We start from the raw sequence: 247,184 nt of genomic DNA on the forward strand, positions 1-247,184 counted from the left end.
CCTGACTGTGCTGTTTATTGTTTTTTCTTGGTAAATTGTGTGGTGGCTGTGTGGTGACCCACAATATTGTAATTGAGAGATTTCTGGTTTGAGTGGTGTGGGGCTGTAGCCATTAGCTGTTAGGGAAGGGTTGTTGCTGGTAAACCAATATGCCACGTACCTTGACTCCTATCTCGTTGTACATCACAAATAAAAATACAGTAAACCTCGGATATATCGGACTCAGATATATCAGAAATTCGCTCACAACGGACAGAAAAAAAGAACCGATTTTTCTGTAATGCATTTCCAATAAAATTCATTGCATATATCGGATTTTTTATAACGGATTTCGGCTATTTCGGACAAAATCTCCAGTCCCGTTCCAATTTCCCTTGCATATATCGGATGGCCGCATCGTGTCTTTCTCCTGGCTCCAGATTTAGGACAAATATAAAAGTGAGTGACGTCAATAATACTAGCACAGCAGTGAATGAGATCTTAACCTCACTATTGGAAATAACATAGGCCTGACGGGCGTAACATGGCCTAGCTTAATTAACAATTTGTTATGCTCAGAGTCCAATAAAGTTAAATTCTCATTACCTTACGTCTCTTTTCATTGCCCAGTCCAGGTACATTGGAAACATAGTCAAGGAAGTGCCTTTTTATAACGGATATAAATCCGATATATGCGTAAAACGGACATTTTCTGGTATACGCATATAACGGATTTCGCTTATATGGGACAAAACCAGTGGGAACAATTGAATCCGATATATCCGAGGTTTACTGTACTAATGGAAAACTAAGCCCGCTTTAAAGTCAACAAGGACGAAGGTTTTTCTGATGAAAAGCTGAAAATTGAAACAAAGTGAGTAAAAAGGTATTTGATGTCAGGGTGTTCTTGATGAGCAGCAAGTGTCACAGCAGATGGCCATGGAGGATTCACCTGCAGGCGCTTCTGCTCATTTGCTCCCGGCGCCTACATGTATGCGCTTATCCCAATGTGGGTTATGTCAGTTGACCCATTCAGCCCCGCTGCGGGGGAGGCGGCTGAGTCAGACTGTGAAAAAAAAATAAAGGTGGGTTGGGGGCGGAGGATTGAGGACAAGACAGGACACCAAAATAAGCGGGATGCTCTTGAGGCTGAAAAGATATAAGTGAAAGAGACAGCCGCACAGGGAAAAGGAGCGCTGATGTCACCATTCTTCTTCTGACCTTTTCAAGTGGCGTTCACACCCCTCCATCATCTCCCCCCCATTATTCATTCATTCATTTTCTACCGCTTTTCTCAATCTTAAATGGACTTGAAGCTGACCAAAAAGTCTAATCTAGCGGTGCTGCCATCTGCTGGACAGATGTTGTATGTGATGCCTGAGTTCACCTGAATAGGACAAAGATGTTCTGCTGCTTCAAAATACTTTTGTATCGCTTCTCTTGACACACATTCGCGTATTTATATCGACAAGATTGCAAAGGTGTTTCATTAAAAACTAGCAAAACTAAAAAACAAACAAACAAACAAAAAAACAACTAAATACCGATGTCAAAAAACCCTAAATGTTGTTTTCCAGTGATGGGGTAGTTTTGCGATATATGGCACCATTTCTACTACCAAAAAGTGTAGCTCTGCACTGTAAGGAGTATGAACCTACGCCATGTTGTGCCAAGGCAGGAACGGAAGGCAAGAAGGGTGGATGCAACCAGGCTGTACCATGTAACAATGGGCTGTAATTCAGACAATGATAGTGATGAAGGGACTAAGGAAATTGATTATACACAGGTAAAAATGGCAAGGAAACAATCATGGTCAGAGGCAAGCAGTGGAATATATAATGATGGAAGACAAACTAAGAAAGAAAATACACGCAAAAGTAAGCAATAAAGAAGGCCCTAGTGACAAATGGAAGGTAATTGTTACAACATACATAGCATGCTAACTATGCAGAATGGTGCAGGTTCTCAACAAGACCATACATAGCATGCTAACGATCGAGGATGGTGCAGGTTTTCAACAAGGCCATATATAGCATGCTAATTATCCAGAATGCTGCAGGTCCTCAACAAGGCCATGCACAGCATGCTAACTATCCAGAATGGTGCAGGTCCTCAACAAGGCCATACATTAGCATTCTGCATGCTAACCATGCAGAATGATGCAGGTTCTCAACAAGGCCATACATAGCATGCTAACTATCCAGAATGGTGCAGGTCCTCAACAAGGCCATACCTAGCATGCTAACCATGCAGAATGATGCAGGTTCTCAACAAGACCATACATAGCATGCTAACGACCGAGAATGGTGCAGGTTCTCAACAAGGCCATAAATAGCATGCTAACTATCCAGAATGGTGCAGGTCCTCAACAAGGCCATACATAGCATGCCAACTATCCAGAATGATGCGGGTTCTCAAGAAGGCCATACCTAGCATGCTAACCATGCAGAATGATGCAGGTTCTCAACAAGACCATACATAGCATGCTAACGACCGAGAATGGTGCAGGTTCTCAACAAGGCCATACATAGCATGCTAACTATCCAGAATGGTGCAGGTCCTCAACAAGGCCATACCTAGCATGCTAACCATGCAGAATGATGCAGGTTCTCAACAAGACCATACATAGCATGCTAACGACCGAGAATGGTGCAGGTTCTCAACAAGGCCATACATAGCATGCTAACTATCCAGAATGGTGCAGGTCCTCAACAAGGCCATACATAGCATGCCAACTATCCAGAATGATGCGGGTTCTCAACAAGGCCATACCTAGCATGCTAACCATGCAGAATGATGCAGGTTCTCAACAAGACCATACATAGCATGCTAACGACCGAGAATGGTGCAGGTTCTCAACAAGGCCATACATAGCATGCTAACTATCCAGAATGGTGCAGGTTCTCAACAAGGCCATACATAGCATGCTAATGATCCAGAATGATGGATATGATGTGGAAGGAGGGGGTAGTGGTTCCGGAACTTCCTTACAGAGAGGAAGAACTCAGTGAGAGTTGGGAGGGACCGTAGTTCTTGGTTGGTGGTGGAAAATTGTACACCTCAAGGCAGTAGAGTCAGCTCAGTCCTGTTTTCTGTTCTGATCAATGACATTTTTAGTCGGGTTGATGGCTCATTTGGAGTCTCCATGTTTGCACCATCTGCAGACAAAAGTGGTAGTGTTCTCCAAAAAGATGAACCAAGGTCAGATTAACATAGAACTTTATGATGAGCAGTTGGGAGTGGTCCAATCATTTAAATATCTGGGAATCTGCTTTGACAAAAGGCTGACATTTACAATAGATTGCAGACAATACCAACAGGAGAGAAGTGCACTGGAGGATACGTTTATTCAGGAAAAGATCAAGTTCAATCTCGCTAATATTTTTCAATTAAACTTTAGACATGTGTTATATAGACATATATTTTCCTTTTTAAGAAAAACTGGACTTATAAATAGATTATAGAAGATTTAGGCTGTGTTCGAAACCGCACACTTACCTACGACTCATACTATTTGAGTATGCAGCGTCTCTACAATGGCAGTATGCGAGAAGTAAAAGCAAAGTAAAAGCAGTGATTTATCACTATGCTTTTTTGTATGAGAAAAGTAAGGGGGTGTTTTATTTTGTGAAAATAACCGGAAGTGCGTTGCTCACTAGCTAACTTCAACTTTTCGAATTTTTTCCGAACGAAATTGTAAACGGTTTGTATTTGGACAAATAAATGGCACACTCGTGATCTAAACGGCCAGTTTCTCGTCTGATTTAAAAAAACACTAAAGTGATATATTTAAAGAGTTTAGAGCTAAAGTGAAATCAGCTTCAAGCCTGTCGATTTCGGCTCGGGTAGGAGCTCAATGCATTGTGGGTTATCCTGTAGTACGCTGTAGTGTAAACGCTTTTCATACTGTCTGATGGATTGGGTATGCAGTATGGAGTGTGGATAGTTTGGGCATGGAAGTATGTAGTAGGCAGTATGTGGTTTCGAACACAGCCTGCTAGTCTGTTCCCCATTCCTGTTCAGAGGGTGGCAGTAATGCACACCAAAAGCCGTTTGCCACCGCCAATAAAAAGATAAGAAAAAGAAAGAAGGACAGCGAAGAAGAAGAACGCCGCCGAGGAAATCCCGCTGAGTCTCGCGATAAGTGTATTTGAGTCAACAGGAGGGAGTCTGCTCTTCGTACACTGGAGTAGCTAGCTAGCAAGCTAGCGCTGCAAAGATAACTTATCATCCTCCAACAGGCCAACAAACGCCGTCATAAAGCCGACGCCGAGGCACTCCAAGCAGTATGTTACCCCTTATGTTTGCCGAGCTTCGAAGAACATATATCTCTCGCTGTTGCGCTGAATGAATGTGACAACTGAGTTAACAGAAAAAGTCGCGATTCAGGCATGTCCAAAAGTAACGCTAGTTTTGGGTAACGGGCAGTTTGTTAGCTTTGAACGGTGAACGCTGCTTTTGCTCTGCTAGACATATCCTGCACCTAGACAGCGTATATGTGGTCAAGATAAGAAGAGGAAGTGGGAGATACACTATGTCTTTGTATCCGAGACAGTGTGTGTGCTATCACAGGATAATGAACCAAAAGAAGTGATAAAGTGGAACTTCTTCTCTGTGCTTCCCCAGAGCCTTTTAAAATGGGTTCTGAAGAGAACACAACAGTCTTTTCAACCTTGAAGTCTTTGAACTCCTTCATCGGCTCCTCAGGGTCTTCATCATCGACCACAAGCAGCACCCTGCAGAACCAGTACAAGCGCAACATGGACGTATGCACTCATGCCCGCTATATAGGTACAATACGAAGCCTTTAGGTCTGACGTTTATGTCCTGTATAGTTGTTAGAAGCAGCGGAGAGGGTCCAGTCTCACAGCCGCTACCTGCAGCTGGACCAGGAGAAGAAACGCATGGAGCTGAGCCACAAGCGCGTTCGTGTGGAGCTGGAGAGGAGCGCTAGTGACTCTGCGTACAATCTGAAGGTAGACCTGATCCTCCTACTTGAACTTGACGGCCATTGAGGACATGAGTAGAGATGCAGGAAGCTTTCATGAGCACTCCTCATACAAGATCATTACTATCTTTTCAACGCCAATTTTTGCTTTTGCCTTGTCCAGCTGTTGGAGGAAAACTACAGTGAAATGTCGTCACGAGTGAAGAAGCTGGAGGAGAGGGAGAAGGAGGCCCTGAAGAAACTGGCAGATCAAGAGGAGGTCAACCGAGTGCTCAACAACAACCTGGAGAGCCTAGGCAAGAAACTGGAGGAGCGAGATGTCCGACTGAGCAGCACCAGCCAGGTATACACATACAAAACCTTCAAGGAAAGCGTATGTCTTGTTTAAATTGTGTTGCTTCTTCAGACCATCATCTGTCTGAAGGATGAGGCCAGAGACCTCAAACAGACGTTGCAGAATCAGGACTCCATCATCTCTCACAAGAAGTTAGAAAATCAGGAATTGCAGGAGCACCTGGATTTACAACGCAGGTGACTGCATGGCCACGCAATAATCCTAGGAACCACGGCTAAAGCGTCCTCTTCCAACAGGAAGTACCAGGAGGTGTCTAAGCTCTGTCAAAGTCTCCAAGCGGCCCAGTCCACCGGCTCCGAGCACATCATGAAGATCAAGGTACAGCACACAGCCCACGCTCCAAAGGATGAGGAACCACCACCGAGCCTGCTTGCTTTTTTTTTTTTATCCCCCTCAAGGAGCTGGAGAGACGCCTGGTCCTCCAGGAACAGGACGCCGCCATCGTGAGGAACGTCAAGTCCGAGGCTACCAGGGTCCCGGATCTGGAAAAGGAGGTCAAGCGGCTCAGAGAGGAAAACCTTTTTCTCAGGTCAATCACGTGAAAAGCTTGGAATGTCACCTCGGGCCCTGTGATATCCACATTAACACGGAAGGAAGAAGGAAGGTTGGGGGGTATCCACGGTGGCAGATACAAAGTCGGGCTGGGACAATCGATGTAACGTCGATGCAAAAACCAAGTTGACGCAAGAACTGCACGTTGACGCAGAATCAAACAAATGGCGGCAGCCGCCACGGCATCAAATCGCAGCGAGTCGGGGGAGATGAAAACATCTCGCAATAGGATGTTAAAAGTATGGGAGTATTTTACACTTAAAGGTAACGATTTGGTGGTCTGTCACCTGTTCAAAATGGAGATAGCGTACCATAAAAGCACTACCGCGATGCACCAGCAACTGGCCCCCCTTCCCGCCTGAGCAGGTTGAAATGGCATCCTTAATGAACCGGTGGAAGTTGGCTGAACCACCTCTTTGGGAGCGTGAAAGGAAGCTAGCAGTGTTAGCTGAGTTTAGCACGCTGGTGTGGTTGTGTTTAGGACTTTTTGTCTGCGTGGTGTTGTACTGCTGTACTCTGTGCAAGGAGCATTTCACAATGCCCGATGACATGCAGGTTCTGAGTGAAACTAATAGATGATTGTATATACACCACAGTTTCCCAAATAGATTTGGAACTAGCTTTCTTCTTATTTTTATTTTTTTTAAAGGTTTGACCTGTTCACACTCTCTCAAACGCATTGCAATCTGTGGAGTGTGTCGTTCCAACTTTGAACAGTAAATGGCATCATAACACTGCTTCTTAACCCTCTGGGGTCCCTTTGTTGGACAAAATAGTCTACTTCCCAAAAACTGCGATTTAAAAACCCCACATATTCGTATTTACGTTCATTCATACATGCATAACTAGCCTCGACTTGTGAGTAGTTGCACTTGGAGGGTTCAAATCATATAAATATTTGCACACATTCAAATAATGTAGAAGAGTTAATATGCTAATAATAAAGAAAAATAGTAATACAAATATATGCTGACTGTATTGTTTTAAATAATGGCCCATAGTTCCCATATTGATATCCCTGTACATAATAATGGCCCATAGTTCCCATATTGATATCCCTGTACATAAAATTTGATGTAATTATTGTAGTTGCACATCGAATCGTTTATTACAAAGAGATTTCCCCAACTTATTATAGATAAAAACTTATTTCCATCTGCGATTAAATGCGAGTTATCTATGGACAAAAATGTGATTAATCGCAATCAAATATTTTAATTGATTGACAGCCCAAGTTTTTAATGAAATCAATGAAAATGTAAGTAAATTAATTAAAAATATTAATAGTCAAGTTGATTGAAAGATCGAAGCACATGACTTGGGGCACATGACTTGGCACAGAATTAACATGAGGTGGACGGAACACGGTGCTAACAGAAGAAACATGATGAACAACTGCACACTCACAACCTCAAGCACCACAAAGCATCATGCTGGGAGCCGGCATCGCATCACACGGCGGTTGTGAGTGGTGCCTTGGTTAGCCTCCTTAACCCCCTCCAGAAGGTCCGACTCCAACCAAGATGGACTCTAACCGAATCAGACTCTAACCGAAGCAGATTTTCCCATAGACAATTCAGCGATACCTTGACGTCCGCCCTGGTTTGCACCTTTTTCCGTTCACATCCGAAATTGCTTTGGCTCGCTTGTTTAGTCCAAATACCGTCCGGTTTGTTTCCACCGCCATCTTGGATCATGCTGACAGGTCAAAATAGTGGTATTTATTTCTCTGTGATGTGACTAAGCCCTGTGTGGTATTTACTTACGCAGGGAGAGCAGAGAGAACTGCGGCCTGCTGAAAGAGGAGGTGGAGGGCCTGAAGAGGAAGTTGGAGCGGATGGCCAAGACCAAGGAAGACCTGGTCAATGTGGAACTGGAGAAGGAGGTACAGGCCTTTCACAAGTGGATAAATACACGATTAATTGCCATTTATGAATTCAACCAACAATACATCATAAATGTATATACTAAGTGAATACAATTCAGATACATTGGAAATAGGAGAAATTAAATGATGTTTTGTTTGTAGCATTAATTACTAGTATCAAATAAAAATACATAGATTGGTCATAATCCATACTAGAATATATTTTAAAATAGTCCAAATTAATTTTGGGGAAAACATTGGAAAACTTCATTAGACCAGTAATTCTTTGGCAATGCCTCACCCAATCAAAAGTATATGAATGATTAGGGATGTCCCCATTCCATCTCTCTTCCCATCCGCTGTACGCATAACATCGCTTCTGCCACGAGATCGGGCCGATCCGGTTGCACATTCGTAACTGATTCACACTCCAACACGGAGGGTCCCTTCATGCGCCTCAAAGTACATTTGGGACTGCATTGTGCCAAGTGTGAAATTCGGTGGAGGAGGAATTATGGTGGCATTCTATTTTTATCAATGCACTTGAAAACGGCCTGGTGGATGGGGACCTCCGCTTTGCAGAACAGTAAGTAAAAAAAAAAAAAAGAACAAGGAACTCTGCCCATGCTTGTTGCATGTTTATGTTGTGTTTTTCTTGTTTTCTCTTCTGTCTACCATATTGGGTAATTGTATTGTAAAAGTGACTATAGGGCTGTTATTTCATGTCTACAGGGCTCTAATGATGTTGGAAAGCATGTTTAGATGGTAGTAAATGGTCTAACTATGCAAATGTTCCATTTACAAATCAGGAATCCTTCATCATCACAACCGGGTCTGGACCGGGTCTAACCAATTTACTGCCAGAAAGGAGGCGTTACTGTATAGTATTGGCTTTCAGTGGCTTTGAGTGACGCACAGATGCCATTAATTGTTGTCCCCTCCCCACCCCCCCACCTGCAGAGGTTGTCAGAGAAGATCCGAGCATGGGAAAACCTTGGCGAATCCACCGGACTCAACATCAGGTTAGTGACGGCCTAAGTCCTTCAAGGACGACCTCTGCTTCATTTGTGGTCTCACGTGTGTAATAGAGCACAGAGACCTGCAGGTGGCGCTGTGGGATTGTAAAAAAACAACACGCAACTCAGAGTGCTTCATGGAGTGGTGCGCACGTCTACTTGTGCATGCTAATTACCCTCCCGTGTTTGTCTTAATGCTTCCTGTCTAAACAGGTAATGAGAGAATGATTGCACGTTTCCTTCTGAGTGGCTGAGCAGATCTGACACATAAACACTGGCTGCCCTGGACACACACACACCCCAGAGCCATGCAAAATGATAACGGAGGTGTGCCAATGAGGCAAATGTACACAATGTTAACTTTGAATTGACCTGCACGTTTGTACAACTAATCAGTTAGCATCAGCGTGCGTCTCTCATTTGCTTTTCCTCACCACTCACTTGGCTGGAAAGATGACTTGAGTTCTCTCTCTGGTGGTAAAAGTTCTTCATTGAACATAACGTCACTGCAGAGAGCAGTATGTGGTAGTGCAGTGGTTCACATAGCGGGCTGGACTTCCATGCAAACAAGGAAAATGTGCAAGTAGGCCTGTCACGATAGAAATTAGGATATGCTACGATATTATACTATTATATATAGCGGCCATATTCAATGTTATCACAAGTTTTTTTAGACCATTTTTCCCCTTCATTTAAGGCATGTGGCCGTGGCATTCACTTTTAAATCGCTGTTGTGTTGGCTTTCATGTGAGCCTATGCTGGCTCCTGGAGCTCCAGCTAGCTAGTAGTTACTGCAGCCAGTAGCTCGCCTCCATAAAGAGGCTGAATGAGATGAGGCCCTACTCTCTCCCTTCTTTCCACTTATAGAACCAGAAATTCAGAGTGACCCATCTTGTCAGAGAGAGCAGACAGACGAACAGACATGCAAACACCCACCCATACATACATGTATACATACAGTGGTATGCATGATAATTTTCAAGATGTTCCTTTCTAAATGACTGGTTGTTGGGATCAGTCATTCCCGGTAAATATATCATACAGCACACCAACACAGTGATGGAGAAGAAATCAAATTAATTGTAGTAGGGTTTGTAGGGTTTGCAGAAAGTGGGCAATAATTATTTCAACAAAAGTAGGCAGGTTTCCTTTTGCAAAAATGAATGCGTCCTATCGCTTCCAATGAGGTTCTGGATTCCGGTTGAACGTATTTTGGACCATTCCATTTGAGCAGTCTTTAGGGTCATTGTCTTGTTGGAAGTAACTTCAGCCAACTTCAACTTTGTCACTGATTCTTGAAGACTGTTGCCAACAATTTGCTAATACCGACTGGAATCCATTCCACCTTCAACTTGAAGATCTCCAGTACCTGCACTGGCCACACAGCGCCCCCAGCATGATGGAACCACCACCAAATGTTACTGTGGGTAGCAAGTGTTTGTCTTGGAATGCTGTGTTCTTCATCCGCCATGCATACCGCCCCGCGTTATGTCCAAATAACTCCATTTTACTTTCATCAGTTCACAGCACCTTATTCCAAAATGAAGCTGGCTTGTCCAAATGTGCTTTAGCATACCTCAAAGGGAGTGGCTACTCCCTTTGTGGCATGTGATCAGAAAAGGCTTTGTCCCCATGACTCTCCCAGAATAGCTGAATAGTTGAAGGATGCACAGTGACACCATATGCACCAAGATCATGTTGGAGGTCTTTGGAGCTAGTCTGTGGGTTGATTTTTACTGTTCTCACCATCCTTGGCCTCTGCTTATCTGAGACTTTTCTTGGCCTGCCACTAGAACTGTGCCTGTAGTCTTCCTTTTCCCCATTATGTTCCTCAGAGTGGAACTTGATAGCTGAAATCTCTGAGCTAGCCTTATTACCGGTAGACCAGGGGTGGGCAAATATTTTGACTCGTGGGGCACATTGAGTTAACACAATTGCCCGGGGGCCAGAGAATATATTTAACACACATACACACTATTGTATTCTTATAATTTTCCTTAAATTATTTGTCTAATTTTATCTGTAAAAGTATTATACTATTGTATGTTCTCATGTCCCTTTTTCAGGAGCACATTAAACATCAGACCACATCAAACTATGTAATTTAATTTTACAGTTTTGTTGTTTTGTTTTTTTTTACTAAATAAGACATCCGACTTGCAAGTCATGTTGCCAGTTTGTATGTTAAAAGTTGAAATACTGAGAAAGCAACTGGCGGGCCGGGTTCAAATGTTTGCTGGGCCGCAGTTTGCCCCCCCGCCCGAGACCATGATGTTAAACAATCTTTGCTGTCAGGTCATGTGACAGTTGTTTTGTGGCTACCATGGTGCTACTCTTCAGTGAAGATGCAACTTGCAATTGGCCACCTTAATTACCCTTTCTCATGATTGGCTTCACTTGTGTATGTAGGTCAAGGGTCAAAAACACATGATATATACCTGGAATGGCTGATCCCAACAACCAGTCATTTAGAAAAGAACATCTGGAAAATTGTCAGGCGTACCACTGTATTTACTTAAGATGTCATAATTATAGACCTTTATTATCTTTTTTAATAAAGTGACAACTTTCATGGATTCAAGCGGGGGGGTGGGAATAGGGAGTGTGCAGTACAGGATGGAACAGCCCATATGATCCAGCCCTAAGAAACAAAGACAAAAGGAAAGGTCGAAAAGGCCACCACCAAGAGGGGCACAGGCAGCCAGGATCCTCCCAGACCTGATGCCAGATGTAGATCTGAGCAATATACAGGACCAATATCTATACAGGATGGAAGTCACAAGAAGGGACAAATAAAAATCAACATCTTAAAGGGCAGGTGAATCAATGGAATTGCTTACGGATGAATTGAAGAACTTCAAATGGGATGTGGTAGGTCGACGTGAATAGACGTGGATGGAAGAAGTGAAAGGAGTAAAACTATGGAAAAACAGAAGAAGCCAAGGAGAGTGGATTTCTTCAGCCATTGTATAGAGGGTTTTAAACATGTATGAGCAAAGCAATGGGAGATTTCAATGCTAACATGGGTAAGGAACTGGAGAGGGGATATGCTCCTTTCCTTTGCAACACAACCAAGACTGATAATAGTCAACACTCTATTTAAGCAAAACAAATACAGATGCTGGACCTGGGAAACAAGACATCAGATTGACTGCATGCTGAGCAGCCAACAAAGGATTGGAGAGGACTGCAGTGTCAATCGTGCACACTGGTAGTGATCACAGGACGGTCAGAACAAAAATGCCACTGAAATGGAAGTTGGCAAGATAAAGGTCATCAAAAAGTAAAATAAACCACCTGAGAAATAGGATGGAGGAGTTCCACTAGGAAGCCTGGACACTCAGAAAATGCAGATCAAAGTAAATTGGACTTCACATCCACAAGAGTGATTGAGGCAGCTGTTGAAATAGCTTCTAAAGAAAACAACACAAAAGCAGGCCTGAGGAAGACAAATTGAGCTTGATAAGCATAAAGACCTCAGAAAAATAGAAAAGAAAAGACAGAATATACTGAACTCGTAAAGGGAGTAAGGAAGATGAGAAGAGCCAGAAGTAGGAATAGGGGGAGAGTGTAAAGTGCAAAAGGACCAAAGCAGATTAACAGTTAGCCAAATGAGAGATGGAAAGAAATGCTACCAAGACTGGAAATGGAACCATGTCAAGAGATGTAACAACAAGAGAACATGACGAGGCAACATAACACATGAAAGCCAACAAAGCACCAGGATTGGATGCCCATCCGGGTGACATGCTTAAGATGGAAGATAAACAAACATCTTCCAAAGGACTACAACCATATTCTGATGAGAGAAAAAATACCAGTAAAATGGAAAGAGGCCAAAATCATAATACTGCACAAGGAAGGGACACAGTCGATATCAACAATAACAAACCCACCATTCTATTGTCACATGCCGGTACAAGGTAAAACTGTTGACTCAAAGGAATTCTAGACGAAAACCAAACGGGGGAACATGGCGGGTTGTCAATCATAGATCACCTACAGTACATGCGTAGCACTCCATACAGTGTTTATGCATAGTCTTTATGTGTCATCTTTACTGATCATCATCATCATGTTTTTGAGAAACTGTGACAGTGTGAAGCCATGAAATTGGAAGCGTGAACTGGTGTGGGATTACTGTACTTTAAAAGTACAAATACCGTCTTGATTTCATTTTTTTGCTTTGAAAAGCTTTGCTTTGCCACAGCAAATCAATCTCCTCCATCCAACCCTGTCTTCTGCATCTGTCTCTCTCACACCAACTACCCTCATGTCCTCCTTCACTACATCCATAAACCTCCTCTTTGGTCTTCCTCTACACCCCCTACCTCTCTTCTACCAATATATTCACTATCTCTCCTCTGGACATGTCCCAACCATCTCAGTCTGACCTCTCGGACTTTATATCCAAGGCCTCTAACATGTAATGTCCCTTTGATGTACTCCTTCCTGATCCAGCTGTTGGTCGCCAGCTAAAAGAAACAGGCTGTCAATTGACTGTGCTACACATTTCGTCAGGCGTCAGGTAGTGAGGTTTAACCAAGATGATAGCATGATAACACTACTGGTTGGCATCCCTTACACATTCCTCTAGTCTCTTGTTTACCAAGATGATAGCATGGTAACCCTACTGGTTGGCTTCCCTTACAAATGCATGTTCACTGCACCTCTATTTCTTCTATTCTTTTTTTAGACTTTAGAAGACCCTCTTTTCAACCGATGTTTTGCGGCTCCAGGCTATTTCTCTTTAGTGGCAAGAGGGTAAAATGGCTCTTTTCATAGTAAAGGTTGCCGACCCCTGCTCTAGACCAAACATGGCTGGTCTCCCCAGTTTTGTATACCTTTCTTTTCATTTTAACTGAAACTCTTCTATCACACATCACGCCTGACACTTTTCTCCACCCGTTCCATCCTGCCTGCACACGGTCCTTCACTTCCTTTTCACAATCTTCATTGTTCTGGACCAGGGGTGCTCATTAAGTCGATCGCGATCTACCGGTCGATCGCGGAGGTGGTACTGGTCGATCGCGGCGTGACATTAAAAAAATATCATCCTAGCATCAATGCCGTCACTTGATTGATATACAGGGCAGCCATTCAGATGACAACTGAATGTTGCCCTTCGGGTGACCAATCAAATCAAACAACGTCTCTAAGTGCAGCAGAACTTACGATGTCAGCCTATCATCCATCCCCGTTACTTGATTGACATACAGGACAACCAGTCAGATGACAACTAAATTTTGACCTTTAGGTCACCGCTCATGCGTAAACAACGATGCAAAGTGCTAAACTAGTCGGCGAATTGCGTCAGATTTTAAGCCCTCGCTAAAGTTTATGGTCACTAAAATGAATGAAGGAGCTGGACCAAGTAAAAAGGCAAAAACATATCACTTCCATACAGAATGGGAGGTGGACTTTTTTTTTTTCACAATGTCTTTTTCGAAGTGCGTTTACCTGGCTAACCTGGCTATCAGCAGCTACTGTCCGGACTATGCATCCCTGGCTGATTCAATTCAGTGCAAGTCATCAAAGTAAACTCAGGTAATTACAAAAAATGTTAATAGTTAATTATGTGTGTTTTGCAATATTGGCTCATTTGGTTATGTACGGTCCATCAACATACATTGTACGTACAAATAATCCTCAATACATTTGAAAATAAATAGATGTTCTGCATTTTTGTAGTGGGTAGATCATTTTGACTCGGTCATTTTAAAAGTAGCTCGCATGCTGTAAAAGTGTGAGCACCCCTGTTCTGGACTGTTGACCCCAAGGTCTACTTTAATACTATTATATATAAAAACTTGTATCTGCCATTATAGTTTAACTCTCGACAAAATGCAATTAATTGTGATTCAATTGTGACAGCCCTAAAAATAACACATAGAGCTGTGTCGGGAAACCATCATTAATACCGGGAAACCATCAAACCGGCCCCTGTCTACAGTAATTGTGATTAATTTATTCATTTATTATCTTAGGCCTAGTGCCCAGTATGTCTGGTTTTCATCTAATAAGATTTCCCGACAGATGGATGGATCGACATACTGGGATATGCGACTCATCTGCCTGCGAGTACAAAGTGTAAATCTTTTCCCTTACCCCAACAAAGTCTGTCTTTGGTGCCGACCTCAGCACCATAGTTGAATCAGTATTCTGAGTGCTTCTGCCACCCCTGATTCTTACGTGAGCGATGGTATAGAACATTCTATGGCCAAAGTCATCCGGGCTGGCAGATGGGAGGGATAACACGGTCAGAGCGTGCTGAGCTCTATCCCGGCTGGTATTATTGAAATGGATCTGCCATCAGTGGTCTTGGTGACTGACATGAAACCATGCACAGTTGCAATCATCCCTTTCATTTGCACTTTATTGCTTTATCGCTCTGCAACTTGAACAGAGTTGACGGTCCAAAAGTCGTCAAGTGTCGTTGGTTGCTGCGTATCGGGCCCGCTGCATCCGTGCTTTGGATGAATTTTAAAAAACAGCATACAGGGCGCTTACCGTTGGCAAAGGGCAGCCATGTGACTGAGGCTCACACTGTTACTGAGTGTAAATACATATTTACAAGCCCCTCCTCCCCTTACTGTGGATTATCTCCCACACGTCCTCCCGATGTTTACAAACACATGTCTAATTGCGCTCCTATTCCAACATACCGATCCTGGAACAGTAAGAGCTCGTTAGTGTTTATACTCTGATTGGATTGGTGTTTAGCCGTGTGCTGAAGCTGAACTATCAATACATTGAACTATCATTCGGGATTAAGGATCCTCTGGTTGACCGGCCACCGATTAGTATTGTGCGATTTCCGTAAAAAGCACGTGATCGGCATATGCTGATGAATGCCTTCAATGCTGATCACAACAATTGGCGTGCGGCGGCAAACCCTACGTGTGTGCTGTGTCACGTAGGGTTGCCAACACCCGTGCCTCTTGAAGGTGTGGCTGTTGTCCCTATTTAACACACAGCGTGCACAAAGTCAGAGCCCAACCTAAAACGCTGGGTTACATTAACAAGCACTAAAGCACCACATATAGCATGTTACTCTAAACCAAGATAACCCAGCTAGCTTATACTGGCTAGCCAGTATCAAAGGTTTTTTTTGCCAACTTAGCCGATGTTTCCGGTTGCTGCCTCAACATCTTTAGTTCAGGAGTGAGTCGTGTGTCGCAGGTCGTATCGTATGGTGAGGTACCCTGAGATTCCCAGCCCTCCTGTCTTTTACCTTTTTACTATTTTTTTATGCCTGTATGACAGTGAAGTTAATATCAAAATGTCATGGTGATGCAATTGTAAATTTAGGAGAACAGAGCAAAGGTGGAGCCACCTGAAAAATGATCGATGACATGAAAATTGCCAAGCATGAGCTGTAACAGTAATGTATCCACAGCAAATTGGCATTGTTTCCCCTTGCATGCTTTGTGTCTTTTTGCAAAGAGCAAGCTAATAAATTGTTCATTGGAGGGTACTTTACTCCACTTTAGTCACAAAGAGATTAGAGGCTGATGATCTCTGTGCTCGGGGGCCAGCGTGGAGTCTCTGCTGTACTTATTCCATCGTATGATTCACAACGCCTCATGTTTTAGTCATGAGCTTACTTTGGTACCCGGGGCTCCGCCCGGCCAACTGGAAGGAATTCATTTCCACGTATCCCAGCCCCCCGTGACGATCAACAGCTTTGCTGTTTTCCTGTCCCTGTGGACTGTGAGGCTACTGCTCATGTTGGATTGGCAGTTTATTCTGAACCTAGCTTAAATGCTCCACTTAAGTGAGCTGTTCAATCTCATATAGTCACTGGGTGCATGGTCTTTTAAAAAAAAATAAATAAATGAAAAAAAAACAACAACCCCCCAAATTTCTGGGGTCTGTAATTAGCGCCAGGTCCATAGACATGAGCAGTTGTGGCTGTAGTCAACCTCCTGGTGTAGTTTTTTCAAATGAACTTCATGTACTGTAGCTCTTTATGCGCTTCGAAATGTTGGGTGGGAAAGGTGTCCCGATACAACTGTCCATACAATACCGATATTGTAGCCTGGAGTATCGATATCAGTGGCAGCCGATATCGGCACAAATCAATTTTTTGCGAGTTAATTTGTAGTGCGGAATGTTAGAAAAGGCAGGTGATGTTCCTCAGAGAGGAATAAGCATGAGGAAAGACTGAAATTTTTTTTTGGACTGACCTTGGCCTTGTGGTCTTGCAAGGGTCGTCATGCTGTTTTTTCTGAGAGGTTTATGAAAGAACATCTTGAAAATGATCAGGGGTGCCCGAACTTTTTCATGCCACTGTATCTTTTCACTGGAAATGTCTTGTTCTCATAGACCAAAGCTTGCGTATTGTTTTGTGACACCCCCATTATGAGAGTTGTAAACACAATTGTTGTATAATAGTTTTCACCCTATTAACACCCTATTTTTGTGTGTTATTTACAGCATTTACAGTAGGTAGTAGGAAGGATAAACCAATGGGACAGGATAGCCTCAGTGGGCGGAGGTGGGGTCGTTGGCACACACACAGAGCAGAGTAGTGGAGCCTGCTGAGGAGCAATGCAAGATAACATAGTCAAGTCAGTAGATTGCAATAGATTGTCACATGTTTTCATCACCCCTACTCTACACTCATCCTTGTCATTTGTAAGGCTGGCCGTTTAGGCGACAAACTATTTTGCCCTGTGTCCATGCCGCCCTTGTTGACTGGATAACGGACATGGATTGCTTGAAGTCCATGTTTACGCTGGACATTTCATCTCTGAGGTGTCCAAGCTTCCACTGCGCCTCACTTAGGCCGCGCTCACCTTTCAGCTGCTGAGCGATGGAGAAGCTAACGACACATGGGTAGTCATGCTGGTGTTCTTGCTCCCTTTCTGACAATGTAACCTGTGTGTTTGCTTTGTGCTGCCGTCTCCCGCTCTCACTCTGTTTTTGTTTTTCTTCCCCCTCTGTTGTATTGATCTCACCATATGACCGCGTGCTAACATTTCTGTGTGGCATATTTCTGCAGGAAACCAGAAGATCTGTCCCGGGAGGTGATCCAGATCCAGCAGAGGGAGATTACACTGAAAGAGCAGAACTACACGCTCAACAGCCGGTAACAAACCAGAATTACCTTGCTGATATGCCCTTCTTTTTTTTTTTTTTGCTGTGTTTCTGCCTGTCTGCTCCCCCCTCACGCCATTGCGACGTATCTCGGACAACTCCTTAATTGTCACCAAGTTAATTAAACTGCTCCCCGCTTCTGATAGGACTCCTTATGGTTTTGTGTGTGCACATGTGATGCAGAGGAAATTCACTAATTAACGGCGTTCTCTTCAGGACGAGGTGAAGTCTGCGGGGAGGCGTGTGCGCACACTCCTCTCTGCCGCCCAAAAAGCTTTCATTAGCTAACAAGCGTCTCTGCTGGCCAGCGTATGGGCCTCATTATGCAATATTAGAAAGAGAAGAAGGGGTGGGGGGGTGTGCACAGGGGATGTCGGAATGGGGATAATTATTCTCCTCCTCCTGTATAATTACCGTCACATTGATCAGGCCACTCCACACCACGTCCAAGGAATCGCCTGTCTCTAATGTTTAGGGTACGTGAAGGCTGATTTACTCAGCGTGTACGCCTTCCATCCCGATGTATGTCCCCTCGGTCTGCATGCCCGTACCGTTCCTACGACAGCATCCATGCTGTTAATGCTGATGGAACAGTTTGCTCTTCTACACTATTACAACATTGGTTCTGTTGCTGCTGAAGCAGACGGTGTACTTGTTCATAAATCTAGTCTAGTGGGCACCAGGCCTGGTACCTACCTAGCTAAACCTATCCACCTGCTTCCATTGACCACCCTGTTCTATAAATAAAGCCATCAGGACATTTATAGAATATTACATTGACATTACATTTATTAAAAACAGAAAAATAATAAACTTTGCTTTGGTTCCAATTTTCTACAAGAAAAGCTCTGATAAAACCTTCCACTGTTCTCAAATATCTTCATTTTTATTTTTCTACACAAAACAAGATAAAGAATAAAGAAAATCAATCAATCAGTAATAAATAAATATAATAATAATAAAACGGCAAATAATTAAAAATTAAGAAACCACATGTAGTTGTTGGGTAGACAAATTATTTTTTTCAGATTAAAATTAACAAAGCATTATTAGAGTCCTGTAGACATGACAAAACACGACTATAGTCACATTTATACTCTTTTTATTTACAACATATTACGCAACTGCAGGGTCTTGAGACACATGCTAACTCGCAAACTAGAGAGCTAGCGACCTAAACGGTAGCCTCCAAGTTATTTCCTTTAAACTGAAAAAGCCAAAAACTTACCACTTCCACACGGATAGGGAGGATAACTATTAACAGTTATTTAACCTTTAACATGAACATTAATCAAACGTAATATTTTTTTCTGGGTACATGATACCATACAGCATCCATATCAAACTTGCGGGGCCCGCGCTAACATTAAACTTTCATATCAAGGCGGGGGCCTCAAACTAGTGTCCTGTGGGCCACATTGGGCCCGCGGGCCGCGCGTTTGAGACCCCTGCTCTATGACGTTGTTTTCAGTGAGCATAAACAAGCCCGAGATTGTTTTCTGGGCACATTATTGATCTGGAGTGCTTTGTCTTTTCTCACCCCCGGCTTTCCCGCCACGTTCACGCCAGCCTGAGGAGCATGGAACGCTCCCTGTCCGAGCTTCGGGCGGAGCTGTCCCAGCAGCACGGCAAGACTCTAGAGGAGCAGAAGAAGAAGGAGACTCAAGACGTACTGCAGCGTCGGTTGCAAAAGAGAGTCCTGCTACTCACCAAGGTGTGACACACAATGTTAAAGCTCTAATTCCATGGCCTGTGAAGGTCATGTGGCTCCATTTCTGCAGTCTGTGACAAGTTCCCTCTTCTTTTTCGTTGATTTTTCACTCTGGTTATCCTGCTCCCTATAGCCATACACAGCAACGAGTGATCCTGTGTTTATGGCAGTTCATTGGTCCCAGATCCAACTGTGATCAGGCTTTCTGCAAAGCAAGATTCCGTATTTAGAACTCAATTATTTTTATAGTTGGAGCACAGAAAACCTGTTTGACCTTCTAATTACAGTACAGTTTTTAATGTTATGAGAGCCCACTGGACCTGAAATAACACTCATATAGTCACCTTTACACCCCTATGACTCTATACAGTGGACATAATAAGATGTAAATAAGAGGCATGCTTGTGTGTGTTGCTGTGAATTTGTTCTGGTGGCACGGTCAGGAAGTGATGTCAGGGGTTGACTTTTAGCTTGGCGTATCATAGATGATACTTTGGCAAGATATTTCTATTTATTCTACTCATCTGAATCCCAACTGCATTACCTTAGCATTTATTAATGCACTCCTGATCCACACATTTGGCACTGATGGATCTTAAAGGGGACCTATTATGATAATTTTTCCACCCTTTGTATTGAGTTGTGGACTCCTATAGAGCATCTACACACAATAACCAGCATGCAAAGCCTTCTAGAGCTTCCAGAATCTGCATCTACTGAGCTGTATTTCTTTGGATTTCAAGCTTCCCGCAAAAACCATCCGTTTTAATTAGGGCTGTCAAAGTTAACGCGTTAATGAGGCGTTAACGGAAGTTCCCTTTAACGGTGGCAAATTATTTGCTGCGCCTTTACCGTGCGCTCCTCCTGTTTGACCCTCGGCCCCCAACGTTTGGTTGAAGCACAGTACAACTCTGTCGCCACAAGCTGGAACAAATATTGATGGGAAATGGAGAAAGAAAAGAGTATTTAGATTGTTAAAGTTAGCTTCATAGCCCCCGCAGATGGCTCTGTAGCAAGACCAAAGTTATGTGTATCACAGATTACAGAGACTGGAGCAGTGCAGGTATTGTTTTTATCGTCATATACAGTGCTACCTTGGCATAAGAGTGGCCCAACTCACATTTTACATCTCTCTGATGATGTTTACATTGAACTAACAGCTAAATTGGACTTCCAGCTGCTATTGACGGGCTGTCAATGTAATGACCGTGGCTGAAGTCCAGTGTTGTGCTAGCATTAGCCATTTAGCTTAGAACTACCACAACGATGCACATTTGCACTGAAAGTCATCAAATCTTACCTTGATGCATTCCCACGTAGTATCAGCATTTAGGAGCAAGTATGAGGTGAAAGAAAGAGGGAAAATACATCCACACATCTCTCTGGGCATCGGAGAACGGTGCATCGGTGCATTCAATGACCGTCGAAAAAGTAGGACAAATCGCATTAAACATTCAAAAACTGTGGAAATAACTAGGGTATTGTAATAAAATAATATTTACTGTAATATAATGATTAATTCCAATGTATTTTAGTGTTTTAAAAGAGAAAAGAAATGACATGATTTTGCTTATGCAGCTCGACCATCCCACCTTGTTCAAAGAGAGAAAGCTTTGTTGCCTTTGCCATCCAGACATGACATGACATGACATGAGAATCCCTGGCACTAAATCACATTCAATCCACATTGTCACCAACTTTAGACCTTTTAAACGCTGTACTCTTCAACCTTTGATCAACAGCCTATTTCACTTGAATGCTGCTTTTTTTTCTTCTTTTTTTGCATTTTCAAGCTCGACTTAGAACCTCCAACAGTGTCAAATGTAGATCCTAACCATTTTTCTAACTGCTCTTAATAGGGCTGCAGCTATTGAATATTTTGGTAATCGAGTATTCTAGTGAAATTTTGGTTGATTAATCGAGCCATTGAAAAAATATACAAATAAATTTTAAAGAGCAATAACAAATTCACAAGAAAAATACAACATTTAACGAAATAATGAACAATCAATTGGTTAAATATTTATTTCTTAAATGTACATAGTACATAGTGTACAAAGTGGGGCTTATGTACATATATATACTATGTCTTAAATGGACATAGTACATAGTGTAAGTAGTGCTTATGTATATACACTATATGTCTTCAATGGACATAGTACATAGTGTAAGTGGTGCTTATGTATATACACTATATGTCTTAAATGGACATAGTACATAGTGTAAGTGGTGCTTATGTATATACACTACATGTCCTAAATGGACATAGTACATAGTGTAAGTGGTGCTTTTGTATGTATATATACTATATGTCTTAAATGGACATAGTACATAGTGTAAGTGGTGCTTTATGTATATATACTACAGTAAAGTCTCGTTATATCGATATCGGTTATAACGAATTACTACTTATTACGATACTATTTTCATTTCCCGGAAAATTTCTAGTCTTTTATGATATAATTAGTTCTGTTAGTACGATACCCGATTATTATGACAATCCGGTTACTACGATGCCCTTTTCATCTCCCGCCAGCCAATTTGGTCTGCTTACAGTGAAGAAAATAAGTATTTGAACACCCTGCTATTTTGCTATTTCTCCCACTTAGAAATCATGGAGGGGTCTGAAATTTTCATCGTAGGTGCATGTCCACTGTGAGAGAGATAAACTAAAAAGAAAAATCCAGAAATCACAATGCATGATTTTTTAACAATTTATTTGTGTGATACAGCTGCAAATAAGTATTTGAACACCTGTGTATCATCTAGAATTCTGACCCTGAAAGACCTGTTAGTCTGCCCATTAGAAGTCCACCTGCACTCCATGTATCATCCTGAATCAGATGCACCTGTTTGAGGTCGTTAGCTGCATAAAGACACCTGTCCACCCCATACAGTCAGTAAAACTTTAACTTGTAACATGGCGAAGACCAAAGAGCTGTCCAAAGACACCAGAGACAAAATTGTACACCTCCACAAGGCTGGAAAGGGCTACGGAGCAATTACCAAGCAGCTTGGTGAAAAAAGGTCCACTGTTGGAGCTATCATTAGAAAATGGAAGAAGCTAAACATGACGGTCAATCTCAATCGGAGTGGAGCCCCATGCAAGATATCACCTCGTGGGGTCTCAATGATTCTAAGAAAGGTGAGGAATCAGCCCAGAACTACACGACAGGACTTGGTCAATGACCTGAAAAGAGCTGGGACCACCGTTTCCAAGGTTACTGTAGGTAATACACTAAGACGTCATGATGTGAAATCATGCATGGCACGAAAGGTTCCCCTGCTTAAACCAGCACATGTCAAGGCCCGTCTTAAGTTTGCATATGACCATTTGGATGATACAGAGGAGTCATGGGAGAAAGTTTTATGGTCAGATGAGACCAAAATAGAACATTTTGGTCATAATTCCAATAAGCGTGTTTGGAGGAAGAAGAATGAAGAGTACAATCCGAAGAACACCATCCCTACTGTGAAGCATGGGGGTGGTAGCATCATGCTTTGGGGGTGTTTTTCTGCACATGGGACAGGACGAGTGCACTGCATTAAAGAGAGGATGACTGGGGCCGTGTATTGTGAGATTTTGGGGAACAACCTCCTTCCCTCTGTCAGAGCATTGAAGATGGGTCGTGGCTGGGTCTTCCAACACGACAACGACCCGAAGCACACAGCCAGGAAAACCAAGGAGTGGCTCCGTAAGAAGCATATCAAGGTTCTAGCATGGCCCAGCCAGTCTCCAGACCTGAACCCAATCGAAAATCTTTGGAGGGAGCTCAAACTCCGTGTTTCTCAGCGACAGCCCAGAAACCTGACTGATCTAGAGAAGATCTGTGTGGAGGAGTGGGCCAAGATCCCTCCTGCAGTGTGTGCAAACCTGGTGAAAAACTACAGGAAACGTTTGACCTCTGTAATAGCAAACAAAGGCTACTGTACCAAATATTAACATTCATTTTCTCAGGTGTTCAAATACTTATTAGCAGCTGTATCACACAAATAAATTGTTAAAAAATCATGCATTGTGATTTCTGGATTTTTCTTTTTAGTTTATCTCTCTCACAGTGGACATGCACCTACGATGAAAATTTCAGACCCCTCCATGATTTCTAAGTGGGAGAAATAGCAAAATAGCAGGGTGTTCAAATACTTATTTTCTTCACTGTATATCGATACAAAAGCAGCTTAAATCAATCTTTGCTTAAGGATTTCAATACCAAAAAAGAACACGGCGAACGGCTGCTTCCAGTCAACTTTATTTTTCACACTTCCACCACCAGAGCGCAGCACACACACTGATTCCCGCACTTCCTGGTTCACAGGTCATGCTCAACCCGCCCCACATAGCTGGCCAAACACATGCCTGCAACAGAAGAACCAACTGACATAGCATACACACCTATTCCAACGAAGACACAAGCGTACAAATACATGTATTTAATTGTGTTGTATTCAGATATCTTTTTATCGCTTGCAATAATCACTGTTTTTCATATGTACATGTTGGCGTTCGTGGCAGGCAAACAAAGATTACATTTAAATGAAATGATATATTAGCAATGTTTTTGGAAAAGGGCTAAGTGGACCAAAACAGCCAGTCAAAAACCAATGAATTAATTCACAGGAAACAACAGCTTCAGTTGCTGGGTATAAGGAAAAAAAGGAAACAATATAATTCTCACTGGGTGCAAAACCAAGCTGTGCAAAAAAAACAAAACTACAACTGACTTGTAAAGGCCAGACAACATGCATTAATATTTCATATTGGCAAAAAGTTCAGCTCCATATGGCAATAAAGATCATTCTAGCATTCATTCATATTTCTTTTCATTGATTCAATAGCATTCCAACCAGATGACATAGCTTCCATTATGCGCAGTGTGTGTTCTACTAGTAGTTAGTGTTGTGTTCAGCAATCATTAAAGATACTGTACAATAAAAAGATACAATTATTGAAACGAATCAAAACAGCACCATAAAAACCTAAGCCAATGACACCACTGGTTTAGTCAGACAATAATACATAACAAACAAGTCAATAAGGAAGTTTCCCACACAACCTCCCCAACATAGCGGCTTCATGTACCATTGGTGGCATCTTACCGTAGAGTTTTTATCCTCAGCCACAGCCACTGGCTGCTTTCACGCTGTGATGCTATTGTTGCCACATGCCGGCCAGTCAGGAGAGGACTGTTATTCTGGTACGAAAGTACCGCTTTCCAACACATACACGTTTGTTTCTTTCTTTCTGTTTTTTTCCCTGATTACGGGGTCGCCACAGCGGATCTTTTTCATCCGCATGTTGGTTCACAGCGTTTTTTTAACTTTTCTTTTCCTTCTCTGTCATTGCTTTGTCGCTCTCTAATAATGTAATGGAGGTATTGGAATGATTGGAATAACATTTGCATGAGGAGTAGTGGTTGGATATTCTGGCTGCCAATGAGATGTGGAACAGCCAAGAATGCGAGGCTGAGCATGGGCATGCTAGCTACGGTACTTTTAATAAGGAGGCAGGTGAACGGGAATTATATTTATCCGTGGACTGTCCCTTATTCCTGCACCTGCACCCTTGACATCCTTTGGCATTCACTGGAGGCGAAAGGCGCTCTTCCAGGAAGGAGCTTTTATCTTCTTTTTTCTCCTCTTATTGTCTTTTTGTGCTGCCACGTCTCAAGGAAATGCTTTCCTCACTGTAAAAGTTGGCCGTCAATGGTGGCTGCGAGGCCTACCAAGTACACAGGAATGCTCCAGTTAACTTGGGATGCAGTATTGCTTTTGGGTTCCGATACCGGCGCTGTTTAGGTATCAGGATTTGACGATACCACCTGCGCAGATTCCCGATCCATGAGCGTGTCTGAGCTTTGATGTTGACTGTCATCTGGTTGATAACACCACCAGACATGGAATTTGCTGTGGCTGTAGGCAACCCCCCGATGTACTCCACAATATGGCCGTAGCTGCATTTGAAGTATCATGAGTAAGGATCGACCGATACATCGTCCGTCCGATATTTGCGTTCTTTACTTGAATCGGTATCAGCCGATACGCGCATGGGTTCTCCGATATGATTTGGGTTTCGCCGCATGATTTACAGACAGGCATCCGCCCGTCAGCTTTGTGTTACCAGAGGACCCTGCAACACACGCAGTCGCGGTACCCCGTCCCCACTGGTGAATCATAACAAGGGTACGTTTTTCAACTTTTCATTAGCACACACACAGAAGGAATTAGAGCAGCCGTGTCTGCTATCAGAGGTCTTTAGCTTACACAACACCAACTTTAATGATGAGAGAAATGTTTTATATCTTAATTGTGTCAGTGTGGTGTGTTTGTGTGTGTGGAGGCGGGGGGGTGCGTCTCACTGATCACATCGATGCCACATAAAAATGAAACTACGACAGAAATGTTTTGCACATGGTTGAATATTTATTCCTTTTCAAGTTGATAATGCCGTTTAGTCTGCATGAACCATATTTTATCTAAAACACAAAACAAGCAATTAAGCTCACAACTCAATTACTTTCAAATGTAAAAGAACAAATGTTTACATTTATGTTGCCCTAAAGTTGCTTATTCCATTATTTTGCAGACAAACTAAAAATTACTTGTCATTTTTGCATTTCAAATGCTGCATTTACTTGCATTAAAACACATGAATATGTCCATATGTTTTTCATGCAAACTGGAAACAATTTGATGCAAAAGCTTTGACAAAACCTTAACATCCACATTCAGTTTTTTTTACCTCGAAAAATACAATCTTTAAACTCAAAGTGCAGTCTGCAAGCATTTTGAAGCAGGAGCTTTGCCCGTGTTACTTTGTTCCTATAATATAAACATTTTTAAACTTCCCATTCACCAAATTGTACATAGTCATGGAAAAATTATTTGGCCAGCTTTGTTTCTTCAGTTTATTGATCAATTTTAATACCTGGTACAACCACAGGTGCATTTCTTCGGACAGATATGATGATAAAAAAATAGCTTATAAGAGTTTCATTTAAGAGATGATATCTACCAACCTCCATGACGTTCTTACATCGATAGCTATAGCATTATACCGGCAAAAAATGAAAGTTTGATGAGCTATTTTTGTTGTTGCCACACCGTGTCAATAAGTTGCCATTTACCTTTATGCTAGTGGTGCTAGCATAAAAATCCACTTCACTGGGTTCTGCCTTTAAGGACTTCATACAAGTGTTTTACATTTTACATCTCAGCAATAGCGACTCGGGAGAACTATGTTTGTGATGGCACCTAATATCTTAGTTAAACTCCTTTTACCATTTCCAAAAAGCCCTCTTTACACACAGCATGAACGGAGCATTTACATTTCGCTATACATCGGGTAATGGCTGTAGTTACAGCTTTGTGTCGCTTCGAAGTTTTCTCATAAGAAGTGACAGAAGCGAAACTTTCATTAATGCTCGTTTGAGAATTTGCCTTTTGTTTACCTGCAGTTTTAGATTACAAATACACATCGTAAAGGTCCATGTTGTTGTTGTAAGTGGCTGTTGAGATGTGTTGTGTTTCCCCTCGACAGAGCCACTGTTTTATGGCATGACTTGCAAATAACTTGTCTGTGATTCGTCCTGTGTTGTAAAACCAAAGTAGTCCCAAATTCCGGCGGTGTAGTATCTTTTCGGAACAGCTGCTGTCTGCTTTGGTCTACATCCATATCTTCGTTAAACCTACAGGTTCTCCACCGAGAACGAGAGAATGGTTCGCTCTGGCCAATAACAAAGCGGCATCTTGAGGTTGCGCCCGTATAAAGTAGCACCGGATTGGCCAAAGCGCGCATGGAAGACATGTGTTGCTTATGCATTAATTAAATAGAATTTATCCTGCATCTTTTCGATATGGATATCGCAAGTGCAGATATCACAATGACGATATTATTTCGATATATCTTGCAGGCTTACACATCATCCCTCACGATATCATCATTTGATTATCGCTCATAAATTGCACATATTCTTGGCCGACACCGGTGCTTCTCAAATACGGGCTGTGTGCTTAGGGTCATCGTCCTGCTGAAAGGTCAGAGCGCTCGAGAGCAGGTTTTCAGGTGTTCCATTTCTGAATTTTGAAATTCCCATATGACGGTTGGGTTTGGAGCCACATGACGGAGATAAACGAGGGATTACTGTGATGCTTTTTAAAAAAGTAGAAAATGGAATTCTCGCCTGCTTCCAATTAAGAGTGTCAGACTTTTTGCTCTTAAGGTCAACCCGCCGGCAGTTTCCCGTCCCGTTGTCTTTTCCGGCATCACACGCAGGTGGTGAAAATGGTAATGAGTCTTTTATCACGTCGTCCCACCACTGCCCTTTGTTTGCTTCTGGATTGAGTGTTTTTAACGGTAGCCGGGCTGCCAGATTTGATTTAGATGTGAGTGAAGTCGGTGGCACGTTTAATGGACAGTAAATAGCCCAAGGGTTCCTCTGTCGGGGGTCGCATCCAAAAGTCAGAATGACCTCTGACGGCTCCATCGGCCCGCAGCGTTTCAGCGTTTGTTTGGCGGTTGTCTGACCTTTCAGACCTTTTAGAAATTCTACAGGGCGAGCCTAATCGGCGTCTGATTATAATGATCATGTTTTTTGTTTTGACACAAGCCTGCAGGCTCATCACACTGAGCGATTGTGGGCCCATTACTCATTGATTTTTACATTCACAAGGTGCTGTGAGAGACGGCTGCAGTAACACACGCCACGCGCTCTGCACAGCCCGCCTTTATCGCCAGAGTGCATGAAAGATTCATCACGGCGTCACAGAAACGTTTGGTAACATAGTTACGGCCCACCACGCTTTGGCTGGTTTGCGGTCCCTTTAGTGCACCGCCATGAAAGATGGCATCCCGCGTCACTGATGTGGCACATCAATTAGTCGCGCTAAGTGCAGCATTTAAAGCTAGCTTGCGTCCGACTGTCCGGAGGGCCGCAGAAAACTTTAGCGATCAATATTGTTTGTACTTTGATGCCGCCATGAATGCTTGCAAGGTGAAGATGGCGAATGGGTTGCTTCGAAGGCACGGTGTGCAGCTGCTTGTTTTTCCACACACCACCACCAGCAGCTAGCGTATGCTAGCAACAATGGTTTCCAAGTTGAATTTAGTGTGAGTGTGTATGCACTAGGAGTGTGAATCTCAACACTGAGGACGATTCGATATACAGTGAAGAAAATAAGTATTTGAACACCCTGCTATTTTGCTATTTCTCCCACTTAGAAATCATGGAGGGGTCTGAAATTTTCATCGTAGGTGCATGTCCACTGTGAGAGAGATAAACTAAAAAGAAAAATCCAGAAATCACAATGCATGATTTTTTAACAATTTATTTGTGTGATACAGCTGCAAATAAGTATTTGAACACCTGTGTATCATCTAGAATTCTGACCCTGAAAGACCTGTTAGTCTGCCCATTAGAAGTCCACCTGCACTCCATGTATCATCCTGAATCAGATGCACCTGTTTGAGGTCGTTAGCTGCATAAAGACACCTGTCCACCCCATACAATCAGTAAGACTTTAACTTGTAACATGGCGAAGACCAAAGAGCTGTCCAAAGACACCAGAGACAAAATTGTACACCTCCACAAGGCTGGAAAGGGCTACGGAGCAATTACCAAGCAGCTTGGTGAAAAAAGGTCCACTGTTGGAGCTATCATTAGAAAATGGAAGAAGCTAAACATGACGGTCAATCTCAATCGGAGTGGAGCCCCATGCAAGATATCACCTCGTGGGGTCTCAATGATTCTAAGAAAGGTGAGGAATCAGCCCAGAACTACACGACAGGACTTGGTCAATGACCTGAAAAGAGCTGGGACCACCGTTTCCAAGGTTACTGTAGGTAATACACTAAGACGTCATGATGTGAAATCATGCATGGCACGAAAGGTTCCCCTGCTTAAACCAGCACATGTCAAGGCCCGTCTTAAGTTTGCATATGACCATTTGGATGATACAGAGGAGTCATGGGAGAAAGTTTTATGGTCAGATGAGACCAAAATAGAACTTTTTGGTCATAATTCCAATAAGCGTGTTTGGAGGAAGAAGAATGAAGAGTACAATCCGAAGAACACCATCCCTACTGTGAAGCATGGGGGTGGTAGCATCATGCTTTGGGGGTGTTTTTCTGCACATGGGACAGGACGAGTGCACTGCATTAAAGAGAGGATGACTGGGGCCGTGTATTGTGAGATTTTGGGGAACAACCTCCTTCCCTCTGTCAGAGCATTGAAGATGGGTCGTGGCTGGGTCTTCCAACACGACAACGACCCGAAGCACACAGCCAGGAAAACCAAGGAGTGGCTCCGTAAGAAGCATATCAAGGTTCTAGCATGGCCCAGCCAGTCTCCAGACCTGAACCCAATCGAAAATCTTTGGAGGGAGCTCAAACTCTGTGTTTCTCAGCGACAGCCCAGAAACCTGACTGATCTAGAGAAGATCTGTGTGGAGGAGTGGGCCAAGATCCCTCCTGCAGTGTGTGCAAACCTGGTGAAAAACTACAGGAAACGTTTGACCTCTGTAATAGCAAACAAAGGCTACTGTACCAAATATTAACATTCATTTTCTCAGGTGTTCAAATACTTATTTGCAGCTGTATCACACAAATAAATTGTTAAAAAATCATGCATTGTGATTTCTGGATTTTTCTTTTTAGTTTATCTCTCTCACAGTGGACATGCACCTACGATGAAAATTTCAGACCCCTCCATGATTTCTAAGTGGGAGAAATAGCAAAATAGCAGGGTGTTCAAATACTTATTTTCTTCACTGTACATCTTGAAGCACTGCCAGCGATACCATACTTAAGATACATGGAATTTTCTGGCGATACGATTCACCCTCTTCGTGACGCGACGCGATACGATAATCATTTAGCTCAAATCAATGCAATCCGATATGATATGGTGCAATTTCTTGCGATATGATGCAATTCAACATGATGCAAATAAGCAAAGGGAAAAAATGGAATTCAGTATGGTCCTACAAAAAGGATTTGGTTTTATTCCTTCTAGGCACTTGGCAGTATTCTACTAATGTGCTGTTTGTCTTTTTTACTATGCACCACTTCTTGATCATTCTTTTTGCCATCTTAAAACAGCAAGAACTTCATCCTCACACTTTCACATCGACTAAGCAATTACAATAGCAGTGGTTCCGTGGTGGAGTAAAACAATTAAATACTAATTACTGCTGTAAAAAATACAGTACAGCAACAACAAAGTTAAAGTGACACTTTCAACAGTGCAATCAATGTTTGTTTATATTCCTGTCTGCAAAACATACTGCTAATATGAATGAGCTAGCAGTTAGGCTAATACAGTAGTGGGGAGCAGAAAGTGTAAAACAACTTCTACTCTTTTAAAATTGTTTCCAAATACAGGAAGAAGCCAACTGCTCTGCTGTTCTAATGTTACCTGCTGTGCTGAGGGGGGGCAAACTTGTCCGTGTTGTGGTGTCCCCTTTTTAGGGGGGGTTTGCATGTTTGTCGTACTGCCATTATATGGCTTCTTAACGCGGCATTCTTTGCAAATGACGGACGTTTTGTCAAGCTTTCTGCCGTTTTTTAAGAATCCGTAGTGTTTCCAAACATACCATTTAAATGTTACGGGGGGGTTAAATATAGAAACTTCCTCGCTGCTGCTTGTGTGCGAACGTCCATGCTGTTTTACTAGTAGTTGTATGTGCCTCACGGCTGCCGTCCGTATTCAATACAAAACACCAAATAATGATGGTGCATTCATGGCACCTGGGGAACAGCATATGGTGGGAAGTTGAACATTAATAAAATGGCGCTTTCATCGGATTTCACCGATACCCACAAACGCATCGCGATGAATCTAGATTTCACCCGTCAATTGCATCCATACCCGGTGAATGAGCCGATGCACTCACATCGCGCGCATCGATGTATCGATTAATATTGACTATCTTCCACACCCTTAGTGTACACTGATCATTTTCATTTTGAAGCCCTAAACCGGATATGCCTCCTATGAATAATTTGTTTGCACACACTCACTGAATATTGCGCAAAGTGGTATTTGCTCCACTTTTGCACAAAGACCAAGCCACGTGCAATGAACTGTGACAACAGGAAAATGCATCATTATCGCAACAATAACTCCACAAGGTAGAATGACAACCCTACTAGTACACAAATATATATATACCGTATTTTCTGGACTATAATACACACCGGAGTATAAGTCGCATTTTTTGCATCGCACCATGCACACTCACACAGTGGTTTGCTTTCATCGCCGCCTATTAAACGTCTATTACTGACGCGTATGCTGGCCTCCCCGCCTCTAGGTCACATGGTTGAAACCCAGCAATCCCTAAATATTCCTAGCCTGTGGTCCAGTTGGAGTGTTTGCCGATTCAGCAGTTTTTGTGTATCACACGCACCCCTCTTGAGCAGGCAGGAAGGCTTGAGTGACAGTCGGGGGCTATTTGGAGACGCAGCATCACAGTGACTGACACTTGTGAAGATGCTGCCTTTTTTTTTCCTCAGTCTCAAAGAGAGCTTGTTGGTTTTTTAGCTGCATCGATTCTCCGGGTGCGTTTTTGGTTCTGCTATTATCCAGGAGGAAACATTCCCTTGCCTTTTTACGCACTGGCGTCATGTCATGTGCCTGCAGACGTCGCTCTGTCATGGCTTGCTTTCATTTTCTCCTTCGCCAGCCTCTCCGTATCGGCGGCGAGCGTGAGCGTGACCCCGAGCTCCTCTTGTCAGCCAGAATGAGAGAACCGCCTCGCACTTTGTTGCTCATTTACAAAGGCGTTTGCCTGTCACGCACATTTGTCACAAACGACAGCCGCATAAGGCACAAAAACCCAAAATCCCACACTTCATTTTGCTCGCAAATGTCACACGTCATGTCTCGCAAAATACCATAAAGTCATGACCTTGTCTGTACGCGCATGTGCGTGTGTGTTTTGCAGGAACGTGACGGCATGCGTGCCATCCTGGAGTCCTATGACAGCGAGCTGGCCCCCGCTGAGCACTCGCCACAGCTCAGCAGGCGTCTCAAGGAGGCAGAGGAGGTGCTGTTCAAGACACAGAGCCTGAATGCGGAGATGGAGGTGTGTTTGTCCTATCGCACTTTCCAATGTCTGTTCATATACATTTCATGGAAACGGTATGGATGCACATTTGGTACTGTTGGATCTTGAGGAAGTTCGAAGTCAAGCTTGAAAATGAAAAAAGCAGCATTGAAGTGAAATAGGCTTTTGATGAAAAGTTGAAGAGCACAGCCTTTAAAAGGTCAAAGGTTGGTGACAATGTGGATTGAAAGTGATTTAGTGTCAGGTATTCCCACCATCATCATGTCTTGATGGCAAAGGCAACAAAACTTTCTCTCTTTGAACATGGTGGGATGGTCGAGCTCATGGAACTAAAAAGTCAAGACATGAGCCGGGGGATCCCATCGGCTGTCCGTCAGGACACGGGACCTTACTGGGCAGGAATGAAGATGGGTACCGGTGCAGAGTGCGGCCCCATAACCGTCAGATTCCATCTGCCTGAGAAGAAGAAACATCTTCAAAGGCCTGGTCGCCTTCAAGGTTTGGAATGAGCAGGAGAGGACCAAACATGGGACATTGAAACTTGACTTGACGGTCCTGATGGAGGAGATACCGCCTGAGATGTTGTCCACTACCATCATCATCCTTCAAGGGAACAATGGAGCTTCAGATTGCGCTGGGGCGTCAAACGGCAGCCGGCTAAGTGGAGATATTGCTGGTCTGATCACTGGTCTGTGTGGTCAGGACTGGCTTATTCAACACTTGACCAAGGACTTCTCCCGCTAGGATTCAGCTCAGGACTTTGACTCGGCCACGCCAAAGTCTTTGGCGCCAAAGGCATTTGCTTTGTTGGACTTGTTTTGGATCATGGTCCTGCTGTGGAAGCCAAGTTGCTTTCAGCTTGGGGTCACCAGCAGATGGCCGGTCATTCTCCTTCATCACAATTCATGCTTTCATTTATCACAGCAAAACAGCCCCAGACCATCACACTACCACCACCATGTTTGACTGTTCTTTTGCTCTAATGCCAGATGGAATGGGACACACACCTTCCAAAAAGTTCAACCACAAAGTATTTTCCCAAAGATCAGTTCTTTTTGTCCAGCAGTGGTTTTGATCTTGGTCTCGTTTTGCCCAGTGTCTTTCTCATGGTGGAGTCATGAACACTGACCTGAACTGACGCAAGTGAAACCCGCACTCCTTTGGATGTTGTTGTGGGGTCTTCTGGATGAGTCGTGGCTGCGCTCTAGGGGTCATTTTGGTTAGCCGACCACTGCTGGGAACGTTCACCACTGTTCCGTGTTTGTGGATAATGGCTCTCTCTGCGGTTGGCTACGGTCCCAAAGCTTAAGAAATTCTAACCTTTTCCGCATGTACAGATCTCAGTTCATCTCAGTTATTTTTACCGGGTGGGGGGTGTCACTTTTTCTGTGATGGAGGGAGGGAACACTGTATTTCCACAGCGCCCATCTGAGTGGTGGCGGGTGCAAACACCAGGCCACATCCATTTCTCAGATAGCTTGCCTACATTGTCCATTCGTGTATTGCATCAATAAATATAAGGATTATTACATTTAATTCATTGATATTTTAGTAACTAACCCCAAAAACCACACAGTCTACTGGTAAAAAAAAAAGTGTCAAATGCAACATCAACATCTGTCTGCTCGTCCGCACGGCCATTGTGAACAGCAACAAATGGTATCTGTCGGGCCATTCTCATTCTCCTCGTGTCGTCTCCTGCTCAGGTGCAGCTAACCAAAGCGGAGGATGAGACGGGAAGCCTGAAAGTGCAGCTGCAGACGGTAAAGAGGTGTTTGTGGTCTTTTTTTCACATGTGTATTGCAATGCTGGCGTTTAGATTGGAGCTGTCGCCAGAAACTGGCAGGCTGATGTTCTTCTCAGCGACAACCCCCCCCGGTTTATTGAACCCTGCGAGTTGCTTGATGTTTGCTGTGTGCACGTGTGTCCTATATATTCCAGAGCTGGCTAAAAATATCAACAGTGCCAGCTAAAAAGCTTGATTCTTAAAGCCACGCCTCGCTTCTCGCTGTCCTGCCTGCCCTGTTGTTGACATGAATCTCAACAGGAGAACTCTGCAAGAAAAAGTTCACCGTCGTAGACGTCTGTGTAGTTGAAACTTCCAGCGACGCGACCACATCAGCCCTTCAAAAGCTCCATCTTCCCGAGATGCCCAGCAGGCGTTTGTATGCTAGCATGCGCTCACGCTACTGTGACTAACAAGCTGACTAACAGGAATTTTACCGTCTGTCCAGGAAGGAAGTTTGACTCCTCATCTTAATTACCTTACCTGCTGCTCCCACCTGATCACACAGGAAGAATAGACAGCAGACAAAATCTAATACATGGATTCATTCATTGTCAGAATAGAAGGGCGGTATGACCCGTAACGTTAAAAATAGCTCATAATTATTCACAGCCTGTCGGAACTTCGCCTGAGCTCACTTGTAAGCAAACATTCAGTTTCCGTTGAAGGCGTTTTATGTGCCGGTTGTACCAAACGCTCTTGTCTGGGGGGGGGGGGGCTACCAAGCACAAAAAAACCTCATCAGCCATCTTCTGTGGCTTTTTTTACAGTGTAATAGTGCGTTATTTATTACTCTCTTATTGTTTTGGTGCCGTAGCGACCCCTGAAGCAAATGTGCAGCTATGGATGTTCTAGTTAGGTTGGTAGCTTGCCTCTTGCTTCATTGTTTACACTCGGGAGCAGCTGTTATCTTTGACCATCCCTTCGCTACGAAGGAGAGTATGTCGTATGCTAAGGTCCTAGTATCAGTGCTAACCCGACTGCAGAGAGACGACCATGATGCAGCATGATTGAAGTTTTTCTGTAGAATTAACTATTCTGTTGCAGAAGCTGTTTGTCTATACGATTGTTTACATTGTAATAAAACTTTGATGTTTATATAGACTTACTTTGTGGAACAAATATTGTGATCTATATCATATTTGGATACGCAACCGAAACATAAATATAATATATTCTACCTTCAGGTGTGCACACTTAGATTTAAACAAAAAAAGTAGGTTCTGTAGTTATCATCACACTTTATTCTCTTCGTCATTGGCGCACTTCAAAATAGAAAAAAAAAACGATCACACCTTTTTAAACTTTGACTGGCTCAATGTCGCTGCTTACTATACTCACTTTTTTTTTTTTTAACCGGTCTCTCGTTGCCGAGGAGACGTCACCGCAGCCGTGGCAGCGTGTATTGACGCGTGAAATCCACCTGTCTGTCGGAGCAGTAATTACTTCTCTGTCTTGGGGAGGCATGGGGTGAGGATTAGCGGGGTTGGCGGGGCCCAGCAGATGCTGTCAGAGGATGAAAAGTCTGGGGGGGAGAGAGTTGTAAATGGAAATGAAGCATAATTGCTGGAAAAAGCTGCAATGTCAGGTCCACAAACCTGTAAGGATGCAAGAAAAGAGGACAAAAGTCTTGCAGGGGGACAGTTCTTAATCAGCGGTGTGATCAATAATGGGTTGGTCCCCTGCCCATCCCCCGCTTGGATGTACGGCATCCTCTGCAGGAGCCAAACTTCATTCAAGGCATTTAATCTCTGGTGTCTTTCAGCTGGAGTTTGAGCTGGAGTCTCTAAGGAAGCAGCAGGCGGCCCCTGATGACGTCTCCTCAGCCAGCAAGGAGGAGGTCACCATGCTAAGGTAGGTTGAGTGTTTAACGCCTACACCTGTCATGCTCCGCAACATATTATTGTAAACATATTCCTTTTGTTTTAACCTTGGACTTTATTTCTGACTATTTATCCTGGCGGTCTGGCCCGTGTGCTACGTTTTGGTAGAAAATGGCCCCCACTACTTGGCTGCATAGCTCCTCCGTAGAGGTATGGCACTTCAGTTATTTTATCTGCACGTGCTTCCTTATCGTGCAGGCAGAAAATTGAAGACCTGGAGGCCGAGCGCCAGCGCTTGGAAGGGCAGAAGGAAATCCTGGAGATGCGACTGGAGAGACACAACTTGCAGGCAAGTAGCGATACCTTCCCCCCCTGCTTCCAGGAACTCATTTCAAAAGCCCCCGAGGGCTTTGCCACACGTGCCCACACTTTCTCCCCAAGCACCACTGGCTGGGTGTAATACTGCCAGATGGAGATGTAGGCCAACCTTAAAACTGGTGGAAGGAATTAGTACTTGGTTTTCTATGCTTATTGTCTCTTGTTATGTCTACTATATTATGTAATAGGAGTGTGAAAGTGACTATAGAGGTGTTATTTCAATAAAGGGCTCTAATAATCGTAATAAGTAAAAGCATATTTAGAAGGTGGTAAATAGGTTTCTATGCCCAATATGTCTTATTTTGTTTTGTCTATTTTATTGGGAAAAGGGAGTGTAAAGGTGACTATAGGGGTGTAATATCATGTCGAGAGGGCTTTAATCATGTTAAAACTTGCATTTAGAAGGCCGTAAACAGGTTTTCTACATTTAGTGTCTTATTTTCTCTTATTGTGTCTACTATATTGGGTCATAGGAGCGTAAATGTCACTATAGGTTTGTTATTTCATGGGTAGAGGGCTCTAATCATGGTTAAGTGTATTTGGAAGTCGGTAAACAGGTTTTTTATGTCTTATTGTTTCTTATTATGTCTACTACAGTGAAGAAAATAAGTATTTGAACACCCTGCTATTTTGCTATTTCTCCCACTTAGAAATCATGGAGGGGTCTGAAATTTTCATCGTAGGTGCATGTCCACTGTGAGAGAGATAAACTAAAAAGAAAAATCCAGAAATCACAATGCATGATTTTTTAACAATTTATTTGTGTGATACAGCTGCAAATAAGTATTTGAACACCTGTGTATCATCTAGAATTCTGACCCTGAAAGACCTGTTAGTCTGCCCATTAGAAGTCCACCTGCACTCCATGTATCATCCTGAATCAGATGCACCTGTTTGAGGTCGTTAGCTGCATAAAGACACCTGTCCACCCCATACAATCAGTAAGACTTTAACTTGTAACATGGCGAAGACCAAAGAGCTGTCCAAAGACACCAGAGACAAAATTGTACACCTCCACAAGGCTGGAAAGGGCTACGGAGCAATTACCAAGCAGCTTGGTGAAAAAAGGTCCACTGTTGGAGCTATCATTAGAAAATGGAAGAAGCTAAACATGACGGTCAATCTCAATCGGAGTGGAGCCCCATGCAAGATATCACCTCGTGGGGTCTCAATGATTCTAAGAAAGGTGAGGAATCAGCCCAGAACTACACGACAGGACTTGGTCAATGACCTGAAAAGAGCTGGGACCACCGTTTCCAAGGTTACTGTAGGTAATACACTAAGACGTCATGATGTGAAATCATGCATGGCACGAAAGGTTCCCCTGCTTAAACCAGCACATGTCAAGGCCCGTCTTAAGTTTGCATATGACCATTTGGATGATACAGAGGAGTCATGGGAGAAAGTTTTATGGTCAGATGAGACCAAAATAGAACTTTTTGGTCATAATTCCAATAAGCGTGTTTGGAGGAAGAAGAATGAAGAGTACAATCCGAAGAACACCATCCCTACTGTGAAGCATGGGGGTGGTAGCATCATGCTTTGGGGGTGTTTTTCTGCACATGGGACAGGACGAGTGCACTGCATTAAAGAGAGGATGACTGGGGCCGTGTATTGTGAGATTTTGGGGAACAACCTCCTTCCCTCTGTCAGAGCATTGAAGATGGGTCGTGGCTGGGTCTTCCAACACGACAACGACCCGAAGCACACAGCCAGGAAAACCAAGGAGTGGCTCCGTAAGAAGCATATCAAGGTTCTAGCATGGCCCAGCCAGTCTCCAGACCTGAACCCAATCGAAAATCTTTGGAGGGAGCTCAAACTCCGTGTTTCTCAGCGACAGCCCAGAAACCTGACTGATCTAGAGAAGATCTGTGTGGAGGAGTGGGCCAAGATCCCTCCTGCAGTGTGTGCAAACCTGGTGAAAAACTACAGGAAACGTTTGACCTCTGTAATAGCAAACAAAGGCTACTGTACCAAATATTAACATTCATTTTCTCAGGTGTTCAAATACTTATTAGCAGCTGTATCACACAAATAAATTGTTAAAAAATCATGCATTGTGATTTCTGGATTTTTCTTTTTAGTTTATCTCTCTCACAGTGGACATGCACCTACGATGAAAATTTCAGACCCCTCCATGATTTCTAAGTGGGAGAAATAGCAAAATAGCAGGGTGTTCAAATACTTATTTTCTTCACTGTATATTGGGTAATAGTGTAAAGGTGACTATAGGGGTGTTATTTCATGTCTAGATGATTCTAGATGATTAATCATGTTAAAACGTGTATTTTGAAGGTGGTGAACAGGTTTTCTACGTTTAGTGTCTTATTTTCTCTTATGATGTCTACTATATTGGGTCATAGGTCAGGTGGCCTGAAGCAACATCATTTCAACCTCACCATTACGAAAGAGTCCAGCTGCCTTCATCTCCCAAAGTTACTTTACTAAGCGCCTCAGTTCTACCCTCTCCTTTTTCTTCAATTGGCGTGCGTGAGCGTTTCATCCCGCTCGGGTCCTCCAACTCCCCCGACTCGTTTGGGTCCAGCTGAGCTTTGCCCGGACCCGATAATGAAGCGTGTGTGAGCAAGCCTTTCTGCTTCAATTTAACTGCAGAGTGAAAAGAATCTCTGTGTTCTCAAGCATGGCCAACACACTTAAGGCAATTACCCGCCAAATGTGGGCAGGCAGGACTTTTACACAGCGTGTGCGTGTGCACGCGTACAGCGAATGCATCGGGTCAGACGCCTCTACGCTCTCCGGGAGACCACCACAGCAGCCGTGACTGAATGGAAGCGCATTTGAACGGACCGGAACGCTAAAAGGCGTGACCGGCTGGTAGAATAAGGGCAAAATATCGGGCTTTAACCTGGCGTGTCCGTGGCAACAAAACGGCCAGGCCAATACCATCGGCATCGCTCTTTAACGTACTTGGCGTGTCACGGCTGTACTTTCCGACTCTGACTTTTCCATTGACAAAAGTAATACTCTCTCACCACCTCACGCTTTGAATTTCACTGCTTCGTTCTATCACGGTTTTCCAATAATTTTTTTCTTTTTCAATAAAATCCATAAACCATACTCTCTCGTGGTTGAATCCAGCCAATATATATATATATATATATATATATATATATATATATATATATATATATATATATATATATATATATATATATATATATTATTAATCCAAAAATCAGCATGTTAAAGAAGAATCCTGTGTATTTTTGACCTAAATGGAGCATGAAAAATGTGTTGGCTTCATGAAAGATGCTACATTGCTAGGTTGCTAAGTGTGAATGCTTTCCATGGCGGTGTCAGTCGTGTAATTGACAGTTGAGTCTAAACTGGTGAAGTGTCGTATTCCACAGATGCACCGCTGTTGTGCTCCCACTCCCGCCAACATGGACAAAATATCATGGCTGTTGTTGTTCCATTCAGTTTTTTGTGTCGCACCATCAGCACCCCTTCCAGCCGTAATGGCGGCGCCTCTGAATATTTCTCCACTTTGTCTTTCGTGATGCCGCTGTCAAGCATGTAGATGGGGAAAATCGTTGCCCTTGCAGGTGATTGCATCAAGCCCACCTCGTCCATGTGCTCGCACGCCCGCTACAACAAGATGGAAAGAAACCCTGGTGATGTTCCTCTGCCTGCTACCACACGCTCACATGTGCAGAACATGACACAAACTTCTATGTTTTATTTTCCCTTATTATGTCTACTATATTGGGTCATGGGAGTTCAAAGGTAGCTATAGGGGTGCTATTTCCTCTCTAGAGGGCTCCAATGTTAAAAAGTATGTTTACAAGGTTGTGAACAGGTTTTCTATGTTTTGTTGTCTTTTATTATGTCTACTATATTGGTTAACAGGAGTGTAAAGGTAGCTATAGGGGTGCTATTTCCTGTCTAGAGGGCTTTAATGTTAAAAAGTATGTTTACAAGGGTGTGAACAGGTTTTCTATGTCTTATTGTCTCTTTTTATGTCTACTATATTGGGTCATGGGAGTTCAAAGGTAGTTACAGGGGTGCTATTTCCTGTCTAGAGGGCTCCAATGTTAAAAAGTATGTTTACAAGGTTGTGAACAGGTTTTCTATGTTTTAATGTCTCTTATTATGTCTACTATATTGGTTAATAGGTGTGTACAGTTTGCTATGGGGGTGCTGTTTCATGTCTAGAAGGCTCTAATGTTAAAAAGTTTGTTTAGAAGGCCTCCATCTAACCTTGGTGGTCTTTTCTGGTTTGATGCAAGAACTCACCCACTCTGGGTCAGCCTGTGGCGCCCCCCTGGTGTCTCCCTGAGGTTGTGTTTTTGCATACTTCGACCTCTACAGACTCCTCCCATGTATCTCGCTGGCGCTTTGAGATGCTCAGGTTTTGTCCTTTAAAGAATGAGACATGCGCGGTCCGGGCCACAACGTATAGTTAACCACGACGAGCTGCGCTTCGTGCGCGCCCACGTGATGGGGTACGATACTAAGCGGCAGTGTTTTTGTTGTTGATGGCATGAACTAAATGATCGTTTATGTTGCATGACTATCTTAGTTTGCCTCTCCAATGCCCGAGGCTGTGCACAGCGTGCGCTAATTTGATTCTTCAGTGTCTCCGCAAGAGATTTTAGACTTCATGCTTCAATAGTTGTCTGCTTGGTACCTTTTTATTGACGTGTTTGCATCTTTAGGCAACTATTAAGGGTTGTTTACTCACACAGTGTTCCAGTACTATTTAAAAAGTACATCAGTTGAAAAAAATGCTTAAAAAATAAAGCCAATTTTGACGTACCACTGATTAATGGTGACATGGACCAAAACTAATCCCGATATACTTTGGTAGAATATACATATACGGTATATATCCCAATATTTTTTCAACATAGTGAGACAAAAGTCAAAGCCAAATGTGCGTAAAAAGTTGTATTCAAATGAAAACAATCTTATTGGAAATAGCCACTGAAATAATATAGTATAGTCTCCCTTTTTACATAAAAATGGAAAAACTTCAATCTAATGTTGAATCTTCAGTGCAAGTTTAACAAGTCATTTATATCAGTATGTATGAAGAGCTCCAAATGAACTGATGTGCGTGCTCCACATTACGCAAGCACATTCTCTTTGTTCACCATATGTTTGATATTTCAACCTGAAGTTGGACTAATGAGCTGGGGAGTGTGCTTTTTATCTTTTTTATGCCATTTCTTCTTTTTTCCAAGCTCCGCCTCACCGCCAGTTCATCTGTCATGTCTCTGTCGGAGGGGCTTCCACTATATGATGTGGCCATCCATCCATCCTTCCATCCGATTCACCCGCCCTCCGATCCATCCTTCCATCCGATTCACCCGCCCTCCGATCCATCCTTCCATCTGATTCACCCGCCCTCCGATCCATCCTTCCATCCGATTCACCCGCCCTCCGATCCATCCTTTCATTCACCCGCCCTCCGATCCATCCTTTCATCCACCCGCCCTCCGATCCATCCATCCGATTCACCGCCCGCCGAGCCATCCATCCCACTCACCCGCCCGCCGAGCCATCCATCCCACTCACCCGCCCGCCGAGCCATCCATCCCACTCACCCGCCCGCCGAGCCATCCATCCCACTCACCCGCCCTCAGATCCATCCTTCCATTCACCCGCCCTCCGATCCATCCTTCCATCCGCCCGCCCTCCGATCCATCCATCCATCCGCCCGCCCTCGGATCCATCCTTCCATCCGCCCGCCGTCCGATCCATCCTTCCATCCGCCCGCCGTCCGATCCATCCTTCCATCCGCCCGCCCTCCGATCCATCCTTCCATCCGCCCGCCGTCCGATCCATCTTTCCATCCACCCGCCCGCCGATCCATCCTTCCATCCATCCACCCGCCCGCCGATCCATCCTTCCATCCACCCGCCCTCGGATCCATCCATCCGATTCACCCGCCCTCGGATCCATCCATCCGATTCACCCGCCCTCGGATCCATCCATCCGATTCACCCGCCCTCGGATCCATCCATCCGATTCACCCGCCCGCCGATCCATCCATCCGATTCACCCGCCCGCCGATCCATCCATCCGATTCACCCGCCCGCCGATCCATCCATCCGATTCACCCGCCCGCCGATCCATCCTTCCATCCACCCGCCCGCCGATCCATCCTTCCATCCACCCGCCCGCCGATCCATCCTTCCATCCGATTCACCCGCCCGCCGATCCATCCTTCCATCCGATTCACCCGCCCGCGGATCCATCCATCGGGTTCACCCGCCCGCGGATCCATCCATCGGATTCACCCGCCCGCGGATCCATCCATCGGATTCACCCGCCCTCTGATCCACCCAGCCTCCGATATATAAAATATAATTTTATATTATATTATGATTTTATTATAAGAAATATTATTTATACATATATCCATCCATCCATCCATCCATCCATCCATATTAATAAATATATATACTATACAATAAAAACCTTTACATTGGATTCAGCAACAAAACATAACTTTTGTCAAAATTGACAAATACATTCAGCAAAAAAGATAAAATGTCGTTTATAAAATTAAAAAGATAATCTGTACTTAATGTTGTATAAATATATGTAATATTTAAAGATATGTTGGAATCTCTGCTTGGGCATCTCTGTGTGGAGTTTGCGTGTTCTACCTGTGCGGGTACTCCGGTTTCCTCCCCCATTCCAAAAACATGCTAGGTTAATTGGTCACCCAAAATTTTCCATAGGTATGAATGTGGGTGGGAATGGTTGTTTGTCTATATGTGCCCTGTGATTGGCTGGCAACCAGTCCAGGGTGTACCCCGCCTCTCACCCGAAAATTAGCTGGGATAGGCTCCAGCATACCTCCACCCTAGTAATGTGTGGGGCACAACAGTGGCACCGAGGCCTTTTTAGTGTCAGCAGGGTTAGCTATGTATTGAACGCAGTGCATGATGATGGCATAGCATTGCAACGCTCACATAGCCCCCATGGAAGCAGCTTGATGAAATCCCATCCATCTACCTTCTCAGGGCGACTACGACCCGGTCAAGACCCAAGTCCTCCACCTAAGGATGAACCCCACCTCCGAGGCCAAGCAGCAACGGCAGGAGGAGATGGATTCTCTTCGCCAGGAAGTGGACCATCTCAGGGACATGGTGCGCAACCTGCAGGAAGGAGGCCACTCCCAGCTCGATGCCCTCATGCAGTCGGCCAACCTGACCTTGCCGCCGCCCAAGGAGGTGCTGGGTAAGTCAAGTAAGCGTACACAGGTGGTCCTGGTCCTGACATTCAGTCGTGCCAACACTCCTATGAATGAATTAAAAACTTAATCCTGGTCGGGAAAACCAGACTCCTCAGAGCACTGCACATACTACTACGCTCCACAAACTGCAGGCACACCCAGGGAGAACAACGCCACTTATTATTGCACTTTTGACACTTCATTAGCTCCCCCAAAAGGCAGTGTGCCCTTCAAGCGCACAGAAAATCTCATCAGCAATCGGAAAGGTTTGGAAAGTGCAAGAGGTTGGCCAGAGACCTCCGTGGCTTCACAGCAGCTCCTCGGAGTGTGTGCCCAAATACAGTGCACCTTGCTGGGCCACAGCAGGTGGCTCTTCCCCCTCTATACTCTGCTTCTATTCTCTGTAGTAGTCATGTCATGATAATTCATTAGGACTCATCCTACATATCAGTGTTGAGAAGTATGGTCATTGGTGTTGGTATCAGTTAGGAAGAAAGATGATATGCATCTGTCATAAAAAGCAAAAGAAGAAGCACGCTCGTATTGATCCAGTACTTTCGCTGTCCTAGCTATGGATATTTGCCTCAATCCACCCACCTTATTTTATTCCGGTTTGCTTTTTGTAAAAACATAATACATTCACAATGTTGTTGTTTTTTTCTTCTTTAGAGCTGCGGAAGCAGATAGAGAGCTCGGAGCTGAGGAACCAGCGGCTGAAGGAGGTGTTTCAGAAGAAGATCCAGGAGTTTCGCACTGTCTGCTACATCCTGACGGGCTACCAGATCGACATCCCCATCGAAAACCAGTATCGTCTCACCTCCGTCTACGCTGAGCACATGGAGGACTGCTTGATCTTCAAAAAGGTTTGCTCCTTTTCCTCTGTCATCCTCGGCTGCAGGGACCGGCAGATTGTTGTTTTATTTAGTTTTGACCGAAAACAAGAAAAAAAGTTTACAAAATGTAATTTAAAAAAAAAAAAAAGAGTTAAAAGGCATACGTACATATCAAGAATGTCATAATAATAATAATAGTAACACACTTGACTTGGCATGATACTTGGGGCGTCCAAGGAGTTTCCACACTTGGATATATTGAACGCACACATTCTAAGATGTTGTCCATATTTCAGCTTTGTCACATAAGTGAACAAAAATTACTTTTGCTCTTTTTTCCCCTTTTTCTTGAAATAACTGCCGTGAAGTTTCTTCTCATTATTCCCATCATATGTTGTATTTATTACACTTTTCTCCGAGGTGACTGTTCCTTTCCCGTGTCGGTCCTCATGTGTGTGCCAGTTTCGTTGTAGCGCTTGATGGTGTAGAAGTCGTTGTTTGCAATTACAGAGGTCAAACGTTTCCTGCAGTTCCTCACCAGGTTTGCACATACAGCAACAGGGATGTTGGCCCACACCTTAACGCAAATCCTCTCTAGATCTGTCAGGTTTCAGGGCTGTCGCTGAGCAACACAAAGTTTCAGCTCCCTCCAAAGATTTTCTATTGGATTTAAGTCTGCAGACTGGCTAGGCCACTCCAGACCCTTGATATGCTTCTTACACAGCCACTTCTTGGCCATCTTGGCTGTGTGCTTCAGATCATTGTCATGTTGGAAGATCCAGCCACGACTCATCTTCAATGCTCTGGCTGAGGGAAGGAGGTTGTTGTCCAAAATCTGACGATACAAGGCCCCATTCAAACTTTAGACGAGCCCACATGTGCTGACTTCAACAGGGGAACCTTCTGTGCAATGCATGGTTTTAAACCATTACGCCGTTATGTTCTACTGACAGTAGACTTTGAAACTGCGGTTCCAGCTCTCATCAGGTCATTGACCATCTCCAGCCGTGGGCTGATTCATCACTTTTCTAATCATGAGTGATGCCACACGAGCAGAGATCTTACATGAAGCCCCAGACCGAGGTAGATTAGTTGTTAAGCCTTTTTAAATTTTCTAACAATTGCAGTAACTGTTGATTTATTGTCACCAAGCTGCTTTCCATTTGTTCCATAGCCTTTTCCAGCGTTGTGGAGCTCTACTATTTGTCTCTGGTGTCTTTGGAAAGCTCTCGTGTTGCCCATGGTAGCAGTTGGATTATGACTGTTTGCTGTGGTAGTTTGCTTTGCTATAGGCGTTACTCCCAAGTAAGGCTCCCTAATGGTGCTGGTACTGTGTTGTTAGTTTGGAAACGTTCAAGCTAGGTTGCAGATGACGCCTTTAGACAACTAACACCCCTATAGTCACTTCTGTTATTCCTTGTTTACATCACATTGTGTAAGCTACGGGATCACCGCAGGGACAAAATGGACACATCCGTGAGTGTAGCAAGCTAGCGAGCTAACTAGTTCGCCTCTCCATTTTTATCACTGAATAAAGTGTTTTAAACTGGTGGGGAAGAATGACAAAGATGCCAAAAACTTCCAATGAGATTTCCATTCTTCCAATTAGGGATGTCTAAAAATGATCGGCAATCAAATGTGATATTGATCAACATTGGTATCCGATTTTTTTCTCCTATCATGAAAACCAGTAAAAAAAAAGTGTATACAATACATATGTGTTCATTCCACCACTGGAGATGGCAACTTCCAACCCAGTCTGAGCTGTGGGACTCTCGTCTTGGCCATGGCGCGTCTGTCTCGGCCATGGCGCGTCTGTCTCGGCCATGGCGCGTCTGTCTCGGCCATGGCGCGTCTGTCTCGGCCATGGCGCGTCTGTCTCGGCCATGGCGCGTCTGTCTCGGCCATGGCGCGTCTGTCTCGGCCATGGCGCGTCTGTCTCGGCCATGGCGCGTCCGTCTCGGCCATGGCGCGTCCGTCTCGGCCATGGCGCGTCCGTCTCGGCCATGGCGCGTCCGTCTCGGCCATGGCGCGTCCGTCTCGGCCATGGCGCGTCCGTCTCGGCCATGGCGCGTCCGTCTCGGCCATGGCTAATCTGTCTAAGCCATGGCTAATCTGTCTAAGCCATGGCGCGTCCGTCTCGATCATGGCACGTCCTTATTGGCCATGACACTCCCTTCTCGATCATGGCATGTCTGTCGCAGCCGAGATGCAGATGACGCCACGCACGTGTGTTGTTGAAGTTTGTGGCAATAAGCTGAAATCGTCGGTCAATGTAGAGATTCCACAAGCTATCAACAAAACAGGACTGACGCAGTGGATGGACCGGATCTCGACTTAGACCAGTCCACATCGCTACCAAGACTCTGCAAGATGCTTCTTTTGTTCTCAGCGTTGACCTGAGGATTATTTTCAATTTAGCAGCAACATGGAGGGCACGTCTTTGCTGAGAGATACTATTGATGCTATTCCGTCAGTCGTCATCCCAATGAGAGCGGACATTGGAAGTAACGGAGTAACTGTTCTGGCATTATAATGTACAGGAAATAAGGAAATAAATATGTATTGTGTACAATTGTGTATGATGGGCAAAATTCCTCCCAAAAGTGCAGTTCCCCTCTTGGACATCTTTTATTGTGCTTTTCAAGCTACCATATCATTCTCCTAGCCGCTAATTGCAGCGTTCAGCAGTGCTAAAAGAGTTATCACTGCTTTTTTTAATGCGGCTGATAAATATGACCTTGAATGCAGAATAGCTTTTTCTTGTAAAAAGGCTGTTGTTTTTTTCCAAGCAACTCGTCATTTATTGAAATATGACCATTGAATCACTTGGCATTTGTGCTTTGGATGTGTCATACTTCACTTGAATTGTACAGGTTACACATTACTAGTTATACAGTTAACATTATTAAAGTTATATAGCCAATAACATTTTTATATCTACTTTGTAAATGTAGATGTAAGAAGGGATTACACCATGAAATACCATGACATGACTACTATCAGGAGAAGTATAGAGGGGGAGGAGCCACCTGCTGTGGACCAGCAAGGTGCGCTGTATTCGAGCAGCCACAGTGACGGCACAGAGGTCTCTGGCAAACCTTAAGCACCTTTCAAACAACGCTTTGGTGCTTGAAAGCCCCGCCTCCCCCTCCCCTCATCCAAAAAGGCGCATTTCATTTGCTCACCTGCACAGTACGGATGACTTTTTTTGTTTAAGTTACCTGAGCTATTTTTAATGTTATGGGGATTCTCAGATTGACTTCAAAATTTCCTTCTATCAGCACGATAATTAGCAGTCTTATCATTATCCAGCACCCTTAATTATTAGTGTTCCTACTTTATATTCTCACAACTTTTCCATGCAAAGCTCCTGTAATTCGCCGTAGCTTTTTCTTCTCTTCTTTACTTCCCCCGTCGTGGCTTCCTGTTTATCTCGCACTGCTCACCATGCCTGCCGTCTGATCTCACGAGTGTGTAGCAGCTAATCGCCGTGTTGTGCTGCGTAAGATAAGGGCCTTGGCTGCCAAGGCGGCCTCGCCATTATCTATGTGGATTAATTGTCCTTGTTTGGAGTGAGCACTCACTGATGCCTTGCTCCAGCGCCACCACAAGAAGAAGTATGCATGCATCTCAGGTGAGATCATTCACTGTTGATTATTGTCCACGCACGCAGATCTGCCAACAGTTGTCATGGTAATCAGGGTGCTCTTGGTGGTACGCCAACACTCCTGGTGGCCTACGGAGCAGCGAGGTGTGTTCCTCTAATGGAATACAACACACACTGGCTCTCATGAAACGTGGAAGCTAATCTCGGCTGCAGGAATACGAAGTGGGCTAATTTTGGGGATAAATGGCTCGGGGGGGGGGGGGGGTCGGGTGGGAAAAAAAAGCAGTCCAGGACGAATAGAAGTAATGACAAATAGGATTGTAAATGTTATTCACCTCTGTAACAGGGCTGCCATATAATCCTACTAATGTGCCCGTCATGCCAACGGCACCCAAATCCCCCCACGCCCAACCCCCCAGAACCTCCTCCTGCGGTGTTATAAGCTCTCTAACCTCCCACTGCCACAGGCCACCACCTCCTCATCCTGTTTATTCCCCGTCATGATTATGATGATCCGTCCATCCATCCATTTTCCTCCACTTATCCGGGTCCGGGTCGCAGGGGCAGCAGTCTCAGTAGGGAAGCCCAGACTTCCCGGTCCCCTCTTCCAGCTCCACCGGGAGGACACCAAGGCGTTCCCAGGCCAGCTGTGAGACATAATCCTTCCAGTGTGTCCTAGGTCTGCCCCGGGGCCTTTTCCCAGCTGGGCATGCCCGGAACACCTCACCAGGGAGGCGTCTGGGAGTCATCCGGACTAGATGCCCGAGCCACCTCAACTGACTCCTCTCGATGTGAAGGAGAAGCGGCTCGACAGTGATGATGATGATAATTATTATTATTATTATTACTATTCCTATTATTATTGTTACAGATTTAACCAGACCATAAGCATGGTTTTAAGAAAACGGGAAAATTTTCAACCAACACAATTCCCAAATAAAAAACAACATAAAGCCATCCCTCGTTTATGGCAGTTAATTGGTTCCACACCCTAGGTGTATAAAAAAAAAGTGTATACAATGCATATGTGTTCATTCCACCACTGGAGATGGCAACTGCCAACCTAGTCTGAGCCGTGGCAGCAGCCGATGTGATGCCATGGCGGTCTCTGGCAAACCTTTTGCACTTTTCAAACTTTTTTTTGTGTGCTGAATGGGGGTCACATCATTCCTCTTGGCGTGAATGTTTGTTTACAAGCAAGCTGGGGGGACGTTAGCATCACAGCCAGGAGAAAAAAGGAGCGCTTGATTTTGCTCACCCACAGAGTATGTTTTGTCAAGTTGTTGTCATATTGTACTGAGCAGCCAGGACACTGAGCATTCCTGTGTTTCTGTTCGTCATCGGTGGCGTCTGGCAGGACAAAAAGCCAAAGGAAAAAAACAGGTGAAGTTTTCCTGAGATATGCAGAAGTCTTTTTGGAGTGGTATTCCCCAACATCTAGTTGGCAACTCTTTGACTTGATGAGACCCTCTCGTCTTGGTCCATCACTGATGAGCAGGTTTGTGTGCAACGCCATGCAAATGAACATTATGATGAATGAACATTAACATCTTGATGATATGACTTGAAGAACCTCATTTCCGCTTGGTTGATTGCTGCCTTCATATTTCTGCATAGATTTTGCTGATGTATATTTCATGTTTGGCATGGAGGAAGCTAAGTTAGCATCGGAGTAACGCTTGCCAGTTGATAACGGTGTTACAAATGGCGTGTGGAGGACAGCGTGCACACTTTGTGCAAGCGCACGTCATCTCAGCGGGAGGCTGTGTGTGATTTGTTATTTTTAGCGCATCCCTCGGCATGACGGCTGATTAGCATCAGTGATTGGCTGTTTATGAGCTCCTGCTCATCACTGAGATAAACACCTTTGCTGCGCCTGACGCTGATTTGCTTCACTTTATTTTATTCTTCCACAACTTCTCATGCTTTTCTTCCGTTGAACCCTTCTAACGCCTCTTTGGATGTATTGGTATGCTTTTAGAGCTGATGGCACGTCCACATCTAGGCTCTACTCGCACCACTGCTTTGGAACTCCTCATGCGATAGACCATCACAGATGTTGGCTTTTTTTTATCAACATCCACACTGTATAGCGCTGCATTACCCATGCCCGTATGGCCATATTGTCCAGGGGCCTCATTAATAAAACTTGCTTACGCACAAAATGGGGCTTGAAAGTTGCGTACGCAACTTCCTACTTAAAGGTTGGGATTTATAAAAAAAATAAACTAGCGTGAGCATGTGCGCACCAGTACGCCAACTTTTTGTGGTTGGCAAACACAACACACATTTGGTGGTGAAATGAAATCACATGGTAGGAATAAAGATGCAATGGAAGCCAATAAAGGTTTATTCATCATGACATGAAAACATGGTAATGGTTTTATTTAATTTGAACATGCATCAGATTACAATTGAGTGCATCACATAATCAGTTCACAGTTCCACATGTCCAAAAGGAGTAGGAAGAAGCAAAGCTTATTAAATCCTACCCCTCCATCTGGTACTTTTACAATCAGTAACTGTTAGATTTGTTCACTTCCTGCTTTCCTAATATAATAAAAGTTGGTTTTAAACATTATTTTTTTTATTTTTTTTATTTATTTTTTGTCACGTACCAAAGTACGAGGTGATATGACCATACAATGACATAATGGGTACCATAGTAACTGTCAATATAGTGATATGTATAGCACATCATGACTGGTTCAAGACTCTTCATCCTTGTATTTAACAAACATCAAAGCATTGTTTGAGGTCCTTACTCAATCCATTCCATAGTTTGATTCCACATACTGAAATGCTATGGCTTTTTAACATAGTCCTAGCATGTGTTTGTCAGATTTGGTTCTTCCCTGAACATCACGTTCTTGACTTCAATCATTTTTGTTATTTATTTGATATGACACTGACCATTACACACGGTGTAATGAGGACTCAAAAATACACGAAAAACACAATGCCACGCTTGAATACCTCATCATTTTATTTGATAGTCATGATAATATGTATGGGATTCATCCATACAAACATCAAACATCAGGTTATCAACTCAATCATCGTAGGGATGAAGTTCACAAGTTACAGCAATTCATTAGCCACGTTTACATGAGGACTCTTTCCGAATGGAATCTTTCCAAATGACTTTTCCGAAAACAATGGTTATATTATAATATTCCAATCTCTTGTCTACATGCGCCGCTATAATCAAACAGAATAGTCACTGGGGCATGCGCAGTAAAATGTAAACATCAATATCACGTGATACCGACTTCCCAGAGTTTTTCTTTCACTTGTCGGAATAACTCCGCATTGCGAGTTTTTTGTTCGTCCAGTCTTGAAATTAGTTTGGATCAAAAACAAACTTTCCGCAGCAGTCCAGTGCCGATTGCTCGCCTCCATTTTCAAAACTGAAAAACGTCTGGAGCTGCGTGTTACGTCATATCTGAGCATGCGCTGAAAGAACGCACCCGAGATACAAATTTACAGGAAAAGATCAAATTCAAACATGCTAATATTTTATAATTAAACTCTGGACATGTTTTATATACATGTTTTATATATATATATATAGATAGATAGATATATATATATTTTCTTTTTTAATAAAACTATACTTGTGAATAAAGTATAGAAGGTTTTAGATTCTGTTCCACAGATGGCGGTAATGCACACCGAAAGCTGTTTGCCCTGACAACTGACACCCAGACAAGTTTCCGTTTGAGCGGGTACAAGATACCTCAATCGGATTGGGGAAAGGAATATTCTACCACTGTGAATCAGATTATTTATTATATTTTATTATATATATATATATATAATTTTTATTATTACTTTTTTTTATTGATTTTTTGGTTGGGGCTTTTGCGTCATAATAGTTACCTCTAATGACGTCCGAGTCGAGTCGCTGCTCCTTCAAATGGAGAGGAGCTCGGCCATCTCGTCCAAATGCCTCTTGGACACCTCCCTGGTGAGGTGTTCTGGGCATGCCTACCCCACGGGTAGACGTAGGACACACTCGAGGGTTCATGTCTTACAGCTGGCTTGGGAACACCTTGGTGATGCTGAAAGAGTTGGCGGACCTTTCATCCATCTTCCTCCACTTATCTGGGTGCAGAGGCGACATTCTCACTAAGGAAGCCCAGATTTCCCAATCTCCAGCAATCTCTTCCAGTTCCACCAGGATGACACCAAGGAATTCCCAGGCTAGCTGTGACACTGAGCAACCGTCCCACGGTGTAGACCAAGACCTATCTCTCAGCGGTCTCACTTTCTTGGTGCACCCTGGGTTTGGATGTTGGTGTTCGTGCTTGACGAAACACAAGTGGGTGCGACAAATGCGAATGCAATGTTTTTTTATATTGACCCAGGATCTTCTTTTTGGCTTTTGATTGCTTTTGAAGTCTTGATGCTGCATATTAAGTTTTGTTTCTCCATCCTAGAACTTGAGTCAGTAAAAAGTGGGCCGCAAACAAGACACAAACGCTCGATTCACTCAGGTCTTCTATTGATTTGCTCATTAAAGAATAAAAAACCAAGCACACAGCGGCTGCCTGGGATCAAGAAAAGCCACTTGTATTGGCTTATTTTGGGTTTGGGAGCATTTCTTGTTGTGCCGCCTCTACCTTGATCTCACTCGCCCGCTACCTTCGATTACCAGAGGGTTACCTTGTGTTTCCTCGCTAATAAAAGAAGATAGAATCTCATTCTCCCAATGAACTGTCAAGCCTCTCAGCGTGGAGCGATGAAGGGGACGACCATGCAAAGGACCAATGGCGACACCGCATTCATGCCTAGAAAATAAGCGCAGCCTCTACAAGGCGCTGCAACGCTGGCTTTCTCTGTTTTTTGTTTTTTAAGGAAACCAAATCATTTGTATCGGCAGCAGTGCGAAGGAGGACGGCAGTTAATAAAGTAGAGTTTATGAACACGAGCGAGCCTTAATGACCTTCCTGCTTTATCAGCCTCTCGGGAGTGATTAGCGCCACACAAACGAGCGCTTCCTGGTGCACAGTGACGCAGACATCCTCCAACCCTGATGACTGTGTTTCAAATTGATTCAAGTCCAATATAAAAGCTTGCAGGACGCTACGAGTTGGTTTTTGTGTTTTATTTCTTGCGCCGTAATTGGGTTGTGTTTCATTTTGTCCAGGAGATTCTTCCTCATGGTCTGCAAAGACGTCTTGATCAGTTAAGAGAATTTCACTAATGCACCTTCTACCTTCTTGTCTTCTTCTTTTTGGTCCTATGCAGTTTGTCTTATTTGTTTTTACCATTCTCATCTACTGCTGGCAGTTTGGTTGGTATGTTTTATTTCTACAGAGTATGCATTTGATTACATTTCCTTAGTTGGGGTCCTGAGTTAACCCACACCTCCCGTCACAATTTGCTTCCATTTGTGAATGGAAGGCAGAAAAGGCATGACATAATACAAATATATTTGTTGCCCCTAGCAATCTAGTCAGAAATAGAAATAGCGTGGCCAAACACAGCAGCCATGCGTTGGTGCATGGATTGCAGCTGGACTGTTTAGGTTGTCTTGGATGATGTTTGGCCTCTCATCTTCATCACTTTATGTTCAAAGACACTCACCAGTCTGGCTAGATAGTACACCTGTAGTCTGACAGCTTGGTTCTAAGACCCAGTGTATTTATCCTCTAAAGGAGGAGTCCTGTCTAGACAGGAATCATTTGGGTCTTTGGTGGTGTCAAAAGATGGTTGTTAGGATACAGTGGAGCGGGGCCTCATGGGGCCTCAGAGCCAACGGTGGTCATTTGGGTGGTATGTCTGGAGTGGCGTGGCTCAGGTGGTAGAGTGGTCATCTCTCAACCTGAAGGTTGCAGGTGTATTCCATAATGCGTTCAAGAATTGTATTACATTTATGACACAATGCGGCATTGCAGGTCGATCAGAGTCTTGACCTGAAGAGTTTTTCCATCAGACTACCCATCTAGACCCATGTTTGTCCCACCTAGACTTTGAGTGGACGACTTCTCAGTGGATGTTTAAATCTTCTGAGGAGAATGTCGGTGCTTCAAGTCCAGAGGAGACAAGACTGCTTGTCGTCCCTGATTCCGGTTGACAGCTTCCTGTCCCCAATCTCCCTCAGGGTAGGATACTTCTCCTCTAGTTGATGGCCACAGCATATGCCCGCAGTCGCCATGGCAACATGATACACCCCAAACCCACCCGAAAATGCCGCTTGCTGGACAGCTGTCAGTCAGGCAGGAAAATGTTCTGCTTCATTTCCTGTTCAACGGGCTGCAACCAGTCCGCATCTTGAGCTTTGTCGGCCGCAATGAAAGGTGTCCCTCTGCACAACCTAACGGAGGACACAAACGTTAACAAGACTAGCGTAGCAATGTGAGCTAAAATGCTAACATTACACAGTATTTTAACAGCAATATCATGCTAGGTTAGCATGTAGCAACAGCTCCAAAGTATGCAGCTGACTGATGGATAGTTGACGTAGCTGCATTTTAAGATGTGTTTAAGTGTTGGGCGTATGCAGAAGACAGCTTAAAGGGTGAGCTGGGGGGGGTATCGTGTCCATGAGGAAGGGGCCTTCATGACAACTTGGGCACCTCCTCTGTCAAAATCGGAACAAGCAAGTGATGGAGATGATGTACTTTTACCAACTACACACGTGGACAAAATTGTGGGTACCCCTCAGTTAAAGAAAGAAAATCCCACAATTCTCACTGAAATCACTTGAAACTTACAAAAATGAAATAATAAATAATAATAATAAATAAATAAATTTAGTGAAAATTAAACAATCAAAATCAGCAATCACTTTTGAATTGTTGATTAACATAATTATTTAAAAAAAGCAAATTAATGAAACAGGCCTGGACAAAAATGATGGTACCCATAACTTTTTTGTTGCACAACCTTTCGAGGAGATCACTGCAATTAAACGATTTCTGTCAGTGTCAATGAGCCTTCTGCATCTGTCAACAGGTATTTTGGCCCAATCCTCGGGAGAAAACTGCTTCAGTTGTCTCAGGTTAGACGAGTGTCTTCTCCAGAGGCATGTTTCAGCTCCTTCCACAGATGTTCAATGGGATTCAGATGTGGGCTCATAGAGGGCCACTTCAGAATAGTCCAACGCTTTTCTTTTAGCCATTCTTGGGTGCTTTTGGCTGTGTTTTGGATCGTTGTCCTGTTGAAAGACCCATGACCTGCGACTGAGACCAAGCTTTCTGACACTAGGCAGCACATTTCTGTGCCTTGATAGTCTTGAGATTTTGTTGTACCTTGCACAACTGTGAGATACCCTGTGAAAGATGCAGCAAAGCAGCCCCAAAACATAACTGAGCCTCCTCCATGTTTCACAGAAGGAAACGTGGAGGAGTCTTTTCTTCGTAGACTTGATTTTTCAGTCTATGAACATACAGTTGATGTGCCTTACCAGGAAGCTCCAGTTTTGACTCATCTGTCCATAGAACATTCTCCCAGAAGCTCTGTGGCTTGTCAACATGCATTTACGTAAATTCCAGTCTCGCTTTTTTTATGATTTGCTTTCAACAGTGCTGTCCTCCTCGGTCATCTCCCATGAAGTCCACTTAGGACTCAAACAACGACCAATGGTGCGATCTGACACTGATGTACTTTGGCCTTGGAGTTCACCTTTAATTTCTTTGGAGTTTGTTCTGGGCTCTTTGGATACAATTGGAACTATCCGTCTCTTCAAGTTGTCATCAATTTTCCTCTTGCGGCCACGTCCAGGGAGGTTGGCTACTGTCCTCTGGACCTAAGACTTCTGAATAATATGTGCCACTCTTGTCACAGGAATTAGTGTGGTACACACCATGTCACCAAACAGCACAGTGACTATTTGTTGTCACCCTTTAAATAGGCAGACTGACTGATTATGAGTTTGAAGACACCTATGATGTCAATTAAAGGACACACCAGACATAATCATGTGACTCTGGTCAAATTGTTTTCAATCTTTTGAAGCGGTACCATCATTTTTGTCCAGGTCTGTTTCATTAGTTTATTTTTTTAAATTCTTATGTTAATCAACAATTCAAAAGTGATGGCTGATTTTGATTGTTTAATTTTTTATTTATTGTTGCTTTTGTAAGTTTCAAGTGATTCCAGAGGTACCAACAAATTTGTCCACGTGTGTATCTGTCTTGGGACTCAGTCTGCTGTGTTCGTCCTGTGGTGGCCTGCAGGGGTGTCCAACGGCCCTTCTGAGCTAAATAAGCTCAGCAAAATAGTAGTCAACACTCTGTCTCATTAGGCACATTTTCAACATAACAGGTGATGTATTCCTTTAGTAGGTTAAAAAGGGAAGAAAAAGAAAGCAAGTGCCCTTCTCTTTGTAATTGGACGCTCATGGTGAAGTGCCGCTAATGATGGATCTTAATTACTGCCATGCCTGGAGAAAAGTGCTCCAGCAGTTCATGATGTGTTGACATGACTGAGTTTCTTGTTTGAGAAATACTCCAGCTTAAACCTAACCCTAACCCTTAATTAACAAATACGGGGTACGCCGTGTTCACGCTGCACCGTTTCTTCCACCCGGCTTGACGTGAGGTCAGAGGTTAATGGCTATGGCGGCTTGGCCATGTGTTGTTGACGCGTTCCAGACGTTTGGCAGGTCCGAAGGAAGCAGAGCCGTGTTCTGCTTCAAATGCGCGTGTTTAATTGTTAGTGTTGAAGCCACGTGATGAGCTCAGCAAAGACAAACGCTTTCCTTCCTGGTCATTAGTTGGCCGTCTTTAAGTGGTAAACACCACGCTGATTTCAAAATGAATATGGAAAGACGTGCTGCTGAGTCAATCATTATTCTTAGGATCTGAAGGGAATGTCTCCTTCCTGAATGCCAAAATCTGCATTTAAATTGAAATATGCTCATCTGCATATTTATGTTTATTCAATTAAATTCCTTGTGTCTTCCGTCCCTCCCACGTCAACACGCCAGTGGACAGCTCAGCCCCTCCGTAGACCTGGTGACTGCTGCTCATGGACGGTGCGGAGGAGGAGCAAATAAGGGAAGTAGTAACGTTGTCCGTGAACCACGCTGTCGGGGAGACACCCGACCGGCCTAAATTGGAGACCATCTCCTTGTTAGCGGCCGACCGTGCAGACAAAGGTTAACTGATCCGTCAAGAGCGTGGATCAACGCAGGCGGACGCGTGAAAGTCACTTCCTGTCTGCACAGAATCAACACGCATGGTAAAAACCTTCCCAGCCTGGTGCTCATTAATGACCTCATCCATCACTCAAAGGTCACGCTGCTCCGTGTGCTTTTCCCGGCAACCTGTCAAGTAAATATACCTTGGTAATCTGGATTATTTGCCCTCATTATGGGGCAAAACAAAAAGAAGCAATATTTATAGGATGTCTTTGATTGAGCAGGTCTGGGGGGGGGCGGAGGCGCCACAAGACCTGCGTGCTTGGACGAGGTCACTAATAAGCCCCGCCCTGCATGTGGAGCAGGAAGTATTGATTTCCTTTAATTGGATCGACAAATGAAAAGAGGAGGCTGAATGGCGTAGCGCTCCTTTTCTTGTCTTCGGCACTTTTAGACGTCTGCTTGAAACGTTTGTTTGTTTTTACTTGACTGGAAGGGAAAACACCTGAACCGTGGTGCTTGCCGCAAAGGTCAGCAATAGTTTACCACCATTTGTTAGGGATGGCGGAGTGAATATGCAAATGAGTATTGACAAGGTCACTATTTGAATATGGTTTTATTTGCAGCTTTGGACTTTTTCTTCAAAAAGGTAAGTGGAAAGTCTGTCCACATAAAAAGGCATTACACTAGCTGTCATGCACATTTTGGCCAATCGGAAGCCCAGATATCAGCAACCACTGCTGAGGTAGCCAGACGTGATAACGCATCCCTACATCAATGCACTGATACATCTTAGGGAGGTTCTAAGTAGTGATTCAAAATGGTAAAAAAAAAAAAGGAATGGGAGTGAGACAAAAAGCTATTACAAACAAGCAGTAAAGTAAAATACACTGTTTATCACCCCCCCCCCCCACCACCACCACCACCACCACCTGCACCCCCACCCCACCCAATGATAAGTAGCTGATGGCTGTGGGCATGCTTGATGCCAGTCTTCCCGGAATGTTGCTCCCGGTGAAGATGGCTTCACGGTCTGGAACTCCTGTCCATGTTCGTAAATCCTCCAAAGTCCGAGTCTATGGTTCACAACGGTGGAGTGCCATCTCTGGGTCGGGGATGAGATCCTGTCCCAAGCATTTCTGCCATTTCTACTGTATTTGAATGTGGCCGAGTACAAGTGAAGTATTTTGTGTGTATGTGGTGGAAGCCCACTAGCCGTAAACAGCTGTTGTACAGCTTATAGCAAGGGTACGCATCCCGCGGCTCCGCAGCTGCAGGCCGCTAGTCAGCCTCCTAAAAAGGTTATTTTATTAGCTCATTTTGAAGTATATATTTTGAAGTATATATTGTTTATCAAAGTAAAGCTTTTACATCGGTTTTGTAAATATGCTTATAGTTAGCCAATGAAAATATGCGTCTATGCTCCTGGCGTGGCGAACCATGAATACATCCAGGAAAATAATTCATTCATCAACATCCATCGCATCCTTTTTTCAGAAAAAAACAGACCCAAAACACACCCAAATATGCATTCGGTTTATTTGCTTTGTATATACCTCATTTCCAAAGAAAAGTGCCAATCCGAATGAACATACAATCGGATTAACAGGGATGGAATATTCCTTTCCCCAATCCGATTGAGGTATCTTGTACCCGCTCAAATGGAAAGTTGTCAGGGTGCGTTCTTTTTGGTGTTTATCTTCTTCTGTTGTTCATAGGCGGTTGGCAAGCAGCTTTTGTGTGCATTGCTGCCATCTGTGGAAAGCCCAGTTTTATTAAAAAAGAAAATATATATCTGTATAAAACATGTCCCGAGTTTAATTATAAAATATTAGCAAGATTGAATTTGATCTTTTTGATATTTTATCTTTAAAATTATCCTGTGTTCTTTCAGGGCATGCTCAGATAGGACGTTCTTCACTTTTAAAAATGGAGGCCAGCAGTCTGCACTGGACTGCTGCGGAAAGTTTGTTTTTGATCCAAACTAAATTTCAAGACTGGACGAAGGAAAAACTGGCAATACGGAGTTATTCTGACGAGTGAAAGAAAAACTCTGGGAAGTCGGTATCACGTGATGTTGATGTTTACGTTTTACTGCGCATGCCCCATTGACTATTCTGTTTGATTATAGCGCCACATGTAGACAAGAGATTGGAATATTCCTTTCCATGTATACCATTGCTTTTGGAAAGGTCAGTCGGAAAGATTCCATTCGGAAAGAGAAAAACTACTCATGTAAACGTGGCTAATGTTGGTTTTTCACATAAGAGGGGGCAAAATGGCTCTCTTGAGTAAGGGTTGCCGACTCCTGGTACATCAGTTATGTAGCCAAGGAATATGTGAGGAATGTTAGAAATTGGCTTTTCAAAATACTCCATCATTTCGAAATTCTAAAAGGGTTTTGGTACCTTTACATATTTGGATGCTGAAATTCCCCTGGGAACGCGACCCGTTGACTCGTCCTTCCAAAAGTCTTGATTTGTGTGTGTGTCTTCATTAAGCTCCATGTTAGCTTCATGTCAGCGAAGCACTGAGAGGGCAAACTCTGGTCTCCATGGTAACTGGGGCAGGGGGGGTGTTCTCATCTTTGATGCAGCAGAGTCGTGCAGGAAGCTGCGAGTGAGAGCCTGAGAGAAGGCAGAAAAGAAGAAAATGCAGAGAGGAGGGCACCGACAGAGCCATGCAGTGAGACCATGATACACTACATGGTGTGTGTGTGTGTGTGTGTGTGTGTGTGTACAGTAGGCTTGGATAACTCATTAGAAAGTCAGCAGCCTGGTAATAAGCTGCCTTTATTGATGGAAGCCTCTGAGAGCATCCACGCCTTTGCGAAGCAGCCAAGTGTGTTTTTCTCCAATGATGATGTATGTGTTTAAGGCTGTAAAAGCCATCAAAATACACTTCTACGCTTTTCTCAGGCAGACATGAATAATTCATCACATTTCTGTCTTCTTTAAATACTCAAAGTTCAAATTTCCTTTGAATTTTAATGATCAACTTAGCAAGATTGGCCCCAAGAAATGCAGTGACTCATGTATTCACTCCTCTGATCGTGGCTTGTCCTGGCACAGTGTTTTTGTATCCATGTTAGAACATATTCCTCCTCCTTGTCCTCCATGAACTTTTGATTAACTACAGCCGCGTAACGTCCTGCTTTGCATGAAGCTAGCCATCATACAACATGAAACAGGGAAGTCACAGGAAGTGGCCACCGCGTAGCTCCGCCACTGGTGCCCATTCACATTACAATGAAAAAATATAATCGGACAAACTTTTATTTACCTTTGTCAAAAAACAACACAGGTGCATTTTGAAATGTTTATTGTCCCACAAATTGACGCTACAAGATATTATCAGCATTTTTTGAAACCAGGTAAACCGCTGTTATAATATATAATATAATTATATATATATATATATATTATAATAATAATTTTAATATGTCATCTTTCATTTTGGCAGTTTGTACTGTCTGTCAAACATGTGCAGCATTTCTTGAAAACTGACTTTTAAACAGCATGACTTTCTTTCAATGCACAGAAATTCACATGTCTGTTGGTATTTACGTACTTTGCCCACCAAATGTCTCAGTGAGTGTTGGATGTCAGGACGAAGGCTCTGCATTTCCATGTGGGTTTATTCTTTTTTTACCAGATGGGGAAACCGGGTAGAGTGGTTTTCTTGCATTTTATGTTGTTATCGCCTTTCAAGGAATTCAGCATAACCGGCTTGTTTGTGTTGATTGGCTCATTATCCATATTCCCCATCTTTTTTCCCCTCCTATACCTATGTTACCTTGCATGGCAGAGACAAGGCAAACGTACAGTATGACATATACTCATATACTTATGGTTATTTTCATTTCATGTGTGATTCGTTGATTTATTTATATTGCTGTTGGTGGGGCGGGGTCTCATCAGATTTTGTGATGCCCACTGTGCATGTTGTCACGTGAGGGCCGATGCTTTCTGTGATCTATAGGCTTCTTGTCAAATACTGTGTGTGTGTGTGTGTGTGTGTGTGTGTGGGCTGATTGGAAGACGTCTCCCAGCACACTACGCCGTTCTGCTCCTCCTTCGCTTCCTCGCTTTCTCCATGCAATGTTTTAATTACTCCATCCCTCGTTTCCCTCATCACTCTCTCCTTCACTCTATCGCCCTGAGCTGCTCCTTCTAATTAATCCACACAGATTTAGACACCTTCAGTCTGCCGTGGATGCTCGCACACACACACACATTATTGTGACAATTCCCAGCAGATGGAAACAACATAAAGTGATGACACTTTTACTTTGAAAGTCTTTCTCTTTAACTGTGTGTGTGTGTGTGTGTGTGTGTGTGTGTGTGTGTGTGTGTGTGTGTGTGTGTGTGTGTGCAGGGCCCGACAGGAAACATGCAGCTGATGGAGACGACCTTCTCCAAAAGCCTGGATGAGATGGTGAACCTTCACCTTCATCACCAGAACAGCATCCCCGTCTTCATCTCGGCGGTGACCCTTGAACTCTTTAGCCGGCAAACCACTGCCTGACATTTTTTGATTTCCATGACTTCATGACAAAGTTGTCAGGAGTTTTTTTTTTTTAACCTCTGTCCCTTTTCACTTTTTTGTGTTTGTTGAACATAAACGTTCTACTGAAGTTTATCCCACCTTCTCCTTGTGGTCTTTTTGTCAGGAGCAGGAAGGAGGGTAGACATGGTCCAGGAGCTGGGGGGAGGGGGGGGGATCTACTGGTTCCAGCAGGACCCCAAAATGGCAGAATTTCAAGACTTCACTCTGTCACGGTTTGTCAAAAATCTATTCACAAGATGGGACTTATGATTTCCTCCTTTTCTGACCTATAAATGTAGTTAGAATGTTGTATTCTGGTGTTAAACCATGCCAAAATTTCAGATAATAAGGTTTGTGCTTGGAAGGAATCCCTGAACAAGTTTGGCATGGCTGTGAACGCTTTGTTTAACTACCACTGGCTTAAAGTCCGGACGAGCTGTACAAGCTGAGTGTGACCAATCACAGTGGTGTGGACATGCCCGCAGGCGGACCATGGCTGTTTTGGAGATCCAGGTGGGATCGGTGCACATTCTGGAAGATCTAAAAAGCATTCTGTGTAGGTTATTGTGTGTATCTGCTCTATAGGAGTCCACAACACATTACAAAGGGCTAAAAAATTAGTGTAATGGGTCCCCTTTAATAAATGCCGCCAATTAGGCCAAAAACTTGACTTTTTTGCCTAAATGATGCATCTTGTAGCATAAAATGGATAAATAAAGTCTATCAAATAAATACTGGGCTGCACGGCGGATGAGTGGTTAGCATGCAGGCCACACATTTGCATTGACTCCGGTTTCCTTCCACATTCCAAAAACATGCTAGGTTAATTGGCGACTCCAAATTGTCCATAGGTATGAATGTGGGTGGGAATGGTTGTTTGTTTATATGTGCCCTGTGATTGGCTGGCCACCAGGCCAGGGTGTACCCCATCTCTTGCCCGAAGACAGCTGGGTTAGGCTCCAGCACCCCCGCGACCTTCGTGAGGATAAGCAGTAGAAAATGAATGAATTAATACTAAATAATGCTACCATTAGGAGAACCAGAGTATAGAGGGGGGAGCCACCTGCTTTGGCCCAGAAAGGTGCACTGTATTGGGGCACACAAGCCCAGAGCAGTCGCTGTGACGCCACTGAGGTCTCTGGCAAACCTTTAGCACTTTTCAAACAGCACGGTGCTGGCGTTTCAGGTGGCTGATCAAGTGTCCATTCATGGGATCATTCTTGGTTGCTGATACGATTAAAGACCATATTTCACACTCAATTCATATTCTACATAACTTTCATCCCATCCTGAGGCTTCCATCCAGGAGTTGGAAAGTCCTCCATGGCTTTTGGCGTTAACGTCCACAGGCAGGAAAAAAGGACCGCTTGTCTCACCAGCACAGCACGGGTCATCTCGCCTCATCTCACATTTTTAAATCATAGGTAGTCAAAGCTATTTTGAATTAGCACCAGCCCCTACCTGTTTACCCGAAGAGCCTTTTTGTCCTATCATGAGCGCACCCCCCCCCACCCCCCCACCCCCCCAGTCATACATGTTGATACACAACTGTTAGGATTTGCTGCAGATGCGTCACAGCTTATTGTCTCCCCGGGGAAACGAGTGGTAGCACACACCTTCCATTTTATTCTGGCTTAGCATGAAATAAATATTTACCTTTCATTACCTCTCATCACCGCTAGGGGTACGCCAGCCCCTGGTTGGGAATCACTATTCTCCAGTATTTCATTGAGCGATTGTGTTGTTCAATATGTTCTTTTGCGGGAAGAAGGCACCTTTGAGTTCTCCCTTTGTGCTAAATCAACCTTTTTGTCCCGCAGCACAAACCTGTCAAGTTGAAGCAACTTGCCTTCCATTGCACCCTCTTCCACCTCACCTTCCTCTCCCTCATCTTCCCTGCTCTTTTATTCGTTACTCTCACCAGCAAGCCTATCAAAGTAGCTTTGCTGCTCTTTGGTGCCATTTGTGTGACAGTCGAACTGGACCAGGCCACTTTTCCTCAGGTTGGCTCGGGGAGAGGAGGACCGGAGTGGTTAGCATGTGGGCCGGTTGGAAGACCTGGGTTTGATTCTTCGCTCGGGCATCTCTGTGTGGAGTTTGCATGTTCTCCCTGTGTGTGACTTTTCTCCGGGTACTCCGGTTTCCTCCCCCATTCCAAAAACATGTTTGCTTCATTGGCCACTCCAAATTGTAAATCGGTATGAATGTGGGTGGGAATGGTTGTTTGTCTACATGTGCCCTGTGATTGGCTGGCCACCAGTCCACCCGAGTCAGGATGAGTGGTACAGAAAATGGATGGAAGAAAGACAAGGCTCTCATCTTTCATCAGAAAAAATGTTGGTTTATATTGCATTCTTTAGTAATCACAGGGAAGAACATGGGATAGTTTCGGGGAAGTATCAGTTCCTGACTAGAAAAGGGAGAAAAACAACTTTTTGCGGACCTGAGACCAATTCAAGTGGATGGGAAATATAATAACACATAATCATGCTCAGGGACCGATCGCAGCGGCAAATTGCGGTCGTAATTATTTTGGGTATTACGGTTAATGTGACAGTAGACAAGGTGACGTCACTCGTCAGCCAATGAAATGGTTTGTTTTCTGCCGGGAACCATCCATCCATCCCATGTGCTAATAGAAGCCTGCCTTGCCCCAAAGTAAAACATTGGTGGAGAAAAGTGAACATGCCTGGGCCTCCCTGCTGAGACTGCTGCCCCCGCGACCCGGACCCGGCTAAACAGAATGGAATGGAATGGTTGAATTTAATTTTATTTGACTCATACAAAGTAGTGTATCTATACTTAAAGTACATATGCTATTCTTAGTAAAGGTTGTCAAGTTAAATGGCATGCATGTTGTTGTATGGACATTTTGTACCTAAAATGGATTTGGGATGGGGAGGGGTGTAAGTGGGGGGCTCCTAATAACATTTTACTTAGGGCCCAATTTGGCCAGGGGCTTCCGTTGGCATGACAGACAGTACAACAAATTCAGCCATGTTGGCAGGTCTGCACTAATATTCAAAATCATGCATCTAAATGTGGATGCAAAATGGTGTTGCCATGGATGAATATGAATGTGAATTGCTCATGACGGAGGTGAAGTCTCGGTTATCTTGACTTCATCAGCCATCCAAACTAATTAGCATTCAGGCTGATAGCTCATTAAATATTCATCAGCTGACAGAAAGTGCCCAGGCAGCGCTTTTTCACTTTGCTTTGTCACTCCAAACACTTTACAGAGTACACCACGGGTGTCCTACCTAACATTCCGAACACACCTCCACTATACACCACGGGTGTACTACCTCCTGTTCCAAACACACTATCACTTACACTATACACAACCGGTGTCCTACCTCCCGTTCCAAACACACTTACACTATACCCCATGGGTGTCCTACCTCCCGTTCTAAACAAACCCACACTTACACTATACACAACAGGTGTCCGACCTTACATTCCAACCACACTTACACTATACACCACGGGTGTCCTCCTTCCCGTTCCAAACACACCTACACTATACACAATGGGTGTCCTACATCCCGTTTCAAGCACACCTACACAATACGCCACGGGTGTCCTACCTAATGTTCCAAACACACTTACACTATACACCACGGGTGTCCTACCTCCTGTTCCAAACACACCTACACTGTACACCACGGGTGTCCAACCTCCCGTTCTAAACAAACCTATACTTAGACTAGATGTTCAGTGGGGTGGCCGGAAAGCTCCGCCACTGCTTTTGGAGCGTCTATCACATGTTTTGCTCACATGCTCACCATCATGGTGGCCAAACCCACACAGGGTTGCATGATTTTCTTGTGTTTCAAGTACATGGGCCAGACGTGGCCATCAAAGAGGCCGGGGGGTCTGGTACCGTGTAGTTCCTTGAACACCTCCTCTTTTTGCATTCTTATTCATTCTTTTTGCATTTTGCATTTCCATATGGGATGGAAATAAAGTTCTGGTTCAGCACGTCGATCAATGATTGATGGGTGTAAAGCAGGAAGTCCTCCACAATGAGAATGTGAGTCTCCTCACAGCATTCATAAGGAAGTGAATACTGATCAGCACTGATCAGATCATGATAAGCCTATATTTAAAAAAAAAAAGCTGGATAGATGGACATTTTAATGTTGACTAGGACGGGGCCATATGGCCCATAAGTCATATCTCCATATATTTAGGTGAACTATCCATATGCTGTAATGAGTGTAGACAAAAGTCAAAGCCAAATATGCCTACAATGTTTGATTGAAATGTAAACAATAGCCGGTGACGTGTATACATAGTATGTATAACATACGTATAGTGTGTATATATATACATTTATGCATATTGTGCTGACGTCAGCTAGCTCCTCATGCTAGCCTCCGGGACGCATTCAGTATTTGAAGCAGCTCTGGCCAGCTTGTAGAGATTGCTCGGTAGTGAATTAATGTTTCCCATGATGACAGAAGGTTCCCACGGCTGGAATCTCCACTGCCTTGCTCACCGTTTGACTTTCATCTTAGCCACAGCACCGATGCCTCCATATTGATGACAAACAAGCAGCTGCTTGAAAGGCCGCCATTCTGGGTGGGGGCGTAAATTCCACTACACACATCCTGTACATACAGACGTAGATGGTTTGTTACTCTCTGGAAAATAATTCACGTTCTTGGAAGCTCTTCAACAATGGGCTCCCGGCAGACAAAAGATGACCTCATCAAATGTGTAAACAAATGCAGATTAGCACGCTCCTTGCATTCGTCCATTTTCCACATATGCCGCCTAACCTGTAGGAATGTAACAATTCATGGAAGTAAGCACGATAGAATCTGACTGTCAGGACTTAAAGTGTCCCAGCACCGTGCCGGATCGCCGGCATTTAAATACGACCAATGAAAAAATTAAAATAAAATAAAAAACAAATCTGCTGGACCCAGACAAACACAAAGTCATTGTAGCCATGCGGTAGGGCTCTGAATGCAGCTATTGCCAAGCCCCTCCCCCCCAAACCTCGACTGTCCAATCCTACGATTATGCTGCATTCAAGACAACACGGGGAAAGGTCTATGTTTTTGTGTGCTGTGTTCCAAGAAGCTAGTGTATGCTACAGGGGTGGAGCCTAATCCCAATACGGTATTCGGAACGCACGAATAATTACTTTTTTATTTTTTATGAATAATTAATTGGAACAAATATTTTAAAAATAGTAGTATCAGGGAACAATTAAAACATCAGAAAGCTACGTTTCTTGGTGAGTCTATGTCCGGATCAGCCAATGAGAGACTGGTGTTCAGCAGTAGGGGGCGGGGACAGAGCGACACAGAGCAGTCTGCCTGCCCCTCCCAGCAACAGAGGAGACTCAACTTAGTTAGTTAGCATCCGTATTTTGTTTATAAACATACGACCTTTCACCTCTGCTGGGTTTCCGATGCTGTTTATCAGTAATAGCGGAGTTTGACTCCGTTGGGCTGCATTTAGTTGCTATTTACTTCCGGGGTTGGGCTTCTCCTGTTGGCTCTGTTAGCATTAGCTCGCTAACGTTAAGGCTGTTGACAGTGTAACGTTCACTTTGGCTTTAAACGGATAAGTAAATACTTGTGTAGAACTTAGTAGTAGTAGTGTAGTAGGACCTTGTGTAGAATTTGATGCACTTCTGGGTGGTATTTGGTACCTTTAAGTTATTGGGGGGCAGGGGGGTGTCATGTTGACAATGATATTTTTGTAGTTTTTGGTTCAGCCATCCATCAGGTTATAGATGTTATTATTATTTCCTTACAGGTTTATTGGTGGATATATGGAAAAAAAACATTGGTCAATTTATTCCTAGTTAATAAATATTATTTGTGTTTTTATTTTATTTTTTATTCATTATTTTTTATAATTTCTTAAAATAAGTTATAATTTTTAAAAATAATATAACTCAAATATGTATATATATTATCTATATATCTATATATATATATTTTATCAGCAGTGGCCCCAGGCCACCCTTCCAGCTCCACCGAGAGGATCGCAAGGCGTTCCTCAAGGCGTTCCCGGGCCAGCTGTGAGACATAATCCCTCCAGCGTGTCCTAGGTCTAGCCCGGGGTCTTCTACCGGCTCCGGTAGCTTCTACCAGGCATACCGGGAACTCCTCACCATAGAGGCGTCCGGGAAGCATCCAGACTAGAAGCGGCTCTACTACTCGGTAGGTGTGTTTTCCCTGTTTAGACAAGGACTGGATGGTACGTAGTGGCTCGCCACCAATCCCGTACTCCCGAAGCACTGGACCGGGTTTGCTAGAACCTCTTCGAGGCCGACCAAAAGTCATGCTCCATGGCTTCACCTAATTCCTCCCACACCTGAGTTTTTGCCTCGACCACAGCTGTTTTTGTTTCTAGCATGTGTCGTGGGCCACACTTTGGACACCCCTTGTTATACACAGTACTGTACTGTATAGTCTGTACAGTACATAAGAGTATATACAGTCCTTATATTTTCTTTGTGTCATCAAAGAGATAACACAAAAAGATAGAAAGACAACAAAAACACACGCAGCATGAGCAAGCGGTAAAGAAGTTGGGAAGGTTGCTTTACGGAAATCATCTCCTCACTAAATGTTTCAAAGCAATTCTCCTCCATCTTTAATTCATCACAACACTTAAAGCATGGCAGCCTTTCCACACACACACCACACTCTTCTTCCTCTCCTCTTTTGCTGCTGCTCCTTTGTTTTTGTCTCGTTCCCCTTTTTTGTCTCAACTGTTCCTCGACATGCAAAGTGTTGGTCCCAAAAATTGTACTAAAGCGAGTGTGACATATTCCTTTCCTAAACGACACATCCCAAGCATAATGGTACCCTATGTCATTGTATGGTCATATCACCGCATACTTTGGTACGTAAAAAAAAAAAATATATATAAAATAAATTACATAAAAAAAAAAAGAAGTGAACAAATGTAACAGTTACTACTACTATAAAGAATCAAATGGAGGGGTAGGATTTAATAAGCTTTGCTTCTTCCTACTCCTTTTGGACATGTGTAATTTGATGCATTTTCAAATCAAATTAAACCATTACCAAGCATGAAAACATTGACGTCAGTGGAACTCTTAGAAAATCCGAGCCATCCCAAACTTCTTTCAGGGCTCACTTCCAAATATCCAAACCTCATGATCTGAAATTTCGGCATGGTTTAACACCAGAATACAACATTGTAACTCTATTCATAGACCAGAAACGGGGAAAAGAATCATAGGTCCACTTTAATGGCAGTGGAAACCTTGCACAAAAATAATGACAACAACTCAAAATAAGGCTGGAAATAAAAAAAAATATTCAAAGAAATGTCAATGGAAGTGATGGGACGGATGAACCAATCTGAGTCCAGTATGGGAACATATGGCCTCTCCAGCTTGGAGCAACAAAGCAATGATTTCCCAACATGCAAAGAATCCACTCATGATGTGTCAAAGAAAGGAGAAACGGTGAAACTTTATTGTGCTCTTTTAAATGGTTGGACAGGAAAAAAGAAAGAAAGTCTTTCGCTGAGGCGTCTCCGCTATCGTTTGTGTCCGTCTCACAGCTTTCCGGCTTTGAAAGTCCCGATGAGCATCAGCGCTCCCATCAGCGTCCTCGTCAACTCGTTGTCTGCCGCTCTGACAAGTCCGGCACAAGCGGTCGCACATGGCGGCACGGACAAGATGGACAATAGCGTCTACTCGTCGGTCAACAAGAAGAAAGCACAAGGTTGAAAAGATGGCAGACCCAGAAAAGAAGAGCAGAAAAAGTGGAATATTTTAAGGCTGCTGTGGAGCTAAAGCCACAATCCGGGCAGGCTCGTCGCTCTGCTTTCGGATGGGCTCCGGAAAGACGTCCAGCTCCATAAAAAAAGCTGTGATGTCATCACCCTCGATTGTGGCGTTACCGGCGCTCAGAAAGGTTTCTTTGTACCATTTCATCACACAACAATCAACGTTGGCCAGTCTGTTCTCTCCAGAATTTAGTCAAATGTTAAGCACTACAACTCATTGCATTTCAAAAATATATTTTTGAAAGTAGAAAAAAATATATATATAATTACTTATTATAATTAGACGTTTTCTACAGACTGCAGTGGAACCTCTACATTTCCACGGTCTGGGCTGGGGTTAGGATTAGGGGTGGAGCTGGGTGGCAATGGTGGTTAGGATTGCTGTTAAACAGCTGGGTGTTGGGCTACGGCTGTGGTTGAGCTATGAATTGGAGCTGGAGTTGGGGTTACAGTTTGGATGGGCTCAGCTTTGGGCTTAGCCTAGAGTTGAGCCTGGCCTTGTGGTTGGAGTCATAGGGTTGGGTTTGGGATGGACCCAGCTTTGGACTTAGCCAAGAGTTGAGCCTGCTGTTGTGGTTGGAGTCATCAGGCTGAGTTTAGGGTTGGGATGGGCTCAGCTTTGGGCTTAGCCTAGAGTTGAGCCTGGCCTTGTGGTTGGAGTCATAGGGTTGGGTTTGGGATGGACCCAGCTTTGGACTTAGCCAAGAGTTGAGCCTGTTGTTGTGGTTGGAGTCATGGGGCTGAGTTTAGGGCTGGGATGGGCTCAGCTTTGGTCTTAGCTGCCTAGAGTTGAGCCTGCTGTTGTGGTTGGAGTCATAGGGCTGAGTTTAGGGTTGGGATGGGCTCAGCTTTGGGCTTAGCCTAGAGTTGGGGCTGGGTTTGTGGTTGGAGTCATAGGGCTGGGATTAGGGTTAGGATGGGCTCAGAGTTGGGTTTGGGGCTGGGGGTAGGGTTGGAATGGGCTCATCTTTGGGCTTAGCCTAGGCTTGGGCCTGGCTTTGTGGTTTGAGTCATAGGGCTGGGTTCAGGGTTGGGATGGGCTCAGCTTTAGGCTTAGCCTATAGTTGGGCCTGGGCTTGTGGTTGGAGTCATAGGGCTGGGATTAGGGTTGGGATGGGATTAGCTTTGGGCTTAGCCTAGAGTTGGGCCTGGCGTTGTGGTTGGAGTCATAGGGCTGGGGTTAGGGTTAGGCTCAGCTTTGGGCTTGGGTCTAGAGTTGGGCATGGGCTTGTGGTTGGAGTTATAGGGTTGGGATGGGCTCAGTTTTGGGCTTGGGCCTAGAGTTGGGGCTGGGCTTGTGGTTGGAGTTATAGGGTTGGGATGGGCTCAGAGTTGGGGTTGGGGTTGTGGTTGGAGTCATCGGGCCGTGGTTAGGGTCGGAGTGGGCTCAGTTAGGATTAGGTCAAGTGGCAATTTTGGAGGTTCCACTGTACTAATTTTGCACTTTGTTGTACAAAATCTTACTAAATTCTTGTGAGAAAGTGGCTTTTTTTGCATGTCTCAACTAGTCAACATCAGCTTTCGTCTCAGCTTGAGGTGTCCCCTTGATGGCTTTAGCAGAGTTTTGGCACAGATTGAACTAATTAACCTCTGCTGTTGCCACTGTTTTTTTTGTCCTTTCTTGTCCTTCACATTCTGACAACTGATTCTAACACAAAAAATCCCATCAGTGTAAAAAGTTACAACTTTTTCAACAGGTCACCATAAATGCACAACTTCCATGGACTTGTGAGAGGGCCCTTGTGGTCTATAGACTCATCATGAGAAGTAATTTGACTGTTGGCAAAGAATACATTCATCATCTGCGTTAGCGGCGGACTCTGCATGAGTACACTTGAGCGTATGCATTTGTTGTTTTGGGGCGGGGGAGGGGTGTTCTACAGAGGGTCAATAGATTTCCACAGTACTTTGGTCTTAAGAATGATTGGACGATTGAAAGGTGACACGATCTTGTGCAAATTGTGGTTGGATGTTTCATACAGCATGTACTGTATACTGTATGCGTACTGTGTGTACCGTTGTACGCTAGGAGGTCTGTATATAGATCGTGCCTAAAATTGTTTGCAAAACACTCAAGTTGGCACGACGGCACCACAGTGGAACCAGAGATTAAAAACCAAAACCAAAGAAAAAGCAAGTAACCCAGTTCCAAACAGGGACACAGTGGAGCTACGGTGTTTCAGGAAGGAAGTCGACAAGAGTTCTAGCTCTTTTTTTCCTTTGTTTTTTTTTTTTAAACAGTGCAGATAGGTTTCCCCTTGTGGGAATTAAAGACATTCACTTGAAGATTTGTTATTTTTTTTTCTTTGAAGTTCAACTTCAAAATAAACAAAAAAAAACAACATTGAAACTGAGCCGGTGGTTAAGTAACTTCCGGGGAAAGGTATTGAAAAAGCACGTGGTACAAACCTCTGCTGCAAATATAGAACTTTAACTCACATCTGGACAGTACCTCCTGGTGTTAGCCGAGGAGCCGCACGAGGTCCTCCTCGTAGAAAGGGGGCGCTCAAACGTCTCAAATGCCTCAAACGACCAGTTGGGGCATGCCACCACGGAGCCATGCCACATTGAAATAATCGGATACAGTAACCATGAGGATCATAGGAACAGTAAGAAGAAGAATTCATCGTAGTAAGAATAAGAATAATAGCAACATATTGGAACATCTTTGTCTTCAAATTCTCTAATATAAAAGCAAGAAGAAGCTAGAAAAGGACTCCGCTATCCCTTGTTGGTTTTTGGCACGTTACACCGTACTCATGACCCCTTTTCCACTGCACGGTACCAGCACGGTTCGGTTTGGCTCCACTCGCTTCGGGGCTTTCGCTTTTCCACTCCAAATAGCTCCTGCTGCGTAGTCACGGGAAACTTCAGTGATGGTCAACATTGGAGTAGAAGGAAGGTCTCTTGCATTGCAAATTGCGCTTTTCTCAGTGCCTGGTTCAGCCAGCAACCGCCGGTTGGATGAGAGTCGAGAGAGCTTGGCATCGAGCCTCACAAGGCTCAGGGAGTGAGGTTTGCCGATGTACCCTCGCGCAGCCACGCCGGCTGGCATCCAGTCCAAGATGAAGCTGAATAATCTACCAGCAATACTACAAATAGTACCTTGTCATGGTACCTGGGTTTGCCAGTGGAAACTCATCACTCTGGAGTCCAGCTGAGTAGTGCAGTGGGAAAAGGGCGTTAGTGTTTCTTGCGGAGGCAGTCCCTTCCTGTCTAAGCTAAGTCAAATTTCAGGACGTGTTGCCCGCTAACTTTATCTCGTCTCACTGAAAACATACAAAGAGCTACATAAGTCGGAGCTGTGAGTTCCGTTAGATTAGAAAAGAATCGGTAAAAGTTGGGAATTTTGTGGTTGTGTATGACTCCATTTTGGTCCTCCATGCCATGTTTTTGGGAAGGCTTTGAAAGATCTGTATGTTGAGTCCTTCACATCCTGGTTTCTGAGTTTGTGTGTATTTACAGGTGTGTGTTCACAGTGTATGTTTTCCCTCAGGCCTTTTGCTGGGCCGACACCCCCTTCCAGTAGTCCAAAATGTCATGGAGATCCTCGTCCTTAGCGAACTGAACCTTCCGCCGTAATGCATGCCCGGCCGCCACGTAGCTTTCGTCCTCCATGGACGCCTGCCGGTGCCTCTTGCGGTGCAGTTTGAAGCGCTCCCACAGGCCGAGGGTCGGCGTGCAGAGGAGCCCTTCCTCTTCCTCCTCCTCATCCTCCTCGGGGCTGGAGCAGTAGCTGAGGTTGTGGTACTGTGGTGACAGAGGGTAATGTGGCGCCAGCTGCGAGTAGGCCAACTCCCGCTGCTTGGCCTGCCGGCTGAGGGTGAGCGGGTCCAGTACGGAGGGCTTGCGGCCACCAGGATGGTAATGAAGCTCCTGCATGATCTGGGGGTGGTGCTGCAGATCCTGGAGGTGTTGCTGGGAGCCGGGGTAGGAGTGGCGGTGCTCGTGGTACTGGCGGATTCTCTGGGCCTCAGCTCGCAGGATAGCTGCTGCCGGATTGACAGTACGGATGGTCTCCTCTCCTCCCCTTTCTCCTCTCTCGCCTGGCGAGGTCCTCTCAATGTAGCGAGTCTCCGAGGAGTGATAGGCTCCTTCAGAGTGGAATGAGCGTGGGCTTCGGGTAGAACCGGGAGAGGAGGATGTACTGGGCCTCTTGGAGGTCGGGGGAGCCTCCATGCTGTGGTGTCGTTGCAGTGAGTGATGGTATCCTCGCCCTCCTCTCGCTCCCTTATAGACCGGGGAGAGGAACTCTCCTCCTCTGCCGCTTCGCTCTCCTTGCTCAGAGAGGAGCACCAACTGGGGCTCTGCTGTGGAAACGGCACCTCCACCTGCAGAAGATGGGGATTTGATCCCCTGTTGGAAGGAGGTAGATTCCGACTTGAGAGCATCTATGCAGTTGTTGATGATCTGGTTCACTTTATCCACTTCTTTAGCGATGGTGGAGATCTCAGCAACAGACCCCTGAGGGTTGGCTTGCAGCGACAACTCTTGCTCCGCACCGGACCCTCTGACCTCCATGTAGTTAATCTTAGCAGGCTTGTGTGGGGGCGTTTCCACCACCTCCTGCAGCTGGTATGGATCTATCTCGGCACCCTGAGGTAGGTAGGGCATCCTGGACAAACTGTCCCCGCCGGCAAGCTTCTGAGAAACAGGACCGCCACTGCTTCCTTCGATATCCCCTTCACCACCGTACTTGAGCTCTATCAGAGTTCTCTGGATCCTGCTCATCTTGCGTTCCTTCTCCTCCATGATCCTCCTCCTCCTCAGGCAGTGGACAACAAATCCAAGGAAAAGCAGCATTCCGAACAAGCATCCCAGGATAGTCATAATGTAGTGAGTCGCTGACGATTGATTGGCTACCCTTTCCGGTCCCCCCCTGCGGCCAGTGGAAATGGTCAGGCAGGTGTGGTTGAAGCGCAAAGAGTTGCGTATGGAGGCCACACAGTATGTGTAGTCCGTGTTGGGTTTTAAGTTCTTCAGCTCGATGTCTTCTCTTTGATTCTTCAGCTTTTGGATATCAGTGAAGAAGCTATTGTTGTAAAGCATCAGGATGTACATTTTTTTGTAGGGATGAGGGATTTCCACCGTGATCACAGCGCTCGTGTGCAGCAGCTGCTTCAGAGTCATGATGGGGTTGGTTTCCGTAAAAATGGTGTGATAGATCACCTCGTCGGGGGGTGTGCCCGAAGCGCAGTCGTCCAGTCCACATGGGGAGAAATCCGGGGACAGGGTGGTGGCGTCTAACAAGCCGTTGATGTAAAAAGATGTCGCGTTGCCGCCGACCTCGGTGCACACTAAGCTAAGCACGTGCAGGGCGTTGCGTTGGGTGGGCATGCGGGGATTTTGGCTCAGGAGATTGTACCCTGAGAATCCTTGAGGCGAATCGCACACCATCCTCTCGCTGGTCCTGTTGGGGAAGGCGCCAAGCCAGCGCAGAAAGCCCAGCAGCTCGCAGGAGCAATTGAAGGGATTGGTGTAAAGTTCGCAAGTGGTCAGCTTGGAAAGTCCAGTGAACAGACTGCCGTCCAGCACTTGGATCCTGAAGAAGGAGGAGGACAGGCAAAACATTAAAGGTCAATTTCAAGGTCAATGTGACTTTCTGAAGGTAAAACTGCCAAAGAGACCAGTAACAATTTCAAGACCACAGGAGAATGAAACCTCATTGTTATCGCAACAAAATCAGGAGGCACAGTGTCTTCCCAGGGAGGGAGCGATTCCATGGCCAAACAAATCCCCTTCAATCCCCACAAAAATAATTAAAATAATCAAAACTCTAATTTATTACTTTTATTGCTTTTGCATTCATTAATTCATTTTCTATATGGCTTGTCCTCACTAGGGTCTAGGGGGCATGCTGGAGTCTATCCCAGCATGTCTTCGGGTGAGAGGCGGGGTACACCCTAGACTGGTGGCCAGCCAATCACAATGCACATATAGACAAACAACCATTCACTAAATTGGACATTGTGCATTGGGAGCTATATTTCGACTACAATTTATCGTATTGCTTCAATTTTGTTTTTGAAAATACTTCATTTGCAGTAACTTTTTGGCTGCAAATCAATAGAATTTTTATTATAACAATATTTGATGGATTTTAGTCCTCATATAAGAGTAATGACCATTGTCCATATAGTTTGTAGAGGTCAGGTGCAGAGCATAATACCAAAGTAGAGAGTAGCTGGTGTAGTTCAGCAAATACCATCTGACTCAAGTCAGGATGATGTCAGTGGCAGTGATGATGAATGGTTACCAGAAAAAAGAGAATTAGCAAATGGAAGCAGTAGTGACAATGATGCTGAGGATGCTGAGAAAGATGGGGATGCTGGAGAAGATGAGGATGCAGAAGAAGCTCAGGGAGCTGAGGATGTCCTACCTGAAAAAGCTCAAGAACACACAAAAAGAAGCAGACATGTCTGGAAAAGCAAGGCAATGAGTTTGAGGGAGACCTGACTCCTTTTTAGGAGAGTGGAAAGTGAATATTGAGGGAGCAGACCCAATAGATTTCTTCCTGCATATATTTCCAGAAAATCTGATTGATGAAATGGTGCTCTAATCAAACCTCTGTTCACTGCAAATCGTGAATTCATTACAAATTGTAAATCACAAATACTTAAACTTGCTGATATAGTTAATTTCCAAACAGCTAAAATGTCATCCAATACTTCTCTACAAGAGAGGAGAAATACTATGACCTCAGGGAAGAACTAAATTTGAAACATTTATATGCTAGGACTACGTTAAAAAGCCATAGCATTTCAGTATGTGGAATCAAACTATGGAGTGGATTGAGTAAGGACCTCAAACAATGCACAACGATGAGCCAATTCAAGAAACAATACAAGCAGTTGAGGTTTGTTAAATACAAGGATGAAGAGTCTTGAACCAGTCATGATGTGCTATATATATCACTATATTGACAGTTACTATGGTACCCATTATGTCATTGTATGGTCATATCACCTCGTACTTCGGTACAAGGTGCATTATTTAAAAAAAAACCCAAAAAACAACCTTAAACTATATTATGGAAAGCAGGAAGTGAACAAATGTAACAGTTACTGATTGTAAAAGTACCAGATGGAGGGGTAGGATTTAATAAGCTTTGCTTCTTCCTACTCCTTTTGGATATGTGGAACTGATTATGTGATGCATTCAATTGTAATCTGATGCATGTTCAAATGAAATAAAACCATTACCATTACCATAAAATGAAACAGTTTTGAGGGATTGATAAGTAGTAGTAGTAGTAGACATCAATGAGGAGGCCTCATTGTTGTGGTTGGAGTTAATTAGACAGTAATAACTGATTCAATAAAAGTTTTTGCAGTACATTTAGCAGTTTGGGAATATGTAAAGATCAAACAAAAACATGTTTTATGCTGTTTACATTTTTTTTGTTTTTATTGGTTTAATTACAACTATATTTCATCAGTCGTTCAAAGGCACGTTGTCCAGTCTAATGGACACATTACGTTTTTCATGCCTAAAGTGTCACAAAAACACTTAGGGAAAAAATCCTGAAGCAGGTTATCATAATGCGTGCATGAAAGGGTTAAATTTACATGTAAATCAACTATGCCAGAGAAAGTGGGCGGGTAAACTCTGCACGGCATTCATCAACTTTGTTGAAATATGTCATCTATTGAGCAAATGGTAATTAAGCAAAAATTTAGCAAGGTGGACGAGTGGTGAACATGTAGGTCACACAGTCGGGATGGGAAGACTTGGGTTGGAATCTCGGCTCGGCCATCTCTGTGTGGGTTTTCTCCGGGTACTCCGGTTTCCTCCCACATTCCAAAAACATGCTAGGTTAATTGGCCACTCCAAATTGTCCATAGGTATGAATGTGAGTGTGAATGGTTGTTTGTCTATATGTGCCCTGTGATTGGCTGGCCACCAGTCTAGGGTGTACCCCGCCTCTCGCCTGAAGACAGCTGGGATAGGCTCCAGCATAGTGAGGATAAGCAATAGAAAATTAATGATGGATATTGATGACGAATGATGGACACAGTTGATGACGAGCTAGCAGATGAGCTTCATTATGGAAGTGACACCTCTCCAGATAGAGGGTGGACTTAGTTCAGTATATTTTCAATCAAATGCGTAGTAGTCATGCCTTAACGTGCTGCTGCTGGATGTTCAGTTTTATTTTATTTTCTAAAAGAGGAAGTTCTAAGTCAACAATGGATGAAGTAAGTACACAGAAGGCAAGACAGATGGGTGCCCACCTCCAGGTCTGTTCTTTGCAGTGGTCATTTCATTGATGACTGCTATGGAGGAACACCTTCACAAGAAGCATTTAGCTTAAAAGTACACTATAAAACAATACTATTCCGCCGGTACACAGGAAAATACAACCATGACGTCAAAGTTTCCACAAGAGAATAAGGTAGAATCCCAACTCCCTTAAAGGGACCATGGGGGAGAAGAACCTAAGAAATGGGACACCACTTGATTATCACGGCATCATCACCCTTCACCGTTTACCGACTGACTTCCTGACCATCCATACGGTATGATGGATACAGTAAACACATCTCACCTTCTCCATAGTTGGTGGATGAGGGTGGCTATCATTCACAGCCAATAGACTTCACTATCAGTCTATAAGTATGTGTAATTACTTATATTTATGTTTCTTTCCGTCTCTGCACTTCAATCTTCCCAGCAAGTGCTTTCACTCCAGAACCCCCACCCACCCCAGTTCCTCTTTTCTGTGTTTCTTCTTGCTCCGGTCTGGTAGCTCCAAATGCGCATAACAAAAACATCAAGTAACGGCAAATAAAATGTCATGGTACAGGGAAGTTGTAGCCAACACCTTTCCTGACACAGAGCAAATGTGTTTAGCATGTAAGGGCATTTAGATCAATAATACTATCTGCCCCAATGGCTGGACGGGACAAAAAAAAAGAAAAAAGAGGGGTGCAGGGTAAGACAACGACCAAGGAGTAGAATTGGGATTCAGCCCAGGTCATCTGGGGGGTCCGTAAACACTATTTCATCATAGCGACATTATACATCTTATATACTGTATGTATGTACGTATATAATATAATAATGTAATATGTTGACTGTGGGGGGCCATAAATGTGCAGGGTTCATTTAGAGACGAGGTCAATGAGCTGTTTTAAGGTTGACGTGGTCTGGCTACTTTTCATGATGCACTGTTCACATTAAAGGCAGTTTCATACGATTTAAGGCAGCAATCCTTGGATTGGAGCCAATTTCTAGTGTTGGCCAGCGACTCCTATGATGAAGTTTTCCTGTTCATGACCAAACTGAAATACCTGTTCATGGAGAGGTCGATGTTCTCAATGTTGGGGCACTCCCAGAAGGTGTTGGGCGTGACCATCTCGATGAGGTTGGCTTGCAGGTAGAGGTACTGAAGCTTGCCCAGCCCCCGCAGCATCCCCTCTGTCAGGTTCCTCAGTTTGTTGAAGCCCATCTGGAGAACCTTGGGAAGTAGGTGGGGGGTATGGGGGGGGTCGTTACAAAGACAAGTGGGATTACTCCTAATCTCCAAAGCGAGGCGGCCAGCTCGCTACAAGGCTGCAAGATGACGGGCTCAGCAGCACACGTCATGTTTTGCATGCTGATCAAAGCTGCTGCTGACGCCTCAGATGGTCTCGTGTTTGCATTTCACCTGCTGGCACAGCAGCGTGAGTTACACGTGTTACACGTGTACGTCATGTTTAGTTGGCCTTTCATGTATGAATACCTGCTTCATATGGAAAGTACCTTGAGGTAACCTTGAACGTGTTTTTTTTCTGTTTGTCATGCCAACGGGACTCACCTGCAGATTGAACTGTGCCGAGAAAGCTCCGTCCTCCACGTAGCTGATGTCGTTCTTGGTGAGGTTCAAGTAGGTGAGGTTGCCAAAGCGACTGAGAGAGGAGTAGTGGACAGAGCGGATCTTGTTCTCGTTCAGCCTCAAGTCCACAATGGTGCTGCACAGACAAGGATCAGGCTTTCAACCATGTTTTTAGTCCAGCTAATAGTATGGTCCTGTTCATTCCAGTACTGATCAGTAAAGTTGTACACTTGGCAAATATGGCGGTATACGTATATGGCGGTTACAGAGCCCAAGCGTACCGCAGCAGACTAAACTGAGCTGGACAACTTGGTGTAATCGAGTCTTGAGGGAGTGCTGGGGTCTTCTTACCTGTTGATGTGTGAGGGTATGGCCTCGTAGGGCGGCTGGTTCATGCTGCAGATGGCCAACCACACAAAGCCTTTCTCCCCCTCGATGAGCCAACAATCGGCCGTAACCGTCGGTAACCCCAAGATGGACAGCATTACGAGGAAGCCGAGGAATGCCGCCCGAGAAGTCCTGCTTTGTCTCGGTCCTCCCGGTGCTGTCCTCAGGGTCTGAGGGGATGCTGCTAGGGTATCCATTGGAGAAAATGGCCGAGAGGTCCCCACCATGGGATATTCACTGATGGATGAGGACATTTAGAAGAGACTTTTCCCCTTGAAGCACAAGCTGGAGTCAGGAATCAACCAAGGCTCCCCGATGGCTCGATCCTCAAGTCCTTCGTGGGCGTCTGCCTCTCTGATCGGATGTGGACTTCCTGTCCCCTTTCCTCATTGTTCAGCGCTGTAAATTAGAGGCAAAGAGAAGACGGCAATGAAAGAACCGAATCAGACCCGATGAGACAGCGGGGATGTGAACGACCAGATATCCGGTTTGAACCGGTGAACGATTGCGATTATTCAATAATCAGCCATAAATCTTCAGATGGATGCTTTGGGGAGACATGCACCAGGTATCGCCAGGGACATCATCGGCTCAAAGTGTCTTATAAACAATGTGAGCGCATGGGCCCCCGCCAGTTGATGTTCTGGCTATAGCTAGCTTGCGCTGGTGTTTGGAAGCTCTTTGGATTCATTTCAATAAAGGTGCCAGCAGCATTCACTTTGATTGTTCAGCCATAGTAGGGATCGGGATGCGGATGTAGACCGTGTGGAACAGGTTCCTGATGGTTGTTGTAGTAGTCAGACCGACTTAGGTCCATGCTAACGTTTCTGCTTTGTAGCATGATTACTTTGAGAGGTTGACCCAGGAGTGGCTTACTGTCATTGCAAACGTAGTTTGGTGGCCCCCCTCCCATTCCAAGGAACATGAAAACCTGTTGAATGTGGGGGGTCCAGATGAATATGTTGACTGTGGGGGGCCATCAAACGGCTATTTATTATACGTACACCTTATATGGATATGTTGACTGTGGGGGGGAGTCCATATGAATATGTTGACGGAGGGGGGGCCATCAAACGGCTATTTACTATATTTATTATACACCTTATATGAATATGTTGACTGTGGGGGGCCATCAAACGGCTATTTATCATACACTTTATATGAATATGTTGACTGTGGGGAGGGGGGCCATCAAACGGCTATTTATTATACACCTTATATGGATATGTTGACTGTGGGGGGGGGGGTCATCAAACGGCTATTTATTCTACACCTTATATGGATATGTTGACTGGGGGGGGCATCAAACAGCTATTTATTATACACCTTACATGGATATGTTGGCTGTGGGGGGTTCCATTAAACGGCTATTTATTATACACTTATATGGATATGTTAGCTGGGGGGGGCATCAAACGGCTATTTGCTATACACCTTATATGGATATGTTGCCTGTGGGGGGGAGTCCATATGAATATGTTGACTGGGGGGGTTATCAAACGGCTATTTATTATATACCGTATATGAATATGTTGGCTGGGGGGAGGCATCAAACGGCTATTTACTATATTTATTATACACCTGATATGAATGTGTTGACTGTGGGGGGGGGGGCATCAAACGGCTATTTATTTTACACCTTATATGGATATGTTGACTGTTGGGGAGGTCCATATGAATATGTTGACGGTGGGGGGGGCATCAAATGGCTGTTTACTATATTTATTATACAACTTATATGAATATGCTGACTGGGGGGGCATCAAACGTCTATTTACTATACACCTTATATGAATATGTTGACGGTGGGGGGGCAATCCAGATCCAATACAAACATTCTAATGCTGACTTTTGCTGTGTGGGTTGGTGTCGTCAGCAGGGAGGGTTAAACTGGGGTGAAGAGAATATGCTGGAAGACACGGACATCTGCTTTCCACTTGACTTTCTTCTTGGAGCGACTGTGTGCTCCTTGCAGGGCCCTCCGTATCCTTTCAGCGTAAAGGCATCTGTACCAGCTGTCATCAGAGTATCACATCACTCTGTGTGTGTGTGTGTGTGTGCATGTTGGTGTTGCATCATTCATCATCTGCAGTCATGTTCCTTCTGCTACACGCGTGTTACATTTCCTCAGCCCTCAGTATCATGTCTTAGTGAAAGATTGATAGCGTCCAAGCCAACCATCAGCAGCACCGTGACTGCCTTGGATGCCAGTAGTGGCGTTCCACCTTCTGGGTTGTGTAACTTGGAGCTAGCACGGCATTGTGCAGGATCAGGGCATACTTTACCCCATACCCCATCACCCCAACCTTCTTCAAACAATGGGTCTTCAAGTCCAGTGTGGACAAAGAGCGCTGGGAAAGTAAGTATTTCACACACAAGTTCATGACTTTCTGACGGAGGTCAAACGTCCAAAAAAAAAAGCAAATGTCATCAAGTGAAATGTTCTCCTGAGTGAAGCCTGAAGCTTCTCAGCCCTCCACAAGATCACTTAAGAAGAAAGGGAGAACGTATTTGCAGGCATGTTGTCTTGGAGCCGATGTGCGCGTCTATTCTGGGCCGGCTTGCCAAATAATTGAGGTATTTGTGTCACAAATGCGGACGCCCGCGCTTCGTATTCTCTTTGTTGCCGGCAGCCATGACAGTCGCTCTTTATGCGGCGCCGCGCTCGTCGGTGTGAAGTTGTCTGCTTAAAGGCTGGCGGAGAGATTCACAAAGTGGTTTCGGCAGTGGCGTTGAAAGGCGTCGCTGGAGGAACGTGAGATGAAGCCACGGGAGTTGTCAGCTGGCGAGAGGCTCCATTTTTTTCCCTTCTTTCTGTCTTTCATCGGCATCCTCTGCTCCACACCGGCCTTATCTTGAAGGTTCATCCGCGGCACGCTCGCCCCCGCTGCCTTTCAGCCTCCACGGCTGGAATCTTGTTACCTCCTCCAAGGAGATTAAGGGGCTGTTTCCATGGAAACAACACTGTCAACCGGCCGGTTCAGTTGGACACGGTACACTTCAGAATGCAATAAATCCTGATGCAGTCGTCTTGCCGCTGCACCATCTGTACACAGGATCAGCAGTTAGGGTTGGGAGTTAAGGTTGGGAGTTAGGAGTGGTAGTTGGGAGTTAGGGTGAGGGATTGGGGTTGGGAGTTAGGGTTGGGAATTAGGGCTGGGAGTTAAGGTTGGGAATTAGAGTTGGGAGTTAGGGTTGGGAGTGAAGGTTGGGAGTTAGGAGTGGTATTCGGGAGTTATGGTGAGGGATTGGGGTTCGGAGTTAGGGTTGGGAGTTAAGGTTGGGAGTTAAGAGTGGTAGGTGGGAGTTAGGGTTAGGGATTGGGGTTGGAGTTAAGGTTAGGAATTAGGGCTGGGAGTTAAGGTTGGGAGTTAGAGTTGGGAGTTAGGGTTGAGAGTTAAGGCTGGGAGTTAGGGTTGGGAGTTAGGGTTGGGAGTTAGGGTTAGGGATTGGGAGGTAGGGTTCAGAGTTAGGGCTGGTAGTTAGGGTTGGGAGTTAGGGTTGGGAGTTAGGGTTGGGAGTTAGGGTTAGGTATTGGCGTTGGGAGTTAGGGTTGGGAGTTAAGGTTGGGAGTTAAGAGTGGTAGTTGGGAGTTAGGGTTAGGGATTGGGGTTGGAGTTAGGGTTAGGAATTAGGGCTGGGAGTTAAGGTTGGGAGTTAGAGTTGGGAGTTAGGTTTGAGAGTTAAGGCTGGGAGTTAGGATTAGAGATTGGGAGGTGGGGTTCGGAGTTAGGGCTGGTAGTTAGGGTTGGGAGTTAGGGTTGGGAATGAGAGTTATGGCTTCGGGTTAGGGTTGGCGTTATATTTGGAAGTTAAGGCTGGGAGTTAGGGTTAGGGGTTGGGAGTTAGGACTGGGCGTTAGGGTTGGGGTTAGGGTTACATTTGAAAGTTAGGGCTGGTATTAGGGTTAGGGGTTCAGGCTGGGAGTTAGGGTTGGGGTTAGGGTTACTTTTGGAAGTAAGGGCTGGGAGTTAGGGTTGTGTTGTGTGTGGCTTCAGGAGGAGAAGAAGAGTGAAGCTGACATCCTAGCGGGCACATTCAGACGGACAAATTAATCACAGGAAATCTTTGTGGTGCTGAGGAAAACCGCAGACATCAACATGCATGAGCGTACGCACATCACGGCACGGCAACGACGCATGGGACAGCACCTCGTCCAGTCTGGACGCAGCCGGCCCCGCCCTCCCGCCCCCCCGTCTCCCAGTCCCTGTCATCACATTGATTGACTTGCAGTGAAATAACGCCACACATCCTTGATGACATCTCCTCCTTCTGCTGCCTCTGGGATTAGAAACTGGAGGAGGGATGGGGTGGGGGGTAGGGGGTCTGGCTGTGATGGACACTTCTATAAGAGACACGGCAAGACGGAGCGTGACAGACATTTCTATTCTACAAGCCTTCAAGTGCCTGCTGGCCGGCTGCCGACAGGCAAGAACGATCCAAACAAGCTTGATCACGTACTCATCACACCTCAACATGCGAGCGTCCATCCGCCGTTCATGTAAAGTACTCCTCCAACAGGGGGTGGGGGGCATGGGAGATGCGACGTAGAAAGGGGGTAGAAAGGGAACAAAAAAGGGACGGGAAGCAGAGGTGAGGGGACGATCTGGGACACACCCTCCTGTCATCACCTCACACCGCTCCCACTATCGACCTTTAGGTGGGCGTTATTTTTACAGGAAAACTACAAATAACAAAACAGCAGAAATTGTTTCAGTCATGTTCCAGGAATCAAATCCAAATCCCAAAAATGTTAAATAAAACATCAATAACAGGAAAAATCAACAGTAATTTATCAGAATATTTAAGACAAAGAAGTAATGATGGCACGGCATTTCTAAGACATCAAACTTGTTTTTTTAAACACCAAGACAACTTCAGACAATTTATTTCGATCCTTTCCAAACATTCATCCAAACAATGATTCTATGAAGCAAAGCATTTTGCATCCCGTATTTTGCCCTTCTTTTCTGGTGCTCTTTTGTTTCAATCTCCCGCGGTCGTCTTATATTCATAACCTTGTACACGACATGGATGGTGTCCCTTATTGGATGGTTGACAGTGTTGAGGAATATGTACGTGTCTTCATAAAGGTGTTGTAGTGACGGCTGGAGATGTGTTGGAAGTGTTTTGTCAACCCCAAGGACCCGGGTGGAGTCTTGGAAGGGGCCAAGGTGCTGATATGAGCAAAGGGAATATGCGTCCTACATGCTAGGTCTTGTCTTTCTATTCAACCTCCAAGGGAGGAGTTCAAGGTAGGATGGCGTCATGAAGGCATCAGCCAGCCCGTCATCGGCTGGCCCGAGGCTGAGTCGGCACACTCATGAAGACATTTGTGGAAATGAAGAGTTTCATGTGCCGACTTGGTGCTGCCGGGAAAAGAATAAATATTCTTGATGCCTGACCTTAAGGGCTACTTCCTTTTTTTTATTTTTTTATTTATCAACATTTACATTTCAAGAAGGAGGACGTCAACTGCACAGTATCAAAGCACACAACACACATTCACTACACACAGGATGTTGTCTGAATGGAACGCATCATTACCTTTACCCACACATTTGCTAAATACAAGGATGAAGAGTCTTGAACCAGTCATGATGTGCTATATATATCACTATATTGACACTTACTATGGTACCCATTATGTCTTTGTATGGTCATATCACCTTGTACTTCGGTACGTGACAAAAAAAATTAAAAAATTTTAAATTGTAAAAACTAAAAAAGTTCTAAAAAAACTTAAATTATGGTAAGAAAGCAGGAAGTGAACAAATGTAACAGTTACTGATTACAGTTACTGTAAAAGTACCAGATGGAGGGGTAGGATTTAATAAACTTGCTAATGTAAATTATCATAGAAGACATAAGGGGGACGTGTCTTTGGCAACAATCAGGTCTTGAGTGAAGATCAAAGGTCAGCTTAAATGTTCCTTCATCATGTGTATGCATGGAAAGTATCATGGGAAAAGTACAACATCGTGTTTTGTTTTTGAGTCAAAGACTGATTGGCATTTTGCTCAGCTAATTAAGATGCTAACACGTGAAGACATTTTGAAACATTTTGATAAAAAATACAGATGGGACTCACTCAGTGTATTCATAACACGACCATATTGTACGCTAACTGGAGAATGCACGCAAACTGAAGCAAAATTGCAGCTTTGTGAAACACAAACACATATTTCTGTCCCTTTTCTGTGCATTTTAGCACCACAAAACAAGTTAATATGAGCTAGCTAACAAGGGACGTCATGGAAAATACACAAAGTTTTGACGCTATAGCCATTACATAATCTCCAGCCATATTGTTATTGTAGCAGTTAACAAAACGTATGTTTATCTGGCAGACTAACACGATGCCTCGCTAGCCGCTAGCCGCTGGTCTCAGCATCATTCACAGATGGAAGAATCCAAAGAATGAATCCAGGCTCTCCATTTGGCTATCAAGACTCAACAAGATGCTGGTGTGCCGTTAGCATTTTTTACCTGATGACTGGAGCGCACGTCTTGTGCTGGAAGACACAGCCATCCCAAGGATAGCCGACATCTGAAGTGTTGTTGCTGTATGTCGCTCTATGCTGCTGGTGTTGTTGACAGAACTAGCAAAGGTATGGGTATCAATGCACATAGTCACTATGCCAGTGACTATAGGGGTGTTATTTCATGTCTGAAGGGCTCTAATCATGTTAAAAGTGTATTTAGAAAGGCACAAACAGGTTTTCTATGCGGTACATATGAAAATATTCCTTTTATTTACATGCAATCCTATATCTATATTTATATATGTGGAATGTTTTTTCAGTAAAATATTAATTCATTCATTCACTTTGGGGGCGGGGTACACCCTGGATTGGTCGCCGGCCAATCACAGGGCACATATAGACAATTCCCACTCACATTCATACCTGTGGACAATTTGGAATGGCCGATTAAGCTAACGTGTGTGTGAATGTGGGAGGAAACCCACGCATGCACGGGGAGAACAGGCAAACTCCACACAGAGATGACCGAGGGTGGAATCGAACTCGATCTCCTAGCTGTAAGGCCTACATGCTAACCACTCGACCGTTGTGCAGCCCTCAGTAAAATATCAATATGTCTTAGCATGTCTTTGACTTTGGCCTTGACCTTGTTCCTCATGAAAGGAACATGCAATAAACAAATGTAGCCAAAATGATTCTTCTCACTTTCATTTGGTGTAAACACAACAAGTGAAAAGTATGTGATGATACACCGCTACACAAAGAGTACATGTGTGTCGTCTGCATGGGGCCAAAGAGGGCTTTCACACATGTAATAGGATTTCACACTCTTGGCCAAGTGCACACACACACATGCTGAAGATAAGCATGTGTAAAGCCACGCTGTGTAGCCTCCATGTGCACGCCGTGACATAAAAGGATTTGTCAGCCTCTTTCTTTTGCACACACACTGATGGACAGCATCAACACAAACACACAAACACATGCATCCATGATGATGTATGAAGGAAGAGAGCATGAAAGTGATGCTGGTCTAAGCAGGCTTGCTCGAAGAGATGCATGGAAGTGAAGATGCCCGGTTAAACCTTTGGTGGACACGCTCCACTGCAACAAGAACAGCGGCCACCATCTTTGTCTCATTTGTCCATCTGTTGTCTCGTCATATGACACGGCCCCTCAAAGCATGCTGGGATGAGTTTGGTGTAGAAAAACTTGACTGAAGGCGCCCGCATTGCGTCACATGATCCAAGTGTGGGAAAGACATGAAGTAATCCCAGGAGGTGATCCAGGCCTGACTTAGGGGCCATCCATAATTTTCAACATTTTCACGAGCGTACAAACCGTACGAGGGGGGGAGGGGGTTAAGACATCAACGTACGCTTTTTTGAAAACCAGAAAATGTCGATGTCTGTATGTTCGAACCGCGGGACGCAGTCAAATTTTAGCGCGAATAGACTGGTCCCCTGTCGTCGTATGCTAGCGCGAGAGCGTACCAGTCCACGCGATACTCCACGTAGCTCTGCGTGCTTTGCATTCCAACACAACAATCAGACAATGGCCGACCCCGGTGATTTCGATTACCTATTTTCGTTCATCAAAAACGGAATTACTGCCATTCATCGCTCACCGAGCAATGCATACGAACAATACATCAATGTTTACTGCTTTGTGCGTTCGGAAAGAAAGCGGAAGGACGCTGTCGCGGCTGGCCAGGCGACTTGGAAAGGTTCCAAATCGAAGGAATCGAGCAGGGCGGATTTGTTCCGAAGTGCCGTTGCGAAAATGGAGAAGATCAAAACTAAACCGACCATCCTGAATCTATTTGCCAGCTCTGTGTTTATTTTCTATATTTGGGCATGGACCTGGCTGTGATTGCCATTTTCTGAATTACTCTGTGGTGGTGAATTTGACTTTGTGGACAGTGCAGTAACAATCAATGTGATTTTCACTTCCTGTGATACACTGACTAGACTATAGGTGTGATTGTTAAGCCTTTTCAAAACAGTTGTGGCATCTTTATTGCATACTTCGCATTGAGTTGAGTTCAAGGGTTGTGTCCATCATTTCAAAGAAGATTTTATCTCCTCAATGTTGATGGGCAGTGACTGATTGACCAGAGTCCCAAAATACAGCCAGAGAACACTATTGGATTAGATTGGACATGTTCGAATTTCCTGGCTGTATTGGGTCAGTTGGTCATGGACCTATCAACATTTTTCATTTGGGATTGTACTCTTTTTAAGGGGGGGGGGGGGGGGGGGGGCGTTGCTCAAAAGAGTACTCTTTGTACTCTTGTGAAAAGGCACCCCTTATAACACCCCTATAGTCTCCTTTTGATTCCTATTATCCAATATAGTAGCGATAATATGAGGAAATAAGACATAGAAAACCTGTTTACCACCTTCTAAATACATTGTAACATGATTAGAGCCCTCTAGACATGAAATAAGAGCCCTATAGTCATCTTTAAACTCCTATTACCCAATATAGTGGGTAATCATGAATAGAATAGGTCCACACATGACCATTTCCTGCAATCACGTGGAATTAAACTTGCAATTTAAGACACAAACACTTGATGTTCCTAACTCCAATCCACCTCTGTTGAAGATCCTCCAGGTTTAATAGTGTGCTTTTATTCTGAAGGGATTGTTTCATGCAGCCAGGTGTCGTGTATGAATGTTCCTGTTGCCATAGCAGCAAACCAACAACATTTCTTGGTGGTCTACTGCCAGTAAGACGTTGAATGTGTCTTGTTGAGCCTTAAACTTTCAATGCTAATGCGAGCTAGCTGTTAGTTTCTTTTCAGGACAGATGGGCTTCCTAACAGGAAGTGGGGAGCTGCAGCATCTGATAGCCCATGTGCCCGCACACAAATACAAACAAACGCACACACACACACACACACACACAGTGCTAACAGCTGTTTGAGTGGTTGCTGTCAAAGACTGTGAGTGGCAGCGACAAAGCATCCTTTTATTCTTTTCAGCTTCAAGCCTTCTCTTCTTCACAGCCGCATATTTCCTTGTTTGTGCAAACCAATTGGAGGGGAAAAGATGTCTTGGTACAGAATACAAAACAAAGATAATTAAAGGATATTTTCAATCCTAATCCTGACCCCTAACTAGTAAACCCTCATACTAAACCATAACCTGTAATCCTAACCCCTAACTACTAACCCCTTATATTAAAACCTAACCCTAACCTTTTATCCTGATCCTAACCCCTTATACTAACCCTAACCCATAATCCTAATCCTAACACCTAACTATTAACCCTTTATACTAAACCATAACCCATAATCCTAATCCTAATCATAACCCCTAACTACTAACCCCTTATACTAAACCTAACCCGCAATCCTAACCCCTAAATGCAACCCCTTATACAAACGCTAACCTGTAATCCTAATCCTAACCCCTAACTACTAACCCCTTATACTAACCCTAAACCATAATCCTAATCCTAACCCCTAACTACTAACCCCTTATACTAACCCTAAACCATAATCCTAATCCTAACCCCTAACTACTAACCCCTTATACTAAACCTAACCCGTAATCCTAACCCCTAAATGCTAACCCCTTATATTAACCTTAACTCGGAATCCTAATCCTAACTCCTAACCCTTTATTCTAACCCTAACCTGTAATCCTAATCCTAACCTCTAACTCCTAACCCCTTATACTAATCCTAACCCTGACCTCTGAACCCGGACACCTAATCCTAGCCCCAACCCTAACCTTGGTCTCCATGTGTTGCTGTACAAAATATCACTGTCATTTTTCTCCATGTGGAGGGAAAAGGTTAGGACACCCTAGTCCGGTAGGACCCCTTGAATATTACAACTGCTGGACCCACTGACATGACCTTTGACCTTGGCCAGCTTCACCACTGTGCTTCAAAACCATGGTTGTGTAGGCGGTTGGTGTGTTTCTGAGCATAAGTAACCACGAAGAGGTGCCGCTACCGTGTCCACCATTGCTTGACAGCAGCGGCTTGGTTGCGTGTTCCATTCCATCTTCCTACACACCTCACTCACTTTCCTCGCTCTTAAAGGGCCAGCAGCGTCATGGTCTGACTGACACGTGTGGAGTCAAGGAGGGATTTATTCTATTAGTCATTCGTCAGCCTGCGGATCACGGAGAGGGGAGGATTAAATGGATGGAAAATATCTGACGAGGCTGAAGATGAAAAATAATCCACGTGTGTGTGTGTTGATGAACTTCCTGCATCGAAGGAAGTTCGTCGTGGATGCTTCTGGACACAACGCATGATGCTCATTTTTGGCCTGCTAATCTGTGGCGGTCCTGCAGCATGTAGCCACTTGAAATGAAAACCCAAGCTCTGCAGAGCTTTGTGTGTTTGGATAAGACAAACACACACTGGTACACACCCACAGCAAGCCCCGTCTGTTAGGCAGCAGCTCCCGGCCCATGCACCGCGCCGTGCCGCCAAACTTTTGTGATTGATTTTGTTTGTTTGTCCTCTTTGTAACGTGTGTTTACCTCTGCCAAGCACAAATGTGGCAGAGTCACGCTCTGATGGACCTTCAGTCACGTGACACAAAGCGACACAACTGCTCTCCCTCCAACACACGCCCCATTTGATGTAATCTACAGAATACAGGATACAGGACGTGTACTGTGGCTTCTTTCAAAATAAAGGAACGGTGCATGGGAGGCGGCAGAGCGAGCTCCACAAGTTTGGAGTTGATGGCGGGCACGTTAAATGAGGGCTGACGTGAGGATTTAAAAACAGCTCAGAGCGCTCACTTAATCATCATCATCATCATCATCATCATCATCAGCGTGGCCCAGATAAATACTGTAGTCCTGCATCGTCAGCATCCGACCCCCCCCCCAGCAGATGCGTTGTCATGATGACACAACAACTCTTCGTCTATTTGCTCTACTTCTCTACACCTCATGGATGGAATATTTCTGTGTGTGGAGGGGGCAACGGCCTTTGGGGGCGGGGGGTCGGGGATAGAAATTTGCCACTTTGATATTTTATAAAGCAACACATGTAGATATGGTAAGAAGTTCTATATATTCTAACATAAAAGTGCACTGAAATAGACGTTTTTATAACCTGTGGTGTTCCCCAGGGGTCAATCCCGGGACCACTTTGACTTTTTATGTCCTGATTTTATTTTATGGAATGATTTGAGATTTTGAAGTGATCTCACCCTTTCCGTAAAGCACTTAGACACACCGACAGATAGATATATCTTATTTACCTTCTTGTATTCTATTCTATTCTATTCTATTTTATTCTATTCTATTCTTCTATTTTTCTACCTGCCGTTTAGTGTTGGAATGTTGCCTTTTATTCATCACTACTTTCCTTGATTCCTTGCTTCTCCTTTCTTCCCTCCACCCCCCGGATCCTTTCTCTCCTTCCCTCAGGTCCTTGCTGGCTCATTCCTCAACTTGGTCCCTCTGTGCTTACTCATCCTTGAAACTACATCCTTTGTCCTGTCTCCTAAATCCTTGTGTAGGATCCTCACTACCTCCCTATCTATCTCATTCATTTTTGCATCTGCCCTTGGTTCCTGATTGCTCTGCTTATATCCATTTTCTCACTTGTCTTTCCTTGAGTACAGTTGTTGTCAAACTGGGGTGGCGCCCGCGTTATGACGGGGGCGCGGGGCTCGCATGAGCAGGTTTCATTATTAAGCCTTTAGGCACCAGAGAAAATATTCAGTTTTCATATTGCTATAAAATGTTGTAGCGTGAAGAAGGTTAGAGATGAATGCATATTGGACATGAGAAAAGCCATCAGTACCCCCCCCCCCCCCAGCTCCTGATGGGAGGAAATGCACTCATCCAATTAGCAATGTGAAATGGTCAGCCTGTTCCACCCTACCCGACACGCTCTTCCTCTTCCTCATCTTTCACGCAAACATGGCATCATCATCATCATTTAATTGTACAAAAATAATTGTATCTCCAAAAGGGGAGCGCTGCAAAAAAATAACCACAGCTTTTATAGTTCCTTCCTTCCCATTCTCTTCTCCTTACTTCCTAGCTCCACCTCCTCTTTCAACGTCTTCCTCTTGGTTCCTTGACTAACTGCTTCCTTCCATCACTCCTCTTCCCCGCCGTGTCTCCTCTTCCCCGTGTCCTTGTCCCCTTTCAGCATCCAGCTGTGGTTTTATTTTGAAAGAAACATTTATGGTCGACGAGCACAACATTGCATGACGCATATTCAAGATGCGTTGTCATCGCCTTCAGTTACTTTAACCAGCGTGCTATTATTGTGTAGTAGTGCTCTACACACACACACACACACAAAACACACACACACACATGTGATTGTGTGATGTGTGTACAAGCTGCTTGTCATGGTGAAAGAATAACACCCCACCCTAAAGGTGCTGGCCGATAAGACTGGACACGGTAGACAGATAAAATATCATAACCTTAATCCCTAACCCTAATTCCTAGCCCGATCCTAAACCGAAGCCTAATTTCTAGCCCTATCTCAACCTCAACCCTAATCCTTAACCTTAGCCCAACCCTAACCCTAATCCTATCCTAAGATTTGGCCGGCCACCACATATTTTTTCGTGGTCTGTGAAATGCACATCAAAAAATGAGAGTTACGTTATCTTTTTTCAAACTGATAACATCCTGTTTGTTAATACCAACATGGTACAGATAGCTTTTAAATCTTTATTGTTAGATGAAAGTAGCTAGTACACACATGTGGAGGTAAGAAGGAGTGGAAGAAATGAGGATTAGTCCTAATGAAATACCATGACATGACTACTACCAGGAGAACCAGAGTATAGAGGGGGAGGAGCCACCTGCTGTGGCCTAGCAAGGTGCACTGTATTCGGGCACAGGCTCCCAGCAGATGCTGTGATGCCATGGAGGTCTCTGAGGAAGCTTTTGCCCTTTTTTAACCATTTCAGGTGGCTGTCCCCCCCCCCCCCAAATGTGGATAATTTGGTACAAAATCCTTCCTCTTAAAGTTTAATGTCTTAGCAATATAGCCAGATATATACGACAAGAGAAAAACAGGGAACAAAATCATATAAAATATGTGATGTGATAGGTTGTGTCTTTAACAAAAAAGAAAAACAGGGAACAAAATCATATGAAATATGTGATGCGATAGGTTGTGTCTTTAACAAAAAAAAAAATCCAAAATCATATGTCAACTACTTTAAGGATGAAAACTTTGACACTTCACACACGGCTCTGTTTACCTCCAATGACTCAAGTAGCAAAAGTAGCCATATTTGGACTTGAGAGTCCATTTCAGAGTATGAAGAATGGTATCGGAAGTATCGATATTTCAGGATCGACCCCAATAAGGGTAGGGTGTTAGGAGTTATGTTATAGAAAGACAAGAACACGTGCATAGCACTCACACACACACACACACACACACACAGTCCCACAATTGCTCTTTCTAGCCGCACATACAAATTGAATCAGTGGTCCTGACAGGGCGAGGGGACAGGGAGGACGAATAAAAATCACCTCATTATTCACACCCCGCCTGACATGTGCACACACACACACACACACACACACAGGGACAAAGGGGCTGCAGAGGTTGAAATGGTAACAAGGATGATGACACTGATCTAATCCAAGAGTGATGAAGGTCCAAGCAGAAGTGATCACAAAGCCCCGCCCACCTCCACAAGTCAGCCGGCTGCGTGTTGGTTTGTGCACTTCCTGCCTGAGGACGGAAAGCGTCTTTCTTTTCATCTGCATCTTCCGCCTGAAGGCAGAATGAAACAAGTGGTGTCCTGCGTCTGATGATGGGCTGTGCTTTACTACAACGGCGTCACTGCGGCGGAGACGCACGTCTGGAGCATCCTCTTCTGAGCCGCTGTGCACTTGGCGTATCAGCACGCGCTCGTGTGTGGAATATTTCCAGTGGCGCCGCAGAATGTGTACTTTTGAAAAGGAAAAGACAGTGAAAGCTCCGCTAGCGTCTTCCTACCTTGATGCCAAAGCTCGGGTTCCTACAGACGTCCCTGCTAGCATCTTTGGTTATTCATTTCTTACTTTTGTACCTTTCTGACACATTCTCTGGCCTTAAAAAATGATCAAGAAAAAGCATGTCAAAGCAACAGACCATTTCATTGTCCCCGCCATAATAAAAGCCTGAAAGGAGGCCAGCAGTGAAAAAAAAGGCTTCTAGAAGGTCAATCCCAGGACAGCTATGTCTACCACAGGAGGTGGGGGCGGCGCTTGGAAAAATGTTGGAATGGGTGAATTTATACCAGGCTTTCCATCTTTACTGACCATCTTTGTGCTACAATAAAGTTTCATTGTTTCTCTTTATGTTTGACAGCTCTGCGGTCCTGAAAGCAACACTCGCTTCCTGTCTCTGATGTTGACAAAAGCTTCTGGGAGGACGGAACCCTACCCGTGGAGGGCAAAAACTTGTTTGATCATGATTTTCAGTATGAGTACAGACCGTAAAAGCAGGGCCTCAAGAACCTTCTGGACTTCCAAAGGGAGCCAGTTGAAGTTACTCGGGTGGCTTGTGAGGGTGACTTTTACAACATGAATATGGCCAAGAGTTACTCATCTTTGGAACATTTATTTCCATAGCATATTTCTATCCCAACTAAGCCAATGCCAGCACTCCTCCTTGTTCCCACTGCTGGTATCAGTGTGCACGGTGCGTGTTTCAAGCGCTCAGTTGTCATGGTCCACCCGAGCAGTGCGCCCTCATTGGACACCCGAACCAGGGAAGTGCCAAGACGGACAAGCACCCACTGTGTTGGAACCGGGGCGTTCACATCACATCGCTAACCTCAAACCGTGATAAGTGTTGGTCCCCAAATGCAAGGGGGGCGGAGCTGATCGAAAGGTGGGATCTGCGTTTTAAAGCAAGTATTAGCCGATATCGATGCCATGCTTTTTCACTTCACATATCGGCCGATCAGTGGCCAATCGATTGCCACACCCCTAGTGAGTACCAATACTTTGATGCCTATACTGTACTGTATGACAGAATAGTAAAGTGTGACAATATAGTACAGTACCACAGTATAATACAGTATGACAGTATAGTACAGTACCACAGTATAGTACAGTATGGCAGTATAGTACAATACCACAGCATAGTACAGTATAACAGTATAGTACAGTACCACAGTATAGTACAGTGTGACAGTATAGCACAGTCCCACGGTATAGTACAGTACCACAGTATAGTACAATGTGAGAGTATAGTACAGCCCCACAGTATAGTACAGTACCACAGTATAGTAAAGTATGACAGTATAGTACAGTACCACTATATAGTACAGTACCACATTATAGTACAGTATGACAGTATAGTACAGTACCACAATATAGTAGAGTACCACAGTATAGTACAGTATGACAGTATAGTACAATACCACAGTATAGTACAATACCACAGTATAGTACAATACCACAGTATACGTAGTACAGTACTACAGTATAGTACAGTATGGCAGTATAGTACAATGCCACAGCATAGTACAGTATGACAGTATAGTACAGTACCACAGCATAGTACAGTACCACAGTACAGTACAGTGTGACAGTATAGTACAGTCCCACAGTATAGTACAGTACCACAGTATAGTACAGTGTGACAGTATAGTACAATACCACAGTGTAGTACAGTAACACAGTATAGCACAGTACGACAGTATAGTACAGTACCACAGTATAGTACAGGACCACAGTATAGTACAGTATGACAGTATAGTACAGTACCACTATATAGTACAGTACCACAGTATAGTACAGTACCACAGTATAGTACAGTAGAAGAATGAGTGTGTCTTTAGGGATTGCATGATTAGCATCCAGACATGAGATTTTTAAAACACCACCTCAACCCCTGACTCTGGCACACAACAAAAAGACACACACGTGCTACACACGCGGTACACATGCTCGTGACAAATGAAAGTCATTCGGGTGAAAGATGACAACAAAGATGGACGAGGCGTCATCCCAAAGCACGAGCAGGCTCTCAAGTCAATGAGTTAAAAATAGAAGACACGCTGTGACACCCCACACGCGTACCAGAACCATCCAGTGGCTTCAAGGGGGACCGGGGCCCTGCGGCTCATCACACACCCGCCCACCCGTAGGAACCTGGGGGTCCACCAGCATGGATCGTGAGTCAGCTGGTCTCCATCAGTAGGACATCTTCATCGGACGGAGGCAAGGAATGCTCGGGGCACGGTGAGCCGGTCATGGCGGCCTGACTCTCACTGAATGTCAGTTAGGTAACACTTATCTATCTATATAACTATCTGTGTGTGGCTGCAGGATGCTAGCTGAATGTTAGCATTTTGTTGGGTCGTATTGCCAAAGAGGGTGACTACCATCAAATGCATTTTTGGCGTAAAAAAATAACTACAGCCCACTTTTTAAGAAGCTAATGCAAGCATACTAGTCCAAGATCTTGAAAACAGCAACAGAAAACAACATAAGTCAACCTGCTAGTCAAAGATCCTCCAACTAAAACCAACATTGGGCTGTTTTTAAAAACTAAAATGTCAGTCAAAGATCCTGTATTTGAGCAGATGCTGTTTCCTGGCTAGTTTGCATTCTGCAGCTTGGTGCTGAAATAAACATTTGACTGTTCGCTGGAAGACCAGATGAAGTTTGAAACCAGGAGGAGCGAGAGACAAACGAGCGCTTAAAGGTTCTTTGTGTTTGTGTCGCAGACTGTCGCTCGCTGCCAGGGAAGCAACTTTGACATGTTTATGCAAATCCAGAGGTGGGACGGCAGAAACTTTTACAAAGAAATCTCAGCGCCTTTTGATGAGTTGATTTTTGTTCAGCTCAGCACTGAGGGAGACAATTAAAAGACTTTAGCACGCATTCAGGATGCCGGCTGGAACAGCTCATTAGCACGCCGCTACTTAATCTTTTACCCACGCTGCAAACATCACATGTTGTACGTTGGCATGCACGGTCGCCACGAGCAGGGGCAGAAAAAAACTCCACTCACTGCTCATCCCCCCCCCCCCCCCCCCCAAGAAACCTGACATGCCAGGCTATGTTACTGCGAAAGCGCATGCTGAGTCACTAATTAGCCGTCACGGTGACGGAAAGCGATCTCTAATTGGCGGCTAGAAGAGGCGAGACCCATTCACAGCATGGACGACCACTAGCGAGCGGTCCTCTTGTGCCCTGTCCTCTTCCACCGCTGACAGCTGAACAGGCGAGGCTGCTGCCCGCCTCTTGTCTTGGCTTAGTGCGCAGTCTGAGTGCACTCAGTGAGCGCACTGAGCCTTGGTCAGCATGTGGCAATAATTTCATGTTGCAGGAACATGCCAAACGTCTTTCATGGCACTGTGACACAAAGGACGCAGTACTCGTCTCATCCTGAAGGGGTGGGCCGTGACTAAGCTGCAAGGTGCTTATCACTGCTGTCCTTCCGTAAATAGTAAAAGCCAGCGTTTGTTTTTCTGCTGAAGAGCAGTTCAGTCAAATGCCCTCAGTGCTCTGCTGAAAAGAAAGAACGATGACTGCCAAGGCATGTCCGTCTCAGCCATGGCATGTCTGTCTCAGCCATGGCATGTTCGTCCATCTCAGCCGTGGCATGTCTGTCTTAGCCATGGCATTTTTGTTCGTCTCAGCCATGGCATGTCTGTCTCAGCCATGGCACATCCATCTCAGCCATGCTGTGTCTGTTTCAGCCATGGCATGTTCGTTCATTTCAGCCATGGCGTGTCTGTCACAGTCATGGCATGTTTGTCCATCTCAGCCATGGCGTGTCGGTCTCAGCCATGGCATGTTCGTCCATCTCAGCCATGGCGTGTCTGTCTTAGCCATCGCATTTTTGTCCATCTCAGCCATGCCGTGTCTGTCTTAGTCATGGCATGTTTGTTCATCTCAGCCATGGCGTGTCTGTCTCAGCCATGGCTCTGCTAGCTCAGTAGTCAGTCTCCATGCAGTGTAATACCATGTCTCCTCACATTACTGATGCCTACTGACCACAATACTACATAGAACATGAAATGACAATCATTTATGAATTCATTGTTTTTGGAAAGGGGCTTCCTCCCCCATTCCAAAAACATGCTAGGTTAATTGGCGACTCCAAATTGTCCATAGGTATGAATACATACGTAGTATGAATACTTATTGTTATTCATGACCACAGTGGCTTTAAAGTGTTTCCGTTGGTGGAGCCACACAGAAAATACTAATTACCAAAATGCAAAATGCAATGTGTTCTTAATTGCTGCTGTGTTGTTTGTATAGATAATGTGCATGTGCTTCTCCCAACGTGCGTTAGATTGACACTTCAATGGTAACTACCACTCACTGACGTGATGCTGCCTGCTGTGCTTTGTGACCACGTGTCCTACATTTATTCTGGAAACTACAATATGTGTATTTCTGCACATTTCAAGGCATTGTGTGTGTATGTGTGTGGAGCATGTTGGGGGGGTTGGAGTCAAAGAGAAAGAGTGAGTGTGAATTGGTGACCTTCGCACTGTTACATTTTTAAAACAGGGCTGTTAATAATAGATCAAGTTGGAATAGAATGGCCAAGGATGAAATATGAATTAAAAAAGTCTGAAATAAGGAGCAGGGGAGGCCTGCAAGTGTGTGTGTGTGTTGCCTTTGGCAATTACATTTTCCGAAAACAGTACAGTGGGAAAAAGCAAAGGCAAAAAAGGAGGAGAGTCAAATGCTCTCAGTGCTCTGCTGAAAAGAAAGAATGATGACTGCCAAGACTGCCAAGGCATGTCCGTCTCAGCCATGGCACATCCATCTCAGCCATGGCGTGTCTGTCTCAGCCATGGCATGTTTGTCCGTCTCAGCCATGGCATGTCTGTCTCAGCCATGGCACATTCGTCTCAGCCATGGCATGTCTGTCTCAGCCATGGCACATTCGTCTCAGCCATGGCACATCCGTCTCAGCCATGCTGTGTCTGTCTCAGGGGAGGCCTGCAAGTGTGTGTGTGTTTCCTTTGGCAATTGCCGTTTTCCAAACAGTACAGTGGGAAAATGCCAAGGTAAAAAAGGAGGAGAATGAGGGCCTTTTGTATTCACACTTTTTATCCAAGAGGAGCCTGAGGGCAGCAGGAACATGGAGCACCGCAGCCAAGTGGAGACTGTGGAATATAACACCGCAGCATCCACAGCTACGGCACCACCACAGGCTTAGCTAATGTTAGCATGTTTGTTTCTTTGTGTCCTTTTTAGCTGTTTATTTTCTCGGGCAATCATTGCCAAACTTTTTACAGTGGTGTACCCATGGCCTCCTACTCCTGCACACTAAAATACTTTATCTCAATTCATTTAAAAAAATGACCAAAATCACTTGATTCATTCATTTGATCCAGCCAAAATAAATGGTCACATTTTGATGACAAATAAATAGTAACGGAAACATCCTACATATGTTTTATTCCAGACTGATGTTGGCATCCTTCTGTAATTTCAGCTTCACTTTTTTTGTGCACTCAGGTTGGCTATGGTTTACGTCCAACAGGGCTCCAGACGGCGATGAAGTGGTCAAACATTTTTCATCTGCTCGTGCATGTGGACCAGGTAAAAAGTACACGTCACGTATTGAGTTGGCGAGGGATGCGTGAGAATGAAAAATGTCAGCTAAGGACTTCTTGTCACAGGCTAAGCTCAACTTTCCATCTCATGGCCGTTTCTATTTGGATCCAAATGTAACTTTTTACCACAGTGACACTGTCTTTAACGAATACAAACAATGCAGTTGGTGCTGAGCTGGATTTTATTCCACAAGGAAGCTCCAAGTGGCTATCGTGTTCATGGGGTCTGTACTAACGTAAAGTGTCACTTTACTACCTGAGGCATTCCAGAAGCTCGGGACAGACACAAATTGGTTAGAGAAGAGTTTGACAGTCATTTATAGTTGGAGTAGTTATTAGTAATACAAATAGAGGAAATGTGAATATTTACTTTGAGAGTTCATTTTTCGGTGTGCAGCCTTAAATGTTCTGCTTAGGCTCCTAAAATGTGAAGTCAAGGCACGACTGAGAGTTTAAAAAAAAAAGAGTTAGTCTGGAGCCATGAGAAAAGGCTTCAGACCACAAAAAAATGTAAACTGCTGGCAGGTATCCCAATAAAGGGTTGCAAAGATGGCAGCATATTATTTTACCAAATAATCCAAACACGACATCCTTGGCTGAGGTAAGACAAAGCATCATGGTGGCCATTCTCTCTCGCCGGATGAAATAAAACTGCCATTTGTGTATGTGATGGCTGAATACCTGAGGTGGGTAATTTAGACCAGTGATTGTCAACCACTGTGCCGCGGCTCACTGGTGAGCTGTGAGAAATGGTGTGAGAAATTAACATTTATTAATCATTTCTGCAAATATGATATCATTGTTGAGTGTCCGTGGTGTAAAGACTGGCACAGCAATAATATCGGTCCGTGTGGCAACACATAGCTGATGGCCTCGTTCCTCCAATAGACTGAGTTGACTTAGTTGTGATTACTGGTTCTTCTCAGGTGCGCAAATCATGCACTCCTTTTTTCTCCTGCCAGTGACTATAATGGCTTGTTGTAACGTCGTAAACAAACATTCACTTTCGAGGGAGGACGAGGGGGAAACCCATCGACCATGCACAGAACCTTACCGCCAGAAACGCCAGCGCCACGGCATTTGAAAACTACAAGAGGTTTGCCAGATACATTGCAACTATGTGCCCGAATACAGTGCACCTTACTGGGCCACGCCAGATGGCTCCTGGCGCTCTGTACTCTGGTTCTCATGGTAGTAGTCATGTGCTAGTGTCATTATCTTTCATTAGGACAAATCAACAAATCCTAATCACAGTCTTTCTTACCTCCATCTGTGCATAAACTACACAGAAAAAAAGTAGATATAAACAGTACCACGTTGGTCTTGAGAAGCAGCAAGTTAAAAAAAGACATCTCTAAATTCAGGACTACCAACTGGACCATAGTTTGGTTGAAAAGTTGCCAAGGAGCACCATGAGCAGCTTCACACAAAATGAAGGTGAATTTACCAAGAGACCATGGTGTAATACTGTATACTGTAGTACTGTATTGTAATACTGTAATACTGGAGTGTAATACCCTGCCACCTGCTTATGAGTAACAAACATCATCTCCCTCCCTTGCTTGTTTTCTTTTGAGAACAGAGACCCTCCAACACCCCAAACATCACATCGTCTGACCCACCCCTGGATACATGAACCGCCCCGTGCATACACCACTTTGTAAAAAATGTAAAGAACAGGCTTTGCTACAAATCTTTGAATACAGCTTCCCCAACTGTCTGCCAGTCAGATGCAGACATTTAGGAGCTGTAAGTTCGATCATTTTGTTTTAATGCAGCGAATAGGCCAGGGGTGCTCAAAAAAAAAGTCCACCTCCCATTCCGTATGGAAGTGATATGTTTTTGCCTTTTTACTTGGTCCAGCTACTTCACTCATTTTAGTGACCATAAACTTTAGCGAGGGCTTAAATTCGCCGACTAGCTTAGCACTTTGCATTGTTGTTTACGCATGAGCGGTGACCTAAAGGTCAAAATTCAGTTGTCATCTGACTGGTTGTCCTGTATGTCAATCAAGTAACGGGGATGGATGATAGGCTGACATCGTAAGTTCTGCTGCACTTAGAGACGTTGTTTGATTTGATTGGTCACCCGAAGGGCAACATTCAGTTGTCATCTGAATGGCTGCCCTGTATATCAATCAAGTGACGGCATTGATGCTAGGATGATATTTTTTTAATGTCACGCCGCGATCGACCAGCGATCGACCAGTACCACCTCCGCGATCGACCGGTAGATCGCGATCGACTTAATGAGCACCCCTGGAATAGGCTAACCTAGCATGATGTTAGCACTGTAACATAGCTATGCTAATGTTTGTGTCCTCCTGTCTCCTTCACTTAATAAGTGCCGCGTCTATTGCCAAGAGTGCTGCCGTTAAAAGAACAATCTGTCTTTGAACCACTCCTGACAGCGAGCTATCAAAACCAATGACTGATGGTCATTAACAAGGGGCGCTAAAGGAACAGGGGCTCTTTGCCTCTTGTATGACGGTTCTTGGCCCATTACATGGCGGTTCTTTGCTTCTTGTACGACAGTTCTTTGTTTCTGGTATTGTGGTTCCTTGCCTCCAGTAAGGCAGACTTTGTTACTTTGTACTTTGCCATATGGTGGTTCTGTAGCTTTTGTATAGCAGTTCTTCGGTGGTTCTTTGCCGATATTATGGTGGTTCTTTGGTAGTTCTTTGCATCTTGAAAGGCACTTCATTGGTGATTTTTTGCTTTTTCTTTGGCGGTTCCTCGCCTCTCATAAGGTGGACCTTGGGCAGTTCTTTAGCGGGTCTTTGCCTCTTTTTTAGTGTTTCTTGGCCTCACGTTTAGCGGTTCTTTGACACTCACATAGGGGTTCTTTGCCTTCATACAGTGGTTCTGTACCTCTCAAATAGTGATTCTTTGGCTGTGCCTCTCGTCCGGCAGTTCTTTGTTTCTTGTATTGTTGTTCCTTGCCTCCAGTAAGGCAGCTCTTGGGCAGTACTTTGCCATATGGTGGTTCTGTAGCTTTTGTTGTTTGGGGGTTCTTTGCATCTTTGAAGGCACTTCATTGGTGGTTCTTTTTTGCTTATTCTATGGCAGTTCCTCGCCTCTCATAAGGCGCACCTTGGGCAGTTTTTTAGCAGTTCTTTGCCTCTTGTATAGTGTTTTTCTCGGTCTTGCGTTTAGCGGTTTTTTGCCTCTTACATTTGCCTTCATACAGTGGTTCTGTACCTCTCAAATAGTGATTCTTTGGCTGTGCCTCTCGTCCGGCAGTTCTTTGCATGTCATATGGCAGTGTTTGCTTTTGCTATGGCTGTTCTTAGCTGGGGTGGTGACAATATTCATGAAGCAGAGCTTGCATCAGCTCTCGTTCATCCATGAGGGAAACAATGGACACTCTAAAGGATGGAATGAGCACGTCCAAACAAGACAGAGTCCTGCTTTAATGGGCCAGCAAGAGAGCACTCCAGTCATGGAGATAAACAGCAGCCAGGCTGTGGCGGGTGAGATGCGCTGCTCCTCTGCACCTTTGGGCCAACACTGATGGCTTTTTTCCATAAATCACGTCTTATTTTATTGAGCAGCCAGTGAGCGTAAGCCTACTGGAGATGTGGACGTTTGGGTGACAGAATTGGATGTGGAGTGCACTTTGACCTCCCATTGGTCGACTTCTAAAAGAGGAAAGTCTAATGTAGTGGTGGTCTCTCTTGGGCGGCCTGTAAGCCTCCCATGCGTCATGCCTGAAGGAAGAAGATGTCAGGAACGTTTACAGAGTGGATGATGATGACTTAAACCATTTTTATGACGCCCATACTCTGCAGGGCCATGGGGAGCTGGAGCCTATGCTAGCCAGCCATTCACGCTAAATTTACAGCCTTTAATACAGCTTGCTAGACTTTTGGAGTATTCAATGACCCAAAGCTGAGTCTTCTATCGAACTAAATTACACATTATTATCAGCGTCAAAGACCATTTTGAGTGGTTTAAGAACCTAACATACCTGTTTCTATAAACATGGAGGACAATTTAGTCTTCGGCAAAACTAAAAGGTGTATTTGTCAACGTGGAAGAGTTTGGAGTCCTTCATGAACCTGACAAATGTTTCAGGATGAGTTTCACCATCAAAGCTTAAGGACATTCAGTGCAGGAGCATGAAGAACCTAAACCTTAGGTCGGGAACCTTTCCGGCTTAGAGAGCCATGAAAGCCAGATATTTTAAAATGTATTTCCATGAGAGCCATAGCGTATTTTTATCATATTAACGACTTGTGTATTTTTAAGCAAGACCAACAATTTTATGATGTAATAAGTCTCTGAATTTCTTCTTTTTAATAACATTGTTACACTGAAGTTACCCAATAATAAACAAAATACTTCTTACTATTAATGCCACATGTGGTGCTGCATGGTTTCCTTCCTTTCTTTTTGCCATCTTCTTCGCCTATAGGGTTGGCTCTGTAGAATTAGCCAGCTGAAAGCAGTTTACTTCTCCACATCTCAATGACCTGGGTGGGCTACCGCTTTATCTAGCAGTAATGGAGTTTTGGGGTCTGACCCACAAATATGGGACGGATAGGATAGTAAATAAATACTACATGCCGTAAATGAGTACATCTATTCATTGTCACTATCTCATTGACACGTCTGAGACCAGATGTAGTCATCATAAGAGCCACATCTGGCTCCTGAGCCAAAGGTTGCCTAACCCTGTTATATGACTTTCACAGACAGAAGGAAGTAAAGTGTCATTCAAACATCGAACTCACACCAAAGTCCCACCTGTCTATGCCTGGAAGCAGAATACATCCATCATAAATAGATCAAACACTAATGTGTTTCTACCTCGTTCTTCTACAAAGAGACAAAAGATTCGCTGGCCGCTCGAGCCTGGCTCGCTTTAGGATGTTTGCACGAATGGCTGCAGGCATGCGGTGCTGCACCGACTCATAACGAGACAGCCTCACATGACTCACCCAGCAGGTGGGAAAGGCCAAACGTGCCTGTTAGCTGATCCAGTGTGATCAAATATGACGATATGTTGCCGTCTGATGTGGCCAGTGATAGCATCTTCTCGCTCTGGGCGCCTTCTCTGATCGCTGACATGCGTTTACAAGCACATAACAAACAATTTCACTTAGTTTGCGCTGCAGGTTGAATGTTTTTTCCACGGGGGATCCAGCGTCAACGCTCACTTGGTCTTCAACGTAAGCAAATTCAACATTTGTGTTTAGCTTTAATGCTAATGAGCTACTATGTTCATCTCCCACAGAAGCACTACATTGTGTAGCACTGCTACAGTGCTAACATGCTAAGTTAGCATATGCAGCAAATAGAAACAACATGATGAAACGCCCACATCTGTAGCTGACTCAGGGAAAAAATGCGGAGCTCCGGGATTGATTTGTCCGTGAAAAAGGAGGTTTGTCCGACATGATGTCCATCCATTCATTCATTCATTCTTTCATTCATTCATCCATCCATTCATTCATCCATCCATCCAATTTCAGTCACTACAGACAGCTTGTTTCGTGTGTTCAAAAAATGTCTCGTTGTCCACATGGCAGCGCCACACAAGGACACATGACTCAGCTGCCCTCCTCCGGCTCGCTGTCACAAACGTAAACACCTCTGATTTCATGTCTTACCAGCTGAGTTGTGACCTGCCCGACACAGCTCACGCGACCCTGAGAGGGGACAAGTGCAGGGGTGATGGGTGGCTGCCCAATGAAGGAGGACAGGCGGGGGCCACACTGAATCCAACAGGAATGTCCGTGAAGACCGAGAGGGAGGAATGGGGACTGCACTGATGCCCAGATGACAGGAAGAAGGGAGGAAGGGAGCTTGTGAGTGAGAAAGTGCAAGCAGGGAAGCAGCGGGGGCTGGGTGGAGGGATGCATAGATGAACCGGATAGATGGTGGGATGTACAGATAGAGGGAAATATGGGTCGACAAAGAGAGAGCGCTGCGAAGCTGAGCTGAGACGGGATGCAGGAAATCAGTTGAGCAGACAGAATGTAGAGTATGTGTTGAGAGAATAAATGGAGGACGGGGTGAAGATAAGACTGTGTGTGCTATCATCAGTATTCCATCTTGGTTCTCTCCTTTCTAGCCAAGACAAATGAGAGCCAACATCAGCGAGGAAGTGTATCAGCTGAAAACACATCAACCTCTCCCTCGCTCACCGTCCTTCTAGTCCTCCATTTTTCCCCAAACCTCGCCACCCTCCACATCACAAGCCTTTCTTGCCTGAATGCCTCCAACCTGTCGCCATTCTAAACCTCCCTAGTACCTGTATCCTCAACACCTGTGTCCTGTCCACCCGAACTCTAAACAACCCAAAGCCAACCGTCCCACATCTACCCTCCCATAAGACCGATCGTTGCCAACCTACTTCAACCAAACCCCAAACACCAGCAGCTTCACAAGCCCAAGTGATCACCACCTGTACACTTGCCAGTTTAACCTTCAGTACCTGTACCGCCTGTGTTCCACCTGTACCCTTGCCAGTTTAACCTTCAGTACTTGTACCCTCTGCAGATACTGAATGTTAAACCACCTAAACTCTTGCTAGTTTAACCTTCAGTACCTGTACCCCCTATGTTCCACTGTATCCTTGTCAGTTTAATCGTCTGTACCGGTACCCCCCGTGTTCCACCTGTACCCTTGCCAGTTTAATCTTCAGTACCTGTACCCCCTATGTTCCACTGTATCCTTGCCAGTTTAATCGTCTGTACCTGTTTGTTCATTTGATTGGTTAATATTAAACTGGGCTGTGGGAAGGCGGTTGCGCCGTGCCTGTGCGTAGTCTACAAAATTAGAGCCCCTTAACTTAAACATCCACCGCAATCTGTTATTACCTCGAAACATATTTACTTATTTAACAACTCAATACACTCAATACAATACACTCATATGTGACCTTTACTCATCTGTATACACCATTATTTGCAGACCCATTCATCATTGCACTAAAATTAATACAGTAAAGTCTCGTTATATCGATATCGGTTATAACGAATTACTACTTATTACGATACTATTTTCATTTCCCGGCAAATTTCTAGTCTTTTATGATATAATTAGTTCCGTTAGTACGATACCCGGTTATTATGATAATCTGGTTACTACGATGCCCTTTTCATCTCCCGCCAGCCAATTTGGTCTGCTTATATCGATACAAAAGCAGCTTAAATCAATCTTTGCTTAAGGATTTCAATACCAAAAAAGAACACGGCGAACGGCTGCTTCCAGTCAACTTTATTTTTCACACTTCCACCACCAGAGCACAGCACACACACCAATTCCCGCACTTCCTGGTTCACAGGTCATGCTCAACCCGCCCCACATAGCTGGCCAAACACATGCCTGCAACAGAAGAACCAACTGACATAGCATACACACCTATTCCAACGAAGACACAAGCGTACAAATACATGTATTTAATTGTGTTGTATTCAGATATATTTTTATCGCTTGCAATAATCACTGTTTTTCATATGTACATGCTGGCGTTCGTGGTTTCTCTCGTGTGTATAGATTCTATACACACGAGAGAAACCACGAACGCAGTTGGTTCTTCTGTTGCAGGCATGTGTTTGGCCAGCTATGTGGGGCGGGTTGAGCATGACCTGTGAACCAGGAAGTGCGGGAATCGGTGTGTGTGCTGTGCTCTGGTGGTGGAAGTGTGAAAAATAAAGTTGACTAGAAGCAGCCGTTCGCCGTGTTCTTTTTTGGTATTGAAATCCTTAAGCAAAGATTGATTTAAGCTGCTCAACATTATTGCCCACTTTTAATGCAGTTCGGCGCAGGATTGGATATATGGATAGTCCGGTTATATCTGTATTTTTTCCGACTCCCGAGAATATCGATATAACGAGACTTTACTGTATATCTGCAATATGTCTGCAATACATATCTGCTCCTGTGCAATATTATGTCTATATCTTGGATATCTGGTATATATCTGTATATATCTTGTTAAACTGTCTTTTTTACTTTACTTTTTGTATACTTTTTTTTAACTTGACTATTGCACTGAAAGGAGAAGCTCTCCAATCTTGTTGTATATCTTGTATAATGACAATAAAGGCCATTCCATTCCAACCTACAGTACATCATCCCTAATCCTTGGCAACATCATTTCAACCCAAACCCTGTGTCCGCTCAAAGTCCAACAGCTACCTCCCCGGTATCGCCACCCTACACCTCAGTATCCCAGTCATCAAAACCCGTACCTTTGTCACACCAATTCTAAGCCTTGTCAGCCTTACATTTAACAGCCCTCCTTCCTACCATTAACACCAGTAACTTAAATAGGTATCGACTGTAATCGTCACCTTTAGTGTTAAATGAACCCAGGCGCTCGATAATCAGGGGACATTCATCTGCTTTTCATATCTGGATAATCACGTCCGTTTCCCAGGCTGTGACTTGTATTAATGCAACGCTGCCAGGGATAGGTCGGCCTCACACTGCGATAAGATCTTGATGTATGCTAATCCAATCACTCTGACATCGGCCTGAGTGCCAGCCAGGCTACCTGCAGATACGACGGCTGATGGATGATTCATTAGCAGCCATACGTTTCCACAGGCACATCAAGTGACTCATAAAAATATCAGGTGGAGTCTTCGCTCTTGTATAATGCATGACAGCATTAGCCAGCATAGACCGCAAGCTTGGAAGGAGTCTGGGATTCTCAAACAAAAACTATCATTTTTTTCTTGGCTCCCGCTGGAAAGTGTTGACTTTTGGGTGCCAAACCAGACTGAAGGCAGCAGCGCTAACTTGAAGGCAACCAACGAGCGTGTCAATGACACAATGAGATCTACACCAGGTTCTCAGGTGCTCTCCATGGTGCTAACAGCAGCCCTCGCAGGAATGTAATGTGCTGGAGGTCCTCTCCCCACACACGGCGCTCTGCCCAGCCTGGACCCATCCAGCAGTGGCATTTATTTGTGATTTAAAAAAAAAACTACAACATTCTTTACAAATTGATGAGAAATACTTTTGTAATCCTTTGATATTGTCTTGCCCTCCCAAAAAAATATTATTAAATAGTTCTTTCATTTCCATTTCCAAGTAAATAACTATAATTTAAATAGTTACACAACTATAATATAGCATTTGATTCAATAACTAGCTTGATATGTTTTTATTTTTATTTTTTTATATAATTTTGAATCAAACATTTATAGAAAACAATCATAATATTCATTCATTTATTCATTTTCTATTTTATAATGAAGCAAACATGTTATTGGAATGTGGGAGGAAGCCGGAGTCCCCAGAGAAAACCCACGCATGCACAGGGAGAACATGCAAACTCCACACAGAGATGGCCGAGGGTGGAATGGAACTCGGTGTCCTCGCTGTGAGGCGTGTGCGCCTACCACTCGGCCGCCGTGCAGCCAAAATAATAATATATTAAATAGAATATGTTGGTCCTACATGGTATATCAATCGTTAAAATAACCAAATTATAATAGTTAACATGCAAAAAATATTTTTTAGTTTAGTCAGGGAAAGTTTTTTGGAATAAAAAAAACTATAATAATGCATGTGTGCATTATTAAATATTATAAATATATAAATATATTATAAAATCTGAGTAATAATGTACATTTTGAAGTGGTCTATGCAAAATAATGAGAAAAAAAACCTTTACCCAGAATGGATGCCTGCATCTCTCTGCAGTTGAGCAAACAGTCTGCGGGCGACTATCCCTGGGAGTAGGTACGTGTAAAAGTATCTGCTGAAAATGTCAAGTGACAAACTGTGGACATGTTTGTTGCATCACGCTGTCGGATGCTGTCAGCTCACACGGGTGCAGTATCGGTCCCAGCGCAGCACTTTGCATCCATGTACTGACTGTCACACAAAGTATGACACGGTGGCTGCTGCGGCAGAACAAAGCAACTTGGGAATTCTTTTCTGATTGGCGAAGAATATCCACTCCCCTTCAAGTGTCCTTCAGAAAGTCTCCAGCTGTGCTTCCATAATGTACATCTTTGTACTTTGGTGAAAAAACAAATACACATCTGACATGAAACTGCATGCCCGACTGTATGTAAGCATACTTCCTCCAATCATCTGCTCAGCCTTTATGCTCAAGTGTAAATTTACATATTCATTAGGAGACTGTAGCAGAATGCTCCACTCTTCTTATTATCCATGCGCTTTCATTCTTCCACTTGGAAACAAACAATATAACGGGAACGCCAATTGTCTGCACTGTATCTTATTTGTTCCGGGAAAAGATAAGCAATCTAAAGTCAATGAAATGAGGGAGCAAATGGGAGCGCAGGGATGGTGCAGCTGCTGCAGCAGCAAGAAAGAGAAAAAAATGACAAAAAACGGGGGTGGGGGAGTGGGGGTGTTAAAAAAGTGTTGTTAAGTTGAATTGCAAGTGCTGTGAAGAGGATGAGCAAGTAGGTCAGTCAGCGAGGAAGAAGGAAGAGAAGAAAGGAGGAGGAGAGAAATAGGATGGGGAATTGATAAATAGATCATTGTGAGCCAGAAGATGCTCTGCCTCCTCTTTTGGTCTTTCCCACGCCACCCCTTCCCCCCAAACCAGCACCCCCCCATGATGCTACATAAACAGAATTTCTAACTCATCTGTTTACTGTAAATGAGCTGCCTAAATAAGGACACACACACACTCACACTGCACATCTTGTTGAAGTTGCCATTTTGCTGCCAAGCAAGACTGCAGGATTGTAATGTCTCATTACAGTAACAACATACAGCACAAAGCTACTGCACCCAACAACAGACGACAAGATACTGCAAGCGACTCTGACAACCACCAACTGTAACATAGCACACCAAGCGACACTAACAGACTACTGGAACAACATACTACAGTGTGACAGAGTGGGACACCCCTGTAACATATAGTAACATGCAGTAACAATATACTGTGACAGACGACTATAGCAGCAACTTACTGCAACAACCCACTGTAACATAACAACATGCTGGAAATGCCTTGTTTACGATATACTGCAATAAGCAACTGTAACAACATACTATAGCAGACTACTGTAACACCATACTAGAGCAGACAACTGTAAGAACATACTATAACGGACTACTGTAGCACCATACTATAACAGACTACTGTAGCACCATACTATAACAGACTAGGGTAACACCATACTATAACAGACTAATGTAACAACATACCACTACAAGCTCCTGTAACACAACACTATAACAGACTACTGTAGCACCATACTATAACAGACTACTGTAGCACCATACTATAACAGACTACGGTAACACCATACTATAGCACACTACTGTAACATCATACCACCACAAGCTACTGTAACACAATACTATAATAGACTACTGTAATAATATATTTTAGCAGACTACTGTAACAACATACTATAGCAGACTACTGTAACATACCACCACAAGCTACTGTAACACCATACTATAATAGAGTACTGTAACAATATACTGTAAAAGGTAAATCTAACAACCTAGTGTTCTATACCTAGCCATGAAAAGACACAAACAATTGACCAACACACACTGACAAAACAGCATACCCTGACCGTAGAAATGTGCAGTAGCAACAAGGTATTGTAACAACATGCACCAAGTGGAACAAAACACAGTGGAACAAAACCGCCTGCCTAAACACAAACTGTAACAACAGACTAGCGTAAAAACCTACTCTAACAGCATGAAGTAACCAAAAAGGTACTATAACACCATGCAGTAACCACCAGGGTATTGTAACACCATGCAGTAACCAATAAGGTAATGAAACAGCATGCAGTAACCAACAAGGTACTGTAACACCATGCAGTAACCAACAAGGTACTGTAACACCATGCAGTAACCAACAAGGCACTGTAACACCAGCAGACTTAACAGTGCTAAATGCTGCTTGCTAACCCCGTATTATGACCAACAGGAAGTACTACATCCACACACCTAGCTAAAGTTAAAGGTGACCTATTACGCTCATTTTTCAGCCCTTTATATTGAGTTGTGGTCTCCTATAGAGCAGCTACACACAATAACCCACACAGACAGCTTTCTAGATCTTCCAGAATCTGCACCTATACCAGCTGGATTTCCTTGGCTTTCCAAAACACTCTTTTTTAATTAATTCTAGGCACTTCTCCAGGCACGCTCACCCTGCTGTGATTGGTCACACTCAGTGCTAACATGTGAAATCTTCACAGTGCAGCAGAGCAGGGGAGAGCAGGTCTACAGCTTGAACGGGCACACCCACCCATAGTATAAGGATGTCTGTCTCACTGGGATGTCACAGGGAGCATTAGAAAAAAATCTCCAAATGTGCAAACCTCATTATCTGAAACTCCAGAATACAACATTTTAATTACATTTATGGAAAACGCATCATAGGTCCCCTTTAAGAAAAAGGTCTTTTGAAGGCGTTGTGATGTCACAGAGGAGCGAGGTTTCTTATGGGTGTGGCTGTAGACCAGATACATTCTCCGCCCTCCCCCAAGCTCTGCTTCTGTGTAACAAGGCAAGCTCAGGCTTGCTCAGGTTATTGGAGCAAGTGAAAAACATGTCACATGGGACAGTTTTTGTGAACATGAATGTGAAATATCCACCAAACTCTTGCTGGAGCCAGAAGCAGCATGCTCTCGCAAGGAAGGGTACATTAATGTCGGACATGCTGTGCGTCCACACGGCACTAGGGATGCTCTGACAAAGTGTGTGAGACAATGAGTGCTCCTCCTCGGGCAGGCGAGGTTGGAGGAGCACCAGCAGTGCCTACTCTTGGAGTTCATACACGGTAAGTCAAGGGTCTCCAGCCTGAAAACTTTTCATTAAGCTCTCCAAAAACTTTCATTCATTCAGTTATTCATATTAGACAGTGGGAGTTCGTTCATCGTTAGGAGTGGGCGTGCCCGGAGGTGGAATAAATTAAAACAGACCGTTTTGGCGGGAAGGAAACCCAGCTGGAATAGGTGCAGATTCGGGAAGATCTAAAAAGTTTTCTGTGCAGGTTATTGTGTGTAGCTGCTCTACAGGAGTCCACTAGTAAATACAAAGGGCGGAAAATGAGCACAATAGGTCCCCTTTAAGGTGGACTGGCTGCAGGAGTATGAAGAGTTGCGTGTGGGTGAGATTCCTTCCTTTTTGGAATGAGAACGAGCTGCTCTGAGACAATTTTCTGAGTGAAAGGTGTGGCTTATTGAGGGAACCAACTCTGGAACCTTCAAAAACCAAGAGCCAACCAACAGATGCTTAAAACCAAACCAAAATGTTGACAGCACAGAATAGAAGTTGGCGGGATGGTACCAGCGTCCCCGTCACAGAGGTCCAAGGACAAGACACAGCGCTTCACTTTTTCTACATTTTGTCATGTTACAGCCTCATTCCAAACTGAATTAAATTAATCTCTTACCTCAAAATTCTACACAAAATACTCCATTATGACAATGTGAAAAAAGGTTTTTTTGACATGTTTTGAATTTATTAAAAATAGAAAACAAAAAAATCACATTTACATAAGTATTCACAGCCTTTGCCATGAAGCTCAAAATTGAGCTCAGGTGCATCTTTTTTCCACTGATCATCCTTGAGATCTTTCTACAGCTTAATTGGAGTCCACCTGCAGTAAATTCAGTTGATTGGACATGATTTGGAAATATAATAACTGTCTATATAAGGTCCCACAGTTGACTGTGCATGTCAGAGCACAAACACCAAGCATGAAGTCAAAAGAACTGTCTGTAGACCTGCGAGACAGGATTGTCTTGAGGCACAAATCTGGTTATACAGAAAAATTTCTGCTGCTTTGAAGGTCCCAATGAGCACAGTGGCCTCCATTATTCGTAAATGGAAGACGTTTGGAACCACCAGGACTCTTCCTAGAGCTGGCCGGCCTTCTAAACTGAGCGATCGGGGAAGAAGGGCCTTAGTCAGGGAGGTGACCAAGGCCCCGATGGTCACTCTGTCAGAGCTCCAGCGTTCCTCTGTGGAGAGAGGAGAGCCTTCCAGAAGGACAACCATCTCTGCAGCAATCCACCAATCAGGCCTGTATGGTAGAGTGGCCAGACGAAAGCCACTCCTTAGTAAAAGGAACATGGCAGCCCGTCTGGAATTTGCCAAAAAGCACCTGAATGACTCTCAGACCATGAGAAACAAAATTCTCTGGTCTGATGAGACAAAGATTGAACTCTTTGGTGTGAATGCCAGGCGCCATGTTTGGAGGAAACCAGGCACTGCTCATCACCAGGCCAATACCATCCCTACAGTGAAGTGTGGGGATGTTTTTCAGCAGCAGGAACTGGCAGACTAGTCAGGATAGAAGGAAAATGAATGCAGCAATATATAGAGATATCCTGGATGAAAACCTGCTCCAGAGCGCTCTTGACCTCAGTAGACTGGTCATGTACCTTGACCATATAGACAGTAGACATTAGCACACAGCCAAGATCTCAAAAGATTGGCTTCAGAACCACTCCGTGAATGTCCTGGAGTGGCCCAGCCAGAGTCCAGACTTGAATCCGATCGAACATCTCTGGAGAGATCTGAAAATGGCTGTGCACAGACGTCTCCCATCCAACCTGATGGAGCTTGAGACTTATTGCAAAGAAGAATGGGCAAAACTGCCTAAAGATGGGTGTGCTAAACTTGTGGGATCATATTCAAAAAGACTTGAGGCTGTAATTGCTGCCGAAGGTGGATCAACAAAGTATTAAGCAAAGGCTGTGAATACTTATGTAAATGTGATTTTTTTGTTTTCCATTTTTAATAAATTCAAAACATGTCAAAAAAACCTTTTTTCACTTTGTCATAATGGAGTATTTTGTGTAGAATTTTGAGGTAAGAGATTAATTTAATTCAGTTTGGAATGAGGCTGTAACATGACAAAATGTAGAAAAAGTGAAGCGCTGTGAATACTTTCCGGATGCACTGTACATACCATATTCAGTATACTCATTGCAATACAAGCTAACAGTACACACTAGGTTGACAACATACTGCAATACAACTGCAGAGCTCAGTCCGCCTTTTACATCCTGACTTCTTTCAAAGTCAGCTTTATTTGTCTGGGCATCAAGCATAAGGCATACTAAGCCACTTTTGGCTTCATTTTTACTCAGATGCGTCATTAAAAAGGCTAAATTCCATGAAAGCCTCCACCTGTTACGCTTTGATCACAACGCTGTCGCTCCGGCTTCATTGTCCCGCCCCCGCCTGACGCGACTTGATACAGTCTCCCGTTGGCTTCCCAAACACTGATCTGTGCTCCCGGACCTGTCGATCGGCATTACCTGACTGATGCTTCACAGCGGCGGCTTCCCTGGCGTCTGCTCACAGGCGGGTTCTTTGTTCAGGCGGCGCCGCTCTGGAAGCACATCAAGCACAAACAACAGCAATCAGAGGAACAGCCATCGCTGCACATTCACACTTCTGCCTTCCTGAGGAAGGCAGGTAAAAACCCAAGTTGGGATTCATTTATTCTTGGGAAAATAGCCTTGAAAAATGCCTTAGGTGACTTTGTTTCAAAAATAAAGCGCACATCATTACATGTGAAACGTGCATTTCAGAGAAGATTATAAGGATGGAAGTGAAACGGAACGACAGCATTGTAGAAAAAGGCACAAAATGAGACATTTCAAATGGAGCTGCAATAATTCAAAGACCCAAACGCCCACAAATCAAGCGTACGTGTAAGCCAGCGTCTTTAGCAAAGAAGACAAAGGATGCTGTCTATGAAGAATTCTACTTTCTCCTCAGATTCATGACCTTATTACATCCACCAAGTGCAAAGATTATGGTTTTGCTGCCATTGATCAGTGTGTCTTCAAAATAAGTCATGGTTCTGCATGGGTTTGGATCAAATTTCCAGGAATTGTTGGAGAATGGGATATGGAAGAACTCCTTTAATGTTGGAGGTTGTCCAAACTACATTTTAAAACTACTATTACCCACTACAACTTTTCGCCACCGATTCACCTCATTCCAACATCTACTCATCCAATAAGGGGTGGAGCCGAACCCAAATACAGTATTCGGAACAATAACAATAAGGACTTTTTTAGAAATTATTTTTAGAAATAATGGTTGGAACAGTTGGAATTGGTCGAGTGGTTAGCACGCATACCTCACAGCTGGGAGACCTGGGTTCAATCCCACCCTCGGCCATGTGGAATGTGGGAGGAAACCAGAGTACCCGGAGAGGGTACCCACATTCCAAAAACATGCTGGGTATGAATGTGTGTGTGAATGGTTGTTTGTCTATATGCTAAGCAAAGCTCATTAAATCCTACCCCTCCATCTGGTACTTTTACAATTAGTAACTGTTACATTTGTTCACTTCCTGCTTTCCTAATATAATTTTTTTTTTAAACTTAATTTTTTTAATTTTTCTTAATTTTTTTGTCACGTATTGTTTGAAGATGAACTATATCAGCAATCAGTATATATCAGTATTTGTGATTTTAGAAATGGAGTTAGTATGTTCTCTATAGGCGGCATTATGAATTATCCTTACTGACCTTTTTTGCAGTGCATTTAGCGAGTGAAGATTGCTTTTATAGTTATTAGCCCATATTTCCACACAATAAGTAAGATATGGTAGAACCAGAGAGCAATAAAGAGTGTAGAGTGATTTCTGGTTGAGAACTAATTTTGCTTTGTTCAATATTGAAATGTTTCTGGCCACCTTATGTTGTAGATTTGTAATATGAGGCTTCCAGCTCTTTTTGATGCACTCCAAATCGTTATTGAAGTTAAAAATGGACTTTGTACTTCATCAGCGGTGTCAAACCTTTTCCAGAAACATTGAATTTACATTAAAGATGCTAAAAGCAATCCGGTGTGGGTTATACGCAACAAATCAATAATAATTGGGGATATTTTAAAAAATAAGCATATGTGCAGTATAATTCCAACTTTTACTGTAAAATGGAGCACAGATAGAAGTTCCACCTCAGCTGTAAAGGAACACAGCGGAAAAGTGAAGACATTTCAGAGCCCAGGTACAAAGAACAAAGTTAATGACAGACGTATTTTCAATTTCACGGCGCTGGCGTGGAACATGCCAGCTTGTCACGGCGCCAGCAGGGCTGCGGGGTAGAACAGAGGCCACTGTTGACGTGATTAGTAAAAGTTATGATGTCTCTTTTTCCAAACAGCCTGTCAGCATGGTCGGACTGCAGGCTTATTAAAAAGTTCATCTTTATGACACTCGCACGCCAACAGGGATTTTATGAAGATCAACCTTCTCATAAATCGGACAATGTGGCGGCCTGAGCCACAAGTCATGACGTGATTCCCCCAGAGACACAGAGAGAACAGAAAGGTGGAGGTTTGTCCCACATTGATTCATTTTACTTGCAGTAATAAGTGTGAAAGGAAGACCAGACATCATCTCCAGGCTTTGCTAGCTCCATATTGGTGTCATGTCTTCCTGACTCCTGTCTATCTTTATTGTCTTTCCTGTTGCTTCTTGTAATTCACACCACTTGGAAGTCAACCACAGTGACAGAACGCTGCGTTTGGCAACATTCACTGATATTTAGAATGGACAGTCATTTCTAACTTCTAGAAACATCCTGAGGCTCATAGAACTAAAAAGTCAAAACATGATCCGGGGGATCCCATCGGCATCCTGGACCCAAATGAAGATGGGTACCGGTGCAGAGTGCGGCCCCATGACCATCAGATTCCATTTGTCTGAGAAGAAACATCTTCAAAGGCCTGGTCTCCTTCAAGGTTTGGAATGAGCATAAGAGCACCAAATATAGGACATTGAAAGGTGGAAGAAGATTTTCTCCTCCCTTGACTGTCCTGATGGAGGAGATACCGTCTGAGATGTTGTCCACCACCATCATCATCCTTCAAGGGAACAATGGAGCTTCAGGTCTCACAGGGGCGTCAAATGGCAGCCGGCTATGTGGAGATGTTGTTGGTCTGATCACTGGTCTGTGTGGTCAGGACTGGTTTATTTAAAACTTATTATTTAACACAGGGGTGCTCACACTTTTTCAGCATGCGAGCTACTTTTAAAATGACCGAGTCAAAATGATCTACCCACTACAAAAATGCAAAACATCTATTTATTTTCAAATGTATTGAGGATTATTTGTACGTACAATGTATGTTGATGGACCGTACATAACCAAATGAGCCAATATTGCAAAACACACATAATTAACTATTAACATTTTTTGTAATTACCTGAGTTTACTTTGATGACTTGCACTGAATTGAATCAGCCAGGGATGCATAGTCCGGACAGTAGCTGCTGATAGCCAGGTTAGCCAGGCAAACGCACTTCGAAAAAGACATTGTGAAAAAAAAAGTCCACCTCCCATTCCGTATGGAAGTGATATGTTTTTGCCTTTTTACTTGGTCCAGCTACTTCACTCATTTTAGTGACCATAAACTTTAGCGAGGGCTTAAAATCTGACGCAATTCGCCGACTAGCTTAGCACTTTGCATCGTTGTTTACGCATGAGCGGTGACCTAAAGGTCAAAATTCAGTTGTCATCTGACTGGTTGTCCTGTATGTCAATCAAGTAACGGGGATGGATGATAGGCTGACATCGTAAGTTCTGCTGCACTTAGAGACGTTGTTTGATTTGATTGGTCACCCGAAGGGCAACATTCAGTTGTCATCTGAATGGCTGCCCTGTATATCAATCAAGTGACGGCATTGATGCTAGGATGATATTTTTTAATGTCACGCCGCGATCGACCAGCGATCGACCAGTACCACCTCCACGATCGACCGGTAGATCGCGATCGACTTAATGAGCACCCCTGATTTAACACAACACAAGGACTTCTCCCAGAGGGACTCTCTGACTCTTTTGGGCCATCCTGCATCTTCTCCTCATCTAAATTCAATGGACAACATTGATGACCAAAGCCATTTTTCACCTCATTTCTTTTATTTCTCATTTTTTGATTTTATTTCTATTTTAAGTTTTTTTGATTTTTTTTAGCTATGATCTTAACGTTTGAATCAGCTGATGAACAGCCTATTTCCATTGAATCTCTCACTCCCATTTCTTCCTTCTGCACGTTGAAGCTCTCCTTAGACCCTATTAAGATCAAGAGTGTCATAAATGATGAATGAAAGGGATAAATGAAGATTCAAACTTACTTTTACTGCAAAACAAGCCAAAATGGAGCCAAAGAAAGTTGCAAGTGGCAGCAATTTGATAAAGGAGGTAAGAAAAACTATATTTATATATTTTATATATATATATATATTTAACCCAAGATATTTAAACTTTCGGTGTTGATTTTCAATGTTAACCTAAACACTAAAATCCTAACCAGGGCGTATGCTAACCAAGGTTGCAAAGTATGCCTCTGCATTATAAGAGCAACCTAGCCATGCTATATGGTAATCTACATAAAAGTGATGATGTTTTCTGTAAACAACACTTGCGGCGCCCCCTATGGGCTGCATTGAAAATCCTTTGTAATATACGCTTGCATACATGAAGTACACATATCGTCATTAGCCAAAAGCTCAATGAGTTGCTGAGTAAGTAAGATGTTTAGCTTAATGTCGGACATGTTTTTCAACAAATCCCGCTCAAATTTGACACACACATGCCCGGCAATCCCCTCAACTCCCTAAAGTTACAGTGGATGGTGAATTGAGCAATGCAAGGAATTTCATTCATTTTCTACCGCTAATCCTCACGAGGGTCGCGGGGGATGCTGGAGCCTATCCCAGCTGTCTTTGGGCGAGAGGCGGGGTACACTCTGGACTGGTGGCCAGCCAATCACAGGGCACATATAGACAAACAACCATTCCCACCCACATTCATACCTATGGACAATTTGGAGTCGCCAATTAACCTAGCATGCAAACTCCACACAGAAATGGCCGCCGTGCAGCCTGAATGCAACTTAGGATGTTTAATAAGGTGCATTTGTCAGAAAAATAATAGCAGATGCACCACAGTGGAGGTGCATGTTTTGAAGATGGTGAAGTTTTTTGTGCAGAAGTAGAAGCGTTAGCTTCCACAAACAAAATACATAATCTTTAATCAGTGTTTTACAAGGCAGGAGTTCTAATCCTAAATGTTGTGGTTGAATAAAACTAGAGCCTAATTAGCAAAGGGATTTGGGATCAGAGCAGAGAAAATGTTGTTGTTTGTCGCGGTGACATTAAATGGAAGTCAAAGCAGCCAAGGAATGTCCCGGGGCGTCCTCCGCCGAGCACCCCGGCCCCACCACCTTCCAAACTGGCTGGAGAAACGTCAGCCTGTATGGCTTTTATCTTCACAAGAAAAGCATTACAAATGGGAATAAGGGAAATAGTTACTTCATAAAGGAGATCTTTATGAGGGCGGAGCCGAGAGATCACCACCAGTGCTGCCGTTAGGTCATTTCATGCGGAAAATATGTACATCATCAATTTCTGCTAAATATTGAAATTTATGGATTATCTCCTGTAGCGTCCTTGTGTGGCTTCAGCCCCCCCCACACACACGCAGTTTTCAGTTCAATAGTGATAGTGATAAATTGACCTTATAAATATGCATTTACCAATTAATAAAAGACAAACTACAAGCTGTTTTATGGGCCTAAATATGACAAATAAGCTACTAAGAAGCAACACACACACACACATAATCTCTTCCTACAAGCAGCACTACGCTGTTGTAGAAGTCACAAGGTCAAAGCCAGGCAGAGCATAGTGTATGATGCTGTATGGACTGTATGGACATATGGATGAATGGACTGTATGGATGTATGGATTGTATGGACTTTATGGACTGTATGTACTGTATGGACTGTATGGACTTATGGACTGTATGGACTGTATGGACTGTATGGACTTATGGACTGTATGGACATATGGACTGTATGGACTATATGGACGTATGGACTGTATGGACTGTATGGACGTATGGACTGTATGGACTGTATGGACTGTATGGACTGTATGGACTGCATGGACTGTATGGACTGTATTGACAAATGGACTGTATGGACGCATGGACTGTATGGACTATATGGACTGTATGGACTGTATGGACTATATGGACTGTATGGACGTATGGACTGTATGGACTGTATGGACTGTATGGACTGCATGGACTGTATGGACTGTATTGACAAATGGACTGTATGGACGCATGGACTGTATGGACTATATGGACTGTATGGACTGTATGGACTGTATGGACTGTATGGACTGCATGGACGTGTGAACTGTATGGACATATGGACTGTATGGACGTATGGACATATGGACTGTATGGACAAATGGACTGTATGGACATATAGACGTATGGACTGTATGGACTATATGGACGTATGGACTGTATGAGCGTATGGACTGTATGGACGTATGGACTTTATGGACGTATGGACTGTATGGACTATACGGACGTATGGACTGTATGGACTGTATGGACTGTATGGGTGTATGGACTATACGGACGTATGGACTGTATGGACTGTATGGACTGTATGGGTGTATGGACTATATGGACGTATGGACTGTATGGACGTATGGACGAATGGAGGTAGGGTGTCCAGATAGGAGTTATATCTTGGTGTGGGCTACATTGTGTCTGTTGTGAGCATAAAATGAGTAACTAAATGCAGCCCAACAGAATCATCTCCCGGTCAAACAGTTGAAAACGACTGACAGTTGAAAACAGCATCTGAAACCCAGCCGAGGTGAAAGGTAATATGTTTACAAAGCAAAATATGGATGCTAACTAAGTAAGTTGACCCTCCTCTGTTGCTGGGAGGGGCAGGCAGACTGCTTTGTGTTGCTCTGTCCCCGCCCCCGACTGCTGAACACCAGTCTATCATTGGCTGATCCGGGCATGCACTGTGGTCTCACCAACAAACGCAGCTTTCTGATTGTTGTTGTTGTTGGTTGTTTTCATTGTTCCCCAATACTAATATTTTTAAAGTATTTGTTCCAATTCATTCTTCCTAAAAAAGTCCTTATTGGTGCTGTTCCGAATACCATATTGGGGTTTGGCTCCACCCCTAGTGTATAAGTGTCAGTGTGTATACACTCTATATCGCCCTAGCATACATGCCATGTACAGCTTTATACACATTTATTCTGCATTATACAGTATAGCAGTATATAGCCATGGCATGTATACAGTACAGCTTTGCAGTATATAGCCATGGCGTGTATACAGTACAGCTTTGTATAAATTATACTGTGCCTTTACACAGCATCAAGGACAGTGATGTCGTTGATGCTGATGTCACCCTCTGTGTGTGTGTGTGTGTATGTGTGTGTGTGTGTGTGTGTGTGTGTGTGCATGTGCACACCTGCACCCTTAAGATGGAGCGCGCCCTTGCTCGTCTGTGATTGACAGGACGTATTTCTGGCAGTCCAGTAGCTCTTTCCCCCAGCCTGTCTATGGTTCATTGAAATGTTATTTAGCAGCCAATTAGATGGCGGGAACAGCAGGTGAGCCCTGAGCTCGCACCAATCAATGACCTCAATGCTCCCTAATCAACCAATTAACATTCCTTTACTGCCGTGAAATCTTGCACATAATAAAAGGGCGGTGCAAGCAGCCGTCCTATTGGGAGGGGGGAACGTGAAAGGGAGGGCACATGCATGCAGTTACAGTAGGACACGTGTAAGCATGCGGCAAGGACGCAGCTAAGAGATCTTTACAAATGATCACAAAAAGCCTTCGGGGGGGGACAGGAGTGTTATTTTTCTTTAAAGAGCAAACAACACTCTCTCTTTTTTGCCTGCAGACATTTTCTCAAGTACTTGGCAAACATGTAGACATATGGAATTGTGTCTTAGTGTATATAGATATAATGTATACTGTAGATTTGTATGTGCAATATGGATGAACATCCTCTTATTCCTCCAGCCACATTCTCACTCTCATTCACATATGACATTCCAGACAAATATCTATCTACAGACGATGACAATACTTGCAGCTGCTTTTGGCGTGGAGCACAGTGTTGTCACTCACAAGCCGATACCATCATCAGCAGAAATAAACCATACTGATTTGAACAGATACTTCATTTTCATGCTGATATTGGAATTATTATCAGACATGTTGACCTCCACATTTATGTGGAAAATGGCAGCAACGTAACTACCGTCTACTGTCTAATGTCGATTGCATTCTACAGCAGCAAAACTGACTTCCTGTTCAGTGCAAAATATGCATCAAAATAAAAGATTGCATTCTGTTGCAGGAAAAGTGACTTCCTGTTTAGTGAAAAAATATGCATCAAAATAAAAAAAAATGCATTCTACAGCAGCAAAAGTGACTCCCCGTTCAGTGCAAAATATGCATCAAAATAAAAGATGTCGCAGCAAAAGTGAACTCCTGTTCAGTGCAAAATATTGATCAAAATAAAAGATTGCATTCTATAGCAGGAAAAGGGACTTCCTGTTTAGTGAAAAAATGTGCATCAAAATAAAAGATTGCATTCTATAGCAGCAAAAGTGACTTCCTGTCTAGTGCAAAATATGCATCAAAATAAAAGATTGCATTCTACAGCAGCAAATGTGACTTCCTGTTCAGTGCAAAATATGCATCAAAATAAAAGATTGTATTTTGTCCCGGTTTCATAGTACTTTTCTTAGTCATTTCAATTTTACTTCATTTGGCCACATTTATGCTTGCAAATGCTTCATTCAGTGCAAAAGATAAGTAAACTGCTTAACTAGGTATGTGTTTTGGTCCATACTAGGCTGTGTTCAACCACAAAACAGCCTGATTTATTAATATATATTTTTCACAAACCACGATAGAGTAAAGCTACGGAAGTCAAACCCCAAACTGGCCAGGGCTTACGGTATCCTCATTCCCATCCGGCCAACCGAGTTCTGACGAGTATTGACACTGATTTGAGTCGAGAACACCTAAAAGACAGAGAGCAATTGTTCAGTGGCAGCATAAATTTAAAAAAAAGATGTGGGAGGCAAGAGTGAAAGACGGCTGGTGAAGGACGGAGGTGGGGATGAAGAAAAAGCCAAACCTGCACCATAAAAGAAAGCCCTCATGAATACGCAGCATGGCAGTGAAAGGAAGGATAGGATGAAAAGGGAGCTATGTCCTTTATGTTGACAAACCAAACGTCTCCCAATGAAACACCTGCTGGGGGTTATGGCAGCTTCGTGCCATGTTGTCACGGCAACCTTAATATAACAGCAAAGATATTTTGTCTCTGCGTAGACGTAGCACACTAAAGGCAGGCCGACAACAATCCTTGGAACACAACACAACAAGACAGCAGGAATATTACGGAAGGTATGTGTCAAAGAGCCGCATGCACATTCCTGCCCAAATAAAAAGAATAATAATAACAACAAAAATAAAATCAGAGTCCAGTCACGAAGCGTCTGAAACACATCTCACTGCTGTGGCCGACGGGCTCCTTGTGTTTGTAGACATGCAACGTCTACGCATTACGTAAGTGCATCAACTCTTCCCACCGCCTCTCTCTCTGTGTCTGTGACAAACACACACAATTATATGTGCGTGTGTGTGTGTGTGTCTGTGTGTGTCTGTGTGTGTGTGTGTAGACTGCATTGCATTGAAGCCATGTAGCACACGCCGAGACTGGAGAACACTTCTGTACATCTGCCTTAATTGAACTGCACTCAAGCATAAATTAGTCCACACTGCCAGCACTGCACTTTCTGTTCTATGTGTGTGTGTGTGTGTGTGTGCAGCACAAGCCTTGGCATCCCACGTTTATTGTGAGGACAAGTCTTTTAGGGCTGGTCCACACAAGACAAATGCAAGCATGAGCTCCTTTCACCACATTGGACTTGATGTGCCTGCATACACTGGATTGAACATACACTGGATTCTTCCAAGTCAAAGTTTGCTACATTCCTCAATTCCTTCACTCCTTCATTCCTTCGACCCACCCCACCTTGTTGTCTTGTTGTTGTCTTTCTTTGGCTTCATGCTAACACAGAAGGGTACCAGCCTCCAGGACAAATGCCATGATAACCGCAGGACAGGATCTGGAACTTACTGTGTCAAACAACCAAAGTTAGATACAAACATTAAAAGAAAAATACGTCAAAAAGGTCATGGTGATCACCAAGGGTGTCACAAGACAAGATCATACGCTCAAAAATATGAAAAAAAACATGACAATGTATTGTAATCTATTGCTTCCATTTATACTCATTCATTCATTCATTTTCTACCATTTGTCCTCACAAGGGTCACGTGGGGTACAGGAGTCTTATCCCAGCTGTCTTTGGGCTAGAGGCGGGGTACACCCTGGACTGGTGGCCAGCCAATCACAGGGCACATATAGACAAACAACCATTCACACTCACATTCATACCTATGGACAATTTGGAGCCACCAATTAACCTAGCATGTTTTTGGAATGGGGGAGGAAACCGGAGTCCCTGGGGAAAACCCACACATGAACGAGGAGAACATGCAAACTCCACACAGAGATGGCCGAGGGTGGCATTGAACTCGGGTCTCTTAGCTGTGACGTCTGCGCGCTAAACACTCGACTGCCGTGCAGCACAGGAAGAGGAGGGCCAATGACCAATTGTTATGCAGCCACGCCTGACAGCAACAGCCTTACATGGCCACCCCCAGGGGACACACCCACCAGGGACATTCAGTACCAGTCACTTCCTCATTTAAAATCATGAGAGAGTGTCTCCAAACTTGTGGCCGGTCCAGTTGCCTGGATTCCACATTTGCATCACCATGACCTGCATGACAATCTACACACATACACTCGTACACAAAGGTACACACGACAAAACGCGTGATACGCAAGCATTCACTCTAAAAGTGTCCAAGTTTTGTTTATTTGTGATGGCAACAAGGAAAAGAAACAGCCAAAGAACAGGAAATGGAACGTAACACGCCTGCTATCCTGTCTGTTCAGTACAACATGGCTAAAGCAACAATCAGCATTTAATTAATTAAAGAAAGGCATGCTTTGACATCCCTACCAGCATCAAAGGTTCTGCTGTGGAAGTAAATGGGAAAATGCCATTCGGCATACATTATAGGGGCGTACAGCCACATGTTTTTACTTGGAACGGGACCTGTTTGCTTAAGTGAGAGAAAAGAAGAACAGTGGACCGACATGTTTTTGACAGCGTTAAGCGTCCGAGTCGGCAGGCGAGACTTTTAGCGGAAAAGAAGCTTGGACGGGAGCACAAAGCCGAAAGGAGACATTGAAAGATATGAAAACCTGAGTGTTCTAAAAGCTTTAGCGGCTGTGAGTCGGGTTAAATAGATTCCACTCATGCCATTTAGATAGCATTCAAAAAGGAAAGTCAGCATGGAAACCTTTTGGACACCGAAAATGCTTTTTTCCCCATCTCCACAGGACTGAGCTTGAGTTCACAGACGCCACATGACTCTTTTTTTTTAATGTCTGGCACAAGAGGACGCGTGTCAGCTTTTAGCTTGAAATGTACTTTTCACTTTGTTAAAGCCACCAGGCTAAACTCCTCTCCTCTTTAGCAATCAGCATTCTCCGTCGATCTCTTGCCAAGAGGCACACGTGAACAAACACATCAATTTATCAGATAGGATCGCATCGTGTCTAAGCAAGAACATGGTTAATTTTGAAGGATCTTGGACATGAAAGGTAAAACTGCTGCATGGTTCTTTCACGTCTCCAACCTTCAGCTTTCTGTCACCCATCCTTCCTTTTCAACATTTCTTAGATTACTGTCATCCACATAGGTTTCTGGTGAATATGGGAAGGATTAGGAAGACAGAACCTTTTACACAATGTTTGGACTCTTCTGGTTCCCACTTGGACACATACTGAGAACCTTCCAGTATGTTTCCAAACATCGGTCCCAGAATGTTTTACCAGTATGTCTCCTAACATCCTTAGTCTGGTTCCCAGTATCTTTCCAAACATCTGCCCCAGAATGTTTCACCAGTTTGTCACAAAACATCCTTAGTCTGGTTCCCAGTATCTTTCCAAACATCGGTCACAGAATGTTTTACCAATTTGTCTCAGAACATCCTTAGTCTGGTTCCCAGTATCTGTCCAAACATCGGTCCGAGAATGTTTTACCAGTATGTCTCCTAAAATCCTTAGTCTGGTTCCCAGTATCTGTCCAAACATCGGTCCGAGAATGTTTTACCAGTATGTCTCCTAAAATCCTTAGTCTGGTTCCCAGTATCTTTCCAAACATCTGCCCTTGGATGTTTTACCAGTATGTCTCAGAACATCCTTAGTCTGGTTCCCAGTATCTGTCCAAACACCGGTCCCAGAATGTTTTACCAGTATGTCTCTTAACATCCTTAGTCTGGTTCCCAATATGTTTCCAAACATCGGTCCCGAAATGTTTTACCAGTATGTCTCCTAACATCCTTAGTCTGGTTCCCAGTATCTTTCCAAATATCGGTCCCAGAATGTTTTACCAGTTTGTCTCAGAACAACCTTAGTCTGGTTCCCAGTATCTGTCCAAACATCTGTCCCAGAATGTTTTACCAGTTTATCTCAGAACATCCTTAATCTGGTTCCCAGTATATTTCCAAATATCGGTCCTAGAATGTTTTACCAGTTTGTCTCCTAACATCCTTAGTCTGGTTTCCAGTATCTTTCCAAACATCTGTCCTTGGATGTTTTACCAGTATGTCTCAGAACATCCTTAGTCTGGTTCAGAGTATCTGTCCAAACACCGGTGCCAGAATGTTTTACCAGTATGTCTCTTAACATCCTTAGTCTGGTTCCCAATATGTTTCCAAACATTGGTCCCGAAAGGTTTTACCAGTATGTCTCCTAACATCCTTAGTCTGGTTCCCAGTATCTTTCCAAATATCGGTCCCAGAATGTTTTACCAGTTTGTCTCAGAACATCCTTAGTCTGGTTCCCAGTGTCTGTCCAAACATCTGTCCCAGAATGTTTTACTAGTTTGTCTCAGAACATCCTTAATCTGGTTCCCAGTATCTGTCCAAACATCGGTCCCGAAATGTTTTACCAGTATGTCTCAGAACATCTTTAGTCTGGTTCCCAGTATCTTTCCAAACATCGGCCCCGGAATGTTTTACCAGTATGTCTCAGAACATCCTTAGTCTGGTTCCCAGTATCTGTCCAAACATCGGTCCCAGAATGTTTTACCAGTATGTCTCAGAACATCCTTAGTCTGGTTCCCAGTATCTGTCCAAACATCGGTCCCAGAATGTTTTACCAGTATGTCTCAGAACATCCTTAGTTTGGGTCCCAGTATCTTTCCAAACATTGGTACCAGAATGTTTTACTAGTATGTCTCCTAACATCCTTAGTCTGGTTCCCAGTATCTTTCTGGTCCCAGACCTCATTCTAGTATGTTTTCAAATTCTTTTTGTAGTCTGGTTCCCAGTACCACATTGTTTCCAGAATTTATTCCCGTATGTTTTTTTCTCAGAATGTTTCGCTAGTGTGTTTCCCAACATGGCCCCCAGAAGTATCCAATGAGGTTCGCCATCGGTGTTGCTGACTTTAAGGCTATGCTGCAGTAAGTACGGAACCAAACCAGCAGCTCAGTGCTGACACTCGAAGAAGGACAAGGTAGGGAAGAAACGGCTCATGTCTGTGAAATCTGTTGTCAAACTGCAACTTGAGTCACTCAGTTAAATTGCCATGTGGGTGAACCCCCCCTCCCCCGCTCCCGGCAGCACAGTACTCTTGAGGAAGCCTGTTGCCTTGCTACCAGCCTGTGGCGATGCATTAAATATGTAAAGTCATTTGGCCCCATGTCGCTGTGGAGAGCCCCAGCAGGAAGTGAGGGCGCTACAGTATCATCCCCGACGTATCGCCGCCGCAGTAAAGTGGATGATTTGAACCTGGCTTTCACCACCCACAGACGAGTGGACTAAAAGCAATGTGAGCAACCACGACGGTGCAAATGTGCAGTCGATCCCGAGTAGGCTCATCGAGTAAAACAACAGCAGGCACACCTTGTTTTAGCACTTCCCATAAATGAATTCCTTGTCCTTATCAATAATGCATCTATTTGGTGAAAAAGCATCCACTCAAGTTTTTATCTATAATAAGTAGGGGAAATCTCTGTGCGGTAAACAATTCGACTACAAGGATAATTACAGGATAATTACTTCATATTTTATGTCAAAGAATATAAATTTGGGAACTTTGGGCCATGATTTAAAACAACACAGTCAGCAGGCATATTTTTGTATTACTATTTTTCTATGATTAGCATATTAGCTCTTAAACTCGCCCACAAACGTTCAGCAAATCCAAAATGTGTGCTAGTAAGACCTCTCACTCTGACAGAAACATGTTTTTGTTTATTTGTGTCAGCTCAAAATAAGATTAGTTTGTTTGTGATAGTGGTTTTAAATTCAAAATGTTTGTGAGTAAAAAAGCCTATTTAGGAACATTCAGAAAGGATTATTATTAAAGATTTGCCTCAATGCATCTTTCCTTCTTGAAATGTACAAATGAAAATACCTAAGACAGGGCAATAGTCATAAAACATTCATTCATTCATTTTCTACCGCTTATCATCACTAGTGTTGTGGGTATGCTGGAGACTATCCCAGCTGTCTTCGTGCAAGAGGCGGGGTACACCCTGGACTGGTGGCCAGCCAATCACAGGGCACATATAGACAAACAACCATTCACACTCACATTCATACCTATGGACAATTTGGAGTGTTTTTGAAATGTGGGAGGAAACCGGAGTACCTGGAGAAAACCCACACATGCACGGGGAGAACATGCAAACTCCACACAGAGATGGCCGAGGATGGAATTGAACCCCGGTCTCCTAGCTGTGAGGTCTGTGCGCTAACTAGTCATAACACATTTCATCCAAATTGCAAACTCAATGTTTGCACATTCATTTCTCACATCAAAATACAGAAAAGTACCATTATCCATATCCAGAGAGATGTATGGATGTATTTTACCCCTTTTTCTTTCACCTCATACTTGCTCCCCAATGCTAATACTACGTGGGAATGCATCACGGTAAGATTTGATGACTTTCAGTGCTAAAGTGCATCGTTGTGGTAGTTCCATGCTAAAAGGCACAACACTGGCCTTCAGCCACAGTCATCACATTGACAGCCCGTCAATAGCAGCTGGAAGTCCAATTTAGCGGTTAGTTCAATGTAAACATCAGAGAGATGTAAAAATGTGAAAAGCACTGGTTAGTTGGGCCACTCTTATGCCAAGGTAGCACTGTATATGACGATAAAAACAATACCTGCACTGCTCCAGTAATCCGTGATAAGTCAAACACAGTGACCGTAGATACAAATAACTTTGGTCTTGCTACAAGAGCCATCTGCCAGGGCTTTCAAGCTAACTTTAACAATCTAAATACTCTTTTCTTTCTCCATTTCCCATCAATATTTGTTCCAGCTTGTGGCTACAGACTGACAGTGCTTCAACCAAACTACGGTGTGATTCGAGGGTCAAACTCATTAAAAAATCACTGCCGTGATTAGTGCTGCAACTCTGATCTTTTTTCACCCCCTGGGGTAGGATGAGGGAGATAACTTTTTTATGTGGGGCAAATTCCTTTGTTGCCAACTAAAACCATCCAAATGTTTGTTTTTGTCGTGTCTTCCTTTTTGGGAAGGAGCATTTCACTTGCAAGTTGGATCAGTCGTGTCATTGACACGTGACAGGCACGAGTCCAACCGAGCGTGTGCAGGCTGACAGCCAGCGCTACAGCAGCCAGCGCACACTCATCTCACCACGGAAGCTGTTCCGTCTCTCACCCCTCCGCCGTATCACCCACTCGTCGAGTTCCAGACGCCATCTTGACCAGTTCACACGCCAAGTCCGTCCATCAGAGACGGGGAGACGGGGGTGGCAATGGCATTGGAATGGAGTGGGCCGAACGGACCGATGGCCGTGCATGACGGATGCTATGTCCCTCACACGTAGTATGCGTACACACACGCACACACGCACGATACAACACTCCAACTGACTGCTTCATGCACCCCTTAGCATGCAACACGTATAACCTTCTTTTATCCCATTTCATTTTACCGCAGTCGCAGGGTTTCTTGTTATGCTGTTAATGCTATGGCGCTTATGCTTATGCTTATAATATTTCATTTTGTGGCATTTTTATAGCAAGATTTTGTTATGACGTTATATATTGGGAGGTTTTGTGGTTGCAACGTTTTGTGTTATGACATTTCATGTTATGTTGATTCGTATTGCAACATTTCGCATTTTACAATCAGTAACTGTTCACTTCCTGCTTTTCCTAATATAGTTTAAGTGTTTTTTTATTTTTGTATTTTTTTAAATTTTATTTCATTTTTTTGTCACGTACCGAAGTACGAGGTGATATGACCATACAATGACATAATGGGTACCATAGTAACTGTCAATATAGTGATATATATAGCACATCATGACTGGTTCAAGACTCTTCATCCTTGTATTTAGCAAACATCAACTGCTTGTATTGTTTCTTGAATTGGCTCATCGTTGTGCATTGTTTGAGGTCCTTACTCAATCCATTCCATAGTTTGATTCCACATACTGAAATGCTGTGGCTTTTTAACGTAGTCCTAGCATATAAGTGTTTCAAATTTAGTTCTTCCCTGAGATCATATTTCTCCTCACTTGTAGAGAAGTATTGGATGACATTTTTAGCTAATTGGTTGTTTTTAGCCTTATGCATTATTTTAGCTGTTTGAACATTAACTATATCAGCAAGTATTTGTGATTTTAGAAATAAGGAGTTAGTATGTTCTCTGTAGGCAGCATGATGAATTATCCTTACTGACCTTTTTTGCAGTACATTTAGCAAGTAAAGATTGCTTTTATAGTTATTAGCCCATATTTCCACACAATAAGTAAGATATGGTAGAACCAGAGAGCAATAAAGAGTGTGGAGTGATTTCTGATTGAGAAATTATGCTTTGTTCAATATTGAAATGTTACTTGCCACCTTATGTTGTATATTTGTAATATGAGGTTTCCAGCTCATGTCATCTATTGTGATTCCCAGAAATGTATTTTCCTTCACCCTTTCCTTCATGTTATGGTTTCATGTTTCCTTTGCAGCGTTTTATGCTAGGTCATGTCATTTTGCAAGATTTCATGTTGCAATGGATGTTTCGTGTTGGGACATTTTCTGTGGTGATGTTTCATGTGATGATGTTTATAACGTTTACATTTCTTTAAGCGCACTTTTATGGTCTCCTTGGTCCTGGTCCAGCTCAACACCAAGTCTAATCCTGCCAACGGTGCTTGTCCCACAGCAAATTAGTGGTCCTAATCACGTGATGCTAAAGTACAGCCACAATTACGTGTTGCAGATAGAAAAGTAAGCTGGTGGCGCAGACAGCAAATTAGCATTTGAGAGCTGAGCCAAGATCAATGGCAAAGAAAATGATGGCGCAGCATTCCAGACAGTCTTTGACAGACGGCGATATCAGACTGCCAAGACGCTGCGGGCCTCCCGATAAGGCGTGACAAGTGTGCATCCACAAAAAAACACCCCGGAGGCCTCATCATCCGTCTCCGGCTGCCTTTATCACGTCAGGTGACTGACACCACTTCACGCTTTGTCCTCATCTCCATCATCATCGTCTGCACAAGGACAGCTGCCACGGACGTGGCGCTAAATATACGAAATATTTGCAAGGGAGTTTTGAGAGACGCTCCCTCATCTTCCCGCCACTTCCTGTGGCGACACCCGGCTCTGTCGGACCCGGGTGCCCCTTGTAGGACGCAGCTCATCAGTTCCACAGCCGCAGCATCACCATTTTCCTTTTATCCTCGACGCATGTTTGCATGGCGCTCTAGATGTTTTGTCTTTGCTCTTACGAGGGGTGTAACGGTACACGGAGACCTAAGCACTCAGCACGTTGCATTTGGTGTCCTTCATGTACCCAAAATGAAGTATCACTCCCATATGTCAGCGTTACGCCATTGTGTAGCGCTGTTGCATAAACACACACATTCGTACACAAAGAGGACCCACTATGGCACACAAAAATGGAAACAGTCCATCCCAAGAAGCAAAGACGTCCCAGAGGACCTCATTACTGTGATTGGCTTCAGGACCTTTTGCTGATCAAGACACTCTTTTATGTTGCATTTGCATCTTAAGTATATGAAGGGTCTTAAATAAGGTGGCTGTGTGCATGTGTGTGTGCATGACAGACAGAGAGAGAGAGAGAGAGAAGAGTTGTACTGCAGCAGATGCCCGATGTTGGGAGGGTGGCTATGGGGCATGATGCAGGGGGCGGGGCCAGGTCTCTTTGGAGAGGGCAGATGTGAGCTAAATCGCTGACTTAGCATTGAAGACAGACGCTGCATGAGTCACGATGCTGCCTGATGACATCCAGGGGCTCATAAGCAGGTTCCTCTTAGAACACTATGCTCATAAGCAGGTTCAATAGGGACACAGGTTCCTCTTAGAACACTGTTTTGTGTTAGAATATGGTGTTCATAAAGAGGTTCTAGGGACACATGTTGAACCTGTTGTTCATAAAAAGGTACTAGGGACACATGTTAGAACGTGGTGATCATAAAGAGGTTCTAGGGACACGTTAGAACGTTGTATTCATAAAGAGGTTCAAATGACACATTTTAGAACATGGTGTTCATAAAGAGGTTCTAGGGACACATGTTAGAACCTGGGGTTCATAAAAAGGTACTCGGGACACATGTTAGAACATGGTGTTCATAAAGAGGTTCTAGGGACAGATGTTAGAACCTGGGGTTCATAAAAAGATACTAGGGACACATGTTAGAACATGGTGTTCATAAAGATGTTCTTGGGACACATGTTAGAACCTGGGGTTCATAAAAAGGTTCTAGGGACACATGTTAGAACCTGGGGTTCATAAAGAGGTTCTAGGGACACATGTTAGAACCTGGGGTTCATAAAAAGGTACTAGAGACACATGTTAGAACGTGGTGTTCATAAAGAGGTTTTCGGGAGAAATGTTAGAACATCGTTTTTATAAGGAGGTTCTAGGGACACATTAGAACGTGGTGTTCATCAAGAGGTTCTAGGGACACATGTTAGAACGTGGTGTTCATAAAGAGGTTCTAGGGACACATAGTAGAACGTGGTGTTCAGAAGGAGGCTCTAGGGACACATGTTAGAATGTGGTGTTCAGAAGGAGGCTCTAGGGACACATGTTAGAACGTGGTGTTCAGAAGGAGGCTCTAGGGACACATGTTAGAACGTGGTGTTCAGAAGGAGGCTCTAGGGACACATGTTAGAACGTGGTGTTCAGAAGGAGGCTCTAGGGACACATGTTAGAACGTGGTGTTCAGAAGGAAGTTCTAGAGACACATGTTAGAACATCATTTTTATAAGGAGGTTCTAGGGACACATTAGAACGTGGTGTTCATAAAGAGGTTCTAGGGCAGGGGTGGGCAAACTTTTTGACTCGCGGGCCGCATTGATATGACAAAATTCACGGGGGGGGATTTTAGAGCGTGGTGTACATAAAGTGGTTCTCGGGACACATGTTACAACCTAAGGTTCAAAAAAGGTACTAGGGACACATGTTTGAACGTGGTATTCAGAAGGAGGTTCTAGGGACACGTGTTGGAACATGTGTTCATAAAGAGGTTCTAGGGACACATGTTAGAACGTGGTGTTCATAAAGAGGTTCTAGGGACACATGTTAGAACCTGGGGTTCATAAAAATGTACTAGGGACACATGTTAGAACGTGGTGTTCATAAAGTGGTTCTCAGGACACGTGTTAGAACATGGTGTTCATAAAGAGGTTCTAGGGACACATGTTAGAACATGGTATTCAGAAGGAGGTTCTATGGACCACATGTTAGAGCACCGTTTTTATAAGGAGGTTCTAGGGACACATGTTAGAACGTGGTGTTCATAAAGAGGTTCTAGGGACACATGTTAGAACGTGGTTTTCATAAAGAGGTTCTAGGGACACATGTTAGAACGTGGTGTTCATAAAGAGGTTCTAGGGACACATGTTAGAACGTGGTTTTCATAAAGAGGTTCTAGGGACACATGTTAGAACGTGATGTTCAGAAGGAGGTTCTAGGGACACATGTTAGAACATTGTTTTTATAAGGAGGTTCTATGGACACATTAGAACTTGGTGTTCATAAAGAGGTTCTAGGGACACATGTTAGAATGTGGTCTTCAGTGGTCTTTAGTTTTTCCCTCCATGTTTACCTGTGTGAGAGAGAACTTCATAGCATCCTGTTCGCTCATCCTCGTGCTCATCCCATCAGCAGCCAGAATTCAGCCAGGATGCATTCAAGGAGTCACAGAAATTGGGATTTTTTTTTTAACTCATTAAAAAACGTGCATTTTCCCCACTCAGGTGTTAAAAATATTTGAGCATTGCAAAGGGAGCCACAACAAAAAGGCTGAAGAGCCACAGGTGGCTCTGGAGCCATGGGTTGCTGACCCCTAGCCAAGAAGATCCATGCTTGTAGGTACCTGCGCTGACAAGACGCCCTGTCGTTGACCTCATGCTCCTCGTGTTTACAGCTGCCAGACGTTTAATTCACGTTGATGCATGTCTGATGCTAGCGTAGCACAAGTCATGCTAATCTCTGAGCATCTGCAGCAAAAGGTCTAGAAGCGTCTTTTCACTTCCCGTCTCTCTCTCTCTCGCGCTCTCTCTCGCTCTCTCTCTCTCTCTCTCTCTGTCGCCTGCTGCTTTGCAGCACATCTGCGTGCATGCGAGTGCACGTGCGTGCAAGCGCGTGTTTGGATCCCAGCTGATGCTAAGCAGCAAGTCTCTCTGGAAATCAGGCAGGGGTTTGTGTAGCGCATGCAGACGGCAGCAGCGTGCATTTATCAGCTGCAAGGTTGAACAAATGAGCGCGTCTGCTCTCGCCTAGACCAGCTAAATAGCACCTCAGATGCAACGTGACACATTACACTGTCTTGTTGCTTATTCAGGTCGTGCACGGGAACACCAAGGGCACACTGGACCGTTCGAAGCGTGCAGCCATGAAATAAGAGCATGAGGATGCTGAGAAGGTTCTGCTGTCGAATTTTACCACCTTGTAACTTGGCGAGGGTCAGTACAATAGCAAGTTAACCTGCATGTACTTTAGAGTAGTCAGTGTCCAGCTTGGATAGCCATATAGATGTACTATGCTCTAAAACTCAATACACACAGCAGTTACTGACTCAGGATCTGGCAACACAAGCGAGGAGCAAGATAATTGTGTCTTGCCTACACTCCAACATGGTGGTGGAAGTGTTATGGTGCATGAGTGCTACCGGCATAAGAAGAGCTGTGGTTAATTGAGGGAGACAATAATTTGAACACAACTGAGTAGCAAGGTAATTGTCCTTGTCTACAGTCATGCATGATGGTGGTAGTGCCACAGTCTAGGGATGCATGAGTGCTGTCGGCACTGAGGGAGCTGCGGTAATTGAGGGAGATGAGAATTCCAACATAAAATAATAGCATGGTACTTGTCTTTCCTACAGCCAAGCCTGATGGTGGTAGTGTCATGGTTCCATGAGTGCTGCTGACATAAGAACCCTTCTTATGTGTGGTTCATTGAGGGAATTCCAACACAAGTGAGTAGCATACTTGTCTTGCCTGCAGCCAGGCCTGATGGCGGTAGTGTTGTGGTTACATGAGTGCTGCTGACATAAGAAGAGCTGTAGTTCATTGCGGTAGATATGAATTTCAACACAAAATAATAGCATGGTACTTGTCTTGCCTACAGCCAAGCCTGATGGTGGTAGTGTCATAGTTGCATGAGTGCTGCTGACAAAAGAAGAGCTGTGGCGGGAGATATGAATTTCAACAAAAGTGAGTAGCATAATTGTCTTGCCTACAGCCAAGCCTGGTGGTGGTAGTGTCATAGTTGCATGAGTGCTGCTGACAAAAGAAGAGCTGTGGTTCATTGAGGGAGATATGAATTCCAACTCAAGTGAGTAGCATACTTGTCTTGCCTACAGCCAAGCCTGATGGCGGTAGTGTTGTGGTTGCATGAGTGCTGCCGACATAAGAAGAGCTGTAGTTCATTGAGGTAGATATGAATTTCAACACAAAATAATAGCATAGTACTTGTCTTTCCTACAGCCAAGCCTGATGGTGGTAGTGTCATGGTTGCATGAGTGCTGCTGACTTAAGAACTCTTCTTATGTGTGGTTCATTGAGGGAGATATGAATTCCAACACAAGTGAGTAGCATACTTGTCTTGCCTACACCCAAGCCCGATGGAGGTAGTGATGTGGTTGCATGAGTGCTGCGGGCATGAGGAGAGCTGCGGTTCATTGAATTCAATCTGAAGTGAGCAGTAAAATGTCCTTGTCTACAGGCAAGCACGATGGTGGTGCTGTCATGGTCTGGGACTGATAGTTTTAGCCTTATGTTGAGATTTGTTAGCAAAAGAGGGGACTTTGTCATCACGGCTAGCCCCGCCTTCCACATTGATTGGGCCAACATTTCCATTGATGGCATCGTCGTCTTTGCCTAATGAAAAGTGTAGTAAATGAAAGTGTAGTAAATGGTGGCTAAAGACAAGCTAGCATTCCACTTGTAAAAAAAAAAAAGCACAGGAAGTGAGCGTGAGCATTTGGTGTCTCCCCAGCAGAGACGGCCCCCAGGGGGAGGGACAAACGTCTGCATCTTGCTTTCCCCCGACGCTGCATTTCTCCCGGGCTTCTGGGGCGAGGGGACGCCATGTTCTCCTATCGATGATGCACAAGCGCAGCTGAGACGCTTTTTCTTTGGCTTTCGCCTTTCGGTGGAAAGAAGAAAAATGGTTCGCTTTTAACTCTGTGTGTGTAGCATAGAGCTACAGCTCTGACAGCTGTTGGCACGCTGTGTTCAAAAAGAAGCACAGTGTGTGTGTGTGTGTGCATTGTTGTGTCACGGCCCCCTGCCGTCGTTGTCACCATCATCATCATCATCATCACCATCCCAGGCTGACAGTATGACTTTGCGGCGGCGTGATGCCAAGCATCTTTGCTCAGTGCTTCTCCATTATTATTTTCTGTCACAGAAATGTTTCTGCCCCCCCCCGCAAGTGGAGACAGTGATCCTATCTATCACGGGTCTGTACTGTACAGACACAATGGAGAGCATACAAGCGTGTTCAGAGTGTTGACTACTACCAAGATGAGTGAAGATGAGTGGCATAGAAAATGGATGGATGGATGTTACCATGACTAAGTAATATCTAATATGATTAGTCACAATTAGACACATTGGTCACATATGTCTTATTATATGTGAATATTGTTGACATCAGCATGTCAATCAACGTGTGAGTGCTGCCGTATATGAATGCAATGTATGACATGAGTCATTGTGTTATTTTCATGACCTATATATTAGCAGGGGGAACTATACTGCATGTATATTTTATGATAAAAAATAGATCAATTATAAAATAGAGGCCTGCTACTTTCTGCGCTTTAGTGTGTCGGAATTAGAAAGTGTTCCAAGGAAAAAGTCTAAAAGCCGGGTGGAGGTTCCAGCAGCTTGCATGAGATGGGTATCGGGAACTTCCCCGTTGCACCGCAGCGTTTTCATGTTGATCCTTACTCCTCTTTACCCCTTCGGATCTCTCCCAGACGCGCATTACCATGACAACCCTGACACACACACACACACACACAGGAAGCCAAACAGGCCAGCATTTCACGGCAGCGTCATGTAATTCAATTGCCTTTGACTAAAAAAAAATCACATTAGTCAGGAAGTTAGCTCTTTGAAACCAAAAACTGATGATTACCTTTTAAATGACATTTTTTTTCTTATTTGTAGATGAAAAAATATCATTCAAATTGCCGTTAACTAAGTACTAAAAGACTAAAGTGGTCTAGACTAAAATTTCAAAATTACATTACAAAATATTATTTCATTGCCTCTGACCATAAAAATAAGTCATATTCGACAGGAATGTTACATTTTTCAATGAATTGTAGATCTGACACTATAATGATATTTAATATAAAATATCCTGTTATTCTAGATTGTTTTTTAAGTAATCAACTGCCTATTGTTAGCAAAGTTTTATTTTTAAAAAAGTATTATAAAGAAACACTAATGCTTCTGCCTCTATCATTTGTATAATGTATTTGTATTTGCCATGATGTTGTGTGAGTAGAAGATGGAAGATGGTACTGGTGTGTATTTAGTCAGTAGTTATTATCGACCTCCAGTACATTGGATGGCTGTTAGCAGCTTTTACAAACACAAAGGTGCAGAATATTAAAGTGCCCCCCCCTTCCTTTCATTGTTCAAAAGTTTGTACACCTGCTTTTGATTTGAAGAACAACAACAGTTGTGCTTCCAAAAAAACAGAAAAAAACCATGGTCTCTGACGTGACTTTCAGATTGCAAAAGGAAGGCATTGAGAGTCCAAACAACGCACACACACACACACACACACAGATGATGTGATGTCAGGACCAAAGTCACATCATCTTGGAGGGAAAACAGGCCAGAATCTCATCACAGCAAAGCCAAATGAGATTAGCCTTGCTCTTCTATAGCAGTCAATACATCATTCATCCTCCGACGCCCCCTTCCCTGCAAATTCTATTAAAGCACAGACACATCCCTTGCAACCAGGCCCGCTTTGCCAACGCTGGGGGTACCGGGGAGGGGTGGGCTTGCTTGGTGCGTCAGGGTCAGGGTTTTGTATATTGTGTGTCTGCAGTGGCAATGTACATAAATGGGAAGGTTTGGGGGGGCACCATCATCTGGCATCAGCACGTTTGGTTTCATTTTAGATTCAAAATGCACAACATAAAAGTGCTTTGCTTTTGCTGAAACAACCTTTAAAATGAAAGTAGAATAATAATACACAGCGGTGCCTCGCTTTTACTTCATCCCAAAACCCAAACACAATTTCAAACACAAAGAATAATCAGGGCTGCACGGCGGTCGAGTGGTTAGCGCGTACACCTCACAGCTGGGAGATCCGAGTTCAATCCCACCCTCTGCCATCTTTGTGCGGAGTTTGCATGTTCTCCCTGTGCATGCGTGGGTTTTCTCCGGGTTCTCCAGCTTCCTCCCCCATTCCAAAAACATGCTAGGTTAATTGGCGACTCCAAATTGTCCATAGGTATGAATGTGAGTGTGAATGGTTGTTTGTCTATATGTGCCCTGTGATTGGCTGGCGACCAGTCCAGGGTGTACCCCGCCCCTCACCCAAAGACAACTGGGATAGGCTCCAGCACCCCCGCAACCCTCGTGAGGATAAGCTGTAGAAAATGAATGAATGAATAAAGAATAACCATGTAGTTTTACATGCAGAAAAAAAAGAACTGGGCCCGTTCATAAAGCCAGGTTTGACTGTACGTCCATTCACACGTTTTGGAGAAAAACTGAGTGTCCTCTGGGAAATGTCGACTACGAGATTCCTTCCTCATAAACTAAACCGGACAAAAAACAATAATCTTGCCAGACTTTGGGCACCTAGTTGCAGGGAAAAATGATGAAAACTGAATCATACAAAAACTGAGACGTACAAAAAGCCAGGTTTGACTGTATGTCCAATATTTTCTACCACTTATCCTCAAAAAGGTTGCGAGGGGTGCTGGAGCCTATCCCAGCTGTCTTCGGGCGAGAGGCGGGGTACACCCTGGACTGATGGCCAGCCAATCACAGGGCACATATAGACAAACAACCATTCCCACCCACATTCATGCCTGTGGATAATTTGGAGTGGCCAATTAACCTAGCATGTTTTTGGAATGTGGGAGGAAACCGGAGTACCTGGAGAAAACCCACGCATGCACGGGGAGAACATGCAAATGGTGGAATTGAACTCGGGTCTCGTAGCTGTGAGGCCTGCATGCTAACCACTTGTAAACCATGCAGCCCTGAGACAAAACAGTCTTTACAAATCTTGTAAGACTTTGGTATTGGGTTCCACGGAAGAACACAGTAAATACGGCAATACGTGCAATACTGTACAAAATTCTGGGAAAACCTTTACTACACTTAAATGTAATTTTTCAAAAGTACATATAAAAAAGCTATCAGTGTCAGTATCTACGGTCCAACGATAGATTTGTTGCCATTTCCATCATTTTTGTTTCCCCCTCCAACCGAATGCAGTCTAACTACTAAAACTTTAGGAGTTTTCTATCGTCCATTTGTTTGGTATCGGCACATGTAGTCCTTGGAAAAAAGGCATGCGTGGAGAAGTAGACTATGTAGTAGAGTGTATATCGTGTAGAATGCAGCGTCTACTATAGATACGTATGTACACGATGCAGGAGAGTCGCAACTTGGAAGAATAACTTCCTAATTGCATTTCTCCGGTGGAAGCACAATCTTCCTGAAACGCTAAGGAGCCTCCTGCAGGGAATGTGCTGCATTATTTAATCCATGTCTTTGTGTGTGTGTGTGTGTGTGTGTGTGCCTTCTCTCTCCAAGATCTGGCGTTCCCTGTGACGCCATTCTCTGGAACTTGTACTTTGTTTTCGCATTCTGTTAAGAAGAACCACAAGGCAAAGGTCTAGGCCCCAAGGAGTTGCTATCACGTCAACGATGAACAGAAGTTCAATGGACTATCCGTCATTCCCATAATACTGGCACCTTTTCCAGTATTATTCTCATAAAATGACAACGTTTCATCTTGTTGTAAAACCATGTTTTTTTTCTATGTTGCTGGGGGAGTTTTTTCAATTAACAATTTCAATTTTTTCCAACTTATTTTCTTCTCGTAATTTTGACTTTATTCCCAAGATATTTGGACTTTATAATCATTTTGGACTATATAATCATACAAGTCTTCCCTAACCTTGTTTTCCAAATATTATAATTGAATTTGTTGTTTTGGACGAGTGGTGAGCGCGCAGGCCACACAGCTAGGAGACCCGAGTTCAATCCCACACTCATCTGTGTGTGGAGTTTGCATGTTCTCCCCGTGCATGCGTGGGTTTTTTCCGGTTTCCTCCCACATTCCAAAAACATGCTAGGTTAATTGGTGACTCCAAATTGTCCATAGGTATGAATGTGAGTGTGAATGGTTGTTTGTCTATATGTGCCCTGTATTGGTTGGCCACCAGTCCAAGGTGTACCCCGCCTCTCGCCTGAAAACAGCTGGGATAGGCTCCAGCACGCCCGTGATGAATGAATTAGTTGTTTTAACTTTTACCCAAACGCCACTTTTAACAAGTGCGTGTCAACAGCTGTACTTGGATGGATGGGGGTGAAAAGGAGCCCCCGCCCCTGACGCTGGCATCCAAAAAGGAGGTAAAAGGACGGCCGAGAAGGTACTGTAAATCTTCCCCCGGCTCGCTCGGCTTTTTGCTCGGCATTCCGAGACGGCGCCCGGCCCACAGGGCTGCCTTCAGGCGACAATTCCGAGGAGGCATGGCTCACTGGCAGAGCGTCCTCAGTGAAGGGAAGCAATGGAGAGAAATTTACCAGCAAAAAAAAGGTTTCAAATGAAGCAGCAGGACATGAAAGCCATCACGTTTTATTCATGTTCTTCCTGCGAGACGTGGCGACGGTCCCTCTCCGCCTAACTGTCACTTTTCATTACGGCTGACTCTCACTGGCGCCACCCAAGACATGTTACACCATTAAAGTCACTCCGTTCACGGACACTTCATTAGGTACACTGTAGCTTGACAGCCAGTGCAAAAAGACGGCGATCTCCATTTTTGATTGACAGCAGCAGGATAACACAACGTATTGACGGGTGCTGTGTCATCTGTACTGTTATTTGTCTGACAAACAGACTACATGGTAAAACTGTAGTCCCAGCCCCAGATTTGAAATTTCTCATACAACCACTGTAACTTGAGTACCATGAATGGTTCACCTTTTTGGGAACCAACAAGCATGCGTGTGTACAATTTGAGCAGGATTGGTTGACAAACACGGCCGCCGTCAAGCAAAGCGTCCTTGCAAAGTCATGGGTGGGACTTAGCAACCAACATTTTGGGGTGTAGATGCACGAGATGGGAATTTAGGAATTGACCTTCTTCAGGTCTTACCCAAAGTGACCAGTCGGTTATTGCCACCTTTGGTTTGGATGACTAGAGGAGTGTGTGTGTGTGTGTGTGTGTGTGTGTGTGTGTGTGCGTGTACATGCAGCACGGTGACACTGCAGCTCCAACACAGCCTGAAAGCCGAATCAGCGACCTCTAAAAGATCCCCATCCACGGAATTCCCGTGCCACAGCGTGGAGGCAGACCGCCTCTTCTGCGGCCTCTCGACAACCCCAACTTGTCATCAGCATTACGTCCCCGAAAGCACTGGTGCCACATTGTATCCATATGTAAAGGGAGGCCAGAAGGAGGGGGTAGGGGAGTGGGACTTCTTCTTTTTCCATCCATCTTTGCACTGTCTTCTCTGCCAACAAATGGAGGCAGGCAGTGGAAAAACTCTTGTTAGTAGTCCACGCCCTGTGGGACGCTGCATCCCGTACACACCATGCTGGGATGCAGCGGCCATGATGGTGCACACACACACACAACACCTTGAGATGACCCACACAAAAGGACAGCCATGTAGTACAAACGTGTCGACTATGTTCTAGTGGTGACTGCAAAGAGGCTCCGCCCCCAACATGGCTGATGTCACGAGGTCATTGCTTGTCCAACATAAAAAACAGCAGGAGGCTCCCGTCAGCAAAGGGATCTTTGACTAGTGTTTTGCAGCAGAGAGAGAGCAGCAAAGCACTCCTGTTATACACAGTAAAGGATCTTTGACTCGTCCTTTAGCCGTACCGTACATCCCGCAAAACAGCAGTATGCTTCTGTCATATAAAGGATCTTTGACTGGGATTTTTGCCACAGATTCCTAAAACACAGGAGAGTGCTCCTGTCAAGTAAAGGATCTTTGAGTCAGTTTTTGCCACACATTTTTTAAAACAGCAGAGCACTCCTATTATGTTCTTCCACACCAAAGTCGTCCAAGCATGCAAGAGAAAAGCTTTAGCGGTTTTCCTCCAAACAATGTTTTGATGAGATTATGATGTCGTCCAGTCCAACCCTTCTGATTGATTGATTGATTGATCATTGCTCATTGCAGGTTATCCCTCAAATCCACTCAGTCTTGAAATAAACAAATCTCTAACAAGCAGAAAATGCCAGCACTGCTGCCCTCCCCCAAAGGACAACCCCTTTTTACTTTAGTGGAGCTTTTCATCATAAAAATGTCAAAATCCCTCTGAGGACTTGACTGGAGTTCAGATGCTCGTCACTGCACCGACTTACAGGATCAAAGTAACTAAGACTTGATGAGATGACATGAAGGGGCAGCAGGCGGGTCAGCAATACAATCATTGCATTGTAATACCATAGCCACCTACAGTATCTGGCTGTCTACAGTATCGTTTCCATCCTAACAGCTGCCTTCTTTCTCTCATTGGCTCGTTGGCTCATTGGCTAACACTTGGCGTCTGTGAGGGTGACCTCCAGCACATCGCACACGCTCCATCCATCCATCTTGGCTTTCTTACCCAACACTTAGCCATAATAATATTTCAAAATTTACAAATTAACAGCACAATAGCAGACATGTCAATGTGGATAACAACAGCAACTGATACTCATGGAGTGACATCATCCAGGACCTCATTATTAACACTGATATCAACTGATACTGATAGAGCGACATCGTCCAGCACTTTATTACCGATACTGATATCAACTGATACTGACACAGCGACATCATCCAGCACTTTATCTCCGCTACTGATATCAACTGATACTGATATGGCAACATCATCCAGCACTTCATTATCAACCCTGATGTCAGCTGATACTGACATAGTGACATCACCCAGCACTTTATTACAAATAATGATATCAACTGATACCAATATAGCGACATCATCCGGCACTTTATTACCGATACTGATATCAACTGATACCGATATAGCGACATCGTCCAGCAGTTTATTACCGATACTGATATCAACTGATATTGATACAGCAACATCATCGAGCACTTTATTACCGCTACTGATATCAACTGATATCAGTTGATATATTGATATAGCAACATCATCCAGTACTTCGTTATCAGCCTTGATCCAGCACTTTATTACTGATACTGATATCAACTGATACAGCGACATCATCCAGCACTTTATTACTGATACTGATATCAACTGATACCGCTATAGCAACATCATCCAACACTTCGTTATCAACCATGATATCAACAGATTCCAATACTGCGACATCATCCAGCACCTGATACTGACATGGCAACATCCTGACATCCAACACTCCAATACTGACATCAACATGGTCCAGCACTTGAGTGCAGGTGGAATTGCAAGGTTTATGGTGTGTGCCTCCAATGCTCCTGCTTCCATATTACATGTACTAGGATTGACATGGAAGGAAACATATAATTCAAGGAAGATGGCTAGAAATTCCCTGGTAGGGAAAGCCAGCCAATAAGCTGACGTATACTGTTTCTGCCCCCCGACTTCAGGAACATTTCTGCCCATTTTCTTATTGGAATTTCCACCAGGGTGATTTAGTCTCAGGTCCCTGAGCGCTTTGCCTTCCATGAAAGATCCAGAATACCAAGCACCAATACCAAAACGACCAGCACACGGGATTATCAAGACCCTGCATAGGAAACACGAAAGTCGCTGTCCATGGTCCTTGTACACTGACTTTACATTACAGGAGTCTGCCTTTCGGAAGATGATGCCATGGCGTTGCAGGAATTGACTGAAACATCATTGGAAGTGAGACAGCCTCTTACTTAGCGACACAACGCCGGCGTCCATCCTGCTTTGTGCAGGTGTTCCTAATGAAGCGCCCGCCAGCACTTGCCATGCTAAACCCTCACGCACACACCAATCGGTGGGAAGCAAACTGCAGCCCGACCGGCAGATTCCCCTTTCACACATCACCGGGGAAGGAGGGGGTGCTTTGCAGGGCAAAGGAATGTCAGGGCAAAGTTTCCTGCGCAACACGAGCGCACTTACCTGCTTTTCATCCACGCACGGCAGGCAGCGTCTCCCCGCGCCCCCGGCGGTCCAAGGGCTCTCCGTCGCCCCGCGCGGGAGTCGTCGTTGCCGTTGATGGGTCGGCGTCTACTGCGCCTGCGGACCCGGCACCTCCCCGGCGCCACTGCGCCACGGTCACCGTAAGAAAGGCTGCACGGCGTCGGGAGCCTTTCGGGATGCGGAAGGGCGCCCGGAGTGATGTGAAGCGTGGCGTCCTCTCCTTCTGTCTCTCTCCTCCGCCTCCTCCTCTCAGTCTGTGGCGATCACACTGCGTCAGGCTCACCCTCCTCTCTCGCTCTCTCTCTCCTGCTCGTTCAGTGGAACAGACGGTGATTAATTCACTGGAATTCAGCTTCTCTCTCTCCTCTTCCTCTTCCTCTTCCTCTTCCTCTCCCCTCATCCAGCTGTTCCGGTGCATACAGAGGAGAGATCCTGCACACATTCACAGGAATGAGACGTCTTTCTTCATTTATTTTCTGCAGGACAAGAATATCAGGATGCCCCCCCATCACAATAATTTCTTGTCTTCCGTACTGACATTGGAGCATCCCGACTGGAGTTGTGACATTTATTGACGTCTGTCGGCGGGGGGGACACTTGAGAATAAGCGGCATAGAAAATGGATGGATGGATGGATGGGAGGGGGGAGTCAGTGTGGGTCACACAGTGTGTTGTCAACACGGCCCGGAAGCAACCAAAAAAACACACCGATGGCAATTTCATGCTCAACTGCAAAAGCCAACCTTGGCCGCCACGCTCCGACACGCCACGATGAAAAGGCAAATCTTCGCCTAACGCAACGTCGATCTATCTCGTACATGTGGCTCCAATTTGGGAGGAGTTAGCGCTTGTAGCGCCTCTGGAAATGTATGGACTCAACCATTGATGCTAATCTTGCAGCAGTTAGCATCCTGGTAATCCGACATGGTTATTGACATGGCTAAAAAATGAATCCTGTAGAGCAGGACCACCATATAGAGGATCTTTGACTGCCATATTTCTACACTGTCCTTGGAAAGAGCACTGCGCTCCTTTCAGATAGTAGGTGCATAAAAACAGCAGAGCAGTACTGTAGGGGATAGAGGATCTTTGACTGGTGTTTTTGTAGAATACCCTTGCAAAAAGCAGTGTTTGTGTCATACAGTATAAATGATCTTTGAGTGGTGTTTTTGTAGAATACCCTTGCAAAAAGTGGTGTTTGTGTCATATAGAGGATCTTTGACTGGTGTTTTTGTAGAATACCCCCGCAAAAAGGATTGTTTGTGTCATATAGAAGATCTTTGACATCCTGGTAATCCGACATGGTTATTGACATGGCTAAAAAATGAACCCTGTAGAGCAGGACCATATAGAGGATCTTTGACTGCCATGTTTCTATACTGTCCTTAGAAAGAGCACAGCGCTCCTTTCAGATAGTAGGTGTGTAAAAACAGCAGAGCAGTACTGTAGGGAATAAAGGATCTTTGACTGGTGTTTTTGTAGAATACCCTCGCAAAATTGAGTGTTTGTGTCATATAAAGGATCTTTGACTGGTGTTTTTGTAGAATACTCTTGCAAAATGGTGTGTTTGTGTAATATAGAGGATCTTTGACTAGTGTTTTTGTCGAATATCCTCGCAAAAAGGAATGTTTTTTTTTATAAAGAGGATCTTTGACTAGTGTTTTTGTCGAATATCCTTGCAAAAAGGAGTGTTGTTATTATATAGAAGATCTTTGACTGGTGATTTTGTAGAATACCCTTGCAAAAAGGGGTGTCTGTGTCGCATAGAGGATATTTGACTGGTTTTTTTGTAGAATATCCTTTTTGCTTGGCTTTTTGGTTTGCGCCACGGGCCAATAAGAAAACAATTGGCCTCCCCGGGCCACAGGTTGGACACCACTGCCTAGGATTTACTGGTTTAGACAGGACATCAAAGATGATTTAGCAGGCCAAAAGTAGGCCTGGTGTACGTTTAGGGGTCTTAAAGGGAAACACTCACATCGTGAAGTGATGTGAGGCCTCATTTGGACGCGTGTGCCCCCCAAAGGCGGATCTCCAGCAGCCGAATAGAGCGTCCAATGTTATTGGAGCTTGGCTGCGTGCCTAAATGCACTATGGGGCATCCTGATGTCCTGCCAGCCCACATGCTCACATTAACCGCCTCTTTAGCACGGACACACGCGGCTGGTGAGGCATCTCAATGAAAAACGAAAAGGGGCCGCGTGATGATGACACTGCAGCGCTTCGAAGTCCTTCTCGTCCCCCACCCATCTAACATGTACATCACATGGCTCCATGGCTTCGGAGTGAAGCGCCCCCCCCCCCACACATGACCCTCACGATGCACCAATGAGCAATTAGGAATTAGCGGGATGAGCAGCAGATAAGCGAGCAAAGAATCAGGCATACATCATCCCGGTGGTAGAATGGAATAGCACTCGACTGTGGGGGGATGGGGGCAACCTCTAGTCTGACCTCCCAGCCTTCAGCCAATGATATATATAATATATTATATATATAATATATTATATATATATAATATATTATATCAATATACCATCATGCTTCATTATTATTAATGGACTAAAAAAGGTCAATGAGGCGAAGTTGGCACCTTTTCTTAAAGTGACAGGGCGCTCCCACGGGGGGGGCACCTTAGCATTTCATTTCCATGATGACTGTTTGACAAGACTCCACATTTATTACGACCCTTTTTCCAAAAAAGTCAAATGGAGTCATTCGGACACAACGCGGGGCGGTATGCATGGCGGATGAAGAACACAGCATTCCAAGACAAACACTTGCTACCCACAGTAATATTTGTTAGTGTACTTGTTGCATTCAAAATGCGTCGAGCGCTAATACTTTGGGTGACCTGCGCCACGCAGTCGCATGCCGTTGTTAGCAAAATAGGACAGAAGTCCATTTTAAGGTTTGCAATTTGGTGGACCTGACAGCCCATCTGTCACAATGACGCCTATTGATCACGGATGATCGTGCATTGATCCTCCAGAAAGATTTAAGCTCTTCACTTCACTCCTTCCTTAGCTATAATCCCCAAGAAAAACCCCCAAACGAAAATGGATTGTGAAGGGATTATGTCCTTGTCAATTCTATTGAAATGAACATTAGTGAGGTTTATACGAGGAAAAGCACGTTACTTTTTGGATTGTTAGACACACACACAAACTGGGGCAGACTAGATACTGGACCACCTAGACTCCCAAGGTGGGGTATACCAATTGTTGTACGGGGTACGTCAATAACAATGGGGAAAAAAAGCGTGTCCAAGACTCACAATTACAAGCGCACCTGAACACCTCACAGTGTGAGGAGACTGGAGCAGGAAGGGGTGCTTCCTTCCTTGAAAGCCACATGCCGCAACAACCAGGAAGTCAAAAGCCATCTTGCTGTGTCACACATTGGGGGGGTTACGCATTGAGGGGAAACAAGACAAACAACCATTCCCACCCACATTCATACCTATGGACAATATGGAGTCACCAATTAACCTAGCATGTTTTTGGAATGGTCGAGGAAACCGGAGTACCCGGTGTGGATAGCCCCAAAAGCTACAGACGCTGAATAAGTCATCTTTTTTTTCCAAGTATACATCATGGATACATGAAAACATACAGTACCTGTTTAATGTCAGTCTTCTGGAAGAAGACGCTTTTAATATGAGACATGCCTGGATTCACCTGGCATGTAGGAACAACCAAACAGCCATATTTCACTGACTGAGGCACTATGAACATCCAGCAGCAACACGTTTTGGCATGACCACTATTTGGATGAGAAATATATTGGAGCAAGTCCACCATCTTTGTTTACTCTGCTTTATCTGAGAAGTCCCCCGCCCCCATGACCTCACTTCTGGAAATGAGGCTGGACTGTGAGAGCTAGCTTGTGATGAGGGGGCGCCATTGACTATAAATATCATTCATTCATTTTCTACCGCTTATCCTCACGAGGGGTGCGGGGGTGCTGGAACCTATTCCAGCTGTCTTCATGCGAGAGGCGGGGTACACCCTGGACTGGTGGCCAGTCAATCACAGGGCACATATAGACAAACAACCATTCTTCGGGCGAGCCAGCCAATCACAGGGCACATATAGACAAAAAACATTCCCAACCACATTCATACCTATGGACAATTTGGAGTTGCCAATTAACCTAGCATGTTTTTGGAATGTGTGAAGAAACCGGAGTAACAGTAGAAAACCCACACATGCACGGGGAGAAAATCCAAACTCCACACATGGTCGAGGGTGGAATTGAACTCGGGACTCCAAGCTGTGGCGTGAGAGGCTTTGGTTCTGCCAACATGTCGACATTTATAGCAGTCAACATACAATTGGACTCTGGAATACGCTTGGATGTTCGCCATTTTGTTGCATTTCAGTTTCAAGTTCCGTGTGTACAGTACAGATGAATAGTACATGAATAAACATTATCTGGATAGACCACTACACTGTATTGGTAGCCTTTATCTTCCACCTCATATCTGCTACCAAATGCTGCTACTATGAGGGAATGCATCAAGGTAAGATGTGATGGCCATATTGAGTGCTAACGTGAATATTTCTTAGTTCAGGCTGGTACTGGTGGATGGTGGCTCGTATTCATTTAGTGCTTTTCATTTAATCTTCATCCTGTCTTAGTAGATACATGATGGCTGTAATGTACTGATGTGTTGACTCTCTTTCCCTATTTGCATCCATTATTGTATCTAGTCATGCTAAGATGTGGAGCATGTGTGTCAATCCTTGGCGGGCAGCCCAGACTCACCTCAAGACACGGGCTGTCAAACGACGGCGGTCTTGGGATACCCGCTGCATGTCTCTGCGATCCATCCATCTCAGGATTTATGGCTGGTTCTTACCCATCCAGGAGGCTGATACTGATTCAACATTTTTTTATTCTGTGTTCAGGTGGAGCACACGGACATGGCGAGTGTCTGTATGTGTGCGGTGGTGGCGGTGTGACCTTGCTTTGTGAGCGTGCATCACCACATTCCTGTGTTCCCCGAAACGACTTTGAGCAGCACCTGTGTGGAAACGGCAACGACCTTGCTGCTCGTTGACACCTCACACCTGCCAGCTGCATGTTCTATCACATCAGGTAGCTTTCTGTGTGTGTGTGTGTGTGTGCTTAGTAGAATATGCCCATCCATATGACAAAGGTAGTTATCTTATCATCATTAGCATTAACATTAGCATCAGCCAACTGCCTCCATTATGAACGTGACATATTATTCATTGAAGGCTGTGATTTTCACATGCAGCATTAGGGAGGAGCTTCCATGTGGGGCAAGAAGCTGAGTTCAATTCCACCCTCGGCCATCTTCTGTGGGGAGTTTGCATGGTCTCCCCGTGCATGCGTGGCTTTTCTCCGGGTACTCCGGTTTCCTCCCACATTCCAAAAACATGCTAGGTTAATTGGCAACTCCAAATTGTTCATAGGTATGAATGTGAGTGTGAATGGTTGTTTGTCTATATGTGCCCTGTGATTGGCTGGCGACCAGTCCAGGGTGTACCCCGCCTCTAACCCAAAGACAGCTGGGATCGCCCAAAGAATGTTTTTTCTATATGTGCCCTGTGATTGGCTGGCTCGCCCAAAGAATGTTTTTTCTATATGTGCCCTGTGATTGGCTGGCTCGCCCGAAGAATGGTTGTTTGTCTATATGTGCCCTGTGATTGGCTGGCCACCAGTCCAGGGTGTACCCCGCCTCTCACCCGAAGACAGCTGGGATAGGCTCCAGCACCCCCCCGCAACCCTCGTGAGGATAAGCGGTAGAAAATGAATGAATGATATTTATAGTTGATTCCCCCCCATCACAAGCTTGCTATCACAGTCCAGCCTCATTTCCAGAAGTGAGGTCATGGGGGCGGGGGGCTTCTCAGATAAAGCAGAGTAAACAAAGATGGTGGACTTGCTCCAATATATTTCTCATCCAAATAGTGGTCATGCCAAAACGTGTTGCTGCTGGATGTTCATAGTGCCTCAGTCAGTCAAATATGGCTGGTTGGTTGTTCCTACATGCCAGGTGAATCCAGGCATCATGTCTCACATTTAAAGTGTCTTCTTCCAGAAGACTGACATTTAACAGGTACTGTATGTTTTCATGTATCCATGATGTGTCACGGTTCGTCATGCAGGTGTTGCGATGCGACCCCAGGATGCAGAGATGAAACGAATGGTGCAGGTAAAAGCTTAGCTTTATTTTTGAAAATTGGCGAATGCAGCACTGGCATACGACACGTAGCTATAACAACCAATGAACCAACAAAAACAGACGCACCCGGCTGAACTAAATAAGACAATCAAATTAGTAACAGGTGCGCGTAGAAAGGGAAAGTAAAAGTGACGGGACACAGAACACAGGAAATACTACAAAATAAGAGCACGAAAACCGGAACTAAGGCAAACAACGTAAAACACAAAAACTGTCACACAGGAGGCGATGCAGATTGTGACAGTACCCCCCCCCCCCCCCCCCCCCCCCCCCAAGGACGGATCCCAGACGTCCTAAAGAGTCCGCAAACAAAAAGAGAAGGGAGGTGGGGGGGACTGGAGTTCTGCCTGCTCTGCTGCCCAGACCAGGTCTAAAAGGGACCGCAGGCGGGGTTTGGGCTCTGGAGGGGTCTGGAGCATCAAGCCGCTGGACACGAGAGCCAGGGGATGCTGGGGCTTGGGGCTGCACGGCTTGGGCACAGGAGGAATCCAGGGAGTCACGCAGCATGGCACGGGAGCCGGGGTTTGGGAACCCTTGAGGCTGCGCGGCTTTGGGACAGGAGGGATCTGGGCCGTCACGCAGCTTGGCACGGGAGCCGGGGTTTGGGAACCCTTGAGGCTGCGTGGCTTTGGAACAGGAGGGATCCGGGGCGTCACCCAGCATGGCACAGGAGCCGGGTTTTGGGAAACCTTGAAGCTGCGTGGCTTTGGGACAGGAGGGAACTGGGCCGTAACGCAGCTTGGCACGGGGGCCGGGTCTTGGGAATCCCTTGGGCTGCGTGGTTCGGGCACAGGAGGGGAAAGTGTGCCGTACTCCTCTTCGTGTTGCACCGGAGGCAACGGGAATCCGGAAGAGGGCGGCGGGAGATCGACGTGCTTGCATGGAGAGGGAGCCTTCTTGCACTTGGTCGTAGGCTGGCACTCTGAAGCAGCGTGAGACGGGGGTGCACCCCGGCTTGGCGCGGAGGTGAGGGAGGAAACGGCTTCGCCCGCTGAAGCCTTGCTGGAGCCGGCCGAGACGTGCGTCGGCGTCGTCGCCGGGCTGGTGTGTCAGCGCCGTGTCCGGGGTACACCCACGCCATGGGTATAAGCGTTCCGTCCGGCCCCCACACCATGTCCTCCAGCTCCTCCGGAGTGAACTGTGCGCACTCCTCCTCCATTGCCTTGAAAACCTGCAAGGTCCAGAAGTCCATCTCCGCGAGGTCGTCGTTGGGTTGGTTCAATCTGTCACGGTTCGTCATGCAGGTGTTGCGAAGCGACCCCAGGATGCAGAGATGAAACGAATGGTGCAGGTAAAAGCTTAGCTTTTATTTTTGAAAATTGCCGAATGCAGCACTGGCATATGACACGTAGCTATAACAACCAACAAAAAACAGACGCACCCGGCTGAACTAAATAAGACAATCAAATTAGTAACAGGTGCGCGTAGAAAGGGAAAGTAAAAGTGACGGGACACAGAACAGACCAACACAGGAAATACTACAAAATAAGAGCACGAAAACCGGAACTAAGGCAAACAACGTAAAACACAAAAACTGTCACACAGGAGGCGATGCAGATTGTGACATGATGTATACTAAAAAAAAGGTGACTTATTTCAGCCTCTGTAGCTTAAGGGGCTATCTACACAGAAACCTTTTCAGGTCAAAACGGCACAGTATTTTGTCCTTTTAGCCTTTCATCCACACAGAAACTTCCCTCTCCTTGTAGGCGCCTGGGTGACGTGGTCTTCAATGGCCAAATCTGGTTCTCAGGACAATGAATGTCAATTCTCTGGTGAGGAAGGAGCCTGACCTTGCGCAAGAGAGACTAGAGAGAGTCGGACTCGCTTCCACCCACAGTTTGGGTTAGGGAAGCAAACTCCTTGTCCTACTCTGGAGTTGCTGCAGGGAAGAGGCGGCAAACTGGTGTGGGCTTATTAATAGCCCCCTTGGTGCCTCTGTGTTGGAGTCATCTCCAGTGAATGAGAGGGCCAGTTCCCTACGCCTTCAGGTTGGTTCAAAGTCCCGGTCAATGAATGGTCTCATTGATCTGATGTGATGTTATTGGACTTCTGTGCGAACCACAGTTAGTTTTGGCCAAAACTAACACCATGTTCGAACATAAGTGCAGTTTGGAACCAGGACACCCTAGGCCGCAGGTCTATGGTCGACTTGGTAGTCGTATCATCAGACCTGCATCCTCATGTTCTGGACACACAACTGATCACCACCTGGTGATAAGTTGGATTAGATGGTGGGGGAGGATACCGACAGACCTGGGAGACCCAAACGGGTAGTTAGTGTGTGCTGGGAAAGTCTGGCAGAGTCTCCTGTTTGTCGAGTCTTCAACTCTCACCTTTGGAAGAGCTCCTCCTGCAGGACCAGGATATTGAGTCCGAATTGGCCATATTCCGTACCTCAATTGTTGAGGCAGCTGATCGGCGATGCAGCCGCAAGGTGGTTGATCCCAGTCGTGCCGGCAGGCCCCAAACTCGATGGTGGACACCAGGGGTGAGGGCTGCCGTCAAGCTGAAGAAGGAGTCCTATCGAGCATGGATTGCTTGTGGGATTCCCAAATCAGCTGACAGGTACCGTTAGGCCCACAGGGTGTGGGAGGAATTTAGTGAGGCTATGGAGCACGGCTTTTGGTCTGCCTCAAAGAGGTTCTGGCAAACCGCCCGGCACCTCAGAAAGGGGAAGCAGTTCCCGGTGGGGACGGGGTCCTGCTGACCTCGACTGAGGATGTAATCGGACAGTGGAAGGAATACTTTGAGGCCCTTCTCAATCCCACTGAAATACCTTCCATAGCAGAAGCAGAGTCTGAGGGTACATATGAGGACAGTTCCATCACTGGGCCTGAGGTATCTGGGGTGGTCAAAATGTTCCTCATTTGCCCCTCAACACATCTCCATCCAGAGGGTTATGTTTTCCTTTGCACACATTAAATTCTACTTATCTATTGAGGAAATAACAGCACATAATGGTTGGCACTCCACAGAGACTGGAACGTTTTGTTTTGACATGAACCAATGAGTGCTCAGTACTACCGATGAAATTCAGCGGGTGGCTATAAAAGTACCGTTTCCGGTTCCCATCCCTAATTGCATAGCGGTACGGGGAAGACTGCTCACTCAGCACACACAACTTTCACACCGACGGCATTTGGCCGCAGTCAGTCCTTAGCCCCTAGCACGTTACGCTATAGTCGGCCATGTTGGACATGTCATGGTGGAACCTCTTCGCATCCCAGTGGGATAGCTCCTACTTTCCAGGCACAATTAGCTACATGGTTAATAAAACCGCCACAATTTAAGATATATAAAGCTGTATGAACATCTAGTGTGTATGTGTGTCTTAATGTGAAGCCCCGAGGACCAAAGTCTCCTTTGATACACAGCCAAAGGCCAGCAGTGGTGGTGAGAGAAAACATGAAAGCGGGAGCCGTAATTATGCTTAACCATCACCCCCCGAAGGCCAGATTTGGTGATGCAACATCATCGAGCATTCCACCTTTCACTGGGATTAGGATGCACACACACACACATGCACGCACACACTCAGTCAAAGGTAAAACATTTCAAAATGGCCGCCCCCATCATGCCACAAAACTTTTAAGGGTTGCATGTGCACGTACATGCACTTGCATATCCCCACATGCTAACACCACTAATGACATCCCTCAGGCTCCTCCACGCACAAAGGAGGGACTTGAGGACGTCTTTGTGAATATTCCCCTCTCATCTTTGCTGCCAGGAACACCATTTATCAGTCCGTGTGATGTTGAAAAGACAGACAGCCAGGCACGTGCACGTGGACGGACGGATAGATGGATGGAGGAGCGTGTACGCTGCCTAGAAGACAGCTAGAGGATGAGGAGGGGGATGGGGAAAAGGAAGAAGAAAAGAGGATTTAAGCCACACTGGCAGCCTCTCACGCTGTTTTTAGGTCAACGAAAAGAAGACCATTGCCACACACACACCCTACCTGTGAACTTACCTGTGACGACTAACACCCCCCCACAGGAACCAATGTCCCCCCATATGTCTGCTTCCTGCACATGTCCTCATCTGCCAACCTTCCCCCACAATGATCTCTGGTCCTTGGTCAAGCCCTGTGTCCGCTTCCCTCCATGCCCCCACATCCACTATCACCCTGTTCAGTGCCCCCTTTGCTCAGCACTCCCTTACGGTGTCCAACAAGCCACTCCTCCTATGTCCACCTGAGCTCCTCCTTTGCCCGTGTCTCCATTTGTTTGTCAAACTTGCGCCAAGTTAGCAGCTTCTCTCCTGTGCCCACCAATGTCTCCCACCTACTTTCCTTTGCCCTCCCCATGTTCACATACTGAGATCTGATGCCAAATCTGCTTCATGAATACCATCGCCATGCTATCGAGAGGCAAAAAACCCACCGAACGAACCACCTGAGAAATGTTGTTTTAAAGGTCTGACATTACAATAAGGTACACAAAAATACAGTAGTTACTTAGGGCCTAATGAAGAACTAATACGGATCTAATGAATAGAGTAGTTAATGGGGGGAACTGATGAGGAACTAATGAGTAGTTACTGATGACTTAATAAAGAACTAATACGGATCTAATGAGTAGAGTAGTTACTGGGAACTGATGAGGAACTAATGATTAGAATAGTTACTTAGGGCCAAATGAAGAACTAATGAGGAAATAATGAGTAGAGTAGTTACTGAGGGCCTTATGAAGAACTACTATGGATCTAATGAATAGAGTAGTTAATGGGGGGAACTGATGAGGAACTAATGAGTAGTTAGTGATGACTTAATAAAGAACTAATACAGTGCTAATGAGTAGAGTAGTTACTAAGGACCTAATGAAGAACTAATGTGGGACTAATGAGTCAAGTAGTTACTGGGGAACTGATGAGGAACTAATGAGTAGAGTAGTTACTTAGGGCCTAATGAAGAACTAATGAGGAAATAATGAGTAGAGTAGTTACTGAGGGCCTTATGAAGAACTAATACGGATCTAATGAATAGAGTAGTTACTCGGGGGAACTGATGAGGAACTAATGAGTAGTTAGTGATGACTTAATAAAGAACTAATACGGATCTAATGAGTAGAGTAGTTACTGGGAACTGATGAGGAACTAATGATTAGAGTAGTTACTTAGGGCCAAATGAAGAACTAATGAGGAACTAATGAGTAGAGTAGTTACTGAAGGCCTAATGAAGAACTAATATGGATCTAATGAGTAGAGTAGTTACTGAGGACCTAATGAAGAACTAATACAGGACTAATTAGAGTAGTTACTGAGAAATTAATGAAGAACCAATGAGGAACTAATGAGTAGAGTAGTTACTGAGGACTTAATGAAGAACTAATACGGATTTAATGAGTAGAGTAGTTACTGAGGACCTAATGAAGAACTAATATGGGACTAATTAGTAGAGGCGTTACTGGGGAACTGATGAGGAACTAATGAGTAGAGTAGTTACTTAGGGCCTAATGAAGAAATAATGAGTAGAGTAGTTACTGAGGACTTAATGAAGAACTAATACGGATCTAATTAGTAGAGTAGTTACTGAGGGCTTAATGAAGAACTAATACGGTGCTAATGAGTAGAGTAGTTACTAAGGACCTAATGAAGAACTAATGTGGGACTAATGAGTCAAGTAGTTACTGGCGAACTGATGAGGAACTAATGAGTAGAGTAGTTACTTAGGGCCTAATGAAGAACCAATGAGGAAATAATGAGTAGAGTAGTTACTGAGGGCCTTATGAAGAACTAATACGGATCTAATGAGTAGAGTAGTTACTGGGGACCTTATGAGGAACTAATGAGTAGCGTAAATACTGAGGAATTAATGAAGAACCAATGAGGAAATAACGAGTAGAGTAGTTACTGAGGACTTAATGAAGAACTAATACGGTGCTAATTAGTAGAGTAGTTACTGAGGGCTTAATGAAGAACTAATACGGTGCTAATGAGTAGAGTAGTCACTAAGGACCTAATGAAGAACTAATGTGGGACTAATGAGTCGAGTAGTTACTGAGGAACTGATGAGGAACTAATGAGTAGAGTAGTTACTTAGGGCCTAATGAAGAACTAATGAATAGAGTAGTTACTGAGGGCTTAATGAAGAACTAATATGGGACTAATGAGTAAAGTAGTTACTGGGGAACTGATGAGGAACTAATGAGTAGAGTAGTTTCTGAGGAGTTAATGAAGAACCAATGAGGAACTCATGAGTAGAGTAGTTACAGATGACTTAATGAAGAACTAATACGGCTCTAATGAGTAGAGTAGTTACTGAGTACCTAATGAAGAACTAATATGGGACTAATGAGTAGAGTAGTTACTGAGGAATCAATGAGGAACTAATACGAAACTAATGGGTAGAGTAGTTACTGAGGACCTAATGAAGAACTAATAAGGAACTAATGAGTAGAGTAGTTACTGAGGACTTAATGAAGAACTAATACGGATTTAATGAGTCGAGTAGTTACGGAGGACCTAATGAAGAACTAATATGGGACTAATTAGTCAGGGCGTTACTGGGGAACTGATGAGGAACTAATAGAGTAGTTACTTAGGGCCTAATGAAGAACTAATGAGGAAATAATGAGTAGAGTAGTTACTGAGGACCTAATGAAGAACTAATAAGGAACTAATGTGTAGGGTAGTTTCTGTGGAATGGATGAGGAACTAATGAGTAACTAATGAGTAGTATTGTATAGTATTGTAGTATGAGTAGTTACTGATGAACTAAGGCACATACGTATGTACATTTACAGTAGTTACTGAGGACCTAATGAGTAGTGGTTAGGGCTGTTTATGGACTTGTTTATGGTTTTTCTCAATTGCTTGGAGTTGTTGGCAAGGAGGCGGAGCCAGGAGACACACCTGTAATGAATTCATTCTCAGGCCTTCTTCAGCCTGTTTTTGTTCTGTTTGGTTGTGGTTTTTCTATGCATCCTGCTTGTCAACTGTTTGTGCTACCAAGGTATTCCTTGTGTTATTGTTTGTTTCTGATAGCATTATTCGTTACTGGCACTTTTTCCTCTGCCACCTTTTTGTATTTTTTTGCACCTCTGTGCCCATTTTTCCAAGCTGTATGATCGCCTTCAGTTGCCAATCTCTGCCCTGCCTTCTGGACTAAATAAAGTCTCCTGCTGGTCCACATCCGCCTGAAGCTTTTTGGGTTCCGACTTCACTGAACATAACACAGGGTTAGGGTTAGGTAGGTTTGCTTCATGTAAAGTGTTACCGCAAAGAGCCGCAGCACCACAGGCACATTTATTTTAACATTTGAGGCATACTTTTTGAAAAAATGTTGTCCAAAGTTTCCACTGTATATCATAAATTGATATAGAAAATTGGGGGGGAGAAAGGAATAAGCAACAAGAGAAGAGAGTCTCCCCTGGAGATTACCCGCGCATACTCATATGGAAATGACGACAAACGATTCTATACAATACTGCTTGATTAATTAGAGGAAAAAGCCACTCTCTAATCATGTTCCCTTTCGATTGTGTGGAGGAACACAGAACATTAATTACAGCCACATACCCGATCATCTTGTTGCTGCCGCTTTTACATATAATACACTGCTAGAAAATATAGGTAATACTTAAATAGAATACACCTATATTTAATAGATATAATGTGAGGGAGCTGCCAATCCTCCCTCACTGATCAGGTGGATGCCCCACGTACATTGTCCGGTTTCTCTTTGTGTATATTTAATACATAGACATAATTTATTTTTATATATATTTTATACAAATTTTTAGGACCCTACCTGTGAAAAAAATCAGAATCCTACATACCAGGATGCATCCAGGCATCATCCGTCCATCTTCGACTGCTTATCCGAGGTCGGGTCACGGGGGCAGCAGTCCGAGCAGGGGGACCCGGACTTCCCTCTCCTCTGCCACATCTTCGAGTTTCTCCCGGCAGATCCCGAGACCTCAGCAACGCCTCAGTATAGTCTCTCCAACATGTCATGGGAAATGTCTGGGAAACCCAGAGCCACCTCATCTGGCTCCTCTGAGTGCGGAGGAGAAGTGGTTCCACTCTCCCGGATGTCAGTGCTTCTCACCTTATCTCTAAGGGAGAGCCCTGTGGAGAAAACTAATTCCTCTTTTAATGCCTTTTAATGCTTTAATGCCTCTTTTACCCGTGATCTTGTCATTTCAGTCACTACAAAGCTCATAGGTGAGGGTAGGACTGGTAAATTGAGAGCTTTGCATTTGAGCGTTACGTCCTTCCCTCACTCGTGAACAAGATCCCGGGGTACTTAAGACTCCATAACTTGGGGGCAGGATCTCATCCCCGACCGGGAGATGGCACACTATGGAGTCAGATTTGGAGGCACTGATTCTCATCCCAGTCGCTTCACACTCACCCAGTGAGAGTTGAAGGTCATGGCTCGATGAAGCCAGCAGGACCACATCATTTGCAAAAAGCAGAGACCGAATCCTGCAGCCACCAAACCAGAGCCCCTCAAGGCCCTGGCTGCACCGAGAAATTCTGTCCATAAAAGTAATGAACAGAATGGGTGACAAAGACCAGGCCTGGTGGAGTCCAACCCTCACTGGAAACGGGTCTGACTTATTGTCGGTAATGCGAACCAAACTGACACCTGTCATACAGGGAACGAACAGCATGAATTAGCTGGTCCGATACCTCATACTCCTGGAGTACTCCCCACAGAATCCAGAGGAACAGGGTTGAATGCCTTCACCAAGTCCACGAAACACATTTAGACTGGTTGGGCAAACTCCTATGCACCCAGATAGATCCTGTTGAGAGTGTAGAGCTGATCCATAGTTCCACAACCAGGACAATACCAGACTGCTCCTCCTGAATCCAAGATATCTGATGGATCCTTCTGTCCAGAACTCTTTAATGCACCTTACCAGAGAGGCTGAGGAGTGTGATTCCATGATAGTTGGAACAGACCCCCTAGTCTTAAAAAGGGAGACCACCAGCCCAGCCTGCCAATCCAGAAGTACTGCCCCGGTGTCCACACGATGCTGCAGAGCCGTGTCAACCAAGACTGCATCAGGGGCCTTAGGGAACTCTGGATGAATCACATCCATCGCTGGCATACACAATGTTGACTGTGCACTGCTTCCCCCTTCTGAGACGGCGAATGTTGGTCCAGAGTCTCTTCAAAGCCTGCAAGTACCTGTCAGCTTCCTCAAAGTCCCAGGAGCCAAAAAGCCCCGATAGGAGTCCTTCTTCAGCTTGACGCCATCCCTCACCACTGGTGTCCACCATGGGTTTTGGGATTACCACCATGCCAGGCAACGACCACCTTATTGCCACAGCTTCAATCAGCCACCTTGACAATGGAGGCATGAAACCTGGCCCATTTGGACTCATTGTCCGCCACCTCCCTTGCAAAATCATCCCAGAGTGAGTTGAAACAGCAGACCCTCAGAATACGTTTGTGTGCCTTCCAGGTCTGACGGGCATCCTCCCCCACCATCGGAGCCAACTCAATACCAGTTGGTGATCGGTTGATATCTCCGCCCCTCTCTTCACCCAAGTGTCCAGTACATATGGCCACTGATACGACCACAAAGTCAATCATCCAACTGGTGCCAAGTGCACATGGTGTTTGTTATTGACAATCCGAGACGGGCGCAGAAGTCCAACAACATGACACGCCTCTCCTGGTCTCACTGTCTTTGCCAATGTCAGCGTTGAAGTTCCCCAAGAGAACAAGGGAATCCCCAGAGGGAGCACTCTCCAGTACTACCTCAAAGGACTCCAAAAAGGGTGGGTATTCTGAAGTGCTGTTTAGCGCACAAGCGCAAACGACAGTCAGGACCCGTCCCCCCACCCAAAGGCAGAGGGACACTGCCCACTCGTTTACCGGGTTTAACTCCAACGTACAGGCCACGAGCCGGGGTGCAACAAGAATTGCCACCCCTGCCCGTCGCCTCTCACCGCTGCAACGCCAGAGTGGAATAAAGTTAATCCCCTCTCCCAAGGATTGGTTCCAGAGCCCTTGCTGTGCATCCAGGTGAGTCCAACTATATCTAGCCGGAACTTATCATCCTTGTGCACCAGCTCAGACTCCTTCCCTACCAGAGAGGTGACATTCCACGTCCCAAAAGCTAGCTTCTGTAGCCGTGGTGAGCTCATTGGAGGGGGACCCATGTAGTCTCTTTGGGCTGTGGCCGGCTGGGCTCCATGAGTATAGGGCCGGCCACTAGACGCTTGCTATCGTGCCCCTCCTACAGGAGTCATGTCACATATTAAAAGTGTCTTCTCAACTCATCATTCTGACATTTATTCTATTTATGTTTTTCTGCAACTTATACACGGCCAACTGTATAACTTGTTTTAGTTAACTTAGTTTTTGTGTATTTGCTGAACGATTCATCAACAGCAGCACTATTAGCCTGAACCAACTTCACCTTCTTTACATACTTACTGAGAAAAACCAACATCTAAAAAGTGAAATATCATTCCAGTGATTGCATCTGCTCCAAGTTCCACCGAGCATTAACGTCTTTGCCTTCACGCTTTACTAAATAAAGTGGTAAAATGTCTTCTGGATGGCGAGTCAAAGAGCAGACTTACTTGTGCATAGATTTCTCTTGGTGCTCCACAGGATCCATCTCTTTAAGCAAAAAAGGTTGAGGCTTAAATCAGACTGGAAAAGTGTGAAGATTATTTTTAAAAATCAATTAAAGGTAGGGAAGAGCGCTTGGCTGGCCAAGAAGGACACATTGATGGGGCCGCATACTAAAAACTCATCATCTCATCCTGGCAATGCCACACATAGCTGACAGACAGACAAACCGACAGATATACGTATATACAGTATATATACATACATACTTATACATACATATATATATATATATTCATTCATTTTCTACCGCTTGTCCTCACGAGGGTCGCGGGGGTGCTGGAGCCTATCCCAGCTGTCTTCGGGCGAAAGGCGGGGTACACCCGTTGGACTGATGGCCAATCAATTACAGGGCACATATAGACAAACAACCATTCACACTCCAATTAACCTAGCATGTTTTTGGAATGTGTGAATATTTAATATAACATATATATATATATATATATATATATATATATATATATATACGTATATATATACGTATATATATAGTATATATATACAGTGCATCCGAAAAGTATTCACAGCGCTTCAATTTTTCCACATTTTGTCATGTTACAGCCTCATTCCAAACTGTATTAAATTAATCTCTTACCTCAAAATTCTACACAAAATACTCCATTATGACAATGTGGAAAAGTTTTTTTTTTTACTTTTTTTGAATTTATTAAAAATAGAAAACTAAGAAATCACATTTACATAAGTATTCACAGCCTTTGCCATGAAGCTCAAAATTGAGCTCAGGTGCATCTTTTTTCCACTGATCATCCTTGAGATCTTTCTACAGCTTAATTGGAGTCCACCTGCAGTAAATTCAGTTGATTGGACATGATTTGGAAAGGCACACACCTGTCTATATAAGGTCCCACAGTTGACTGTGCATGTCAGAGCACAAACACCAAGCATGAAGTCAAAAGAACTGTCTGTAGACCTGCGAGACAGGATTGTCTTGAGGCACAAATCTGGGGAAGGATACAGAAAAATTTCTGCTGCTTTGAAGGTCCCAATGAGCACAGTGGCCTCCATTATTCGTAAATGGAAGACGTTTGGAACCACCAGGACTCTTCCTAGAGCTGGCCGGCCTTCTAAACTGAGCGATCGGGGAAGAAGGGCCTTAGTCAGGGAGGTGACCAAGGCCCCGATGGTCACTCTGTCAGAGCTCCAGCGTTCCTCTGTGGAGAGAGGAGAGCCTTCCAGAAGGACAACCATCTCTGCAGCAATCCACCAATCAGGCCTGTATGGTAGAGTGGCCAGACGAAAGCCACTCCTTAGTAAAAGGAACATGGCAGCCCGTCTGGAATTTGCTAAAAAGCACCTGAATGACTCTCAGACCATGAGAAACAAAATTCTCTGGTCTGATGAGACAAAGATTGAACTCTTTGGTGTGAATGCCAGGCGCCATGTTTGGAGGAAACCAGGCACTGCTCATCACCAGGCCAATACCATCCCTGCAGTGAAGCATGGTGGTGGCAGCATCATGCTGTGGGGATGTTTTTCAGCAGCAGGAACTGGCAGACTAGTCAGGATAGAAGGAAAATGAATGCAGCAATATATAGAGATATCCTGGATGAAAACCTGCTCCAGAGCGCTCTTGACCTCAGTAGACTGGTCATGTACCTTGACCATATAGACAGACCATGTAGACATTAGCACACAGCCAAGATCTCAAAAGATTGGCTTCAGAACCACTCTGTGAATGTCCTGGAGTGGCCCAGCCAGAGTCCAGACTTGAATCCGATCGAACTTCTCTGGAGAGATCTGAAAATGGCTGTGCACAGACGTCTCCCATCCAACCTGATGGAGCTTGAGACTTATTGCAAAGAAGAATGGGCAAAACTGCCTAAAGATGGGTGTGCTAAACTTGTGGGATCATATTCAAAAAGACTTGAGGCTGTAATTACTGCCAAAGGTGGATCAACAAAGTATTAAGCAAAGGCTGTGAATACTTATGTAAATGTGATTTTTTCGTTTTCTATTTTTAATAAATTCAAAACATGTCAAAAAAACCTTTTTTCACATTGTCACAATGGAGTATTTTGTGTAGAATTTTGAGGTAAGAGATTAATTTAATTCAGTTTGGAATGAGGCTGTAACATGACAAAATGTAGAAAAAGTGAAGCGCTGTGAATACTTTCCGGATGCACTGTATATTTATATATTTATATATTTATATATTTATATATTTATATATTTATATATTTATATATTTATATATTTATATATTTATATATTTATATATTTATATATTTATATATTTATATATTTATATATTTATATATTTATATTATTCCACCCTCAGCCATCTCTGTGTGGAGTTTGCATGGTCTCCCCGTGCATGCGTGGGTTTTCTACGGGTACTGCGGTTTCCTCCCACATTCCAAAAACATGCTAGGTTAATTGGCGACTCAAAATTGTCCATAGGTATGAATGTGAGTGTGAATGGTTGTTTGTCTATATGTGCCCTGTGATTGGCTGGCGACCAGTCCAGGGTGTACCCCGCCTCTCGCCCAAAGACAGCTGGGATAGTCCAGCACCCCCGCGACCCTCATGAGGAAAAGCAGTAGAAAATGAATGAATGAATTAATTTATATTATTATATATTTCTTATATATACGTATATCCCTGGCTGAACCTATTAAAGAACCTGTTCAGGTCATTCGCTCTCTCCACACCTCCCCACTTTGTGTCTTTCTTGTCTTTGTGGCCTGTAATGGTTTTAACACCATCCCAGACGTCCCTCATGCTGTTCTCCCTTAACATCGGCTCCACCTTCCTCATGTAGGCGTCTTTTGCCTCTTTCAGGCAGCATTTCATCTCCCTCGGTGCTGCTTTCAGCTTCTCTTTGTTTTTTGTCCTAAAGGCTTTCTTCTTTCTGTTGAGGACATCCTTGATTTCCTGTGTGATCCATGGTTTGTCATTAGGATAGCACACAACAGTCCTGGTGGGGCCAACTACATCTGCACAGATGTTGAGGTAGTCTGTGAGACAGTGAGTCATCCCTTCAATGTCCTCATCGTGTCCACCCAGTAGTACGTCCCAGTCTGTGGTGTTGTAGCAGTCCCTAAGGACCTCCTCTGCTGATTCTTCTGGGAAAGTCTCCTCTCCAAACCCTGGATATCCGAGTCCAACTCAGCCTCAAAGCGACTCAGCTCAGAGACCAGACTGGCCTCAACAGAAGAAGGCTTCTCAGTCTGTTGGAGCAGGTGGAGGCAGTCTGTCTTTGGACCAGGGGGGTGTACTGGGGCTGAATGTACACCAGGTTGTGGTCTGATTTGCCCAGTGGGAACAATCCTAGCAACACCACACATAGCTATTAGCTGTTAGCTGTTAGCATTGCTTGTCATCCTAACAACACCACGCATAGCTATTAGTTGTTAGCATAGCTTGTCATATGAGCAACACCGCACTATCTGTTAGCAGCTAGCATAGCTTGCAATCCTAGCAACACCACATATAGCTATTAGCTGTTAGCATAGCTTGTCATTCAAGCAACACTCCACTAGCTGCTAGCAGTTAGCATAGCTTGTCATCCTAGCAACACTGTACTAGTTGTTAGCTGTTAGCATAGCTTGTCATTCTAGCAACACTGCACGAGCTGTTAGCAGTTAGCATAGATTATCAGCCGAGCAATACTGCACTAGCTATTAGCTGTTAGCACAGCTAGTTGCTGAATCACATCAGCCACCATTTTAGGTAACCTGTTCTCTCCTCTTCCTCATTAGGGTTTAAGCCCCGCCCCTTGCCACAGGTGGCCCAAAAGACGCCCTGAATGACTTTCATTGTGCACATTTATTTTTCGATTCACTTCCCTTCAAATAAGCTGTATTATTTTTATGAATGGCCTGTTGTTAAATCATTTTAAACACTAATCAAACATGATGTTTCCTCCATATGACTTTGTTGCCGTATGAAAATTGTATATCATGTGATAAGTTGTAATGTGTATACTGTAGGGTAGTTGTCCTGTAGGAAGAGAAGAGAAATTCATTTGAGGCTGGCCGAATATTGAACAACATGGCTTGAATAACTCAACAGGAAAATTGCACAAGGCTTGGCGTGAACATTGAAAAAGAAAAAAAATGTATCTTCCTTTCAAGGAAAACATCCACTGAATCAGGCAAAGTATTGTTATTATTATTATTATAACGGGATACCTTCTCAAGGATGAATATGGACATTTATGATTTATACTATTTTTTACACAGTCTATTTGACAAGGCCGCTTGACCTTTCATTTCTTCCTATGTGGATGACACTTTCTGTTTAAATCATTCTATAAATAATCACAAATACAAATACAAATACAAATACAAATACAAATACAAATACAAATACAAATACAAATACAAATACAAATACAAATACAAATACAAATACAAATACAAATCGGGCTGGGTTGCACTCCCCCCCTTTCATGAACACGGCAGGTGTTTTTCACCCGTCATGTACGCCTGGTGAGCTTCTTAAATCTAACGCACGTCCTGCAAAGCTTGTCTTGCTGCAAAATGTGCCCCCCCCCCCTCCCAGGCAGCAGAACATAGGCTTAGCTTGTGTGTGTGTGTGTCAAGGACAGCTGCTCCTTCAGTGAGTGAGCAGGCCCTGAGGCACATGCCCATCCAGCCTGGCCGAGCGCTGCTGCTGTTTTCAGGGGGGACTGTCACTCTTCCCCCCCGCCCTTAATAAATCTTTCCCCATGGCAGCCGACGCAAAGTGAAAGCTCAGCTGCGCTCTGTTATAATATTCATGCCTGTTTGGGGTTTAGAAGCGTCGGAAGGCCGGCACATGTCAGCTGCAAGCATTTTTGGGTCACATGATTGTGAGGCCAACATCTGTGTGCGCTCGCTCTCAGCGTCCACTTTCTACGTCTCCTGGAGCCTGGTAGGGCGATACACTGCAGGTGCCGCTGGTACCAGTACTGCTCAAGCTACTTGTCTGATGCTAGCTTAGCATGTTGGCTACTTGTCTGACACGCACTGTATTCCCACCGCCTCAATGCTGACATCATGCCTACTTAGCATGTTGGCTACTTGTCTAACATGCACTGTATTCCCACCGTCTCATAGCTGACATAATGCTAGTTTAGCCTGTTGGCTACTTGTCTGACTCGCACTGTATTCCCACCGTCTCAATGCTGACATCATGCTAGCTTAGCCCGTTGGCTGCTTGTCTGACACGCACTGTATTCCCACCGCCTCATAGCTGACTTAATGCTAGTTTAGCCTGTTGGCTACTTGTCTGACACACACTGTATTCCCACCGCCTCAATGATGACATCATGCTAGCTTAGCATGTTGGCTATTTGTCTGACATGCACTGTATTCCTATCGCCTCAATGCTAACATCATGCCAGCTTAGCCTGTTGGCTACTTATCTGAAACGCACTGTATTCCTACCATGTCAATGCTAACATGCTAGCTTATATCGATACGTTTTACACATACTTCAGTCATTTGAGGTAACGTTTGCCTGAAACATTGAAACAATGAGTGATTGTAAACAGAGCCATGTGTGAATTTTACTCAGTATCAGCTCTGAAAGTGAATCTGTGGTATCGCACCTCGCTACTGCAAAGTCACACAAAAGTCTGTTGGAAGTACAAACCCTGATGAGAAATGACATCCAATATTAGCCAAAGTGCTAACATTACATTATCCCATTTTAGTATGGTGCTAGGTTAGCCTAGCACCATACTCTCCCTGACAGAAGAAAAACAACCTAATGCCTATCGGCTAGTTGGCAGAGCTTCATTTTAAGACGTGTAGTGAAGCCTCCTTTTCAAGAAAAGCTGGCCTCCATGAGAGGAAGCTTTTTCCTTTGTGGCGATGCTGTTTTCCTTCCAATCAGTGAAGTGTTGTGATGATGTGACAGGTCATGCATACTTGAATAGCTTCAATGATGGCGAGAGGCTCCGTCTTTAACAACTTTAGCACTTTAGCAACAGCAATACATCAAGTAGAATCATTTAGGCAGACTTTAGGGACGTCAGCGCTGTACGGCCTTCCAGCCTCCTCCCCCCACCCCCACCCCTTGAGTGGAAGTCACAAAGTGGCACTTCTTCCACGTTATTGCCTCGTCCAAAGTGTGAGCTCAGCACCAGGGGAATCAGCGCTCATCTTTCAGTCAGCCAGCTCGCTCGGAAGAGCATGAATCTCTTTTATGTTTTTCATCTACTGCATCATTTAGCTCATGCGGGCTAAATCTCATTGTCACCAGTGCATATACACGTCTCGGATGGCGCACCTTTTTGTGGTTATCACAGCACATTGTTAACCCAGTGCAATAAAACACTAGAGCAAGGTGTGATGCACAGAAGCAAAACAGAAGGCGTTCAAGGCGCTTCTGTCATTCAGTGTGATGGTGGACTATCGTTACTGGATTTCCACAGTTCCTCTACATGCTCCATTTTTTTATGTAGCAGAACACGGCACATCAATCATCGCTTCCACTGCCAATCATGTTCCATCTGGCACCTTCCATGATCAAATCGCTCCTGGTTCTCCTCTTGCTGTTTGCCATGGAGAACCTTTACCTGCCTTTTCTTCTCTGCATCATATCGCACATTTGCATTGGGAAATAGGAAACATTCTGGAGTTGGGTGCATGCGTGGGTTTTCTCCGGGGACTCTGGTTTCCTCCCACATTCCAAAAACATGCTTGGTTAATTGGCCACTCCGAATTGTCCATAATGGATGTTTGTCTATATGTGCCCTGTGATTGGCTGGCTCGCCCGAAGAATGGTCGTTTGTCTATATGTGCCCTGTGATTGGCTGGCCACCAGTCCAGGTGTACCCCGATTCTCACCCAAAGACAGCTGGGATAGGCTCCAGGATAAGCGTTAGAAAATGAATGAAATTAATGAATAAACCCAATTCTGCTCTTTTTTAATTAGTTTTTCTACACAATAAAGAAAATTATGTCTATTTTCCGCAAAATACAGGTCATTTTTGTCTTTCATAAAGTATTAACTCTTTTCCAGGAAAATAAAATTCTAGACATTTTCGGCAAAATAAGGGAAATTCTGGTCTTCCAGAAAATGAACATATTGTGGAGATTTTCCTGCAAATGAGAAAAAAGAATTTTCTTAGAATTTTTGTTAAATCCTGTTCTTTCGAACAATAAGATCAATAAAGGACATTCTTCATCAAATGAGGGAACTTCTGGTCCCCAGAATGTTCACCAAAGTCCTGCTGTAGCAGGACCAGAGGGCATGATGGTATCTTTCCTAACAGAAAAGCAGGAGGCAGGAGAGCAAGGCAAAGGAAGGGCCAGGAAGAGACAGGAAGGGTAATCGTTTCTTTGCTGTTTTCCTGACTACGATTCCATGAGAATGTCTAAGAAGAAGAGTCATGGAATTGTGTTTAGTGGTCTGGATTGCACCAGTCAACATTTGCATTTGAAGATTTAGGACTTTGGGACACATTGAGAGGAGTCGGTTGAGGTGGCTCGGGCATCTGGTCCGGATGCCTACCGGACGCCTCCCTGGTGAGGTGTTCCGGGCATGCCCAGCCGGGAAAATGCCCTGGGGCAGACCTATGACATGCTGGAAGAATTATGTCTCACAGCTGGCTTGGGAACGCCTTGGGGTCCTCCCGGTGGAGCTGGAGGAGGTGACCGGGCACCGGGAAGTCTGGGTTTCCCTACTGAGACTGCTGCCCCCACGACCCGGACCCAGATAAGTGGAGGAAAATGGATGGATGGATTTGGGGCTTTTCCTCAAAAACTAGGAAGAGGACGGCAAATCAGGGCTATTGTCTTTTGGATGGATGGATGGATGGATGGATGGATGGATGGATATTACACAATCCAAATACCCTTTTTATGAAATAGCACTCCTATTTACTGTTATGTTTTGGTATGATTTCTCGTAGTGCTACCCAGGGATGCAAAGGCATGCTTGTTGGTGTTGTCTTTATTTTGTCTTTTATCTTCTGTCTTTTTTGTTGTCTTTATCCAAAACTGAGATCACTGAGAGTGGCATGGCTCACCAAGGCCGGCACGACAAAACCTACAAATAGAGAAAAGTACGAGTAGAGAATAGCATCATCTCACCATTGAAATCATCCCACACAAACATGGTGGTCCAGCCTTGTCTTTAAGAAGCATCTGAGACCAATAGCTGGTCAACAGAACTTTAGATATACCAAAATAAGGCCACAATAAAAGGAAATGTCATTCAACAGGAAAACCAAACCCATTAAATGGAATTTTGCCCATAATTCCTAATCCTTATGTGAAACATAACATGAACACATATTTTGTTCTCTTTTCTGTGCATTACGGGAAAACCAGTTCATATAAGCTGGCTAATAATGGACGTCATGAGAAATACCTATTTTGACGCTAAACTAAAAAAAAACATTATACCATTTAATATACAAGTAGCTTGTATATTAACCAAGCTACAGCCATATTGTAATTGTAGCAGCTAACATGAAAAACTATATTTACTGTATCTGGTGGACTAACACGACGCCTCGCTAGCTGCTCATCTCAGCTTCATTCACAGAAAGTAGAGTGGATAGCTAGCTCTCCATTTGGCTACCAAGACTCAACAAGATGCTGGTTTGCCATCAGCATTTTTTACCCGAGAACCCGAGACACAGCCATCATCATCATCATCATTATGATCCCTCCATGTAACCAAACAAATTACTTCCAACCAAGCGGAAAGCCGTGGAGAGGCCCTTCACTTGCGAAGATGCCCTGCGGCTACACAGGGAATCGTCTTTATGGACGCCGTAACTTTCTTTACGGTACGGCTCTGTGATGTGTGTGTGTGTGTGTGTGGAGGGTTCAAGGGTGAAAGGTCAGGATTCAACCACAAGCTCATAGGAGGAAGGTGAATTTCCTCAAGTGTATTTCTACAGGGTATTTCACCATCACTGTACAGCCTAGTGCATCAAGAAAATAAATACAGTTTTTACCTGGCGCCATTAACGAGCATTTACTACGCCGTGCTGGCATATGAAATAACATTTTCTCCCTGGTGGAAATTTCCACCTCTCACTGATGGTCGAAGGTCGGAAGCTGGCAAAATTGTTTTGAAGAGAAGTTCATTTGAGGCTGGCTGAATATTGAACAACATGGCTTGAATAACTCAACAGGAAAATTGCACAAGGCTTGGTGTGAACGTTGAAAAAGAAAGAAAATATATCTTCCTTTTAAGGAAAACATCCACTGAATCAGGCAAAGTATTGTTATTATTATTATTATGACGGGATACCTTCTCAAGGATGAATATGGACATTGGATGACTTGGATGTACGATAGCTTGGAACTACGCCACCCAAAAATTTGAAACAAAAAGAGAAATGGGGAAAAGACGACACACGGGGGAAACCTTCAGCCAACAAAAGTCACCCAAGAGTCGGTCAGACTCCAGTCTGTGCCGAGGACTGGTGAGTCACTAAAACTTGAGTCTTCTTAAAGCACCCGTGAGTCACTGAAACTCGAGTGAGTCTTCTTCAATCACACGTGAGTCACTGAAAATCGAGTCTTCTTCAAGCACCCATGAGTCAGTGAAACTCGAGTGAGTCTTCTTCAGTCACCTGTGAGTCAGTGAAACTCGAGTCTTCCTCAAACACCGGTGAGTCAGTGAAACTCGAGTCTTCTTCAATCACATGTGAGTCACTGAAACTCGAGTGAGTCTTCTTCAATCACCTGTGAGTCACTGAAACTCCAGTCGTCTTCAAACACCCTTGAGTCAGGGAAACTCGAGTCTTCTTCAATCACATGTGAGTCACTGAAACTCGAGTGAGTCTTCTTAAATTACCCGTGAGTCACTGAAACTCGAGTGAGTCTTCTTAAATTACCCGTGAGTCACTGAAACTCGAGTGAGTCTTCTTCAATCACCCGTGAGTCACTGAAACTCAAGTGAGTCCTCTTCAATCACCTGTGAGTCAGTGAAACTTGAGTCTTCTTCAAACACTTGTGAGTCAGTGAAACTCAGTTCTACATTGAGCAACCGAGAGGCCGTGAAATTCAAGCCTTTATGAAGCACCCGTGAATCAGTGCAAGCACCTGTTAATGAGTAAAATTCAAGCAACTAGGAGCCTGTGAAACTTGAGTCTTTGTCAAGCACCTGTGTGTCAGTGAAGGTCAAGCCTTCGTTGAGCACCTGAGAGTCAGTCAAACTCAAGTTTTGTCAAGCACCCATGAGTCACTGACACTCGAGTCTTTGTCAAGTCTCTGCAAAAAGTTGCACATCTGTAATGGTTCCAGGCGGCCATGTTGGTAAAATGTCAGCCAAAGCCAAGCAGAGTTGAGGTTGTGCACGCAGTAGAGAAAGCCTTTCGATGCCAGCGAGCTTTGGCTGATCTGCATGACAGTTTTACTTCATTTGCATAAAGTCGAGGTGATTACACACAACGTCAACACGGCTGCACAGTTTGATCACCACAACTCTCTTGGGACAGAAGAAAAGCCGTGACGGCTTTCACATCGGGCCCTAATGTGAGAGAGGGGAAGAAATGACTCGTGTGAGTGGCGTCCATGATGGAATCATCCGACAGGATGCCGAGCATGAGGAGAAGCGGTGCGCGGTAAATGAGAGGCTGTGTTGTCCTTGGATGAGCTCATACCTTTCTGAATGTACATTATTTGTAATCCCATTTGTTACTTGGGAATGATGACGTGAGGCCAATCAAATTGTCTCAGAGAAGTCATTAACTGTGTTCCTAATTAGGATGTCATCATCTCTTTTTCCTGCTGGCTGTTTACAACTTCCATTCATGCATCAATTTGCTCTGCCCTTTGTACTCACGGTGCTATCTCAGGATGCCGGAGCCTATCCCAGCTATCTTCAGGCAAGAGGCGGGGTACCTCAATCAGATGACTCTGTGGGTGGAGCAAAGCTGGAGACAGAAGTTGCAGCCGGCAGGAGGGATGGAGAGAGTCTGAAAGGGATTTCTTCATATCGGCACGTTAGATACCGATATACCTCATAAGTCCAATTATTGGCTGGGCCGATAATCAGTCCACCACTGATATTAACTCTGTGGCTGGGACAGCCAAGCAGGATGTTTGGCCTTTTACTACGCTGACACACTGCCTTCTTGTACACACGTCACATACCGCCTGTAAGGTGATCTACACGGTACATTTCATGTGATAAAAGTCCCTGGGCGAGGGGGGAAGGGACACCCGGGATCAAAAAGTCTCATCTGGGATGTGGAGCATCTCGCTGAGGGAATGATGACGCCAACAAGGGGAGCTCACCTTCCACACGCATGAGCAATCCTGCTTGTGGGTCTCCTCACAGTTGCTGAATAAACCTCGCTTTTCAGACTTCTGCATGTGCCATGCATCCCCCCGCCCAGGCCCTGAATGGTCTATTCTAGGTTCCAGCTCTGAGCGATGCCTCCAAAAAGCTCTCATTTAAGGCGCTGGAGGACAGCGGATCGTTTACTGTGTTGTGATTCCTTCCATGAATTCATGTTTGCAAAATGAAGGTTGAAGGGAAAGCAACATCCACCCCGTACCCATCCCGCATCCTCCCCTAGCCCCCACCTTCCTGACAAGCGTCGCTCGGGTTGCAATAAGCCGCCTCCAGCTGCTGCTAAAAGTCTGGCTTAAAGCCTCCCCGTCTGCTAATTACTGGGGTGTAATTGAAAGAAAAAAGCTAACAAACACTCCCGCGTCAAGGTCAGCTTCCTTTTAAACGCCACTTTGATATGTGGCGTTCATCTTAGCGCCATGCGCTATTAAGGACTGGATTCATCAGCAGATGGCCGCGCAACAAGACCAGTCCCTCCTGACCTTGCCTGTGAATTTAAAAAACACTTGTTCACGTTGAAACAAGCCAGCAATAAACTCCACCTCATCTGGATTGTGGGAGCCACCACAGATGCTGTCTCAGCCTGAAGGAAAACAGGGAAAACAGTTATTGGACACCCCTGGTAATCAGAAATGATTTTGCAAAAACAAACCAATCCCCGCCATCAATCTGCATTAAAAAACACGCTAATATGATCCACATCAATATCATTATCAGCAGAAAAAAAGTTATCAGTATGATGTGACCTATTCCAATAATATTGGTTGATAATGGCACACCCCCAGTAGTGTTAGCATGTTAGCACTAGTATGAAGATTCAAGTTTCTTGAGTGAACTTGAAAGTTTCTGAATGCTTTTCAGAACAAAGTATGGATACAATGATGGGTCCTAATGGATACCCTATTTAGCAACAGGAGAGCATCACCATCACTTCCTACTATGATCAAAGTGTGGAGCAGGTTGAGGTTACAAACAAAAGCGGAATGGAGTCTGTATCCACCGTCGCCAAGGCGACCAGTGCCTTAGCCGTGTTGCGTAAGCGAGAAGAAGGCGGCGTAAAGGCTCCCCCTTTGATGTGATGATCAAACGTGGTGGGATCAAGCGGAACGCCGAGCTTCCTGGCTCCTCGGTGCGGAGGAATGGCACAATTGTCAGGCGTTGTTGCAGCATTATGGGGTGCGCATCACAGCACGTCCATGCCCGACAACAACACCTCAGCAGCACATGTGCAATATTACATCTCAGGGCTAATGAGCTGATTTGATCACATAGGGAGAATTTCACTTCACGGGGGCCTGGAACTTCCTTTGTTCCCTCTCAAAATTAGCCTAAAGGAGCCACAATCAGACCGGATGGAAGTGGACCAAGAGAAGAACCCTGAGGTACACCAGGAGAAAAACAATACAGGCATATTAAAGGTCTTCACTAAGGATGCAACAGTCCCTCAAATACACTAATCCTCTCCTGGCGCTTCATTGCTTCCATACACAACCGTTATAGGCCCATTTCTGCCAAGTAGGATTCCTTCTTATGGGCATGCGCTGCAATGCAGGCCCCCACTGATAGCTGCCAAGCAGCAGTCAATGGAGGCACTGCATAGCAAAGCAGCCCATCCTATTATTCCTCCCAGAAAATGTTTAACTATTAATATTATTATATCTTAATCCTCCCATTTTTTCCCACTTAATGCGGCCAAAACTGCAAGAAGGACCTCCACACATGTTACACCGCCGGAATTATGACGCTCTGGACTAGGTCGGTATTAATTCTTTGGAAAGATTCGAATAACCATGGCAACGCTATTAACAGTTCAAAAATGGGCCACTAGATTAGGTACACCAGTTCTATTTTTAGAAACACCACATGCCAGAGAAAAACAAGAATTTACAGACTTTTCACAGCCTTGTAGCTCAGCAATACGGTCACGAAGAAAGGTGATTAATGGCTCATTTTTGAGACAAACTTCTCAACTTTCTCTGTGGCTAATTCTTTTTTTCTTTGGATGTTTAGTTATGGCTCTATCTTCGTCAGAAGTGTGCGCAGGGCTGAAATCCACCTCATCTCTCACTCTGACACTAGAGTAGGAGGCTAAAAATAACTTTTTTTTGCAAACAACTCCTCCTCCTGGCCACACCGTTTTAGCTAGCTTGATTTATTTTGGTGAAAACGTAGGAATCTCTGTCGCCTTTCCAAAAATAGAGAGATGTACGGATTGCCTTCTGTGGCCTCTAGCAGCGACAAAAGCCTAAAAATTCTCCCATTGATTCCCACGTTAAAGACGCCGTCTTTTGTTTCTCCAACTCTTCAATTTTCTGTTTTTGACTCGTCCTATTGCGGTCACTTCTCAACCGATTTGCAAAACGAGCACATCTATGCAAAGCCTCAACGCTCAGGTCACTCACGGTCATCTTGTGGTGTCAATATCTCAAATTGTTTGGCCGTAAGAAGCTTCTGTTCGACATGAGCAATTCAGCCTTTTCAGTGATTTGTGCTCGTTCTGGTCGTTTTGGTACTTGAGGCTCTCTTGCAAGGTGTAGTAGGGACACTATTCTCGCATGATGCTACCATGCTAACTGTTAGCATGTTAGCATTTTTTTACTTTTTGCATATCTAAAGAAAATACACACTTAGCATAATGTATGGACACGGTGGAACTGCCTTGGCACCTTTGCCACCTACTGCTATCTTGCTAGGTGCCGCCATGCTAACTGTTAGTATTTGTGAATTTTGGCTATTTTACTCCTGTTTAAAGGCCTACACAAACATGGCATGATGTAGGAATGCTTTCTCTGCATTTTTGGTGTTAGCATGATATCTGTTAGCATGTTAACATTTTAGCTGTATTCCTCACATCTAAAGGCTAATACAGAAATGGCGTGATGCAGGGACATTGTAGGACCGCCTTGACGCTTTCGCTATAGAGTGCCATCTTGCTCGATGCTAGGGTGCAGTTAGCAGGTTAGTTCTTTTGCTAAAATCCTCATGTAATGTACGCACAGCATTGTAGACACCGGGCCCGAGGTTCACACTACAGGTTGCATGGCCATCAAAATTTCCACTGTAACTTCTCTCGTAAATGCAATTTGTCATAGTTAAGGCCTGGGAAACATGTACTGTAAATGTCTGTATAATTTTAATCCTCGAAATGCCCAATGGACTCATTGATACCAATGCTCTTGCTCTAGAAAAGTATGTCTTATTGCCATAGAATGCTGTTAGGGGGCTAAGTCTGTATATCAAAGATCAGGCTAAGATAGGTCAGATTAGGAGTGAAATTGATTGACAGGTTGATAGACTGTTACTGGGAAGTGGAGTAGATACGTGGATGTGAGCTACACATCACGTCACATTTATACATACCTCTGAAATGAGCATGTTCTTCTCTTTGAGCAATTGGAAGCCTTGTCCCCATAAATTTTTGTGTGGTTTGTTAGGTGGTGATTGATCGCTCTACAGCTCTAATACAAACAAAGGCACAATCATGTGCATGTATTGGGAGGTCTCAAGATGGCGGCGTGAACAAAGCAGGTGAACGCAAGCCAAGTCAAAATTTTAGGAAAACATTTGGATGTTAAGCAAAACTTTTGCTAACTAGGGCGGATGTTAACCGAGGTATTTATATGTGTTATGTTGGTAACAGGAGATGGTTACGTTGTGGATTCCAAATGAATGAATACATGGGATACGCTGGTGTAGCATATCCGAACTGTTATCATAATCATGAGACTCGGGCTAAGATAAGCTTAAGGACCAACAGATACGTTCCAGCAGCCATGATGTGTGCGTGTACCAGTAATTACACAATTGCTAATGTGCATTTAGGGCTCCATCGAAACTCCCAGAAACCAACACTGAGAAAAGAAAATTACCAAAATTCCCCCCCTTGCGAATTCGCTTCTCGCCACCGATCCTCATCACTGATTGGGCCCCAATTAGACGGCAAATCTCCCATTAGGAGCCAAATATTAACAGCGATATTTCACGGAGATAGTAGCTTTGTTGGAGTGGAGGCTGCCTTGTTGACATGGACCTTCAGTTTTCACAAGCAGCGACGGAGCAAGAAATAGGCAGATATGTAGCAAGCTCCAAAACTCCTTCTGCAATTGAAGAGCTTGCAACCAAAAGGCGCTAAATCCATTTTGACTGATTTTGAGAAAATCAATGATTTTTAATTACGCACATATCAATCTATTTGGTCATCAAGTCTATATTGCAAATGAAAGAGCTATCAATATAGGTCTTAAAAATGCATGCTATAAAAATCCTGCACACACCATGTATTTTATATATATATATATATTTTTCGGATTTAGCGCCTTTTGGCTGAAATGATGGATTTAGCGCCTTTTGGCTGAAATAAATCTGAAGTCACCTTTAACTTCTTTAATGGCATTGTTGTAAAAGAATGTAAGGTGCTTTAATGTGCTATGCTAATAAAATAACTACTACACAGAAGCCATTCTCAACATACAATACACCCCCCCCACCCACACACACACACACACATGCACTCGTTCACCTTCACACATTACAGAAACAAAATGTTATAACCTACCACTAGTACACTGTTACTGATAAAATTTTGTTAAGATATTATTGCACACATTAACATCATCCACATTCCATGATGATCAGCTTTAACACAACTCAACATACCCAATTATACAAGACAATGGTACAAGACATGTCATACATTGCAGGTGCATTCAACCTGTAGGCTGCAGTAGAGCGACACATGAAAAATAACAATTTGCAGACAATAATAAAAATTTTATTAAAAGCAGTGCTCATATTTGACTGCACCATGAAGGTGACAGTGACAAAAATCATCTCATTACAAACTCTTTACATTGTATGTTTTTTAGTACAAGTAAAATAATGTTTCTCATGAAAGTTGGAGGTGTCAAGGTAGAGACATGCCTTTTATGGCGTAAAAAAAAACTTCCATGTTACAGAATACTGTAAAAACACAATTTGTGTTCTCCTGAATTGCATAACATACTGTAACTATCATACGTGTACTTAATGTACACAAACAAAACAGGATGCGCACTGATACTGGCTTTCTGTATGTGCAGTGCCAATTGTATTCTTCTCTCTGATTGGTCAGATTATCAATAGATGGGAAACTTGGGCCAATCAGAATAAAGAATAAAGAAGGGGCTTTAGCTCCTTTTGGTTGAAATCTGAAATGGAAATAGCGCCTTTTGATTGAAAGCATAAATTTCATATCACTTTTTTTTATATTTTTTTAATGATTTCAAGACCAAAATATGTGATTTGGATACACTTGACAGAGGTCTATTAAACGCATGAAAAACATGCAACTTAGTGAAAATTGGATTTAGCGCCTTTTGGTTGCAAGCTCTTCAATTACTGACACTGATGTAAAAGCAGACAAACTGCTTGGCATGTTTCACGCACACACGCACATACACACACACACACGGTTTATGAGACGGCTTTAGCGCTGCAACACATTACACCAGACAATGATTTTAATGAGCACATATTGAATTCCAGCTCTTGGATTTAAATGACATGACTTATCTGTGTGTGTGTGTGTGTGCGTACACACCTGTGCTAAGTCGTGCTTGTAAAACACAAGCTCATTTCCTGCTTGTGTCAAGGCTGTGGTGTATGATCCCATCCCCGCTTCATAAACATTGACATGCATGGCCGCGACACGCCAGGCCGCTTATGAAGAAGAGCGCCACGGGAGCCTGCCCACGGCAAGGTCAGAGGTCATATTACAGCATTAAAGCCGCACCGCGGGGTCATTTGACCTTCAGATAACGTCCTCAAAACCACATTGATGTTACATTGACTTGCAATTAGAAGGACAGTGTCCCTGGAACAACCATGTTACAACATTGGTGGACCAGCCAGGACACCTGTGCTAGCCATACTTTGATGCACTCTGATACTTGAATGGAACCTATTCTGCTCATTTTTGCCCCTTTTATTATGTTGTGGACTCCTACAGAGCAGCTGCACACAATAACCAGCACAAAACGCTTTCTAGAGCTTCCACAATCAGCACCTCTTTTTGTAGTGTTTCCATGGACTTCCTGCTCCAAGAGCTCCCAAGCGCTCCCGAGGACTTCTGGATATGTACGGTAAGTGCAGACAATCTGCAGCCCATATAAGGAACTCTGGATGGCATTGGCTACAGTAGAACTCTGTAAAACCGAGCATGCAGAGTCATTCCAAACATCTTTCAGGGCTGACTTCCAAATGAACCTCATTATCTGAACCTTTGGCACCAGAATACAACATTCTAACTACATTTATAGGTCAGAAAAGTGGAAAAAGCATCATAGGTCCACTTCAAAATAGAAAATATTTTTGAATTTTTTTTGTGGTTGTAGTTAGTGGAGACCAGGGTTCAATTCCTCCCTCGGCCATCTCTGTGTGGAGTTTGCATGTTCTCCCTGTGCATGCGTGGGTTTTCTCCGGGTACTCCAGTTTCCTCCCACATTCCAAAAACATGCTAGGTTAATTGGCCACTCCAAATTGTCCATACATATGAATGTGAGTGTGAATGGTTGTTTGTCTATATGTGCCCTGTGATTGGCTGGCGACCAGTCCAGGGTGTACCCTGCCTCTCGCCCGAAGACAGCTGGGATAGGCTCCAGCACCCCCGCGACCCTCATGAGGAAAAAGCGGTAGAAAATGAATGAATGAATGTAGTGAGTGGGTCAGGTTCAGTGCTGCAGTGGGATCAGGGACAGGGTCCACTTGCGCTAGACAGTCAAAGTCGTGCAGCATGTCATTTACATAAAGACGCTTCCAGACAGAAAGCAGACCCCAAACGGCTGTCCGCTTGAGTGTGTCGTCATGAAATGAAACAATACCAAGATGCCTCGCGTGATCCCTCGTCTCATTTCTTTTCATTTCTTGGTGTGTTTGCCTCCGAGGATGAGCCTCAGAATCCTGCAGCTGCACAAGGCTATGTGCGTGTGCGTGTGCGTGTGCGTGTGCGTGTGCGTGTGCGTGTGCGTGTGCGTGTGTGTGTGGAATAAATTCTCTTGACAGAGCAGGCTTTTGAATGGACTCTGTACTGACAAAAAGGAGCTTTTATCTGCACAGTGGAGGAAATGATTTAACAGGTAAAATCCTGGCTTCAATGATTTGCTTTCTTTCCCCCGCTCCCATTCTTCTGATTCTGTTTTCTGTTCTTGCAGCGCCTGTATTCTCCACTGCTGTTGAAGGTTTGTCCTAAGTCGTAAAAAAAAGTGTTGCACACGTCGATGAGTTATGAACTACGAGGCCCCTACAGGACTTTTGGGTTGAGATATATATGTTGCTCCTCACTGGAAGTACAAAAACAACAATCCCTACCCTAATCACCACATACCCATTTACCCATATGATATCACGATATCATCCACCACCTCATTACACAACCTAACAATAACACACATACACATATACCCATACGATATCACAACATCATCCAGCAACTCATTACGCAACCTAACAATCACCACATACCCATATACCCATGTGATATCAGAATATCATCTACCACTTCATTACACAAGCTAACAATCACCACATACCCTAATACCCACGGGAAAAGGCCGAAATGATACTGTGTCATCACATGGTTTGTCTGATATCATGATATCATCCACCACCTCATTACACAAGCTAACAATCACCACATACCACCACACCACATACACATACGTAAACATTAAACATAAAAGTTTATGGATGGGAGAGAAGAGAGACTATGTCGTGTAGTCGTTGACCTCAACGTTGCACGGCCAAACCAGACCTTTGCCAAACTAAATCCGTGAAAGATTTCCATTCATCTTCATTAAAAAGCCCAAGCAAATCTTTCCGTACTTCATAAAAGAGAGAGAAGACAAGCGTGTGCGGGTGTTATAACCATCACTCCCACTCAACAGAAGCGGCGCGTGGGACGCAGCATGTCCACAACTCCGTCCCGCCGTGCAACAACTGCTGGTCTTCTAAATAATGCAAAGAGTTTGCATGTCGGTGTCACTCTCCCGTTTGCCCACGCAGCAGCTGAAGACCCTAATTGGGCCCCGAGACATAAACAAGACGAGCCAGCGTACCGCTTGACGAGCGTAAAGGCTTCACTTAACCACTCGTCAAACACTCAGGCGTCTGTCTTCATGATGCTCACTTGGCCCTGACACACACAGACATAAAGAAATGCACTCGGGTTGGCGGCTTGCCATCCTCCTTCACGTATACAACAGCAGATGGACGCGACATCACGCTAAATGCTAGCATCATATCATTACACAACCTAACAATAACACACATACCCATATACCCGTATGATATCACAATATCATCCACCACCCCATTACACAACCTAACAATCACCGCATACCCATACAATATCTCGATATCATCCACCACGGCAATACACAACCTAACAATAACACACATTATCATATACTACAGTATTAATTGGCCCTGTACCCTAGAAACCACCCATGAATGATACTGTGTCAAAGCCCAGGGCAGTGATATTGATAAAATATAGAGTTTAACCATCCAGTATCAGCCCCGATAGCTGTCCACTCTGGTATCGTGCCCGTGAAACAACCAATCAGAGAACAGCGCACGAGCGTGAACATACAGCGTTTGTTTTGCTGCCGTCTGTGCTCTGTCAACATGTCAGCGGTTGACACTCCCAGCGAAAGACATGCCCCCAACCTTCGGTCTCGGGCTGATACTGGCACGCATGTGATAACCTATAATACCCATATACCTGCATGATATCACGATCATCCACCACCTCATTACACAAGCTAACAATCACCACTTACCCACATACCCATATGATATCATGATACCCTACCCCCCCATTACACAACCTAGCAATCACCACATACCAATACGATATCACGATATCATCCATCACCTCATTACACAACCTGACAATCACCACATACCCATATGATGTCATGATATCACCCACCTTCCTCATTACACAAGCTAACAATCACCACATACCCATACGATATCATGATACCCCCTGTTGTGAAATGTGCTCCCATTTTGTTGTTATGTTTGTAATCATTATGCCCCGGAAATATTTGTTTACCATTGTCAATGGCAACCACTGTGACCGCACCGACCATGTGACATGCAGTTACTGAATGTAGTGCATGTGTGTTTAAATAAATGAGGCAAGCCCTTGGGTCAGCGGTGTTCAACACAAAGAAAGAGTAAGAACGTGTCCTGTGTTATGTCACGCTAAACCCTACGAAAGGAAGACTCTTCTAACACCCTCCGCCTTCCTCATTACACAAGCTAACCCTAACATAAAACAAGGGGTGGCCAACTAGTGGTCTGGCATGCATACGACACCACCATCACTGTTAAATAAAGTGAACAAAGTTAAGAGTCGGATAGAAGTTTTGGCCAACTTGTGAAAGTGTGAGATAAGTAGGAAAGAATAAATGGATGGCAATTTGGGGAGGGTGGGAAGGGGGTCTTTGGTGGCTGCCCCCTTTGTTAAAAGGGACCTTGTGGGAGGACAAGCGGCTTTAATGGGATGAAAAGAAGAGGGAATATGAGCAGTGAGGACAAAGAGGAGGACGTCTCCCTTCTCAGAGGTGAAGCTCATTGACTCCATTTCCCATTAGAACTAATAGACTGGCCTGTTATATCTACACTATATTTATCATGGTCAGACGCCCTGGCTGCTCTCTATATTCCTCACCGTCCAATAATATTATAATAATATTTAGGTCTGGGGACTTCAATCGTGCCTGTGCTGGCTCTTCCATTTCCTCAGAGTGGAGCCTGACAGCTGAAATCTCGGAGCTAGCTTTGGTATCCTTCCCCTAAACCATGATGTTGAACAATCCTTGCTCCCAGGTCATGTGACAGTTGTTTTGAGGCAACCATGCATGCCATTGCAACCTGCAATTGGCCACCTTAAATACCCTTTCTCATGATTGGAACAATAACACAAACAAGAGGGAGACAGGGGTACAAAGCAAGGGCACCCGGACGTGACAGTATCCCCCCCTTAAAAATGGGTGCCACTTGGCGGCATACCTGGCTTCTCTGGGAAAGCGACTGTAAAAATCAAAAAGCAGTTTAGGGTCCAAATTGAGGGCACAAGAAGCGATGATCGGGGCTGTACCCCTCTCGGTACTAGAAACCCCTGCCCCTTCTTCTCGCATCCAAAATGGCCTTGACTGAGAATGCCGGGTGGCCGTCTATTAGCCTGGGAGGAGGAGGAGGCACCTCTGGAGGGCTGAGGTCTCTGACAGGTTCGAGAAGGGAGACGTGAAAGGTAGGATGTACTCCAAGGAAGTCTGGAAGACGAAGCAGGACGGAGGAGGCACTGAGCACCCGTTCCACGGGGTAAGGACCGATGAATCTGGGCTGTGGTTTCCAGGAATTGGAGGGGCAGATCTCGAGCTACAGCCACACCTTCTGACCGGGTGCTGGCAAACGGTGGCAGTTGGCCAGACGCTGGTTGCGCTCAGCTGTGCGTGCCAGGGCCTTCCAGGTGTTGCTCCAAGCCAGGCGAGGGTGGGCAGACACGGACGGAACAGCCGACTCCGCCTCCAGAGAAGGTAAAAGCTGGGGGCTGATATCCGTACGCCCCATGGAAAGGTGAAAGGCCCATGGCAGAACTGACAAGAGACTTGCGGGCGTACTCGATCCTCAGCAAGTTGATGCCCCAGGAGGCGGGCTACTGGTGGCAAACACAGCGAATTCTGGTTTGCTCGCTCAGACTGGTTGGTTTGCAGGTGATAGCCTGATGACAAGCTGGCCGTACACATAGATTTATGTGTTTTTTAATTTTTCATTTTTCATTTTTCATTTTTCATTTTTCATTTTTCATTTTTCATTTTTCATTTTTCATTTTTCATTTTTCATTTTTCATTTTTCATTTTTCATTTTAATTGGGATAGGCTCCTGCACCCCCCGCAACCCTCGTGAGGAAAAAGCGGTAGAAAATGAATGAATGAATTTAAAATTTTAAAAATTACCACCCGTATGATATCACGATATCATCCACCACTCCGTTACACAACCTAACAATCACCCCATACCCATATGATATCACATTATAATTCACCACCTCATTACACAACCTAACAATAACACACATACCCCTATACCTGTATGGTATCACGATATCATCACCACTTCATTACACAACCTCACAATCACCACATACTTGTATGATATCATGATATCATCCACCACCTCATTACACAACCTAGCAATCACCACATATTCATATGATATGACGATCACGGGTTATATGATAACCCTAACCCAAACCCTAACCCTAGATGTAAAATGTAAAATGTAAAATGTAAAATGTAAAATGTAAAATGTAAAATGTAAAATGTAAAATGTAAAATGTAAAATGTAAAATGTAAAATGTAAAATGTAAAATGTAAAATGTAAAATGTAAAATGTAAAATGTAAAATTTAAAATTTAAAATTTAAAATTTAAAATTTAAAATTTAAAATTTAAAATTTAAAATTTAAAATTTAAAATTTAAGCAGGCCACCATGGCATACATACCGTGCTGCAATACTGCTACCAGGGCACGAGGGAACGCCAACGGCCGCCTTTGTAGTCGTGCAGCATCTTCCTTTGTCTTTTGCATTTGTGTTGGCCGTGAGGGAATTAGTCTTTTATCTCTGCTTTTATTCCCGGTGAACTCCTGTGGGGAAATGTTGACTTCCTGCCTTGCTAAACGCTCCCGTTGTTGCCGCACGGCAAAGTGAGAAGTGTTAAACTGCCGTGTGAATGAAGAGTTCATTGAAGTGCTCGATATGAGCCCTCTGTGAGCCCACACTTCATTTGCTTGTTCCTGTGCACAACCGTCTCGGGATTTGGGTAGGATTGCAGAGAAAAAGTCATTCAATGTAATTATTAGTAAATTACGACAATTACGCTTTTTAGCTTGAATCAGTGGCATCATTAGGCCTATTTTAGGCCTAAAATGTTCTTAAGCCCCCCTAAATAATTTGATATTTTTTATTGATTTTTTTTATTGATTTTTTTTTTTTTTACAAAAAAAATCTCTGACAATTAGGGCAAAAGCAGGCTAGTAAGCAAGCCAATAAGCAGGCTAATACTATGGTAGTAATAATCAGAAGAAGTATAATGATGATAGTAATAATAATAGGCTAATTAATAATGATTATTATATAATTGATCGCTGTCCACTGGACAGAATGGTTGCAGAGCTTGAGCAGTGTAGATTGTGTGCACTTGTGTAAATTTAATTGTGGTCTAAAACAATTGAGTATTTCTACTAAATCTGTCCAAAAGTGAGAAAGTTATATCCCGGTTCTTGTTCGTCATTTGTTTTTTGGATTTTCCACGGACCTAGTGACGTTCCTGGCTTGAATAATGATTTGGCGTGCCAAATGTTAACATACAGAGGTTGTCAACCATGTTTTTTTCATTGGAACATTCTGACCTGGTTGGTCAGCTCAAAGTGACTAGCTAGCTAATAACCAGTGCTATTGCCATCCATTCTGGTATTCAGGCATGCTATGCTTATGAGCATGCGTGACAATCCCATGTCAAAGTCTCGCGGTACCGGGTGCTTGCCGCTACAATCTCAGGATTTATGGCCGATTCTTGTCCCTCTAGTAGGATGATAGCGATGCTTATATTATATAATTTTATATTATATTATATATTATTATATATAATAATATATATTATGCAAATATCAGGTCATGTGATTTTATGGTTCACAACCCGACCACATATATCCGGATCACAACATCTTTGAATGTGGCTTCTGAATGCCTTTGTTTGACTTCATTTGGCCATTTTTTTGCTTATACAGCGGTGCCTTGGTTAACATCAATAATCAGTTCCAAAGGGTCAGACTCAAACCAAAACATAGAAACGCTAATTCATCCATTCCAGACACCCAAAAATGTTCACATAAAACACATTTCATAGACAATAATGATAGTTTTACATGCAAAAAAGCATGCAAACTTCATAACTAACAAACCTTATTGTTCTTGTGCATATGTCATGTGATGTGACAGAGCCAGAGCGAACGTAAAGGCTTTCTGGAAGGTACCTATATACTGTTTACATATGATCCATGTTATATTTACTGTATTATTGCTGCAGATACATAAACCATATTATACATTCAACATTAGCATGCTAGTATATGACAACTACATCTTTTCAGTGGGAACCAGAGGTGATGTGTATGCATGTGTGTGGTCATATTGACATACCATTGACATCTGAAATGGTCAAATTAAATCAAATCAACTTTATTTGTATAGCACTTTTCCTGCAAAGACATGCAACACAAAGTGCTTTACAGAATTAAAACAATTACCACAATTAAAGGGAAAACAAAGAAACAAAAGAAAGCCCCTCCCTCCCAACCTCCATACTAGACACACACACACACACACCCACCCCCACACACACACACACAATACTGGAAATACTGGAGTTAAAAGCTAAAGGCTAAAAGCATAAAATAGGACTAAGAAAGATAAAAACATAAGAAAAGTTTAAAAATATTAGTTTAAAGCCTGGTTAAAAAGGTGTGTCTTTAATCTTTTTTTTTAAATCTTGCTGTTATGTGTGATCCGGTGTTTTGTTACATTGTGAAACACCGTTGCCCACAATGCATTGTGCAATCACATGCAAGTATCGCAAGATATCATCTTGGCCGTGTGATCCAAGATGGTGGCGTAAACAAGCGGGGGAACTCTTGGTAAAAACTTTGGATGTTAACTGAGAAACGCACTATCCGGGACAGATGTTAACCAATGTACCACTGTGTTTCTTGTCTAACTCAACCTTTATTCTACTATTTAACAATAGATTCACCATATTTGTAATAAATCTTCTCCTGCAAGTCCTCATCATCTGTACGTGAAGTGAACAGCTGGGCAATTTGGCCATCAAACATGGCCGACTTTGGCCAAAGCTGGGACGACAGTTAAATCAGATACCTTAGTTTTGCCTCATGTGGCTATGGTGCATTCAGGAACCTCCGAGCAAAGTGTGATACCTGTGGGCTTGGTGAATGAACAGGATGAGTGAAGCATAAAGACGTGTAAAAAGTGTAATTTGCTGCCAGCAGTGTGTTTCAGCTGCATGGGTATGAATTTATCAATCATTATCGACTTTGTGTTTTTCGGGGGAAACAACCTATTTTCAGAGAAAAAAAGGGTGCGTGGAAAAAAAGCGTCATTTTGGATGCGTCGACAGCAGGTTTGTGGCTTGCTACCTCATCTCACGCATGATTAGGGGAGCAATAACACCACTGTGTGTGTGTGTGTGTGTGTGTGTGTGTGTGAGAGTGGATGTTTTTATGAGTGCGGTGGTGGAGAAAACGTTTATTGACTCCGTCAGTGTCAGCGTACGCAGACTCCGTCTTTCCTCTTTGCACCCCTGTGTGCTGCCGTCCCCTCAGGTGTCCCTTTGAAAAAAACAGAAATATTTTCTTGCCCTGTCGTGTTGCAAATCTGCGGCCTCTCGCCTCCCTTGACCTTCAGCCAACCTTTGTGATTGCTTCTTTTTCCCAACATATTTCCCCGCCCAAGGCCTGGCCTGCTTTATTTGTGCGGCGTGACAGCAAGGAGAAGGAGGCCTGATTGATGGAGGCCAGGCCACTTTATCAGTAAACAAACACACAGCGGCCTGACACATGCTAATGCTTTCCTTTCGCCCGCCCCCTCCGCCATCGCTACACCCCCCCCCCACCACCAACGAATTTCATTCTGTGGTTCTCTTCCTGACTCACTTTTCCCCCTTTGACTCTCAACAGCATGATGGACTTTGATGGAGTACCAGAGGGAGGTTAAAAAAAAAACAGATGGATTGGAAGATGGACGGTTTAGCTCATGAGGTGGAATCTGGCGCCCCCACATGGTACCACCATAGATAGACAAATGATTGCATTATGGACGGATCTATCCAATCAAGCAGTCAGGACCACTGTGACTGCACAGGACATGGCGGCCATGTTTGGCTCAAATCTGACACGCATTCGCTTGTCAGTCCCCTCATGGTCATCCCTCCTTTTTAATTGCTTCCTGACCCCATCGCATGCAAAGGCATTAAATGGAATATTTTCACAATTAGAGCACAGTAAACCTTAAGACTTTCTAAATAACACAATTAGAGCCTGGTAGACATAAAAAAACACCCCTATAGTCACATGCCTACTACTCAGTATAGTAGACATAATAAGATATTAATGACCTTCGAAATACACTTTCATATACATATAATATGTAATACACATCCTTAGAGCCCTGTAGACATTAAAATAACACCCCTAGTCACCTATGACCCAATATAGTAAACATAATAAGAGAAAATAAGACATAGAAAACCTGTTTACCACCTTCTAAATACACTTAAACATGATTTGAGCCCTCTACACATGAAATAACAGCCCTATAGTCACCTTTACACTCCTATAATCCAATGTAGTAGACATTATAAGAGAAAATAAGACATAGAAAACCTGTTTACAACCTTCTAAATCCACTTTTTATCATTAGAGTCCTCTAGATATGAAATAGCACCCCTTTAGTCACCTTTACACATCTATTATTTCCACATTTGTTTACACCACAACCACCACAGTGCAACTCTTATGCTGCAGGGATGATAGTTTGCATGCTAACAAGCTAAAAAGCTAACAAGGTCATTCATTCATTTCTGATAAACATTGCGAGGTACGACTGCTGATTTTCGTTGGAAATGTTCACCACAATTTGGCCTCATCTTGCGTGTGTCTCAGTTAATGTACAATATGTCTTGTCGTTATTAATACATTGTGTTAGCTAACTAAACTAAATGGCAACCACAATCAGTAGGCAGCTTTCATTTCATGCATTTGAAGTGTTTTTTCTTTTAAAACTGTCATTGTAAAACAGTAAAACTGTAAAAAGTACAACCATGTTTTGTGTTTGTGTTCTGTTCCACTTCCTGTTTCCATGTATAGCTAGGTGAGCTAACGGCTTGCTAACAAGGATGTGTTGTGATCAAAATACTAGAGGTACACAATAATTATCAGGCACATCATTTAAAACAAACTTCAGTGAAGTAACATTACCTGTACTGTGGGGGTGAGCAAATCAAGCAGCTGCTGGGAGCCTGTGCCCGAATACAGTGCACCTTGCTGGGCCATAGTAGGTGGCTCCTACCCCTCTATACTCTGGTTCTCCTGGTAGTAGTCATGTCATGGTATTTCATTAGGACTCATCCTCATTTCTTCTACTCCTTCTTACCTCCAGGTGTGCACTAGCTACACCTCCATCTAGGAAAGTAGGTGTAGATAATATAAGATATATAAGTAGATATAAGAAAGTGATGCGTTACTGCTGGTTACTACTGGTTACATGACAAGACACGCTAAACAGGGCATATGCTGAGTGTGTATTTATTGTAGTGTACTGATGATAAAGTATTCCATGAGTGGGAAGAAAATGAAGGTGCAACAATAATCTTGCCCCCCACCGACCCTCACTTTCTCAGCCAGTCTTTTGCTTTCATGTCACTTCCTTCATCCTAGTTGCTTTATTTACACGCCTCTCCTCTTTTATGTGCCGCGTGAAGAAAACAAAAATAGCCAGAGGAGTGAGAGTGAGTATACCGTAACTGAAAGAATATTATGTATTAATAGCCTTGTGAAAGTGATACTGTGTTAGCTCCCTGGTGTTGCTTTTGTTCCTGGTACCAGCAGCCCCGCTTCAAACAAATTGGACTTAACAGGATTAATATGGGAATCAATACAGGAGGTGGGGCGGGGGGGATCTACTGTGTTATTTTTAACGAGCAAACATGATTTTCTTTGTGGTGAAAACACAGGAGACGCTGATTATTATTCACAGTGATGTGAATGCCTCTTAATCCTGGATGCTAGCGAGGGAACCGAGGGTGCCTTGGGGGAGGTACAGGTGTCGTTTAGTCAATACGGTCTCTTTGATTACCTTCCCTTGATGGAATAACAATAAGCACACGGTGGCACGGTGGAACACACCCTCCGGTCACCCTTCTTGACAAGGGGGACACCACCCCGCTCTGCCAAACCACAGGTACCCGACTTCCACTCAATGTTGAAGAGACAGTGAACATCCAGAGCTTTGAGGAATTTAGAGCGAAACCAGTCCACCCCCTTTGCCACTGAGGGGACTTTTTGACCACCGCAGATACCTCGGCCACGGTGATGGAACTGCCGGCGTACATATTCTCCTGACTCTGCTTCCTCTACGGAAGTAGGATTGGAAGGGCCCGACTCCCTTTCCTCATTCAAGGTCAGCAGGACCCCGCCCCACTGAAAACAGTGTGGACTGGGCACCGCTTCCCTTTTCTGTGGCCTCGGACGGTTTGCCATAACCTCCTCGAGGCCGACTGAAAGTCCACAGCTCCATGGCCTCATTCAAAGCTGCAATAAAGAGCTTGTTGTTCTGCCCATCAAGTTTGGTGCTTGTGTGTCTCAGCCAACATTAAAGTCACATTACTCACATATCAGGTGATATGTACATATGTATATATCATCACCACCTTTTTGAATGGGTCTCCTGAATGTTCTTTCTTATTGCCATCCAAACTGCTTGGCCATGACATACCCCCACCAGAAGGCTTTTTTTGGGGAGGTAAAACTACAAGAAAAAAAAACATTAATTGGGGGGATTGTTTTTCTTGGGTGAGAAACCACCATGCAGCATGGAACTACATCTTCTGGGGTGAAGCTTGAAAAGCATTCCACGGCAGTTCCAGTCTTTTCCAGCCTCCTTTAATTAAGTGTGTTTAATTGGCCGTGCCATTTATCACTTATGTAAGCATGTGTCACCGTGTTGTGCCACTGTCATTTATTTCTTCCATCTCACTTCTCCGCTTGCTTCTTTTCCTTCTTCTTCTGTTTGTTCTGCGGCTAGATGCTTTCACAGTCTGATTGACACCAAACTAGCACAGGCATTCCAAAGTGTGTTTATTATGATGCCGCTACATGCAATTGATGGTGGTGGCCCGCCACTGCAAACTAAAAGCCACTATACCTTAAAAAATGTTTTTTTTAACTTGAAAATAGGGTTGTGTGATATCGTGTGAGGTTATTTTGGGGATGTATCACGATATGACGATATAAAGTTTGTATTGTAAAATTGTATAAAAAGCTACATGTTATGGTACGGCTTGTCAGCGTTGCAACCCCAGGATGCAGGGAGCATGTCCGAAATGCAGGTAAAACGTATTTTTAAAGGCTAATGCAATGCAGCAAAACAACTAACATACACAAAACCACGACAATGATCCAACAAAGTAAGGAGCACGCACCTGAACTAAATAGATATCACTCAAATAGGAAACAGGTGTGAGGGATAAATGCAACGCAAGGGAAAACGGAACAGAGCAACACAGGAAGTGAATACAAAATAAGGGTATGAGCCAAGAAACAAGGCATGAAAGGAAACTAAGTAAACTGTCATGGAGGCCTACTCCCACATCGTGACAGTACCCCCCCCGTCAAGGACGGATCCCAGACGTCCAAAGAGGTCCAAAGACAACAAGGGATGGGAGGCGGGAGGAGTTCCATCCGCTCTGCCTCCCGGACCAGAGCTATAGAGGGCCTCAGATGTGGTTTGAGCTCTGGGGGGGTCTGGCGCATCAAGCAACGTGGCGCAGGAGGCTTGAAGCTGCGTGGTTTGGGCTCTGGGGACGGGGGTCTGGATCATCAAGCGGCACTGCGAGGGAACCGGGGAGGACAGAGGCTTCAAGCTGTGTGGTTTGGGCTCTGGGGGGTCTGTAGCATCAAGCGGTGCGGGAGCCGGGAGGTACAGAAGCTTGATAAGGCTTGTTCCAGAATCCAGGGGGGCTTCAGATGGAAATTGTACAGCACATGTATTTATTGGTAAGAAAGTGGGGAACTTTTCTCTGCACACATTGCTACTGTCTGTGCTTTAGGAAGATGTAGTCACCCATGTCATTCCAACTGCACATGGAAGATATTCCATATACACTCTTTTTTACACAGACGACAAAGGCACTTTTATTTTGAAGGCCAGTGGTATGCCCTCTTTGTGTTGAGAATGTCTGTATGAGGAGTTGGGTACAAGAATAAAGGTGCTTCCCGTCTTCACTCAGAACATCCTCTGGCATTGTGAAAGGCCCCTTACATAAAAAGATGTACGTAGATGTAAGTACAAGTATAAGTATAAGTATAAATCTGGGGCTGCACGGCGGTCGAGTGGTTAGCGCGCAGACCTCACAGCTAGGAGACCCGAGTTCAATCCAACCCTTGGCCATCTCTGTGTGGAGTTTGCATGTTCTCCCCATGCGTGGGTTTTCCCCGGGTACTCCAGTTTCCTCCCCAAAACATGCTAGGTTAATTGGAGACTCCAAATTGTCCATAGGTATGAATGTGGGTGGGAATGGTTGTTTGTCTATATGTGCCCTGTGATTGGCTGGCCACCAGTCCAGGGTGTACCCCGCCTCTTGCCCGAAGACAGCTGGGATAGGCTCCAGCACCCCCCGTGGCCCTTGTGAGGATAAGCGGTAGAAAATGAATTAATTAATTAATTAATTAACTAATTAATGAAGTATAAACCAATAAATAGGGTAAATCTCTTTGTGGTAAGCAATTCGATACAATTCTACAAGCCTTACTTACTGAGCCGTTTAAAGCCAATGTGAACGTTACACTATCAATAGCCTTAACGTTAGCAAGCTAATGCTAACAGAGCCAACAGGAGAACGCCCAACCCCAGAAGTAAATAGCAACTAAATGTAACCCAACAGAATCATCTCTGGGTCAAAATCCGCTATTACTGACTGGAAGACCAGCATATTGGCTTTGGCTTGAAATAAGCTATGGCAAGCTCTAACGTGGTTTTTCGTGAAATGGATCCTATCATATCTTATGTTTTGGATCCCACATAAAGATATGCTGGGCGGCACAGCGGTCGAGTGGTTAGCAAGCAGACCTCACAGCTAGGAGACCAGAGTTCAATTCCACCCTCGGCCATCTCTGTGTGGAGTTTGCATGTTCTCCCCGTGCATGCGTGAGTTTTCTCCGGGTACTCCGGTTTCTTCCCACATTCCAAAAACATGCTAGGTTAATTGGCGACTCCAAATTGTCCATGGGTATAAATGTGAGTGGGAATGGTTGTTTGTCTATATGTGCCCTGTGATTGGCTGGCAAACAGTCCGGGGTGTACCCCGCCTCTCGCCCCCAGCCATTTTCTTATCATCGCAAGGGCCACGGGCATGCTGGAGCCTATCCCAGCTGTCTTTGGGGGAGAGGTGGGGTACACCCTGGACTGGGGGCCAGCCAATCACAGGGCACATATAGACAAACAACCATTCACACTCACATTCATACCTATGGACAATTTGGAGTGGCTAATGAAGCGAACAAGCATGTTTTTGGAAGTAGACTATTATTCCTATCAGCGTCACACTTGCTCCCTTTTTTATTGTCATCCATGTTATTGCCATATTATCAACTCTCATTCATTGCTTTTTCCTCACAAGGGTCGCGGGGGGTGCTGGAGCCTATCCCAGCTGTCTTCGGGCGAGAGGCGGGGTACACCCTGGACTGGTGGCCAGCCAATCACAGGGCACATATAGACAAACAACCATTCACACTCACATTCATACCTATGGACAATTTGGAGTGGCCAATTAACCTAGCATGTTTTTGGAATGTGGGAGGAAACCGGAGTACACGGAGAACTAGACCGCCGTGCCGCCCTATATTATCAACTATTCTCCCCAAATTACATAACAATACAATCCCAATGCTCCTAAAATGACATGATTTAATGTGGTATAATGTTCGCTTTTTTCTTGTGTGGATATTGAGACTTCATTCTCATAGAATGATCTGTTTTCCAATTCTGACGAGGACATTTTCTTCTCATAATATTCTGACCTCATGCTTATCATGTACATTTCATCTCGTCAAACAAGTTTTCCTTTGGTTGACATTTTTCTCTGTATATTTAAAGGGTCATTGTCGTAAAATGACTTTTCCACTTGTTGTTAGGTACGTCTGTCTGTTGTGGAGAAGGATGCTGGTCCATTGTTGCTTAGCAACTTGTTATTTGCTTTGTGCATCATTTTAGCCTGCTGGGAAATGTAGATGAGTGAATTTCAAGAGGTGATCCAATGCTAATACGGAGTATGTTGCTTCAAAATATGTTGACTTTTGAGCGGATTCATTTTCTGCTGTGTGATTGATGTGATTGATGATCTGCTGTGTTAGCCGCTGAATGCTAACAGCGCTAGCTTTGGGCTAGGCATCAATGTGATGCATCACAAAACTGCAATAACACCTCAAAAAAAGATGCCACCAAAGTAATCACACAAAAAAGACTGTCATGGTCACAACAAGACACAGCATTTAACAGTATTTCATGAAAATAACATGAAAAAAGAAAGTCCAATGTATTCATTTTCACAATGGATAAGTATTAATATGTCAAAGTTGTGCAACATTGGGTGTTGATAAATGAAAAGACATTTATTGATACATATTGCATGTATTTATAGGGCAATTTAATAACAACAACAACAATAATAATAATAATCTGTGTTAATGTTGCTTTACTTTACATAATGCTAATTTGCTTACTCAGTTTTTGTCAAATACACTTTGGAGCGTATGGCTCGAGTTTGAATCTCCACTAGTAAGCACCATCGGTATTCGTCAGGAAGGGCATCGGAATATAAATATGGGCTCAAGCCAAAAAACCAAAAAGACCCCGTAATCAAGAAAAAAGCCAAAAGAAACAAAAATCCGGTTGTTCAACATAAAGATATACAGTGTGTACAGCTTTAAGCTAGTGATGCTAATCAATCCAATCCACTTTATTTATATAGCACATTTTATAAATTCCTGCGCATCGTCCAGAGTGAAGTGCATTACGGTAGTCCAGACCTGACATAAAATTCATGCTTTTTAAACACCACACATTTCCACAACAAAAAATATTGGGTTTTTTTGTTTTGTTAATTGTGCTATTTTTTAACTAAGGAATATATTACTAAGAAATACCTGGGGGCCTGGAACAAGATACGCGGTTTGCACCACGTTTGTAAGTATGGTCATACAAGTGTACATAACCCGGAAGTACTTTATAACGCCGCGTTCATGTTAACTCGGAAACTGTTAGTCTTACTTGTCAAATGTCGTCTCTCTCCCACTCTGAAGATGTGTGGCGAAATATCAAGTATGAAAATCTGTAGTGAACACAAATAATACATGACGTCAATAAAGGTTATTGTTTTTTTCCGCAGATGAGAAATATTATCTTCCAAATACTGTACACACACGGGTGCAGTGAACATCTCATCCTTTAAAGCGTTCAGTTTTTTATCGTACATTTTGTCGTAAGAACCTAATGTAAAATCATATGGTTGCTGTTTGTTTTTTGTCTCCGCTATTCATCGTTAGATATATACCTCCCAGCTCAGGCGTTGCTTCGCTGTTGGAATTCCGAATTCCCGGTGCCACCTGAACGCACCATAAAAGCCAAACGAGGTCGGTAGCAACCGTTAGCTGTCAGCCGGTCCCAGTCGTCGTGTCAGGATGGAGGTGACACGCAGATGTAAGTTGCACATTTGCCAGCCACTGGTTTTCTGTTGCATTCGCCGGTAACAATAGTTTGGAAAGTCCAAATTAAATGAGACAAGAGAATGCGAGCGACTCTCCCCTTTGCCTTAGCGCGTGTCCATAGTAAGCTAGCATGCTAAACTGGCTAAGCTAGTCGCGATATGGGGAAGGAATCTCTCATTGTCACACTAACATCAACATTTTGCATATCCAGGTTTTAAAGACTGTTTAAACCTGGTGTACGCAGCGATAGAGGAGGCTGACTTTCTTGCCATCGATGGAGAGTTTTCAGGTAAATGTTGCAGTGGAAAGCCTCCGCTGGTTGCGTGCATGTGTGATGGTTGTTTGTGTTTGTGTCGCGGCAGGGATCAGCGATGGGCCCAGCGTCAGTGCACTCACGAACGGGATGGACACGCCAGAGGAACGATACACAAAGCTCAAAAAGGTTGGAAAAGCGCACTTGCAGGCACCCCTGGTGCACCTTCACGCTCTAGACTGGCGTCTTAGTGGCATAACTCAGCCTCAATGAGGCAAAAGTCAGCGTGTGTGTGGATAGGTAAAACAGCATTTTTTCAACCTTATCTAGCGCCAACACACAATGGAAGTGTATGGTCATTTTGAAGTTAATGTATTGCACATCTAATAGATAACTATATTGTAGTGTCAAAGGTCCAGCATACCTTGCAGGCACTTAAAATGAAGCGTGATGGTTATTTTTTTGCTTGGTATTGTAAGACTGTCTGCCATGTGTTGTATGGAATTGTAACTACAGCCCCATCTTGGCGTATCTGTGAGTGAGGGCAAGCAGATGGCACCAAAGCGTCCAAATAAGGAATGTAAGAAAGTGTGCGTTCCACAATGGCATTGAGGTTGTTGCCGTTTCCATCCAATTACTGGTGCTGCGACCAAAAAACACGACTCCACAGTAAAATGTATAAACGTGCTGCACAAACTGAACACAGTTTTGGCCTCACATTGATGATTGCTGCATTTAGTATTCATTTTTGTCTTGTTTCTCTGTCCTCAAAAGCATTCCATGGACTTTCTGCTCTTCCAGTTCGGGCTGTGCACCTTCAGATACGACCCGAAGGAGTCCAAGTGAGTGATGTCTGCTTGACAACGTCTGAATTGTGTGTTCTTTGGTGCTTTGCTGCAGCAAACTGAGTGCGAGGGTTGTATGACACTGGCCCCCAGTTAGGAACCTCATTAGCTCAGCTCATTGGGAGAGCTGCGTCACAAACGTCCGCCATTTGCCAAGATCATAATGTTGGCCTCTGAATGATATTCATCGATAATCCTCTGATCTTATGCTGCAGATGCAGACACCTAGAACACGGATGAACTGTTCGTGTATTTATGATGAGTGCTTTTGGCCTGGACCCCCCTTGGATATTTCCAAGGGCCCCTGCCAAATATTGGTAATGATTTAAAAAAAAAAAAAAAAAAAAAAGTTTTGTTGTTTGCTCAGATGCTCAGAAAATGATGGCATTAAATATCTCCATGTAATGGAAACGTGTTGGTGCTTAAAGGGATAGTTTGGATTTTTTGCTCCTAAAATAAAGATCAAACTAGAGTCAAAATTTTTGCATATCTGTATAGAAATTGATGGGGTTTTTTTCCCCACACCACCAGCCTCCAAAACACAAAACTCTTGTTTACGCATGATACATCATAGCCGCACAAGATGCACTCAATGGCATAGCTAATGGTTATCAGTTGGATAGTGGCGCCTTGCAGGGGAGTTGACTGACAGTTCCGGTGACGAATGAAAATTTAAGTCTCATTTTCAAAGCTGAAGCAAGGAGGGAAAGGTGAGAGAAACTGGAGATCCGGGACGGCAGAAGTGCTCGTGAGCACACTACTGCACCGACAGTGCTAGCAAAGTTTGCAAGTTTAAATCGGATTTGCTCAAACTCTTCTCTTGGCTAGAGGTTGAGGTCAACCCCATGTTCTGTATATATTGCCATGGGTAGAAGCAGGCAGGGAAAAAAAAACAAAACAAAAACAAAACTGAACTCCCTCCAAGCAGCGCATCACCTGCAGAAACCTCTGTCTCCGTGATGTCACTAGTCCCTAGCATGATTTCCTAGGTGGAGATGAGTGGCTTTTGACCAAAAAATACTCAGATAGACCTAGCGCTATTATGTTACTATGCTCATGTTATGTTAGTATTTTTACCATGCTAACATTAGCATACATAATCACTTATATTAACATTTGTGTTATCATGCTAGATGTGAATGTTAACTTTAGCTTGTTATACTTTTGCATGTAGTACCAATTTTCTGTATAAAATGACAGAATAAAGACGTTTGCCCAAGAATAATTTGAATTTTTTGAAAACATTTTGTTTTATTTTTAGTAATATATAATATGTATGTCAACTATTTAAACCAACAAAATACATGTAAAAACATTTACGAAATACTTAAAAAAAAAAAAAAAAATTGTGGTGCCACGCTAAACAATATGGCGTGTCAAAGCTGGCTCCCAGGCCTTGAGTTTGACACCTCAATCACTGCTTCTAATACAGTGGAACCTCCTAAGACCAAATGCAATTTGTTCCTGGACAGTAGTCTAGATTTGGAAGCCTTTTTTTCCCCCGAGAGCAGGGGTCTACAACCTATGGCTTTTTTGATGGCTGCATCTGGCTCTCACATGTTTCCTGGCACTATACATTTTTTTTCCGCAGACATGTTAAAATAAAATGCTCCAGAAATCAATGTTTAAAAAAAAAAACATTCAAACTACAAAACATAATCATATATTTTAATCCCTTTTCTTTCCGGCAAAGGCTGTCCTTCCGGTCAGACGCCAATACACGATTATGATGTGGTAGCCTACCAGGTCATTGCGTGGTCAAGAGGGCAACTTTGTGCTAGCTTGTGCAAACACTTTTGCCCAAGATGTTTGATATGCAGTGATGCTACATTCGCATCTACAGTAAATATCCAGCGGATACTTGGGACAAAATATGTATTTTACTTGTATTCAGTGTTATGTTTTGTTTTGTTTTTTACATGCATGTATTTGTATTCAGTGCTGTTTTTATTTTTTTAATAATGTTAATATTATATGGCTGTCACGGAAAGATTCAGTTTCCCGACCCCTTCCCTAGAGGAAATAATGCAAACAGCAATGATCTTTTCCAGAGTGAAACTCTCCATTTTTAGCTGTCTCATATGCACTGTTAATATGAAAGCATAAAAATTATATTTACGCTGGCTCTGTTTCCCTCTGGCAGGTACATCACAAAGACTTTTAACTTTTATGTTTTCCCCAAACCGTTCAACCGATCATCCCCCGACATCAAGTTCATCTGTCAGGTAATCCATGCTTGTATTTGCCGCACTTGGAATTTTTCCAATGTTTCTGTCAGTCCCGTTTCCATCAAGCCGTCTGCATGGATACATGTGCCAGCAGTGGACTGTCCAGGTGTGGGGGTGTTCCACTGTGGTGGCGGCGGTGTTATTGTTGTTGTTCTTAATTTCAGAGTTCCAGTATTGACTTCCTGGCCAGTCAAGGCTTTGATTTCAACAAGGTCTTCTGTCACGGTGAGTAGTATGGTTCATTTGTATGGTAAATACCAGGGGTGCATGATAATCCGTATGAGGGGAATTATGACATCATACCAAAAATCACATCATTTAAAAAAAAAAAAAAAAAACACTCACTGAGGTGGGATTATCTGTAGTGTGTGGGTGAGCAAGGTTCCTTTTTTCTTCTGCCTGTGATGCTAACGGACTGTCATAATTAATGGTTCTCCTGATAGTCGTCATGTGCTGGTGGTAATGCCCTAATTAAGACAAATCAGCGGTCAAATGTAAATGTTAAAGATGACGTTATTGGTCAACACATTTTTTGTTTAGGGGGTGGGGGGTTTACCATGCATTTCTGTTGAATTTGCATGTCTGCCCAAGAGGCATTAGCATGGAACTGAGTTAAGAAAAACATATTATAAGTAAGGCTGTTAATCGATGAAAATGTTTGATCTTGAGTAATCATTTTGTCTGATTAATTAGTTAACTTGGTTAAAACTTATTGTTTTCCGTATGCCATTATCTGTTAAAGTAAGTAAACTTTTTGTGGTAAACATTTCGATGTGCAACTACGATAATTCTCGTATTTTCCAGAGTATATGTCACACTTTTTTTTTTTCATAGGTTGGCTGTTCTTGCGACTTATACTCCAGAGCGACTTATAAATGAAAATATATATAAATATAATTTGACAGACAGCCACAAGAGGGCACTCTGGACTTAGATGTAATTAGATGGAATTAGATGTTGGCTTACAAAGACAACTGAGAATGACAGAACACAAATACCCCCGCCCCCTTCAAAAAAAATAATATTCCGCAGACTACAAGCTGCAAGTAGTGAAATTTTGAAGAAATGAAGAAAATAAAACAGTTACTGTACCTAAAGCTGTTTATGGTACAAACACTGGACACCTTTTTACTCACAAAAAATATGACTTGTACTCCAGTGCGATGTATTTTTCCTACCTAATTATGCATTTTTGGTCTTCTGCGACTTATAGTCCAGAATATACCGTACCTTAAATTTTATGTAAAAGAATATCAATTTGGGGACTATGGGCCATGATTTAAACCAATACAGTCAGCAAGCATATCTTCGTATTACTATTTTCTTTTATTATTAGCTCTTAAACTCGCCCACAAACGTTCAGCAAATCCAAAGTGTGAGCGAGTGAGACCTCTCACACTAACATGTTTTTGAGTAAAATGTTTGAGTAAAAAGTCTATTTAGGAACATTCAGAAAGGATTATTATTCAAGATTTGCCTCAATGCACCTTTCGTTCATGAAATGTACAAATGAAAATACCTAAAACAGAGCAATAGTCATTTCATTTCATTCAAATTGCAAACTCAATGTCATTTCATTTCTCCTTTAAAATACATAGAAATTAATAATTGTTACAGTAAATATTATTTCATTACTCTATTTATTAGAAATCCTACCGTTCTCCAATGCCCAGAGGGATGTATGGATGTATTTGGATGCATTTTCCCTTCGGTGCGAGTCGAGGATCAAACGGGAGGAGCGCATGCTAATCGCGCCTCAAAAAAATTACTGTCCTTAAAGGAAACTTCCGTTAACGCGTTAACTTTGACAGCTCTAATGAAAACCAATACAAATATGTTTAGAACAACAAATTCACTTTTTTGTCACTTGAAGACCGAGCTGCTCACAACTGTGAAATGTGTGTCGAATGCGACTTGGCTCAAATTTGATGTCCGTCTGTTTTTAGGAATCCCTTACCTGAATCAAGAAGAGGAGGCCCAGCTGAGAGAGCAGACAGAGGAGAGGCGGAGCCAACAGGCCAACGGCGTGGGAACACCTTCCTTCATCTCACCATCCTGCTCCAAAGGCCCCGCCCATGTACCTGACGAGCACAAAGACTTCATCAGCAGAGTGGTGTAAGTTTGGGGTGCTTTGGATGGCGGCCGGTTCAGGACTTCAACCCAATTGTGGCGGTTGGGCTTGTGTTATGATGTTATGTCGTCGTATAATTTGCATAGTTGCCATTTGCATGTAATTGTAATGAACAGAGACAGAAGAATGGCAGAAAGTGTTTGCCTTGAAATAATTGATGTCTGTTGGAATAATGAAGTGTTTGCCAATGCAGGGAGAAAGTTGAGACCCTTTTCTCCAGTAAAGAAAAGACTGTGGACTTGGAGCCGTGCACAGGGTAAGCCAATATTCTCTGGCGCTGTCAATCAACATGGCTCCTGAAAAGTCTCCACTAGGTAGTGCAGCAAATTACTAGCCATGTCCTGTGTGATTACATTGTGGCGCACTTCTCTTGCGTTACATGGCTAGCTTTTTATTCCATCCCTTCCAACATCAAACCGTACAATTGATGCACACGTGTGCTATTTCCATCCATCCTCCAATTTTCTGGACTGCTTATCCTCTATTTCCATGTCACAAAAATTCCCACTTCTCCTGACATTCCCAAATTTTCATAACAGTAATTGGAATGGTTGAAATGGGTTGAGAAATGTGGCTATAGTAACAATTGTTGCAAAGTGTAGCTTTCCTGCTACATTGCACTGGCATGCTACCATTATTAGCCATTTTTAATTGGTAATCACTTGCAAAAGCACTTAGCGTTAGCATGCTTGATGTTGGCACGCAAACGCTAATGTACTGGCGTTTTTTGCCTTTTTTTATTGGTCAATTATATAAGCACTTAGCATTATCATTCTACGTTTTAGCATGCTAATGTTAGCATTGCAAGCATGCTACCATTAGTATATTAGCATTTTTATTTATACATGTGTATATGTATGTATGTATTAACTTATGCAAACACTTAGCACTATCATGTTAGGTGTTAGTATGCTAATGTACACATATTTTTTTATGCTCACTTTAACATACTTACTTACATAAACATTAGCTTATTTACACTTCGTGTTACTATGCTAGATGTTGCCATGTAGTGTTACCATGTCAGCATGCAAACGTTTGCAATCTACAATTGTTGGCCATTTTCAGTGTTAAGCAAACACTTTGCGCTGCGAAGTGTTAGAATAGTACCATTTCATGCCATTTTCCCATTAACTTTAGGAGCCTCTGCTGTCATGCATGTTAACAGTTGGAATGTAAGAATTGTATCCCTTTTTTATTATTTTAAATGCCCACAATTTTTTTCTCTTTGACCATTTAAATCATTCCAACACTGACTCTACATATGTCAAAATTCTTTTTACAACTCTTATCTTTTCTGCATTTCCAATACATTTCTATGCTACATTTAACCATTCATCCATTTCCAATATATTAATTCTTTCTTCTTTTTGGCAGGTTCCAGAGGAAGCTGATATACCAGACACTGAACTGGAAGTGAGTGCATCTTGTTTTATTTTGTATGTACTTACAGTAATTGGTGGTTTGGGTTTTTATTCATCCTTTCTTGTGACTGACAGGTTTCCTAAAGGGCTCCACGTAGAAACCGTGGAAACAGACAAGGTAGGATACAACCTTTTATACTTCCTATCCAATACAGATACTGCGGCGTTGCATATCCTTTGACACTGGATTGGTGTCACAGGTTTCTCATGGTGGGTTGGGACCACCCCGTACGGCCAGGTGATAGACCTGGCATGATGCCGTTCACCGGACTAACAATGCTGGCCTCCAAAACCAATCCTCAAAAATGCACAAACACCACTGCATGGAGACCAAGCTCTGTGCAATGAACCGTGACAACAAGACGACTACCCATGCCCTAAGTCAACAATAAATCCACAACATAGAATGACACATGCAAGGGTGGCAAACATGTAAAAAGAAATGTGGACAATAACTCATTCACCCCACTGTAAGAAACCACATATAGTTGGTGGGTAGACAAATTATTTTTTTCAGATTTAAATTAACAAAGCATTATTAGAGCTCTGTAGACATGACAAAACACAACTATAGTTTTTTAATACTTTTTTTATTTACAACATATTGCGCAACTGCAGGGTCTTGAGACACATGCTAACTCGCAAACTAGAGAGCTAGCGACCTGAACGGTAGCCTTCAAGTTATTTCCTTTAAACTTAAATAGCTAAAAACTTACCACTTCCACACGGATAGGGAGGATAACTATTAATAGTTATTTAACCTTTAACATGAACATTAATCAAACTTAATATTTTTTTCTGGGTACATGATACCATACAGCATCCATATCAAACTTGCGCGGGCCGCGCTAACATTAAACTTTCATATCAATGTGGGGGCCTCAAACTAGTGTCCTGCGGGCCACGTGTTTGAGACCCCTGGGATACAGAAAGTACACATGACATTGTTTGACACTAGCGCCATCAAATGCCACATGATGCCGTGCGTTCACCTTGTTAGGAGTAATTGCATCTTGGAGCTGATATGGAATACTTGTTGTTTTATGCAGAAGGAGCGCTTCATCCAGGTCAGCAAGGTGGATGAGGAGGAGAGGAAGCGGCGGGAACAGCAGAAAGTGGAGCGGGAACAGGTTAGTGGGAAGAACGTCGAATGCGGAAGAGTTGAAGTTCTCTCTGACTTTTTGTGCGGCTTCATTGGCCTCCAGGAGGAGCTGAACGATGCCGTGGGTTTCTCCCGGGTCATCCACGCCATTTCCAAGTCTGTGAGTCAGTCACCTGGTGATCCTCTGACCCGTTTTTGAGAACTGGATTCGGACATGTTGTTGATGTTCTCGCACTGAAACGCCCTCTCGCTCACAGAGTAAACTGGTAGTCGGCCACAACATGCTGCTGGACGTGATGCACACCATCCACCAGTTCTACTGCCCCCTCCCTGAGGTACGCTCACCTGCTATGAACTAAAGCTCTCAGTCATTTTTGCATTATTTACCATCCTGCTCTTCTCTCCAGGAGCTTCAGGACTTTAAAGAGGTCACAATGTGTGTTTTCCCCAAGTGAGTTTTTTTGCCTTCATTGTAGAAGCTGCTTGCTTGCGTTCTTTCTTTCTTTTTTTAAGTCTTTTCTGTTTTCTGCATTTACATGATTTATGCATCTTCTTGCAGGCTTCTGGATACCAAGCTGATGGCCTCCACTCAACCCTTTAAGGTGAACTGTTGCCTGGATCGGCTGGGATGTCCGCTCATTCTTTTCCTCAGCTGCTTGTCCTCAGAAAGGTCACAGGTTATACTAGAGCCTAGACCAGCTGGGACCGGCAGCGGCAGCTTTTATGTTGACATAATGGAGGACGGGACATGTTGGCTACCTAGCCACCTTATACTTCCCACCTTTACTGTAATTTCATATTTAATCTGACTGTTTTCCTATTAAAAATGAATTGGCCATTAATGTGGTGCCCCCTTCTGGTAGAAAACCCTATTCCATTTTCCATGACTGAAGCATTGTGCTGATTCAACAGATCAGCTCAATGATGATCTAATGGGTTCTACTCTTTTTATGTCCCAGGACCTGATAAGCAATACCTCTCTGGCCGAGCTGGAGAAGCAGCTGAACGACAGCCCCTTCAAGGCACCTGAAACTGGTACGTTCACACGCGGGTGTAAAGAACACATAGCTTCCTTGAAGCCTTACGCAATGGTGGTGGTTTTGCCATCAGAGGCGGCAGAAGACTTTCCCAGCTACAACACAGCCAAGGAGCAGCTGCACGAGGCCGGCTACGACGCCTACATCACAGGCCGCTGCTTCATCTCCATGGCCAACTTCCTGGGTAGTTAACTCATTAAATCATCTCCAAATGAAACCAAGGCCAACGAGTTGACTTTTTCAGGCTCCTTCCTGACTCCCCCCAAAGCGCACGTCTCTGCTCGCTCCAAACTCATCGAGCCTTTCTATAACAAGTAAGAATCGTGTCACTGTGCTTGTCATGGCCATACTCCTTCAGCCTCTTCATCGCCACCATGTTTCTCCATCTAAGGCTCTTCCTGATGAGAATCATTGATATTCCCTACCTCAACATCACAGGACCAGATTGTGAGTATTTCAACCTGCAACAGAATACTTTATTACTTTATAGCAGACAGACTGCCTGGTGTGGAGTCAGCATATAGACGTCATCAGCTCTAACCAGCCCACGAGCGCTGAATGCACTGCTAAAATACAGCATTTCCCAGGAGGCCATGCTGTTTCCTGACAGACCATAGCCAGCCCACGCTGCACTTTCATGTTTGGAAAGTAGCATTGAGTAGGCCCGACCCCCCCCCCCCCCCCCCCAGTATATAGCACAAACCTCACAACCATTCTCAGTCAAAATACTGTATTTTACACACCATAAGACGCACCCGATTATAAGGTGTGTCTCAATATAAGGTGCGGTTTCAATGATGGGGTCCATTTCTGTACTTAACCCATCCATAAAGCATAACATATACAGTGCATCCGGAAAGTATTCACAGCGCTTCACTTTTTCTACATTTTGTCATGTTACAGCCTCATTCCAAACTGTATTAAATTAATCTCTTACCTCAAAATACTCCATTATGACAATGTGAAAAAAGGTTTTTTTGACATGTTTTGAATTTATTAAAAATAGAAAACAAAAAAATCACATTTACATAAGTATTCACAGCCTTTGCCATGAAGCTCAAAATTGAGCTCAGGTGCATCTTTTTTCCACTGATCATCCTTGAGATCTTTCTACAGCTTAATTGGAGTCCACCTGCAGTAAATTCAGTTGATTGGACATGATTTGGAAATATAATAACTGTCTATATAAGGTCCCACAGTTGACTGTGCATGTCAGAGCACAAACACCAAGCATGAAGTCAAAAGAACTGTCTGTAGACCTGCGAGACAGGATTGTCTTGAGGCACAAATCTGGGGAAGGATACAGAAAAATTTCTGCTGCTTTGAAGGTCCCAATGAGCACAGTGGCCTCCATTATTCGTAAATGGAAGACGTTTGGAACCACCAGGACTCTTCCTAGAGCTGGCCGGCCTTCTAAACTGAGCGATCGGGGAAGAAGGGCCTTAGTCAGGGAGGTGACCAAGGCCCCGATGGTCACTCTGTCAGAGCTCCAGCGTTCCTCTGTGGAAAGAGGAGAGCCTTCCAGAAGGACAACCATCTCTGCAGCAGACGAAAGCCATCAGACCAGAGAATTTTGTTTCTCATGGTCTGAGAGTCATTCAGCTGCTTTTTGGCAAATTCCAGACGGGCTGCCATGTTCCTTTTACTAAGGAGTGGCTTTCGTCTGGCCACTCTACCATACAGGCCTGATTGGTGGATTGCTGCAGAGATGGTTGTCCTTCTGGAAGGCTCTCCTCTCTCCACAGAGGAACGCTGGAGCTCTGACAGAGTGACCATCGGGGCCTTGGTCACCTCCCTGACTAAGGCCCTTCTTCCCCGATCGCTCAGTTTAGAAGGCCGGCCAGCTCTAGGAAGAGTCCTGGTGGTTCCAAACGTCTTCCATTTACGAATAATGGAGGCCACTGTGCTCATTGGGACCTTCAAAGCAGCAGAAATTTTTCTGTATCCTTCCCCAGATTTGTGTCTCAAGACAATCCTGTCTCGCAGGTCTACAGACAGTTCTTTTGACTTCTTGCTTGGTGTTTGTGCTCTGACATGCACAGTCAACTGTGGGACCTTATATAGACAGTTATTATATTTCCAAATCATGTCCAATCAACTGAATTTACTGCAGGTGGACTCCAATTAAGCTGTAGAAAGATCTCAAGGATGATCAGTGGAAAAAAGATGCACCTGAGCTCAATTTTGAGCTTCATGGCAAAGGCTGTGAATACTTATGTAAATGTGATTTTTTTGTTTTCTATTTTTAATAAATTCAAAACATGTCAAAAAAAACTTTTTTCACATTGTCATAATGGAGTATTTTGTGTAGAATTTTGAGGTAAGAGATTAATTTAATACAGTTTGGAATGAGGCTGTAACATGACAAAATGTAGAAAAAGTGAAGCGCTGTGAATACTTTCCGGATGCACTGTAAGGTGCATGCCAAAACATACGGTCTACAAAAAAAGTCAGCAAAGCAAAACGGTAAGTTTAGTTGACCTTTATTCTACTATTTGACAATAGACTCATCTTCGGTATGTGAAGTGAACAGTTGGGCCATCCAACATGGCGGGTTCCCTTTTATCATTGTCCGAGTCGGTCTTGTCAGGTGGCTGTTCAGCAAACTTTCACCAAAACTGGGGCAACTGTCTATGAATATGGAGTCCAAGGTGTATTTAGAAGGTGGTAAACAGGTTTTCTACATCTTTTGTCTACTATATTGGGTCATGAAGTAACTATAGTAACTGTAGGGCTGTTATGTCATGTCTAGAGGGCTCTAATGAAGTGTATTTAGAAGATGGTAACCGGGTTTTATACATCTTATGTCTACTATATTGGGACATGACAGTGTAAAGGTAACTATAGGGCTGTTATGTCATGTCTAGGGGGCTCGGAAGTGTATTCAGAAGGTGGTAAACAGGTTTTCTATATCTTATGTCTACTGCATTGTGTCATGACAGTGTAAAGGTAACTATGGGGCTGTTATGTCATGTATAGAAGGCTCTAATCATCTTAAAAAGCATATTGAGAAGGTCAGAAACAGGTTTATATCTACTCTCCAGAAATATTGAATCGTACTTGGCGTAAATATCGCTAACGGCTAATTCTGTCCAGTAAACGACAGGAAACCCCCTCCTCCGTGTTAACATCTTATAGCTTTGTATTGATGGGTGTTTATAATGGACCATCACTGCCCCCCACCCGCTCCCCAGTGCAACCGAAACGAGACAACGTCCTCTATGTCACCTTCCCTAAGGAATGGAAGACCAGTGACCTCTACCAGCTCTTTAGTGCCTTCGGTAAGAATTCCTCCATCATACTCAGCATTGCAAGTTGTCTGTGTCGCTTACCTTCCTTCCTGCCTTCCTGTCCACTCAGGTAACATCCAGGTGTCATGGTTGGACGACACCTCCGCCTTTGTGTCCCTCAGTCAAACAGACCAGGTGCAGATAGGTGAGTGCTTTCTACGCAGTACGCGCCTTCCATTGGAAGCAGGCGATCATCTATATGGCCTAAATGGTTCATTCTGGTATGAACTCATTCAAAAGACATCCCCTCCACTTGCGGCTGTTTAGAACATTTGGACTGATCTTTCAAGGCACCCAGGATATTGTGGTCTGTGGCTATATAAACATACCAACAGAAAGACTTAACTTCCTCATCATTCATTCATCAGGGTAAACCGTTTCTACCTTTTTTCCTTCTTTAGTAATCAGCAGCAACATCGGTAAGTTTCAGCAAAATGGCTGAAACTTAAAAATGAAAAATGGCTTTTTATGAAAAGATACATGACAACCAAAACGTTCACTTTGACACATGTACTGTTAGTCGTATATATTTTAACTATACCACAAAACAACAAAATGGTAGTTTTACATGCAATAATTTATTTACAAATATAACACCAACTATTTCCAAGTTTTACATTTGGAACTGAAGTGTGGGTGCGCTCGCACTTCAATGCGTAATCTCTTGCACGCTGCACGGCTCCGTGCTTTTCGATTTCTTGGTTGCGTTGGAGCTTGAATACAAGGGATGCATGGCCAGCGCTTCTGCCACCGTGTGGCCGTCTTTACATGTTACATGTTTACAGTACCAAAACACTGTTGTAATTTATTCCACCCATGGCCCGCCTCCAGACTTGTACCTGGGCATGCCCATACAAGGAAGTCGCCGGCTGGTTGTCGCCTGTAACTTCCCTCAAAGCTCACTGTGATGCTCGAGAGGGAGCGCCCAGAGCCATCCCAAAGTTCTTTCAGGGATCACTTCCAAGCACAAATGGTCTCATGATCTGAAACTTTGCCATAGTTTAACGCCGGAATACAACATTTTAACTACATTTATAGGTCAGAAAAGTGGAAAAAGCATCATAGGTCCACTTTAAAACTGCACCAGACATGATCTCTGCTATTGTGCCGTTGCATCATCACATCCTTTAGCTAAAGGGATCATTGGTCTAACACAAGTGTCGTCATGGCGCCACGGCTGTTTTCCAAGCACTAATTTGTACACTGCTCACCCGGCGCCTGTAAGAGCCCTGTCGGTTCTTTGACTAGAGGAGTTGGCCACATGAGGTTGCGCCATGACGCTGTTTTAACTGTCCAGCCATGAACACCAGTCGCTACGCAGAGAGCTACAGGATCCAGACGTACGCCGAGTACATCCAGGCCAAGCAGCAGGACAAAGACAAGCTCGCTCACTCTTCCAAATCCTGGACGGAGGACGGCTGGGTGAGGCCTCACTATGCTGCTTCCGCTGCTTCTGCTGGCTTTGGATACTCCAGGTACGCCCCCCCCCCCCCGTGTAAGATGAGAAGCTTCAGCCTCAGCCAGTATGTGCATCACATTCTTGCCCCCTGTCTTTGTCCCAGGTCCCTGAGGAAGCGCAGCATCAGTCCCATTCAGCCGGAACAGGGAAGCAGTGAGGCCGCCGCAGTGGACGGCTGGAGTCACTACTCGTATTCAGACAGCAGCGAAAGCAAGAAGAGGAAAACTGACGGTGTGTTTGTCGATCTTATAGCCTTCTAGCATAAAGCATTCAACTAATTGATCAGTCATCAGTCAAATGTTTGATATTTTTATTCTCATTATTTCTTTTAATCCAGCAAAAATGTTTTTCCAGATTACTCGATCAATCGACAGACATTTCGGTAGAATAGTCGATGACTAAAATATTCGATAGCTGCAGCCCTAAAGGGGACACACCTGCAAATGACTTTTCTGAAGAAAATCAGTCGGTTATTTTCTCTCCAGAATGACTCCATTCATTACCAGGGAAGAGTAATTATTGCATTACCTTTACAGCATCCTTCATATATGTCAAAGAATTGGGTTGTAGCTTTTGTGGCAGGGAGCTTTCAAGTGTTTAGTCGGCGCTCGTATGAGTGGTGGTCTTGTGGGAATATGAACTTAATTTGTGTGTTGTGACTGTTTTGCAGACGTTGTGGAGAGCAAGACGTCAGAGGGATGGCTAAAGACCACGTAAGATCAAGCAGTTGTCACATTTTCCTCATGTTTAGCGCCATCTGGTCTCTTTCTGTGTCTTTGCGTGTTTGAACCCTGCAGGGAGGCTTCAGAGTCCTCCGGGTCAAGTCTCGTCCCCGAGGAGGGCAGTCCTGAGGCTCCAGACCCAACGGAGGATGCAGAGGGAACGCTCGCCTGGCAACAGGCCGCCGCCATACCCGGTCATATAAGTCAGAAGACCAAGAAGAAGTCTGAAGGTGTGTTTGTGCAGACCTGCTGCCTTGAATGCATGTTGCTGCACCATACGCATCTCCAAAAACATCCAGGAGCTGCAGCAAAGAAGATCTAGCCATCTGTTTAAAATTGAAATTTTGATGTTATTTTGTGGACAGAGATCGGGTAAGGATTCGGTATATTGAGGTCGTAAAAATTTATTCAAGGTGGGGCAGGTCTGCTGCCTTTTTAAAATAACATGAAACCGGTTTGTTCTGCTTGGGTTGGGTTTTGTTTGGGTGAGAAATGAATGTCTGTCTGCTGCCCCCCTGTGGTTCATGTTGGAATAGGATAGATCACCATTTGCCTTCATTCTTTCCCAAAGTGTTGTCCTGGTAGATTTATATGTGTTTTGTTCAGCCGCCGGGGCATCATCATCGCTCTTCGAGGTTCCCGAGGTGTGGTAGCAGGAAGTGGGAAGAAACCAAGCAGCATCAGCCGCCGCCACCACCACTGCTCACGATCCTGTTTTCCGAAGCACTTGGGACATTCCATGACCCGGAACAGCAGGTGTGGACTCAAACGACACAAGCCATATGTGACAAGTCTTCTGGTTGGCAACACGACAAACACAATCCTTTTCCAAGTTATTTTATATGAGACCTGTTGGTAATACTGCAAAGGAGCGCCACAGCCACGCTGGAGTCTTTTTAATGGCGTCGCCACTCTGATTGTCGTATATTTTAGTGTGTTTACGTTCATAAGCTGCCACTCAACATCAGGGTTCATAATGTGTATTAAAAAAAAAGCTAGTTTTTTTAAGCTGTGTAAAACGACCAACTCCTGTTTTATCCAGCATAAATATATATAAATGTGTCCACAATAATGTGATAATTTATTACAGCTGTAATTTGACCCTTCAGGTGGTGCTTCTTTGTTTTTGTACAGATGTTGTTTTTGTAACCAGCGTCTATGGCAAACGTGTAAATGTATGTTGTTTTTTTTTTCTTTTTGTAATGAGGTAAAAATGTAAAAATTAAAAAAAATCTCCTTGGAAAAGGGAGAAAATAAAATAATTTTCTTACTATCACCGCCTCTGCTTTATTCTGTCAAAATATGAACACAAATGTTATTTAATATTTATTTTACGCACCATTTTAATTATTTATATTAATATTTTATGTTTTCATGTTTATTTAAAGTGGTGGTTCTCAATTGTTTTCTGTCATTCCCTTCCCACCCGCAAGAGAGTTTGAGAGGCACTGATTTAAAATAATGGAATGAACAATATCTACTACTATGTAATATTTTTATATATTTAAGGTTTTAAAATGTTGCCGTGGAGGTTGGAGGTGCTTTACTTTCGGGTAACTTGTGTATGTTCCCCCACAAAAAATGGCGTCGAAGAAGACAATCACTGGAATTGTCATGGCCCTGCAAATTCTCAAATATTAGTTTTGTGTGTTATATTTAACGGTTTTATTTAACTAAAAACACTGCGCGCATTAATAAGCACCCAAACGTGTTATTTGGGGGACCGTTTATCGCTGTCGCCATGGACTATCCGAGCCAAGCTAGCTTGATGGCTAACAACCCGGCGAGTTCCTTTCCCCGGATGTTACAAGAAGGGGCGGGACTTTGATTGGCTAATTGAATGGAGGTTTTCACCTTTGGCCGTGGAGACTGGAACTGCACGGTAGGACGTTTTTACCTTCACCCGGTTGTCAGTTTTGCCGTTTGGAAAACATTAAAGCTGTCTGTAAAGTTGCTTTCTTATTTGATAAGGGTAATTCAAGGTGGAATTGCCCCAATGAGCAGTGCGAGTTTCCGGATGGTCTGTTGTTTGTCACACTTCTTAATGTCGGAACATTATACGTAAGCGACCCAAAATGCAATAAAGGCACATTTAAACTGAATTATTTTAAAAAACGCCGGACATAGACCTCTCAAATCTGGACTGGATTAATCTGCAGACCCCAAGGATTCATAAAAACACACTTTGATTTGTGAAACCTTTTATTGTAGTAGTGGAAATGCAATAAAGTTAATTTTGTATGTTTTTATCCAGCATCTTGGCCATAGTAGACCTGTGTATGTACAGGTCTACTATGGCCTAAAAATGTACATTTTCTATGTGGCTTATCCCTACTAGGGAGTTTTTATATGCCTAAAGGGCCTGTACTGTCGATTCATATGGTCTGAATCTATCCATCCATCTTTATTGAGGTCACAAAGCGACAGCGATTGTCCAAGGTCCCTTTGTGCAAGGAAGAGTTTGCCATAAAAAGACTTTAGATTAATTCACTTTCACACTTCCTTTCCTCTCCGCGGGGTTTGATGACTTTTTGCTTGAAGTCCAGGAAGCACAAACCAGGTGAAGAGTTGGGAGCGCTGAAGAAACACAGCAAGTTGAAAAGAGGACAATCCAAAACAGTGCGGGCATGGTAGAGGCCTGACCTGGGACGTGGAAGCAGGAGCACCACAGACAAGGTGCCTTCTGGGAGAGACATGAAGACTTTCCCCAGGCGGCGGTCCAGCTTCTCCATGGTGTGCTCCATCTGCACCTCCTGCACATAAACACAATCCTTGCTGCTCCTCGCTGGCAAAGTCAAGAAGCTCTCTGCATGAGCCGTCGCCCCCTAGTGGCATAGCAAAATTTGCACAAACCAGCACTGTTGGAGTTACATGCTCCCTGTCGTCGTCAGCAAGCCATGAAGTCATGTGGGGCGGAGTCAGCGCCGGACAGACGAGGAAGTTTTCCCTCCAGAGTTCCTCTAAGGACCTGAGGGCCGCATGTCTGCCCTCTGGACTGGCAAACTCTGTTAAAAACAAACAGTACGCCTTGCTTAATTGATTAAAAAACGTGCTTGTGGTTCCTGTTTGCCCCAGACGTAGCTAAATTAGCTATATTTAGCTAGTAATTACACATCATTGACTTTTGGCATCGCTGACATGAAAGCACATGCCATCATTCCTTGTTTATGATGGTTGATTCGACAAGAGGCGACAGATGAAACTGTTTATACTACCATTTTCACTGGTGTAGCAGCTAGATGGCCACAGTTTGACTCTGGAACAGATCATTCCAATTGACATGATTTCCTGTTGGGTTTGGTGGGGGAAAATATGTGGCCTGTTTGAGTACTCACGTATGCACGCGTATCTCGCACGTCTTCCAGGTTTAGCCTTGGCAAAGACTCTTTCCACGGCTCCAAAGCGGCCGAACCTCTGCACAAGCGTTTCCTCGCTCAGCTCGTACGTCTCGGCAGCAAGTGGCGTGCAATCATTCAGCTCTGAGTGCTCGGCGTCCGGCGCGTGTTCGCTGCGCTTGGCCGAGATGCTGCGGGCCAGGAGGGGCTCGAGTCTGGTGGCGTAGAGTCGGCGCGTGTTGAGCACGTCGCTCATCAGCGCATTGAGAGTCACGTCCAAATCCAGCGTAGACTCGTTGACCGGCCTCTGTACCTAGAAGACGCAGACACCCTCCGTGGCTCCTTGATATATTTCATATGTTGCTGGACACCGTGGTTTGATGAGCCACAGGCGGGAACAAATACTGAATGTGAGTGTGAATGGTTGTATGTCTATATGTGCCCTGTGATTGGCTGGCCACCCGTCCAGGGGGGTACCCCGCCTCTTGCCCGAAGTCCGCTGGGATAGGCTCCAGCACCCCTGCAACCCTCGCGAGGATACGTGGTAGAAAATGAATGAAAGTTTAGCTCCAAAGGGCTGCTGCTGTTTTTGATGCTGACTTTATACCATGGTACCTTGGCATACCAGTGTCACAACTACCGAAGCAAGTTGTCTCTCAGCTGATGTTTGCTCTGAGCTGAGAGCTAAAATGACCAGCAGGCATAGCCGAGGACAGCTACTTGGGGCCTTGTCTGTGTGACCATGACTGAAGACCAGTATGGATGTAAGTAGCATTAGCTGCGCTAGCTAGTGACCAGGAAACCATTAAACATTAGGGGTGTGAATCTCAGCACTGAGAACGATTTGCTATACATCTTGATGCACTGCTAGCGATACCATACTTTATCACATACTACAGTATTAATTGGCCCTGTACCCTAGAAACCGCCCATGAATGATACAGGAAAAGGCCGAAATGATACTGTGTCAAAGCCCAGGGCAGTGATACTGATAAAATATAGAGTTTAACCATGTCCAGTATCAGCCCTATCGCGCTGCTCTGGTATCGTGCCCGTGAAACAACCAATCAGAGAACAGCGCACGAGCGTGAACACACAGTTTACACTGTTTAGATATAATACATGTAATAAACTAAATTTTTTCTGGAAACAAAATGGTCTTTTGATTAAATAGTACGTGATAATAAGCTCATGATTAAATAGTATGTGATAAGATCATCACATGGTTTGTCTGGTATCAGGCCAGGTATCATGCCCCCAAGAGTCAGTATCAGCCCGAGACTGAAGGTCCTATAATTAGCGAAACATTGAATTTTCTGGCGATACAATGCGATAATCATTTAGCTCAAATCAATGCAATCCGATATGATATGATGCAATTTCTTGCGATATGATGCAATTCAACATGATGCAAATAAGCAAAGGGAAAAAATGGAATTCAGTATGGTCCTACAAAAAGGATTTGGCTTTATTCCTTCTAGGCACTTGGCAGTATTCTACTAAAGTGCAGTTTGTCTTTTTTACTATGCACCACTTCTTGATCATTCTTTTTGACATCTTAAAACAGCAACAACTTTTCAAAAACAACTTTCCTCACACTTTCACATCGGCTATGCAATTAAAATAGCAGTGTTTGAGTGGTGGAGTAAAACAATTAAACAATAATTACTGCTGTAAAAAATACAGTACAGCAACAACAAAGTTAAAGTGACACTTTCAACAGTGCAATCAATGTTTGTTTATATTCCTGTCTGCAAAACATTCTGCTAATAAACTGCTAAAGTGGAAAAGAACTTCTACCCTTTTAAAATTGTTTCAAAATTGAGGAAGAAGCCAACTGCTCTGCTGTTCTAATGTTACCTGCAGTGCTGAACACTAGTTCGGGGGGCACAAATAGCTCCTGGACAATTTGGAAAGAAGCGGAAGATCCACTTGTTCTGACCTGATTTGCTAGGCTTTTCCCCGGTGTCCCACCAGGAACTAGACGGGGAGGTGGCGGTAGACTTGTCCGTGTTGGGGTGTCCCCTTTTTAAGGGGGGGGGGGGGATCTGCATGTTTTTCTGCTGCCGTTGTACGGCTTCTTAACGCGGCATTCTTTGCAAATGACAGACATTTTGTCGAGCTTTCCGCCGTTCTTTAAGAATCCGTAGTGTTTCCAAACATACCATTTAAACGTTGCAGGGGGGGTTAGATATAGAAACTCCCTCGCTGCTGCTTGCGTACGGACGTCCATGCTGTTTTACTAGTAGTTGTGTGTGCCTCACGGCTTCCGTCCGTATTCAATACAAAACACCAAATAATGATGGTGCATTCATGGCGCCTGGAGAGATCAATTACATCCATACCCGGTGAGCCGATGCACTCGCATCGCGCGCGTGCGCATTGATGAATCATTATTAGTCATTATTTTCGACACCCTTAGTAAACATAGTACAGTATTGGGAGGGCAGGTAGAGACAGAGCGCCACCCGGTGGCTGAGTTCCTAACAGCTTTTACCTTCAAGGTGTGTCCTTGCACTTGGATGCCGTTCAGTGTTTGCAGTGCCAGCGCGGCTCCTTCTAGCAGCTTGAACTCCACCAAGGCGTGAACCTGCACGGTAAACACAACCAGGACCCCCTCATTGTGAGCCAACACCCTTTACGCAGGACAAGAACCTGCATAAACCTAGAGCGGTTTGCGTGTAAGGAGGGTGGGACGCCCCCAAAGCGTACCCTGTGTGTCCTATTCAGCATTTTCACGCGCCGGACGCGACCACAGCAGCGGAACAGTCGCCTCACTTCTCTCTCGGGGTAGCCTACAGGAAACGGACCGGCAAAGAGCATGCACATGTCCCCAAGGGGTGTGCTCGCCTGCAAGACCACCACGCACGCCGTGAGCAGGACATACACACACAAACCCGCCACCCAGGTCTTCACCTCGTGGTCCAGCTTGGCAGGCAGGTCCTGGGACCGCTTTGAGAGAGGAGACATATGGAGCACAGAGAAGAACGGAACCTTGCCCAGCCTCCTGAAAGAGGCCGCCACCTGGAGGAAACAACAAGAACGTTTCTTCAGGCCCAGCAGGACTGGAGTGCAACTCTACCTAAATTCTACCCATTCAACTAATTTTGAGTGTAGAAACAATACCATATGATTCAGTCACGGTCTCACCTCTTTGTCAGAGTGGAGCCACTGCTGATTGGCCAGGTGTAAGGCCACATCGCAGCGCTTCCCCACGTAGCAAACTGACCTGCCGAGTCGCTGCAACACCTCAGCAAACCTGCGCAGCGTCAAAATAGTCCAAAGTCATCACGTGGATAGACACTGGAGTATAATGGATGTGTGGTAACCACGGTAACGTGACACAAACATTGCTGTGTTCATGTATGTACCTGCTACTGGGCTCTGATTCCGAGTGTGTCGACTCTTCTTGTAACGTCAAACCCCAGAGTTGCTCCAGGTGATCCTCAAGCACCTGACACACGGGACAAGACGCATTGCAGCAACTGTACAGTATGTAGAGCCTGTCTTCACATTCACACCGTCTTTCTTTTGTTGTTGTTAAAGTCCACATTGAATGTGGGCTCATTTCTATGAAAAGGGTCTGTTTATGTTGACACATACAGTGAAGAAAATAAGTATTTGAACACCCTGCTATTTTGCTATTTCTCCCACTTAGAAATCATGGAGGGGTCTGAAATTTTCATCGTAGGTGCATGTCCACTGTGAGAGAGATAAACTAAAAAGAAAAATCCAGAAATCACAATGCATGATTTTTTAACAATTTATTTGTGTGATACAGCTGCAAATAAGTATTTGAACACCTGTGTATCATCTAGAATTCTGACCCTGAAAGACCTGTTAGTCTGCCCATTAGAAGTCCACCTGCACTCCATGTATCATCCTGAATCAGATGCACCTGTTTGAGGTCGTTAGCTGCATAAAGACACCTGTCCACCCCATACAATCAGTAAGACTTTAACTTGTAACATGGCGAAGACCAAAGAGCTGTCCAAAGACACCAGAGACAAAATTGTACACCTCCACAAGGCTGGAAAGGGCTACGGAGCAATTACCAAGCAGCTTGGTGAAAAAAGGTCCACTGTTGGAGCTATCATTAGAAAATGGAAGAAGCTAAACATGACGGTCAATCTCAATCGGAGTGGAGCCCCATGCAAGATATCACCTCGTGGGGTCTCAATGATTCTAAGAAAGGTGAGGAATCAGCCCAGAACTACACGACAGGACTTGGTCAATGACCTGAAAAGAGCTGGGACCACCGTTTCCAAGGTTACTGTAGGTAATACACTAAGACGTCATGATGTGAAATCATGCATGGCACGAAAGGTTCCCCTGCTTAAACCAGCACATGTCAAGGCCCGTCTTAAGTTTGCATATGACCATTTGGATGATACAGAGGAGTCATGGGAGAAAGTTTTATGGTCAGATGAGACCAAAATAGAACTTTTTGGTCATAATTCCAATAAGCGTGTTTGGAGGAAGAAGAATGAAGAGTACAATCCGAAGAACACCATCCCTACTGTGAAGCATGGGGGTGGTAGCATCATGCTTTGGGGGTGTTTTTCTGCACATGGGACAGGACGAGTGCACTGCATTAAAGAGAGGATGACTGGGGCCGTGTATTGTGAGATTTTGGGGAACAACCTCCTTCCCTCTGTCAGAGCATTGAAGATGGGTCGTGGCTGGGTCTTCCAACACGACAACGACCCGAAGCACACAGCCAGGAAAACCAAGGAGTGGCTCCGTAAGAAGCATATCAAGGTTCTAGCATGGCCCAGCCAGTCTCCAGACCTGAACCCAATCGAAAATCTTTGGAGGGAGCTCAAACTCCGTGTTTCTCAGCGACAGCCCAGAAACCTGACTGATCTAGAGAAGATCTGTGTGGAGGAGTGGGCCAAGATCCCTCCTGCAGTGTGTGCAAACCTGGTGAAAAACTACAGGAAACGTTTGACCTCTGTAATAGCAAACAAAGGCTACTGTACCAAATATTAACATTCATTTTCTCAGGTGTTCAAATACTTATTAGCAGCTGTATCACACAAATAAATTGTTAAAAAATCATGCATTGTGATTTCTGGATTTTTCTTTTTAGTTTATCTCTCTCACAGTGGACATGCACCTATGATGAAAATTTCAGACCCCTCCATGATTTCTAAGTGGGAGAAATAGCAAAATAGCAGGGTGTTCAAATACTTATTTTCTTCACTGTAGTATTGTTAAAAGCAGCATCGTAACCTGCAGCATTAAAACATGCATTCACTGACTTCTTGTTCAGTGCAAAATAAGCTATGTAGGGCTCATTTCTATGAAAACAGTCAATTTACATTGACACACAGTATTGTTAAAGGCAGCATCGTAACATGCACACACTGACTTGTTCAGTGCATGATAAGCTATGTCGGGCTCATTTCTATGAAAAGGGTCTGTTAATGTTGACACATCGTATTGTTAAAAGCAGCATCGTAACCTGCAGCATTAAAACATGCATGCACTGACTTCCTGTTCAGTGTGAAATAAGCCATGTAGGGCTCATTTCTATGACAAGTCTGTTTATGCTGACACATGGCATTGTTAAAAGCAGTATCGTAACCCGCAGCGTTAAAACATGCACACACTGACTAGAGCCACGCCGCCTCCATAAAAAGAGTCCCCAAAATCCTGACTTGTGCATCTTTACCTGGACCCAAGTGCAATGTCTTCTTGGTGTCGGCTAACCAAATATTCTCATAACCTTGTTGCGTTTGACGTAAAAGTGTCATATTACTGAATAATACAAATTAGTTAAACAAGTTATCGGTCTGATAGGTTGTGTTGGGTGTCGTTTGATATGGTGCAGGTGTTTTTTTTTCCCATATGTTGATATAGGGGTTGTTACCTGCAGAGGTCCTCTTCTAATGAAGTACTGGGCCAGCTCCAACGCTGCCAAGGCGTCCTCGGCGGGGTCGTGACCTGTCCTCTCCTCTGTTTGGATCCGCCTCCTGATGTACGGGTCAGGAACCATTAAGCCAACAGGAAGTGATCAATCATCACAATCGGTGATGCTTACTGGAGCACGATCTCGGCCAGAACCTTCAGCTTAAACCTCTGTCCAAACTCTCTCCTGTACAGTCGTGAGGTGTCGATGACGTGTGGATGGATGAGCTGCAAACAGTCCAGGTCAGTCAAGTGCGGCTTCAAGGTACTGAAGTGCTCCACTCACTTTCAGGGCCATCAGATCACTGTTGATGGAATGACCCACCAGGACCGCGTCTCGTGGCAACAGCCTCTTCAGCTCGGCTTGAACGTCACCGAGCTTGGTCCTGACCGGCTGCAACATGGCCGCTGTGATACCAGAAAACCTGCACACAGGCCGTAAAGCACCTCCATTTTCCTTCTTCATTTACTCCAAAAGCTCCAACAAGACCTGAAGGGCCTTTCTTCCCACAGGAAATCCAATCCTTTCCAGACACCCCAAATTATCAACACCAAATGCATTCTATAGACAGTAATGATAGTTTCACATGTAGAAAACAATGCTACTTATCAGGAATGAAATGGATAAATTACTTATGTATTGTAATATTGTATTATTATTATGTTATTTAATATCTTTATTTAGACTTCTTTGGCATTTATTTGAATGTTTAATGCTCTTTGTGTTTCCACTCGCTACTCAACATTTGTAGTTCTTTCTCCACTTTATTTCATGTCCCATGTTGCCTCTCCTCACTGAATCTACTGTAGATGGCGTGTCTCGATGGATGCCGTGTGCGTACTGTGTGATGTAGTCGAGTATTTTGTTGTCAGGTTTCACCAGTCGGTCCAGCATGCACGTCCCCTGGCAGTCCACCAGGGACACCCTGGTCACCTCGTAGCCTCTCACTGTCAGACACTGCCAGCATCGACAATCAGCAACACCAGGAAGGGGGTGGGCTTTCACCAGGAAGTGCTTTTTGCTTGCTCACCATTTCACAGTCCAGTCCAAACAGAGGACTGGCGTCCGTGACGACATCATCGCTATGGGTGCACACAAACTCCTCGAAGCCTGGCATCCCTGCAAGGAGAGGCGAAGGATGGGAAGTGAGAGGGCGGCAAGGAGGGAAAGGAAGACAAGAGGCGGCAACGACGACCTTTCACCGGGTAATGTCCCTTGATCATCTCCTCCTGGGGGAGCAAGTAGGCTGTCAGACCATGCCTCCTCGTCCCAAACTTGGTCACGACCGGGTGAGTTGTCAGCACTGTCACACATGTACAATACAAATTATATATATGAACTGAACAAAAGTAGTGATGGCATAGCCAAACTAGATCAACTATGGTGAGTTCGAGGACTTGAGGCAAAACATGGTCAGTGAAGCAAAAAGATATAAACACGTAAAAAATGTGGGCTTTTTTTAAACAGCAGTAGATGTATGCGCTACATTTTACCTATTTTACCTATATTATTAGGGTTGCATGATAACGCACCAATGGAATGATGACATCATACCAATAAATGTGATAAAATAGCTCCAGTGTTTATATTTTAAAAAAAAACTCCAAAGAGGCAAGATTACCCATACTGTGTGTCTGAGCAAATCAAGCGCTCCTTTTTTCTCCTGCCTGTGACGTTTAAGGCCTGTCGTAACTTCCCATGTAAACTTTCACTTTCCAAGGAAGGACGTTGTTCCAAATGCTCCGCCATGAGGGGGAAATAAAACCCATGGAGCACACAAAAAACATCAGCCTCCTGAAACACCAGCGCCATGCTGTTTGAAAAGTGCAAAAGGTTTGCCAGAGACCTCCGTGGCGTCACAGACGCTGCTCGGCGCGTGTGCCTGAATACAGTGCACCTCGCTGGGCCACAGCAGGCGGCTCCTCTGCTGATATTCTCCTGACAGTAGTCCATCTATTCTTTTTCTCTGTCGCTTATCCTCACTAGGGTGGGGGTATGCTGGATCCTATCCCAGCTGTCTCTGGGTGAGAGGCGAGGTACACCCTGGACTGGCGGCCAGCCAATCACAGGGCACATATAGACAAACAACCAATCCCCCAACATTCATACCTATGGACAATTTGGAGTGGCCAATTAACCTAGCATGTTTTTGGAAAGGCGGAGTACCCGGAGAAAAGCCACGCATGCACGGGGAGAACATGCAGACTCCACACAGTGGAGTGTCTTCCCGATCTCCTGACTGTGTGGCCTACATGCTAACCACTCGTCCACCGTGCCACATGATAGTCATCATTTCATGATGTTTCATTAGGACTCCTCAACACATCATCATTTCTTCCACTCCTTACCAGCATGCGTGCACAAACTACACTTACATCTACATTTTAAAAAGTACATATGAAAAAATTACTAGTCCGTTTGTTTTGGGGAAATAGGATATTGTGCATCTCTAATTATGGATTTAGACATTTTTATCCACTTATTTTCTGCATGAAAACAACATATTTTCAGTGTGTTTATATGCGTGGGGCCACACTGTAGTAGTCAGTGTCACAGCTTATTTATCCTCACCTTTGTGCAACTTGCTGCTGCCTCTCTCTACTGGGCCCACGCAGGAACCGTCCAAAGTGGCCACGTCACTGCTGAATATCCCGGAGAGCAGGTTGCTGGTGGACGGCGTGGATGGCGTGAAGGTGACTCTCTAAAGCATCCATGCAAAGAAGGCAGCATGCACTGAGCCTCCATAGTGAGTTGAACTACAGCACTGCTGGTTGTACTTACGCTGGTGTAGTTGCTCCTCAGACGCCTGAAAGTCATGTAGTGTTTGTAAAAGTCACGTTGGGTCACACCCTCCACCAGCACAACATTGACGCCTTCCACATGCTGCTGCCCGTCCACACTACACCAACTAGAAGACACACACATACATTAGATAAATACAGCACACTATTGATGCCAATAAGCAAAATACATTAGAAAACGTTTTATGGTGATGACCTGGGCTGTTTGATGCCGGTTATTCCCGGCAGTGCGGCATAATGCAGCAGCTCCATCAGCTCCTTGGCTGTGATAGGATGCTGGAGGTGCTCAGGCAGCACGGACATCCGCGGTCCACATTGCCCGTTCTCATCAGCTCCAATTTCCCGCCCCTTCAACCTCTTGGCTGGGCCATGACCCGCGTTGCTTTTCCTTTTCTGCTCATTGAAAGTCGTTGACAGCGAGGGCGCCATGTTAGATCTGATCTCTATGCTTGGCATGAAGCACCAAAAATAATTCAATGTAAGAACACTGCATAACTCTAACTACCGTGTTGTTGAGAGCACCAAAACATAATCCACGGATTATGTCATTTCGTTAAAGGGTTTTAACACTTTAACACAAGGTGCTTTCTTTGATGTTGGAAATACTAGCAAGATACACGCTTGACGTTACATGCAATATTATAATTTCCCGCGTGACTTTATGACTTTACGTATGTAGAGAATTAATACATATGTACACTATTAACACACTAGTGAATATAGAGTACTGCACATGTGATTAATTACCATGATATGACGTTCCAACGTCTTCCAAACTCACGCAGTAACACGGTGACTGATACAACACGTTTGACCCATGCTTAAGTGGGTATACTTCCTGTTGACGGAAGTCGGTGGTGTAATTTTCACTGTACTGTTGTCAAAATAAATACCATCTCGCATACATTTCGTTAAAAAAACGTCTTCGTCTTGTGATAGTTTTTGACTGAAAAAATACGACTATTTTTCAGTAGTTAGAATGTTTAACTTGCTGTACGTCGTGCAACTAGCATGCTGGGGTGGGAACAGTTTCTTTTAGAACGAGTCTGCTCTGTTATCGATTAGTAGGGAGGTATCGAACAAAGAACGGGATGCGGAGAGTTGAGAAAGAATGCGCAATTTTGCACCACTTTAAAATCAGCTAGCGTGAACTATCCGTTAAATATATTTCGTCGTGTGATATTTTTGGACTAGAAAATACGACTATTTTGTAAAACATTTTAGTAGTTTAAACGTTTAATTTGTAGAAAGTATGCTGAGATGTAGACCGTGGGATTTTATTGTGAAGGCAAACAGAAAGGAAACGTTCGAGCGGCTCATGTTTGAACGGTCTGCTCTGAATTCGACTTTGCTACCTGGCGGACGAAATTAGTCGAACAAAGAGAACTGGATCCGGAGGTTTTAAAAAGAACGCGCGATTTTGTGGCACCTTAAAACCGCAAACGTCAAGTGTTTGTTTAAAGTGCATCGTTTTAAAAGGTGTCGAGAGACGCCTTCCGAGTGACAGACATGTCCACAAAGAAGCTAGCTAAGTAAGTAGCATAGCATCATGCTCGATCACGGCGAGCTCACTCACCGAGTCAGCTAATGAACATATTTTCCTATTGCTGTTTTTGATATTTCGCATTGAAGTATTTTTATCTCCACAGAGAATTAGGAATGCTGAGGCAGCGCAGTCAATCCTCGGCTGTAAGAAAGACTCTCCTGTCAAGTTAGCGCCGTCAATACACAATGTTATATCATTGCATAGGGTCAAATTTCCTAACTTTCACCAAAACATTTCTTTCAGATCAAGTCTTTGCATATCTGATCGTCATCGACTTCGAGTCCACATGCTGGAGAGATAAAAGGAACTCCACCCAGGAAATAAGTATGTTTCCCATCAGTACAAGTACAATTACCTTATTATTGTGTCTTTCCTCTTCTTTCATGGTTAACAGTTGAATTCCCTGCTGTTCTTCTGAACGCATCCACCGGGGAGATCGAGTCCGAGTTTCACACTTACGTTCAACCTCAGGAGCATCCCGTACTGTCGGCCTTCTGCACCGAGCTAACTGGCATTACACAGGTGGCAAAATATTCACACCACTGACCTTGACTTGGCCAAATAGCATCTCCATAATGCAGCCATAACAGCCATAACTATCTTCAATCACAATGTCCTAATGTTGAATAATTTGAATTTTGCAAAGGAAGCGAGTTTTGAATTTGACAGAAATACTATAATATAATATAATAATATATTGATTGATCAAATACGCTATCCAGTGAAATCAATGACAACCATTTAACTTGGAATGCTTCAAGTAATTTCTGGATTTATCCCCCCTGATGTATTCTGAGGATAGAATACGTTTAAGCTAATATACAACACAAAAAACAGAAGCAAGTCCAGTCCTATAAGTGGCATTTTCAACACAGTCAAAGAAATGCTGAATGATGGAGACGTAGCCAAAGAATGAGACTTTACATGTGGTTGCGTAACGCCGGGTCATGTTTGTGTGCGACGTTCAGGTGCAAGTCGAAGCAGGAGTCCCGCTCCAGATCTGTCTGTCTCAGTTCAATCGCTGGCTGCAAACGCTGCGCCTGGAGAAGGCGCTCCTCTTTCCCGGCCGGCAGGACGCCGCTTCCGCTCCTCCGCCTTCCTCAAAGCTGTGCGCTTTCCTCACCTGGTCGGGTAAAAGATGACGGACGCCAGCATTGAACACAGCCAACGCTGACGTGCGATGATCACGCTTCCTTTCCTGTGTCAGATTGGGATCTGGGAGTGTGTTTGCACTACGAGTGTAAACGCAAGCAGATCCACAAGCCAGACGTGGTCAACAGCTGGATCGACCTGAGGAGCACCTACAGGGTAAGTGCACCCTTGCATCCAACAATACCATCGTTAAAGGAAGAAAAATGGCTCATTTTCTGATTATTAATTAATTATTTTGTTGTTTATATGAGATGTGAATATTACCAGCATATTCATAACTGTGTCATACCATGTTACAACCTCATGGCAAAAACCAACACTGGAAAAACACGAAACTTTGTGGTGGAAAAAATATATAAAAAATGGGAACTTTACAGAAATAAAGTCACAACTAAAAAAATAATAAGAAAAATAATCTTGTAATGTGAGAATAAAACTGTTGTTGTAATATTAGCATTTCGTAAGAGAAACATTACGAGGAAAAACATGCCATTTTTCAAGAGGACAAAATGGGAATTTCACAGGAATAGGAATATTGTCAGCATAAGCTTTTTTTATTGGTGTGACTAAAATCCCAATATACTGGTATAACGTTTGACAAAGAAATGTAACATTTCAAGATGAAAACATTCTGAAGTACTGATATTCTCGTATTACTCACTTACAGTATACGTCGTAGTATTGTATTAAAGCAGTACGAAATGAAGAGGGGAAACGCCATACCCCGACAAAAGAATGCAATATTATATAAGATAATGAAACTTTACACAAATCGTCAGACCATATTACACTTTTAAAAATGCTTAAATATGGCGATCTTTGTAGTTTGAATAGCATTATTTTCAAAAATGTTTAAAAACTTTTTTCCGGTACACGTTGTTGTCTTTCCAGATGTTTTACAGCAGGAAGCCCAAAGGTCTGAACGGTGCGCTGCAAGATCTGGGAATCCAGTTTTGTGGAAGAGAGCATTCCGGTCTGGATGACGCCAGGAACACAGCTCAGCTGGCAGCGAGGATGATGAGGGATGGCTGCGTGATGAAGATCACCAGAAGCTTAGTGAGGGTGAGTGGCCATCCTCGTCCAGCGACCCCCGTTGCTGAATTCCTGCCTCCCGTGCCGAGCGCACCGCCCTCATTCTGCATGGGAGAAACGTCATCCTAGAACATGCTAACGGCTACCCCAGTAGATTGGTGACATTTTCAGAAACGCATCGTTTAATACAGTCGTCAATCACTAGCATTAATAAATGATCAGGAAAATGGTTTATTCGTTTTAAAAGGGGCCTATTAAATTTCTTTTAGTGGCACAATTTTTTTTACATGCAATTAATGTAATGTTTGCACCCAACACAATAGTTTAAGGAAAGACGGCGGTGGATGGGGAGCCATAAGCGGGTACAAATATTGATGGGAAATCGAGAAAGAAAAGGGTATTTGATTGGTATTTGATAAGTGTAACTTCCAAGCCCAGGGAGATGGCTGTTGCAACAAGACAAGAAAAGTTACTTTAATATACTGTTGCTTGTGAGAATGTACCGGAGCCCTGCCGCCATTTTCTTATTCGATACACATCTCGATGCACTGCCAGCGATACGATACTTTTAACGATACATGGAATTTTCTGGCAATACGATTCACCCTCTTCATGATGCGATATGATACGATAATCATTTCGTTCAAATCAATGCAATCCAATATGATATGGTGCAATTTCTTGCAATATGATGCAATTCAACATGATGCAAATAAGCAAAGGGAAAAAATGGAATTCAGTATGGTCCTATAAAAGGGGTTTGGCTTTATTCCTTCTAGGCACTTGGCAGTCAATTCAACTAAAGTTCAATTAAACAATAATTACTGCTGTAAAATATACGCAGCAACAACAAAGTTAAAGTGACACTTCCAACAGTGCAATCAATGTTTGTTTATATTCCTGTCTGCCAAACATACTGCTAATATGAATGAGCTAGCAGTTAGGCTAATACAGTAGTGGGGACCAGAAAGTGTAAAACAACTTGTTTCCAACAAAAAAAAATTGTTGAAACAGTGAAACAAATTGTTTCCAAATTCAGGAAGAAGCCAACTGCTCTGCTGTGCTGAACACTCGTTTGGGGGGGGCACTTGTTGGTCAAGTGGTTAGCGCACAGACCTCACAGCTAGGAGACCCAAGCTCAATCCCACCCTTGGGCATCTCTGTGTGGAGTTTGCATGTTCTGCCCGTGCATGCGTGGGTTTTCTCCGGGTACTCCGGTTTCCTCCCACATTCCAAAAACATGCTAGGTTAATTGGCGACTCCAAATTGTCCATAGGTATGAATGTGAGTGTGAATGGTTGTTTGTCTATATGTGCCCTGTGATTGGCTGGCCACCAGTCCAGGGTGTACCCTGCCTCTCGCCCGAAGACAGCTGGGATAGACTCCAGCACCCCACGTGACCCAAGCAGTAGAAAATGAATGAATAAAAAGATTGTTTTTAAAAATATAGTATAGTAGTTTCCTTGATCCGTGGTGCTTTCAAGGGCCATTGAGCAAAGTGGGGATACCGCTTGCATTAAACATGCAAGAACTGGGCGATTTCTAAGTGGACGGCCCGTATTTCCAACAAGGATACCCCTTTACAGAACACATTTCCTGTGGCCTGTGAGCTGAGTGGTTTGTACCAAGTGGATGGTATCAAGTGGATGTCAACGTGTACGGAATTATTTACCACAGAAATCTACATCTCTCTCAGGACTTTTCAAGTCCCTTACCTGCTGTCATTTGACATTTCCTGTGACCATTTCTCCATGAAAACTGAATGTGACATTTATTGATGTATTTAACGTTCCACTTCTTATGCCTGGTGGCATGTTGAGTGTTTGGGTGATCCGCTAGTTCAGCCCTCCAATGACCCTTTCCCTTCCTTATTTGCTTTGTTTCTGCCCATTCTTCATCCACTAAGTACCCCCGCATCACTAAATGTTCCATGAACTATCCAGCAGGACTTTTCCACATTGGTCATTTGGCGCCCCCTCCTGGTGGAAAACTACAATAGAGCGAGAACTAATGGAATGCTGTCTTGTTCTCACAGGAAGACAAACCAAAGAAGCCAGCAACCTCCTCTCCGTCTTCTGTAGCAAATGCCACTAAAGTCCTAAACCTGCAGGATAACGCCAGTCCCAAGGTCTCTGTCCCGGTCTGTCAGAGTCTCGTGTCTCCAAAGACTCTCCTCAATGGTACGCCGTCACCCCTGTGTGGTCTCTGGAGCAGGACGAGATGCGCCACAGCGGTGGATTCCTCCAACAACCTCATTCTCTGCTCCATGGTCATGGGGAGTCTCCAACACCAACAGGCCCGAAGAAGCGGACCCCCAGGACTGGGGGAGGAGCACATCGAGGAGTTGGCAGTGGAAGCAGAGGACAGGTGCGGATCCTATGATGACGTGGTGCTGGATGACATCGGTATGGATCCTGAGGGGACTTTGGAGGCCATCTCTGATTATTACAGCGCGTGGGGAGAACCTGTGGGACCTCCAGGTGATACAGCCGTGTGTCATGATGTCCCTGGTGGACAGAACCCTGGCTTTGCAGTTCTCCAGGCGGCTTCAAAACAGCAGCAGGCTGCATCAGCGCATAAAATCAATAAGACACCCTCCTCCTTCAGGACCTTCGTCCCAGACAGGTCGTCCACCCCCGACGCCTCCATCTTCCGTCCCAAAGGAGGCATCGCATTATCAACGTCGTCCTTTACTGCCCTCACTGACTCCCGAAAGAAGGTTGCCGCTTCGGCTTCCTTCAACGTCCCCAAGACCGTCCTCTCCTTGAGACCCGCCAACGTCGTTCCATCAGGAACGGCCAAGATCACGCCACCGCTGTGCATCTGCGGGCGCCGCAGCAGGCGTCTGCAGGTGTCCAACGGTGGTCCCAACCACGGCAGAGGCTTCTACTGCTGCGCCGCGCGCCAGGCGGCAAGGAAGGGATGCAAGTTCTTCAAGTGGGAGTCCACTCTGAAGAAGACCAGCTCCGTTTTGCTCTGTCACGCCGACACAATGCTCGGCCCTCGTCGCCCTCAGAGGAAGAGTGTGTGAGTGCAAGCAAGCTTTAAGCACGTAAGGCCCATGCTGTCTTCCCCCACAGTGCCGTCTGCTGGATCAGGTCCTGCCAGCTTCATTATGATGTTTCCAAAGAAAAATTGTTAGCTTCAGTTAGTAGATGAACATCTAGAGATCATCTGCGGTGCTGTGCTGGGCAGTGGGATAGCCACAATCCTCAACAACTATCGGCTCATATCAAACCTATACCATACTTGGGGAAAGTCTTGGAAAAGCTGACTGACTTTCTCCTCTGTAAGCCCCACCACAGCACTCGGACAGCTCTTGTCAAGGGGACACCGTATCTGTCTGAAGATCAATGCAGGCAAAGTTTCTTTCAGCTCTGCAGTTGATCATGGGATCTTACCACAGAGGTTCGAAAACTGGCTGGGAATCTCTGGTACTGCTCTAAAACGGTTCAATGTGTACTTGGTTGGAGTTGGTACCTGTGTCTCTGACCAAATGGTTATGACCTGTGGTGTTCCCCAGGGGTCAATCCCAGGACCATGCTTCCTTTTTAGGCCAGCCAGCCGATACGCAGCTGCAATGTGTCCTCCCACTGTCATTCAGAGCACACTCACGGCAGGTGCCATCAAACATGGTCCTGCATGTTTCTATGTCACAGCATCAAACTGAAACTTCAAACTTTCTGCAGCGAAACTCAAACAAAAGTCAAACCATTGTCTTTGGCGCACAGAAACCTGGAGACTCTTTGTCTCAAACCTCATCATCTGGTTAGAAGTCGAGGGGGAATAAAGGACTCGTATCTCAACTTTAACAGCCACATGAAATCATGAGCTTTCTATCCGCTAAAAGGTGTTTCCCAAATCAGGGGACTAGTGTCTAAGGCAGATTTAGACGGACCAATCCATGCCTTTGTCTACAGCAGGCTAGACCACAGGAACGACCTTGTCACTGGGCTCACTAAACCAGCCGTAAACCAGCTGCAGTACATCCACCATGCATGCTGCTGTTCCAGTCCTGACCAGAACTACAAATTATGACCCTATTAGTCCAGTACTCGGGTCTCTGTACTGGCTTCCTGTGGCTCAGAGAATGGATTTTAAAACAGCTCTGCTTGTGTACAAGTCTCTTCGTGATCTAGATCTGAGCTCTGAGAAGCTCAGGGAGTGGTCTGCTGTGGGCACCCAGAGTCGGGACTAAACACGGTCAGGCTGCCAACATGACAGGACAGGATTGTCTCCAGGCTCCAAATCTGGGGAAGTTTACAGAAACATTTGCACTGCTTTGAAGGTTCCAATGAGCACAGTGGCCTCCATCATCCCCTAGTGGAAGAAGTTTGGAACCACCAGGACAGGGGAGAAGGGCCTTAGTCAGGGTGGTGACCAATAACCCCATGGCCACTCTGTCAGCATTCTTCTGTGGAGAGAGGAGAACCTTCCACAAGGACAACCATCTCTGCAGCAATCCACCAATCAGGCCTGTATGGTAGAGGGGCCAGAAGGAAGCCACTCCCATGGTAAAAGGCACATGGCAGCCCGCCTGGAGTTTGCCAAAAGGCACCTGAAGGACTCTCAGACCATGAGAACAAAAATGGAACTCTTTGGAATGAATGCCAGGTGTTACGATTGGAGAAAACCAGGAAGTGCTCATCAGCAGGCTAATAGCATCCCTACAGTGAAGCATGTTGTTGTGGAAGCATCATGTCATTTTTCACTGTTTTAGTTTTAATACAAAAAAATAAAATCACATTGCTATTATAGGGTGTTGTGTGCAGAATTTTTGAGAAAAAATTGTATTCAATCAATTTTGGAATAAAGCTGACATTAAAAAAGGAGAAGTGCTGTGAATACTTTCCGGATGCACTGTATATTTAAACACAATAACACTAACAATAGACGATTGTTCCCTGTAATCCATTTATATATTTTTAGAACATAATACTGTAGTTAAACAACACGACAATGTAGCATATACATGTAGAAATATTGACGACGCAACAAAAAAATGGAGCTATGCTTCGGAAAATCACTCCGGTGCTAACCCAATACGGATATAGTTCCTGGTATCGGTAATGTCGATATCCGTATTGACCCCCAGCATCACCACCTGTCTGTTTAGTCCCTCCCGACTCGCCGTAGAAGACCTTCAAAACAGCTATATATGTTTGCGAGGGAATCAGTCGTCTGGCGGCGACTAAAGTTCCGTTTTGTATTTGAACGCACGTTTCCAAGGACGCGTCCAACTTGATTTAGCGACCTCGTTACGTCTTTTATGTCGTAGTCTGTCGCCTTAAAGCTACTTCTGCGCTTCCAGGGGCGGCTAAGCTAGCTACAACGCAGCAACCACCAACACGAGACGACAGCCGTGTTGTGTGTTTGACGTCACATGATTGGTATTATTTTTTATTATTAGTCATCGTGTTTATTGATTGGCGTCATTCATGGCGGCCGCGCAGGGAGAGACGAGGAAACGGAGCAAGAAGTACTTCGGTTTCGGCGGCTACCCCCACAGCAAACGTTGGAGGGGGTCCAGGGAGCTGGAAGTGGGCATGCAGGGCATCCTGATCACTTGCAACATGAACCAGAAGAAGTGCACCGCCGAGGCCTTCGACCTGCTCAATGAGTACGCCGATCAACTATACGGTCCGGAGAAGGTCAGTGCAAACGCTCATTCATTAAAACCACGCCGTCGGATCCGATCATCAAATGTATCGTCATTTCCGGTGCTAGTGGGGGCAATAAGACCAAATTGATTAGCATCTCATGTCGCTGGAGTTGGAACTGTCACAGACTACGCCGTCAACTTGCCAGAGAGCAGTGAGACGGAACTGAAGCACAGCCGGTATTTTTTAGTGGTCATTTATACAGTTGGCATACCGGTGATTTTTTTTTCGACGCAAGCCGTTTCTGGGCAGAATTTTTTGCTTGAAACTATGAGCTCAAATTTGGTTTACAAACTGGTAGTTATTGTATTATAGCTGAGTGTAGAGCTAGCATTAGCACTAGCCGTATTAGCAGCATCAGGTGGAAGAAAAAGGCTACCAATACAGTGTAGCGGTCTATCAGGTTAAATGGTGCGTTCAAGGGAGAAGAGTTCACTTGGAGAAAACAAAAATTGTTCACAAAGAGATTGCGATAAAAATGCTTTTTCATCGGCCATGAAATGTAATTAATTATGAGTTAACTGTGGGCAAGATGTGAGTTAAATGTTTGAAGTGATTGACAGCCCTGGTGCATCATTGAAAGAAAATTCCCAGTGAAAATGTCCAGAATTCTGTTTTGTTAATTGGTGTTTAAAATTTGCTGTATCAAAAAATTCCTTTCACAGAAATCCCATACCTAAAAATTCACTTTATTAAAAAAAAACAGTGTAAATAAATTCATTGAAATAAAATTCAACATAAAATTGTCAACATGTGTGTGATTTTAAGATGTGTAGTGAAGCCATAAACAGGCTCTAGGGATGCATTTTACTGTGACAACTATCAAATGTCCATTTTGCATCATAAAATGGCACATTCAATGCGTGTGTTGGGCTTTTGTGCGGCAGTTTCAAGAGGACGAGGGCAACTACAGCGAAGGAGATGTGGACGATGCACTGAGGAGGGAAGTGGCGCAGCTGAAAGCCGGCCCGGGGAAACAGTGGCGTTTCCAGGCCCTGGAGAGCGGGGCCAACAACGTCATCTTCATCAGAACTCACAATCTGGGTAAAGCATTCCACCTGGACGTCATTGTTTGATCGGAGTCGGAGGACGCCTGAGGGAATACGTTGTGGTCGTCGACGGCGACGCATTTGTCACACTAATCTCTTCTTCTTTGTATTGTTGCTCATTTTTGCCTTCGCTGCAGAGTCTGACAAGCTGGTTCATCACATCCTCTCGGACCTGCACGCCACCAAGAAGAAAAAGACACGCATCATCCTTCGAATGCTGCCGGTGAGACGCAAAGAAATCATTCATTCATTTTCTACCGCTTATCCCCACGAGGGTCGCGGGGGTGCTGAAGCCTATCCCAGCTGTCTTCGGGCAAGCAGCGGGATAAACCCTGGACTGGTGGCCAGCCAATCACAGGGCACATATAGACAAACAACCATTCACACTCACATTCATACCTATGGACAATTTGGAGTCGCCAATTAACCTAGCATGTTTTTGGAATGGGGGAGGAAACCGGAGTACCCGGAGAAAACCCACTCATGCACAGCGCAAACATGCAAACTCCACACAGAGATGCCCAAGGGTGGGATTGTACTCGGTTCTCCTAGCTGTGAGGTCTGCGCGCTAACCACTCGCCCACCGTGCAGCCTGAAAACACTGAAAAGACCAACAAGCCCCCCCCCCCCCCGAACAAGTGTTCAGCACAGCAGAGCAGTTGGCTTCTTCCTGAATGGCCGAGATGTGGAATCAAACTCAGGTCTCCCAGCTGTGAGGTCTATGCGCCAAAGAAATCATGTGGCTATGAAATACAATAATCCCTCGTTTATTAAGGAGTATTATTTATTTCTAAATACAATATTTGATGATTAGATCACTCCAAACACCCCTATAGTCACCTTTACACTCCTATTACCCAAAATAGTAGCCATAATATGAGGGAATAAGACACTTCTTAATACACTCTTTAACATGATTAGAGCCTTCTAGACATAAAATAACACCCCTATAGTGACCTTTACATTCCTATGACTAATATAGTACACATGATAAGAGACAATAAGACATAGAAAACCTTCAAAATACACGTTTTAACATGATTAGAGCCCTCTAGACATGAAATAACACCCCTATAGTCTCCTTTAGACTCCTATTACCCAATATAGTAGACATCATAAGAGAAAATAAGACATGAAACCTATTTAGCACCTTCTAAATATTATTTTTTTATATTATTAGTCATCTTGACATAAAATAACACCCCTATAGTCACGTTTACACTACGACTACCCAATATAGTAGACATAATAAGAGAAAATAAGACAATTTGCGATTCATGTGTGTTGCCGTAAATGTGTTCCAGTGCTAAGAGAGCTGCGTGGGGGTGTGGACAGGAAGTGACATAAGGGGTTCAGATTTGAGTTTAAGCGTGCCATGGGTTAGGGCAGGGGTGGGCAAACTACGGCCCGGGGGCCACATCCAGCCCGCCAAGTGTTAGAATACGGCCCGCCCGTTCTTTCCAAAGTATTTCATTTAAACTTAATGGGGTGACAGGGCCTTCTCCATTGCTGCCCCCACCCTACTGGAACTCTTTGCCCCATTCACTGCGTGTTTGCCCTGACCTTCCCAGTTTCAAAAAACAACTAAAAACCCACCTCTTTAAATCTGTTTTTAATGTCTAACTTTTTATACTGGCGGCACAGGGTCGTGTGGTTAGCGCGAAGACCTCACAGCTAGGAGACCAGGGTTCAATTCCACCCTCGGCCATCTCTGTGTGGAGTTTGCATGTTCTCCCCGTGCATGTGTGGGTTTTCTATGGGTACTCCGGTTTCCTCCCACATTCCAAAAAACATGCTAGGTTAATTGGAGACTCCAAATTGTCCATAGGTATGAATGTGAGTGTGAATGGTTGTTTGTCTATATGTGCCCTGTGATTGGCTGGCGACCAGTCCAGGGTGTACCCTGCCTCTCGCCCGAAGACAGCTGGGATAGGCTCCAGCACCCCACGACCCTTGTGAGGAAAAGCGGTAGAAAATGAATGAATGAATGAACTTTTATACTTGACTGCTGTGCCCCGCTTTTACCCATGTTTTAACTGCGTATAAACGAATGAATGTTGTATTTTAATGTATCTTTTACTCTGTTTACTTGCTTTTATTCAAGTCCATTTTTCTGTAAAGCGTCTTTGAGTATTTTGAAAAGTGCTATATAAATAAAGTGTATTTTTATTATTAATAATATGCAACCTGCGATCATGACTTGAGCCAACTTTTTGATGGTTTAAGTAGCTGTTTGATCAATTTTGTTATTTGATGGGGTCTGTTGTTTACAAAAAGCTCCTTGAAAAGGGGACATATAGCAGATTGCATGACATTTTTATAGATGGTGGACTGTTACGTGTAAAATGTATAGTATGCTCCCCCCCCCCCCCCCCCCCCCGTCAATTTTGTTAAATCAATGCGGCCCGCGAGTCAAAAAGTTTGCCCACCCCTGGGTTAGGGCCACAGTAGTCTGGTGCTTGTGTGTCACAGCCAACGTTACAGGAACACTGCTGACACCAAGCGACTAGCGTACATGAAGCAGTGACACCCCACTTAGTATGATCATTGTGTGGTTCCACCACCCAGGTGATGGGGACGTGCAGGGCCTTCCCGGAGGAGATGCTCAGGTACCTGAGCACCTTCCTGCAACCCTGGTTCAAGAAGCCCAACAGAGCCACCTACCAGGTCGCCTTCAAGGCACGCAACAGCAGCCACAACAAGAGGGAAGACATCATCAAAGCCATTGCAGGTGATGCTGCTCGTCCCACATGTCGGGCCAAAACGGCTTGGAAAACATTAGCATTGCTCACTGGAGCCACCTGCGGGACCGGAATGGAACGTCCCGTTTGTCTTTGTGCACAGGCCTGGTGGGGAAGCTGAACTCCAAGAACAGAGTGGACCTGACCAACCCACAGCTCACCATCATCGTGGAGGTCATCAAGGCGGTGTGCTGCATCAGCGTGGTCCGAGAATACACGCGCTACAGGAAGTACAACCTGCAGGAAGTGGTCAAAGACGATGCCCCCAAGGCGGATGACGATGCCCCCAAGGCGGATGACGATGCCCCTAAGGCGGATGACGCCGCCACGGCCGAGCCTGACAAGGAAGGTGACGCAATGGAAGTAGAAAGGAAGGAAAGCGATGCAGCAGCAGAAGGCAACAAGGAAAATGATGGAGCAGAAGAAAAGAAGGAAAATGATGGAGTAGCAGAAGAAGAAAATAAAAATGATGCGGTAGTAGAAGAAAAGGAAAACGATGCAGCAGCAGCAGCAGAAGAAGAAGAAGAAGAAGAAGAAGAAGCAGCAGCAGCAGCAGCAGAAGAAGAAGAAGAAGCAGCAGCAGAAGCAGAAGAAGAAGCAGCAGCAGAAGCAGAAGAAGAAGAAGCAGCAGAAGCAGAAGAAGAAGAAGCAGCAGCAGCAGAAGAAGAAGAAGAAGAAGCAGCAGAAGAAGAAGAAGAAAAAGATGCAGCAGCAGCAGCAGAAGAAGAAGAAGAAGCAGCAGAGGAGGACAAGAAGCCTGGTGAAGAAGATGTGGATGAAGAAGACGAGCCACAGGACTGTAAGGATGTTGAGGGTGATGGAGAGTGAGCTTGTGTGTCTTTATATCACAAGGAAGGCTACTGCTGTTTTTTTTTTTATAGCCACAAGCCGCAATCAAATGAGGTTAACAAAATGTGTTTTTATTGCTAATTGTTAATTTATGCAGTTTTCAGTCATCAGCAGCTTTTTAAAATGATCTTCAGTTGTATTGCTTTGAATTTAGCAGCTCATCTTGTGTCACAGTTCTCTAAAGTTCCCCAATTAAAAATCGGTCTTTGTGTTTGTTTTGAATCAGCATTTATGTTTGACGGATCACGGCAATGTTCCTCCACACACCACCAGGTGGCGCCACTGCTGCAGTTTCCGTAGCATAGACGCGATACAGGTCGTGTCGAAGGCACATACATTTTGCTTGGTATTTGTATATCTCATATTGCTCCAGTCAAGAAGCAACCATATGACCAATGAAAGGAAAGTCCAGTATTATGGTGATAAATACAAATGATTTGATGTGAATATGGCCTGGTTATACATGCGTACTTGGGTATTCCCATTTTATTACATGCTAGCATAGCATAGCTGATTAAAGCGAAAACCTGACGCTAGTGTTTGATTTGAATCACAGATTTCTATTTTTGAGTTCAAATCATGTTTTTTTTTTTAACTAAAAACCTACAACTAAACAATGATGCTAAGTAGCTATACTTTGGCCAAGATGGATGCACAATGACTGAGATGGACATGACATGCCTGGAATGGCGTGAAGAGAAGGTTCCCTCTCATTCTGTGGGGAAGTGGTACGTTTTGGCTTTGTCCTTCCCCACTCTGTTTGAAACCCTTTAAGTTAGCTCGGTAGCAGTAGTACTATTTTGTCCTTAGAGTGGTCCTGTAGCCTGCCCACTATGATGTAACCAAGTGTGTGAAGGTGATTATAGGGGTGTTATTTCATGTCTACAGGACTCTAATCGTGTTTGAACCTGTATAGGTCATGAACGGATTTTCTATGCTCTGTTGAAAATATTCCATTAATACTTTAATGTCTTTGACTTGTCTGTGTATCTCTGCCTTTAAGGGGCGGGGCATGAAATGTGACTGTGCCACGTTATTCTAGGTGTGGGAATGAGCTAGCTAGGAGTTGAGAGGGTGAGTGTTGGCGTGGGTGTGGCCTATAGCAGCCCTAGTGTGGAAGAGCGATGTTCCAGAGTTGTCCGCTGTGAATAAAGCCATTGAAGTGCATCTCCTTCCCCACAAGCAGGGGCATTACACTGGTGGATTAGAGACATTACCTGCATGGCCCTGGTGGAAACTGGTTTCTCAGCCATGATTGTGAGGTCTGAAGGCGTTCCAGTGGGGACCGTTATGGAGACTGAGAACATTGACCGGTGAGACAGCCCAGCGTCCTTTGCGGCCTGAGTGGCAGATGTGAGCGACCAATGTACTGTATATTAGGCCGGGACTTCCAAAAGGCTACAAAGTCTGTGGTGGACCCAGGAGCTGCAGTGATCATCTTGCCGAGGGGTTAGCGTGTGAAGCTTGTTACCCCCACTCGACAGACTGCGGCCGCGACCATTGACACTGCATCTGTACACATTGCGGCGCACAGTCCGACCACATCCACCCTGCACTACGGCTGCGCGATATATTGATATTTAAAAAAAATATTGGGAGCAACTGATAGCTTTGATCATCCCTTCACTCCGCCTATGAGATATGAAGGAGAAGCTGCATAGCGGGAGTGAAAAGCAAAAAGACGGTATCAACCATGTTCATGTGAGATGGAAGCGCTAACGGCGCTAATAAGATTGTTTACATTCGTTCATTCATTTTCTACCATGGGGGGTGCTGGAGCCTATCCCAGCTGTCTTTGAGCAAGAGGCAGGGTACACCCTGGACTGGTGGCCAGCCAATCACAGGGCACATATAGACAATACTTATGGACAAATTGGAGTCACAAATTAACCTAGCATGTTTTTGGAATGGGGGAAGAAACCGGAGTACCCGGAGAAAACCCACACATGCATGGGGAGAACATGCAAACTCCACACAGAGATGGCCGAGGGTGGAGATTATTTACATTTTAATAAAATTTTGCACACATATTTGGCTTTGACTTTTGACACCAGGGACGCATGGCCATTAAAGGTGCGGCCTCGTCGCCTGCCCGTGGCCCTGATAAATAGGTCCAGGCCACGCTTGAGGCGGGGATCACAGAGCCCTCTGGCAGTCCGTAGGCATCTGGCAACCCCAGGAAGAAGAATTCTAGGCCGCGATTCTGTGTGGACTACAGACAGCTGAATAAGGTTACAAAGAAAGACCCACTTCTTCGGGTGGATGAGACACTGCGCAGTCGGTACTGGCAGGTCACCCTTCACCCCTGAGTCAATGCCGAGGACTATGTTCTGTGCCACCAGGGGGAGCTGGTAATTCAAGGTCATGAGTTTCGGACTTCGTAATGCACCATGCAGGAACATTTGGGTCGCTGATGGCCCTATGTACCTGGACGACGTCCTTGTCCATGGGAGGTCCTTCCAGGTTGCTCTTGATTCCCTGAGGCTGGTTTTGCGGAGGATTGCCATGGCTGGACTGAAGCTGTATCCAGAGAAGTGCCTTTTTATGCGGCGACAGGTGGAGTTCAGGAGCCACCAGGTGGATGCAAGTGGCTTTAGCACACTGGAAGAGAAATTCAGCGGTCCCGAAAGACCAAAAACAGTTCAAGAGTTTCTTGGGACGAGTCTTATATTATCGGAAGTTTATGAAGGGAATTTCCAGTGCGCCGGTGCACGGCCTTTCCCGGCAGCTGTGTGCATTGGATGGTTGCAGCTACTGCGAGAGGCGAGACACCAGAGAGAGGGAGCTGCGCAGTGACGATTCCATTGGTGGGAGAGGCTGCCCTGGGAGAGGCTGATGCGGCTGTCGGTGGGCACCAAGGGCCTGTGGAGCAAGTTTGCAAGGATGGCATGCTGCAGCTGGTATGGAAGGAGCCAGCCACTGGGGAGGAGAAGCGGCAAATGGTGGCGTCCCTCAGGGAGGCAGTGCTGAGAGCATGTCATGAGTGCACCAGTTCAGGCCACCTTGGAAGCACAAAGACCGTCAGACAGCTGCGCCAGGGATCCTAATGATGACAGCACCGACAGGATGTGGAGGACTGCCGGCGCTGTGACGAGTGTGCAGCGTACAAGGGGCCCCAGGACCAGTCGCATGCGGCACCCCAGCAGCAAGATGTTGGTGCCCCCCTGGAGAGGGGAGCTGTGGACATTATGGGTTCTTTTCCTGAGACGCACAGAGGGAACAAGTATGTGCTGTGTGCAATGGACTACTTCACTACGTCACTGCCAGACCAAGAAGCAGAGACGGTAGCAGATGCCCTCCTGGAGTGCACGTTCAGCCGGTTCCGGTTTGGCACTGCAGACATTCTCCACAGAAATCAGGACAGGAATTGTGAGTCCAGAGTGTAAGCGTCTGGACATGGAAGAGACCTGCCCCGGCACCCGCAAAGTGATGGATTAGTGGAGCAGTTTAAACCATGCATCCTCACCTCTAACCACCAGCAAGACTGGGACCGGTGCTGGGACCGGCGCTGGGACCGCTGGTGCTGATGGCCAACCACTCGGCTGTCCAGAGTTCCACAAGTTGCACCCCTGCCTTGTTGATGTTGGGCCGGGAGATCCGGACACCACCAGACAGCCCAGAGGACCGCCCATTTTGACCCGTGGGCCGCATTGAGTTAACAAAATTGTTCGGGGGACACTCGGGATCAGCTGGAGAAGGCTGGCATGAGGCAGAGGAACCATGACGCGTGCAGCAAGGGACACGACTCCCGGCCGGGTGAGCCATTGGGATGGAGCATGCAGGGTTCTTGAGCCTGTGGGGGACGTAGTTTACAGTGTTGCAGTTTCCCCGAGAGGCAAAAGAGCACAGTGCAGTGGCCGGGATGTTCCCCATTTTGAGGTGGGGCCTGTTTCACCGGGCTGGCTCGGAATGTTTGATGGATTTAAACTACCCAAACGTCTTTGTTACACATACTTATGCCAGCTCTGCCAACAACAGCAACATAGATACTGTCACGCTGCGCAGTGACATGTGTGGTTACCTTGTGTGTCGGTTTGGGGGTACGCCCGGTTCATGTTGTTATTTGGACTCTTACTGCTCTCTGTGTGCATCTGCAGATGTGGACCTCCTTTGAGTTGGGCGGAGCTACCTGACGGGCGCAGCTGCTGACGATCAAGCTAATTTCCGGTTCCCTTCTTAAGGCACTGAGCTGCAGCAGGAGGGTGCTGGATTATTCCTTTGTGGACGTGACAGACCAGCTCCTAGCCGTGGCCCTGCTCCTGTGCCCATTCAGCGCTGTTCACGTCTCTGCCACGCACCCTCCTACCCGTCCGGTAGCCCGCGTGCTTCTAAGACTGCTTTCTTTCTCTCGTGATGATTTGTGTTGTGCCTGCTTGCACTCAGTCACGGAGCCCCCTCTTTTTGGTGCTCCGTCGCCTTTAGTTATTTGTACCTACTCGACTGGACTATTAAAGCCATAAAAACCTTACCTGAGCCTGCTGTGTCCTGCATCCTGGGATCCGACTTCCGCGCCACGCGGCCAAGCCTGACAGATATATCGACAATGCTTCCGATGTCTGCTCCCCTTAGGATGGCTGTGTCTTCCAGCACAACACATGTGCTCCAGTACTCAGGTAAAAAATGCTGACGGCAAACCAGCACCTTGTTGAGTCTTGGTAGCCAAAATGAGAGCTCGCTCTCTTCCGTCTGTGAATGACGCTGAGACTAGCAATTAGCGAGGCGTTGCGTTAGTTAGCTAGTATCAATACACCAAGGAAAGAAGTTTGGGTATCATCCAAATAGGGCAAGATACTGTAACTATTACATGTGTTCTGTCACGGTTTATTTAACAAAGAGTCAACTTGGGCTAATGATAACACAGGGTGAAACGTAGAAAAAAACCGAGCTAAGCAGAGTCCAAAAGTACAACACAACAGAGAACAACAACTACAGGGTTTCATAGTCAAAATAGATGTATCCCAATGACAGCATTGTTAGCTAGCTGAATGCTAACAGGTTTCAACCAAGCCCCTGCCTGTGCCGTTCCTCTCTTAGGACCGCTTTGAGGCACTTACATTAGTCATAACCTTAGCCTTAGCCTTAGCACAATGCTAGTTATTTTGGAATAAAAATAGGAGCTTGTAAAGGAAGTAAAATTACCTCAACTCTCAAACAAGATCAACGAGAATTTCAAACGTATGACTGGCACACACCCAGGACTTCACACAGAGGTGTCCAAAGTGCGGCCTGGGGACCAGTTGTGGCCCGCAGCTGTTTTTTTTCTTGTTCAGTTTACTGCAAAAAAAACAGCAAAAATTTAAAAGTCAGCAGCAATTTGATAAGAATAAAGTCCAAATATTATGCTATTAAATAACATCACTAGAAGGTGAGGAATGTGCTTAATTGTGTCCTGTGTTATCTTTGCAGGGATCATTGTGGAAGAACCAGAAGGCTTTGGAGAGCTAATTGAAAAGTGTTTCGGAGCTACTGGCAGCTCATGATCCACTGACTGGACACCCCTGACTCACCAAAGTGGTCAGGGCGCACAGCATGTCCGAAATGAATGCATCTTTCCCGGCGAGAGCTGCTTCTGGCTCCAGCAAAAATATGGCGGATATTTCACGTTCATGTTCCCAAAAAACAATCCCATGTGAAATGCTGTTGACAGGTGAAAATATTTTTCTTTTGCTGGGAATCACCAAACACAATCTATTCTGTCTGAGCTTGTTATGTAAACAGCAGAGCATGGGGGAGGGCAGAGAGCTTATCTGGCTTACAGCCACGCCCATAAAAGGAAGTCAGCTCCTCTGTGACATCACAAAGGGGCAGTTTTACCATGCCTTTTGAAACCGAGTGTTTTGAGGCATTCCAAACGTCTTTCAGGGATCACTTCCAAACGCTCCTGATGGGAAGCATTGGCATTATTTAACGCCAGAATACAACATTCTAACTACATATCAGGTCCACTCCATTGCTGTGCAGACTTCAAATGACATGCCAAAGCAGCAAAGCACTTCCTGAATCAGTCACATGGTCCTTTAGGAAGGTTCGGATGTCATCGCTTACATCATCAAACACTATTACGCTATTCATTTATTTGGTAGAGTCTAGTTTAAGTTCAGCGTACCTTGTGTGTATGTAGAAATATGAACAATATAGCTTTGATCATCTATAAACAAACAATGTGATAAAAGCTTACTAAAGTACATACCAAAGTCCTCTACCTTTTACATAAAGATGTCATTCGTGTGTGAAGGACAGGAAATATCCATCATATTAGTGTCAGGTTATGAAAGACGCGTGTCAGTAGCTAATATAGTATGTGTGATACCTTAGTAGTCAACCCAAAACGGTAATCCTACACAAACTGTCAATACAAGAGTAATGATGTCCCGTGTTGGCTCTCGGCTGCCCCCTGGCGGCCGTCTGGTGCAGTGCACCTTGCTCTCGGTCTGGAGCACCTTTGGAACCTTCTCACCGTGGCCGTCCACACCGGCTCAGCGCCAGATTGTTGTTCCCTGCTTCACTACTGCCTTTCCCTTTTCCGTGTTTTCCTCATTTTGTGTATTTGTATTTTTCTTCCTGTAAATTGGCCCCCACCTCACTCAAAACTGTAGTCAAATAGTCTAATTTTTAGCGTTTTTTGTGCAGTTAAAATGAACGGAGGGGGGGGGCTGCTTATGTCATTGGCCAAAACTTCAATTGAGACTATTTGACCAGAGTGCTAATTTTGTCACCAATATTTTGGATGCTAACCGAAAAAGGCGCTAATCGGGGCATACGCTAATGGAGCCCGTGTGTGGCTAACATGCTCATGCTAATGCTAACTAATGTTTGTTTTCATGTTGTAGGTGTCATGTCAGGTCTGTTGGATCTGCCTCAGCAAGATGTGCGGTAAGTAAGTTATATTGTTTTTTCCATCTGTGCTCATTATGCTTTTCCTCCAAGCTCTGCTGACCCAGCGTTCATTAGAAGGCAGTTTATTATTTACTGTCATGCCTGATGCCAATTAGACGTGACGGGCTAGGTGAAGGTTAGCATAGATAGCAAGATGGTGGAATTTTAATGATGTCGTCAGCACGGCTCGGCGATATTAATCGTGGCAGCGCCGTGTGACGGCTAATGGAGAAATAGTGCTGTTTGGGTGTTAAAAATGGCCCCCGAGGTGGCGTCTAATTAGGCCTCAGAGTCGAGCCAACAAGGAGGAAGACGAACATCCACAGTGTTGTGTCGGGTTTAAATGTCACCGAGGCTGAAACAATTGCATCCACAGGCTAGCGTGCACGCTGTCCCCGGGGTCGAGATTAGCTGTGCGCGCCGCTGTGGCTCCATATTTGACCTTTTTGAGCAGCTAAGTAGTCATCTCCTGGGTCTCATTTGTTTCACTTTAGCCAAACAATGGCCCCAAACACACACACACACACACACACACGCCTCCATCACATGCAACCTGCACAATGCATGCAACCACAGCTGTCTGTAGAAATCATCTGTTCCAGGGTCAAACTGCTACCATCATATGTCTTTTCTTTGTGGTTGTTATCAGAAGCAGAATAGTCCACAAGGACTACTATCTATCTGTGGCTGGACTGTCTAATTGCCATCATTTTGATGGACGCCGTGGGAGGCAAAAAGTCATCTATCAAGCTATTAAAACTGTGTTGATGACTGAATCATTCTGTTTTGTGGTTGAACACTGACATATTGCATGTAAGACAAGATGTGCCTTCAGTCGTGCCACCAGGGCAAAATTCCATGAAAATACATTCTGTGCAGTTTGCCCAAAGGAAATATTTTCAGGCATTAAAATACAAATACAAAGCATTCAGTCTCATGATACATATGTAGTATACTACACTGGTCACTGGGTGTCACTAACGTTACATTGTTGAGACCCTAGCGACAGAACAGGAAGTAAAAAACCAAGGAAGTCTCCCATATCTGACTCTATATTATGTCTTATTTCCTCTTAGTATGTCTACTACAGTCAGCAATAGGAATATAAATTTGACTATAGGGATGTTATATCATGTCTAGAGGGCTCTAATCATGTTAAAGTCTATTTAGAAGGTGATAAACAGGCTTTCTACGTCTTATTGTCTCTGATCATGTGTACTATATTGGTCATAGGAATGCAAAGGTGACTATAGGGGTGTTATATCATGTCGAGAGGGCTCTAATCATGTTACAAAGTGTATTTAGAAGGTGGTAAACAGGTTTTCTATGTATTATTGTCTCTTGTTATTTCAACTACTATATTTGGTAATAGGAGTGTAAAGGTGACTATAGGGGTGTTATTTCATGTCTAGAGGGCTCTGATCATGTGACAAAGTGTATTTAGAAGGTGGTCAACAGGTTTTCTATGTCTTATTTCCTCATATTATGGCTCCTATATTGGTTAATATGAGTCTAAAGGAGACTGTAGGGCTCTTATTTCATGTTGAGAGGGCTCTAATCATGTTAAAGTATATTTAGAAGGTGGTAAACAGGTTTTCTACGTCTTATTGTCTCTTATCATGTGTACTATATTAGTCATAGGAATGTAAAGGTGACTATAGTGGTGTTATTTCATGTCTAGAGGGCTCTAATGTTAAAAAGTGCATTATGATATATCATATTTTGATTGTCATTATTGTATGAAGACAGTGACAAGGGGGGTGATGAAATATCAATATATCAAGCTATGAGGATATTAAACCCGAGAATGGATTATCAATCATTATCAGCCTTTAGATGGATAAGAATGAGCCATAAATCCATATGTGAAGGGATTGTGGAGACATGCTCTGGAGAAAGTTACATGGTGCGTTCAAGAACCGGACAAGAAAGTGGCACAGTTTGCGCTTGCATTAAACTTGCAACAACTGTGTATAAATAAGGACAAGTCTGAAGGCCCCCTTGGTGGGGGGCCCTGCCTTCCAGCGTGCTGGGGGATGCGGTGGGCTCTTCCGCACTTTTGGAGGTCGTCAGATTGACACTTGGCGTGAATGGAATATTGTGAGGTATTGGAAGTACGAGTCCCATCATCATGTGTGTATGAGGCAGGGCAACCAGGTCGTACTAAATGATGGAATACTATGACTACTGGTGGGGGCGAGGTCTTTGTCAAGCCAGGGAAAATGCCCTCCACCGCCGAGGTTGTGCTGTGCTTCTTGGCATAATGAAGAGGCAGATGAGTGTGTGTAGAATTGTTATTGAAATCAGGCTGCATGCTAAGTCGCCTCACGAGTGTAATGAGCTTTTTTGCGGCGTGGTAAAGTCTTCTCACGGCGTGTTGTGCTTGACGACAGCAAGAAGTGGGAATGATTGCATACTCGTGTGCCAACGTGGGATTTAGCAGTGAGATGTTTATTTGTCCTTCTGGCCTCCAGGCACGGTGCTGCTATACCCCCCCCCCCCCCCCACACACACAACCACCCACACACAGAGTAAAGAGATGCATTTGTTTACTTGCATCCATTGTTATTTGGGATGATTAGGAGTTTGTGTGTGTGTGTGTGTTGTAATAATAGAAAGTGCTTATCAAACCTCAGCAGCCTGCTGTTAGCGTTTACCCCCGTGATCCTACAGGTGGAACACACCAGTCATGCCAAACACTCCCATTGGTCCCCGGCTCAAACACGGGATGGATTTAGTTGGTTTGCCCATGAATCATTTGTGGCCAACATACCCGGCACATCACATAAGCAGTGGCGGATGTTGGGGATAATGACTTTTCTTAGTAGGAGAATGTTTATTTGGTTGGACAGGAGAGCTAATGTCTGACTTTAACATCTCCTGCTGATGCTCATATTATTCAATATAGCCATAGACATCATATGACAGGATAAGACACTGTTTACTACCATCAAACTGCTTTTTTGACATAATTAGAGCCCTCTGGACCAGAAATAACACCCCTATAGTTACCTTTACACTCCTATGACCAATATAGTGGAAATAATAAGAGACATAGAAAACCTGTTTACTACCTTCTAAATATACGTTTTAACACAATTAGAGCCCTTTAGACATAACATAACACCCCTATAGTCACCTTTACTATCATTCATTCATTCATTTCGTCCCACACAAGCTTGGCCAAGTCGCTGATAAACATGTGGGGCATTCAGGGACTAATCTAAATCACGGACTAATCTAATGTAAATCTAATGTAAAGCAAACAACAGATAGGATAGATAGGACTCCTA

General features: G+C 44.3%; 6 protein-coding genes across 12 annotated transcripts; 4 read left to right on the plus strand and 2 right to left on the minus strand.

Moving 5' to 3' along the window:
* Positions 1-3,901: 3,901 nt before the first annotated feature.
* On the plus strand, positions 3,902-62,004 carry mad1l1 (mitotic arrest deficient 1 like 1). Of its 3 annotated transcripts, none has more exons than XM_078793394.1 (18): positions 3,902-4,265; positions 4,606-4,745; positions 4,815-4,955; positions 5,091-5,270; positions 5,334-5,458; positions 5,519-5,600; positions 5,681-5,811; positions 7,605-7,719; positions 8,662-8,723; positions 17,725-17,811; positions 19,389-19,533; positions 32,473-32,613; positions 34,302-34,358; positions 36,147-36,235; positions 36,463-36,553; positions 43,581-43,806; positions 44,462-44,655; positions 61,704-62,003. In XM_078793394.1, exons 2-18 carry the CDS (start codon positions 4,617-4,619, stop codon positions 61,851-61,853), a joined length of 2,145 nt encoding a protein of 714 aa, XP_078649520.1. In that variant the 5' UTR covers positions 3,902-4,265; positions 4,606-4,616; the 3' UTR covers positions 61,854-62,003. The 3 variants fall into 3 exon arrangements, with proteins under 3 accessions (XP_078649520.1, XP_078649521.1, XP_057947621.2); XM_058091638.2 differs by having other exon boundaries at positions 3,905-4,265; positions 43,581-43,797; positions 61,704-61,998; XM_078793395.1 differs by lacking the exon at positions 34,302-34,358 and having other exon boundaries at positions 61,704-62,004.
* A 10,602-nt stretch (positions 62,005-72,606) lies between these two features.
* On the minus strand, positions 72,607-146,007 carry LOC131142006 (protein ELFN1-like). The gene is made up of 6 exons (XM_058091637.2): positions 145,721-146,007; positions 115,160-115,233; positions 79,837-80,271; positions 79,468-79,621; positions 78,962-79,128; positions 72,607-75,210 (listed from the first exon to the last, which is right to left on the minus strand). The coding sequence occupies exons 3-6, from the start codon at positions 80,124-80,126 to the stop codon at positions 73,161-73,163; spliced, it is 2,661 nt and encodes an 886-aa protein (XP_057947620.2). The 5' UTR covers positions 80,127-80,271; positions 115,160-115,233; positions 145,721-146,007; the 3' UTR covers positions 72,607-73,160.
* Positions 146,008-196,260: 50,253 nt separating this feature from the next.
* parn (poly(A)-specific ribonuclease (deadenylation nuclease)) lies at positions 196,261-212,209 on the plus strand. Its single transcript, XM_058068024.2, has 26 exons — positions 196,261-196,437; positions 196,657-196,734; positions 196,808-196,887; positions 197,473-197,540; positions 199,687-199,768; positions 199,936-199,996; positions 201,718-201,886; positions 202,096-202,158; positions 203,280-203,318; positions 203,402-203,444; positions 204,376-204,456; positions 204,532-204,588; positions 204,686-204,763; positions 204,836-204,879; positions 204,988-205,030; positions 205,388-205,463; positions 205,539-205,649; positions 205,710-205,779; positions 205,857-205,912; positions 208,660-208,746; positions 208,826-208,900; positions 210,053-210,230; positions 210,318-210,445; positions 210,885-210,927; positions 211,012-211,166; positions 211,543-212,209. The coding sequence occupies exons 1-26, from the start codon at positions 196,419-196,421 to the stop codon at positions 211,587-211,589; spliced, it is 2,031 nt and encodes a 676-aa protein (XP_057924007.2). The 5' UTR covers positions 196,261-196,418; the 3' UTR covers positions 211,590-212,209.
* A 940-nt stretch (positions 212,210-213,149) lies between these two features.
* rexo5 (RNA exonuclease 5) lies at positions 213,150-223,952 on the minus strand. 3 transcript variants are annotated; one of them, XM_078793398.1, is made up of 19 exons: positions 223,734-223,949; positions 223,183-223,379; positions 222,967-223,093; positions 222,757-222,886; positions 221,381-221,488; positions 221,216-221,304; positions 221,027-221,142; positions 220,471-220,609; positions 220,318-220,412; positions 220,147-220,249; positions 217,643-217,725; positions 217,422-217,530; positions 217,188-217,295; positions 216,927-217,121; positions 216,769-216,861; positions 214,272-214,584; positions 213,790-213,941; positions 213,580-213,689; positions 213,150-213,513 (listed from the first exon to the last, which is right to left on the minus strand). In XM_078793398.1, exons 1-19 carry the CDS (start codon positions 223,734-223,736, stop codon positions 213,414-213,416), a joined length of 2,370 nt encoding a protein of 789 aa, XP_078649524.1. In that variant the 5' UTR covers positions 223,737-223,949; the 3' UTR covers positions 213,150-213,413. The 3 variants fall into 3 exon arrangements, with proteins under 3 accessions (XP_078649524.1, XP_078649523.1, XP_057923983.2); XM_078793397.1 differs by having other exon boundaries at positions 216,927-217,295; positions 223,734-223,952; XM_058068000.2 differs by having other exon boundaries at positions 216,984-217,295; positions 223,734-223,950.
* Positions 221,017-229,856, plus strand: eri2 (ERI1 exoribonuclease family member 2). Of its 3 annotated transcripts, XM_078793399.1 has the most exons (9): positions 221,017-221,474; positions 222,801-222,931; positions 224,636-224,697; positions 224,776-224,856; positions 224,927-225,054; positions 225,501-225,663; positions 225,740-225,840; positions 226,576-226,746; positions 228,752-229,856. In XM_078793399.1, exons 3-9 carry the CDS (start codon positions 224,646-224,648, stop codon positions 229,745-229,747), a joined length of 1,692 nt encoding a protein of 563 aa, XP_078649525.1. In that variant the 5' UTR covers positions 221,017-221,474; positions 222,801-222,931; positions 224,636-224,645; the 3' UTR covers positions 229,748-229,856. The 3 variants fall into 3 exon arrangements, with proteins under 3 accessions (XP_078649525.1, XP_078649526.1, XP_057924020.2); XM_078793400.1 differs by lacking the exon at positions 221,017-221,474 and having other exon boundaries at positions 222,350-222,931; XM_058068037.2 differs by lacking the exons at positions 221,017-221,474; positions 222,801-222,931 and adding an exon at positions 224,154-224,518.
* Positions 229,857-231,818: 1,962 nt separating this feature from the next.
* Positions 231,819-237,315, plus strand: thumpd1 (THUMP domain containing 1). Its single transcript, XM_078793163.1, has 6 exons — positions 231,819-232,367; positions 233,264-233,420; positions 233,563-233,648; positions 235,994-236,156; positions 236,270-236,775; positions 237,289-237,315. The coding sequence occupies exons 1-6, from the start codon at positions 232,155-232,157 to the stop codon at positions 237,313-237,315; spliced, it is 1,152 nt and encodes a 383-aa protein (XP_078649289.1). The 5' UTR covers positions 231,819-232,154.
* The last annotated feature ends 9,869 nt before the right edge of the window (positions 237,316-247,184 follow it).

This window comes from Doryrhamphus excisus, linkage group LG9, assembly GCF_037039965.1.
Source record: "Doryrhamphus excisus strain RoL-2023G ecotype Guam linkage group LG9, RoL_Dexc_Guam_v1.1, whole genome shotgun sequence".
In the NCBI taxonomy this organism is placed as follows: Eukaryota; Metazoa; Chordata; class Actinopteri; order Syngnathiformes; family Syngnathidae; genus Doryrhamphus; species Doryrhamphus excisus.

Coding starts and splice junctions, on each gene's coding strand:
- mad1l1 (XM_078793394.1), top strand. CDS start 4,617: ATGGGTTCTGAAGAGAACACAACAGTCTTTTCAACCTTGAAGTCTTTG. Junction 5,271..5,333: donor GACTGAGCAGCACCAGCCAG/GTATACACATAC, acceptor TTGCTTCTTCAG/ACCATCATCTGTCTGAAGGA. Junction 36,554..43,580: donor TGGAGAGACACAACTTGCAG/GCAAGTAGCGAT, acceptor CTACCTTCTCAG/GGCGACTACGACCCGGTCAA.
- LOC131142006 (XM_058091637.2), bottom strand. CDS start 80,126: ATGTCCTCATCCATCAGTGAATATCCCATGGTGGGGACCTCTCGGCCA. Junction 79,622..79,836: donor ATACCCTCACACATCAACAG/GTAAGAAGACCC, acceptor TTGTCTGTGCAG/CACCATTGTGGACTTGAGGC. Junction 75,211..78,961: donor ATCGACCTCTCCATGAACAG/GTATTTCAGTTT, acceptor CTCCTTCTTCAG/GATCCAAGTGCTGGACGGCA.
- parn (XM_058068024.2), top strand. Junction 196,888..197,472: donor GATACACAAAGCTCAAAAAG/GTTGGAAAAGCG, acceptor TGTCCTCAAAAG/CATTCCATGGACTTTCTGCT. Junction 204,764..204,835: donor TCTACTGCCCCCTCCCTGAG/GTACGCTCACCT, acceptor TCTTCTCTCCAG/GAGCTTCAGGACTTTAAAGA.
- rexo5 (XM_078793397.1), bottom strand. Junction 220,413..220,470: donor GTGATCTGATGGCCCTGAAA/GTGAGTGGAGCA, acceptor GACTGTTTGCAG/CTCATCCATCCACACGTCAT. Junction 213,942..214,271: donor TGCGAGATACGCGTGCATAC/GTGAGTACTCAA, acceptor TGTTTTTAACAG/AGTTTGCCAGTCCAGAGGGC.
- eri2 (XM_058068037.2), top strand. CDS start 224,496: ATGTCCACAAAGAAGCTAGCTAA. Junction 224,519..224,635: donor TCCACAAAGAAGCTAGCTAA/GTAAGTAGCATA, acceptor TTATCTCCACAG/AGAATTAGGAATGCTGAGGC. Junction 226,747..228,751: donor TCACCAGAAGCTTAGTGAGG/GTGAGTGGCCAT, acceptor TTGTTCTCACAG/GAAGACAAACCAAAGAAGCC.
- thumpd1 (XM_078793163.1), top strand. CDS start 232,155: ATGGCGGCCGCGCAGGGAGAGACGAGGAAACGGAGCAAGAAGTACTTC. Junction 232,368..233,263: donor AACTATACGGTCCGGAGAAG/GTCAGTGCAAAC, acceptor TTTGTGCGGCAG/TTTCAAGAGGACGAGGGCAA. Junction 236,157..236,269: donor CATCATCAAAGCCATTGCAG/GTGATGCTGCTC, acceptor CTTTGTGCACAG/GCCTGGTGGGGAAGCTGAAC.